Here is a 284,303-nt window from a genome sequence, read left to right on the forward strand (position 1 = left end):
GCTGATGATGTTCGCTTATCTCTAGTTATGGTTAAACCATCCAAGGCAATTGCAATATTGGATATGTCAGTTACTGAAGGGAGGAAACATCAGTTTTGGAGAGATTTTGTTTCAAATAGAGAGAGAATATGATGTTATAGAGACAGCGGACAGACAGATCCTGGTATTTTAAGGTAGGGGTAATGTCAGGAGAAGAGGTGGATAATCGAGTGTCATCAGCATAGAGATGATACTAGAAACTAAATCTGCTGATGGTTTGTCCATTAGGGGCGGTGTACAGATAGGAGAGGAGGGGTGCCTAGGACTGAGCGTTGAGGAACCCCAATAGTAAGGAGAAGATTAGAGAAGTAAGAGCCGGCAAAAGATACAGTGAAGAAGCAATCAGGAGGAGAACCAAGAGGGAACGGTGTCCTTCAGACCGATAGAGCGAAGCATAGTGAGGAATAGCTGGTAATCTACAGTGTTGAGTACTGCAGAGAGATCCAGTGCGGAGTAGTGAGTAGTGACCATTAGATTTAGCTGTTAGTAGATCCAGTAAAGTGTAAAGAACGAAGGGTCAAAAAGAGAGTGATCTGAGACATAGCATATTATAGAGTGGACCAAACATTCCATTAGTTTATAAATGAAGGGGAGATTAAAGACCAGTAAGCTTAACCTCTACTGTGGGTAAAATCCTGGAGGGTATTCTAAGAGATACTATACAGGAGTATCTGGTGGATAACCTCATGACCCAATATCAGCACGGGTTTACTAGGGACCGTTCCTGTCAGACTAATCTGATCAGTTTCTATGAATAGGTAAGTTCCGGACTGGACCAAGGGAACCCAGTGGACGTAGTGTATATGGACTTTTCAAAAGCATTTGATACGGTGCCACACAAAAGGTTGATACATAAAATGAGAACAATGGGGATAGGGGCAAATATGTGTAAGTGGGTTAAGAGCTGGCTCAGAGATAGGAAGCAAAGGGTGGTTATTAATGGAGAACACTCGGACTGGGTCACAGTTAGCAGTGGGGTACCACAGGGGTCAGTATTGGGCCCTTTTCTTTTTAACATATTTATTAATGACCTTGTAGGGGGCATACAGAGTAGAATTTCAATATTTGCAGATGACACTAAACTCTGCAGGGTAATCAATACAGAGGAGGACAATTTTATATTACAGGATGATTTATGTAAACTAGAAGCTTGGGCTGATAAATGGCAAATGAGCTTTAATGGGGATAAATGTAAGGTCATACACTTGGGTAGATGTAATAAGATGTATAACTATGTGCTCAATTCTAAAACTCTGGGCAAAACCGTCAATGAAAAAGACCTGGGTGTATGGGTGGATGACAAACTCATATTCAGTGGCCAGTGTCAGGCAGCTGCTACAAAAGCAAATAAAATAATGGGATGCATTAAAAGAGGCATAGATGCTCATGAGGAGAACATAATTTTAACTCAATACAAGTCACTAGTTCGACCACACTTAGAATACTGTGCACAGTTCTGGTCTCCGGTGTATAAGAAAGACATAGCTGAACTAGAGCGGGTGCAGAGAAGAGCGACCAAGGTTATTAGAGGACTGGGGGGTCTGCAATACCAAGATAGGTTATTACACTTGGGGCTATTTAGTTTGGAAAAACGAAGGCTAAAGGTTGATGTATAATGTATAAATATATGAGGGAACAGAACAGAGACTTTTCTAATGACCTTTTTACTCATAGACCTGAGACAGGGACAAGGGGGCATCCTCTACGTCTGGAGGAAAGAAGGTTTAAGCATAATAACAGACGCGGATTCTTTACTGTAAGAGCAATGAGACTATGGAACTCTCTGCCGTATGATGTTGTAATGAGTGATTAATTGCTAAAATTTAAGAGGGGACTGGATGCCTTTCTTGAAAAGTATAATGTTACAGGGTATATATATTAGATTCCTTGATAGGACATTGATCCAGGGAACTAGTCTAATTGCTGTATGTGGAGTCAGGAAGGAATTTTTTTCTCCAATGTGGAGCTTACTCTGCCACATGGGTTTTTTTTCCCTTCCTTTGGATCAATATGTTAGGTTAGGCTATGGGTTGAACTAGATGGACTTAAAGTCTTCCTTCAACCTTAATAACTATGTTGCTATGAAATGTGTGTCAGGTGCATTTTTCTTCCCATGGGACAGGTAATTGTATTTTGTAAAATAGCTCCATTTTTAGTTTAGAATTTTTTGACTGAGCTATCTATTTGTTTATAGCAGCTGAGTTATTTACAGTATTACTTAAATGCTATTCTTTATATTTACACTAGTTGCTTACATGAATATACTTATGCGTGATCCCATATCTAATCTTTTGCATTGAGTTATTTGTATCACTCTTATATTACTGTTAATAGCTTTATTTATGCCCAGATTTGTTTTCATATACGGTACTTTCTTCTTATCTGTATGATGACTCAGTAACTGAGATATACTTTACTGTATACCTATTACAACTATTTCCTTGCTTTTCATAAATCATCATCTACATTGTATTATATTTAATACCACGGCACAGGGGAATTTCAAGTGAATCAGACATGATTTATTTATGCCGCAGGAAGTGTCTGTACATGATTCAGGCCAACGTTTCGGTCGGAGACCTTTCTCAGGGCCTACAAAATTATATATATTATGGAAATTAGGACATCAAATAATATGTACAGAATAAAAACAATAAGAATGACATGAATAATGTGTTACATAATCAAGTATAAATAAAAATATGCTGCACAGTTGAGAAAACAGGTATAAAATGAGAACCATGAGAAATCACATTCAAAAAAGCAATGAAAAAAACATAAATAACCTAATTACTAGTGATGAGCGAGTATACTCGTTGCTCGGGTTTTCCCGAGCACACTCGGGTGGTCTCAGAGTATTTGTGACTGCTCGGAGATTTACTTTTTGTTGACACAGCTGTATGATTTACAGCTACTAGCCAGCCTGAGTACAAGGGGGTTGCCTGGTTGCTGGGGAATCCCCACATGTAATTAAGCTGTCTAACAGTCGCAAATCATGCAGCTTCGGCAAGGAAAACTAAATCTCCGAGCAGTCACAAATACTCGGAGACCACCCGAGCGTGCTCTGGAAAACCTGAGCAACGAGTATACTCGCTCATCACTACTAATTACCTAATTAATACAAAAAATGCGTCAGAAAATTTGCAACATCAAAAACTCACCAAATACTAACTTAGCCTAATGAGGGCGATGAAGTCACGTTGAACACTATCTGGCCTCTTTTCTGGCTGTGTCCCCTCTTTTCAGGTGTTGATGACAACCTGACTGACCATAGTTTTGCGCATGTCTAAAAAGACAGGACAACACTGGAACAGAGACCGGATGGACTCCACAGTGTCTCCATCTCCCTCATTGCAGTGAGTAGTTATGTCAAGGTTTCTGTCTGAATACCGATTTTGAGGGATTGTAGAAGTGGTAATCAGCATACAGCTAAGGATAAATGTGAACCTATAAACAATAACCTATATGAAAAAAGAAATACCAAAAATAGATATAAAACAAACAATGATTACTATAACCAATATTCAAAGAAAGTATTCAAAGAAAGCAAGTGCAAATGTAATAATTTAGTATTGAATCTAAAGACATGATGACACAACAAATAAGAGATAAAACATGATTACATGAAGAAAATAAAGAAACAAAATATAAAAAAAAACACAGGTGTATGAGGGGGACAGGATGTGTCAAATGAATTGGCAATTCATCATGAGTAGTGACAAACAAAAAACAAAAACAAACCAAAATCAAAAATGTGCTCTAAAACAAGTATCTAATGGGGAAATCCTATACAACCCTAGCTGAGGCACCTGTATCTGCCCCTACCTAGCTGCGGAGGTGGACGCCCTAGGGGGGAACGTTATGGCGCCCCCGCTCCACGATGACTATCCCTATGGGCCCTGATAAGCCCTGCAGCCACTAATGAGAACCTCTACCCAAAAAAAAAACTAGAGGATCCTCTAACGCTATACAGTACTCAACTATGCTAGGGAAGACCTAGATCCCCAGAAGAATAAAGCTATATATGAACACATATGGCGATATATGATATACAGAATATGTGATTATTTCTTCACAGTGGACACTATACTTTCCAAAAGATGTGGCTATCGACCATATACAATTTCTATAGCCGGATAAACTACATTCCTTCAACAGGTAGAGACACCAATCATATGTGTCCCCTACCACAAACCCGGTCTTATTATCAAACTCCTTTAGCATAAATCACTTCATGTGCACAAATATATATGGAAGCCATGAATACTCATCTATTGGTACGGCCACTGTACTCGCCATCTATAATGAACGCCTCAACGCATTTCGCCTGCAAAGGCTCATCAGGAGGCCTGATACATTGATAACTCGTGTCACATAAGATAGTGGATAGCTGAATGCCAAATGCTACATCACTTACTTTTATATCTACCACCGATCAGACTCCGCCTAAGTGCCCCCTCTTCACTTCCTGTGGCGTACCTCAGAGCCTACCGCGCATGTATGCAATGCAGTGCGCAAAGCAGTAACCATATTACAGGCTCCTGCGCACACAGTATCTGATGCACTAGGGGCTACTGCACATGCCCGTAAACGGGCACTCCTTTCACTCTACAGCGCATGCCCAAGATGGAACGCACAGGCTCACCCCTTACTTCCGTCAGTGGTTTACCGGTGACGTAGCCTGCCCGGATCATTTCATTGTGCACGCCCATAACAAGAGGCGCAGCGCTAGAAGCTCCACATCCCTTTGGTGATGCTTGTCCCTAACCACTCCCGACCTTGATAACCTAAGGTAACAGGGAGCTGTCTAATACACAACTATAACGCGCATCTCAGCGGAGGAGACCGCCAACGGTGTCGTATCATCATCAGCTATATTGGCACACTACAGATCTAGGTGCACCCTCAGCTATATAATAAAGTAGTATGCCATATCATACCCCCTATGTATAAAAACCGTGCCCCACGATTACAGAAGCCATGGAAGCCCATTTAGCACCAGCTATAGAAGGGCCATCTCACATATGTACGAAGAATCCAATCACATATCAGACATGTATGTAGACTCAGGGTTATCAGAGGTATCACATACTGTCTAGAATATAATACACGTGAGGGGTGCTGAGGATGCTATTTAAGTACACCCGTAATCTGCCCTACCAGTTGACCAGTTGACCATGTTGTCAAAGGCAAAAGTTGTATATAATACACATTTAGTGGAGGCTAACTTATGCACAAAAAACCATAGTGTATATCTGGCAGGTGTGTAAACATAGGGTTAGCAAAAGCATCATACACTGTCTAAAATATTACCAAATAGGAGAACCATGAGTCGAAAATAGCTAAAAGAATAAAACAGAAGTGTAAAGTTTATTGAAAACACATATTTTCACATACACAATATTGACGTATAAAAGATTGTTAGAAATTTGTGACTGAATCCATAGATACAAATAGTGACCTAAAAACACAGTCCGGGACAGTACCACAAGTAATTGCTAATTAGTAGACATGCAACAAACATGCTGCCAACATATGCACATTAGTATCTACCGGTATCAGGCGACATAACTTAATAGTATAAGCGCATTATCAGTGCTGCTACAATCGCCATGAATCCGTGTGCAAAAAGTGCAATAAAGAGAAGTAAATTACCCATATGAAATGGAGGTCCCGTCTGGATCCTGGTCACGTACCCCAACGCGCGTTTCGTGTTCAATAGTTACTGCTTCCTCAGGGGGCGTGGCTTAATCAAGATCTCAGTCCCGTATAAATAGAGGTAACATCTGATCATGTGACAGGGTGAAAGTAACACGTGCGCATGCGTGAACCGCAAACAGAGCCTCATCTATGCGCTCCAGGTCCCAAAACTGCCCAGCGATCCCGGTCATGTGAGCGAGCCAGCACCACGCCCACAACACATGACACGGGACCGCCGCCACATAAGAAACCAGGGGCGCAGTGAGCTCTGTATGGCGGCCTAAAAAACGCCATTTTGTATATATATATATATATATATATATATATATATATATATAAAGTGACTGAGTGCAATAAAGTGCAAGGGTGTGCGTTAATAAATGTGTATTGGCATTCATATGCTAATCATATAAAGTGGAATAGTGCACATACGTAAGATATAGTATGATGACGTAAGTCCCCAATATCCCACTACTACCACCACACAATGGATCCCAGCTAAACCCACACCCCATAGCTGAGGTCCATCATCAGGTGGAAAGCCGGGCAGGGGAGTTCCATTAAATAAGTGAAAAATGTGAAGGTGCGTTACCTACCATATATGATACTAGTACTAAAACTTATTAAAAGACAAAAATCATGAGCACAAAAATATAAAACATCCCGGCGATACACATTAGAGAACCAACAATAGGGGACACTCAAGGTTTAATAATATTAAGCATTAAGGACATACAGAGTAAATGGCAAAAAAACAGAAAATATACTATTCCAATGTAACAAGTCCTCTATTAGCTACCATTAAAACAGATGTCATAATTGGCCTATATACACCAACTTTGCCACAGATTGTATAGTCCACTTCCAAGTCTCTATGGTCAGGATAATAAACACACTAAAAATAATACAGAACAGAGATACAAAATTAAAAACTGGTAAGATATAACAGAGACAACAGGAAAAAGGATGTATATATATATATATATATATATATATATATACACAGACAATTATAAAAAAGAGGAAAATCCATGCGCTTCATTGAGTCCCATGGGAGTTATTGTGCCCAGTGTGGTTATCCAACCAACGGCACTCTCTCTGTGTCAGGATACGTTTGACACCTCCACCTCTAATACCACACTGGACAAGATCAATTCCACGTACCACAAAGGACTTAGGGTTACAACCATGAAACTGTTTGAAGTGACGTGGTATCATTTTCAATTGTGTCATGTCTGTCTCATTTTTTGCAGCCATTATGTCACTCACATGTTCTCGTGTGCGTGTGCCCAAACGACGAGATGTTAACCCAATATAAATTTTTGGGCAGCTGCATACAGCATAATATACAACCTGGGTGGTATTACAGGTTATATGGTAGATGATGGAAAAAGTTCTTCTACCATCTGCTGAATCAAAAGTAGCAATGCGGCAGACATTTTGACATGAGACACAATCGCCACATGGAAAGCAGCCATGGGGTGGCCCACCAAATCCAAAATTATATTTGCTCACTTTTGGGATGTAGTGACTTGATACCAATAAGTCTTTGAGATTTTTGCTTCGTCTAGCAGTCATTGAGGGGCAGTTAGTGAGACATTTAGAGAGCAACGGGTCACTTTGGAGAATGCTCCAATGTCTTTGGAGACAGCGTGGATTTTCTGAAGACATCAGTCTGCAAATACCGATCACCATCAACCTCAATCTTGATGTCCAGAAAATCCACCTCGGTCTTACTCACTTGGTACGTCAATTTGATGTTATACATATTATCATTCAATAAATGCATAAACTCATGTAAAGCTTCATGAGGTCCTTGCCATATGATGAATAAATCATCAATGTAGTGCAGCCAGCACTGCACATGGTCCGCAGCCCGCAGCCCTTCCCCACCAAAAATCTCCCTCTCCCAATACCCCAGAAAGAGATTGGCGAAAGAGGGCGCACAAGCCGCGCCCATGGCAGTGCCGCGCTGCTGCAAGTAGAAAACATGAGGCTCTGTTTGCGGTTCACGCATGCGCACGTGTTACTTTCACCCTGTCACATGATCAGATGTGACCTCTATTTATACGGGACTGAGATCTTGATTAAGCCACGCCCCCTGAGGAAGCGGTAACTATTGAACGCGAAACGCGCGTTGGGGTACGTGACCAGGATCCAGACGGGACCTCCATTTCATATGGGTAATTTACTTCTCTTTATTGCACTTTTTGCACACGGATTCATGGTGATTGTAGCAGCACTGATAATGCGCTTATACTATTAAGTTATGTCGCCTGATACCGGTAGATACTAATGTGCATATGTTGGCAGCATGTTTGTTGCATGTCTACTAATTAGCAATTACTTGTGGTACTGTCCCGGACTGTGTTTTTAGGTCACTATTTGTATCTATGGATTCAGTCACAAATTTCTAACAATCTTTTATACGTCAATATTGTGTATGTGAAAATATACACTCACCGGCCACTTTATTAGGTACACCATGCTAGTAACGGGTTGGACCCCCTTTTGCCTTCAGAACTGCCTCAATTCTTCGTGGCATAGATTCAACAAGGTGCTGGAAGCATTCCTCAGAGATTTTGGTCCATATTGACATGATGGCATCACACAGTTGCCGCAGATTTGTCGGCTGCACATCCCAAAGATGCTCCATACAAGGCAGGATGGATCCATGCTTTCATGTTGTTTACGCCAAATTCTGACCCTACCATCCGAATGTCGCAGCAGAAATCGAGACTCATCAGACCAAGCAACGTTTTTCCAATCTTCTACTGTCCAATTTCGATGAGCTTGTACAAATTGTAGCCTCAGTTTCCTGTTCTTAGCTGAAAGGAGTGGTACCCGGTGTGGTCTTCTGCTGCTGTAGCCCATCTGCCTCAAAGTTCGACGCACTGTGCGTTCAGAGATGCTCTTAGGCCTACCTTGGTTGTAACGGGTGGCGATTTGAGTCACTGTTGCCTTTCTATCAGCTCGAACCAGTCTGCCCATTCTCCTCTGACCTCTGGCATCAACAAGGCATTTCCGCCCACAGAACTGCCGCTCACTGCATTTTTTTTCTTTTTCGGACCATTCTCTGTAAACCCTAGAGATGGTTGTGTGTGAAAATCCCAGTAGATCAGCAGTTTCTGAAATACTCAGACCAGCCCTTCTGGCACCAACAACCATGCCACGTTCAAAGGCACTCAAATCACCTTTCTTCCCCATACTGATGCTCGGTTTGAACTGCAGGAGATTGTCTTGACCATGTCTACATGCCTAAATGCACTGAGTTGCCGCCATGTGATTGGCTGATTAGAAATTAAGTGTTAACAAGAAGTTGGACAGGTGTACCTAATAAAGTGGCCGGTGAGTGTATGTTTTCAATAAACTTTACACTTCTGTTTTATTCTTTCAGCTATTTTTGACTCATGGTTCTCCTATTTGGTAATATTTTAGACAGTGTATGATGCTTTTGCTAACCCTATGTTTACACACCTGCCAGATATACACTATGGTTTTTTGTGCATAAATTAGCCTCCACTAAATGTGTATTATATACAACTTTTGCCTTTGACAACATGGTCAACTGGTAGGGCAGATTACGGGTGTACTTAAATAGCATCCTCAGCACCCCTCACGTGTATTATATTCTAGACAGTATGTGATACCTCTGATAACCCTGAGTCTACATACATGTCTGATATGTGATTGGATTCTTCGTACATATGTGAGATGGCCCTTCTATAGTTGGTGCTAAATGGGCTTCCATGGCTTCTGTAATCGTGGGGCACGGTTTTTATACATAGGGGGTATGATATGGCATACTACTTTATTATATAGCTGAGGGTGCACCTAGATCTGTAGTGTGCCAATATAGCTGATGATGATACGACACCATTGGCGGTCTCCTCCGCTGAGATGCGCGTTATAGTTGTGTATTAGACAGCTCCCTGTTACCTTAGGTTATCAAGGTCGGGAGTGGTTAGGGACAAGCATCACCAAAGGGAGGTGGAGCTTCTAGCGCTGCGCCTCTTGTTATGGGCGTGCACAATGAAATGATCCGGGCAGGCTACGTCACCGGTAAACCACTGACGGAAGTAAGGGGTGAGCCTGTGCGTTCCATCTTGGGCATGCGCTGTAGAGTGAAAGGAGTGCCCGTTTACGGGCATGTGCAGTAGCCCCTAGTGCATCAGATACTGTGTGCGCAGGAGCCTGTAATATGGTTACTGCTTTGCGCACTGCATTGCATACATGCGCGGTAGGCTCTGAGGTACGCCACAGGAAGTGAAGAGGGGGCACTTAGGCGGAGTCTGATCGGTGGTAGATATAAAAGTAAGTGATGTAGCATTTGGCATTCAGCTATCCACTATCTTATGTGACACGAGTTATCAATGTATCAGGCCTCCTGATGAGCCTTTGCAGGCGAAATGCGTTGAGGCGTTCATTATAGATGGCGAGTACAGTGGCCGTACCAATAGATGAGTATTCATGGCTTCCATATATATTTGTGCACATGAAGTGATTTATGCTAAAGGAGTTTGATAATAAGACCGGGTTTGTGGTAGGGGACACATATGATTGGTGTCTCTACCTGTTGAAGGAATGTAGTTTATCCGGCTATAGAAATTGTATATGGTCGATAGCCACATCTTTTGGAAAGTATAGTGTCCACTGTGAAGAAATAATCACATATTCTGTATATCATATATCGCCATATGTGTTCATATATAGCTTTATTCTTCTGGGGATCTAGGTCTTCCCTAGCATAGTTGAGTACTGTATAGCGTTAGAGGATCCTCTAGTTTTTTTTTGGGTAGAGGTTCTCATTAGTGGCTGCAGGGCTTATCAAGGCCCATAGGGATAGTCATCGTGGAGCGGGGGCGACATAACGTTCCCCCTAGGGCGTCTACCTCCGCAGCTAGGTAGGGGCAGATACAGGTGCCTCAGCTAGGGTTGTATAGGATTTCCCCATTAGATACTTGTTTTAGAGCACATTCCTCATGAGTAGCAAACCATCAGTAACAATAAGCACATTTCCAAGAGATTGCTGTATGATAATGAGTACCAATCAAATGATAAAGCACATAAATTCATAAAACATAAGTATTAATTGTAAAATATTGCCTTATTATTTAGTGTGTAATCCATACATTTATGAATGTAAGGCAAAAAGAGATTAAGGACTCAAATGTGCAGCAGCCAGTAATAATAAAAATCAGTGGGAATAAGTGCATAATAGGGGTATGATTTTACATAAGTAACTTCAAGAAGGTGCATGGTGCAGTAAAGAACATAATGCTGTATATACAGCAAGTCAGGCATAGATGGATATACAATGAAAGAAATGCATGATAACACAATGATACCAACCAAAATGACACTGCCCCCTCACACCACTCCTACACGCGTTTCGCTATGGCTTTGTCCCTGACGAGGATTCTGCAAATGGTATCCGCAATCTATTCCAGCAAAATCTGCATTCCAAACGTCTAGAGAAATTTTGCAACAAATTATGTGGTTCATTTTCTCTTATTGCACCTTGTGAAAATGAAACATTTGAGGCTAAAGCAATATTTTGGTGGACAATAATGTAATCTTTAGTTTTCACAGCCCAATCTTAAAAAAATGTGTGAAGCACCTGAGAGTTCAAAATATTCACCACAGTCATAGATGAATTCCTTGAGTTGTCTAGTTTCCAAAATGGGTTCACTTGTGAGGGATTTTATTTGTTATTCTGTTACATCAGGAACTCCGGAAATACAGTTGTACTTAAAAGTTTACATTCCCAGGCAGAATTTTTGCTTTCTTGGCTTTTTTTCAGAGAATATGAATGATAACCAAAACTTTTTCTCCACTCATGGTTAGTGGTTGGGTGAAGCCATTTGTTGTCAAACTACTGTGTTTTCTCTTTTTAAATCATAATGACAATACAAAACATCCAACTGACCCTGATCAAAAGTTTACATACCCCGGTGATTTTTGCCTGATAATATGTGCAGAAGTTGACACAAATGGGTTTGACTGGCTACTAAAGGTAACATCCTCACATGTGACCTGTTTGTGTCACGATGGGACTGGCGAGTAAACTGGGAACGGGGCACCTTTCCTGGCCCTAACACTAGGGGGCGCCCTAACTTGTCCTGCTCCCTGGGATACCTCAGATGGCGAGGATGCCAGGGCCTCTGCTCTTGCCCTGTCTCCTAGCAGCAGCCCTGCGATAATCCCATTCCCCCAGAGAGAGGAAAGAGAGGCGCTACCGTGTACTGCAGTACATCAACCCAACAAACAGGGGAACCAAGACAAGGGTAAAAGAAAAACTCCACTCACACAAAATATACTCTCACAAATAACAGAGGTATTCACCAGGGTGTGTAGGAAGGGGGAAGAACATAAGGCAGGTAAGGATGAGGAATTTCCAGACGAAAAAAAACAAGCAACAGTCGCACAACAAACTCCTCCAGCTCTCCAAACACTAGCTCCTCACTCTCCAGATCTATGTAGCAAGTGCTAACTCAGACAAGGATCTGCCCAGCAGGCCTAGCTTTTATAGGAGAGAGGAGTGGTTAATTGAGCACAGCTGAATGCAGGGATTTCCACATGGCTGATTAACCCCTGTCCCACTGAAAGTAAACAAATACATTTAATACACCGGAGAAGTGCTTCTCAGTGGCGAAGCAGGAGCCATCAGATGCTGCGGTCTTCTCGCTCTGCTCTGTTGCGATAACCCTGCGACAGTTTGCTTGTAATCAGTGTATGTGCATAAAAGCTAAGTGAGTTTCTGGGATCCAGACAGACTCTTGCATCTTTCATCCAGCCACTGACGTTTCTGGATTGTGAGTCATGGGGATAGCAAAAGAATTGTCAATGGATCTATGGGAAATGGTAGTTGAACTGTATAAAACAGGAAAGGGATACAAAAAGATATCCAAGGAATTGATAATGGCCGTCAACAGCATTCAAACTGTGATTAACAAATGGAAAATCAGGGTCGCTGTAAAAACAAATCCATGGTCAGGTAGGCAAACAAAACTTTTGTCCCCAACTGCCAGGAAAACTGTTCGGGATGCAAACAAAAACTGACAAATAACAACAGCTGAAACACTGGACTCTCTGAAAGGGAACATTGTGGCTGTTTCATGATGCACAATAAGGAGGCACTTGAAGAAAAATGGGCTGCATGGCCGAGTCGCCAGAAGAAAGCCATTACTGTGCAAATGCCACAAAGTATCTCACCTACAATATGCAAAACAGCACAGACACAAGCCTCAAAACTTCTGGAACAAGGTAATTTGTTGTTATGAGACCAAAATTGAAAATTGAACTTTTTGGCCAAAACCATAAACGTTACATTTGGAAAGAGGTCAACAAGGCCTATGATGAAAGGAACACCTTTCCTACTGTAAAGCATGGAGGTGGCTTGCTGATGTTTTGGGGATGTGTGATCTACAAAGGCACAGGAAACTTGGTCAAAGTTGAAGGAAAGATGAATGCAGCACATTATCAGCAAATACTGGAGGCAAATTTGCAATAATCAGCATGGAAGCTGTGTTTGGGACGTTCTTGGATGTTCCAACATGACAATGATCCAAAACACAAGTGTGGCGCCCCAGGGTCCTGGTCATCACAGTAGCATTCCTTTCCTCACAAGGAGAGTGATGTTATGTTTGGAAGCGATGAAGGCTAACTCCTGGCCCAGCAAGCATAAGAGAAAGTAAAGAGTTAAATAACTGTTGCTGAAAGTTTAAAATGACTGTTCAAGTTTGAAAATTCTTTTACCTGACCAAGGTTTTTGCATTGAAAAGTATAACTGATTAAAAGGCATTCGGATCATGGACAGTGAATGGTCCACAAACTTTCCATTGTACATAGTTGGCACCTACAAGGTACACCCTGGTTCTGCCCACTTGCCGGCGTGGGTAGGGCCTTACTTGCTTGTAAATAGTTGGCACCTCCTTAAGGTGCTTTCTACTGGTTTTACATAGAGCTCTTAAAGGAACTGTTCTAATGTTGCCTTAACTGATAATCTGTTTACATTTAGACCTGAAGAAAAACCCGTTTGGCGTGGCAGAAGAACAAGGGTCTGATGATATGCCTTGTAGCCCGCCTAAGGCCTACGTTGGGGGTTAGCAGAAAACGGGTCTCCCCATATTGTGACTGTTGTTTGCAATACAAATGTGATTGATTGAACGATAAAATTGCACCTTTAAATATGCTACTTCAGTGTAAAGAGTTAAATATGTTGCACTTTAGGGTAGCCATAATGTTTAATCTAGTTAGAAGAAGTGAAAGAAAAATGCTGAAAGACTTGAAAAATGTTTGCACGATTAAAGGGAATGTTAACTTGCTGCACTTTGTTGAAGTAATATCTGAAGATAGTCAGAAGTGTACCTTATCTGCCAGATAGTTAATATATTAGTGAGTTAATATAAAGAATAAAAATGAAAACTGAAACTTGAATCCAGATAGTGTTATGTGCAGAAAGTATTGAAGTTGTCTAATGTTGCACTTGTGAATTAAATGGACCTGATGCAGTGTACCCGTAGGGGTAGTCTCCGTTTTGTAGGAAAAGTTCTGCACTTTGAATAAAACAAAGTAATATAATGTTTGTTTTGCACTGTGAAGCCTTCAAATAGTATACCTGTAGCGGGTAATAGCCTTTCATAGTTAGTTAGTTATTATACTGTTCTCTATTGTTAAAAGTAGGTCTACAATGTAAATATGTTCTTGTAACATTCAAACATCCATTCCTCTCTTAAAGGGAAGCTCCAGTTTACATTAACTTGTTTTATATGTTTGCCTGCATTCAAAAATGTGTATGTCTTTTTGCTAATTTGTATTGTTGTTCTTCTTTTCCCAGTCTGGGAGGACTGGATTTAACGGAGGGGGGAGTGTGGCACCCCAGTGTCCTGGCTGTCACAGTAGCATTGCTTTCCTCATGGAGAGAGTGATGTTACGTTTGGAAGCGATGAAGGATAACTCTCATCAGGTAATCACAATGCACACAACATGTTCACACTCCAGGGAGCTTTTGATCCTATTTACTAGGTGACTCCCCTATATACATTGTGGTTTGGAGGGAAACAGAGTTCAGATTGTCAGAGAGACAGGACAGGGCAGACGGACCTAGAGTGTCAGAACGTCTGAAGGGGCCGTGTGGTCTGAAGCAGCACAGCTCCTGGAAAGAGACACACAGACAGCAGAACATCGTTTAGTGAGCGTGCAGGAGAGTGAAGCACAGGAGAGGAAATATCAGGGGAGACCAGCTACGAGCAGGCTGCCTCCCTCTGAGGCGCAGATAACCAGTAGCCGGACCACCGAGGTTGTAAGGACTCTATAACTTACATCAGAAACCGGCAGGACAGCTGAACTGCAAGTTACCTGTCCACCTTAATACCCAGGAGACACAGTGACACCTATAGAGCCCGGGGCATGCTAGAGTCACTGTAAAAAGGCTCAAGTCACCAGTCATATGGGTTATGTACTGTCCTATATGGGGGACAGAGAGAACAACTGTGAGGACCTTATGTGAAGCCATAGGCAGTAAGGGACTACAACACCACCGCACTTGAGGAAGGCTTTTAACTCCCACCTGGTAAAGGGGGACTCTGGATTCGCTTCCAAACCAGCCGGACCCTGCCTGCCCTGTGAGCTGGTACCCAGGACTGTGGCTGCCTGAAGTCTTCAGTAAACCAAGTAAAGAGACTGCAACCCTGTGTCAAGAAAGCAAACATTCTGTTGAGGTAGGTAAACTTTTGAGCACAACTGTATGTGCTTGCTTTTATACACCTGTTTGCAATGGCTATGGCTGGAACTTCTGATCTCAATATTTAGGAAGTACGTTCATACACTTTGCACAATGTAGCACAATTATGTGGTCCCTTATAACTAGTAAATAAATGTCCGAATTCATATATGTTTCATCATTTATCATGCAACCTGTCCATTGATAGGATCTGGGGAGAATTATTAGATACTGTAAAATACTGCAAGGTAAGAGTTCTCAATGGCTAACTGAAGAGATGGTAACAAATTGCAAGGTTTCCAGACTACTCAGGTCTAGTCATGAGCGAATATACTCGTTGCCCAGGGTTTTCCCGAGCATGCTCGGGTGATCTCCGAGTATTTCTGACTGCTCGGAGATTTCGTTTTCATTGCCGCAGCCGCATGATTTAAGGCTGCTAGCCAGCTTGATTACATGTGGGGATTCCCTAGCAACCAAGCAACCCCCACATGTACTCAGCCTGGCTAGCAGTCGTAAATCATGCAGCTGAGTCAACAAAACTAAATCTCCGAGCAGTCACACATACTCGGAGAAAACCCGAGCAACGAGTATATTCGCTCATCAATACTTAGGTCTCTTCATCAAGCATAGAATAACACAAAATCTGATGAGTCAGATATTTATGCACAAGAGGACACAGGAATAATGCAATAGATACGACAAGTGAGGTGAGGCAGATCTATAAATGTGGGACGGGGAGAAAGCAGTTATGGCCGGAAATATTGGAACAGTTTATAGATAAGGATTGTGAAAGTTTTATTGTCCTGTGATTGAGGTCTGGTTGAGCTGTGATGCCTCCAAATGGTCTGATGAGCACATTCCTTAGATGATATAGAAAGACATGAATCCATTCAACACATTCATTCCTTCACTGTTTCAAAGGTTGTAATAAGTTTGTCATTTTTCTGTCTCCCTGAGATCTGGTTACCTTTTAATACCAGTAATATCATGTTCGTTGATGCTGTAATCAGGGATTGATAAGTACAAATGATCCAGCTGTGAACCAGAGGATAATATTTCAGTTTATTTTCGTAAGTTGCCAAAATTAAGACATTTGAGTTTACCTATCCTGGGTCACTGCCTCATTACCACACTGTCGTGAAAGCCGCTGCCTTACAATATCCAAGCACTCCTTCACTACGTAATAATTTTTCTCTGCCCTAAGTTTCTTACACAAGCAGGTTACTGGATGATCTTCTGCATTCACCTATAGTGACAGAACCTCTCCTAGGCCTAGAATAGAGGCATCCGTTTGAACGATAAAGCTTTTCCTGAAGTTATGGCTGATGAGGACAAGCTGTCTGCACAACACCAACTTCATGGACTTCAATGTTTCCTCCGCCTGAGGGTTCCACCAAACCATGACCGATTTCCTTCCCTTTAAGAGATCAATCAAAGACGCCAGTCACCTAGCAAAATTAGGTTAAATTGTCGGTAATACCCAATGACGCCGAGGAACGCTCTTACCTGTTTCAGAGTAAGAGGCCGGTGCCAGTTTTGAATGGCTTCAATTTTGTTTATTTGGGGTTTCATAACCCCAAGGCCAATCACGTACCTCAAGTACCAGGCTTCCTCGAGACCTATTGCACATTTTTGGGGGTTCGCTATCAAGCCCACGGCCCTAAGCGAATCCACTTTTGCTTGCACCTGGGACAAGTGAGTATGCCAGTCGGTACTATAGATGATAATATCATCCAACTACACTGAAGCATATTTATGATGGGGCTCTAAAACTATGTCCACCAGCCTCTGAAACGGGGCCCCATGTTACCCGAAAGGCAAGATGACATAGTCATTGAGACCCTCCGATGTAATGAGGGTGGTCTTTTCTTTCGCCTTCTCTGTCAGAGGCACCTGTTAGTTACCTTTGGTCAGATTGAGCATTGTAAAATACTGGGCCTGCCCCAGTCTCTCAATCAGCTCATCTACCAGAGGCATTGGATAAAGGTCCAATTTTGACCCCTTATTCAATTTATGGAAATCGTTACAAAATCATAACAATTCGTCTGGCTTTGGAATCATCACAATGGGACTAGTCCACCCACTCCTCTTGGACTCCCCAATAACTCATAGCTGGAGCATTTGTTTCTTTTCAGTTGCGATGGCTTGGCTTAAGGCATCTGGTACATGGTTAATTTCCACCCAGTGCCGGTTTTAGACAAAGTGGGGCCCCGGGCAAAAGTTTAAAGTGGGACCCCAAATGCTAACATATTGCACCATCACACAGAAACATTTTGGTTGTATTTACATGTGTTGAGTTCAGGCCGTTAAATGAGTGTGATCGACAATATTGATGTCTTTTGACGCTTATTTCCCGGCCTCTTTACACCGGCTGAGGAAGAATGACGGGCACAGAACGATCGCAGCATATCTACAGTTTTCCCTTGGCAGTATGCTGCTGAGAACAATGATTTTTGTTCCGGCATAAACAATGCACCCATAGTCCTCCATATTGTATAATGCACCACCCCATAGTACTCCATATAGTTCAATGCACACCTCATAGTATAATGCACCCTATAGTCCTTCATATAGTATAATGCATTCCCCATAGTCCTCGATACAGTATAATGCTGGTCCCATATAGTACAACTAGTATAATGACCTCCCCATAGTCCTTGATAGATTATAATGCAGCCCAGATAAAGTATAATGCAGCTCCTATATCGTATATATAGTATAATGCACACCATAGTCCTCAATAGAGAATAATGCAGCTGCTCCACAGAGTATAATGCAGCTGCCCCATAGAGTATAATGCAGCCACCCCTAGAGAATAATGCAGCCCCCTCTCAGAGTATAATGCAACCCCCTCAGTGTATAATGTAACCCCCTCATAGAGTATAATGCAGCACCCCTCATAAAGAATAATGCAGCCCCCATAGAGTAAGATGCATCCCAAGCTCATCATGATTAAGGGTTTGCAGACACCTGAAATGCGTTGATGCGGGTTATGTGAATTTGTGTTGTTGACTGTGTATGTCCTCCGAAATGCTTATGTGAATAATCACAGTTGGTGGAGCTTGAGATCCTTTAATTTTGATGCCTTGACAAGGCACTTCCGTGATCCAAACACCCTCATGATGCAATCATGGTGAGCAGAATTTTATTTTGTCTTTCTTATGTCTCTAATGCAGGCCCCCATAGAGTGTAATACAGCCACCCCATAGAGCATAATGCTGCTCCCATAGAGTATAATGCTTCCCCCTCACAGTACAATTCAGTGTCCCCCAGAGTATAATGCAGTGCCCCTGATAGAGTATAATGCAGCCCTCTCATAGAGTACAATGCAGCGCTCCTCATAGAATATAATGTAGCCCCCTCATAGAGTACAATGCAGTACCCCCTCAAAGAATAATGCAGCCCCCTAGAGTATAATGCAGCCCCCTCATAGAGTGTAATACAGCCCCCTCATAGACTATAATGAAGCCCCCCCTCATAGAGTACAATGCAACCCCCTCGTAGATTATAATGCAGCCCGCTCAGAGTATAATGCAGCCCCCTCATAGAGTATAATACATCCCCCCATAGAGTATAGTGCAGCCACCCCGTGGAGTATAATGCAGTATCCCCATAGAGAATGCAACAACCCCACAGAGTATAATGCAGCCCTCATCTATGATGCAATACAGTTGAATTTGCAATGTGAGTTGCTGAGTGGCACCGGCGCTGGGTCTCCCTGACTCATAAGCCGCATAGAGGCCGCATGGGGTGCCGCTGTTAGTGGCATGCCACTGACTAGGGACCCCTGGGGTAGTAGAGGCCATTGTCATCTGACTGCCCCTAATGCCGGCAGTGTTCACACAATGTCATAGTGGATCACAAATGTACAGCCAGGCAATTCTGAGAATATGTCCATATTCTGCTGTACTAATTTCCGAGCCTACCATCGCTGCTGTTTAGAGAGAGGATCGTTTATCTTTACTTTGTTCCCAGCCTCCTCCTGGGCCAGTGTCAGAGGTTCCTCAGTCAATACGACCGGAGTCGCTTCCGTAACCATGTAACCATCCATTCCCAGTCTTTCCACACCTATTGACATTATATAGTTGCTCAGGTTCCCTCTTCCCAGGCTAGTTCACCCTGTAGCTCATATTACACTTGGCCATGAGCGTACTTTCTACGGTGGGCACCAAAACTAATACCCTATCCCCTTTTTAAAGGACCTGTCTGTGTCCTTTTTTTGTACACAACACATTCACTAGATGTTCCTTTACAATCGGCATCAAAGCCACAATCTGGTTCTACATACTTGGAACGTGCACTATTACTCTTTTATGGGGAGTACACTCCTGTTCCCACGTCTCCTTGGCTATGTCCAGCAGGGCTCTGGGATGTCTACTGTATAATAGTTCGAATGAAGAGAACCCCATTGAGGACTGTGGTACTTCCCAGATGGCAAACATTGAATAGGGCAGTGACATATCCCAATCCTTCCCATCTTTGGAGACCACTTTCTTTAGCATTCAGTAGATTTAAGGGTTTTGTTAAATCTTTCCACTAGACCATCTGCCTGTGGGTGCACAACTGTTTACACAATTACTTTGTAACCTTGGACATAAAAGGAGTCCCCCGATCCATAAGGGTATGATCAGGAATAGCATGATCAGGAATAGCAGCATTTTGAATCCGGAGATCCCATAACCGCCATGACCCATGGGCGAGTATCACTCGGCTCACTGAGTATAGGAGAGCCTCCGCCCAGTGTTGCGCACCTGGCACAGATGTGGTGCACAGTCCATGAGACCGGTTTAGGGGAAACTGATCACCTGCCAACCTCATTATGGGAACCCCCCTCATTATGGGCTCGGTTCTGACTGACCCCAGCAGATGGTCGTGTCCATTTTGCAGGCTCCTGGACTTGAAGGATTTGGAATGATACCCGCAGTGGAGCATAGTCTCTTACCAAGTCCTGGGTGGCCATATAACAAGGCTAACCATCTGACCTTCATTACCTGTGTCCCCTTGTCCCACGCATCACTGTATAGGTACTGTCAGAGTGTGCACCAACCAGTCGACAACTACCCTCTCTACCATCTGGGCTGGGCTCATGGTTGCAGGTTGGTGCCACTTTTTTACCAAATGGAACAGGTAATATGCCTGAAAACTAGCTCGTCGGGCCTTCATAAAGGTCCACTTGAAAACTCTCTGTGCCTGTACATAAGTATTAACCCAAATCCGGGCAAGGATCTCACCTATGAGCTTCCCATAGTCCTGGGCATTTTCCCAGGTGAAGTCAAAATAGGCCTTCTGACTGTCTCCCATCAGGAACAGGGCTGCCACTTCAGCCCACTGGGAGTTAGGCAAACTTTCCCGCTCCGTGGTTCTTTCAAACAATGTGTGGAAGTGGACCACCTGCTGTAGGAGTTCCTCCATTATCCTTCGATTTGCAGCGGGATCAATCCATTGCCATGGGTGACTGTACCACCGTGTAACTCGTCCGTGCGGCAATGGCATTGCTCTCTCTGGCTCTTACCTGTGTTCAGTCTCACACAGACCTGACACACCCAACCATAATCTGAAAGTTTAAATGGGAATTGCAGACATGGGATACTCCCAAAACCAAGAGTGGAGAGAGAAATCCGTCCCACTAACTTCCTACAGATATCTCCAAAAATAAAAGTCCATGTCAGGTTTCCCGAAATCTGAGTTGGTCGAATAGCTTGACCAAGCCCTCACTCTCTTTATCTTTGAATTGTAACCACAGCTGTGGCTGTAATTGCAATGCTCTCCAGTGAGTTCAGTATGCTTCTATGCACATCCTGGGGGACACATAACGACCCTTGCATATGATCCCCTCACACCTCACAATATTTATATATTATATATGATACCTATTTATATAGTGCCATTCATTTCCAATGCATTGTACACACATTATCATCACTGTCCTCATTGGGGCTCATAATCTAATTTCCCTATCACTATGTCTTTGGAGTATGGGAGGAAACCGGAGAACCCAAAGGAAACCCACGCAAACACAGGGAGAGCAGGCAAACTCCTTAGTAGGGCATCCAATTTTATAAAATCTTTACTACAATACACAACAAAATAGTTTCGGGTATTGTGAAATTATCGTAACATTGATAGTGACAACGGGGCCATCTGTGTGGGCAAGAATGAAAAATATAAGGAAATTTGCCTACGGTGATATACTGGTTTCCTCCCCATAAGATGTTAGTGCAGCTGTGTATCTAAGCAATTAATGTGTGGTTAGAAGTAGGAGGTAGCGTATAGTTTCCCTCACGCAGCGCTCTACTTCCTGTACATCATATTCAAGGTATATGTTGAGCGTCCTCTATTATTAGTCTGTCTTCTCTTTATTCTTCCCTCGTGGACCTGACTGAAGAATTACTTAACGGTGGACGCATCTTACTTCTTTCCTTATTTTATCTTATAATTGCTCCTCTGATGTCAGACTCAGCACTAGAGACACAGTTGTAACTATTACTAGAATGTTTTTACTTTTACATACTTTTGTGCTAATTTTTGGCTCAAGTAATTTTTTTTTGCCTTCATTTCACCAAACTCTTTCTCCACTCTTGGACATAAATTCATTTTTCTTGAGCCACAAGGAACTGTAATATCTCAAATGTTCGGCACCTTCTGTCATGGCCTTTATCTTGAAGCTCCTTGGGTATGGAGGGGAAAAGAAACATCTAGTGGAATGTCCATGGCTCCGTCGGGATATTAACCCGGAACAGGACTGGGAAATCCTCACTGAGCTTGGAGATGGGGCGTTCGGAAAAGTCTACAAGGTAAATAGTATTAATGAATATAAGAGCAATACAAGGGTCTCTATGATTGTGTGGCCTGTAGTCCAGGGCTGGTTTTAAAGGGTGGTAGCCAGGACAATTGCCAAAAGATTATATTTTCTAGGGTCCTCCCCAAGGAAAAAAACTCTAAGGAGCAACCTAAGAGTAGAGAATTTCCCTTCCAATGGCAATATTGTGCGGCTCACCTGTGGTAGTATCATTTGGAAATGTTAAGGCTGTGGTATTTTGAAATTAGATGCTATTGTGTGAGCGTGGTTTTCAGATGTATACATTAAGATAGACAGATAGATAGATAGATCATTAAAAGAAGAGCTCTAGTTAAAAAACGTAATCTCAGGCTTTTAGCTTAAAAGATCTTGCAAGACACTTATCAGTTCGCATGTTGTCATGGAGAAAGCACTACCGAAATTTTTTTTGCTATTGTTAGATGTCAAATTATAGCCTCAATTTTCTTCCTTGTATCAATTGCCAAAGCTATATTTAAAGCAGATCTGTCACCAGATCTAACAATACCAACTGCATACATTATTAAATAGATGTTTTAGACCTAATGAGGCTGGTGTACTTGTTTTCAAAATGCAATACCATAATGGCTGTATAATCCATATTGATATTTATATATTCATATTTTTGTTCCATACAACATTTATTTTAATATCATGATTATACAGTCACTCAGATTCCATTTTAAGTATAATACTGTAGATCTGCATATTAATAAATGCAGTTCTTATGTTTTAATCTGTTGACCGATGCCTTTTAAGGCTCATGCACATGACTGTAAAAATGGAACGAGTGCTAATATCCATCTAATTTTACGGATGGCACTCTTTCCCATGTTATTCAATGTGGCCATGCACATGTCCAATTTGCGACAATCAGAACGCACTCGGCCATTCAAATTTATGGGTCCCTGGGGAAAATCGGATCCGCACTCAGTTGACATCCGAATGAGGTCCAATTTTCACAGATTCACTGAGTGGACTAAATGGAGTAACTTTTTTTTTTAACCTCCTCATCCGAGAAAATATTATCGCACTTTGACCTGTGTCTGATTAGAATAGGAGTAGCATAAATGGACTTATTCTCAGAAGAGAGAAAACTGGTCTTGTGACCTTAACCTAAGGATGCATTGATGAAGAAGACATGCTGAAGAACACCTGCACCCATTAAATATCCCAAGATCTCCGAATTGGCGGGCATAAGAATCCGCTTTTTTAAATTAGATCATGGTTTTCCGTGCGAGATCGCCATTCATTTCCACAGGCTGTGGCTTAGAGTGGCATGTAAAAGTTTGGGTACCCCTGGTCAAAATTACTGTTATTATGAACAGTTAAGCAAGTTGAAGATGACATGATCTCTAAAAGGGCTGAAGTATAGATGACACATACAGTATGTTGCCATATTGCCATCTATTCCTAAAAGGTTCCTTAGTCTGTTTCAGTAGGCTCCACAATCATGAGGAAGACTGCTGACTTGACAGATGTCCAGAAGGAAGTTATTGACACACTCCACAAGGAGGGTAAGCCACAAAAGCTCATTGCTAAAGAAGCTGGCTGTTCACAGAGTGCTGTTTCAATAGGTCAACATTTCAGATTTTAAAATAATTTTTTAAGCTGGTGTTAAAAAGTATTCTAATTTACTGAGATAATGAGTTTTGGGTTTTCATTGGCAGTAAGCCATAATCATTAACATAAACAGAAAGAAACACTTGAAATAGATCACTCTGTTTGTAATGACTCTATATAATATGAGTTTCACTTTTTGTATTGAAGAACTGAAATTGTATTGAAGAACAGGCCACTCCAAAGTCTTAATCTGGCTTAAGAAAAACAATTCAGAGGAGGACTTGCTGGTGTGTTTTGGATCATTGTCCTGCTGCATAACCCAAGTGTGCTTCAGAATGAGGTCATGAACAGATGGCCAGACTTTCACCTACAGGTTTTTTTGGTAGCTTTCATGGTTATATTTACCACAACACGTCCTCCAGGTCCTGAAGCAGCAAAACAGCCCTAGACCAACGTACTACCACCACCATATTTTACTGTTAGCATGATGTTCATTTTCTGAAATGTATTACTTCTACGCCAGATGTAATTGAACATACACCTTTGAAAAAGATCAACTTTTGTCTTGTTTGTCCAGAGAGTATTCTCCCAAAAGTCTTTAGGATCATCAAGATATTTTCCTGCAAAACTGAGACAACCTTTTATGTTCTTATTCCTCAGCAGTGGTTTTCATCTTGGAACTCTGTCATGCAGGTCATTTTTGTCCAGGCTCTTTGTTATGGTACAGTCATGAACACTGACCTTAACTGAGGCACGTGAGGCCTGCAGTTCTTAGGATGTTGTTGTGGGGTCTTTTGTGACCTCATGGATGAGTCGTCACTGTGCTCTTTGGGTAATTTTGGTTGGCTAGTCACTCCTGGGAAGGTTTACCACTGTTCCATGATTTGCCATTTGTGAATAATGGCTCTCACAGTGATTTGATGAAGTCCCAAAGCTTGATAAATGGCTTTATAACCTTTTCCAGACTGATAGATCTCAATTACTTTGTTTCTCATTTGTTCCAGAATTTCTTTGGATTGGATCGCAGCATGATGTCTAGCTTTTGAGGATCTTTTGATATACTTCACATTGTCAGACAGGTTCTATTTAAGTGGTTTCTTGATTGAGAACAGGTGTGACTTTAAGCAGGCCTGCATGTGGCTAGGGAATTTGAACTTAGCTTCCTAAAGATGTGATAAACTACAATTAATTTATGTTTTTATGGGGAGGAGGGATACCGTATTTTTCGGACTATAAGACGCACCGTACCATAAGACGCAACCCAAATTTGGGGTGAAAATTGCAGAAAAAAAGATTTTTTATAAGATGGGGGTCCGTCTTAATGTCCGAATTTAAGATCTCTTACCTGAGGGCAGGCAGTGGCAGAGCAGGGTCACAGGAGGCATGGTGGTGACAGAGGTGAGGTGATGCAGAGGTGCGGTGGACGGAACGGCGTGCACCTGAGCAGGGTCCCATCCTGCTTAGGTGGGCGATGCCATGGCCTGGTGTCCATGGGGAGGTTGCTGTGGTGGCGGCAGATGTGCGGTCACTTCCTCAGGTGGCGGCGGCCAGGGTCCCTTCCACATTTGAGGTGACGCCACAGCAGTAGTGAAGGAGAGCAGCAGAGCTGGGTGAGTCACGGCTTTCCTGGTGGCGGTGGGCTTACCGGCATTGTGGCGGCGACAGAGGTGCGGGGATGATGTGGCGTGGTGAGCTGTATGGCGTGAGCAGGGTCCCATCCATATTTGAGGTGAATCCGCGGCCCGGTATTGATGGAGAGCAGCAGAGCTGGGTGAGTTACGGATTTTTCCGGTGGCGGCGGCCATCTTGCTGAGGCCGCGCGTGCGCAGATTTACTACTCTGCGTCCCAGGGCTTCAGGAAAATGGCTGCGGGAGGCCGCGCGTGCGCAGATGGAGATCGCGGTGGCCATTTTCCTGAAGCTGAGATCTCAATCTGCGAACTCGGCTTCAGGAAAATGGCCGCCGCGATCTCCATCTGCGCACGCGCGGCCTCCCGTGGCCATTTTCCTGAAGCCCTGGGACGCAGAGTAGTGAATCTGCGCACACGCGGCCTCAGCAAGATGGCCGCCGCCACCGGAAAATACCGTAACTCACCCAGCTCTGCTGCTCTCCATCAATACCGGGCCGCAGATTCACCTCAAATATGGACGGGACCCTGCTCACGCCATACAGCTCACCGCGCCACATCATCCCCGCACCTCTGTCGCCACCACAATGCCGGTAAGTCTGCGTTCCAACTATAAGACGCACCCCCCATTTTCCTCACAATTTTTTTTGGGGAAAAAGTGTGTCTTATAGTGGGAAAAATACGGTAATCACTTTTTCATACATGGCCATGTAGGTTTGGATTTCTTTTTTCCTTAATACTAAAGACCTTCATTTAAAAACTGCATTTTGTGTTTACTTGTGTTACCTTTGTCTAATATTTAAATATGTTTAGTGATCTGAAACATTTACGTGTGATAAACAAGCAAAAGTAAAAACAACTGTATCTCCTCCTGATATGTCTATTTTAGCAAAGCGTTCCCCAAAAATATCAAATCTTTTATTAAAACTCTCCATTGTGATATCCCTCTGTTATTACTCCTGGAAGTATAGGAATACATTTCAAACAAGGCATTATTATTCTTTATACTGGTCTATGAGCTGCAGTGCTCAAGAACGGCCACTGCACAGTGCGCAGAGATGTGGTGTCCTGGTTCTGCTTTGATGGAACCAGAACTTCGACCCCCACCAATCTTGATGACCTATCCTGTCCATTTCTTAATCACGACATTACTGATTTCCTATGTCAGCTAAAGACCTGCAACCTACTGCTACTGCGACGCAGAGTCGCAAATGTTTCCAAATGTGTTGGATTTTCTGTTGCAAGTTCTTTTGGCCAGATTTTACAGCAACATTTTGATTTTTAAAGCAAAATTGCAGCTCTAAAATAGTCACACAACAGCAAGTTGCACAGATGTTTTGATTACACGACTGACAATTGCTGTCACACCAGCACTACTACACTTGTATTGAAAGTCTTAAGTGGTATCTTTTCTTTATTAAACCTGCATTTTGGAAAACAAACCCTTCTAGTTGGGGTTACACACACAGGTCTCTTGAACAAAGATCGCTATGCGCCACTGCTGTTCCGCAGCATAATACATGTAAATGGGGCAAGAAGCAAGACACAAAAAATCCAGCTGGTTATGGCGTTTTGTGATTTGCTTGTCCTGGTGACTCGCGGGTTGAAATGTGAACTTATTAGGGATGAGCGAACGTGCTCGGTGATATTCGGTTATCATCACTCGAGTATCACAGTGCTTGTAAATCAGCGCGCAATGGGCGGTGCTCAATGTAAATCTCTAATCCTGCATCTTTGACACCTGTTACACAGTCAATAAGCATGCGGGGATTGTCTGTGAGTCACTGTAATGCCGTAGCTATCTTGGTTCTGGCATTGCTGTTATTGGCTGGCCGTCTGACGTCATCAGGGATTAAAAAAGGACAGGCGCCCCCAGCTCAGCACAGTTATATCATAACACAACTCTGTGTCATTTCACATTGTAGGGAAAGAGTGCTGGCCTAGGCAAGTGTGTTTGCACATTATAACGAATCAGAGGCCTGTTCGTGTTGGTACTGGTGCTGAAGCTGAGCCATCATACGAACAGCCCTTCTAAGGGCTAATCGTTTGCAGCACATGTAATCGCTGCAAACAAGTCGCAGGAACAGTCGCAGGAACAGGAAGAGTGACAGAATCCAGTCTGTAGACAGGGATTAGGCATGTGCAGTCTGTTGGCAAATATATAGCTGCAGTTTTTTTTGTGGGGGCTGAAAAAAATGAATATATTTTGACCCATCAAGTATTACATGCTTTGAGGTCCTTTTTTGTGTTATATAACACAACATCATTGAAACATTTTCCTGGACTACATTTTTCAGCCATACACTATTCCGTAGAGTGGAGTAAATATCTATGACCTCTAAAACTGCCAAAAAGCTTTTCAAAATTTTGTAGGACTCCATTTCTCAGACATACAGTGTTACATGTCCAAATATTAGAAAATAGCCAACAGCACAACTGATATAGGGATGCCCGTTCTAGTTCCACTGGACCCAAATGGAAAAGTACATACTGCAGCAAAGTGAAGGACAGCATCCAATCCAGGTGAAGTATAAAAACTCCTTTATTGTGCCAAATGCATTTAAAGGACTTTTTATACTTCACCTGGATTGGACGCTGTCCTTCACTTTGCTGCGATACAGTGTTACATAGTCTGTGAACATTTCTGTGATCTGTCCATGATTGGTGCCATCTGGTAGACACAGAGAATTTCCACTGACTCATGGCGTCAGCCCTCAATCTGTACTCGGTCCTCAGCCGCCACTTTATCTCCTGATGTGTTCAGGAATATTCCCTGTGCTTTTACCAATGCACTTACTGGTATTGTCCACTTAACGACTGACATGTGGACAAGCGCTTGTGGCCAGAGATGCTACATTTCCCTGACGGCACACTGAGTGACCCCACTGTGGAGGCTGTGAAGCTTGGCAAGCTCACACACATACCATGCTTGGCACATGTGCTCAACTTGGTAGTTCAGCGGTTTCTGAAAAGATACCCAGATTTGACAGAGCTTCTGAATACGGAATGCTGCTTCAGCTCCCATTTTGGCAAGTTGGCTACAGCTGCCACCGCTCTGGCAGTGCTGCAGCACACATGCAAGTGCCAGCTCACCGACTGGCGTGCAAAGTCACCACGCACTGAAGCTCCACATTACACATGCTAGCAAAGCTTTGTGAGCAGAATAGGCCAGTGGTTGAGTATTAGTCCATCACACCTGGTCAGCATCCGCACATAACGACTGAAGAGTGGACATGGAGATCTGATATTTTTTGGGGGGGTCTCTAAGTCTTTGAGGGCTCCACAAAGATGGTTTGCAGGGATGATGCCATAGTCAGCTCAACTATCCCGGTTCTGTGCCTACTTAAACAGTCACTGCTCACAATTAAATTAAAAGCTTTGTATGCGGACCTGGTGGGAGTTGGAGGAAGACATCACACAGACAGATTGTAGCCAGCCCAGCCTCATCTCATCTTCTCAGTTTGGATTGGTAAACAATGAGGCGGTGGATGCTGAAAAGGAAGAAGAGGAGGAAATGGAGATGGTGGCTAGCGCAACAGAGGCTAGTAGCTACACAACCTTTGTCCATCTCTCCTATGTGGATGGGCTGAGGAAGAGAATGAGGAGCAAGAGAGCGAGGAGGAGGAGATGGAGAGTCATCATCATGGTGGAGACAGTGAAGTGTTGGCTGTATGGAGCTTGGCACATACAGTGGGGAAAAAAAGTATTTAGTCAGCCACCAATTGTGCAAGTTGTCCCACTTAAAAAGATTAGAGAGGCCTGTAATTGACATCATAGGTAGACCACCACTATGAGAGTCAAAATGAGAAAACAAATCCAGAAAATCACCTTGTCTGATTTGGCAAGATTTGTTTTGCAAATTATGGTGGAAAATTAGTATTTGATCATTAACAAATGTTCATCTCAATATTTTGTTATATATCTTTTGTTGGCAATGAAAAAGGTCAAACGTTTCCTGTAAGTCTTCACAAGGTTGGCACACACTGTTGCTGGTATGTTGGCCCATTCCTCCATGCAGATCTCCTCTACAGCAGTGATGTTTTGGGCCTGTTGCTGGGCAACACGGACTATTGCTCCCTCCAAAGGTTTTCTATTGGGTTGAGGTCTGGAGACTGGCTAGGCCACTCCAGGACCTTCATATGCTTCTTACGAAGCCAATCCTTCGTTGCCCTGGCAGTTTGCTTGGGATCTTTATCATGCTGAATGACCCATCCACATTTCATCTTCAATGCCCATGCTGATGGAAGGAGGTTTGCACTCAAAATCTCACGATACATGGCCCCATTAATTCTTTCATGTACACAAATCAATCGTTCTGTCCCTTTGCAGAGAAACAGCCCCAGAGCATGATGTTGCCACCCCCATGCTTCACAGTAGGTATGGTGTTCTTTGGATGCATCTCAGCATTCTGTCTCCTCCAAATACGACGAGTTTTGTTTCTACTAAACAGTTCTACTTTGGTTTCATCAGACCATATGACATTGTCCCAATACTCTTCTGGATAATCTAAATGATCTTTAGCAAACTTTAGACGGGCCTGGAAATGTACTGGCTTAAACAGGGGGACACATCTGGCACTGCAGGATTTGAGTCCCTGGTGACATAGTGTGTTACTGGTGGTAGCCTTTGTTACGGTGGTCCCAGCTCTATGAGGTCATTCACTAGGTCCCCCCATGTGGTTCTAGGATTTTTGCTCATCATTCTTGTGATCATTTTGACCCCATGGGGTAAGATCTTGCGTGGAACCCCAGATCGAGGGAGATTATCAGTGATCTTGTATGTCTTCCATTTTCTTATTATTGCTCCCACAGTTCATTTAATCACACTAAGCTGCTTGCCTATTGCAGATTCAGTGTTCCCAGCCTGGTGCAGGGCTACAATTTTGTTTCTGGTGTCCTTCGACAGCTCTTTGGTCTTCACCATAGTGGAGTTTGGAGTCTGACTGTTTGAGGTTGTGGACAGGTGTCTTTTATATGGATAACAAGTTCAAACAGGTGCCATTATTGCAGGTAATGAGTGGGGGACAGAGGAATCTCTTAAAGAAGAAGTTACAGGTCTGTGAGAGCCAGAAATCTTGCATGTTTTTAGGTGACCGAATACTTATTTTCTACCACAATTTGCAAAATAAATCTTGTCAAATCAGACAAGGTGATTTTCTGGATTTGTTTTCTCAATTTTGACTCTCATAGTTGTGGTCTACCTATGACGTCAATTACAGGCCTCTCTCAACTTTTTAAGTGGGAGAACTTGCACAATTGGTGGCTGACTAAATACTTTTTTTCCCCACTGTATGGCCAACTGTACATACCGCTGCCTGTCCCGTTATTCGTTATGCGTTACGCTCATCTTGGCCAAAAAATGAGTACTGGCTGTTCACCCAGCTAGACCCACGCTACAAGGAAAACTTTGCATCTTTCTTCCTGAGGTGGAGAGGTTTTCTAAAATGGTGCTATACCAGAAGGCCATTGTGGAAAATATATGTAAAAAATGATATGAATTGTCCTTCTATGCTTTGGAGATGTTGTGCTGCCCTGCCGCTAGCATCTTGTGTAGGTGGGTTTTTAATAATTGACAGGAGCTTCCCCAGGCTCAGTCTCATAAAAATGAACAAAGCCTGGATTAGCCCGCACTTTTCCAAACCACCAGATGACCGCAGCACATAAAGTATTTGGAATATTCAATATTTTAATGAGGTCCGCCAGTTTAAACCATTAAACCCCTGACCCTTCATAACTTCTTTTACTCTAAAGCCTCAATGAACACACCAGGCTTAAATTGGATTAATTGGCCACAGCAGCCTTTTATTAACATTTAATACAAAACAATTTAAACAATATCCTCTCAGAAGGGGTGGTCCTCGAAACCTCAATCTATAAACCACAAATATCCAAATTCCACCTTGGCCCCACCGGGTTAAGTCTCACCCCCAGCCGCTAAGTACCAGCTCGGAGGCAGATAATAACTAACATAGCTAAACCCAAAAAGAACATCAACGAGTCCCTTAATCATTCCTTCCGTGGGATTATTTAAACCCGTCCACTCTAATTCACCCAGGGGGAGTCCAGGACCACTTGAGATCCACCCCCCTCCAATCCATCATTCTCCAATTCTACCAACTTCGAGGACCTCCCCCCATGCCACTAACATAAATGTTTTGACCCCTTAAACATTTATGTCCCCCACACCTTTAAACCACTTTCAATGCCATCTTGTATGGCCAAACACCACAAGTCTGTGCCGACAGCATTCAAAAGAACTCCGTCCGTCCTCCAAATTTTCCCTTATCCTCACTTCAAATACACATGTTACACCACTGCCATACTTTAATTCTCGCTTTATTCACCCCGTCAATAGACCAAGCACCCCCTCCAAACCTTCCTGGGGAATAATATCTGACCAGATTACCAAAACCTTCGGGAACATTGCCCACAGTCTCAACATATCCAACTTGATATTTTTTATTAATTCCTACAAGGCCTCTTGCCTAAATCATTCCCCCCCAAATCTATGACCACGAAATCCGGCGCATGGTCCAAACGAACAAAATGGTGAAACTCGGGTAAAAATTGCTTCCAGACCATTCCCTGTTTACCAATCCAACGCAGCACTGCCGAATCCCATGAGAAACCCAACTGACGTCCATCCAGATTAACCGCTGCCAGCATCGCAGCCCAGAAAATGAACGTGTGTCCCAGTATCTATATGAGCAGCTGAACAAAAGAACAATAACACAACATCAGACAATCACATACATTCTCACTAAGCCAAATCAGGGTGAACATACAACCGAAATCTTGCAGACTCCCAACACCCAATCCTCTTCACCATTCCTTCGCCCAAACCCATACTAGCTGCCTCCGTGGCTGCTACGATCGGAAATGAATGACCACTGTAATCCTTTGCCGAGATGCCCCCCAGCTCCAAACAACACTTAAATATAGCGATGAACTGGAAAGGCGACAAAAAGGAACCGTTGCATGGACTAATAAAGGATTACTCAACACGCCACCCTGCCTCATGAAGCAACTTACACAGACCCTCACAGCCTGCACGGAAGTCTCCACAACTCTGCAGGACACTCCAGGCCCGATGAATCCGCTCGAGGTGCCAGCTCCCAATAGCGATCCCACTGTAAAAGAAAAAGAGCATCAGCAACGGGATTAAACACTACTGACCTCACCTCAGCCACAACCCACAAATTAAACACCAAGCCCAAAAAGGCCAAGTGCTGCAACAACCGCCGAAGTCGCTGATGATAATGAGTTTATCACCGCAAGAACCCCCTCGAGCTCGCAGGGAAAACAAATCTTTTTATTTCTTACGCTTCCACCTCACAACGACAATGTCACAACAATGGGAAATAAATTAGGCATGTTTCCACTACCGGTTGAATCCAGATAAATTTACCGTTGTACTCCTCCAAAGGGTGCCCACACCTTCAAGCCCTCCGTCAATTCCTTCTTCAATCTGATAAAATGTACAGGTGATTTCACCCCCACCGTCACCAAAGATATCCGACAACAAAAAGCTCGACCCATTGGCATTACCCTGCAAGCAAAATTTAGCTTGCCTAACAAAGACTGCAAATCCCACAACATTATTTTCCACGAACCACCCGCTTTCAAGACCTCCACCCGCAAAGCGATCACCTTCTCATCAGGTAATCTACACTCCATTGCCATAGTATCGATCTCAATCCCCAGAAAACTCAATGAAGTCACCGGCCCCACTGTTTTCTCCACTGCCAACAGAACCCCAAATTTCTTTGCCATACGTTTCATCGTATGCAATAACATAGAACAATCAGAAGCCTGAGCTGGACCAATAAACAAAAAATCATTGAGATAATGAATGCACAAATTCAAACCGACTTGTCCTTAACAACCCATTCCAAAAAAGTGCTAAACTTTTCAAAATAAGCACAGGAAAGTGAACAACCCATAGGAAGACAACGATCAACAAAAAATCCTCCGTCCCAAAAACAGCCTAACAAATGCATGCTATCAGGGTGTACCGGTAACAAACGAAATGTCACTTCTATGTCAGTTTTTGCTAACCACGCCCCTTTATCACACAACCGCACCAAATCCATAGCTGCATCAAACAATGTGTACAACACAGAACACAACTGAGGATCGATTCCGTCATTCACTGAATACCCTTTAGGAAAGGATAAGTGATGAATTAACCTGAATTTATTGGGCTCTATCTTTGGAAGCACCCCAAGTAGTGAAACCCTCAAGTTATTGAGGGGAGCCACTGCAAATAGACCCACCATTCTACCCAAAGAAACCTCCTTCTGTAACTTATCAGTAACCGCTTCAGGAAACTGCATCGCCGACTTTAAATGTTTTGTGGATAACCGAACTTCCTGTTCAACAAACGGGATTTTGAAACTGTTCCTAAAATCATCTCTCAACAAAACAGCCACCGCTGCATCGTGGTACCTATTTGGAAATCCCTCCATCATGTCCAGCCGTACCGGCGTCACCCCTTTTATCAATGTTATCGCCCCCCTCCCCTTTGTCTGCCCCCTTTAAAACATTTTCTTGCTCCATGCGTGCCCCCACAGGCTGAACACTCATGCTTAAATTTGCACGACCCCTCATTGAACGAGAAACACAGTCCTCTTGCATTGCCACTAAGTGCCCTGACTGTCCCGAACCCCTGGTGCCCCTTGGAAAAGGCTGACTACTTTTTCCCAACCTAGACTGAACTATAACCCTCATCCACAAAGCTATATCCTTATGGTCCCAGCCAATACTGGGCCGAACCGCTTTCTTCTGATGAAACTGTGCGTCGTATCTCAACCAGCCCTGAATGCCATATACCCAATAAGCATCACCTATAACGTCCATATAACAAAAAAAGCCAGAACAATTAACAGGGGCCTTCTCATCAATCACACTAGCCTACATGGCGAATGCCTGCAACCAATTAGAGATTGTTATAGTAATTAAACGATACGTCCTCTTCTCTTCATCCTCCTTCTTGGAATCCTCTTTCCTCATCCTATCTAAATTAAAACGATCTAACGCCAACAAAGAAAATATTTCAATGTGTACCCGTTTACAGATCTTCTCTCTAAATTCCTGCTTCAGGTGAGCCTCCAATGGTCCCTCAAAAACATACATATACCTCACCCTTCGCTGCATCATCCAAGCGCATTGCGTCATGCTTCTCTTTTCCCCCACTTGCCCCTGGTTGGCCTAAATCCACTGGATCATCTGCTGGTGTAGTAACATTGGATGCCCCGCCACTTCCCCCCGACGATGCTGAAACACCTGCCCCCGCACCAGAATTACCATACCCAAAAAAATTCTCAGTGAACTCCCGACTCTAAAGCAGCGCTAGAATTCCCCAGCCATGCGGCAGACAGTGATACCCCTCCCTGAAGCCCCCCGGACCCCCATAATATAGCTAAATCTCTTAACCCATGCAGAATTAACCCCATAGCCCCGTTAACTCCCCCAGAAAATGCATCCTAACTCCTAAGCTCTGGGGAAGCTAACATCGGGTTATTAGGAAATAAATGGTCATTATCACCTAGCTGCCTGGGCGCTGTGAGCCCAGCAGAGAAGATCCAGAATCCTGTAGTGGTTCTCCTGATCCCATCCTGTGCCAATCTGAAGTAGATTCTGCAGCTCCTGGGTCTCCCTGGCCGCTCCTGCTCCCAGCATCTCCTGCTCTGCTTCAGATGAGAGGGAGGCCGACTCCTTCCCCTGCTGTAGGCCCTGCTGCATCACTGGATTCCTCCCACTTCTCTGATGCAGGGCAGCCGACCTGCATCGCTCACTGGAGGGTCTCCGGAGGGGTTCCTGTTTCGGCGCCCGACCCGGGGGTGATCTACGGACTTAAGCACACCAGAGGCCTAGACCTCCGTGGCCGGCATTCCTCTGATGGAGCCTGGGCATTTCCGGCTACCATCCCCTGCAGCAGGCCGCTCACCGATGCCTGCAGTCATTCAGTGCCTTGGGTGCCTGTCGCGTCCCTCAGCCTCTGCAGCAAGGCCTCCACGTCCATGACTACAGGTACCCTACAGCTTCTTTCTCTATCAAGGGGGTACTTAAAATGGTTGCCCCAGCCAAAATGGCTGACCCTTATATACTGGCCCCTAACCCTATCTCTAACCCCTCCTCCCCCATGACCAAACCCCTTCTTCACCTATAACAATCTATTAACCCCCAATCTACTACCTAGCTATCCAGCTCACTACATTCTCATGCTAACCTGTCATGTCGGCCTCCCTTCAAGGCCAGGGGCCCAGTACGGCCTCTCTAGACCTTATTCATCTGCATTATGCTGGGATGCAACAACAGCAAAGAGCGACTTTTGGCCACATTAAATGTGTCACAGCTAAAATCTTTGTGTAACTCCAGCGTTAGTGAAACTTTAAAGAATGCAGAATGTGAGTTTTAAAAATCTGTAATAAAATCTGATTTTGCTCTGTTCTTCTCATCCACTAAGGCTGGTTTCACACTTGCGTTTTGATCTGCAGCTTTTTTTAAAAAACGCATGTGGTGAAAAAACGCATGAAAACGCATGCAAACGGTGCGTTTTTTAGACGCATGCGTTTTTGCGGCAAAAAAAAAAAGCGGCAAAACGCGGCGTTTTCCCGCATTTACATGCGTTTTTTCCCGCGTTTGCGTTTTTGAAACGCATACTGAGAAGTGTGTGACAGCTGCCAATCATCAAAATCAACTAGAAAACACACTATTAATAGAATTAGCTAGGGTTAGGGTTAGGGTTAGGATCCCTAAGGTTAGGGTTAGGGGTAGCTTTTTATTAGAATGTCCTGGTCACCAGGTCACTGATAAGCCACCCCCCACCATCAAGGTGATAAAGGGATCCAAACCCTAACCCTAACCCTACCCCTAACCCTAACCATAGAGATCCAAACCCTAACCCTACCCCTAACCCTAACCATAGGGATCCAAACCCTAACCCTAAACCTACCCCTAACCCTACCCCTAACCCTAACCATAACCCTAGGGATCCTAACCCTAACCCTAAGGGTTAGAATCCTAACCCTAACGCTAAGGGTTAGGATCCCTAGGGTTAGGGTTAGGATCCCTAGGGTTACTAGGGATCCTAACCTTAGGGTTAGGGTTAGGGTTTGGATCCCTATGGTTAGGGTTAGGGTTTTCTTGTTTTTTTTGTGTTTTCTTGTGTTTTTCTATAAAAACGCATGCGTTTTTAACGCAAACAAACGCATGTGCTTAAAAACGCATGCGTTTACATAGACAGCAATGCATTTTTTTGCCGTGAAAAAATGCATGTGTTTTTTTGCGGCAAAAAAACGCCGCTAGAAATTACTACAGGTTGCATTTCTGCAAATGAACGCACGCGTCAAAAAACGCATGCGTTGCCGAAAACGCGTCAAAACGCATGCGTTTTTAATGTTAAATATAGGGGGAAAAAACGCATGCTTTTTTTTGCGTTTTTTAGCGCTAAAACGCAGCTTACAAAAACGCAAGTGTGAAACCAGCCTAATCTGTTCTATTTGCATTTCTACAATGTCACACTATTGTACTCACATGTTGTTTTTCGGTAATCTCAGGAGACTTGAGTTCCTTTTTTTTGCTATTAGAACTTTGATTAAGAATAAGATCTCTTACACAATGTCCCATCTTCCCCCAGACAAGCAATGAAAGGACTCTCTATTCATAGTTTCATAGCTTTTAAGGTTGAATGTACACGTAAGTCCATCGCGTTCAACCTATAGCTTAACATGTTGACCCATGGGGCAGACACTAATAGTTCCATATTAGGAGAAAAATTCCTTCCCAACTCCACATACGGAAATCAGGCTAGTTCCCTGGATCAACGCCCTCATCACAGAATCTAGTGCCCATAACCTGTAATATTATTTTTTTTTTTTAAGAAATACATCCAGGATTTTAGTAGTTAATTAATCAAAGTCTCACAGTAAAGAATCTGCGTCTGATTAAACCTTTCTCTTAGATGTAGAGGATTCTCCCTTGTCACTTTCAAAGGTCTAGGTGTAAAAAGCTCATTAGAAAGATCTCTGTACTGACCCCTCATATATTTGCACATTGTAATAAAATTGCCCTTAAAAATTCGTCTTTCAAAACTGAATAACATTGGTACTGCAATCCACCCATTCCCTTAATAACCTTGGTTGCTCTTCTCCTCCCGTTTTAGTTTAGCTATGTCCTTCTTATACACTGGAGACCAAAATACGGTAATACACAGTATTTTAAGCGTGACTTGTATAGAGCCCAAACTATGTTCTTGTCATGAGCATCTGTGCCTCCTTTAATGCATACCATTATTTTATTAGGCTTGGCAGCAGCTGCCTGACACTCACATGCCCAAGTCTAGTTCTATGACAGTTTTAACCAGTGTTTTACCTTTAGTACCTAATCATATATTTATTTCCTCTGACCACGTTTATGACCTTACATTAATCTACATTAGACTTTAATTACAAATTCTCAGCCCAAGCCGCCAGATTACATAAATCTCTTTGTAATATTAAATTACCCTCCTCTGTGTTGATTACCTTGCAAAGTATAGTATCATTATTCAGTATTTCTGTCTTGTAGAGCCTAATTTTTATCCGATACTTGATGCACTGGGGAATCTGCTGTTTCTACCATCATAAATTTGGGAAACCATGATGAACTAGCCAAAATACCAGAGAATAGATATTAAACTGATCCAGCAAATGATCAAATTTGGTGAGAAGAATCATAGGGGTGTACAGTGGTCCAAAGCTGGCCATACACATATGGTTGCCCACAGCCAAGTGCTCATTTGGCCATCAGTTATCTCTCCTGACTCCTCCATATACATGAACATTTGGCTCAGCCAATAATTTATACGTTTTCATAGGGGATAGTGGAGAAAGCTGCTGCCAAAGGACTCTGGCAGTGGCTTCTCTCCTGAAGAATAAAAGGGTCAAGTGTTCAAATTCAAACTGTCTGACCCTTAACTCCCCCAACATCATCTGTTGGGGAAGAGATGGAAGGCCCTCATAGACATTAGATGGGAGATCAAAACAGCTGAAATCGATGGGCTCAGCCAACTTTAGTAGAGTCTCAAGGAGTCCTATTAATGCCACTCTAATGTGGACAATAGAAGACCCCTTGTATTACGAATCCTGTCCCTACTGATCAATGCCTGTCCTCTACAAATGTAGCAATAGTCTTGATAAACATAGTGAAAATTCTTAATAAAACTATAAATTAAATTAACACAAATTTTCATATACTCTGAGTAAAAAACACCAAACTCCATAATGTGGAACCTTGAGAAATATTTCTAAAGTTAAAAATCCAAGTGAGGTGGCCAATAGGGTTGAGCGACTTTCATTTTTTAAGATCGAGTCGGGTTTTGTGAAACCCGACTTTGTCCAGAGTCGAGTCGAGTGCAGTCGGCCGATTATCGATAAAAGTCGGGGATCGACCGAAACACGAAACCCAATGCAAGTCAATGAGGAAGCATAGTCGGCAGTGAGTGGAGGCCAGGAAAACACCTACAGTGCCCATTTTAATGCCAAAAACATCCATTCTTGTTTCTGAAGCTTGTCAATCTTAATTAACTTTATAATAATAGTTGGGCATAGGAAATTGGGGGTCATTTGGCAAAAGTTGTGGGGGGTAGGGCTGGTTCAAGCCTTTAGTGGGCCCAGGAAAAGTGGACTACGTCACGGCGGTGGAGCAGGGAGAGGTAAGTATTTCAACGTTGCAAGTGCTGTGATCCTGAGCAAGCAGGGGGGGCCCACTCGTTCGCATTGGCACTGGCACAGGGCCCCTCAAAGTACGGCGGTGTGTTTGCATGGCGGGGGCGCCTCCCACCAGCAGCGACACTTTTGCGTACTCTGAGGGGCCCTGTGCCAGTGACGTCGCCAATGAGTATGCCCCCCCCACCTGATGAAGGAACCTGCACTTTCATCTGCACCTTCCTCTTTGTCCCTGTGTAAGGTGGTATGACATGCGGGAAGGGGAACCTTACTTTCAGCAGGGTCAGATTCTGGCTGTGTAGAGTGCAAGGGGAATGTAGTGGTCTAGGTCAATGTACCAGCAGACTCATCTAGCAGTGGCTGGGCAATGGGCAGGATGAGGAGGAAACAGATATAGGGCCAAAGAATAAAGTAGACTAAATGCAGTTCAAAATTGGTAACAGGACTAAACAGGCGGCATTGCTTTGTTCAGTGGAGTAGCAAACCCAAGAGCAGCAGACACTGTTTTAAGGGCCCAACCACACTAGTAGGCCAAATGCAGTTTAATATCTGATACTATAGGCCGAAAGCCAGAAGGTTGAAGCTCAGCTGTATTCAGTTGAGGGCAACACCAGGGAGGGGCAGACACCGTTAGTAGGCCCTAACCACCAATTTTTAAAAACACAGCACTTAATGAGAGCCAGAAGGTTGAAGCACAGCTGTATTCAGTTGAGGACAAACACCAGGGAGGGGCAGACACCGTCAGTAGGCCCTAACCACCAATTTTTAAAAACACAGCAGCACTTAATGAGAGCCAGAAGGTTGAAGCTCAGCTGTATTCAGTTGAGGACAAACACCAGGCAGGGACAGACACCGTTAGTAGGCCCTAAACACCATTTTTTTATTTAAAAACAGCACTTAATGAGAGCCAGAAGGTAGAAGCTCAGCTGTATTCAGTTGAGGGCAACACCAGGGAGGGGCAGACACCGTTAGTAGGCCGTAACCAAAGTTGAAGGTCAAATGCAGTTTAATATCTGATACTATAGGCCGAAAGCCAGAAGGTAGAAGCTCAGCTGTATTCAGTTGAGGTCAACACCAGGGAGGGGCAGACACCGTTAGTAGGCCCTAACCACCAATTTTTAAAAACACAGCACTTAATGAGAGCCAGAAGGTTGAAGCACAGCTGTATTCAGTTGAGGACAAACACCAGGGAGGGGCAGACACCGTTAGTAGGCCGTAACCAAAGTTGAAGGTCAAATGCAGTTTAATATCTGATACTATAGGCCGAAAGCCAGAAGGTTGAAGCTCAGCTGTATTCAGTTGAGGGCAACACCAGGGAGGGGCAGACACCGTTAGTAGGCTGTAACCAAAGTTGAAGGCCAAATGCAGTTTAATATCTGATACTATAGGCCGAAAGCCAGAAGGTTGAAGCTCAGCTGTATTCAGTTGAGGGCAACACCAGGGAGGGGCAGACACCGTTAGTAGGCCGTAACCAAAGTTGAAGGCCAAATGCAGTTTAATATCTGATACTATAGGCCGAAAGCCAGAAGGTAGAAGCTCAGCTGTATTCAGTTGAGGTCAACACCAGGGAGGGGCAGACACCGTTAGTAGGCCCTAACCACCAATTTTTAAAAACACAGCACTTAATGAGAGCCAGAAGGTTGAAGCTCAGCTGTATTCAGTTGAGGGCAACACCAGGGAGGGGCAGACACCGTTAGTAGGCCGTAACCAAAGTTGAAGGTCAAATGCAGTTTAATATCTGATACTATAGGCCGAAAGCCAGAAGGTTGAAGCTCAGCTGTATTCAGTTGAGGGCAACACCAGGGAGGGGCAGACACCGTTAGTAGGCCGTAACCAAAGTTGAAGGCCAAATGCAGTTTAATATCTGATACTATAGGCCGAAAGCCAGAAGGTTGAAGCTCAGCTGTATTCAGTTGAGGGCAACACCAGGGAGGGGCAGACACCGTTAGTAGGCCGTAACCAAAGTTGAAGGCCAAATGCAGTTTAATATCTGATACTATAGGCCAAAAGCCAGAAGGTAGAAGCTCAGCTGTATTCAGTTGAGGACAAACACCAGGGAGGGGCAGACACCGTTAGTAGGCCCTAACCACCAATTTTTGAAAACACAGCACTTAATGAGAGCCAGAAGGTTGAAGCTCAGCTGTATTCAGTTGAGGACAAACACCAGGCAGGGGCAGACACCGTTAGTAGGCCCTAAACACCATTTTTTATTTAAAAACAGCACTTAATGAGAGCCAGAAGGTAGAAGCTCAGCTGTATTCAGTTGAGGGCAACACCAGGGAGGGGCAGACACCGTTAGTAGGCCGTAACCAAAGTTGAAGGTAAAATGCAGTTTAATATCTGATACTATAGGCAGAAAGCCAGAAGGTAGAAGCTCAGCTGTATTCAGTTGAGGTCAACACCAGGGAGGGGCAGACACCGTTAGTAGGCCCTAAACACCAATTTTTTTTTTTTAAAAAAAAGCTTAATGAGAGCCAGAAGGTAGAAGCTCAGCTTTATTCAGTTGAGGACAACTTGAATTAGGGACTGCAGACAGACTTAGCAGGCTGTCCCCTGTGTGGACCATGCATCCAAGACATTAACCCATTGCGCCATAAAGGACACGTAACCTTCCGTGGCCATGCCTACAGGTCCATGTGTCTGTTGTCAGGTGTACCTTTGGACTCACAGATTGACAGAGTGCATGGACAATGCGGTCTTTTACATGCTGGTGGAGGGGTGGGATGGCTTTTCTCGCAAAAGAATTGTCAACTGGGTAGCTCATAGCGTGGTACAGCGTAGTCCATCATGGCTTTATTAATATTAAATAAAATAAAAAAATAGGCTCTATGCACTGTAAAATAGGTTCCAGGGGTAAACGGGCAGCATTGTTGTGGTCAGTGGAGGAGGATTGCAAGGAGGCACCGCAGACAGGCTTACTAGGCCTAAAATACCTAAAAATAGGCTCAAGGCAGTTTAAAATAGGTTACATGGATACACAGGAAGCTTTGTGGTCAGCGGAGGAGGAGTATTGCAAGTAGGGGCCGCAGACAGGCTATCAAAGGCCTAAAATAACAAACAATAGGCTCATGGCAGTTTTACATCGGTTACATGGATACACAGGCAGGCAGCATTGTGGTCAGTGGAGGAGTAATGCAAGTAGGGGCCGCAGACAGGCTATCAAAGGCCTAAAATAACAAACAATAGGCTCATGGCAGTTTTACATCGGTTACATGGATACACAGGCAGGCAGCATTGTGGTCAGTGGAGGAGTAATGCAAGTAGGGGCCGCAGACAGGCTATCAAAGGCCTAAAATAACAAACAATAGGCTCATGGCAGTTTTACATCGGTTACATGGATACACAGGCAGGCAGCATTGTGGTCAGTGGAGGAGTAATGCAAGTAGGGACCGCAGATAGGCTATCAAAGGCCTAAAATAACAAACAATAGGCTCATGGCAGTTTTACATCGGTTACATGGATACACAGGCAGGCAGGCAGCATTGTGGTCAGTGGAGGAGTAATGCAAGTAGGGGCCACAGACAGGCTATCAAAGGCCTAAAATAACAAACAATAGGCTCATGGCAGTTTTACATCGGTTACATGGATACACAGGCAGGCAGCATTGTGGTCAGTGGAGGAGTAATGCAAGTAGGGGCCGCAGACAGGCTATCAAAGGCCTAAAATAACAAACAATAGGCTCATGGCAGTTTTACATCGGTTACATGGATACACAGGCAGGCAGCATTGTGGTCAGTGGAGGAGTAATGCAAGTAGGGACCGCAGATAGGCTATCAAAGGCCTAAAATAACAAACAATAGGCTCATGGCAGTTTTACATCGGTTACATGGATACACAGGCAGGCAGGCAGCATTGTGGTCAGTGGAGGAGTAATGCAAGTAGGGGCCACAGACAGGCTATCAAAGGCCTAAAATAACAAACAATAGGCTCATGGCAGTTTTACATCGGTTACATGGATACACAGGCAGGCAGCATTGTGGTCAGTGGAGGAGTAATGCAAGTAGGGGCCGCAGACAGGCTATCAAAGGCCTAAAATAACAAACAATAGGCTCATGGCAGTTTTACATCGGTTACATGGATACACAGGCAGGCAGGCAGCATTGTGGTCAGTGGAGGAGTAATGCAAGTAGGGGCCACAGACAGGCTATCAAAGGCCGAAAATAACAAACAATAGGCTCATGGCAGTTTTACATCGGTTACATGGATACACAGGCAGGCAGCATTGTGGTCAGTGGAGGAGTAATGCAAGTAGGGGCCGCAGACAGGCTATCAAAGGCCTAAAATAACAAACAATAGGCTCATGGCAGTTTTACATCGGTTACATGGATACACAGGCAGGCAGGCAGCATTGTGGTCAGTGGAGGAGTAATGCAAGTAGGGGCCGCAGACAGGCTATCAAAGGCCGAAAATAACAAACAATAGGCTCATGCCAGTTTTACATCGGTTACATGGATACACAGGCAGGCAGCATTGTGGTCAGTGGAGGAGTATTGCAAGGAGTGTCTGACCCAGTACTCCCAAAATATAAATAGATGTTAATGTCTCGCAAAACAAACAAAAAAAAATAAAAAGGGTGGCATACTTAGGTACAGGGGTGGGCTCATCTGCTGAGTTTCTGACATAGTAATTTGGCAGTAAATATTTAATGGTGCCAATATAGGACACTGACCCAGACTACTTTAAGTAGCATCATAGATGTCTACAAATTGGTATTGTCAGTGCCAGACATTGAATGATGTCAGCGAATAGACTAAACATTGGTGGAGCTGTGCGAGATAATTTTGCACGTGGTAGAGCACAGTTTGAGCTGGGGGGGGGGGAACTCTCTTGTGGCCGGCGGTACCGCCCCAGGGCCCCTCATGTTACAACGGTGTGTCTGACGTTGGGTGCGCACCACCACCGCCAGAGACACTACATTGTACTATGAGGGACCCAGTGGCAGTGCCGTCGACCAAAAGCGGGCACACCCACCTCTTCAGACAAACAGCACTATAACGGGTGCTTGAGCCAAGTGGCAAGACCACGGCCCCGTGGGGGGAGTTTTCACATTGCGGGAGGTGTAAACCTGTCGTATGCTGGACAAACAGCTGCTGCAAATTAACAGATTGGAACACTCAGTAAGACCAGTCCACAAGCAAGCACTTTTTATAGGAAAGCTAGGTGTCAGCCGGGAAAGGTGGGGCAAAATAATTTGAAATCCAGGAGTAGTTCATTTTAATGAAGGTGAGATCATCCACATTTTGGGTAGCCAGACGAGTCCTTTTTTCGGTTAATATTGAACCAGCAGTACTGAATACTCTTTCTGATAGCACACTAGCTGCTGGGCAAGCAAGCTCCTGCAATGCATATTCTGCCAATTCAGGCCAGGTGTCTAATTTGGATGCCCAGTAATCAAATGGGAATGACGCTTGAGGGAGAACATCGATAAGGGCTGAAAAATAGTTCGTAACCATACTGGACAAATCTTGTCTCCTGTCACTTTGAATAGATGCTGCAGTACCTGTCCTGTCTGCGGTCATTGCGAAATCACTCCACAACCTGGTCAGAAAACCCCTCTGTCCAACGCCACTTCTGATCTGTGCACCTCGAACACCTCTGCCATGTAGCCCCCTGCAGCTTGTGTGAGACTGAGAACCATCACCGGCGCTGTGTGCTGGGAATGCCTGAATCAAACGGTCTACAAGAGTAGCTTGTTTGGTTGCTAATATTTGTTCGAGGTTCTCATGTGGCATAATATTTTGCAATTTGCCTTTATAGCGAGGGTCAAGGATGCAGGCCAACCAGTAATCATCATCGCTCATCATTTTAATAATGCGTGTGTCCCTTTTGAGGATACGTAAGGCATAATCCGCCATGTGGGCCAAAGTTCCAGTTGTCAAATCTGCGGTTGTGCTGGTTGGAGGGGCATTTACAGGCAAATCTACGTCACTTGTCTCCCTTAAAAAAACAGAACCCGGCCTTGCAACGCCACTAATTTCTGTTGGCCCAGGAGAAGCTTCCTCATTCAAAAAGTACTCATCTCCATCATCCTCCTCGTCCTCCTCCACCTCTTCGCCCGCTACCGCGTCCTCAACACGGCCCTGACCAGACAATGGCTGACTGTCATCAAGGCTTTCCTCTTCCTCGGCTGCAGACGCCTGCTCCTTTATGTGCGTCAAACTTTGCATCAGCAGACGCATTAGGGGGATGCTCATGCTTATTATGGCGTTGTCTGCACTAACCAGCCGTGTGCATTCCTCAAAACACTGAAGGACTTGACACAGGTCTTGTAGCTTCGACCACTGCACACCTGACAACTCCATGTCTGCCATCCAACTGCCTGCCCGTGTATGTGTATCCTCCCACAAAAACATAACAGCACGCCTCTGTTCGCACAGTCTCTGAAGCATGTGCAGTGTGGAGTTCCACCTTGTTGCAATGTCGATGATTAGGCGATGCTGGGGAAGGTTCAAAGACCGCTGATAGTTCTGCATACGGCTGGAGTGTACGGGCGAACGGCGGATATGCGAGCAAAGTCTGCGCACTTTGAGGAGCAGGTCGGGTAACCCCGGGTAACTTTTCAGGAAGCACTGCACCACCAGGTTTAAGGTGTGAGCCAGGCAAGGAATGTGTTTCAGTTGGGAAAGGGCTATGGCAGCCATGAAATTCCTTCCGTTATCACTCACAACCTTGCCTGCCTCAAGATGTACAGTGCCCAGCCATGACTGAGTTTCATTCTGCAAGAACTCGGACAGAACTTCCGCGGTGTGTCTGTTGTCGCCCAAACACTTCATTGCCAATACAGCCTGCTGACGCTTGCCACTAGCTGTCCCATAATGGCACACCTGGTGTGCAACAGTGGCAGCTGCGGATGGAGTGGATGTGTGACTGCGGTGGACGAGCTCTCGCTTCTGCATGAGGAGGAGGAAGAGGAGGAGGGGGGGCGAACGCCTACAGCCAACTCTTTCCTTGACCGTGGGCTAGGCAAAACTGTCCCAATATTGCTGTCCCCTGTGGACCCTGCATCCACCACATTCACCCAGTGTGCCGTGATGGACACGTAACGTCCCTGGCCATGCCTACTGGTCCATGCATCTGTTGTCAGGTGCACCTTTGCAGTCACAGACTGCCTGAGTGCATGGACGATGCGGTCTTTAACATGCTGTTGGAGTGCTGGGATGGCTTTTCTAGAAAAGAAGTGCCGACTGGGTAGCTCGTAGCGTGGTACAGCGTAGTCCATCAGCGCTTTGAAAGCTTCGCTTTCAACTAACCGGTAGGGCATCATCTCTAATGAGATTAGTCTAGCAATGTGTGCGTTCAAACCCTGTGTACGCAGATGCGAGGATGAGTACTTCCTTTTCCTAACAAGAGTCTCATGTAGGGTGAGTTGGACTGGAGAGCTGGAGATCGTGGAACTAGCGGTGGTGCCGGTGGACATGGGTGAGTGAGAGAGAGTTGGAGATGGTATTCTTGCCGGTGCCCTACATGCAGTGTTTCCTACTGCAAATCTGGCGATTCCCTGACTTCTTTGGCCTGGCGACGAAAGCTGCACAGATACTGCAGGTGGTGCGGGAAATGGTGGGTTTACAGTGAGCGAAGGGATGTAGCGTTGCTGACTAGCTTCATTGGCCGAGGGTGCTGCAACCTTTAGGAACGTTTGGTAGTTAGTCCAGGCTTGCAAATGCATGGTGGATAAATGTCTATGCATGCAACTTGTATTTAGACTTTTAAGATTCTGACCTCTGCTTAAGGTAGTTGAACATTTTTGACAGATAGTTACATAGTTACATAGTTATTAAGGTTGAAGGAAGACTGTAAGTCCATCTAGTTCAACCCATAGCCTAACCTAACATGCCCTAACATGTTGATCCAGAGGAAGGCAAAAAAAAACCATGTGGCAAAGAGTAAGCTCCACATTGGGGAAAAAAATTCCTTCCCGACTCCACATACGGCAATCAGACTAGTTCCCTGGATCAACGCCTTATCAAGGAATCTAGTGTATATACCCTGTAACATTATACTTTTCCAGAAAGGTATCCAGTCCCCTCTTAAATTTAATTAATGAATCACTCATTACAACATCATACGGCAGAGAGTTCCATAGTCTCACTGCTCTTACAGTAAAGAATCCGCGTCTGTTATTATGCTTAAACCTTCTTTCCTCTAGACGTAGAGGATGCCCCCTTGTCCCTGTCTCAGGTCTATGATTAAAAAGATCATCAGAAAGGTCTTTGTACTGTCCCCTCATGTATTTATACATTAAAATAAGATCACCCCTAAGTCTTCGTTTTTCCAAACTAAATAGCCCCAAGTGTAATAACCTATCTTGGTATTGCAGACCCCCCAGTCCTCTAATAACCTTGGTTGCTCTTCTCTGCACCCGCTCCAGTTCAGTTATGTCTTTCTTATACACCGGAGACCAGAACTGTACACAGTATTCTAAGTGTGGTCGAACTAGTGACTTGTATAGAGGTAAAATTATGTTCTCCTCATGAGCATCTATGCCTCTTTTAATACATCCCATTATTTTATTTGCCTTTGTAGCAGCTGCCTGATACTGGCCACTGAATATGAGTTTGTCATCCACCCATACACCCAGGTCTTTTTCATTGACGGTTTTGCCCAGAGTTTTAGAATTAAGCACATAGTTATACACCTTATTACTTCTACCCAAGTGCATGACCTTACATTTATCCCCATTAAAGCTCATTTGCCATTTATCAGCCCAAGCTTCTAGTTTACATAAATCATCCTGTAATATAAAATTGTCCTCCCCTGTATTGATTACCCTGCAGAGTTTAGTGTCATCTGCAAATATTGAAATTCTACTCTGAATGCCCCCTACAAGGTCATTAATAAATATGTTAAAAAGAAGAGGGCCCAATACTGACCCCTGTGGTACCCCACTGCTAACCGCGACCCAGTCCGAGTGTGCTCCATTAATAACCACCCTTTGTTTCCTATCCCTGAGCCAGCTCTCAACCCACTTACACATATTTTCCCCTATCCCCATTACTCTCATTTTATGTAACAACCTTTTGTGTGGCACCGTATCAAAAGCTTTGGAAAAGTCCATATACACTATGTCCACTGGGTTCCCTTGGTCCAGTCCGGAACTTACCTCTTCATAGAAGCTGATCAAATTAGTCTGACATGAACGGTCCCTAGTAAACCCGTGCTGATACTGGGTCATAAGGTTATTCCTCTTCAGATACTCCAGTATAGTATCCCTTAGAATGCCCTCCAGGATTTTACCCACAGTAGAGGTTAAGCTTACTGGCCTATAATTACCGAGTTCAGTTTTTGCCCCTTTTTTGAATATTGGCACCACATTTGCTATACGCCAGTCCTGTGGTACAGACCCTGTTATTATGGAGTCTTTAAAGATTAAAAATAATGGTCTATCAATGACTGTACTTAATTCCTGCAGTACTCGGGGGTGGATCCCATCCGGGACTTTGCGCTGATCATTTGGATGTTGTTTAAAAAAATGCCAGACTGCACTCTTTCTACTATCGGATACCTTTTCAGGCATTGCAGACTGAGCTTCTTTAACCGGATGGCCACGCTGTCCTCCAACTGGTTTTGGTTTGGCCACGTGTTTTTGGCCAGATACGGGCCCGGCAGATGGAACCTGTTGTGATGTTGATGCCAGCTGCGGCTCCTCCTCCTCCGCTTCTGAACTACTGCCACCTGCACCCTGTTCCCCCAATGGCTGCCAATCGGGGTCAACAACTGGGTCATCTATGACCTCCTCTTCTATGTCGTGTGCAACTTCGTCTGTGTCACCGTGTAAGCCGGTGGTATAGCGTTCGTGACGGGGCACCATAGTCTCCGCTGGGTTTGATTCTGGCTCAGTACACTGCGAGGGCAATGTTCTGGTCTGAGTCAAAGGAACAGCATAGTAATCTGGCTGTGGCTGTGCATCTGTGCACTCCATGTCCGATTCAACTTCTAATGGGCATGGCCTGTTAACTGTTTTACTGTCTAACCCAGGAACGGTATGTGTAAAGAGCTCCATGGAGTAACCTGTTGTTTCGACTGACGCATCCTTCACTGTTGTTCTGGGTGAAGGACACAAGGAAGCGACTTGTTCCTGACCGGGAGCATCCACTGATGATGCACTGCTCTGACATTTTGCACTTTCCGAGGAGGAGGCGAAAGAGCTAGAGGCAGAGTGAGCAATGAAAGCCAATACTTGTTCCTCCTGCTCCGGCTTCAAAAGTGGTTTTCCTACTCCCAGAAAAGAGAGCGTTCGAGGCCTTGTGTAGGCAGACGACGTTTTTGGCTCAACAACTCGAGACTTAGGTGCTGTACTGCTTTTACCACGACCACCTGATGCTCCACCACCACTACCATCATTACCAGCTGACAATGACCGCCCACGGCCACGACCTCTTCCACTAGACTTCCTCATTGTTTGCGAAACGTAACCAAAGTAACGCTATTTGTTACTGTAAAACAACTTATAAGTTGAACTCAAACTTCTGTAGGATTTATATATACCTTTATAGGTGCCTGACACTGAAAGGAAAATCAGGCCCAATGTTACACACTAGGTTTTCTGTGCCCCAATAATTTGAGACAGATGGCACACACAGGAGCAGCACTCAAGCAGACTTGCCAATATTTATCTCCCACTAACTATTTTTTTTTGAAAAGGGAGAATTTACCCAAAAAAACCAAAAAGGCCCAGTATTACACAGTGCTTTTCGGTGGGACACAATGAGAGACAGATGCCACACACAGGACTGGCACGGAGGAAAACTTGCCAATATTTATCTCCCACTAACTATTTTTTTTTTGAAAAGGGAGAATTTACCCCCAAAAAACCAAAAAGGCCCAGTATTACACACTGCTTTTCGGTGGGACACAATGAGAGACAGATGCCACACACAGGACTGGCACGGAGGCAGACTTGCCAATATTTATCTCCCACTAACTATTTTTTTTTTAAAAGGGAGAATTTACCCCAAAAAAACAAAAAGGCCCAGTATTACACAGTGCTTTTCGGTGGGACACAATGAGAGACAGATGCCACACACAGGACTGGCACGGAGGCAAACTTGCCAATATTTATCTCCCACTTTTTTTTTTTTTTTTGAAAAGGGAGAATTTACCCCCCCCAAAAAAAAAGGCCCAGTATTACACAGTGCTTTTCGGTGGCACACAATGAGAGAGAGATGCCACCCACAGCAATGGCACGGAGGCAAACTTGCCAATATTTATCTCCCACTAACTATTTTTTTTAGAAAAGGGAGAATTTACCCCAAAAAACCAAAAAGGCCCAGTATTACACACTGCTTTTCGGTGGCACACAATGAGAGACAGATGCCACACACAGGACTGGCATGGAGGCAAACTTGCCAATATTTATCTCCCACTAATTTTTATTTTTTTTGAAAAGGGAGAATTTAGCCCCCCAAAAAAAATGGCCAAGTATCACACAGTGGTTTTTTCGGTGCCACACAATGAGAGAGAGATGCCACCAACAGCAATGGCACGGAGGCAGACTTGCCAATATTTATCTCCCACTAACTATTTTTTTTTGAAAAGGGAGAATTTACCCAAAAAAAACCAAAAAGGCCCAGTATTACACACTGCTTTTCGGTGGGACACAATGAGAGACAGATGCCACACACAGGACTGGCACGGAGGCAGACTTGCCAATATTTATCTCCCACTAACTATTTTTTTTGAAAAGGGAGAATTTACCCAAAAAAAACAAAAAGGCCCAGTATTACACACTGCTTTTCGGTGGGACACAATGAGAGACAGATGCCACACACAGGACTGGCACGGAGGCAGACTTGCCAATATTTATCTCCCACTAACTATTTTTTTTTTAAAAGGGAGAATTTACCCAAAAAAACAAAAAGGCCCAGTATTACACAGTGCTTTTCGGTGGCACACAATGAGAGACAGATGCCACACACAGGACTGGCACGGAGGCAAACTTGCCAATATTTATCTCCCACTAACTATTTTTTTTTGAAAAGGGAGAATTTACCCAAAAAAAAACAAAAAGGCCCAGTATTACACACTGCTTTTCGGTGGGACACAATGAGAGACAGATGCCACACACAGGACTGGCACGGAGGCAAACTTGCCAATATTTATCTCCCACTAATTTTTATTCTTTTTGAAAAGGGAGAATTTAGCCAAAAAAAAAAAAAATGGCCAAGTATCACACAGTGGTTTTTTCGGTGCCACACAATGAGAGAGAGATGCCACCCACAGCAATGGCACGGAGGCAGACTTGCCAATATTTATCTCCCACTAATTTTTATTTTTTTTGAAAAGGGAGAATTTAGCCAAAAAAAATAATGGCCAAGTATCACACAGTGGTTTTTTCGGTGCCACACAATGAGAGAGAGATGCCACCCACAGCAATGGCACGGAGGCAGACTTGCCAATATTTATCTCCCACTAATTTTTATTTTTTTTGAAAAGGGAGAATTTAGCCAAAAAAAAAAAAATGGCCAAGTATCACACAGTGTTTTTTTCGGTGGCACACAATGAGAGAGAGATGCCACCCACAGCAATGGCACGGAGGCAGACTTGCCAATATTTATCTTCCACTAATTTTTATTTTTTTTGAAAAGGGGGAATTTAGCCAAAAAAAAAAAAATGGCCAAGTATCACACAGTGTTTTTTTCGGTGGCACACAATGAGAGAGAGATGCCACCCACAGCAATGGCACGGAGGCAGACTTGCCAATATTTATCTCCCACTAATTTTTATTTTTTTTGAAAAGGGAGAATTTAGCCAAAAAAAAAAATTGCCAAGTATCACACAGTGGTTTTTTTCGGTGCCACACAATGAGAGAGAGATGCCACCCACAGCAATGGCACGGAGGCAGACTTGCCAATATTTATCTCCCACTAATTTTTATTTTTTTTTAAAAGGGAGAATTTAGCCCCCCCCCAAAAAAAATGGCCAAGTATCACACAGTGGTTTTTTCGGTGCCACACAATGAGAGAGAGATGCCACCCACAGCAATGGCACGGAGGCAGACTTGCCAATATTTATCTCCCACTAATTTTTATTTTTTTTGAAAAGGGAGAATTTAGCCAAAAAAAAAAAAAATGGCCAAGTATCACACAGTGGTTTTTTCGGTGCCACACAATGAGAGAGAGATGCCACCCACAGCAATGGCACGGAGGCAGACTTGCCAATATTTATCTCCCACTAATTTTTATTTTTTTTGAAAAGGGAGAATTTAGCCAAAAAAAAAAATGGCCAAGTATCACACAGTGGTTTTTTCAGTGCCACACAATGAGAGAGAGATGCCACCCACAGCAATGGCACGGAGGCAGACTTGCCAATATTTATCTCCCACTAATTTTTTTTTTTTTTTTGAAAAGGGAGAATTTAGCCAAAAAAAAAAAATTGCCAAGTATCACACAGTGGTTTTCGTTTTCGGTGCCACACAATGAGAGAGAGATGCCACCCACAGGACTGGCACGGAGGCAGACTTGCCAAAATTTATCTCCCTGCAGTTATCTCAGAAAAGTATGGCAGGCAGCTATAAAAAGGACTGCTGCACACAAAAGTGTGGACAAAGACACAAGATAGCTGTGCAGAAAGGAAGGAAATACAGGATTTGTGCTTTGAAAAAAGCAGTTGGTTTGCACAGCGGCGTACACACACAGCAACGCAGCTATCAGGGTCAGGGAGCCTTCTAGGGCAGCCCAATGAGCGACAGCGCTGAGGAAAAAAAAATGTAGCTTCCACTGTCCCTGCAAACAAAATGTGGTGTTGGACAGTGGAAATCGCTACAGCACAAGCGGTTTGTAGCTTTATGTACCCTGCCTATCACTATCCCTGCTTCTGAAGAAGCGGCAGCAACCTCTCCCTACGCTCACATCAGCAGCAGTAAGATGGCGGTCGGCGGGAACGCCCCTTTAAAGCCACTGTGACGCGGCAGAAAGCAAGCCAATCACTGCAATGCCCTTCTCTAAGATTGTGGGGACTGAGATCTATGTCATCACGCTGCCCACACTCTGCCTCCACCTTCATTGGCTGAGAAATGGCGCTTTTAGAGTCATCGAAACGCGACTTTGGCGCGAAAGACGCGTACCGCATGGCCGATGCAACGCTGGGATCGGCTCGGTTTCATGAGACGCCGACTTTGCCAAAAGTCGGCGACTTATGAAAATGAACGATCCGTTTCGCTCAACCCTAGTGGCCAACATGATGCTGAATTAGTCGACCGTCTGCCCAACAGGAGCTATAGTGTTTACTTGCATATCAAGCCAAAAGAACCAGTAATCTATGTAGGAAATCCAAATAATGTAGAAGAGATGGCTGGTACATAGTGCACAGTGACTAAATCTTTGCTCAGTCTGAGTAGATTGTTGAGCATTTCCTTTCAGAACACACTTGTGAGGTAGAAGAAAAACCACAAAGACTTCCGACACAAGATGTAAGGTGAATATGAGTCTGTCCCATTGTGTTGTTTCTTTGCATGGTATTTACAAAAAAGGAGCTAGACATTCCTGTAGATTGTAAGCTCTTGAAGGTAGGATTCCTCTCACCTCTGTAGCAGTTTTTCATTGTTGCTTGTTCATTGTAATCTATATATGTATGTTGAATGTAAACCATTCTCACATGTACAGCACCATGGAATCAATGGTGCAAAAGAAATAATAATAATAATACACTTTGTTCCAATTTATTATGCAAATTGGATTAAAGTATCATAAAGAAACACCTGTGTTAATTAGTTTGCCATGTGAGCCCAATTAAAGGAAAACATCTTAAGAAAGGCGTTCTGTAAGGGGTGTACTGGGGGCTAACTCATGCCCTGCATTCCTTTGCATACTTTTCCTAATAAAGCGGATACATTTTACATGTAAGCGATGTGTTGTGTGATACTGTTTTATTGTGTATTAATATGTTAAACAATGTACTGATGTTCGGGTACGGTGCAAGTCATATATCTTTATAAGACTAGGGTTAGAGATAGGGAGATAAAGGGATAGAGTTAAGGTACCATTACACTAAACGACTTACCAACGATCACGACCAGCGATACGACCTGGCCGTCATCGTTGGTAAGTCGTTGTGTGGTCGCTGGGGAGCTGTCACACAGACAGCTCTCTCCAGCGACCAACGATCAGGGGAACGACTTCGGCATCGTTGAAACTGTCTTCAACGATGCCGAAGTCCCCCTGCAGCACCCGGGTAACCAGGGTAAACATCGGGTTACTAAGTGACGTCACCGCTGTGCTCTGCTTTACGGCCGGCGCTGACACAGTCAACCCTGTGGACGCCGGGGGACGTGACAGACATCAGAATGTGAGTATGTACTGGTTTTTTTTTTAACTTTTACAATGGTAACCAGGGGAAATATCGGGTTACTAAGCGCGGCCCTGCACTTAGTAACCCGATATTTACCCTGGTTACAAGTGAACACATCGCTGGATCGTCATCACACACGCTGATCCAAAGATGACAGCGGGTGATCAGCGACCAAAAACAGGCCCTGATCATTCACATCGACCAACGATCTCCCAGCAGGGGCCGGATCGTTGGTCGCTGTCACACATAACGAGATCGTTAGCGGGATCATTGCTTACGTCACCAAAAGCGTGACGTTGCAACGATATCGTTAACGATATCGTTATGTGCGACTCAGCCTTTAGGTTTAGCATTATTAAGGGGTCAGTTAGGATTTAGAACAGTGTTGGGCACAGTAGAGTAATAGATTGGATCGAGGTAAGATAAGAACTGGTTTCAGCTGGTGTAGTGACAGTTGGAAAACTGGGCTGGCCCTCAGTAGTGACAGTTAGAGTTTTTCCCTGAGGTAGTTAGTTGAAGAGCTGTGACAGAGCAGTCAGGTTGTGAGAGAAACGAGTTCATGAGGAGAAGCTAAAAAGTCCAGGCCTTACGGACGGGAGCAGACACGACGTGGAGAGAATCAGAGCAGCATGAGAGAGTCAGTGGCTAGGCTTAGTGATAAATCTCGGAACATCTAAGCCCTATGGTCTGAAAAGGATTGGCAGTGACATCCTTTAGTTTCACCCACAATGGGGAAAATGGACGGGGAGCATCAGGAAGAAGCTAGTATAGCTACTCGGGAAGTTGCAGTACCGGAGGATACGGTATGGGAACGAGAAATGGCAGGAAGGACCATGGACAATTCAGGGAAATGAATGTCCTTGATGTATGAGGATTGCGGTGCCGTGTCTGTAATTGAACTGAACGAGCTTAGTAAAGTTGTTTAATTAAAAATCAACTTGGACTCGGACAATCATTGTGTGGTGCTGAAGAACTCCAGGATGCTGCAACCTGAGGAGAACAAGTGAGTGACTGGCGATGCATACACATTACTCACATTGGACATGATGTTTATGTAGTGGAGTGCCAGGGTGTGGGAACACAGAAGCCCCTTGGCATGACAACCACCCTGGCCCCCGTTACGAGAACAAATGAGTGACTGGCGATGTTCACGTACAAGTAGTAAGTGCCTGTGAGCAGTTCTGTGTTGGGTGAACTACAGCAGAGGAGACTAAGGCAAAAGGGAGTAGTACAACCTGGAACTGACTGAAGAGACAGAATGGTTTTCTACCTTAAATGGGTCCTTGTGGAGCGCCCCCCACTGCCGCAGGGCCGAGGGGTACCCGGTACCGGGCCTCTCTGTCTCGGTTCTGGGGTTGTCACGGTGGCTAGACCCGGTCCGTGACCCTGCTGAGGGGCGTCCGATGAAAGTTGAGAATGTTAATGTTGTGGTGTGGTGCAGGTAGCGCTGAATAACGAGGACACCAGGTTGCAGTCTCTTTACCTCTTTACTGAAGGCTTCTGGGTCCCCAGTCCGGAATACGGTTAACAGGGCTGTCTGAGACCGGCCGGTCCGATGGCACCTCCAGAGTTCCCTTTGCAGGTGGAAATCTGTGCCTACCTTCTAGCGCTTGTATGTTGTAGTCCTTCCCTGCTGAGCTCATGGGATAGTCCTCACAACTGTTGTGTCTGTTTCTGAAGTTCCCTCACAACTTATTCTGATGTTCTTCTTCGTCCCCCGAGATGATATGGCTAGGACGCACCCATGTGACGGGTAGGCTCGGAGGTCTTCCGGGACCCTAGAGTCGCCCCTCTCCAATTGTTGCCCCCTATGTCTGCTTAGGTGATTTGAGTGAGACAGCCCGCCTATAACTGACTGTCCTGCCGTAGGTTTGAAGTAAGGCCTGGAGCTCAATAGCTCAATACTTCCTCGGCGTTTCCGGCCACCGGCTTTGCGCCTCAGTAGGATGTTGCCTCGCCTTACAGCACGACTCCTACTGGTGTTTCTCCTTGTTGTGTTGATCTCGTTTCTCACTCAGCACAATAAACCTCACTTCTTGTCCTTTCTTGGGGTACCGCCACAATGAAGTGCAGGCGCGGTCCCGTAACGTTCTTTCTGTTCGCTAGGCCTCTGTCAGGATCCCACCCCTGACAGGGACCCCCCTGAATCTTCCCCTGCAACACCCTCTGCCACAGGATGTTGCCTGGTTCCAACCCAGTCAGCTTTCTGTCTAACTTCCTATCTAACCCCCAGTTTTACCAGATCGTGAGGAGTGGCCTAATACATAGCACCCTTAGCTCCCCCTGGAGGCCAGACTGTGAAGTGTATTGGTGTCTGTGATACCTGGTCAGGTGAACTCCTTCAGTGCCATCAGACGTACCATAGCCCCCCTTAGTTGCGGAGCAACAGTACTGCAAAGACCAGGACTCTGGGGCGCTGCACTTGCATAGGACGACGTGTCACGAGAAACTCTGATCTTGCAAAACGTCTAAGGTAACGGACCTAAGCAGGATTGTGATACTTGTGGGTGGTCCCGAGCGGTAGTGGAAGAAACAGGACGCAGAACCACTGAGCAGGTAAAGAGACTTACTGATCAGGACTGTGGCGACATATCAGGCTGTGACAAAGTAGGGTGAACAAGTGCGCTTCACCGGACCTGGAGTAGACTACATTGGAAGGAAACGATGTGTGTGAAAATACTGTTCACTGTGAAGGAAACGTCCATATGACTTTGTACCAGCTCCCCCTTGTACATAACCCTTACCAAGTTAACGTTACGTAAAGATCCTATTTTTGAACAGAAGTCTCCTTTATTGAACTTTAATACCTATGGTCCTGGCCGACCAACACCATCTGCACAGGCAGTCTGGACACATCACCAACACCCAGCCAGGACCCATTCTTTCATGTAGCGCATCAGAGTGTCACAGGAGAAGACCAGTGCCTTGCCCACGGCTACCACCCTGCGCCGGTCTCAGAGGCGTAGATAGGGTTTTGGTTTGGGGGGGCGAAACATCTGAGTGGGCCCCTAACCAGGTAACCTTGATTACAACTGGGTGGCGCCCCCTAATAATGGATGTAGGAGAACCTCAGCAGATGACCGCGCTATTGCTGAAAATAACCTCTATATAAAAAACAACATTGATGTTACTGCCATATGGTCAGTACTACAGAAAATATAAGTGATTTCAGCACAGTTATCGATGGTGACTTACAGAGGACGTTCTTTCTGATGGAATCGTTCACTTGCTAGATCTTTTCCATCTGGCCCAGACCGACACGACAATTCCTCCAGCCATTACTCGGCTGCAGAGATTACAACAAAGACATATTTCAGGTCTAATATTTTCAGCACTGTCCCCAAAGGGAGTATTCCCAACGTGCACAAACGCTTCATTCTGCTGATACCCCAATGCTGAGCCGCTGCTGCCATATGTGTCCCTATTACTGCACTTCCTGTGTGGTTCTCTGAGCCTCTAGCTGGTAAAACAAACCTCTAGAATATAGTAATGCCCTGTGAAAGTGCCCTAAAAAACAATGCCCACATTTTGTCCCCTAGAAAGTAATAATGCCCTCTGTGCCCCTTTGACAGTCACAGTAACCTGAGTTCCTCTATAACAATAAGTGTCCATTTTACATTCAATAATATCTCGAGTCTCCCCCTGTACAGCTCCCCTATACACAGTATGATGCTCTCTTTTACGCAGTATAATGCCCCATCACTGTATATATACTGACCCCTTAGTATACTCCAAACTGTTTGATGGCTCCAACACCATATGGTCCAATCACTGTAATCTCCACATTGTATGATGGTCCTCTAGATAGCCTTCATATAGTATAATGCACCAGATAGTTCTCAATATAGTATAATACACTCTCCATAGGCCTCTTTATAGTATAATGCACTCCCCATAGGCCTCCATATAGTATAATGCACTCCCCATAGGCAGACTCTATATTGTATAATGCACCCCCCATAGGCAGAATCTATAGTATAATTCAGCCCCCCATAGGCAGACTCTATAGTATAATGCACTCCCCATAGGCAGACTCTATATTGTATAATGCACCCCCCATAGGCAGAATCTATAGTATAATTCAGCCCCCAAAGGAAGACTCTATACTATAATGCAGTCCCCCATAGGCAGACTCTACATAATATAATGCACCCCCATAGGCAGACTCTGCATAGTATAACACAGCCCCCCATAGTCAGACTCTATATAGTATAATGCATCCCCATAGGCAGACTCTATAGTATAATGCACTCCCTATAGGCAGACTCTACAGTATAATGCAGCGCCCATTAGGCAGACTCTATAGTATAATGCAGCCCCTCAAAGGCAGGTTCTATATAGTATACTGCAGCCACCCATAGGAAGACTCTATATAGTATTGTAAGGGGACACAAAGACTGGTACACACCCCTACCCCTTTACATATGTCCTGTGTTATGGTTCTCAATGGCAAGAGAACATAGCCCAGCATACATAGGAACTAGCTCTTGGAAGGATGGAAACTTAAACTGACCATGAACTAAACCTGCCGCACAACTAACAGTAGCCGGGTAGCGTAGCCTGCGTTTTATCCCTAGACGCCCAGCGCCGGCCGGAGGACTAACTAATCCTGGCAGAGGAAAATATAGTCCTGGCTCACCTCTAGAGAAATTTTCCCGAAAGGCAGACAGAGGCCCCCACATATATTGGCGGTGATTTAAGATGAAAATGACAAACGTAGTATGAAAATAGGTTTAGCAAAATCGAGGTCCGCTTACTAGATAGCAGGAAGACAGAAAGGGTACTTTCATGGTCAGCTGAAAACCCTATCAATACACCATCCTGAAATTACTTTAAGACTCTAGTATTAACTCATAACATCAGAGTGGCAATTTCAGATCACAAGAGCTTTCCAGACACAGAAACGAAACTGCAGCTGTGAACTGGAACAAAATGCAAAAAACAAACAAGGACAAAAGTCCGACTTAGCTGGAAGTTGTCTGGTAGCAGGAACATGCACAGAAAGGCTTCTGATTACAATGAAGACCGGCATGGAAGTGACAGAGGAGCAAGGTTAAATAGCGACTCCCACATCCTGATGGGAACAGGTGAACAGAGGGGATGATGCACACAAGTTAAATTCCACCAGTGGCCACCGGGGGAGCCCAAAATCCAACTTCACAACAGTACCCCCCCCCTCAAGGAGGGGGCACCGAACCCTCACCAGAACCACCAGGGCGATCAGGATGAGCCCTATGAAAGGCACGGACCAGATCGGAGGCATGAACATCAGAGGCAGTCACCCAAGAATTATCCTCCTGACCGTATCCCTTCCATTTGACCAGATACTGGAGTTTCCGTCTGGAAACACGGGAGTCCAAGATTTTTTCCACAACGTACTCCAACTCGCCCTCAACCAACACCGGAGCAGGAGGCTCAACGGAAGGCACAACCGGTACCTCATACCTGCGCAACAATGACCGATGAAAAACATTATGAATAGAAAAAGATGCAGGGAGGTCCAAACGGAAGGACACAGGGTTAAGAATCTCCAATATCTTGTACGGGCCGATGAACCGAGGCTTAAACTTAGGAGAAGAAACCCTCATAGGGACAAAACGAGAAGACAACCACACCAAGTCCCCGACACAAAGCCGAGGACCAACCCGACGCCGGCGGTTGGCAAAAAGCTGAGTCTTCTCCTGGGACAACTTCAAATTGTCCACCACCTGCCCCCAAATCTGATGCAACCTCTCCACCACAGCATCCACTCCAGGACAATCCGAAGATTCCACCTGACCGGAGGAAAATCGAGGATGAAACCCCGAATTACAGAAAAAAGGAGACACCAAGGTGGCAGAGCTGGCCCGATTATTGAGGGCAAACTCCGCTAAAGGCAAAAAAGCAACCCAATCATCCTGATCTGCAGACACAAAACACCTCAAATATGTCTCCAAAGTCTGATTCGTCCGCTCGGTCTGGCCATTAGTCTGAGGATGGAAAGCAGACGAGAAAGACAAATCTATGCCCATCCTAGCACAGAATGCCCGCCAAAATCTAGACACGAATTGGGTTCCTCTGTCAGAAACGATATTCTCCGGAATACCATGCAAACGAACCACATTTTGAAAAAACAGAGGAACCAACTCGGAAGAAGAAGGCAACTTAGGCAGGGGAACCAAATGGACAATCTTAGAGAAACGGTCACACACCACCCAGATGACAGACATCTTCTGAGAAACAGGAAGATCCGAAATAAAATCCATCGAGATGTGCGTCCAAGGCCTCTTCGGGATAGGCAAGGGCAACAACAATCCACTAGCCCGAGAACAACAAGGCTTGGCCCGAGCACAAACGTCACAAGACTGCACAAAGCCTCGTACATCTCGTGACAGGGAAGGCCACCAGAAGGACCTTGCCACCAAATCCCTGGTACCAAAGATTCTAGGATGACCTGCCAACGCAGAAGAATGAACCTCAGAAATGACTTTACTGGTCCAATCATCAGGAACAAACAGTCTACCAGGTGGGCAACGATCAGGTCTATCCGCCTGAAAATCCTGCAAGGCCCGCCGCAGGTCTGGAGAAACGGCAGACAATATCACTCCATCCTTAAGGATACCTGTAGGTTCAGAATTACCAGGGGAGTCAGGCTCAAAACTCCTAGAAAGGGCATCCGCCTTAACATTCTTAGAACCCGGTAGGTATGACACCACAAAATTAAACCGAGAGAAAAACAACGACCAGCGCGCCTGTCTAGGATTCAGGCGTCTGGCGGACTCAAGATAAATTAAATTTTTGTGGTCGGTCAATACCACCACCTGATGTCTAGCCCCCTCAAGCCAATGACGCCACTCCTCAAAAGCCCACTTCATGGCCAAAAGCTCCCGATTCCCAATATCATAATTCCGCTCGGCGGGCGAAAATTTACGAGAAAAAAAAGCACAAGGTTTCATCACGGAGCAGTCGGAACTTCTTTGCGACAAAACCGCCCCAGCTCCGATTTCAGAAGCGTCGACCTCAACCTGAAAAGGAAGAGCAACATCAGGCTGACGCAACACAGGGGCGGAAGAAAAGCGGCGCTTAAGCTCCCGAAAGGCCTCCACAGCAGCAGGGGACCAATCAGCAACATCAGCACCCTTCTTAGTCAAATCAGTCAATGGTTTAACAACATCAGAAAAACCAGCAATAAATCGACGATAAAAGTTAGCAAAGCCCAAAAATTTCTGAAGACTCTTAAGAGAAGAGGGTTGCGTCCAATCACAAATAGCCCGAACCTTGACAGGATCCATCTCGATGGAAGAGGGGGAAAAAATGTATCCCAAGAAGGAAATCTTTTGAACCCCAAAAACGCACTTAGAACCCTTCACACACAAGGAATTAGACCGCAAAACCTGAAAAACCCTCCTGACCTGCTGGACATGAGAGTCCCAGTCATCCGAAAAAATCAGAATATCATCCAGATACACGATCATAAATTTATCCAAATAATCACGGAAAATGTCATGCATAAAGGACTGAAAGACTGAAGGGGCATTTGAAAGGCCAAAAGGCATCACCAAATACTCAAAGTGGCCCTCGGGCGTATTAAATGCGGTTTTCCACTCATCCCCCTGCTTAATTCGCACCAAATTATACGCCCCACGGAGATCTATCTTAGAGAACCACTTGGCCCCCTTTATGCGAGCAAACAAATCAGTCAGCAGTGGCAACGGATATTGATATTTAACCGTGATTTTATTCAAAAGCCGATAATCAATACACGGCCTCAAAGAGCCATCTTTCTTAGACACAAAGAAAAAACCGGCTCCTAAGGGAGATGACGAAGGACGAATATGTCCCTTTTCCAAGGACTCCTTTATATATTCTCGCATAGCAGCATGTTCAGGCACAGACAGATTAAATAAACGACCCTTAGGGTATTTACTACCCGGAATCAAATCTATGGCACAATCGCACTCCCGGTGCGGAGGTAATGAACCAAGCTTAGGTTCTTCAAAAACGTCACGATAGTCAGACAAGAATTCAGGAATCTCAGAGGGAATAGATGACGAAATGGAAACCAAAGGTACGTCCCCATGCATCCCCTTACATCCCCAGCTTAACACAGACATAGCGTTCCAGTCGAGGACTGGGTTATGAGATTGCAGCCATGGCAATCCAAGCACCAACACATCATGTAGATTATACAGCACAAGAAAGCGAATAATCTCCTGATGATCCGGATTAATTCGCATAGTTACTTGTGTCCAGTATTGTGGTTTATTACTAGCCAATGGGGTGGAGTCAATCCCCTTCAGAGGTATAGGAGTTTCAAGAGGCTCTAAATCATACCCACAGCGTTTGGCAAAGGACCAATCCATAAGACTCAAAGCGGCGCCAGAGTCGACATAGGCATCCGCGGTAATAGATGATAAAGAACAAATCAGGGTCACAGATAGAATAAACTTAGACTGAAAAGTGCCAATTGAAACTGACTTATCAAGCTTCTTAGTACGCTTAGAGCATGCTGATATAACATGAGTTGAATCACCACAATAAAAGCACAACCCATTTTTTCGTCTAAAATTCTGCCGTTCGCTTCTGGACAGAATTCTATCACATTGCATATTCTCTGGCGTCTTCTCAGTAGACACCGCCAAATGGTGCACAGGTTTGCGCTCCCGCAGACGTCTATCGATCTGGATAGCCATTGTCATGGACTCATTCAGACCCGCAGGCACAGGGAACCCCACCATAACATCCTTAACGGCATCAGAGAGACCCTCTCTGAAATTCGCCGCCAGGGCGCACTCATTCCACTGAGTAAGCACAGACCATTTACGGAATTTTTGGCAGTATATTTCAACTTCATCTTGCCCCTGAGATAGGGACATCAAGGCTTTTTCCGCCTGAAGCTCTAAATGAGGTTCCTCATAAAGCAACCCCAAGGCCAGAAAAAACGCATCCACATTGAGCAACGCAGGATCCCCTGGAGCCAATGCAAAAGCCCAATCTTGAGGGTCGCCCCGGAGCAAGGAAATCACAATCCTGACCTGCTGAGCAGGATCTCCAGCAGAGCGAGATTTCAGGGACAAAAACAACTTGCAATTATTTTTGAAATTTTGAAAGCAAGATCTATTCCCCGAGAAAAATTCAGGCAAAGGAATTCTAGGTTCAGATATAGGAACATGAACAACAAAATCTTGTAAATTTTGAACTTTCGTGGTGAGATTATTCAAACCTGCAGCTAAACTCTGAATATCCATTTTAAACAGGTGAACACAGAGCCATTCCAGGATTAGAAGGAGAGAGAGAGAGGAAGGCTGCAATATAGGCAGACTTGCAAGTGATTCAATTGAAAGCACACTCAGAACTGAAGGGAAAAAAAAAAAAAAAAAATTTTTCAGCAGACTTCTTTTTTCTCTCCTTTCTCTGCCAATTAATTTAACCCTTTGTGGGCCGGTCAAACTGTTATGGTTCTCAATGGCAAGAGAACATAGCCCAGCATACATAGGAACTAGCTCTTGGAAGGATGGAAACTTAAACTGACCATGAACTAAACCTGCCGCACAACTAACAGTAGCCGGGTAGCGTAGCCTGCGTTTTATCCCTAGACGCCCAGCGCCGGCCGGAGGACTAACTAATCCTGGCAGAGGAAAATATAGTCCTGGCTCACCTCTAGAGAAATTTCCCCGAAAGGCAGACAGAGGCCCCCACATATATTGGCGGTGATTTAAGATGAAAATGACAAACGTAGTATGAAAATAGGTTTAGCAAAATCGAGGTCCGCTTACTAGATAGCAGGAAGACAGAAAGGGTACTTTCATGGTCAGCTGAAAACCCTATCAATACACCATCCTGAAATTACTTTAAGACTCTAGTATTAACTCATAACATCAGAGTGGCAATTTCAGATCACAAGAGCTTTCCAGACACAGAAACGAAACTGCAGCTGTGAACTGGAACAAAATGCAAAAAACAAACAAGGACAAAAGTCCGACTTAGCTGGAAGTTGTCTGGTAGCAGGAACATGCACAGAAAGGCTTCTGATTACAATGAAGACCGGCATGGAAGTGACAGAGGAGCAAGGTTAAATAGCGACTCCCACATCCTGATGGGAACAGGTGAACAGAGGGGATGATGCACACAAGTTAAATTCCACCAGTGGCCACCGGGGGAGCCCAAAATCCAACTTCACAACAGTCCTGGTTGCTGCACTGTGTAAAGATAATTATAGTGCTTTGGAACAAAGCACTATACTGTTATTCCACCGTGGTAAACTTCTTCTTATTCTTATTATTCAGTCCGCACGTAATGCGGCCCGAACCGCTAAACTCACAGACTCCAGTGAGGTGTCATTTCGAAGCCAGCGTCCCCAAGAGGTGTGCTAAGTATTTTTCGTGCCGATCGGATTTGTAGTTTTTGCGCAATTTGTGTTTGAAAAAAGTCTTTCAATGCGTTTCAATAGAGAAATTTTCCTATACGTTTATAATGGGCTGGTTTCTGAGGCAATTTCTAAAAATAACTGCCACCTGGCCGATTAGCTCATTGATATGCGCAGTCAGACACAGTTACTATGCCAACGCCTATGAAGTCTACATCAGCTCACCAGGTCACAAGTTTTGTCAGATAATATCAGCTCTTAAAGTGACAGTACAGCACAATTCCAAACCACTATCTGTAGTCTTATAATTATTAGACTGTGGCCCGATTCTAACTCATCGGGTATTCTAGAATATGTATGTCCACGTAGTATATTGCACAGCCACACAGTACAAAGCGCAGAGCCACGCAGTACACAGCGCAGAGCCGCGCAGTACACAGCGCAGAGCCGCGCAGTACACAGCGCAGAGCCGCGCAGTATAAAGCGCAGAGCCGCGCAGTACACAGCGCAGAGCCGCGCAGTATAAAGCGCAGAGCCGCGCAGTATAAAGCGCAGAGCCGCGCAGTATAAAGCGCAGAGCCGTGCAGTACACAGCGCAGAGCCGCGCAGTACACAGCGCAGAGCCGCGCAGTACACAGCGCAGAGCCGCGCAGTACACAGCGCAGAGCCGCGCAGTACCCAGCGCAGAGCCATGCAGTACACAGCGCAAAGCCGCGCAGTATAAAGCGCAGAGCCGCGCAGTACACAGCGCAGAGCCGCGCAGTACACAGCGCAGAGCCGCGCAGTACACAGCGCAGAGCCGCGCAGTATAAAGCGGAGAGCCGCGTAGTACACAGTGCAGAGCCGCGCAGTACACAGCACAGAGCCGCGCAGTACACAGCGCAGAGCCACGCAGTACACAGCGCAGAGCCGAGCAGTACACAGCGCAGAGCCGCGCAGTACACAGCGCAGAGCCGCGCAGTACACAGCACAGAGCCGCGTAGTACACAGCGCAGAGCCGAGCAGTACACAGCGCAGAGCCGCGCAGTACACAGCGCAGAGCCGCGCAGTACACAGCACAGAGCCGCGTAGTACACAGCGCAGAGCCGAGCAGTACACAGCGCAGAACCGCGCAGTACACAGCACAGAGCCACGCAGTACACAGCGCAGAGCCGCGCAGTACACAGCGCAGAGCCGCGCAGTATAAAGCGGAGAGCCGCGCAGTACACAGTGCAGAGCCGAGCAGTACACAGCGCAGAGCTGCGCAATACACAGCGCAGAGCCGCGCAGTACACAGCGCAGAGCCGCGCAGTACACAGCGCAGAGCCGCGCAGTACACAGCGCAGAGCCGCGCAGTACACAGCGCAGAGCCGCGCAGTATAAAGCGGAGAGCCACGCAGTACACAGCGCAGAGCCGCGCAGTATAAAGCGGAGAGCCACGCAGTACACAGCGCAGAGCCGCGCAGTACACAGCGCAGAGCCGCGCAGTACACAGCGCAGAGCCGCGCAGTACACAGCGCAGAGCCATGCAGTACACAGCGCAAAGCCGCGCAGTATAAAGCGCAGAGCCGCGCAGTACACAGCGCAGAGCCGCGCAGTACACAGCGCAGAGCCGCGCAGTACACAGCGCAGAGCCGCGCAGTATAAAGCGGAGAGCCGCGTAGTACACAGTGCAGAGCCGCGCAGTACACAGCACAGAGCCGCGCAGTACACAGCGCAGAGCCACGCAGTACACAGCGCAGAGCCGAGCAGTACACAGCGCAGAGCCGCGCAGTACACAGCGCAGAGCCGCGCAGTACACAGCACAGAGCCGCGCAGTATAAAGCGGAGAGCCACGCAGTACACAGCGCAGAGCCGCGCAGTACACAGCGCAGAGCCGCGCAGTACACAGCGCAGAGCCGCGCAGTATAAAGCGGAGAGCCGCGTAGTACACAGTGCAGAGCCGCGCAGTACACAGCACAGAGCCGCGCAGTACACAGCGCAGAGCCACGCAGTACACAGCGCAGAGCCGAGCAGTACACAGCGCAGAGCCGCGCAGTACACAGCGCAGAGCCGCGCAGTACACAGCACAGAGCCGCGTAGTACACAGCGCAGAGCCGAGCAGTACACAGCGCAGAGCCGCGCAGTACACAGCGCAGAGCCGCGCAGTACACAGCACAGAGCCGCGTAGTACACAGCGCAGAGCCGAGCAGTACACAGCGCAGAACCGCGCAGTACACAGCACAGAGCCACGCAGTACACAGCGCAGAGCCGCGCAGTACACAGCGCAGAGCCGCGCAGTATAAAGCGGAGAGCCGCGCAGTACACAGTGCAGAGCCGAGCAGTACACAGCGCAGAGCTGCGCAATACACAGCGCAGAGCCGCGCAGTACACAGCGCAGAGCCGCGCAGTACACAGCGCAGAGCCGCGCAGTACACAGCGCAGAGCCGCGCAGTACACAGCGCAGAGCCGCGCAGTATAAAGCGGAGAGCCACGCAGTACACAGCGCAGAGCCGCGCAGTATAAAGCGGAGAGCCACGCAGTACACAGCGCAGAGCCGCGCAGTACACAGCGCAGAGCCGCGCAGTACACAGCGCAGAGCCGCGCAGTACACAGCGCAGAGCCATGCAGTACACAGCGCAAAGCCGCGCAGTATAAAGCGCAGAGCCGCGCAGTACACAGCGCAGAGCCGCGCAGTACACAGCGCAGAGCCGCGCAGTACACAGCGCAGAGCCGCGCAGTATAAAGCGGAGAGCCGCGTAGTACACAGTGCAGAGCCGCGCAGTACACAGCACAGAGCCGCGCAGTACACAGCGCAGAGCCACGCAGTACACAGCGCAGAGCCGAGCAGTACACAGCGCAGAGCCGCGCAGTACACAGCGCAGAGCCGCGCAGTACACAGCACAGAGCCGCGCAGTATAAAGCGGAGAGCCACGCAGTACACAGCGCAGAGCCGAGCAGTACACAGGGCAGAGCCGCGCAGTACACAGCACAGAGCCGCGCAGTACACAGCGCAGAGCCGCGCAGTACACAGCGGAGAGCCGCGCAGTACACAGCGCAGAGCCGAGCAGTACACAGCGCAGAGCCGCGCAGTACACAGCGCAGAGCCGCGCAGTACACAGCGCAGAGCCGCGCAGTACACAGCGGAGAGCCGCGCAGTACACAGCGCAGAGCCGCGCAGTACAGAGCGCAGAGCCGCGCAGTATAAAGCGCAGAGCCGCGCAGTACACAGCGCAGAGCCGCGCAGTACACAGCGCAGAGCCGCGCAGTACACAGTGCAGAGCCGCGCAGTACACAGCGCAGAGCCGCGCAGTACACAGCGCAGAGCCACCCAGTATACAGCGCAGAGCCGCGCAGTATACAGCGCAGAGCCGCGCAGTACACAGCGTAGAGCCACGCAGTATGCAGCGCAGAGCCGCGCAGTATACAGCGCAGAGCCGCGTAGTATACTGTGCAGAGCCCCGCAGTAAACAGCGCAGAGCCGCGCAGTACACAGCGTAGAGCCACGCAGTATGCAGCGCAGAGCCGCGCAGTATACAGTGCAGAGCCCCGCAGTATACAGCGCAGAGCCGCGCAGTACAAAGCGCAGAGCCGCGCAGTATACAGCGCAGAGCCGCGCAGTATACAGCGCAGAACGCGCAGTACACAGAGCAGAGCCGCGCAGTACACAGCGCAGAGCCGTGCAGTACACAGCGCAGAGCCGCGCAGTACACAGCGCAGAGCCGCGCAGTATAAAGCGGAGAGCCACGCAGTACACAGCGCAGAGCCGAGCAGTACACAGCGCAGAGCCGCGCAGTACACAGCACAGAGCCGCGCAGTACACAGCGCAGAGCCGCGCAGTACACAGCGGAGAGCCGCGCAGTGCACAGCGCAGAGCCGCGTAGTATACAGCGCAGAGCCGCGTAGTATACAGCGCAGAGCCGCGTAGTATACAGCGCAGAGCCACGCAGTATACAGCGCAGAGCCACGCAGTATACAGCACAGAGCCACGTAGTTATACTGCCCAGTCACGTAGTATATTGTCCAGTCACATAGTATACTGCATATCCCTGTTAAAAAAAAAAATGAATTAAAATAAAAAAGTTACATACTCACCTCCTGGAGCGGCCGGTATCTGATGGTTGTTGCACCTCCTAGAGCGGCCGGTACACGATGCTTGTTGCACCTGGAGTGGCCGGTACCCGATGCTTGTTGCGCGCTCCGGTCCCAAGAGTGCATTGCGGTCTCACGAGATGATGACGTAGCGGTGTTGTGAGACAGAAAGACGGAAGTGCCCTTAGACAATTATATAGTAGATTACCCCGCTCACCAAATCGGACCCCGAGGGGCCCGGCTCACCAAATCAGACCCAGAGTGACCCTGCCCCCTAAATCAGTCCCAGAGTGACCCCGCCCACCAAATCGGACCCAGAGTGGCTCCGCCCACCAAATCGGACCCAGAGTGACCCCTTCCACCAAATCAGACCCAGAGTGACCCCTTCCACCAAATCGGACCCAGAGTGACCCCTTCCACCAAATCAGGCCCAGAGTGACCCCGCCCACCAAATCGGACCCAGAGTGACCCCACCCACCAAATCGGACCCTGAGGTGCCCAGCCCACCAAATCAGACCCTGAGGTGCCCAGCCCACCAAATCGGACCGAGTGACCCCACCCACCAAATTGGTCCCTAAGGTGCCCCGCCCGCCAAATCGGACCCAGAGTGGCTCCGCCCACCGAATCGGACCCAGAGTGGCCGCGCCCACAGAATCGGACCAAAAGTGACCCCGCCCACCGAATCGGACCTAGATTTACCCCGCCCACAAAATCAGACCCAGATTGACCCAACCCACCAAATCGGACCGCCTGAGGGGCACCCAAGTGTCAAAGTCTTGCAGGGGCAGCCCGGGCACCATTCCAAAGCACTATCTGTAGTTCCTTCAGGAAATACCCATCTAGTTTCATTTTGCTATTTATATGGTGTCTTATACTGTTATATAAATGTTTAATACTACTAATGTTTTTCCATAATCGTATAGGGATAATGTAGTACCTTAGTTGGGCCACAAGATGGGTACATTATAAATAGTTTATTATAGGAGGAGTTTACTGGGGTGAGGCAGGAAGTTTCTTGGTTACAGAGGGGCTAGGGAGCCCAAACAGCTTGGGTGGGCTTCAGAGCCCAAGCTGCCCAGTAGCTCCGTAACATTATAAGTGAGTAGCCCAGCCATCCAGGGCCCAGGAGGGCCAGAAGTACAGTGTGTGACAGGAGTGTGGAGCAGAAGTGAGTGGAGAGGTCCTATACAGTACGGGGACGCAGGTCGCTCATCATGTGGCAGATCATCGCATGGGCTGATGTCCTCAGATCCGTAGTGAAATAGACGAGGGAACCCAAGCACAGTGAGTCTGGACAGGGAGGACGCTGCATTACCACAAGAGGAGGTACTTCCCAGGCATGTGCTGAGGACTGTAGAAGGAAGTGCAGGGAAACTAGAGAATGACTGTAAGAAACTCTATGCTGATGCTGTATCTGAAAAGGATGTGCTGCGAACCAAGGAAAGTAAAGTTTTATGTTATGAGTTTGAAATGGACTCTGTCTCTTTATATGCAACAATGCCAGCTGCAGAACTTCAGCCAGCCTGATGGGACCCTGATGGTGCAGAAGGTGTGGCACAGAAGGGAATTATATTCATCTGACGGGAGACCAGGGCACGTTAAAGCACATACTCTTAGCCATGACTACGGCCGTGGTGCTACCTCACAGTATAATGCACCTCCCTAAGGCAGACTCTATAGTATAATGCACCCCCATAGGCAGGCTCTATAGTATAAAGCACTCCCCATAGGTACACTCTATAGTACAGGGTGGGTCATTTATACATGGATACACCTAAATAAAATGGGAATGGTTGGTGATATTAACTTCCCGTTTGTGGCACATTAGTTTATGGGGGGAACTTTTCAAGATGGGTGGTGACCATGGCGGCCATTTTGAAGTTGGCCATTTTGGATCCAACTTTATTTTTTCCAATAAGAAGAGGGTCATGTGAAATATCACACTTATTGATAATTTCACAAGAAAAAAATTGGTGTGCTTGGTTTTAATGTAACTTTATTCTTTCATGAGTTATTTACAAGTTTATGACCACTTATAAAATGTGTTCAAAGTGCTACCCATCATGTTGTATTGTCAATGCAACCCTTTTCTCCCACTCTTGACACACTGATAGCAACACCGCAGAAGAAATGTTAGCCCAGGCTTCCAGTATCCGTTGTTTCAGATGCTGGGGTTGTCTGAAGGCAATTGCCTATGCTGTGAAGATACGAGATGTGCAGCATCTGAAACAATGGATACTGGCCTTCGGGGCCCCATAGCGGCTGGGTGGCAGTGCACGGAGATCGATTCTCCCTGCTCTGCCACAGAATGTAACTATCGGTGTGCTGAGCACGCCGAGCAGTTACAGTGGCATAGCTCCAGGTGGGCCCCCTCAGAGCCCCTTCTGCACTTCCGGTAGCTCCCCTACTTGCCATGCTACAGCTGTATAGAGCCATATTACAGCCATCTTCATGAGGTCTAAGATTTACTTTGGTCGACAAAGTAGAAAATAGCTAATTCAGAAAGTGTTATTATACTTACAGTAATGAGGAAGAGGTTGTGGCTGAAATGGGACATCTATGCCTGATAGTTCCAAGGTCACATCATATACATTAATACATTTTATACAAGGGCCATGGGAATTTTTAAGCTACACTTCGGCAGAATGTTGATTTTTCATTGCACAATACTGTGTTTTCAGGCACGTCACAAGGAGAGACAAGAGTGGGCTGCAGTGAAGATTCTTGAAATTTCATGTGAAGAAGCCTTGGAGGATCATGTTTCTGAGATTAATATTTTGGGGCAATGCCAGCATCTCAACATCCTTAGACTACTAGAGGCAATTTTTTGGGATCAGCAACTCTGGGTAAGATCCTGATAAATTCACACCTTTGTTTTTTTCAAATTCATTATTAGGTACAGAACTCACAAAATGTTGGGTAGAAAGGATGCCGTACATATATGACTGGTAACTGTCTCTCTCTTTCTCAGATCGTAGTGGAGTTCTGTGCCGGAGGAGCTCTTGATGGAGTTATGCATGGTCAGTAAAAAGTACCAACCTTATACAGTACATGTGTAGGATGCTAGCAGGTGCGTAGGATGCAGTGACAGACAGGAGGCAGAGCAAGGGTTAAAAGGTTCTTTATATATAAAATTGATGGCATAAGCATGGGGTAACGGTTATGAATTTGCGGATGGGGAAAGACAAATACAGAAGATAATAGCAGGTTGACTTATCAGTCTCTGTGCGGTGGAGGAAGGTCATTGGAAGATCCCTCGGCGGCGCCACAGGCGGCGCAAGATGTCTCCGATCCAGTCCCGCAGATGGGCGATGCACTTTCTCCTTGCGATGACGAATCCTCCGGGTTCTTCGGCACGTGATCTCCGGATCCGTGCACACGGTGGGGTAGAGATAATGGTAAGCGGCGCAGTGGAAGAAGCAAAAAGTTCAGTAGGCAAGGCCGCAGTAGAAGAAAACAGTCCAGCGGACACAGCCACAGGCACGGGCCGGTCCTTAGCGGGCAACGCAAGGATGGGATTAAGCGGTGCCTCCGCCGTGGTGAGCCAAGGTATGAACTCTATCCTGGTTGCTACCTGCTGCGGATGTCTCTCTGGGCTGAGGGTAGTATGTGTCGGCAGTATCGCTAGCCGGGGATATAGGCACAGCTAGCTGGCGTGGGTCCGTCGAGAGGGAGTCAACCGTTTCACCACTCACAAGCTTGTTTCCCTCCAAGTGTCCCGTCTTCCCGCTCAGACTGCTATTTATGTCAGACCCGCCTCCATCAGTCAGATGTCCTGAACTGCTCCAGTCAGAAATCTCTTCTCCCTGAAACAATGACAGCCCCAACAGTTCCATCCCAGACACACAAGAGAGACCGTTAGCTTGGCTCTCCTCCCTACACATGTACTGTATGTCAAAACACACTTGTTACATGGAAGGCTATTGCAAATGTCTGATTTATATATTATCCCCTTCCCTGTGCAGAGCTGGGACACGGCCTAACTGAGGGCCAGATTCAGGTGGTCTGTTACCAAACGCTCCTTGGTCTTCAGCATTTACACTCAAATAAAATCATCCATAGAGACTTGAAGGCTGGGAACATCCTGCTCACACAACACGGAGACATCCGTCTGGGTAAGAGTTGTTCTGTATCTCCCCATAAGGCTCCAAAATAGCTATATTTATGAGGCAATTATTCAATATGTACATAAAAATAGAAATATAATGTATTGCAATAAGGAAAACTAAAAAGTTTACAAGTATATCACCATATTATAGGTTCATGCTGTACAAGTCTGTAACACAGTACCCATGGGGCCATATTCCGACACATGCCTTATTATGGATGTATTCTTCTTCAGAAACTTTTTCTACTGTGGGCACGATGACTCACTGTGAAACCATAGGGTGACACTCAGAATACTTATGTGCCTTTCCTAATAATGCTAGAAGAAAGGAAAAGTGCTCACAGGGTAGCAAGATCTGTACAGGGGATGTATGCCCTCATCAGCACTAAGCGCGCTCACCTTAGAATGTTGTGTACAGGAGAGAACACCTTGTAGGAGTATAGTTCAATCCCAGCCACTGCCGATACCAAGTAGGCAACTGCTGCTTCTATCATAAATGCAGAAAGAAATCCAGGAAAAAGCAGGATTTTAAGGCTACGCTTCTGGTAATAGGTGATCCAGTGATCAGTAATGTAAGAATAAATACTTATTGACTAGGGGGTGGTGCTAATGTGACCGCCCCAGCTGTAAACTACTGGGGAATGAGTGAAAAGCAGAAAGCACAGACTCTGTGACGTCGCCGCTAGTTACTGAGCTTGTGCCCGCAGCGTCTCATTCATTCCCCAGTAGTTTACAGCCGGGGCTGTCGCATTAGCACCACTCCCGATTGTAAACGGTACATTCCCCAGACATGGATTACGGCGTGGGACTGACTGTACACAGGACAGGTATGGGTATATTGTTGGTTTTTTATTTTTACTTTCTTTTACAGGAGATTGAGGGCTTTGCTTGGATTGGCAGACTAATAAAGATGGCAAAACTGTGTTTATTGTTTTATTTCATTAAAAGACTTACACATTTACTGTGTGGTGTTTTTTGAACCCTTTAACAACTATAGGATTAGTAATGGAGAGATGTTTATTGACACCTCTCCATTACTAAGCCAGCTTAATGTCACCTTATAATATGAAGGTGACATTAGACCCTCATTACCCCACTTGCTACCAAAACCGGGCAAGTGGGAAGAACCGGGCAAAGCTCCAGAATTGGCGCATCTAATAGGTGCGCCTTTTCTGGGCAGCTGCGGGCTGCTGTTTTAGGCTGGGGGGCCCATATCCATGGCCCCTTACCGGGCTGAGAAGAGCAGCCCGCACTGTTGTGATCTGGTGACCTAGGAGCCGCATGGACTTTCTCTGGAAAGGTGGAACCTATACTGACCGCAATCCCTAAACTGACACCGCAACTAGAAGTAGCCGTGGGGTGTACCTAACTCTCCCTAGACACCTCGACACAGCCGGAGGACTAAATACCCCTATAGATGGAAATGGGAATTCTATCTTGCCTCATAGCAGTACCCCAAAGGATAGGCAGCCCCCCACAAATATTGACTGTGAGTAAGAGGAAAGACATACACAGGCAGAAGAACAGGATTAGCAAAAGAGGCCACTCTAGCTAAAATAGAAAAGGATAGGACAGAATACTAAGCGGTCAGTATTAAAATCCTAAAAATATCCACAGCAGATAATACAAAACTTCCACCATCTAACTAAAGACAATGGAATGTATATCTGCATCTCCAGAGAATCCAACTAGACTGAAAAAATCCAAACACAGTGAAAGCTGGACTAAGAAAAACAATAAATAGCACTGAATTGTAAAGCACCAGACACTTATCTTTGCTGAATTTTGGCAGCAGGGCAGAAGGAACCAGACAGAGATGCAAAACATCCAAGAACAATGGACAACTGGCAATGACTAATGAATCCTGCAGACCTAAATAGCCCAGTCAGAGCTGCAATCAGCAGAGACACCTGCCCAGGATTGCAACTCAGGGACAGCTGCATTACCACCAACAACCACCGGAGGGAACCCAAGAGCAGAATTCACAACAGTACCCCCCCCCCTTGAGGAGGGGGCACCAAACCCTCACCAGAGCCCCCAGGTCGATCAGGCCGTGACAGATGAAAGGCACGGACCAAATCAGCAGCATGGACATCAGAGGCAAAAACCCAAGAATTATCCTCCTGGCCATAACCCTTCCATTTGACAAGGTACTGAAGCCTTCTCCTCGAAAAGCGAGAATCCAAACTCTTCTCAACCACATACTCCAACTCCTCATCAACCAACACAGGGGCCGGAGGATCAACAGAGGGAACAACGGGCACCACATATTTCCGCAATAAAGATCTATGGAAGACATTATGGATAGCAAACGAGGCCGGAAGGGCCAATCGAAAAGACACCGGATTAATAATCTCAGAAATCCTATAAGGACCAATAAACCGGGGCTTAAACTTAGGGGGAGAAGCCTTCATAGGAACATGACGGGAAGACAACCAGACCAGATCCCCAACCCGAAGCCGGGAACCAACACGCCGACGACGGTTAGCAAAACGTTGAGCGTCCTCCTGAGACAACACCAAATTGTCCACCACATGAGCCCAAATCTGCTGCAACCTATCCACCACAGAATCCACACCGGGACAGTCAGAAGGCTCAACCTGCCCTAAAGAAAAACGAGGATGAAAAACAAAATTACAAAAGAAGGGCGAAACCAAAGTAGCCGAACTAGCCCGATTATTAAGGGCAAACTCGGCCAATGGCAAAAAAGCCACCCAATCATCCTGATCAGCAGACACAAAGCATCTCAAATAAGTTTCCAAAGTCTGATTAGTTCGCTCGGTCTGGCCATTTGTCTGAGGATGGAATGCGGAAGAAAAAGACAAGTCAATGCCCAGCCTAGCACAAAAGGCCCGCCAAAACCTAGAAACAAACTGGGAACCTCTGTCGGACACAATATTCTCCGGAATACCATGCAAACGAACCACATGCTGAAAAAACAACGGAACCAAATCAGAAGAGGAAGGCAAAGGCACCAAATGAACCATCTTAGAGAACCGGTCACAAACAACCCAGATAACCGACATCCTCTGAGAAACTGGAAGATCAGAAATAAAATCCATAGAAATGTGCATCCAGGGCCTCTCAGGGACCGGCAAAGGCAAAAGCAACCCACTAGCACGGGAACAACAAGGCTTGGCCCGTGCACAAGTCCCACAGGACTGCACAAAAGAACGCACATCACGTGACAAGGAAGGCCACCAAAAGGACCTACCAACCAAATCTCTGGTACCAAAAATACCAGGATGGCCAGTCAACACAGAACAATGAACCTCAGAAATCACTCTTCTAGTCCATCTATCAGGAACAAACAATTTCCCCACTGGACAGCGGTCAGGTTTGTCAGCCTGAAATTCCTGAAGAACCCGTCGTAAATCAGGAGAAATGGCAGAAAGGACCACCCCCTCCTTCAGAATACCGACCGGTTCAAGGACCCCAGGAGAATCAGGCAAAAAACTCCTAGAGAGGGCATCAGCCTTGACATTCTTAGAACCCGGAAGATATGAAACCACGAAATCAAAACGGGAAAAAACAAGGACCATCGAGCCTGTCTAGGATTCAGCCGTCTGGCAGACTCGAGGTAAATCAGATTTTTATGATCGGTCAAGACCACAAGACGGTGCTTAGCTCCCTCAAGCCACTGTCGCCACTCCTCAAACACCCACTTCATAGCCAACAACTCCCGATTGCCGACATCATAATTGCGTTCAGCAGGCAAAAATTTACGGGAAAAGAAGGCACACGGTTTCATCAAGGAACCAACAGGATCCCTCTGAGACAAAACGGCCCCTGCCCCAATCTCAGAAGCATCAACCTCAACCTGAAACGGAAGAGAATCATCCGGTTGACACAACACAGGGGCAGAAGTAAATCGGTGTTTAAGCTCCTGAAAGGCAGAGACAGCCGCGGAGGACCAATTCGTCACATCAGCGCCTTTCTTCGTCAAATCGGTCAAGGGTTTAACCACACTGGAGAAGTTAGCAATGAAACGGCGATAAAAATTAGCAAAGCCCAAAAATTTCTGAAGGCTCTTCACGGATGTGGGTTGAATCCAATCATGAATGGCCTGAACCTTAACCGGATCCATCTCCATAGATGAGGGAGAAAAAATGAAGCACAAAAAAGAAACCTTCTGCACTACAAAGAGACACTTAGACCCCTTCACGAACAAAGCATTATCACGAAGGATCTGAAATACCATCCTGACCTGTTCCACATGAGACTCCCAATCATCGGAAAAAATCAAAATGTCATCCAAATATACAATCATGAATTTATCAAGATAAGTCCGAAAGATATCATGCATGAAGGACTGAAAAACAGATGGAGCATTAGAGAGCCCGAATGGCATCACAAGGTATTCAAAATGGCCCTCGGGCGTATTAAACGCAGTTTTCCATTCATCACCCTGTTTAATACGAACAAGATTATATGCCCCCCGAAGGTCAATCTTCGTAAACCAACTAGCCCCCTTAATCCTAGCAAACAAATCGGAAAGCAGAGGTAAAGGGTATTGAAACTTGACCGTGATCTTATTCAAGAGGCGATAATCAATACAGGGTCTCAAGGAGCCATCCTTCTTAGCAAAAAAAATCCCGCTCCCAACGGTGAAGAAGATGGCCGAATATGCCCTTTCTCCAAAGACTCCTTAACATAACTCCGCATGGCGGTGTGTTCAGGCACAGACAGGTTGAAAAGTCGGCCCTTAGGAAACTTACAGCCAGGAATCAAGTCAATAGCACAATCACAGTCCCTATGCGGTGGAAGGGAACTGGACTTGGGCTCATCGAATACATCCTGAAAATCAGACAAAAACTGTGGAATTTCAGAAGAGGAAGAAGAGGAGATTGACATCAAAGGAACATCATTATGAACCCCCTGGCAAGCCCAACTAGTTACAGACATAGACTTCCAATCCAACACGGGATTATGTACCTGCAACCATGGAAAACCCAGCACGATAGCATCATGCAAATTATGCAACACCAGAAAACGACAATCTTCCTGATGGGCTGGCGCCATGCACATGGTCACCTGTGTCCAAAACTGGGGCTTATTTTTAGCCAAAGGTGTAGCATCAATGCCCCTTAAAGGAATAGGGTTCTGCAAGGACTGCAAGGGGAAACCACAATGCCTGACAAACTCAAAGTCCATTAAATTCAAGGCTGCGCCTGAATCCACAAACGCCATGACAGAAAATGATGACAATAAGCAGATCAAGGTCACAGATAACAGAAATTTAGGTTGTACAGTACTGATGGTAAATGACCCAGCGATCCTCTTTGTACGCTTAGGGCAGACTGAAATGACATGAGAAGCATCTCCACAATAAAAACACAACCTATTCTGACGTCTGAATCCTTGTCGTTCCAATTTAGACAGAATCCTATCACACTGCATTGGCTCAGGCATCTACTCTGAGGACAACGCCACAGTGCGCACAGTTCTGCGCTCTCGCAAGCGCCGATCATTCTGAATGGCCAGAGACATAGACTCACTCAGATCGACAGGCGTAGGAAACCCCACCATAACATCTTTAACGGATTCAGAAAGACCCTTTCTGAAAATTGCCGCCAAAGCATCATCATTCCATTTAGTCAGCACAGACCATTTTCTAAATTTCTGACAATACAGTTCTGCCGCTTCTTGACCCTGAGACAAGGCCAACAAGGTCTTCTCAGCTTGATCCACAGAATTTGGTTCATCATATAATAATCCTAAAGCTTGAAAAAAGGCGTCTACATTAAGCAAGGCCGGATTCCCAGATTCCAGGGAAAATGCCCAATCCTGAGGATCGCCACGCAGCAGGGAGATGACAATTTTAACCTGCTGAATGGAATCACCAGAGGATCGAGGTTTCAGAGCAAAAAACAGTTTACAGTTGTTTTTAAAACTCAAAAATTTGGATCTGTCCCCAAAAACAAATCAGGAGTAGGAATCTTAGGCTCTAAAACCGGAGTCTGAACAATATAATCCGAAATACCCTGTACCCTAGCAGCAAGCTGGTCCACACGAGAAGCCAATCCCTGAATATCCATGCTAGCACCCAACTCCTCAGCCACCCAGGGAAAAAGAGGGAGGAACAGGCAAAACAGACTACAGAAAAAAAAATGGCTCAACACCTTTCTTCCCTTCTTCTGAGATGCATTTAACTCTTTGTAGGCCAGTTGTACTGTTGTGATCTGGTGACCTTGGAGCCGCATGGACTTTCTCTGGAAAGGTGGAACCTATACTGACCACAATCCCTAAACTGACACCGCAACTAGAAGCAGCCGTGGGGTGTACCTAACTCTCCCTAGACACCTCGACACAGCCGGAGGACTAAATACCCCTATAGATGGAAATGGGAATTCTATCTTGCCTCAGAGCAGTACCCCAAAGGATAGGCAGCCCCCCACAAATATTGACTGTGAGTAAGAGGAAAGACATACACAGGCAGAAGAACAGAATTAGCAAAAGAGGCCACTCTAGCTAAAATAGAAAAGGATAGGACAGAATACTAAGCGGTCAGTATTAAAATCCTAAAAATATCCACAGCAGATAATACAAAACTTCCACCATCTAACTAAAGACAATGGAATGTATATCTGCATCTCCAGAGAATCCAACTAGACTGAAAAAATCCAAACACAGTCAAAGCTGGACTAAGAAAAACAATAAATAGCACTGAATTGTAAAGCACACCGCATGTGTGCTGCAGAAACAAACCAGACACTTATCTTTGCTGAATTTGGCAGCAGGGCAGAAGGAACCAGACAGAGATGCAAAACCTCCAAGAACAATGGACAACTGGCAATGTCTAATGAATCCTGCAGACCTAAATAGCCCAGTCAGAGCTGCAATCAGCAGAGACACCTGCCCAGGATTGCAACTCAGGGACAGCTGCATTACCACCAACAACCACAGGAGGGAACCCAAGAGCAGAATTCGCAACACCACACCTGTGAGTTTTGCCAGGTTCGTTGAAAAACATAGGGGGACTCCACGGATTTTTGTTTCATTCATCCTCCCCTGTTCACGCTGCTCACCAGCAGAGCAAGGGGGAAGGGATGACAGCCGGCTTCAGCACCACACACAGAGGAACAGCGCTTACTGTAGCACTGCTTTCCTGGTGGCCGTCTGTGCACACGGAGGACAGTGTACACTGTTCTCCGTGTGCACGTGTGTGGAAAGTTTTGCGGCCCGTGTGTCCGGGTAAAAACTGACGTCTGCAAGTTTTGCACACGGACACACGGTCTGTCAGAACATGCTGAAATGTGGGTCTATGTGTGTCATGTGGGTCTATGTGTGTCAGTGTCTCCGGTACATGAGAAAACTGTCACTACACTTACCGGAGACACTGATGTGTGAAAGAGGCCTTAGTAAGTAAAGGAATCTCTAAATTTACAAGAATACTTGTCGCAGAGATTTTCCTATATACTGTATATTTAGTCATTAATTTTCCTTTCAATGTATTATTTGCATTTTTACATTTAAATAGATCTTCATATATTTAATACAAAAAAAACACTCTCATATTTTCCGACTGCATAACAGGTCCAACGTCTTAATCCTCTTACCACACCCCCCAATTCTATATACACTATGTTCCAAATTATTATGCAAATTACATTTTTCTCGGATTTTCCTAAATGGTCGGTGCAAATGACAGTCAGTCTAATAAAAGTCATCACCCGTTAGATTATACATCGAATTTTATTAAAGAAACCTCCCAATGATAATAGTATAATCTCCAAAATGAATAAAAACTCAAAATGCACTGTTCCAACTTATTAGGCACAGTAGTATTTCTAAACATTTGATATGTTTTAAAGAACTGAAAATGCTCATTTGTGGAATTTGCAGCATTAGGAGGTCACATTCACTGAACAAAAAAGCTATTTAACTCCAAAACATCCCAACAAGCCAAGTTACATGTTAACATAGGAACCCTTCTTTGATGTCACCTTCACAATTCTTGCATCCATTGAACTTGTGAGTTTTTGGAGAGTTTCTGCTTGTATTTCTTTGCATGAAGTCAGAATCTCCTCCCAGAGCTGCTGTTTTGGTGTGAACTGCCTCCCACCCTCCTAAATCTTTTGCTTGATGATACTCCAAAGGTTCTCTATGGGGTTGTGGTCAGGGGAAGATGGTGGCCACACCATGAGTTTATCTCCTTTTATGCCCATAGCAGCCAATTACTCAGAGGTATTCATTGTCATGCATGAAGATGATTTTGTTCCTGAAGGCACGTTTCTGCTTTTTAGACCATGGAAGAATGTTGTCAGTCAGAAACTCTATTTACTTTGCTGAGGTCATGTTCACACCTTCAGGAACCTTAAAGGGCCCTACCAGCTGGTTCCCCATGATTCCAGCCCAAAATATGACTCCTCCACCTCCTTGCTGACGTCGCAGCCTTGTTGGGACATGGTGGCCATCCACCAACCATCTACTACTCCATCCATCTGGACCATCCAGGGTTGCTCGACACTCATCAGTAAACAAGACTGTTTGAAAATTAGTCTTCAGGTATGTTTGGGCCCCCACTGCAACAGTTTCTGCATGTGAACACTGTTTAGGAGTGGCCGAATAGTAGGTTTATGCACCACAGCAAGCCTATGAAGGATCCTACACCTTGAGGTTCGAGGGACTCCAGATGTACCAGCAGCTTCAAATAACTGTTTGCTGCTTTGTAATGGTATTTTGGCAGCTGCTCTCTTAATCCAATGAATTTGTCTGGCAGAAAACTTCCTCATTATGCCTTTATTTGCATGAACTCTGTCTGTGCTCTGCTTCAGTCACAAATCTCATCAGAGTATGATGATCACTCTTAAGTTTTCATGAAATATCTATTTTTTTCATACCTTGTCCAAGGCATTGCACTATTTAACGCTTTTCAGCAGCAGAGAGATCCTTTTTATTTCCCATATTGATTGAAACCTGTGACCTGCATAATAATGTGGAACATCATTTTTGAGTAGTTTTCCTTTAATTAGAATCACCTGGAAAACTAATTATCACGTGTTTAAGATTGATTTCAGTGATTCATTGAGCTCTGAGACACAATACCATCCACGAGTTTATTTGAAAAACAAAACAATTAAATCTTTATGACACTTAAATCCAATTTGCATAATAATTTGGAACACAGTGTATATTTACATATCTACATGTTTTATTAATGGGTTTTGTCTAAATTTGTTACTACTAATTTATTTATTAATGAATATGGACCCTCCCAGTGGGGGCATCTTTCAGTTGGAGCCCTTTTTACTTATTTAAATGACTGTTGTAATTCCATATAATGTAGTTTTCCTGATAAATGGGTCAGTCCAAGACAGAAGCACTTCGAATTGTATATGTCAATAAATATTTCTTCTTATCTCAGTGATCACTGGATCATCTATTACCAGCAGTCTGGAACCTAATTTAAATGTTTTATATATTGTATATATCCTTATACGCTATCCTTATACCACTTTTGTAATTTTCTTTATTACAACACCCTACACTTATTTTTACTGTACTTCCTGTGACATTTCGTTTGGGAGGAGTCTCAAACGTGATGTCACAGGAAGTTGGGGCTGCACTCACTTCCCGCAGTGCCCATCGCCCCTCCTAGAACAGAATGTCACAAGGGGCAGCATTGCAGTTACTAACTAGTTTCTTGCATCACTGCCGATGTCCTGGATCCTGGGTGATGGATGCTGTGGGAGATGTAAGTGTACAAAAGCAGAGCTTTTATCTTCTTGTGTACTGACATAAATGTTGAGTATACTTGTATTGAACTTAATGTGTCCTGTCTCTGTCAGCGGATTTTGGTGTCTCAGCGGTGAACAACCAGACCCTACAACGTCGAAGTTCTTTTATCGGAACTCCTTACTGGTAGGAGAATTTTCTTATTTCTTCACATAAAATTCTCAGGATTGAAATTGCATCACCAAGGTGGAAAAGTCATGGACTGATGGAAATCACAGGATCAATAAAAATGTTACTAATATGCAAATGTTGAAAAAAGGGAAACTAAGTTTTCAAAACATGTCAATTTATTCAGTATGGAGTATGAGCGCCAATTGCAGAAATCCCCTCACTTACATTGCGGAAAAAGAGTATTTAGTGAGCCACTAATTGTGCATGTTCTCCCACTTAAAAAGATGAGAGAGGCCTGTAATTTACATAATAGGTAGGCTACAACTATGAGAGTCAAAATGAGAAACAAATCCAGAAAATCACATTGTCTGTTTTTTTATCATTTTATTTGCATTTTATGGTGGAAAATAAGTATTTGGTCATTGACAAAAGTTCATCTCCATATTTAGTTATATATCATTTGTTGGCAATGACAGAGGTCAAACATTTTCTGTAAGTCTTCACAAGGTTGGCACACACTGTTGGTGGTATGTTGGCCCATTCCTCCATGCAAATCTCCTCTAGAGCAGTGATGTTTTGGGCCTGTCGCTGGGCAACACGGACTTTCAACTCCCTCCAAAGGTTTTCTATGGGGTTGAGATCTGGAGAATGGCTAGGCCATTCCAGGACCTCCATGAAGCCACTCCTTCTTTGCCCTGGCAGTGTGCTTGGGATCATTATCATGCTGAAAGACCCATCCACATTTCATCTTCAATGCCCTTGCTGATGGAAAGAGGTTTGCACTCAAAATCTCATGATACATGGCCCCATTCATTCCTTCATGTTCACGGATCAGTCGTCCTTGTCCCTTTGCAGAGAAACAGCCCCAAAGCATGATGTTGCCACTCCCATGCTTCACAGTAGGTATGGTGTTCTTTGGATGCAACTCAGAATTCTGTCTTCTCCAAGCACGACGAGTTTTGTTTCTACGAAACAGTTGTACTTTAGTTTCATCAGACCACATGACATTCTCCCAATACTCTTCTGGATAATCCAAATGCTCTCTAGCAAACTTCAGACGGGCCCGGACATGTACTGGCTTAAGCAGGGGGACACATCCGGCACTGGAACTAACCATTGCATATTAGGAACAAGTCCTTCCATTTTAGAGATGCTGTTACCCAGTCATCTAGTCATCACAAGAGGATGGCTGCAGGACTAGATCCTGATACGTGGTCATTTTCCTACATCCAACACATCCAAAATGACAATTCACTTTCTGCCCAATGTATCCCACCTGTTGACCGATGCCACTGTCACTAGATGATAATTGATATGGATGATTGATGTGATTCAAGTGGATTTTAAAGTTTTCCTTACTTACAACATACTTTTTTTTCTGAATTCTGGTAGGATGGCCCCCGAAGTTGTAATGTGTGAGACTTGCAAAGATGCTCCATATGACTACAAGGCTGACGTCTGGTCTCTTGGCGTTACTCTCATTGAGCTGGCCGAAACTCAGCCTCCAAATCACGAAATGAATCCCACTCGTGTCCTGCTCAAGATCCTCAAGTCTGAGCCACCGAATCTAAAGTATCAGAAGTTGTGGTAAGCACATTTTTTGCAAATCTGTTTAGTATGCAGCTGAATATGAACAACTCTTCATGTTCATTCAAAGAAAATTCCATCAAACTTGGGCAAACAGCTCCTTATATTAATAGTCAATTGATATTGAGTTGTCCTTGTTTTATTCCCTAAATAGGTCTCAAGACTTTAAAGACTTTCTAAATAAGTGTTTACAAAGGAATCCCCAAGAACGATCTTCAATCAGTGAGCTTATTGAGGTTAGTTACAGTAAAGACATTGAAAACGCCTCAAGGGTAGACACAAGACAGCCTAACGTAATAACAAATCATAATGCTTCAGTCTCCTGCTTATCTTTTTTTTATTCAGCACTCCTTTGTGTCCAAGGGTATTGATAATGCTCCATTAAGAGAACTAGTAGCTGAAGTTTTAGCAGAAATTACAGAAGAAGAAGATGGAAGTTTGAAAGATTGTGACTTGGTGGTAAGAAGAAACTTTTGCCCTTTTTTTTATCCTTAAAAAAGTGGAACCATGAGATGCCATATCATATTACGGTATATAACATGCCAAAGCTGTAGCTGCGGAGATTTCTTCATCCGGGGCAAAGCTTTACTCTAGCACCCATCTACATATACACTCACACGCCTACAACTATACTAAATTTTGCTCCATCCCATTAAATGTAACATTAGAAATTAGTATCACTTGAATGCATTTAAACATATTTCTATATGATACACTTATACATACACATTATCTGTCTACCTAAATTACATACAGTACATAGACTTTACATACTCGGACATACACATTACACACATACATACACACACAGGCAGTTATATATACACATAACACAAACATTACACATGCACATTACATGCATAACACACATATTCACACACAAAACACACAAAGATATTTTCACATACATAAACATCACACACATATAGTCAGTTGTACGTAACAAATATAGAACATCTCCTATGGCGCTGACAGTTCCCATCAGAAGACAGGGAGCCCTGGTGAAAAGAGGACATGATGCCTCTATAGACTCTTTCTTCTGCTGTCACTTGCCTTTCGTGATGGGAGTTGCTCCCCGGAACAAGTCACAAAAGCCAATAAGAAGGTCTTGCTTCTGTTACTTAAAGAAAAGACAACCTAGAGAGGGTGGGAATGCAAGATCTACAGACATTCTCATTTGCACCCCCTTAAGTGTCTGAATCTGTAGCTAGGGTGGTGAATTCCACAGCCAATCTATAACCCTGTAGATGCAAATATAACATAGCAACTTTTTCCTACTTAAAATCCAATTTTGTATTCTATATGTTCAACACTCAAAAATGTAATTTTTTTTAATAAAGTTTTTATTTTATTCTTAGAATGATGTTTCACGCAATGTCAAAGGTCAAGAGGAAATACTTAGGGATACTCAGTCACCTAAACAAAACTCTGTCGAAAAAGAAGATGACCTGCATGCTGCCCAGGAAAGAGATTCTACTAAAAATTCAGACCAAAAACCATCAATGAGACTACAAAAAAGAACAAGTTTCTTGAAAGAGATGCGTAGACGTTCTGCTCCTTCACTTTCAAAAGAAGCCAGAGCATCTGTGAAATGGAGGGTTGGCAATGAGCACTTTGAAGCCAAGAATACAGAACGTGTCAAAAAGCCCCACACTCCTCCAATGGACTTTCCTCTTCACATACAAAACTCTGAATTAGGATTATTTCAATGTTCTGGAGTGTCAGGAGAAAAGGAGGTCAGTGATTTACATGATGTGCAAGATATGGATACTGGTTCTGCCATTTTATACCTTGCTAATAAAGAATCTAAAGAGGAAACTAATATAGGTCTTCAACAGACTCCAAAATTAGTCCCAGAAAATCAATGTGAAGTCATTAATCTGATAAATCACTCTCATACCAACTGCAAAGCCTGGGACTTGTTTAGATCTCTAACACCTGCTCCTCAAAGGTGGAGAAGTAATGAAAATCTTAGTTCTTCAACTAGGATATTAACCAAGACATGGTCAGTACCGTGCACTAGTAAGAGAAAATCCACCGTTGCTTGGAGAACATTGAAAGAAAATGTAGCCAATGAGCAAAAACAGACAATAAAAACCATTAAGGAAATGTCACATCTACCTAATAAAGATGAAAAACCACTAGATCCAGATTCTACTGAGGATGAAGATGGTAAGACTGAATATAGAAGTGTTTATCATCACATGAATGATAGACCCCAGGCTTCTTTTAGATGTTCTTGGTATGTACCTCAAATGGAGAAACATATTGGAACACAGAAGCATTCATATTCATTTTCACATGGTAAAAAAGCATCAGTGATATGGGTTGCTAAAAAAGAGCAGGATGTAGCCAAGGATAATGATTTTATAGGACAGAAGAAAACATCTTTAGGAATGATTGTAAGTTCTTCATCTGAGGTCGATGAGAAGAGTAAAGACATAAATGTGGTTGAAAAGGAAAATGTACCAAATTTAAAAGAAATCGGCAATAAGAGCAAAAAAGACCATCACATGTATCCATACAGCAACCACACATCAGAAGTCTGTAAACATGACCATAAGTCTATCTCTCCAGTTATTGGTACCGCAAGTAATAATCGTTCTGCCAGGAGATTATTAAGACGATGGACAATAGCAAGTTCAACACAAGAAATCAACTTGGAATCATCATTCCGTTTACCGGAAACTGAGTTAAAATATGAAGTAAGGGAAAAGAATGAAGATGTAACAGCGCATTTACTCAAAAAAGAAGATAGTGAAAAATCTGATGCCAGTGACAGAAGTATGCCTACAGGTGAGAGTAATCGAGAAAATGATGCTACTCAGGAACTCAGAGTCAAAAAGAGGCTAAACTTTGCTCAATGTTCATGGAGTGTTCATCCTGCTGATGTCAATGGTGAATCCAATATACAGCACGTAAAAACTCAAGACATGATCAACATAGCGGAAGATGTAGCAACAGAGGAGGTAAGAGCCCTGAAGATAAAAAATATATAGAAGCAAAAATCTAGATATTCCTACCATGTACAATTTCAGGATGATGTCATAGCTGCATATACTTGGTAAAGAGGACTTTTCAACTTAACTGAGTATGTCGTTGTAACGGGGTCTACCGAGCTGGGGTACCTTTTTCAGTACCACCCCGTGTTTCAAGAGGTCCACTCTGCTTTGGCTGGAGTCTGAATGAAGGACGCTGGCTGGAATTCCTTAGTTACATGGGGGCATATAAAAGATCACTGCTTCCCCACGTATTTCCAGTCTCACAACACTTTATTCACAGGACACAGAATATATCACACAGATACAGAGGGCAGGCCAATTAAAAAGCGGCAGGCCAGATATACATTACAATAGCCGGAGGGGGCCGGAGCCTGTCGATATTTACTGTGGGAATTACAAAGGTGGGGGAGGCCAGAAGGGAGATATCTTGTCCCCTCTGCCCAGGGGCGCAGCCTGTGGGCTGATACATTAGGGACATGCATCTCAGATGGAACCTAGTATACATACATATAACTGCACAACATATTCTGGGTGCTGAGGGTCCCGTAACACGGCTCCTCTTTTCAGCGACGCGATTGGCATACACAGTCTGATCCTTAACGGATCGGTTTGGGGATGACCGAAGTTTATGGGGTTGGTTCAAGTTCCGTTTGTCGACTTAGTCCATTGGCGTTACCATTTTGTTTGCCGGGTCTGTAGTGGATGGTGAAGTCCAGAGGTTGTAGGGCTAAACTCCACCGCAGTAATCTGGCGTTGTCTCCGGAGACCCGATTAAGCCAGACTAGGGGATTATGGTCCGTTAGGAGGGAAAACTGTCGTCCATACAAATATGGTTGCAACTTTTTGAGTGCCCATACTACCGCCAGGCACTCCTTCTCGATGGCCGCATAGCTTACTTCAAGGGGCAGTAGTTTCCGACTCAGGTAAGCTACCTGGTGTTCTTGGCCGTCCGGCCCGACTTGGCTCAGTACTGCTCCCAATCCAAACATAGAAGCGTCTGTGTGAACAAGCAAACGTTTAGTTGGATCGGGTGCGGCCAATACAGGGGTATTGGTGAGGGTGTCCTTTAGCTGGCGGAAGGCTTCCTCACACTCTGGGGTCCAGGTTACCTGGCGGGGTTGGTTCTTACGGGTCAGATCAGTGAGGGGCTTGGCTACGCTGCTGTAATTGGGAACAAATTTCCTGTAATACCCCGCTGTACCTAGAAACGCCATGACCTGGGTTTTAGTGCGTGGGGTGGGCCATTTGGCTATGGCCTCAATCTTGGCTGGTTCTGGTCGCTGTTTCCCACTTCCCACCCAATGCCCTAAATACTGAACCTCTGCTTTACCCACGTGACACTTGTTTGGGTTCAGGGTGATTCCGGCCTTGTGGATCCTGTCCAATAGTGTCTCTAGGTGATTTAGATGCTCTTCCCATGTAGCGCTGTAGATGGCGATGTCGTCCAGGTAGGCACAGGCATAGTCCTGGAGACCATCCAGAAGCCGGTCAGCCAGCCTCTGGAAGGTCGCCGGGGCAGTCTTCATCCCGAATGGCATAACTCAAAACTGGAATAAGCCGAACGGGGTGACAAATGCCAACTTGGGAATAGCATCAGGACTAAGGGGAATCTGCCAGTAGCCTTTGCATAAATCGATGGTGGTCAAATACTTTGCCCCCGCCAGCCGGCCTAACAACTCATCCACAGGCGGCATGGGATACACATCCGTCACTGTTTTCTCATTGAGCTTACGATAGTCTACACAAAACTTTGTAGTCCCATCCTTCTTGGGCACTAACACTACGGGGGATGCCCAGGGACTATCTGACTCTTCAATGACCCCTAAACGCAACATCTCTTGTATCTCTTGTCGCATCCCTTCTCGTACAGACTCAGGGATGCGGAAGGGGGGTTGTCGCAGGGGGGTCTGATCCTGGGTCTCAACCTTGTGTTGTGCCAGGCTAGTGTACCCTGGTCTCCCCGAAAACATCCTCTGTCGCTGCCTCAACAACTCCTCCGCCTGCTGTCTCTCCCAAGGACCTAGGCCTTCACCCAAGTGTACCTGGTCCCATGTTTTAGACTGAGTCCTTTCCCCTAAGACATCAGGCAAGGGAAGTCCGGCTAAATCCTCTGCTTCAGGTGCACAGATGGCCACTACCTCTTCAGGGCGCTCCCGGTAGGGCTTCAGCATATTCACGGGGAACATGCGGATAACCCTGGAGTCATCACAATCGGCGACATTATAGGTGGTGTCGGCTATTTTCCCCACTACCTGGTAGGGCCCCTGCCATGCAGCTTGGAACTTGTTCTGCCTAGTGGGCTTTAACACCAGGACCTTCTGTCCTATTTCCAAGGTGCGCTCTCTGGCCCTCCGATCGTACCATACGCGCTGGCGCCGCCGGGTCACCTGCATGTTCCCATGTACAGCCTGGGTCAGCTCCTGTAGGCGGTCCCGGAATTCCAGCACATAGGGTACAATAGGTACCCCTTCTATGATGCCCTCCCCTTCCCAGTGTTCTAGCACTAAGTCTAGGGGTCCTCTCACCCGTCTCCCGTATACCAGTTCAAACGGGGCAAACCCCATGGATTCTTGGGGCACCTCCCGATAGGCAAACAGGAGGTGTGGCAAGAATTTCTCCCAGTCCCTGTAGGTCCTGGTAAATGTCCCAATGAGTTGTTTTAACGTCCCGTTAAAGCGTTCACACAACCCATTGGTTTGCGTGTGGTACGGGGCGCTTCTAATGGACTTTACGCCGCACAGCTTCCACAGTTGGTTGGTCACCTCTGCTGTAAACTGGGTACCTTGGTCCAAGATAATCTCCCGGGGAAATCCAACCCGTGAGAAAACCTGGAGCAGGGCAGCCGCCACCGTCTCTGCCAGTATGTTAGGTAACGCAACCGCCTCTGGATACCGTGTGGCATAATCTACCACTGTCAATATATACCTTTTCCCTGACTGACTGGGTTTGGCTAATGGCCCTATCAGATCGACCACTACTCGGCTAAATGGTTCCTCACAATGGGGAGGGGGCGTAATTTGGCTTTGTATCGATCTCTCCTCTTGCCAATGCGCTGGCAACTGTCACAGGTCTGGCAGTACTGACGAACATCATAGGTTACCCCCGGCCAAAAGAAGTTTTGTGTCAGACGATGCCTGGCGCGACTGACACCGAAGTGCCCGGCCAAGGGTATGTCATGAGAGATTCGCAGCAACTCCTGCCTATACTTCTTGGGAACTACCAGCTGTCGTTTTATAGTGGTGCTCGTCCCTGTGTGGTGCTGCTCTGTGATCTGGTAGAGGAGTCCCTGCTTCCATACAAACTGTTCCCCTTCCAGTACCCCCTCCCCTCCTGTGCCTTCCCACGATATCCCTCCAATGAAGGATCTTCAAGTAACTCCCTCTTAAATTCATCTTGGGTGGCCCAAGAAATGTGTCTGGCTATGGGAATACGTGTAGGGCTGGGATATCTTACCTGGGCCTCCTCTGAATGTGATTCCGCCTCCGCAGCTCGATCTTGTCTCCGGGTGGTCACAGGATATGTCTCAGCCAGAGGGGCAACCAAGAAGGCAGACATCATGGGTCCCAAGTCATTTCCCAGCAAGACGTCTGCAGGCAAATCCTCCATCAAGCCGACCTCAACAAGGCCATCCCCGACTCCCCAGTTCAGGTGAATCCTGGCAGTGGGCAGTCGATGTATGGCTCCCCCTGCTACACGGACTGCCACTGTCTGGTCCGTCTTCTCTTGGTCTCGGAGCAGATGAGGCTTCGCAAGGGTCAAAGTTGCCCCGGAATCCCTTAGTCCCTGCATACGTTTACCATTAACCCACACGACCTGTCGATGCTGTTGTTGATTATCTGCCCAGGCTGCCTGCACGGGGTCTACTTCATGCAGCACTTCCTCCATCTCTTCCACCCCTTGGTTAGTCATAGCCCCCAATGCCGGGTCAGCATCGCCTTGGTAGCAGTGTACAGCAGCCCGGCTGAAGGTAGCTGTTCCCGCCTTTGGCCACTGGGTATGTTGAGTCCGGTTGGGACATTGTCTTTGCAGGTGGCCCAGCTGACGGCAGGTGTGGCATCGCGCCCCAGGGGGACTATGGTAGGCCGAGTTTCTAGCTGGTCCCCCTACAATCATCGGTGGTTTGGGGCCCTCCAGGTCCATGGGCGGACCCCTAGTGACCATCTTTGATCCGGACAACTGAGGCCTCCTGGCATCATGATGTTCATCGGCCAGACGAGCGGCTTCCTCCAGAGTTGTTGGCCGCCTGTCGTGAAGCCATTCCTGTGTCTCAGGGTTTAGTCCATTAAAGAATCGTTCTAACAAGAAGAGCTGGAGGACATCCTCCTTAGTGGTTGCTTGGCTCCCTTGTACCCACTGTAGCAGTGACCGCCGTAATCTACAGGCCCATTCAGCGTGGGTATTGGTTACACGTTTTATAAGTCCGCGGAACTTTTGGCGGTATGCCTCTGGTGTCAGCGCATACCGGGCCAAGATCACTTCTTTGATCCGCTCATAGTCCATACAGTCCTCATCAGGTACCGTGCGATAGGCGTCCGCTGCCCGGCCAGTCAGCTTGCTGGCCAGAATCTGAACCCGTTCCTCCGGCTTCACTCGATGAAGGGCACACTGCCGCTCAAAGTCCTGCAGAAAGCCATCAATGTCTTCCTCTGCCTCCCCCAACTGTCAGAAGGCATTATACTGGATCTTTTTGTGGCTTACTGTTGAAGGTACCTGGTCAGAGGCCAGAGCTCCCCCTGCTCGCTGACTCTCCTCTCTCCGCTCTGCCATCTCCATCTTGGCCAGCTCCACTTTGGTCCGCTCTGCCATCTCCATCTTGGCTAGCTCTATCCTGGTCCGCTCGGCCATCTTTTCCTTCAAATCAGTACGCACATCAGCCATCACCTCTCGTATGATCTCTACTGCAGGGTTTGGGCCATACAATGCCAGTCTGTTCTTTACCTCCCTCTGGAATTCAGTCTCCACCACGTTCACATTGGGGGGCGGTGCACTGTCATGTTCCATGATGACTGCTATCAAATCCGCTTTTGTTTTGTTGCTGGCGATTAACCCTCGGGCTTCCACCAGATCTTTTAATGTAGTCCTCTTTAACTTCTGGTAGTTGTTTTCCATTCATTCCTTTCCTCCTGTAGAAGGGGTATCATATCCCGCTGTCTGCCACCAGTGTAACATGGTCTACCGAGCTGGGGTACCTTTTTCAGTACCACACCGTGTTACAAGAGGTCCACTCTGCTTTGGCTGGAGTCTGAATGAAGGACGCTGGCTGGAATTCCTTAGTTACATGGGGGCATATAAAAGATCACTGCTTCCCCACGTATTTCCAGTCTCACAACACTTTATTCACAGGACACAGAATATATCACACAGATACAGAGGGCAGGCCAATTAAAAAGCGGCAGGCCAGACATACATTACAATAGCCGCAGGGATCGGAGCCTGCCAATATTTACTGTGGGAATTACAAAGGTGGGGGAGGTCAGAAGGGGGATATCTTGTCCCCTCTGCTCAGGGGCGCAGCCTGTGGGCTGATACATTAGGGACATGCATCTCAGATGGAACCTATTATACATACATATAACTGCACAACATATTCTGGGTGCTGAGGGGTCCCGTAACACGTAACAGTCGTATTGTGCTTACTTATAGGGACTCTGTCACCTGAATTTGGCGGGCCCTCTGTCCGGTCCGATGGGCGGTGTTTCCTCAGCTTTTATTCACCCCTTCCTTTCCCGCTGGGCACAATATTTCTGGAATTTCTGTTGGTTTCCTCCGTAGTTCACGCGTGCACAAAGCAATCTTGCCTTGCGCACGCGCAGTATGCTTTGCCCAACTGCGGGCAAAGCCGAAAAGCTTTAGTGCGCATGCGCCGGTGCACTATGTCCCGGAAGTATTTTGCTGTGTTCCGGGACACAGTGCGCCGGCGCATGCGCACTAATGTTTTTCGGCTTTGCAGTGGGGCAAAACATACTGCGTGTGCGCACGGCAAGATTGCTTTGCGCTCGCGTGAACTACGGAGGAAACCGACGGAAATTCCAGAAAATTTTGCGCCCAGCGGGAAAGGAAGGGGTGAATAAAAGCTGAGGAAACACCGCCCATCGGACTGGACAGAGGGCCCGCCAAATTCAGGTGACAGAGTCCCTTTTATATAGCACCAAGATATTCCACAGCGCTTTACAGACATTATCATCAATGTCCCCATTGGAGCTCACCATCACAATTCCCTATCAGTATGTCTTTGGAGTGTGAGAGGAAACCGAGAACCTAGAGGAAAGATATGCAAACATAGGGAGAACATACAAACTTCTTGCAGATGTTGTCCTTGGTGGGGTTTGAACCTAGGATCCCAGTACTGCAAAGTATACATCCAGGGGGTTGAAGGGAATATTTGCATCTTCATTCTCTATGCAAACTGACTCTTCAGAGAGAAAGAGGACGTGAACTCTAGTACCACCAACTCTAGCACCACCAATTGGAAGCAGCGATTCGAAAAATCAATATAAACCCTTTAACGAGCCTTGCCATGTTACTTAAAATAAAAGCCAAACCAGAATCTCAATTTGCAGACAAGGTGTTTTTGGATATTGCTCCTCTTCAGTGCAAAGTATGAGATCTGATTTAGCTAAGTGAGAGGCCTAAGGCATTCAAAAGAGACATATCTTTGAAATAGAGGGGATTGGGAAGAGAAGAAATAGAAAAACATACGGAATCAATAAAGCAGTAACACTTAGAGGAATAACTTCGTTTAAATGAAAATGTAGGTTAAATTGAAAACTCCACTCAAAGATCTTCTTTTAGACAACTGAGAATTTTTTTATCTCTTAGGGTCTGTTCACATCATATTTAGCTCTTAGGATGGATGTTTATGCCTGGAGAATCGCGTGATGAATACTTCTTAAGAAGACTCTATATAGGCACCTAGTAGCATACTTTGCGAAAAGGTTTCCAATATAAAAAAGTTTACAACACAAATTTAATGTCTCTCAGTATTCTCTGGGGTCTCTTCAGACCCCAGGGCATAATAAATCTAATCTGTACAAAATTTGAGAAAATCCTCATACTCACCTCACCACTCTCCTCTCCGGCCAATCCACTCCTCACCGTCAGCCATCCAGTTCTCACTGCATCTTCATCTTCGCACTTGCTGAAATCCCCAGGCCTCTCATGTTGATTTCCGGCTTTGAAGAGGCCCAGGAGGATTCTGCGCATGCAAGGTCACAGCACACACCGTGATGTCATGACGCTGTGACCTTTTGTGAGGTTTCTCAGACCCCACCTCCACCCCCAATCTTCATCAAAGCCAGAAGTCTAGGCCCAGAATGAGAGGCCTGAGGATTTCAGTGGGAGCTGAGGCGATCTGAAGATGTGTCGAGGATTGAACGGGTAACGTTGAGGTGAGTAAAGGGATTTAATATTTTTTATTTGATGGTCTTTTCTGGTTCAGAAGCCGCCATCTTGCGTAAGCAAACAAATCTGCATTTTGGAGAACATGGATTTTTGTTAAATTCGAGTAGAATTAAAATCCACTCCAATTTATTCACTCATCTCTACTCTCCAGGTATCTAACTTGTAGGTACCACGGCAATATGGAAGAACAGTGCTGATAATGGGCAGACTTTTGTGCCATTTTGTGGAGAGAGATTTGGGGAGAATATTCTTTTTGAGCATTCTCATCCTCAGGAATATGTGCAAGCTAGAAAATAAAACGTTACATGCTCCAACATTGCCATCTTGTCCAGCACCACCCCAAACTTTGCCACCGCCGGATGCTATGAAATAGTTTTTAGAGTCCCGATTTTTTTTTTAAATTTAAGCATAAATTTTTAGCTAGTTTTTCCAAATTTTCATATATGGGATAATGTTACTCAGTGTAATATCCTTTAAAAGGTACGAGGTGAAGAGTCAGATGAAAATGACATGTCGTCTCTGGACACGCAAAAGACTATTCGGGTCACCAGAAGGTTCATAGTGGATGGAAAGGAGATGAAGGTTTCATCATGTAAACGCAAGGCTCAACCAAACAATAAAGATAACAAAGAACGCACAGTTAGGTAAGAATGGCCTTACAAGTGTGTATGTATGATTTGGGCTACCATAGAGGAATATGCTATGCTTGGTCTTGGGTTACACCATATTGAACCGGTATATCATGTGGTTTTATGCTTTTTTAAGTGCTATTATCCACATTATTATCCTTTAAGTGTTTAACCTTATAGGGCATGTTCACACAGAGGGTTTTTTTTCACATGGATTTCAGCATCTTTTTCGGGCAAAAATTATCATGGAAACTTCAGTCAATTGCCATGTATGTCAATTGAACTGAACAAATCCACATAAAGACCCTCAACATTCCATACTACAAATCCTCACCAGAGATCCAAGAGTCAGACTTGAATTCTGCAGCAGAACCCATTGCAGTACTATTCAGATTTTTTCACATGAAAAATTTGCTATGTGATCCTATAATGTGAGCACAGTACGAAGATATTTTACATGATTAGCTAATAGTCATGTGAGAGCAGGTTTTCAATTTAACTTTAAGCAAAACCAAAATCATTGGCTGCAACTATCAGCTGGCAGCTTTAGCAAGGCTGGTGATCAAGAATAGAGGGGTCTCCATGCCATATTTTTTAATTATTTAAATAAATAATAAAAAAAAAACTACGTGGGGTACTCCCCATTTTTTACAACCAGCCAGTAAAGCAGAAAGCTGGGGGCTGGTATTCTGAGGCTGGTAAGGGGCCATGATACTGGCCTCCCCAGCCTAAAAATAGGTGCCCCAAAAAAGGCACATCTATTGGGTGCACCAATTCTGCGCTTTGCCCAGCTCTTGCCACTTGTTCTGTGGTGGTGTCAAGTGGGGTAATATTTGTGGGCTTGATGTCACCTTTGTATTGTCCAATGTCATCAAGTCCACGGCGTCTATAATCTTATAGTTACATTTTAAATAAACACACAGCAAGAATAAAGTATTTTATTTTAAATAAAAACAAAGCACACTTTTCTTTTTTTATTTGAAAATAACAAACACAGTTATACTCACCTAACGCCCATTCCACTGAAGCTCTCGTCTCCTGTAATAAAACAAAAATAAAAAACAACCATATCCCTCACCTATCCGTTGCTCTGTCCCATGCCGTAATCCATGTCTTACAGATGTCTCTCCACTACTAACCTGTGGGCTTGATGTCACTGGACAATACAAAGGTGACATCGATCCAACAAATATGAACCCCGCTTGCCACTGCCACAGGGCAAGTGGGAAGAGACAGGTAAAGCACCAGAACTGGCGCATCTAACAGATGTAACTTTTCTGGGGAGGCTGCAGGCTGCTATTTTAAGGCTGGGAGGGGGCCAATATCCATTGCCCTTTACCAGCCTGGGAATAACAGACCCCAGCTGTCTGTTTTAGCTTGGCTTGTTGTCAAAAATGTGGGGGACCCCTACACAGTTTTTTTGAATTATTTATTTAAATAATTTAAAAATATGATGTGGGGATTTCTCTATCCTTGATAACGAGCCTTGCTAAAGCTGACAGCTGAGGGTTGCAGCCCACGGCTGACAGTTTTGCCAGCTAATTATGAAAAATACAGGGGATCCCACTTCATTTTTTTATTTATATCGCATGTGGCGGCTGGTGAAAATTCTCATCAGCCGGCACCTAATCTCGCTGTTAACAGTTGACTACAACTCTCACAATTGTTCCCTGCTAGCGCTGGGAGATAGACCTTTTCGGTGATAATTCTAAGCAGAATGTGTGGAGAAAACCAGTCACTGCTCATCACCTGCCCAATACAATTCCAACAGTGAAACACGGTCGTGTCAGCATCATGCTATGGGGGTGTTTTTCAGCTGCAGGGACAGGACAACTGGTTGGCATTGAAGGAAACATGAATGTGGCCAAGTACAGAGCCATCCTGGATGAAAACCTCTTCCAGAGTGCTCTGGACATCAGACTTGGCCGAAGGTTCACCTTCCAACAAGACAATGACCCTAAGCACACAGCTAAAATAACAAAGGAGTGGCTTCAGAACAACTCTGTGACCATTCTTGACTGGCCCAGCCAGAGCCCTGACCTAAACCCAATTGAGCATCCCTGGAGAGACCTGAATATGTCCACCAACGTTCACCATCCAACCTGACAGAACTGGAGAGGATCTGCAAGGAAGAATGGCAGAGGATCCCCAAATCCAGGTGTGAAAAACTTGTTGCATCATTCTCAAGAAGACTCATGGCTGTACTAGCTTAAAAGGGTGCTTCTACTCAACACTGAGCAAAGGGTCTGAATACTTATGACCATGTGATATTTCAGTTTTTCTTTTTTAATAAATATGCAAAAAATACTACATTTCTGCTTTTTTCAGTCAAGATGGGGTGCAGAGTGTACAATAATGAGAAAAAAATGAACTTTTTTTTGAATTTACCAAATGACTGCAATGAAACATAGAGTGAAACATTTAAAGGGGTCTGAATACTTTCCGTACCCACTTTTTTTTTCTATCTATTCTATCCTAACCTGACCCACTGTGATATTACTGTACGTGGCAGATGAATTGCCGGCTTTTGAAATGTGATCGGTGTCGGACAGCACTCGCATGGTCCAAGTGCTGTGTGATTTTTTTTCTCGCACTTCTATTGCGGGATGCAATACGATTTCCGATTACAATCGAAGCATGATGCAATTTTTTTTTCCAGTCTGATCGTGATCCAATCCGAGCTGGAAAAAAAAGCAGATGAACACACTATGATAGAATAATATTGGTCCGAATGCAATCCGATTTTAATCGAATTGCATTCCTCCGATTTCATCTCAAGTGGGAATGAGCCCTAATGCAGCTCCCCCACACACACACAGTATAATGCAGCTCCTCACAGAGACTATAATGCAACCCTCAACCCCACACACACAGTATAATGCAGCCCACACACTCACACACAATAATGCAGCCCCCCACACACAGTATAATGCAGCCCCCAATCCCCCTACACACAGTATGCTTCAGCCCACACACACACTAATGCAACCCCACAGTTACCTCTCCCCATCCGCCCGCTGCTAAGGCATGTGCAGCTTGTCTCATCAGCTCCACTGTTAGCATAGCGTGGCGCGTGATGAAGTGATGTCATCATGCACCCGCTGAGCCAGAAGCAGAGGGGGAGTTATGGGAGAGGGAGAGTCATCTAACATGCTCTCCTCCATAATTGCTTTCAACTGTATCGGTGCCTATGATGCCAATAAGTTGAATGCGCGAAGTAAGGGGGAGGCGGCGCAACACCGGGCCCCTCTTACTAACGGGTCCCATAGCAGCTGCATGATGTGCCGTTATCAGCGCACACCACTGGCTGGGGGCCCCTGGGAGAGCGAGGGCCCTAGGCAGCTGCCTAGTCTGCCTGCCCCTGACGCCGGCTATGACTGTGCCAAGGTGTACCCAATCAGTATGGTCTCTAACTCTAGGATTTCACCTCGCTATGTGCCAGCAGGCCTCAAAATAGGCTATATTACATTGAATAAAAATAAACAACAAAAAGAAACATAAAGGTGTTGCAAACTACTTTTTATAGATGGCCTATCCAGTAACTGCTGCCGGGTACTGCAGATCCATCCCTTACATTACCTGGCAGTGGCCACTATAGTTTTAATTGGGTTAATGTTTTCCGGCCTCATACGAGAACTTTTGGCCAGCGCCGGTAACAGCCGATTAGTAGGGATGCTGGGTGTCGCACCCCCCACTGATCAGATTTTAATGGTCTACATATACACATATTGACCGTAAGGATTATTAAACAATACCCAGTCATGAAGTGTTTTAACATTTAAAATAACCTTTATTCGCATAAAATACAGACATTTAAAATAGTGCCTCAAAACCAGAATCATATTAATACAGGCCAGCAAAGGAAACAGCAGGTGTCAGGGAAAGAAATAATTTCCTTTCCTACTTATGTCAATAGGCACTATGAACATTACTAGACAAGGTGAAAATACGGAGTACTCATTGCCACATTGATCAGAAGGGAAGCATTCAAGCATGATATTTCTCAATCATTATATACTAAGCCAAGTATCGGTCACTGACACTCCATTGCTCAGATAAACCGGGCAATTGCCCACCTTGGGTGATCACATAAGAACATTAGGCGTAATATCACAAATATATATAGGGAGACAGAAAATCACCCCAGCCTCGCCGGCACCTACTGTCCCAGACAATAATCATAGAACTATTGCACTTCCCACCGGCCTCCTAAAATCAGCTCCTAACTTGTAATGCACAGAGCCTACACATGGACATGTAATCTGCTCAATACATATTACCTGAGCAGCTGCCGTTGTCCTGCCTCGTGGCACGCTAGACCTCAATTTCCCCGACGAGCGTTTCGCATCTGCTTCTGTTGTGAATTCTGCTCTTGGGCTCCCTCCGGTGGTTGTAAGTGGTAGCGCTGCTGTCTCTGAATCGCAGCATTTATCAGGTGTGTTCACTTTGTGCAATTTTGACTGGGCTATTTAGTCTTGCTTCACCCTTTAGTCAGTGCCAGTTGTCCATTGTTCCTGGAGGGTTCTCATCTCTGCCTGGCCTCTCCTGCTTGCAGTTCTTTTCAACAAAGATAAGTTCTGGCCTTCATTTTTTGCTGTCCACATGCTGTGGCCTTATTGTTCAGTTCTTTTCCATGTTTTTGTCTTGTCCAGCTTGGTCTGTATAAGGATTTGTTTAGCCAAGCTGGTATCTCTGGAGATGCAGATGTACCCTCCATATCTTTAGTTAGCTGTGGAGTTTTTGTATTTTCTGTGGTGGATATTTTCTAGTGTTTTAATACTGACCGCATAGTACTCTGTCCTATCCTTTCTATTTAGCTAAAAGTGGCCTCCTTTGCTAAATTCTGATTTCAGTCTGTGTATGTTTTTTCCCTCTCCTCTCACAGTCAATATTTGTGGGGGGCTGCCTATCCTTTGGGAATTTTCTCTGAGGCAAGATAGTTTTCCCTTTTCTATCTCTAGGGGTAATTAGTCCTCCGGCTGTGTCGAGATGTCTAGGGAGCGCTAGGTACATTCCACGGCTACTTCTAGTTGAGGTGTTAGGTTCAGGGTCTGCGGTCAGTACAGGTACCACCTTCTCCAGAGTACGTCTCATGCTGCTCCTAGGCCACCAGATCATAACAGTACAACTGGCCAACAATGAGTTAACCGCATCTCAGAAGAAGGGAAGGAAAGTGCTGAGCCATTTTTTTTTCTGTAGTCTGTTGTGTTTTTTTTTTCTCTTCCCTCTTTACCTCTGGGTGGCTCAGGAGTTCGGCGCTGGTATGGATGTTCAGGGATTGGCTTCTCGTGTGGATCAACTTGCTGCTAGAGTACAGGGTATTTCTGATTATATCGTTCAGACTCCAGTTTTAGAGCCTAGAATTCCAACTCCTGATTTGTTTTTGGGGGATAGGTCCAAATTTCTGAGCTTTAAAAATAACTGTAAACTATTTTTTGCTCTGAAACCCCGTTCCTCTGGTGATCCCATCCAGCAGGTTAAAATTATTATATCTCTGCTGCGTGGTGACCCCCAGGATTGGGCATTTGCCCTGGAACCTGGGAATCCGGCGTTGTTTAATGTAGACACCTTTTTTCAGGCGCTTGGGTTATTGTATGACGAACCTAATTCAGTGGATCATGCTGAGAAGACCTTGTTGGCCCTGTCTCAGGGTCAAGAAGCGGCAGAATCATATTGCCAGAAGTTTAGAAAATGGTCTGTACTGACTAAATGGAATGAGGATGCCTTGGCGGCAGTCTTCAGAAAGGGTCTTTCTGAATCCGTTAAAGATGTTATGGTGGGGTTCCCCACGCCTGCTGGTCTGAGTGATTCTATGTCTGTGGCCATTCAGATTGATCGGCGCTTGCGCGAGCGCAGAGTTGTGCACACTATGGCATTGTCTTCCGAGCGGAGTCCTGAGCCTATGCAGTGTGATAGGATTGTGTCTAGAGCTGAACGACAAGGATTCAGACGTCAGAATAGGTTGTGTTTTTACTGCGGCGATTCTGCTCATGTTATTTCTGATTGCCCTAAGCGAACCAAGAGAATCGCTAGTTCTGTTACCATCAGTACTGTACAACCTAAATTTCTGTTATCTGTGACCCTGATCTGCTCATTATCGTCATTTTCTGTCATGGCATTTGTGGATTCAGGCGCCGCTCTAAACTTAATGGACTTAGAATTTGCCAGACGTTGTGGTTTCCCCTTGCAGCCTTTGCAGAGTCCTATTCCTTTGAGGGGCATTGATGCTACACCGTTGGCTAAAAATAAACCTCAGTTTTGGACACAGCTGACCATGTGCATGGCGCCAGCCCATCAGGAAGATTGGCGTTTTCTGGTGTTGCATAATTTGCATGATGCTATTGTGCTGGGTTTCCCATGGTTACAGGTGCATAATCCGGTATTAGATTGGAAATCTATGTCTGTGACTAGTTGGGGTTGTCAGGGGGTTCATGGTGACGTTCCTGTGATGTCAATTGTCTCCTCCCCCTCTTCTGAAATTCCTGAGTTTTTGTCAGATTTCCAGGATGTATTCAATGAGCCCAAGTCCAGTTCCCTTCCACCGCATAGGGACTGTGATTGTGCTATTGACTTGATTCCAGGCTGTAAGTTCCCTAAGGGCCGACTTTTCAACCTGTCTGTGCCAGAACATACCGCCATGCGGAGCTATGTTAAGGAGTCCTTGGAGAAGGGGCATATTCGGCCATCTTCTTCACCATTGGGAGCAGGTTTTTTTTTGTTGCCAAAAAAGATGGCTCCTTGAGACCCTGTATTGATTATCGCCTCTTGAATAAGATCACGGTCAAATTCCAATACCCTTTGCCTTTGCTTTCTGATCTGTTTGCTAGGATTAAGGGGGCTAGTTGGTTTACTAAGATTGACCTTCGAGGGGCATATAATCTTTTTCGTATTAAGCAGGGTGACGAATGGAAAACTGCGTTTAATACGCCCGAAGGCCGTTTTAAATACCTTGTGATGCCATTCGGACTCTCTAATGCTCCATCTGTGTTTCAGTCCTTCATGCATGATATATTTCGGAATTATCTTGATAAATTCATGATTGTATATTTGGATGATATTTTGATTTTTTCAGATGATTGGGAGTCTCATGTGAAACAAGTCAGGATGGTATTTTAGATCCTTCATGATAATGCCTTGTTTGTGAAGGGGTCTAAGTGCCTCATTGGAGTACAGAAGATTTCTTTTTTGGGTTTAATTTTTTCTCCCTCATCTATACAAATGGATCCGGTTAAGGTTCAGGCCATTCATGATTGGATCCAGCCCACATCCGTGAAGAGCCTTCAGAAATTTTTGGGCTTTGCTAATTTTTATCGCCGTTTCATTGCCAACTTCTCCAGTGTGGTTTGTGACCGGTTTTCTAAGATGGTTCATTTGGTACCTTTGCCTAAGTTGCCTTCCTCTTCTGATTTGGTTCCGTTGTTTTTTCAGCATGTGGTTCGTTTGCATGGCATTCCGGAGAACATTGTGTCCGATAGAGGTTCCCAGTTTGTTTCTAGGTTTTGGCGGGCCTTTTGTGCTAGGCTGGGCATTGATTTGTCTTTTTCTTCCGCATTTCATCCTCAGACAAATGGCCAAACCGAGCGAACTAATCAGACTTTGGAAACTTATTTGAGATGCTTTGTGTCTGCTGATCAGGATGATTGGGTGGCTTTCTTGCCATTGGCCGAGTTTGCCCTTAATAATCGGGCTAGTTCTGCTACCTTGGTTTCACCCTTCTTTTGTAACTCTGGTTTTCATCCTCATTTTTCTTCAGGGCAGGTTGAGCCTTCTGATTGTCCTGGGGTGGACTCTGTGGTTGACAGGTTGCAGCAAATTTGGGCTCATGTTGTTGACAATTTGGTGTTGTCTCAGGAGGGGGCTCAGCGTTTTGCTAACCGTCGTCGGTGTGTTGGTTCCCGGCTTCGGGTTGGGGATTTGGTCTGGTTGTCTTCCCGTCATGTCCCTATGAAGGTTTCTTCCCCTAAGTTTAAGCCTCGGTTTATTGGCCCTTATAGGATTTCTGAGATTATCAATCCAGTGTCTTTTCGTTTGGCCCTTCCAGCCTCTTTTTCCATCCATAATGTTTTTCATAGATCTTTGTTGCGGAAATATGTGGTGCCCGTTGCTCCCTCTGTTGATCCTCCTGCCCCGGTGTTGATTGATGGGGAGTTGGAGTATGTGGTTGAGAAGATTTTGGATTCTCGTTTTTCGAGGCGGAGGCTTCAGTATCTTGTCAAATGGAAGGGTTATGGCCAGGAGGATAATTCTTGGGTTGTTGCCTCCGATGTTCATGCTGATGATTTGGTTCATGCCTTTCATTTGGCTCGTCCGGATCGGCCTGGGGGCTCTGGTGAGGGTTCATTTCGCATCTGCTTCTGTTGTGAATTCTGCTCTTGGGCTCCCTCCGGTGGTTGTAAGTGGTAGCGCTGCTGTCTCTGAATCGCAGCATTTATCAGGTGTGTTCACTTTGTGCAATTTTGACTGGGCTATTTAGTCTTGCTTCACCCTTTAGTCAGTGCCAGTTGTCCATTGTTCCTGGAGGATTCTCATCTCTGCCTGGTCTCTCCTGCTTGCAGTTCTTTTCATCAAAGATAAGTTCTGGCCTTCATTTTTTGCTGTCCACATGCTGTGGCCTTATTGTTCAGTTCTTTTCCATGTTTTTGTCTTGTCCAGCTTGGTCTGTGTAAGGATTTGTTTAGCCAAGCTGGTATCTCTGGAGATGCAGATATATCCTCCATATCTTTAGTTAGCTGTGGAGTTTTTGTATTTTCTGTGGTGGATATTTTCTAGTGTTTTAATACTGACCGCATAGTACTCTGTCCTATCCTTTCTATTTAGCTAGAAGTGGCCTCCTTTGCTAAATTCTGATTTCAGTCTGTGTATGTTTTTTCCCTCTCCTCTCACAGTCAATATTTGTGGGGGGCTGCCTATCCTTTGGGAATTTTCTCTGAGGCAAGATAGTTTTCCCTTTTCTATCTCTAGGGGTAATTAGTCCTCCGGCTGTGTTGAGATGTCTAGGGAGCGCTAGGTACATTCCACGGCTACTTCTAGTTGCGGTGTTAGGTTCAGGGTCTGCGGTCAGTACAGGTACCACCTTCTCCAGAGTACGTCTCATGCTGCTCCTAGGCCACCAGATCATAACATGCTTCCTCATGGGGGCGTGTCTAAGGCTGGGCATCGTATAATTCTTAAAGGATAAAGCAACCAATCAGATCCCACACCGGAAGGACTCCACCAATGGGACACACACTCAAAGCACTTGTTGTGATGCACGCGAAATAGGAGTGTCTTTACCCATGAGTAGGCAGGGCACTTTGAACAGCACGATGGGGGTGTGTTTGCCCATGAATCCTATTGGTTGGTGGGAGGGCACTTTCTCAGCGTGACGTATTGGCGGCTGTAGCGTGCTATTATGCACACTGATTAGGAGCACTCAAGCCCTCCATGAGTAGCGCCGCTCTGAATAACATAAAGGTGGTTTCTTTATATGCGTGTTTCTATCGGGTAGTGGTCCAGTGCCCCCTTTGTGCAACGCACTGGTAGATATAGCGATGTGATGTTATGCGCAGAGTAGGAGTGTCTACACCTACCAACAGACGCGGTGTTTGTGAGTGACGCGCAGGGAGTTGTCCAATATACGGTTCCTGATTGGCTGGTGGACAAGCGCTTTGAGTGTGTGTCCCATTGGTGGAGTCCTTCCAGTGCGGGATCTGATTGGTTGCTTTATCCTTTAAGAATGATACGATGCCCGGCCTTAGACACGCCCCCATGAGGAAGCAGATGCGAAACGCGCGTCGTGGAAATTGAGGTCTAGCGTGCCACGAGGCAGGACAACGGCAGCTGCTCAGGTAATATGTATTGAGCAGATTACATGTCCATGTGTAGGCTCTGTGCATTACAAGTTAGGTGCTGATTTTAGGAGGCCGGAAGGAAGTGCAATAGTTCTATGGTTATTGTCTGGGACAGTAGGTGCCGGCGAGGCTGAGGTGATTTTCTTTCTCCCTATATATATTTGTGATATTACGCCTAATGTTCTTATGTGATCACCCAAGGTGGGCAATTGCCCGGTTTATCTGAGCAATGCAGTGTCAGTGACCGATACTTGGCTTACTATATAATGATTGAGAAATATCATGCTTGAATGCTTCCCTTCTGATCAATGTGGCAATGAGTACTCCGTATTTTCACCTTGTCTAGTAATGTTCATAGTGCCTATTGACATAAGTAGGAAAGGAAATTATTTCTTTCCCTGACACCTGCTGTTTCCTTTGCTGGCCTGTATTAATATGATTCTGGTTTTGAGGCACTATTTTAAATGTCTGTATTTTATGTGAATAAAGGTTATTTTAAATGTTAAAACACTTCATGACTGGGTATTGTTTCATAATCCTTACGGTCAATATGTGTATATCTATTTTGGGGTGTTGCCCATCCTGAGTGTAAAGGAAATGGGCTGGTGCTTTGTGCTTATCATTTTAATGGTCTACAGTAGGGATAGGTCATCAATAAAAAATGAGTGACCATCCCCTTTAAAGGATAAGAACCCTTTGTGAGCATTTATTTTTACTTAAATACAGGTTTTCAGGTTAAAAATCCTTTTTTTATATTTGCAATTTGGTTTTAATTAAAAATTTTGCATCATTTTGCTTTTATGATCATTATTATTATTTACAGGTTTTTTGTTGTCCTGCTACTGAGTGAGTTAACTGAGAATCTGTCAGGGAGCTGGATCTGATGTAGCGCTTGCAATTTTTTAAAACTCCTTTCAGATGATTTATGACCACAAAATACAGCTCAACTTTTATATGTGCTGTCTGTGCTCATACAAAACTCCTGGATCCTGTTCAAAAAAGTAGAACAATTAAATAACCCCCTGCTCAATGCAGGATTCACTAAACCAGTAGTATAACTTACACTAAACATCAGAACTGAGGTTTCCCCACTAGAAGCCTTCCCATAACCTAGAGGGGAAAGCTATTGCTTTTTTAGTCTTGGCACAACTAATTTGAATAGATGCCATATAATACCATATTTTTCCTGAAGTAGCCGCTTTAGGTTTTAATTATGGAAAGTACAGTGATCAATGAAGCCTCAGCTGATCTGCATTTAGAAAAGTGGTTTTCACCATCAGAGTCTAAAATTACTTCCTGACCTCATCAGAGATGAAGAATAGACTGGATCAATAATCAAATCAAATGAATTATTTTCTTTTAAAACCTTTATAACTTTGCAAATAATCTTAATTAAAAATCTTTTGTGTCAGCAGCTGCTCTGCAAACCTATGACTGCGTTATTTCAGACTCTTTGTAGCCATGTTTTTTGTCCTATCTGGTCCACCTACATTTCATTCATTTATGGGAACATTAATAGCTGTATATATAGTACTATACTGGTCAAAAGTTTGGACACACCTGTTCACTCAGTGGTTTTCAATGATTTTAACGGAATGTGCACATTGTAGATTTAGACTGAAGGCAGCAAAAAAATGGAAACAAGAGTAAATAAAAAAAGCATATGTGAAACAAACCAGAATATGTGTTAAACCTTAGATTCATCACAGTACCACCTTGTACTCTGATGATAGCTTTATACCCCCTTGGCATTCTTTCAAGCAGCTTCATCAGTTCGTCTCCTGGAATGGTTTCCAATTAATAGGTATACCTTGTCAAGAATACATTTGTGAAATTATCGCACTTTAGTAAGCGCTTGCAACTCTCAGGTGTGTTTTGCAGAGGCAACTCCACAACTGTGTTAAGCCAAAATATGTGAAGAACTAAGTAAAGAGAAATTACAGTCCATCATTACTTTAAGACATGAAGGAAAATTACTAGAACCTTGAAGGTATCCTCAAGTGCAGTCATTGAAACCATCAATCATTATGACGTAATGAGCTATCATAAGAACTGCACCCGTTATCTCAGATGCAGAGTTACCAACCATAGAAAACACAAATTGACAGCATCTCAGATAACGGCCCTCATAAATAGTGCACAAAAATTAAGCAGCAGACACATATCAACCATATTTCCCAACTTTTGAAGAAGGGAAAGAGGAACAAAGGTTGTGGCGCACGCAGCACACCGCAGCAAATTTTAGGACACACATCTGACCACACCCATTTCACAACTAGTCACACCCATATCCACGTCCCAACCACATCCATTTAGCACTGCTGATCACAGTTTCATAAACAATAATTATGAACAAAAAAATATGGCCACACATGATGCTCAATACTGTATAATGGCCACACATGATGCTCCATACTGTATAATGGCCCCGCATGATGCACAATACTGTATAATGGCCACACATGATGCTCAATACTGAATAATGGTCACACATGATGCGCCATACTGTATAATGGCCACACATGATGCTCCATACTGTATAATGGCCACACAGTGCTCCATACTGTATAATGGCCACACATGATGCTCCATACTGTATAATGGTCACACAGTGCTCCATACTGTATAATGGCCACACATGATGCTCCATACTGTATAATGGCCACACAGTGCTCAATACTGTATAATGGCCACACATGATGCTCAATACTGTATAATGGCCACACATGATATTGCGTACAGTATAATGACCAGTTACTCCTACACACGTGGCTGCGCTCCGTACACCTTGCACACAGGGCTCCGCTCTGTACACCTCGTACACACGCGGCTCCGCTCCGTACACCTTGCACACATGGCTCTGCTCCGTACACATTGTACACACACGTCTCCACTCCGTACACCTCATACACACCTGGCTCTGCTCCATACACCTCGTACACACGCGGCTCTGCTCCGTACACCTCATACACATACGGCTCCGCTCCGTGCACCTCGTAAACATGTGGCTCTGCTACATCCACATTGTAAACCCTTCCTGACCCCACACATAAGCTTACCCTTATCCAGCACCATGACAGCACGGCAGAGTCCTGCAATACACGGAGACCCTTGATCATGTGACTCCTGACTCCTCCCCTCCTGTGACCTCATCATAGGTCCTGTGCGCAAAGAGCAGCGGTAGCCATATATGTGGTGTGCAGCTCTCTGTGGGTGGAGGGATGCGGCTCTGCAGTGTGGGACAAGTACGGTCCCGCCCGTGACCGCGGGGCAGACTCTCAAAATCGGGACTGCCCCGCAGAATAAGGGACGGTTGGGAGGTGTGTATCAACTGTCCAGAGGAAACTGCGAGAAGCAGGCCTTTATGGTCAAATTGCTGGAAAGACACCACTACTGAGGTCTACAAACAAGTACATACTTATTTGGGCCAAGCAACACAAGGACTGGGCGTTAGATCAGTGGAAATCTGTACTGTGCTCTGGTGAGACAAAATTCGAGATTTTTCTTACCAGCCACCATGACTTTGTGAGACAGAGAAAAGGTGAGAAGATGGTGTTTACATGTGTTGTGCCCAAAGTGAAGCATGGAGGATGTGATGGTGTGGAGGTGCTTCGCTAGTGACTTTGTTGGTGATTTACTCCAAATTCAAGGCACACTTACCCAGCATTGCCACCAAAACATTCTGGGAACATTATTTGTTTTGCAACAGGACAATGAACTAAAAGACATCTCCAGGCTACGTAAGGGCAATGTGAACATGGCATGGCCTCCACAATCTCCTGACCTCAACCCAATTGATATGGTTGGGAATGAAATGGATGCAGAGTGAAGGCACCACCACGTCTGAGAACTCCTTCAAGACTGTAGAAAAGTCATTCCAGGTGACACCTGATGACGCTGCTTGAGATGAGAGAATGCCAATGGGGTGTAAAGCAGCCATCAGTGTAACCGGGATGCACTTTTAGGAATTTAAGGTTTAACACGTTTCTTAACTCCTTGTTTTCATATCTGTTCCATCATCGCTTAGCTGCCTTCAAGAAAAAGGCAGATTTATGAAAAGTGTGTTTGTTGCCCATAGCAACCAATCACAATGTGTTTTTTATTTTCTACTCGGATTATAAGAAATGAAAGCTGCGCTGTGATTTGGTGCTATGGGCAGATTTTCCTATTCCTTTACGTTCCCCAAATCTTCTCGGCAGACTCCAGCTGTTTCTGCGAAAACCATTTTCCTTTAAAATAAAGACTCTTTCACAACATGACGATTCCGTTTGAGAATGTTACCTATTATTTCCCCTCAGGTTAAGGTCAAGGAGGGAGAGAGGGGTGGGGGTGTCTGTGCTGTATTTAGGGGGGGAGGGTGGTGTTAAAGGGGGCATTTTTTTCATTTCATCTAGTGAATAGGTCATTCACGTGAAGGTCCTCTCTTACACCAAAGCCGAAATCGTCACGACTGACATTTATACTAACGAGCAACGTTTCATAATGATTTTTCTTTTTTTTATGGTGTACCGGACCATAAAATGGCTGACTTCATTGTGTGTAAGCGACAGGTGCTTTTATTTTTTTTAACCTACTGGGCAATTAAAGAGCGTCGTATAAATGAATATTCATGAGAATGCAGTCAATAAATTCTTTAGAAACTAATGACATCACAAATGCTTCCTTTAATGGTGATGTCTCCAAGGGAATTATTAAGCTGCACGGTCGGGAAAACTTGGTTTAGCCCAGAAAATGGCTGCTTCCACCGTGTGTGGGCAAGGGGTACACATTCATCACGATTAGAAGCGTCGACCTGTAGCTCTTTAGGTATGGCACGATTGCGGCTCCTCACATGCTCTGCCCGCCTGTGGCATCTCTCCAGCGCTTGGCGATGGAATCGTAGGCAGGACATAATATATTCCATTTGATGTTTTCTGCAGGCGCCAGGAGCTACAGCAGCTGAGAGTGCTGCAGAAGGAAGAGATGAAAGCCCAGAGCCAGCTGGAGCAGCGGATGCAGAGAGAGAGGGAGATCATGTTCCGACACATTGAACAAGAGATTATAGTAAGTGGGGTCACAAGACAAAGCTGTAGACAATGGGTGGGCTGGGGGACTCGCGAGGTCACAAGCTCAACCCATTGACAGGCATTTTAGAGGAGACTGAGCAGAAACTGCTCCCAGGCATCCCCTCTATGACTTATTGATAACAGGAGGGCTCTAATATGGATGGCAGGGAATGCATCCATGCAACGTTAATGGTTAAGGCTCGTCTTGATTGCTAGGAGGTTCAGGATTGCAGGTTTTCTCCAAGGATCCGACGCTTGTATTCACATAGAGGTTTTGTGCGTTTACAGAGTAAAAAACAGTATTATGAGCGAGAGATCGAGGCCTTGGAGAGACAGATGGAGCAGGGACGAGCACGAAGGGAGCAGGAGCACACCAACCGCCTGCAGCAAGACGCCCTCCGAATCAAGTCTCAGCACCAGAAAGAGAGGAACAAGAAGAAATTGGAGTTCAAGGACAAAAGGCAAGAGGTAACAAAGCTTTATCCACCGTGGTCCTGACCAAAATACATTGCAAGATTACACTCAGAAACTGTGCCAAAAACTGAACAATAAAAGCATGAATACAATATACAGGTGGATCTGGAGCATTAAAGGGAACTGGTCGGCTAAAAAGAAGCAGCATTAAAGGGGTTGTCCAGACTTGTGATTAAAGGCTGCAGTCATATGTGGCTGCAGAATGCCGAATCATAAAAGTGTGTGCGGTGCACACACTGTCACAATTCCGCTTTATTTCCTGTGCTTGCTGGCAAGCATGTGATCACATGTAGGTGATTTAGATAATTGCAGTCACACATCGACTAGACTCATCTGGCTTCTCTCAATTCACTTCTATTGAGAAAAGCCGAGCAAGTCCAGTCGTCATGTGGCTGCAAGTATGCAAATCACCTACGTGTGGTCATGTGACTGCAAACTAATACAGGGAATACAGAGAATCATGACAGTGTGTGCACCACGATTTCCCAGTTTGCAGCCATATAAATTACTGATGACTTTAGTCACAAGGTTGGACAACCCCTTTAACCTGCACCAATAGGGATAATCTGCAGGTAAATACCATTTTAAATATATGTGGCTTTATAATGAAATTGCAGCTACAGGGAGAATATTTCTGCATTTTTCGCTCTCTGAGAATCTGTCAGTTGGATCGACCCTCCTAAGCCGTCTAGATGGTCACGTAGGTCATAGGAACCTGAATAACATGATACCGTGATATCTGTGATCCCATATCTTATTCCAGAGAAATCCACATTTTTCATAATATCTAAATGAGCTGTTAAGATCTATGGGCTGCACATACAGGTGCTTCTCGCAAAATTAGAATATCATCAAAAAGTTAATTTATTTCAGTTCTTCAATACAAAAAGTGGAACTCATATTACATAGTCATTACAATCAGAGTGATCTATTTCAAGTGTTTATTTCTGTTGATGATTATGGCTTACAGCCAATGACAACCTAAAAGTCACTATCCCAGTAAATTAGAATTAACAAAAAAAAAAAAAACACCTGCAAAGGTTTACTAAGCGTTTAAAAAGGTCCCTTAGGGTACGTTCACACAGGACTTTTTTTGCTGCGTATTTGTGCTGCTTTTTTTATGCTAATTTAGGTGCGTATTTGGTGCGTTTTTTGGGTAAGTTCACACAGGACTTTTTTGCTGCGTATTTTTTTGCTGCATTTTTTATGCCAATTTTCAGCTGCTTATAGATGCGTTTTTTGTGCGGTTTTGGTGCGTTTTTTTTTCTATTTGTGCATGATAATAAAGTTGAGTGACCCCAGTGGAGCTTAGCATCACCTTCATCCCAGCGGGGGAACAATTTACGGCGAATTATCGGCCTTTTTTTGACGATCACTGTAGTTTGGGCAAGCTACATCCCAAATTACAGGCATTGCTTCCACCTTGGAAAAATAAATGAAAACGTAATTACCAAATGCAAGATGAAATTAAGCCAACATTCATGACAAGGAAGATACAAACATACACATGCAGAACACATGAACATGTACATAACAGCACATGAGCATCGCAAAGTGTACCATTGCAAACAATCGGATAGATAGATATATCACAAATTAAAAAAAATATTACCTCCATGATTAGTTGGGAAACATTAATGCCCATCCTCCTATACCAAGACATGGCTAACACCTCACTACCAGAAACTCCCTCACAATAGATCACAATCAGGACACCTCACAAAGGCTCTTCACACCTCACAATGGCTCCTCACACCTCACTAACCACACCCCTAAGCTCTTGGCTGTGAGATCACTTCCTGCTGGCCATGATTTTTCTGCACAAAAAACGCAGCAAATAATGCTACATGCGTTTTTGCAGCGTTTTTTCCATCACCCATTCAAGTCAATGGATGAAAAAACGCTGCAAAAACGCAGCAAAAATGCTGAAAGAAGTGACATGCCCTATGTCCAAAAAACGCAGCAAAGCAGAAAATACTGATCAAACAAAAAACCAACGTGTGTGCATGAGATTTCTGAAATCTCATAGGCTTTGCTGGTACTGTAAAAAGCAGTTGAAAATTAGCATAAAAAAACGCAGCAAAAATACGCAGCAAAAAAGTCCTGTGTGAACGTACCCTAAGTCTGTTTCAGTAGGCTCCACAACATTGGGGAAGACTGGTGATTTGACAGTTGTCCAGAAGGTAGTCACTGACACACTCCACAAGGAAAGTACATTTTGCATTTCATTTGGAAATCAAGGTCCCAGAGTCTGGAGGAAGAGTGGAGAGGCCACAATCCAAGCTGCTTGAGGTCTAGTGTGAGGTTTCCACAATCAGTGATGATTTGGGGAGCCATGTCATCTGCTGGTGTAGGTCCACTATGCTTTATCAAGACCAAAGTCAGCGCAGCCGTCTACCAGGAAATTTTAGGGTACTTCATGCTTCCCTCTACCGATAAGATTTTTGGAGATGGAAATTTCATTCTCCAGCAGGACTTGGCACCTCTCCACACTGCCAAAAGTACCAATACCTGGTTGAAAAACAACAGTATCACTGTGCTTGATTGGCCAGCAAACTCGCCTGACCTTAACCCCATAGAGAGTCTATGGGGTATTATCAAGAGGAAGATGAGAGACCCCAGACACAACAATCCAGACGAGCTGAAGGCTGCTATCAAAGCAACCTGGGCTTCCATAGCACCTCAGCAGTGCCACAAGCTGATCGCCTCCATGCCACGCTGTATTGATGCAGTAATTCATACAAAAGGAGCCCCGACCAAGTATTGAGTTCAATTACAGAACATACATTTCAGTAGGCCAACATTTCAGATTTTAAAATCATTTGTCAAGCTGGTGTTATAAAGTATTCTAGTTAATGACTTTTGGGTTTTCATTGGCTGTAAGCCATAATCGTCAACATTGACAGAAATAAACACTTGAAATAGATCACTCTGTTTCTAATGACTCTATAATATATGAGTTTCACTTTTTGTATTGAAGAACTGAAATAAATTAACTTTTTGATGATATTCTAATTTTGTGAGATGCACCTGTAGATCTCCTTGAAAATCTGCCTCTAGAGGTTATTTTATATGAAAGGGGCTGTTACCAGTGTGAGACATGTAGATCAGGAGACCAGACTGTCCGTCATTATGTGTCTCATACAGGCAATGCCACCTTTCCTTTAAAATAATCTCTTGAGGCAAATTCTCAGGGAGATCTATGTCCAGCCCATAGATCTTAACAGATTATTTACATATTAAGAAAAATGCGATTTTTTTCTGGAATGAGACATTGAATTGCAGATATCATGGTATCATTTTAGTCAGCTTCCTATGACCTACATGCCCATATAGAAAGCTTGGAGGGTTGATCCTACTGACAGATTCCCTATAAAATAGTATTCATCTGCAATTTCCCACTAAGGCTGTAGCTATTGTATTTTTAAAAGAAAAAAACCACTTGAACAATAATATAAACAAAACATTGTATTTTTGCTGACACGTTCCATTTAAAACAAAAAATAAGCAGCGATTTTCACAAATGGATTGTGAAAATTGCTGCTTATCTCCTCTTTTACTGCGCCAAGTCCACCTATACAGTATTTTATAAAACTAAATATAATAAAATATACGTATGTAAAACTTAAAATCACGAGTCTGACACCCATCCTCTGTCAAATCATGTCAGTCAACTGTTCTACGAGTATAATAAAAACTGACTGTTGGAAATTGGTGTGGGTGGAGAATATCAACTTCCCAGAAGGCACCATATGGATAGAAGAAGAAAATGTGTCAATGTATTAGAAGCATAAAATATCTGAATATTATTTGACATATTTCAGGCTTTTCCTTTGAGTTCTTACAGGATTTTTTTTAGAAATGGGGTTGCACTATGATCATATATGCCTAAAACTCCTATGAAATTAATATATTCAATATTTTTATTGCTACTGGTAAAAACAGCCGGAGCTGCTGCATAGGCATTGGAGACCATAACACTATTAAAAAGGGAAGCAAGGCTTTCTTGGCTGGAAAAAAAAAATACTGAAAAATTCTGATCCAGAATCTGGAGAGTGCTAAAATGGAACAAGGAGGTGAAAATAAACTTCCCATCACATTAAGGGCCTTCATTGGTGAAGATCCAAGAAAAAAACTCAGCAAGTCCTATACCAATCCGATGTTGAGGGTCTCAGGATTCTCCTGTGGGTGTCAGCAGACAGATGAGGCCCCTATTAGGCAAAGTTGACTTTTTCTACAATGCAACAATTTTTGACTGGGGTTCCTCAGACCAACTAGTGAATTCTGAGAACTCATCTTGCATCTATACAGAACATGTGCACATCGTTGCTATTGCTCTCATAGGTCATATCACCAGATGTATCAAGTAGTATTTGTGAACCAACTCAGAAATAAAAAGCCATGGAAGAGTTGGCTTCAAAGTCACCATGAAATAGGGTTGACCCATTAGTGTCGGATCTTGGGCCTATTGGATGATTCCCTGGCATGAACAAAAAGCTGGACCCATCTGGGAGTCACAGGAAGGGTGAAAAGTAGTGATGAGTGAGTGTACTCGTTGCTCGGGTTTTCCCGAGCATGCTCGAGTGACCTCCGAGTATTTATGACTGCTCGGAGATTTAGTTTTCATCGCAGCAGCTGAATGATTTACAGCTACTAGACAGCTTGATTACATGTGGGGATTCCCTAGCAACCAGGCAACCCCCACATGTACTTAGCCTGGCTAATAGCTGTAAATCATTCAGCTGCCGTGATGAAAACTAAATCTCCGAACACAAACAAATACTCAGAGGTCAACCGAGTGTTCTCGGGAAAACCCGAGCAACGAGTACACTCGCTCATCACTAGTGAAAAGCTTTGGTAGATCTGCTCATGTGGTCGAAACTCCACTCAACCACCAAATAGCTCAAATTAAACCTTCAAAATCATTCATGTATTGGTCGACAGGGTTTTGACCACAGTGGGACTTTATGACTTTACCCTGAATGTTGTGTCCATGTGTGTGTGTGAACTGATGTCGAACGGGTACCTATCTTCTTTGTTTTTACCATCTCTACCCTCTCTTGTCTTACAGACGGGTGGGATTCGGGTCCTGAGATCCCCACCTTTTGCTCAAAAATCCTCTTTGCAGCTATCTGCTCAACAGGCTGAAACACTGAGCTCATGAATGAGTACATGATCTACAGAAACTCTACGAGGCCACATACAGAGTAGGGTATTGTTAGCACCCAGACCACCCCACCAATTTCCATGACAAGTTAATCAGAGTAACAATGATTTTTATAAATACCTTACAAAAAAAGGCACCTTTAATTAAAAGGAATTTGGAAGCCAAAAGAGTCAGAAGCTAAATCTCTATGTTATCCTACCTCATTTTTGGACTCTATGCAAAAAAGCTATATAGTGTAGGGAATTTTGAAGATTATGTTCCCTTGGAAAAGAAAGCAGAATAGCTTCCAGAAGGGAACAGCAGTCTCTCTATGGTATAGGAAAAAGAGAGAGCACGGAAACAATGGCCATAATAGATGCACAATTAGCGGCACTACACTCCGTCTCCCGCCGGTCCCTTCATTCAGAGATACACTGCTCTATTGAAAGGTCTCTCTCGTTACAGGAAAAATTTCTTCTAGAGCAACAACAGGAGCTGAATTTGGCTTTGCAGAAAGTAGTAAATGAACATAAGAAGAAGGTCGTAAGCATAGAACGAGAAAACCTCAGTAAAATCCACAGCCTTAAGAGAGGTAGGTGCCCACCGTGGAAACCGCATGTCTGACATAAGCTTTGGATTTTTACCTGGTGGCTACACATAGGATCAAAGAGGTTGTCGTCCCAACCTAGCAAGTTGTCACCAGGATTGCTGAGTACTTGAGAGGTCACTAATTAGATTAATGTGGGCCGAACCCACCGATAGAGAGATTCAGCCGACAGTCTAATATGTATGGGGCACCCTGACACATTATTGTCAGGGGAAATATCGATTTTGGACTGCCGATCGTATTGCATCCTTGAGATTAGCCACAACCAAACATGTGCGGTGATGGCTCTCTCATAGAAAACACAAGTGCCTAAAATGAATAAGTGGATCCTTTGCGCTGCTGATAAAATCATTGGGTAAGACCCTATTGCGCTTATTTGTTCCCCAGTTTTTGCAACATAGTGAACACAGAAGCACTCAGCCCAACAAGCACTCCTGTGCATGGGAAAGATGGCCGAGATAGCTGCCAGCCAAATAATAGTCTAATGTGCATGGCGGTCCCAACTCCAGCAGTCCCATGGACAAGGAATGGAGAAGTCTATGAAGTGCTCCTTTTATAGGGGGCACTTCAGAACCCCAATTTTGGATTCTGGTGTCCTAGCAGTGATGCCCCCAGTCTTTAACAAGTTATCAACTATCCTGTAGATACAGTAAGTGATAGCTTGCTAAATTAAGAGAATCCCACTTGGTCTCCAACACCAGATCTGGAGTATTGTGTTTTTGGGGTTAGGCTTAGTGCTTATTTAGGTGTCCCCAATGATTATTTTGTGATTTTATGTTCCCCCGCTTTTTCCCCTTTCAACGCTATAAGATGAATGTATCTAACATACGCTCTTTCTACAGCTCGTGAGTCTGTGATTCTCAGGCTAGAAGAGCGCCACCTACAGGAGAAATACCAACTTTTTCGACACCAAGTGATTGAACAATACGCTCTGCAGAAGCATCAGCTGCGCAAAAGGCACGAGAAGGTAACAACGCATTATCGCCCATGGACCCATAGAAATAACGGCTGTTCCTTCATGCTGTCCTGACATCAGGCGTGTATCATTATGTGCTTCTGAAGGACTCCATTATTGGTTACATAATGTTATCATTTACAGTAGGCCATGTTTTCAATCTATTTTTTATTCTTTTACCTAATAAAAGCCTAATTTAGGGGATTTTTTAATATACATTTTCGTGCAAAAATTTTTCACAGTTAATATAGTATATTGCCATGCTACTGTATTCTACCTGTCAGAAAGCACAGTTATATAAGGACCTCAGCTGCCATGTCAGCCAATAGCTTAGGGTGCTGATGGCATCCAAAGGGTTAAACTGCTGGGATCACAGTCGTCTTCGATCTACAAGCAGGTTGGTAGCTGTTATATTCCAAAACCTACAAAAGAACAAAAAGTGCTGCATGATACTTTTTTTTACGTTGGTGGAAAAGGGATTCCAGATAGACCCCATTACAGTCAATGGGTCCTTCTTCAGTTTGCATCTGTTTTGCAACAATTCCATTTTCTACATAAACCCAAAATGTAGGAAGCTCGTTCTTTGCCAACCGACATGACACCCTTCCACAAAATAGTTTGCATTAAATGTCACCCGTATCCTGCTGACAATCCCTAGGCTGCCCATGGAAACTGAAAATGGTTTTCCAGGATTAGAAAAAGCATAAGCGAATGGGGCTCGGCTGCAATACTACTCACAACTCATGGTCAGGGGCGGTGCTGTAGCTAAAAGAAAGTAACCATGCCTTTCTGGACCATCCCTTTAAGTTTCCTAATCTTCTTGGTACTTAATTGATAAGGCTGAATAAAAACAGAACAGGTCCATTAAGTCCAAACCCTAATTCAAAGGTATTGCGACTTGTCAAACCATTCATGCCAGTTTTCTGGCATCAAAGCTTTGATGAATGTGTATCCTAAACCTGTCTGTACACATTAAAGGGGTCGTCTGATATTCTATCTTCACCGCTCCCTTCCTCACATCTTCTGGCTGGCCGGGAGGTGGTGAGCTCCTGATTGATTGACAGATAGCATGGCTGCACCGCTGGCCCAGTCTGCGTATTCCCCCGATCTGCAGGCATAGACAGTTTTACCTCTGCAGTATCGGAGAAGCGCTCTGGCTCCAGCTCCTGTGCCCGTCTGCTGCCTCCTTGGCGAAGGACCTGCCACCTTTGATAGACTATGTAAGAGGCTGAGAAACTTGCCAACAAGCAGTATACTCCAGAATTAAAAATCCCAATATTCTTGAGAACAAAGGTAAATTGAAAAATTGATTATTTTTACAAGCACTTTGTAATTTTACCCCTTAAAGATGAGACAATCCCTTTATTGTCAGCCAGAGCAGATGATTTTGGTCGGCCATCTAATGTGCACGTAGGCCTTCGATTTTCCCTAACATCATTTAACCCTTTAAGGCTAAGTTCACACTGGGCGTTTTTATTTTCTGCAGCAAAACCTGAGTGCTTGGCAGGAAAAAAAAAGCTGAGGCAACATTTTCGTGGCGCTTTTTGTGCGTTTTCTGTCATGCGTTTTTCCATTCAATTAAATGGGTGAAAAATGCTGAAAAAAAAACCACTGAAAGAAGTGACGTGCTCTATGTCCAAAAAATGCAGCAAAGCACAAAATACTGGTCCTAGCCTGTATCTGGTTGTAAAAACTTACTTTGTGTCAGCCGACCTCAATGTGAGTAAGGGCAGGGGCCCGTCTGCGGTCATCTATCCATGGGAAGCCATGTAGATGAAATGACTCGCTCAGAAAAGGGGGTCCACACCCATTTGTACAAAGCAGGCTGTGTGATGTGGATGGCCAGCTTTGTATGTAGGGTGGAGGAGGGTCCCATACAGGGTGCACTGTAATAACTGTATTTACATCCACCACCAGGAAATGGAGCGGCTCAAACACTATCAGGGAATCTTGTTGGAAGAGTTGAAGAATCAGCAGCTGCAAGAGAAAGTGCGGAGTCAAAAGGCCCAGCGCGCGGAAGCTAGGAATCGCCAGGCAATGTTCAAAGAGCGACTGAAAAACCAAGGCCTGAGCGCTTCAGTGCAGAAAGAGCGGAACAAGCAGGTGAATGGCGCTAAATAACTCTTTAGTCAAGTTTTTAAAACTTCTATTGACAATTTTCTTTTGGGTAAAACTTGATCAGCTCCGCGGGGGCCGTCATCCTGCTTACCCAGGTTCTCTTCATTGTATATCCAGAGTGTGAGTAAGCAGGATGACTGCCCCATCTATGCTAGAAGTAGAATCACTGTCACGCTGCTAACTGCGAAATTTACCTGTGCAGATCTGTGGGCAAGAATAATGGGGGCAAAATTAACTACCCCTTGTCCCCATCGCCCAACCCCAGAAATAGGTATAAATATACAAATGGTTGAATAGTATGGTAAAGAAATGAGGATTTGGTGTTACTTTAGAATTTAAAGCCATAACTATTGGGTGAATTTTCAGAAGTCATTGTGTGTTCTGTAGATATATCAGTATTCCATAGCACAATGTCGCCCGCATTTTATCAACGCATTATCCCCTCTGCAGGCGTCATCTGTAACCGAACCAAAACATTTTTCTAGTAGGGATAAAAAAGATAAAACAGCAGACTCGGGTCTCCTACTATACAGTAGTGATGGGGCAGGGGAAGATAATTAATAATGGAGCGATTAGCAGATGGCTCCTTAACTTTTCAGATGAAAAATATTGCTGCTAGGAACAGTTCTCCATAACTGGGATTGCAGGCTGAGATCTTATAGGGGTTAAAATGGAGGATCGGATAACTTTACCGCTAGAGACAAATCCCATAAAGAAGATGGTTGGCGGTCTGGGATTTTTACAGCAATGAAATTCTTCCTTGTTATTTCAATGGAATTTCAGGGTGCGAAGCTTTTAATCTTTAATAAATCCTTCCTCTGAAGATCCATATACAGTCATGGCCATAGGTTTCGAGACTGAAACAAAGTTTGCTTCTTAGTGTTTTTTGATCTTTTCAGTAGATGTTTCTATGGTTACTGGTGTACAATTATCATCATTTCGTAGATTTTAGTAACAAATATATCAAGTTTATGTAAAGACTCAATATTTATAGTGTTGAGCCTTATTTTTCAAGACGTCTGCACTTTGTGCTGGCAGCTGCATATCAGCTTTTGGGCCAAATCCTGACGGGTGACTAGTCTAATCAGTGCTTGGAGTCTATCCTAATTTCTATGTTATCGTTTGTCCCTTCCCTTTTTGAATATTGACCATAGGATCATATTGGAATTGATGATGGGGAGTTTCCTGGCCACGGATCCAAAATGTCAATGTTTTGTTCACAGAGTCTCTTAGTTATCACTTTTGCCCTGTGACGTGGTCTTGATCATGCTGGAAAAAGCATTGTTCATCACCAATTTTTTCCTGGATGGTTGGGAGAAGTTGCTCTTGTAGGATGTCTAGATCCCATTCATTATTCATGGCAGTTTTTAGACAAAATTGTGAGTGAACCCCCTCCGAGTAACCCCACATGAGTGGCCTCAGGATACTTTACTGTTGGCCCACACAAGACTCATGGTAGGGCTCACCTTTTCTTCAACCATTCTTCCAGATGTCCCCAACAGTCTTGAAGGGAGCTTCATCAGAGAAAATAACTGTATTCTGGTTCTCAGTAGTCAAATCCAATCCCCCAGATATTTTCTGATATAGACTCCTTCACAATTCCGTAACCATAGAAACATCTGACTAAAAGATCTAAAAAACACCGAATCAGCAATGTTAGGGAAAACTAAAATTTGTGTCAGACTCAAAACTTACGGCTACGACTGTAGACTCAAAAACATATTGCTATAAAATGTAGGCCTAACATCTGCATTTCAAGCATGTGTTCTATCCATTGCTTGTGGGTAAAACACATGGGATCTAAGGGGTAAGGCTTCTCCTTGTGGAAGATGACATGCCAGTATGAGGAGACAAACCCCATCCATGCTCCACTGGGAAACTGAATATGCAAATTGTCTCTTCAAAAAGGAAGATGACTAGAACTCTAGTGCCACCTATTGGAAGTAGTAATCCTACAGCTCAATATCGACCCTTTTAACCCCTTAACGATCGCCAATACGCATTAAAACAGAGGCCGCTAAGGGTACTTATTCATTCATTGCCGTTTTAAAATGGTGATCAGGAATAAGGCTGTAGTGCCCCCCAGAGTCGGAAAATCTCCGGGGACCCCGGGGAACATGATCAGGGTCAGATTTTCCAGTCCTCGATTACGTGATTGCCATTATTCAGTGAATGACAGCGATCACAAAATAAAAACAAAACTGTGCCCGCTGTTAGGCCGGGGTCACACTACCGTAGAGTACGGACGAGTGCTATGCAAGAAAACATCGCACAGCACTCGGACCAGTGTTAATCTATGGCACAGCTCACATGACCGTATTTTTTATCAGGAATATTCGACGTGCGTGTATAATTGTAGCATGCTGTTATCGTACGCGTATATCGTCCGATGGGTGCGAGAAAAACTCGGACACCACACAAACCATCCGTGTAGCTTGCGACAAATACGCAACCATTTTCCTCATTTCAGCCCATTGAGCAATTAAATTAAATGAGGAAAAGCAGTGAGAAATGTAAAGCCATACGCAGGACATACGGATACATAGGTGCGAGAAAATCACATCATCGCATTGCAAACACATTATACACGGAGAACACTTGTGCGACTCTCGGCAGGGAGAATCCGATCGATTTTCCATATGTTAACCGTGACCCCAGCTTTTTTTTGGAAAAATGAAAAATGGTTTAACCCTTCTAACTTCCTAACAAAAAAAAATTATGTTTCAAAAATTGTGCTGATGTAAAGTAGACATGTGGAAAATGTAATTTATTAACCATTTTGTGTGACATAACGCTGATTTAAGGGCATAAAAAAAAATCAAAGTTTGAAAACTGAATCAGTGGGATCGGTTGAAGCGTTCCAGAGTTATAACCACATAAAGTGACATTGGTCAGAATTGTAAAAATTGGCAGGGTCAGGAAGGTGAAAATTGGCTTGTCATTAAGGGGTTAATGAGCCTTGCAATACGGGTGAAACATAAAAATCAATTTTAATCTATTGACATGTTCACATGTGCCCCCCCCCCTCCTCCGCTCAAACTCACCCATTCCATGTGAATGGATCAATGAAAAAAAACAATGGACGGAATACAGATGCAATCTGTGAGACAGCACAGTACTATCCATTTATGATTGTTTAATGGATAGAAGTTGGGAAATTTTTATTTTTTAAAATGTATAGCTGACAAAAGCTTATGTCCGGAGCCCAAAACTCATTTGTGATCTGTCAATTTGTGGACTTCAATAAAAGGTAATATTAGCTGAATATTGCACTTTATATTTTTCCAGGGCAACGCACCGCCACCTCGCCGATTCCAAATCTTCCCTAGGGCAGCATGTGACAGATTTATGGACAGATTGCATTGCCGTTTGATAAATCAATCATGGTCAAAAATAAACTTCAGCTCTGAAAAGAGTGATAATATTTTGGGAGAAAAAGGGACTCTGTTCAGCCTTAAAGCTGTATTTTTCCATTAGAATTATTTACACTAGAAAACCTGTTTCTGCCCAATAAAGCTAATAACCCAATATAACAAGACAGCATGATTTAATGACAATGCCCCTGTTCCATTAAGCTGTGTTTTCTCAGAACACAGCTAAATAGTATTTGAGCCTGTTGGTAAATCTGAACCCTGAAGTAACCCCTTTATAGGTCAAAAATCTACATATACCGTATATATATTTTTTTTACATATTCATATCTGCCTATCCACTGTGCATACTCTATTTCTTGCATTGCATTTTGCACTACGTTTTTTGAAAAACAAACAAAACAAAAAATAAAAAAGATAAACTTAAAGCAAGAGAATGGTCCTGGAGCTTGCACATGCCACTTCAGAGCTTTATCAAGCATCATAGAATTATCAGTATAAAAAGGACAAATATGAGTCTAGAGCAGTATGTATAAAGCCTGTAATCACACATGTACAGGAAATATACCGTATTTCTTCCACATTTTTTATTATTCTAAACACATCTGCTTTTTTTCAGTTCTTGCAACAAGAAACAATCCGACAAAAAGACGAGTCTCAGAAGTTGCAACAGAAGCAAGAACAAGAGCTGCAGAAGTTCAAGGAGCATCTAGAAGAGACATGCAGAGAGCTGGTGCAGATACAGGTGAAGACACAAGATGGTCACAATCAGACATTGTCGAAAACGTCTGTGTATTTAGAAGATTATACATTTACTAGCTATTGAACCCTTTCTACGCCCGGGTGGCGAGCATTTATATTGGTATATGGTCTCCATCCTGGCATGTGCCGCTTCCATCCGGCGCCCTAATCTTTTGATGTGCTGCTACCATCTTGCGCCTCCTTCCTGTCATGTGCAGCCCCCATCTTGCGACCCCTCCCTGTCATATGCAACCCCATCTTGCGCCCTCATCCTGTTTTGTGCACCTCCATATTGTCATGTGGTGCTCTCATCCTGTGCCCCATCCTGCCATGTGGTGCTCTCATCCTGCGTCCCCATCCTGTCATACTGCAATGTGCTGCTCCCATCCTGCGCCCCCATTCTGTCATGTGCTGCACCCATTCTGCCCCTCCATTCTGTAAACTCTATAGCATAAGGCAGCCCCCATAGGTAGCCCCTGTAGTATAAGGCAGCACCCCATAGGCAGACCCTGTAGTATAATGCAGCACCCCCATAGGCAGACTCTATAGCATACGGCAGCCCCCCATAAACAGACTCTGTAGTATAAGGCAGCACCCCATAGGCAAACTCTGTAGTATAATGCAGCACTCCATAGGCGGACTCAGTAGTATAAGGCAGCACCCCATAGGCAGACCCTGTAGTATAAGGCAGCACCCCACACAGGCAGACTCAGCAGTATAAGGCAGCACCCCCACACAGGCAGACTCAGCAGTATAAGGCAGCACCCCCCCACAGGCAGACTCTGTAGTATAAGGCAGCACCCCCCCACAGGCAGACTCTGTAGTATAAGGCAGCACCCCCCCACAGGCAGACTCTGTAGTATAAGGCAGCACCCCTCAACAGGCAGACCTTGTAGTATAAGGCAGCACCCCCTGACAGGCAGAGACCCTGTAGTATAAGGCAGCACCCCTCGACAGTCAGACCCTGTAGTATAAGGCAGCACCTCCCACAGGCAGACTCTGTAGTATAAGGCAGCACCCCCCCACAGGCAGACTCTGCAGTATAAGACAGCACTCTCACAGGCAGACTCTGTAGTATAAGGCGGCACCCCCCCACAGTCAGACTCTGCAGTATACGGCAGCACCCCCCACAGGCGGACTCTGTAGTATAAGGCAGCACCCCCCACAGGCAGACTCTGCAGTATAAGGCAGCACCCCCCCACAGGCAGACTCTGTAGTATAAGGCACCCCCCACAGGCAGACTCTGCAGTATAAGGCAGCACCCCCCCACAGGCAGACTCTGCAGTATAAGGCAGCACCCCCCACATGCAGACTCTGTAGTATAAGGCAGCACCCCCCCACAGGCAGACCCTGTAGTACTGTATAAGGCAGCACCCCCCTACAGGCAGACCCTGTAGTATAAGGCAGCACCCCCCACAGGCAGACCCTGTAATATAAGGTAGCCCCATAAAGAAAAACAATAAATAAATGCTCTCTTCTTCCTGCACTGCTCCCACTCACCTCCGGACCACGGGTGCTGGGCAGTGACGTCATCGCGCCCCGTCAGTGTCGGTGACATCAGATGTTGACGGGGGATGATGGGAGTAGGAGCATAGCACTCCTTCCCTCATCAATGCGGTCAGCTGCATCGGCTAGATGCCGATACAGCTGACCCTGCGATGACAGGCGGGGGCCCACTGCTGGCACCGGCCTCCCCCCCACCTGCTCAGGGGCCCATAGAGGCCCGTGGCAGAGAAGGGAGATCGATTCTCCCTGCTCTGCCGCAGAATGTGACTGTATCGGCGTGCTGTGCACGCCAATACAGTTACAGTAGCGTAGCTCCGGGTGGGTCCCCACGGTAGCTACGCTACTGCCGGATGCGTCACTCTGTGGGGTCCAGACTGCGCAGGCGCGTTGCGCTCACACAGTCTATAAAGGCTTCAGACAGAGTAACGCTCCTAGCATTATATTATAGATTATATAGGCAGCATCTAGGATTGGTTCAGTGTCCATTTCATTGAACTCCATTCAGTACAGCTGGTTTATTGGGATGTAGAGCTCCTCAGTCTATGCGGCCCTCCGACTCTCATGCCTCTGGACACGCAGCAGATATTTTCTACAGATTTATGTAGTCACAACTAGAGGAGGCTTATTGAAACCCCTTACAGCACATATGTCAAATTATGGCCCACAGGTTGAGCATATTTAGCCCATGACGCCGGGCAGTTCCCCCAGAGTTCATTAGGCCCGTGATAAGAGGGGAGTCTCCCACCAGGAATCGCACTTTCAACTATATCAGCATCCTAGATGCCAATACAGTTAAAAGCAATAACCGTATCACGTGTATCAAGCTCCATCCTCACCCCTTGGCATCACTGCAACAACTGCCTCACCAAATATGTGACTTATTGTTCTCCCTCTCCTGGGATCAGCCCCCCTGGAAGGGCAGACCCTTCACACCCTTCCCCTTATGTAGGACAGAAATGCTAATATAAGCCTTATGTATATTATGTATACATGAGATCCAGCCCACATGTTTTCCTCTGCTTAGTGCCACTAAATGGAAACTGATTCCTGAAGCTGAACACTTTTCAGGTGAAATTAGTGCAATTAAACTGATGAGCAAGTAAATCTCAAATAAACACAACAATAAGATCTACGGATCGGTGGTCCGTGCTGGAAAAAGCCTGTGGCCAGCTCCTCACCTGCATTATTCAAGGTTTTTATCCTTTGTTATTACATATCTAAGTTACGCCATTAGCTGCTTAGTATGTAAAATAGAAGATAGAAGAAGTAATAAACCACTCCTGTCTTCTCCCCAGGGTCCTTGGCTGTATCGGATAGCCATAGACCGGACCTGAAAAATTGCTGGAGCAGCAGCACTGTAAATATACAATAGCCCGGGTTTAAAGAACAGGATGAAGTGCCAAAAATTACATCACTTATTCATTATCATGTTAAAAGGAGGTTTCTGATTGTAATGGCATATATCATTAGACTAGGTAATCAGTATTACATCAGTTGGTGGTCTTGGTCCAGAGTACACCTATTCATCAGCTACTTGAAGGTACTGCAGCGTTTTTTTGTGAGTGGATTACTCCCTTCATTGTATCAAGTACAGCTTTGCACAAGTAAACGAGATGGAGCTGGAATATTAGGCTGCCGTCACACTAGCAGTATTTGGTCAGTATTTTACATCAGTATCTGTAAGCCAAAACCAGGAGTGGGTGATAAATGCAGAAGTGGTGCATATGTTTCTATTATACTTTTCCTCTAATTGTTCCACTCCTGGTTTCGGCTTATAAATACTGATGTAAAATACTGACCAAATACTGCTAGTGTGACGGCAGCCTTAGTCAAAGCTACTACTGGAAATACGGAGCTGTGCTTTAGAAGAGTGTGAACAGGTGCGGAGACGCAGCTTTTGCTTTAGCTTCACAGCCTGTTCAAACAGCAGGGATGTAGAACACGGCCCCCCATGGATCTATAATTGATAATACCTTATTTCTAGAATAGGCTATTTAATAAAAAAAAAAATACTGAAAACTCTTCTAGGTCCTTGTACAAAGCACCAGCCTGAGACTTTATCCAATTTCAGGAGTGATCATATATGTAATTTTCATATATATTTTCAAAAGTAGGTTTGGAAAAATCAACCCAGGTTTGTAATTTTAGCTTAAAACGAAATAGCGTGGAGTAAAACCTGTTCTTATTCATAAATGTGTGTTCATTTCGCAAACAGGAAGAGAAAATGAGAACTTTGCATGATCAGGAATCTAAAAAATTACAACGGTTGGACGCGGAACATAGGATGGAATCTGAACAATGGCAGGAACGTCTGAGACTTAGCAAAGAGGTACAGTACTGCAGAGACATAGATTTTGGTAAACGTATCCAGTATTGTTATGGTTCCTGCTGGTGACATCTTTCTGTGCTCCTTCCAGAACCTGGACACAGAGTTTGCTTCCAGGCAACAGCAGATCACAGGGACCGGAAAGCAGAAGTATAAATGCTCGGACAGGTGCACTTCATGGTTCTCGCCTTCCTGACAGCCAATGAACCAAAACCATGAGACAAACACTCTCCACTCCGGTTTCCTCTTGTAAATGTTTCTGTCGGTGTCAGATATTAAACACTGTTTGGATTTTGGCTGACAAATGTTTTTATTTTCTCTTTTTTTTTTTTTGCTATTGTATTTAGAAGAAAGGATTAAAAAAAAAAAAAAGTAAAAATGTTGCATAAATACATTATTTACAGCTGCGCCTCTGCCCTAAACTGTTCGTATGTAGAGGATGAAACGATCCTACAACATGTTATACTTCACAGATATTCGGGTGATGATTCTATGGAGTCGGTCGGGGTCAATCTCCTTGCATTATTATCACATCAGAAAAATCGGCCACTTCTTGAAGCTTTAAATTCTAAAAAAGGTGAAGAAAACAGAACAATGAGGCTCCTGGATCATTTCCGGAAATCTTTGAGCTGGAACCCATTAACAGACCATCTTAAAAGGGTTTTCCGGGCTCAACAGAAATTTCTGCAATCGATCCACATCAGGGGTGGGCAATTCATTTTCCTAAGGGTCCGTATGAGAAATGGACTCTGGAGGAGAGCTGAATCAACCGGACAAACACAATTCTGATCATTCATTTTAGATTAATTTGTATCGCTTAATATTGAGCAAAATTAAACTTGTTGACCAAGTTGGTACTGCAAATACATGTTATAATGGGACTTATAGGAACAAGTCTTCTTACCTGTAGCAGCTAAACAAAACCATAGAACGCACTGCTTTTTATAAAGATTATATAAAAAGCAGTAAATCATACTGCCCCTGTTATTCAGGCCTTGATCAACTGCACCCCCCATAGTATGATGTCCCCCCACACACAGTATAATAACCCCAAAATAGTTTCCTCAAACTAGTGAGAAAAACAAACAACTGATCTACTTACCTGGCTTTGTTCTGTGCAACGGTGCGTCCTGAGGCTGCACACAGCAGGCGCGATGTACTGATACTGACATCATTGCGCCTGCTGCCCTGAGACTCAGACACACAGGCAGAATGGTGGAAGAGGGAGCAGACAACCCAGTCTTTCACCATTGTATTTACTGGGTTGGAAATAGAGGAAAATCCTGACAGTATGCACATTGCACACTATAATGTTTTGGCACCCTGCAGTCAGTGACAGCAGAACTTTATGTTGAGCTTGGAGAAACTCCTTTAGAAGGGAATTTAATGGTTTACCTGTTTTTAGTTCACAGGCTTGTGCAGTTTTAATTTTAGCTTTGCACACTGACCGTTGCTCCAGTTCTGCCTCGGTCTTTCTTAGTACAGTGGCTTTTGCCATCTACATTGCTGCAGCCAATCACTGAAATGAGCAGGCCTGTTGGTCACATCACCACTGCAGGCTGTCAAGACTAGGGGCAGCAGTGGAAATGCACTGCCGGAGCAGGAGATGGTGAGTAACAGCTAAGGTTATTGTTTGCACCCAGAAGAAGCCTATAGGCATAAAACCGTATACGCGTAAACACCCTTTACCCTACTGAGCCAAAAGCCACGTGATCGGGACACATTTTCACTAGTGATGAGCGAGTATACTCGTTGCTCAGGTGATCTCCGAGTATTTGTTAGTGCTCGTAGATTTAGTTTTTGTTGACGCAGCTGAATGATTTACAGCTATTAGTCAGCCTGAGTACATGTGGGGGTTGCTAGGGAATCCCCACACGTAATCAAGCTGGCTAAGAGCTGTAAATCATTCTGCTGCGGCGGAGAAAACAAAATCTCCGAGCACTAACAAATACTCGGAGATCACCCGAGCATGCTCGGGAAAACCTGAGCAACGAGTATATTCGCTCATCACTAATTTTCACTGGAAGTAGGCAACAATTCCCGTCCAACATCAACAAGCCAAGATCTTGAAATCCGAGTTAACTTTTGAATTAATTTGATTTTCTTAAATTGAAAAATCCCATAAATGATAAACACCGAACTCTTTTTCAGGGATGGAAAACTGGTGTCAAGAGCAATCGTTGGCTACCTGGCTCTTTGGTCAACGCTCACTTCTTTATTGGTAATTAGATTGTGTAGCATTATTATTATTAATAATATTATTAACCTTGTGGTTTTATGTGCTCGCTTGTCTTCTGCCTACTCACCTTTTCATTAGCAAGATGCAAAAGGCAAGCAAAGGCCAAGGGAACAGAGAGGTTCTGCGCCATAGTGGTGGGTAACCTATAGATCACAAGAGAAAAATATTATCGGGGTAACACAAAGGTAGAACTACTTAACGCAATTTGTGTCTTTTTCCTTACCTCTTCTGAAGATCACTTGTGATATTGCTGAAAATCTTCTCATCCTTCACAACTGCGGTCTCTGCTTCATTATTCGATGGAGGCTAAAATTGGAGAAAAATAAACAGTCTACTAAACAATGGTACAAACATTTTAACCCCTTAACTAGCAATTTTTCGTGCTTTTGTTTTTTCCTCCCCTTCTTCCAAGAGAGACAGCTTAATTATTTTGCTGGTCATAAAGCCATATAAGGGTTTGTTTTTTTAAAGACCCCATTCATTTTCACAGTATAGTGTACTGGGAAAACGGGAAAAAAATTCCAAGCGCGGTGAAATTGCCAAAAAAGTGCAATTCCACAATTGTTTTTTTTATCATTTATCATCTTCACTATATGGTAAAAATGAGCTGGCAATATGATTCCCCAGGTCACTATCGACGTATCGAGTACATCGATACCAAATATGTATAGGGTTTTTTTTAAATTTATTTAGGTGATGAAAAAATATTCAGAAATTTGTAAAAAAAAATAAAATTTTGTTTTTGTTTCCATTTTTTAAGACCCATAGCATCTCCATTTTGATAAAATCGGACATATCCGAACGTAGCAATACCAAATGTGTATTTTTTAAAATGGTTTTATTTTAATTCGGGAAAAGGGGGGTGATTTAAACATTTTTTTTTATTTTCATTTTATATTCTTAAAAATGTTTTTTTTTTCTACTGTATTCAACAGATCCCTTAGGAGACTTGAAGCTGCAATCGGCTGATCACCTGGGCTATATGTAGCAAGGCTTCAGCTATGTATAGCAGAAATCACAATCGCCTATGAATGCTGGTTGATAGCCGATAGAAGCTGTTGCGCATGAGCCGCTAGAGCCATTTTGCTAGAGGAAAAAAAATAATTGTCTCCTCCAAGATGGCGCCTGCGCAGTAGTAACTATCGGATCGCCAATAGATGCTACTGCGCAGGTGCATCCGACACCATTTTGAGATAATTTTTTTTTTTCCTGAATAAATTTAGATCACCAAATAATATAATTAAATGCACATTACAGATGCGATCATGCTACAGCGCAGACGCCGCCTGCCGAATGTGACGTGTTTTTTTTTTTTTTTTTTTAAACCCCCCAAAATATTCAGTATGTCAAATATGGGGCAGGTCAGTGAGGGATCAGTGACCAGTCAGAAAACATTAGTATGAATGTCTAATCAGAGCACCACATGAAGCCCCCACAGGCCGCCCTGGAGCACGAGCATATCATTAACTACAAACGGAAAATAATGATTAAACAACAACCACAAGACGGATTTCATCAACCAAGGTGTCATTGTAATCAGTATAACGGCGCCGACCTGACACTGTCTGTAGGTTACTGTGCACAATCCTGCTGACAGGTTCCCTTTAAGGATTCTTCTTTAACATCCCTGCTAGGCCTACTCACCTCATCGTTTTGTGGGTCGCTGGTTAGTAGCCCCCACATACTCGTTTTCAGGTGCTTCATGTCCATCTTTTTTGCGGTTTTTGCATAATTTATTTCTATCCTGTTTACCTGCAAGAAAATGTAGAAAAGGATGACACGCTCATAAAATAGTTTCTGACAACTCTTACTTTCAGCTGTCGAAGTGTGTAACTCACCTTCTGAGGCTCCGCAATAAGGTGGTGTTCACCATCGAGACTTAACCTGTTCTCTACTGTCCTATTGCACACCGTAAAGTCATCACTGGGTCCCATGAATGTCCCGTCGTCATCAAAGTCATCATCGACCTACAGTATAGGGCAGCACAAATGTTACTCTGTGAGGAGGTATATTGACGACTACAATGATTTTACGATGCCGGTAAAGTTTAAAGGAAAGGTGCCGCATTTTATTTTTTGTATTAAAAATAATTGTTTATATAAACAATTATTTTTCATACAAACTTCCTTTTTTTAACTTTAACATTTTTTTTTATTATTAATTTTTTTTAAAGCCACTGGGCGCCGCCATCTTGCTTTGCAGGAGTGTAAGTGAAGCTGCACGTCACTTACACTCTGCATTTACGGCAGCCCAGGGCATAGAGATCTGCGGTCGGGAGCCGACTCTATAGCTTGCATTATAAGCTGCCCCCTGCTGTGTCTGGCCACGCCCCCTGAGCCGTCCTGCACAGCAGAGGCAGGAGATCAGCGCCATCTTCCTGGAGCTCACACTGCAGCTGCAAGCTCCAGCTCCCAGGATAATCGCAGGAGCCCTGCAGCTATAGGAGGAGGAGGAGGAGGAGGAGAAGACCAAGGATGGGAGGGAGAAGAAAGGACTCAGCAGGGAGCCGTAAGTATCAGTGGGGAGGGGGAGAGGGAATCTATTCCTATCCCTTGTGGTGCTGACTCTGAGCAGTGTATCTCCTCCCATGTGTGTTACTGTCTGCTGAGCTGTGTATCTAATCCTCTCCTGTGTGATACTGACTGAGCTGTGTATCTAATCCTCTCCTGTGTGATACTGACTGAGCTGTGTATCTAATCCTCTCCTGTGTGATACTGTCTGAGCTGTGTATCTAATCCTCTCCTGTGTGATACTGTCTGAGCTGTGTATCTAATCCTCTCCTGTGTGATAGTCTGCTGAGCCATGTATCTAATCCTATCCTGTGTGATACTGACTGCTGAGCCATGTATCTAATCCTTTCCTGTGTGATACTGTCTGCTGAGCCATGCATCTAATCCTATCCTGTGTGATACTGTGCTGAGCCTTGTATCTAATCCTACCCTGTGTGATACTGTGCTGAGCCGTGTATCTAATCCTCTACTGTGGGATACTGTGTGCTGAGCCATGTATCTAATCCTATCCTGTATGATACTGTCTGAGCTGTGTATCTAATCCTCTCCTGTGTGATGCCGTCTGCTGAGCCATGTATCTAATCCTATCCTATGTGATACTGTGCTGAGCCTTGTATCTAATCCTATCCTGTATGATACTGTCTGAGCTGTGTATCTAATCCTCTCCTGTGTGATAGTCTGCTGAGCCATGTATCTAATCCTATCCTGTGTGATACTGACTGCTGAGCCATGTATCTAATCCTTTCCTGTGTGATACTGTGCTGAGCTGTGTATCTAATCCTCTCCTGTGTGATACTGTCTGCTGAGCCATGCATCTAATCCTATCCTGTGTGATACTGTGCTGAGCCTTGTATCTAATCCTACCCTGTGTGATACTGTGCTGAGCCGTGTATCTAATCCTCTACTGTGGGATACTGTGTGCTGAGCCATGTATCTAATCCTATCCTGTGTGATACTGACTGAGCTGTGTATCTAATCCTCTCCTGTGTGATGCCGTCTGCTGAGCCATGCATCTAATCCTATCCTATGTGATACTGTACTGAGCCTTGTATCTAATCCTATCCTGTATGATACTGACTGAGCTGTGTATCTAATCCTCTCCTATGCAGTCCTCTCCCCCGTTATGTGTGATCTATATGGCGGCGTTCTGTGAGAAGTATATGGCGGTACTATGTGATGTATATGGTGGTATTATGTGTGATCTATATGGCGGTATTATGTGAGAACACTGGTGGTATTATGTGTGCTCTATATGGCGGTATTATGTGTGATCTATATGGCGGCATTATGTGAGAACACTCTGGCGTCGTTATTTGCGATGGTATTATGTGAGAACTATAGGACAGTATTATGTGTGCTCTATACGGCGGTATTATGAGTGATCTATATGGCGGTATTATGTGAGAACACTATGGAAGTATTATCTGCAGAAAGGGGACCCAATCTAGGGTGGTTCCGGTTGAGCAGCTGCACACGGGTCTGGGGTAATAGAGGGGGCAGCATGACCTCCAGTTAGGTGCCTTCAGGGGAGGGCTGGTGAGGCAGCTGAAGAGAGGGGTCTCATGTTTATCGTTACTATATGGCTACATTTCCTTCCCAGCGTCACCCCGTACTTCGCCTGTCACCCCGGACTGCGCCTGTCGCCTTGCTTTCACACATCGCCAGGACAGGATCTGAGGAGGGGAATGGGGTCTTTGCATGCAGTCTGGATCAGAACAGGCCATCAATCAGCAGAAATGTTTCCTGGATTTCTGAGGAGACGGTCCATCCATGTGTATAAAAGACAGCGCTCTATGTACAATCCCTGGCTGCTCCGCGCACTGAACATGGTGCCCCCCATAGACCAGCACACTGCTCTCCTGAAATACTCTGTGCTGCTGTCACCCTGCTCCCTCCACCATATATCTCCCAGAATCCTTGCTGCCTGCCATCTTCGGTGACTGTCTACTTGTCAGTATAACTTTGCAGTCACCAACAAAATGGCTGCACACTGTGTTCCTGAATCCTCTCATCCCTTAGCAAACACTTAGAAGGGGAGGAGAGGAGACATCACACACGTCAGCAGACTCCGCCCATAATTACTGCAGTGCCGTAATGTGAGCTAGTTGTACACTAGGTTTTTGTCAAATTTCATTAGCTGCTCCCCCTAGTGTTTAAAAGTGGAAATGCCAAACCTTTTCAAATTATTTTTCATATTTTACTAAATAAAAAACAAATGATAATATTTTTTAAGAAAATGTAAACATTAATTCTTTACATTTTTTCAATCGCTGGAAAAAAATTTTTTTTTGATGGCACCTTCCCTTTAAAACTGGTCATCAGATAGTTGGATTCCGAAAATTCTGATTAGCGGAGACACAGCGTTATTTCAATAAGACGATGAGCGCAGCCGGAGGTAAGTGACTAGCGCAAAGAATCAAGTGGATACAGTGGGATCGTAAGTCAGCCCCAACTCACGTCAGCTGGTCCCCTCTAAATTATGGGATAGCCCATAAAAATATATTTATCTCCTTAAATGCTTTTGAATGTCACCATGCGGGCTGCTGAAGGCCCCATCACTTCTATCTTGAATATATGTCTAAGGAATTCAACTCACCCCCCCTTCTATAAGGAATTTTTTTCCTAAAAAAAAAATGCAATAAAAAAACCAATAACAAAATGTTATATATTCCCCAAATTGGTAGCAATTATACAGTTCGCTCAGGGCACCAGAAAATTAACCTTCACACAGCATTAGTGACAAAAAAAAGGAAAAACGCTATAGGTCTTGGAAAATGGTGATTACATTTTTTTTTTCCTTTCTACAAACTTTTACACTTTTTTTCTTTTATAAATTTATCTTTATTAAAATTCAAAAAGGAATACAAATGCAGATTCAACGCACTAATTATGTTGGAAATAACAGATCAAACAAGACCACATAGAAATAAACAGTATCTTCATAACATTTAAAGCAAAATAAAAGTAAAGTAAACGCAATCTACGGCAGAGTCACGGGTTATACATTGGTGCATTGCGTTGTAGAATATTACCTGCATAGTGACTCAAACTTAAACGTTGAGTTATTACATACTTTTGTAAATTAACAAGGAAGGACAAGAAAAAGCAAGAGAGGAAGCTAGAACCATAAACCCAGAGACACACAAAGACAAAGGGGAATGGGAAAGGGAAAAGAGGGTGAGGGGAACAGCAGAGAGGCTCCTAAAGTGTAGCCTTGGTTTTCCCCTAGAAGGGCGATGTAATCAGCAGATAATTTAAACTCCATCCAATACAACCATGTTTTGTAGAATTTGTCATGGGAGTTATTGATCGCAGAGGTGAGCTCCTCCATTTGCATAATCTCATTTATTTTGGAAAACCAGAGCGAGATTGTCAGAGCGGTGTCACTTTTCCATAAAGGTACGCTCTAGCAGACGTAATCAAATGTCTCAGAATTTAGTTTTTATAAGCTTTTAAAGGGATAGCCCTGTGATCGAGAAGGACGAGAACTGGTACAAGGTCTGAAATAAGATCAGTGAATTTACGAATCACTAGTTGTACTTTTCCCCAGAAAAGAGAAAGAAGTTTGCAAGACCAGAATGTATGTCATGGGTCACCCTCTTCTTTTCCGCAACCCCTACACATGCAATTGGCATCTGGAAATATAGTGTAGGTGGGTTTGCATCCGATACCACCAAGAGAGTAGTTTATAGGCAGCCTCCTGAAATCGAGAGCTGATGGATGAGTTGTGTGTCAGAGTAAAGACCCATCTCCACTGGTCCCTCGTCAAGGTGTGACCCAGACTCCTCTCCCATTGGGTCTGAAATCGAGTTTTAGATTGGTCCAGCGGATCAATCAGAAGGGAGTATAAGAATGACAAAGTATGGGCCAGTGTTTGAACATTCCACTTCAAAAATTGTTTTATTGTTGTTTTTTTTTTTTTTTTTACATACTCTAGATGGGAGTGAGTGAGGAATATGAGAAAGTTGGCCAGTTCTACAGGGTCCTAAGGGCGAAGGAGTCAAGAAACCCTGAAGGTGTTCCTTTGAAGGCCATAAGTTTCCCTGTCCAAAATAGCCATTGTTTAACCAGGAGCAAAATAGGTCATCCTCTATTCCCGGGGGAAAAAGTGTTTTACATTAACCAAGATAGTCTACATAGAAGAAGATAGTGGCAGAATTAATGAATGAACAAAGGGATTTTTGCAACATGCAAGAGTGGCCCCAAAGGTGTGAGTTATTAAGCATAGAATTTTTCACCATTTAAAAAAGAAAAAAAAGCCCTCCTCCTCCAAAACCAACTTCTCCACCATTACAGAAGATCGACTCTCCACTCTACTCTCAAGATCGCATCTCATCACCTGTGCACTTGACCCGCCCCCATCCCACTTCATCCCAAACCTCACCACAGTCTTCATCCCAACCATAACCCATCTCTTCAACCTATCACTAACAACTGGTGTTTTCGCCTCAAGCTTTAAACATGCCTCAATCACACCTATCCTCAAAAAGCCCTCTCTTGACCCATCCTCTGTATCTAGCTATCGCCCTATATCACTTCTCCCCTATGCCTCAAAACTACTGGAACAACAAGTCCATCTTGAAACTGTCCTCCCATCTCTCTTCCTGCTCCCCCTTCGACCGCTTATAATCTGGCTTCCGGTCGCACCACTCCACTGAAACTGCCCTAACTAAGGTCACCAATCACCTATTAACCGCCAAGAGCAAGCGACACTACTCTGTCCTCCTCCTCCTGTCCTCTGCCTTTTGACACAGTAGTAGACCATTCCCTATTATTACAGACCCTCTCATCCATTGGCCCTATCCTAGATCTCGTCATACCTAACAGACCGGACATTCAGCGTCTCCCACTCACACACAACCTCCTCACCTCGCCCCCTATCTGTTGGAGTCCCATAAGGTTAAGTCCTAGGGCACCTGCTCTTCTCCATTTGGCCTGGGACAGCTCATAGAATCTCACAGTTTTCAGTATCACCTCTATGCTGATGACACACAGATCTACATCTCTGGACCAGATATCACCTCTCTATTAACCAGAATCCCTCAATGTCTGTCCACTATTTCATCCTTCTTCTCCGCTAGATTTCTAAAACTTAACATGGACAAAACAGAGTTCATCATCTTTCCCCCTTCTCACTCGACCCCCCGACCCAACCATTACAGTAAATGGCTGCCCACTCTCCCCAGTCCCACAAGCTCGCTGTCTTGGGGTAATCCTTGACACTGATCTCTCCTTCAAACTACATTTCCAAACTCTTTCCACTTCCTGCCGACTTCAACTCAAAAATATGTCACGGATCTGTACATTCCTAAACCAAGAATCTGCAAGAACCCTAGTCCATGCCCTCATCATCTCTCTCCTTGACTACTGCAACCTCCTGCTCTGTGGCCTCCCCTCAAACACTCTCGCGCCCCTCCAATCTATTCTAAACTCTGCTGCCCGACTAATCCACCTGCCCCCCCCGCTATTCCCCGGCCTCTCCCCTCTGTCAATCCCTTCACTGGCTCCCCATTGCCCAGAGACTCCAGTACAAAACCCTAACCATGACATACAAAGCTATTCACAACCTGTCTCCTCCATTCTTCTGTGACCTCGTCTCCAGGAACTTTCCTGCACGCAACCTCCGATCCTCACAAGATCTCCTTCTCTACTCCACTCTTATCTCCTCTTCCCACAATCACATACAAGATTTCTCCCGCGTATCACCCCTACTCTGGAACTCTCTACCCCAACACATCAGATTCTCACCTACCATCGAAACCTTCAAAAATAGCCTGAAGACCCACCTCTTCCGACAAGCCTACAACCTGCAGTAACCACCGATCGACCAAACCGCTGCACGACCAGCTCTACCCTCACCTACTGTATCCTCACCCATCCCTTGTAGATTGTGAGCCTTCGCGGGCAGGGTCCTCTCTCTCCTGTACCAGTCGGTGACTTGTATTGATTAAGATTATTGTACTTGTTTTTATTATGTATACCCCTCCTCCCATGTAAAGCGCCATGGAATAAATGGAGCTATAATAATAAATAATAATGTAATATGAATGGCGTCATTTAAAATTACTGCAAAAACAAGCCCTCGGTAGGCTGTGTCTATGGAAGAATAAAAACTTTATGGCTTTTGGTAAAAAGTGAGGGAAAAGCGAAAATTAGCTGCGGAGGGGAAAGGCTAAACAAAAGTGCTTACCTGCATTGCTGGGCAGAAGTTGGTGGTGTCATTGGGATTGTTATAATCATATTCTTTGATACCATCTTCTTGGTCAGAAGTAGGATTCCTGGGCGCCACCTTTTTGATCTGTGGGAAGGGAAGGGGGATATGAGACTTGCGTCCAATGATTCCTAAGTAAAAAAAGGCAGTGAAGCTGAAGCCTTACCCTATCTATAGGTCTGAGGTTCAACTTTGCAATGTTGTCTGGATCGTAGTGGAAGTCAGCTGGCAGGGTGGTGGACTTCTTATTTTGGTTCTCCAGTGTAGACTTTGCCAGCGTCGTAGCTGCCTATATAGGAAATGAAGGCGATTACAAGGGATACCCTCGGCTCTCACTAGCTAGAACATGTGGCTGGAAGGAGGCAAATTTCAAAAAGTGATTTTTCTCTTTCATACTAGTATGTAAAACGGTTGCCCAGAGTGTTATACTAATAATTATCAATATCAGAGTGGTGGGAGTCCAACACTTGGGGAATTCAGAAATTTAGCTCTTCCGTTGTTTTTGCTTTGTCATTAATGTAAGCGATAGGATTGCATGAAACTTTTTGTACATGTTTCTCACATACATATAGAATTAAAAATAAATAAAAACAAAACAAGTGGTGGGGGTCCGACACCTGGCCCCCCACTAATCAAAATGTCACCATCTCCAGCAGTAACCTGTGTATGGAGGTGGCACAGCACAGCTCCATACACTGCCTAGTGGCCGTTCTTTGGTACTGCAGCTCAGCCGCTATTCAGTTCAATACCTGGGGTCCACCACTCCATACCCTGTATACATCCAGTTGGACCCCCACTGATCTGATATCAATGACCCTTCCTTCAGTATCACAGTCTCCTTTAATTTAACCAGGTGATGTCTAGCACTCTATCTCCATGCAGTATAGCAGCACACCTTTGGTTCAAGAGCCTAAATAGTACAGACATCTATTAAAGGGAATCTGTTACCCCATTTGGGGCCTATAAACTGCGGCCACCGCCACTAGGGGCTTATCTTCAGCATTCTGTAATGCAGTGCGCAAGCGCCGGGGAAAAGTCAGAGAGGCCCAGCGCCTGCAGTACTTTGCTCTGACCTCAACAGGGCTCTAATCAGTACGCCTGCGCCGGAGCCGCGACAGAACCAAGGAAGAGGACGTCATCGGACCTGCGACACCCATCGGACCCGAACCGCACAGGACCACTCCTGGTGAGTATAATCTAATTTGTTTTTTCTTATCTTTCAGGTTACATCAGGGGCTTATCTACAGCATTACAGAATGCTGTAGATAAGCCACTAATGGCGGTGGCCGCAGCTTATATGCGAAAAATGAGGTGACAGATTCCCTTTAAATTTTGAGGGCTTGTGTCATCCTAGCTGTGGGTGGCGCTTGCGCAGATTGATCTTGCAGTGGGCTTCTGTAAAATGGTGCCGTATCGACGCATGCGCATATTGATCTTGCGGTGGGCGTCTGTAAAATGGCGATGGTGGTGGCACATGTGCAGGTTGAGATCTTTGCTATTGATTTGCTATATCTTTGGTTGATATTAATCTGCGCATGCACTGGCGTCATTTTCCTGAAGACTGCCAGGAGATAAAAATCTGTACAAACGACACCCACGTCTAGGATGGCACAGGCACAAACTTTAGTCAAGGAAGAGGATAAAGACACCAAGAGGGGCTGTGGCAGAACCAAAGACCCTACTCACAGTTCCAACGCAATGCACGGAGACCAAAACTTCTAATGACGATTTTAAAATATTTAGGCTGCGGATTTCTTCACTGATTTTATGTATTAGGTCAGTATAACTGCGCCATTATGGGAATAGCTATAATAATAATAATCTTTATTTTTATATAGCGCTAACATATTTTGCAGCGCTTTACAGTTTGCACACATTATCATCGCTGTCCCCGATGAATCTAGATTCCCTATCAGTATGTCTTTGGTATGTGGGAGGAAACCGGAGAACCCGGAGGAAACCCACGCAAACACGGGGAGAACATACAAACTCCTTGCAGATGTTGTCCTTGGTGGCATTTGAACCCATGACTCCAGCGCTGCAAGGCTGCAGTGCTAACCACTGAGCCACTGTGCTAACCACTGAGCCACTGTGCTGCCTATGCTTTAGTTTCATATGCATAACCCTGATGACAGGTTCTCTTTAAATATTTAGGGGCCATGAAAAACCTTCCAGGACGGGCATCTCTAGTACGGGATGAACAGAGCGTGGTACCTTCAGTATGTGCTACTGATTTCTGCACTGAAATCTAGACGCATGCTTTATGCTCTGCATTTACATGAGCTGCAGTACAGAACAAGGCGAGGGGCGAATGCATGAAATGTGGAAGAGTCCTCAGATAGGAGTCTATTGTGACGGAGAAAATAAAATTAAATACTCGGTCTCGTTCATATGTTGTTTTTTTTTGGCGTTCCATCATTAGGAAAATATTCCCAGCACAATGTTTGGATGTTGGTAGAAAAAGAATATTAATAATGCATTAAAGAGTCTCACGGGTTATGGAAAGTAAAAATAAAGTCTTGTTAAAAATGTATTAGGACCTGGATATTATATAATCATATTTCCTGCCATACACATTTCACGAAGTATGGAAGTTACGCTTCACTGCTTCAACATCAGATATAAAGCTTTTTTGGGTTCCCCTGTCCCTCTCTCGGGGTTTGGAGGGTTATTTCAAGAATCTACAGCTAGGAATGCCCTACTTATATGCTAGGGGATCGCTTACTGATCACCCGGACCGCCAGCGTTCCCAAGAATGGCTCTGCAGAGCTCCATCACAAATGAAGTAAGTCGAGGTGCACGTGCTTGATCTCTGCTCCATGTATCCTTCATGGGGCTGCCAGAGAAAGCAGAGTACAGTGCACAGCTATTTCCAGCAGTCCCATAGACAATGAATAAAGCAGAGGTTAAAGGTGATGTCCACGCTTGGAGTTTAAGTCTGAAGTCTCTCTATACGACTGTAGACTTGCAAGTATTCACATCGCGCACACAGTGCACTGTCAGGAATCTCTGGTGGCGGGACATTGCTGCTGATTGGCTGCCACAGTCATAATGTCACATGACAGTCGGGAGAGACCTCACTGGACGGAGGGAAGTATCAAGCGTTTTTTCTTTTATGATGAACACCGGAATGATCAAGAAAGGTGTTGATCAATAGGGGCCCCTTTAAGTTTGTCTCTCCTGAATATATCATAATCATTTATTCTTTATTCACTGTGTTCCTATGTGAATGCCCACTATTTGCCCCATCCTGACACCTGAAGAGAAACACACTCTGGTCTTATTTCATGTACAGGTGCATTTTAAGACAAGCTGTCATTTGTTGTGCTGCATCTCTGCGCACTGCCCCAGACCATTGGGTCCTGTGCTAGGTATACCAACCGTCACCCTTGTATATGTATCATACAGATGTTAAAGAGAGAACAGCTGTGGGGTCTTATGTCCCCCTATGAGGCCACGTTCACACCAGCAGTATTTGGTCAGTATTTAACATCACTATTGGAAAGCCAAAACCAGGAGCGGAACAATCAGAGGAAAAGTATAATAGAAACACATGCACCACTTCTGTATTTATCACCCACTCCTGGTTTTAGCTTATAAATACTGAGGGAAAAATACTGACCAAATACTGAACGTGTGAACATGGACTTACCCAAATCACTTGCATTCCTTTGAGAGTGTCAGAAGTAGATTTATCAGACAATTCACAGCTTTAATTGAAGCCTATAGCTTGTGGCAAAATACTTCTTTTCTGATCTCCCTAAAAAGCAACACACCTGACTGTGTCGTATGTAAACTCAGCTGGGGAAAAACGGTGGAGAGAAAACAAAACCAAAACAAGACAAACATTGAACTTACCTTAGTCTTACAAAAATGAACCATAAAATCAATATCCTCCTCAAAGTCGAGCACAAAAAGTTTCTTTGCCTTCTTGACTCTATGATTGTCACCAGCAGACTCAACTAGTAAAAGTAAAATGGAGACAACAGTGACTGATAAAGTTCTTGTTTCTCAGGTTTGTAAGATGCTTAAAAAACAAAAACAACAACAGCAACAAAAAAAAGTGAAATCACTTACTTTTCTGTTTAGGACGAAAACGCCAGTGTTCAGGGCCGGCCCACATGGACATGGTGCGCGGACTGAAGTAGGAATACTCTCCAGGACAAGAGGACAGCTGGAGGCACATGGTGCCTATGTCAACTTCTGCGATCTTGGTGATCTGTGACCTGGAAAAGTAGCAACTATGGTTTATTCCCCAGGAATGCGACTCTTCCAGGTCTGCCAGTTACCTACATACCATCGCTGGAGAGCAGACTACGAACTGTGATACAGAAGGATAATTCCTATCTCCAACTTCTACACTGATTTATGACGATTAGTAAGTTGGACATTGATTTGGTCATGAATCTGCTTAGAAGATGGCTCAGGAAAGGAGAGACGGGTTACAGACCGCGCCATCACAACAAGATCACTGACACATTGTCAGGCCAGTCAAGCACCACTCCAGTAGGTTTTTTAAAAAAAAAATTACCACTGGAGTGGTGTTTCTAATCTAAGATCCCTGCAATTAGTCTCATACTTACCATCCGTCATCTTCACCTTCTATCACCGCCACTCCAATCAGTTTCCAGCAGGTTGTGACGCGCGGATGGCTTCGTGGTTTGCTGGGTGAACCGGAGGTCACAGCTCAATGCAAGTCTATGACATCCTCATTCTGACCTCATAGACTTGCATTGGGAACTTGGGACTATTACTTCTGACTTCCGTTCAGTCATAAGTTGCAGTCATAAGATGGCGCCGCGGGAGAAGAGCTGTGTCGACAAAAGGTGAAGATGCCGATGGGCGAGTATGAGAGCAGGTGCAGGGACCTTAAATCAGAAGCACCAGCGCTAAAAAAACAAACAAAAACCGCTGCAGTGATACACAGAGGCTGCAGAAGCCAAAAAAGCAAAAAGTTTATACATGGCCACTGTCCTTTCAACAAAAGCATGCTCATTAGATTGCCAATCTAGCAAGAACTGTAATATGCTTTCTTTATAACGAAAAAATACATCCGTCAGTAGGTTTATGCTCTTCCATCTGAGACTTTGATTCTAGTGATGTGTCACTTACTGGGCTGCTTGCTGCAGTTTTGATGAAATCCATGCTTTATCTGCTGCAGATCTCTGAGTACTGAGCTCTGTATAACCCCGCCCTCCCCACTGATTGGCAGCTTTCTGTGTTCACTGTGCCAATCAGTGATGTGGGCGGGGTTATACAGAGCTCAGTACTCAGAGATCTGCTAGATCTTCAGCAAACTAAATAGTGATTTTATCAAACCCAAAGCAAGCAGCCCAAAAAGTTCCAACAGTGGAATTAGGGTCTCTATCTCTAGATTATGCAACAGAGGGAGAGTAACAACCTCCTTGCTGCACAGAGCTTGGGATACCACCTAGTAGTGAGCTGCCATACCATAATCTCACCTTGCCCTGCTCTTTTATCAAATCGTATGAGCACTTCCAATACCCCCACCCTCTATGGCTTTTTTTTTTTTCAACGTCTGCAAGCGCACTCTACACTTTTATTCCACATGCTTCCTTGATTTTTATAGCACATTAGCCCTTCTATTCTCCTCTTTCATCCTCCCAAGGTAGGTTCGCAATAGCTAGCTCTGCCCCATGTGTATTGCATTGGCCTCTTTGTTTCCATTAGTACAACAGGAGTTTAAATTGGCAGTGGAGCGTTGTGAAAACTAAGAAAATGGCGCACATGCTGCAGGCAAGATAAGCCAGCACAGTACACGAGCGAGAATTGCTGCCAGTGGCTTTGACAGCAGGGAAAGGCACTAAGTTCATCAAGGAAACTGTCATCCAGATGAATGGCCATTCAAAGTGTGAGCCACTGCCTGTTAGGGTACATAGGAATTCACGTATACGATGAGTATCAGTCTATGTGAGAAGGGAATCATCCGGGTGACCTGTCCTCTTAAAAACATGCCTCATTTTTGCACAATGTCCCTGGAGGGAGCTAATCGGCATTCATGTGTCAGGACAAGAGGAAGAACTGTACCCTTTTCTCTCTGATCTACAAGCTTCACGCTGTTCTGGGAACTGTCCAAGGTCTTCTACTTCATTCCCATCACACATATCCGCATCAAAATCATCCATCTCAGGACCATCGCCCTCCACCTCAGCATTGATGTCAAAAGCATGGTTACTTTCCTTGTACTTGTCGGTTAAACTAGATGCGGCCTGCAAAGTAAAAGGAAACAAGTATGTGACTACAATTATTCTTCATAAGGAGGATGATGAGCAAATAAAAGGTTGTAAGTATCTGAGGCTAGATCTAATAACTAGTATGAATTGAATATTCAAAAACCACATCATTAGTCTAACTCACATAAAGTGTGGTTCCCCCATAATCAAACAAAGAGTGCAAGTGTGGAGTACTCCCAATAGCACAAGAACAAAGAAAGGCGGAGTAGCCATAAACCACAGAGGAGTATAAAAGCAAGCAAAATTTATTTAAACATCATAGAAAAAAAAACCTTGTACATCTATCACAAAAACGTCAGACAGGTAGCAAGGAGGCACAAACCAAAACAACAAGGGAGGAAACCGTAAATATAGACAGGGTAATGAGCACCAAGTGTGGATGAATATCATAAAATATCCAGCGTGGCGAAACGCGCGTCGGGGTTAAGTGGGGCACTCCAATTCACTTTGACATGGGTAAGTGGCTGTCTGCATTTTTTTTGTGACCTATTAGAGATCATTCAGTGATAATTGCGCAGGTATATACAGGATCTAAATAGACACGTGATTTGTCCTTGGCACTTTATGCTCATGCACAAGCACTTTCTTGGCAGCTATCATCCAGGCTTATCTAGATAGTAGATATTTTATGATCATTACCCTGTCTATATTTACGGTTTGCCTCCTTGCTACCTGTCTGACTTTTTGTGATATATGTACATGATTTTTTTATGATGCTGAAATAAAATTTGCTTGCTTTTATCCTCCTATGTGGTTTATAGCTACTCCGTCTTTCTTTGTTCTTTAGATCTAATAACTAGTGTAAACTATATATGGATCATTTGTATCTATAGACACTGCATTACAAGTCCCAGCATGGACTCCACTGCACAAGTATAAGGCGTATGAGTGACATGCACAGGACAGAGGAGCCGAGGGTTAATCGGCCTTAGCTGCTACTTATATTGAGAGGTGTCTGTGGCCTTCTATTGTTATTGCACATAGTAAGAGGCCTGGTGTGCAGAACGTGAGGCAGACCAAAAGTGGAGCAGTCACCAACTAGACCACGGGTGTGCAACATGCCACCTGCAATGGACGTCTCTAAAGCCGCCTGAAAACTAGAGCCTTCATTGATATTGTAAGAAGCAGATCGACTCGGTCAGCAGTGATGTCTCCGCGAGCTTTCTCAGAAGATGGCAGTGTTACATCAAGGGAGGCGAAGCAAGACGGGGAAGATCCAGTCTGACTTTGGGCACTGCTAATAGGGACCAAACACTAAAGCAGCAAACATTGGTAAGAAGACGGGCTGGTCTCCGCAGGAAAGAGACAGGACTGTGTTATACCTCATCTTTCAGGTCACCATCCAGCTGCATCAAGCGTAATTTACAGAGCGATGGGCATAATGGGCGCTTTTCGTCACAAGTAACCAACAGAGCTGCGAGAAGTGGGAAAAAAAAAAAATAAAAAAAAAATGACATTTTACACTTTCTGAGTGGTTTCCAATTAGATCCCAGATCCTTTGCTTCCTCCGGCTGAAGGTCCCATTCCGGATGACTTACATTTCAGCTCGGCGGCGTCCACAGAGTCGGGGGCAGGAATCGTCTCCTCTTCGATAGTGGACAGTGGGATCAGATAATCATCAAAGCGCAGCTCACTACGGTAATCGGAGCAGCGGAGGGTCGTGAGGAATACCCCCACAGTACTGCACTCGTCAAATGAGGTGGCTGCCTTCTGAAAGAGGGGGTCGACCTGCAGGAAAGACAGCATGTTACAAGGGGTTTCCCCCATGTTGCCCACACATACGCCAGTTTTTCCTCTACATTTTCGCTCAATTTGTCTTCATGTTTATCTATAGAAGGTAAAAGCAAAAGAAGCTCATAAGCAAAAGAGCAATAAATTATTTGTAACTGTGCGTGTAAGGCCCAAAATGTTCTTTTAAACCCACATTTTAGGCCTCAGTCAGATTGCCATACTTTCACCAAAAATGCTGTCAATGTCTGCATCAGGCACACACTAACCCAATGATACCGATGAGCCATGCAAAAACACATAGCAGCATGTACTAATCTGGTCTAAGGTTTAATAGCGTCACAATGCTGTACGGCCATCGCACTAAAAGCACGGCAACCAAGAAAAAATTATCTGCGAGCTTCCAACTGTAAATCATTATGCGGTTACAGTCAGCAACAGCATTTCCAGAGGCGGCTGTAAGCACGCCCCAGCACTTTGACTGACGGTTCACTATGCACAGATGTGCTGCAGAGCGAGCTTTCAGTCAAAATGCGAGAGAGTGCTTAGAGCTGCCTCACACGCGGTGTAGTGGGCAGTGACTGAAGCCGTACAGACTGTGCCCCCACGACTATGACTGAAAGCCGGCAGCTCCTGGGAGGAATAAAGTTAATTTTCTCCCAGTTTGCAAGATTTCAGCAGCCATACAGCATTGTAGAGCTAGTAACCCTTTATCTGCAGCTCAATAGAGTTTGGGCACATAATAGGTCCCCTTTATTCTGTCAAGGTGACCATAAACACATACCTGATCCACTCTGTCTGTTGCAGAGCGGGTAATGTTGTTCAGATTCTGCTCAATGGTCTCCACAGAATGTTGCCTTTTTCTCTGCTTCTTGTTTTGAGGTTCTTTGCTGGCATCGCCTATGAGATCGAGCATAAAGGAAAAATAAATAGGAACATGCACAGTCAACGGAATAATCACAGCAGCAGTAGTACTAGTAGCTTACAATGATATGGGGCAAATCTCTTGGTCATAACCCGACAACCTTCTGTATAAAAATCCAAAAGAAGCCCTGCCTGGTGGCCACCATCAATCATGGTCAGCAAATCCATCCATCATTCAGTGGCATCGCCGATATTTGTATTATGATCTTAGTTGTGTGACTGTGTCTTCGGCGGTTTTTGATAAGATTGTTTGAATCTATAATTTATATTTCATAAAGATTACAATTTTAGTAAGGGCTCCTTTTTGATGAGTGAAAAAGGAAACGTCATCAGGTCAGGCCAATGTCATTCCCGAGTCGGAGACAATTAGGAAGTAGTCATTTGTTCTGATCTTCTCTTATCGAAACCTGATAATGTCACACAGATGAGTGTAATTGTGGAAAAAGGAAGAAGTGGAAAATCCACGCCGCTGGTGGATGGTAAAAAATTCAGGTACACACTAATAAGGTGCGGTTTTATATTTCGTCTACATATCTGTTTTTTTTTGTCCTGAAGAAGTATGGTACTTCGAAACGTGTAGACAAAATATCCTAGTGTGTACCTGGATCTATTTCCATCCACCAGCAGAGCGGATTTTTCCACTTTTTTCTTTCCACGCAACTCTACTTGATCCCTGGACCAGCTGAAGGATTGGGATTACATGCCCATTCAAATGTTGTGTGATCACATTATCGGTTTTATCTGTTTTACCCAGATAAGATTATATTAGAGATCATATATTGTGCTTTTCTCTCTTCCTTAGTGAATAGATAAGAGTTCAGTCGTCCTCCCTGGATCCCTGCTACAGATAAAGGGGTTGTACCGACACCTTTCTATGGAAAAGGTGTATCCAATCCGAAGAACAAATCTTTGAAAAGCCCTGTGTGTCTGGAGCGGTGGTCAATCATGCGCTCTACCACCCCATTCATTCATAATGGAAGTGCCGCAGACCAGCGCTCTCATGGAGACAGAATGGCGCAGAGGTGCACATGATCGACCACCGATCTATTCTCACAGGGATCGACCACCGATCTATTCACACAGGGATCACCGTTCATTGGCAGCACTGCCCTTTAATCACTTCCTCTCTTTGTTTCAAAGCCCATGATTTAATTTTCCTGTTGACAAAGACGCAGATGTGATGGCTTATCCCAGAACGAGTTGTAGCAGGACCAAATTTTATAGTTCATGTTTTACCACTTTAAAAATGTTCAATTTGCAAACTTGTAACACAAATCTTTTTTCTTTTTTTTCCAAGTCCCATACTTTTTATTTTTCCCTTGTGAATCAGGACTTGGCACATGAGCCACATCAGAAGGCCACAAGCAGCGCTGCTCTGGAGTTGTCGTGTTGGGCTGCGAGGTGTCGTGCGTATTGGCTCACAGAGAGAAATTCTCCTTGCCGAGATCTGGCTACAAGGGAGTCTTTAGTGCAATGCTCCCCCTATTAAGGGGTTATCTCTACCTTTCGGAAAGAGCTCTTGGCTTCCCGCTTTGCAAAGGGATGGGGGCGGTCCTTAATGGGGTTGTCAAGACTTGTAAATCCTCACAGCGCACACAGTGTGCACTGTCAGGATTCTGCAGTGTCGGGAGCACAAGTTTGCGAATTGCATACTTCCGGCCACATTCTAACTAGACGTGTCCCACCTCGCTCAATGCACTTATACCGAGCGAGGCTGCGCTGGTCTAGTCAACATGTTTCCAGATGTGTGCAAATCACATATTTGCAGTCAAGCAAATCTTGACAGCACGCACTGTGAGGATTCACAACTCTGCAGTCACATAGCGTACACTGCACACATGAACCCCAAACTTGGACATCCCCATTAAGATTAACGGTCCAGATCAGTGACATGGCAGTACCGCTGGTCCAAGCTGTGCGCTCTACCATGCTGCTATAGAAGCTGGAAGAAGTCTACAGGCTGCACGGCTGTTGTGAAAAGTATGGTAGCCTCACGCGTGCTCTCATTTTCATGAGTTGAGACACCAACGGTGGCTTATTCCCACACAAAGTAGATCTTTTGTAGTTTGTTGGACAGATTTCCTGGCCTGTAGAGTGGCTCCAGATAGATCTTTAAATAAAGAGATGAAATCATGAGGGGCCGATGTTTTTTTTTTTAATAGGTTATTTTTTGTTTGAAAGGAGTAGAAGGTGACTAAGGTCTCCTGTAATATCAGGAGAGATGTAATGAGGCTTTATGATGCTATAGGCCATGGCGACTATCTTTTCGTTGGGTATGTTTGAAATTAGTTGAGCTACCATTTTGGTGATATAGCCATCTCATGGAATCAGATGGACTGATTAAGAATGTCTTATTTTCAAATTGTTCCTTCTACAAATGTCTTCAGAACTGGTCATCCGGCCATTAAAAGACGAGACTTCTCTTTGTAAAGAATTGAGTTCACCATCTCCATATGATTTTGTGTTATGTCTTTTAAGATATTCTCTACCTTATTGATTCTTACTTGTTTTTGTAATTCCAGAGGATGTACCTAAACTGTGTGAATCAGGACTATTTTGAAGCGATATCTTGACCTCCATTAATATATCCTCTGATGGATTCGCTTTAATAAGGGTAACTTCGTCAGTTGCGGTCGTAGTTTTGTGAGGAAAATTATCTTCTGGGTTAGTCAAGTACCCGATCTAAATGATTAACTTGAGTTGGGATTGGGGCGACATTAAAGAATAGAAGTAGAGCATTGCTGGTTCTCCTCAAACTCTTCCGTTACAGGTATGTTCTCAATTAAATCATTATTAATGAGCTGAAATGACTAATGACCATTAGACTCGTTATAATTATTTTGTGATTGGATGCCTTTTGAGTTTTCAGAGCTTGCATCTGATGTTTCCAAGGGTTATTCAGATTGAATGGAATCAAAGCTATTGCTTCTATGGTAAGACGATGTAATAGTATAATTTAGGCCCTTGGTTTGTAAGATTGTGGATTCCACATTTTTCTCTTGAAGATTTAAATCCTCTGTGATATTGAACTCTTGAGAACTCATCTCCTGATGGTTATTCTCAGTATCCTGATTAGATTCAGCATGTGACTGACAAGTGGGAGTCAGCCTTTGTCAAGTTCCCTTCATTATCTAAAGAATTGGGAGTTATGATCCTTTGAATCTGATTGCTCCTCATCTGGAAATACTTCAGAGGAAGCATAGATATGCGTTTCTTTATAAGGGATAAAACTCCCTAAATCTCCACTAATTCTCAACTCCTCTATGCCATTGTTCTTATCCCTACAGGGAGTTATTTGGCTGGAGTAGCAAGATTTTATATTGGAATAGTGCTGAGTGCTACGGACAGTTCCTGGACAGTCTCTTGCTGTGAACAGTCACTATTCATGGACTCATGTCTCTGACAGGGAGACAATGCCTGCCTGTAATTTGTCTCCAAATCCTCATCTCCTCCCATATTTGCCACCTCCCCTCTGGGTCGAACTGAAATCTCCTCCCTTAACTAGCTGAAATAATTCCCAATATCTAGGATGGGTCATAACTTCCTATTGGAGGTCCAAACGGGACGACTGACGTCTCAATGGGTTCGTTGGGGCTGGACCAGTATGGAGAGTCCAAACTTGAGTCGGCTAAGTGGCTCTGGAGAGCCAGTCTAGATAGCTCAGTATCTGGAACAGCTAGAGAACGATGAAACCCAGGTGTGTGTGTGCAGAGGGCTCCCAAAATTCTGGTGGTATATTAGACTTAGCCCTGAGATGCACGATACTCTTATAATTCATCTCTGTGTTGCTACCTAACCATCAGTGCCTTCCATTGATAGCTTAAAGCCCTGCACAAAAGGCTGCAGGGGGTCCCAGCTCTGTTCCTCTCGCATTAATTGACACGGGGCCTCTAATTCTCCGGTCATATGGCATGTTCCTGTTCTTTTGGGAATTTGTATACCGTATATACTCGTGTATAAGCAGAGTTTCTCAGCACATTTTTTTTATGCTGAAAACGCCCCCCCTCGACTTATACATGAGTCATTGTCCCAGAAAGACTGTGGGGTAAGGGGAGCAGCGGGTCAGAGGCAGGGGCCAGCGGCTGCAACTAGAGCCTGTGCCCGCTGCTAAAGAGAAATGAATATTCACTGCCAGCGCAGTGAATATTAATTTCTCTTATAGAGCTCACAGTTACAGCCGCCGGCTTCCAGCACACATCCTACTTCCCTTCCCACCCTTGCTGCATCTCGTTCCGGCACCAGCAGCTCTTTCAACCGAGCGATCAAGTGGCCCCGTTCATTAAGTAATGAATGCTTACCTCTCTCCACTCCCGTAGGCCTGAAGTGAATATTCATTACTTTAATGAGCGGGGACACGTGATCGCTTGGCCGGAAGAGCTGCTGGCGCCAGAACGAGATGCAGTGAGGTCACGCAGGAAAGGTAAGCAGGATGTTTTTTTATTATTATTTCATTTATAGGAACCATGCATACAAAGATAGGGATGGGGAGCCATGCATACAAGGATGGGGGATAAGGAGTCATGTACACAAGGACGGGGATAAGAAGCCATGCATACAAAGACAGGGATGGAGAGCCATGCATACAAGGACGAGACGGGGAGCCATGCATACAAGGACGTGGAGCCATGCATACAAGAACAGGGATGGGGAGCCATGCATATGAGGACAGGGATGAGAGGACAATGCATACCTGGCTTATACTCGAGTCAATAAGTTTTCCCAGTTTTCCGTGGCAAAATTAGGTGCCTCAGCTTATACTCGAGTATATACGGTATCTCATGGGAGAGGACCACAGTCCAATGAGCAGAGGGAGAACTCTAAACAATATATTGGGTCTGAATTAATAAATCAAAATGGAGTCTCCCTCATCCGTCACCCTAACTATTTCTAAACTAATTGTCCCCTAACGAACGCCCTACACCTAACTAAAGCTACATTACGACAGATGGATGGAAAGACGGACAAAAAATATAGTTCTTACCGATAACGGTATTTCTCTGAGCCCATGACGGCACCACGGAGAGAGGGGATCCGCCCACCAAGGACAGGAAACCTACGGATAAAAAAGGCGGTACCACCCTCCTGCATCAGTTTGTTTACATAGAGAATGATGGGAGACTACTTAAGGCATTTGTAATTTTCAACTGTTTAGCCTAATAAGATACCGCGTGACTTTAACTAAAAGTAGACTATAAATATACTAAGGCACTCTAAAAATGTGCACACCCATAAGTGAAGGGAGGGAATGTACGGGTGCCGTCATGGGCTCAGAGAAATACCGTTATCGGTAAGAACTATATTTTTCTCTGATCGCCCATGACGGCACCACGGAGAGAATTGCATAGATAGTACATTCAGGGAGGGACCACTGCTTCCAGAACCCTTTTACCGAAGGTAAGATCTGAGGAAGAGATTAGGTCCAATCTATAGTGCCTATAGAATGTAGATGGTGAGGACCAGGTAGCAGCTCTACATATCTGGTCTATAGAAGCGCCGGCCTTCTCCGCCCAGGAAGTCGCCACTGCCCTTGTCGAGTGAGCCTTAACCTCCCCGGGAACGGACATCCCACTTGCCGAGTATGAAAGACTGATGGCGTCCGTGATCCATCTTGCTATGGTGGCCTTAGAAGCTTTTTTCCCCTTCCGGGGACCCTGGAAACACACAAACAGAGAGGAATCCTCCCTACTCTCTCTAGTGGCTTCTAGGTATTGTAAGAGACACCTTCTTACATCCAGAGTATGTAATGTTTGTTCCTCCTTATTTGTAGGGTTGGGACAGAAGGAGGGGAGAGATATCTCTTGAGACCTGTGAAATTTTGAAGCCACTTTCGGGAGATATGCTGGGTCTGTTTTTAAAATGACCCTATCCTCTAATATTTGTGTGTAAGGGGCATTAACCGATAGGGCCTGTAAGTCGCTGACCCTACGTGCAGAAGTGAGGGCGACTAACAGAGCGGTTTTGAGAGACAAGTTTTTTATTGAAGTTTTGTGTAATGGTTCAAATGGTGGACTAGTGAGGGCTTTAAGGACCAAGTTTAAGTCCCATTGTGGAACCACTTTCACTGGCAGAGGCCTCGATCTTCCGGCTGCTCTGATGAATCTAGAGACCCACCTATTTGAAGCTAAGTCAAAATTGAATAATGCACCTAATGCTGCCACGTGAACTTTCAGGGTACTGGTGGCTAACCCCATCTCCAAACCTTTTTGTAGGAACTCTAATATGGAATTGAGGGGAATCTCTTTCCCTATTTTTGCCCCTGAAGAAGATAAAAACTTTTTCCATATTTTGCCGTACTGTCTTGTTGTAACCGGCTTCCTACTTTTTAACAGAGTTGAGATTACGCCTGAAGAGAACCCTCTGTTTTCTAATATCTTCCTCTCAAGAGCCAAGCTGTCAAGTGCAAGTTCTTGACTTGCGGATGACAAACTGGGCCCTGCGACAACAGATTCTGGAGGTCTGGTAATACCCACGGGTCGGATATTGACATTTTCCTCATCCATGAGAACCAAGGCCTCTTCGGCCAGAACGGGGCAATCAGGATGACTAGTGCCCCGTCCTCCCGAATCTTCCTCAGCACTGCTGGAATCAGGATGAGAGGAGGAAAGGCATAGACCAGGTGGTGACCCCAAGAAATCAGGAAAGCGTCCACAGCTACTGGGTTCCCCAAGGGAGATAGGGAGCAGAAGGAGGCTACTTTTTTGTTTAAATGGCTCGCAAAGAGATCTATTTTGGGAACCCCCCATTTTTTTGTGATCTGAGTAAATATCCCTGGGTTTAGTTCCCATTCCCCCTGTTTCAGGCTGGAACGACTTAGAAAGTCTGCCTTGTAATTGTCTACCCCCTTTATGTGTAGGCTTGTCAGGGATAGAAGGCTGTTCTCGGCTATCTGAAGGATTGAGCTGGTCACTTCCATTAGGCTTTTGGAACGGGTACCCCCCTGATGATTTAGGTAGGATACTACTACTTGGTTGTCCGACATCACTCTTACATGGTGAGATTGAAGGACTCCCAGAAATTCCTGAAGGGCAAATTTCACTGCCAGGAGTTCCTTCATATTGGAGGAATTGTTTGCAAGGGACGGAGACCAGATACCCTGGGCTACTAGGTCGCCCAGATGAGCCCCCCACCCTGAGGGGCTTGCGTCTGTAGTTAGGACCTTCGAGATCGGGATTACCCATGGGACTCCCTGGGAAAGATTTTCCTGCAATGTCCACTAAGTCAGGGAGTGATTGGTGCGAGGAGACAATGTTAACCGCCCGTCTAAATGTTCTCCTAGGCGGTTTTGTTCTGACAGTATTTGCCATTGGAGGTCTCTTGAATGTAGTTGGGCCCACTGGACCGCCGGGATGCAAGAGGTCATAAAGCCTAATAGAGACATGCCCTGACGAAGTGTTATGGAGGGAAGAGATTGTACTCTTAGCGCTAAATTTTTTATTTTTTGTATTTTGCTCTCTGGGAGCCGGCATTCCATTTGTTTGGAGTCTAGAGTGAGACCTAGGTACTCCTGAACCTGAGAAGGCACCAGTCTGGATTTTTCTAGGTTTATTAGCCAACCTAGATTTTTTAGAGAATGAATCACTAGGTCTAGTTGGCTCTTGCAATGCTGCGGGGAAGAGCCTATCACCAGGAAGTCGTCCAGATATGGTACGATTAGGGTATTTTCTTCCCTGAGGTGCGCCATTACCTCCGCCACCAACTTTGTGAAAACTCTCGGGGCGATCGCTAAGCCAAATGGTAGGGCTGAGAACTGGAAGTGACTTAGGACTCCCTGGATATGGACTGCCAGTCTGAGGAATCTTTGGTGGTCCTTGTATATTGGGACGTGATAATACGCGTCCTTTAGGTCCAGGACCACCATGAAGCATTGAGGAAATAGCATCTTGATGGATGATTTTACTGTTTCCATCTTGAATGCTTGAACCTCTAGGTAGTTGTTTAGTTTTTTTAAATTGATGATGGTCCTGAAGGAACCATCTGGCTTCTTTCTCAGGAAAAGAGGGGAATAGTAGCCTTGCCCTCTTTCCTGAGGGGGAACTTTCTGGAGTACCCCTTTTTTTACTAACCCGACAACCTCGTTTTCTAGCGTCAACTGCTCTTCTGCCGAGGATCTTGTGGGTGTTATCTTGAACGAGGGACGGGGGTACCTTTTGAATGTTAACCTCAGTCCCGACTCTATGATGTTTAGTATCCATCGACTTGAGGTAATCTTTTCCCAGGCTGGGAGAAAGAGAGATAACCTCCCCCCCACCTGGGGCGAACCTTCATTGTGAAGGCTTTTTGTTGTCATTGAGGTTTTTATTAAAGATAAAGCCCTTGTTTTTGCTCTTTTTATCTTCCCATTTCCCCTGGTTTCTCCCCGTGTTCCTACGGAAAAACCTCTTGTTCCGAAAGGGCTTCCTATAAGAGGGGAGACCCAGAGGGGGGAAGGATTTTTTCTTGTCCCCCGCCTTTTCCAAGATGTCATCTAGGGTGGAACCAAACAAAAATTCTCCTTCACAGGGGATAGTACACAGTTTTGTTTTCGTCTGCAGGTCGCCTGGCCAATTTTTAAGCCAGAGGGCGCGCCTGGCCGCATTAGCAAACCCTGCTGCTCTGGCGGATAGCCTGATAGAGTCGGCCGAGGCATCAGCTAGGAAAGCCGCAGCCCCTCTCATTACGGGTAGTGTGTCCAGTATTGAGTCCCGAGAAGTTTTCCCCTTTAATTGGCCCTCTAGTTGGTTCAGCCAAATCATCAGGGAGCGTGAAGTACATGCTGCCGCTACCGCCGGCTTCAGGCCTCCTCCCGCTGCCTCCCAGGTACCTTTAAGAAAGGCATCTGCCTTTTTGTCCATCGGGTCTTTTAGGACTCCCATGTCCTCGAACGGGAGGGAAAATTTTTTAGAGGCCTTAGCGATCGCTACGTCTAGTTTGGGGGCCTTCTCCCAAAAGGAGCAGGATTCTTCCTCGAAGGGGTATTTTCTTTTAGGTGTTAAAAGAGCCTTTTTCATAGGCTTCTTCCATTCTTTTTTAATTAAGGCTGCTATTGTTTCGTTAAGAGGGAAAGCTCTTCTCTTTTTTTGTTCCAGGCCTCCAAACATTATGTCTTGTACCGTTTTTTTGGGGTGGGAGTCTACCAGACCCATGGTACTTCTCACGGCTTTTATGAGGCCATCCGTATCCTCTAGAGGGAAACAGTTATGTCCCCCTGAGGAAGAAGTAGATGATGAAGATGAGGTGGAGGAGTTAACGGACACCGAACTCTCACTATCACTTCCTGATTCTGAGACGGGAGATGGGGACCTGAGTCTGGCTTTCTTCCTTCTTTTCCCACTTTTTAGTGATCTGAAGGTGTCCTCTACTTGATCTTTAATCAGGCTCTTAAGGTCTGTTGCAAACCCAGGAAGGTTTTCGGATAAGGTTTGCTGAATGCAAGTATTGCATAGTCTCTTATCCCATGTAGGTGGAAGATCCTCTCTACAGATGGCGCAACTTTTGTGCTTAGTTTTACATACGCTTTTCCTCCCCTATAAGAGACAAATAATAATCTTACTGTCTCTGACATTCACGAAGATCCACTTACCACCTCCAGGACCCATAAATACCAGTTGGGGATTGTCTGCCTCTGGCTTCTTCCCCGACGCCGTACTGGACTCCTTACTGTGTAGGGACCTTTGGCGTTCTTTGCTGGTGTCCTGGTGCCCTTTCTGCTGTCGCCTTTTTTGCTGCTGCTGCTGCGGCGATGCTACCGGTGGAGGTGACTCGGGCTGAGGTGATGTCGGGTCGCTCATACTGCTGCTGGTCTGCGGATGCTGAGCTGACGCTGCGGCACTACTGCTCATGAGGCTCTTTTGCTTATTACAGCAGAGCCACTGGGAGGATGTGCATCTCCGTATTTAAATTCTCCCGCCGCTTCACGCAGCCCGCGGGGAGGAGCGCCGAACTCCCAAGCAATTAGCTCGGCGCTCACCGCCGGCGCCTGCGCAGATCGCTCCTCCAAGCAGCGCCCCGTCGGCGCCTGCGCTGACCGTGCTCAGCGCTCGAGCGGCGCTTTCCGGCGCCTGCGCAGATCGCTCTAGTGAGCGGCGCCCCGCCGGCGCCTGCGCAGGCCGTGTTCGCAGTCCGCGTTCTCGCGGGACCAGCCTGGATCCCGGGCATGCCGATTTCCAAGATGGCGCCCAGGAAGCAGTTATGGCGCTGCTGACCGGCGCCCCCGGTCCTATGCAGCCCTTGTAGCGCGTCCTCTGCACGCCCGATGGCGGTGCAGCGTGCAGTCTCATGCTTACTCAGGGAGGGTCGCGCTGCACCTCCCACAACCACAGAGGGACCCCCCTGGATGTTGTTGCTGCTGCATCTTACCTAGGGGAGGTGACCGCGATTCCTTATCACCTCCCCCGCACACCCTGTTGCCCCTGGCTCCCAGCGGTGGCGCTTCGGGTCACCACCCTAGCCGAGGCAGAGGGACCCCAGCTGCCTTGAATCGGACTGGTTGGCCCCGGAATTCCAACGTCGACTGGTAAGTCCGTAGGTCTCCCATCAAGGACAGGAAACCAACTGATGCAGGAGGGTGGTACCGCCTTTTTTATCCGTAGGTTTCCTGTCCTTGGTGGGCGGATCCCCTCTCTCCGTGGTGCCGTCATGGGCGATCAGAGAAAAAAGAAAAAAAGGACATGGAAAAATAATATGCAAAAAAATTACAGGGAGACTGGGGTGCCAATGGGAGTAGGATATGAAGAGGAGTCTTGATTTGACACTTTCTAACAGCAGCACAGCTGATCGCCTACAAGCTGTGCTGCCGTTTCCTTTTTTAGGATACATTGCTGTGATTGGATAGTTACTATCCAATCACAGCGATCAGAGATGCCGTCATTGGTCCCTGTATTTCTTCAGAACCTTGCAAATGACGCGATCGTGAGCGAATGGGGCATCTTGAGGGTCAGCCAGGGGTGATGCTTGGCACCATCCCTGGCTGTTCCAGGACCGTCCCTGGCTGTTAGTGCAGGAGCTCGGCTACTGGCAGCGCCGAGCTCCTGCTCTGATAAGGCAGGAGGTGCTGATATTTATTTATTGAAGCTCCAATATGCTGTTATGCTTCACAGTCCATTGTTTTGTCCATTATCATATATTATTATATACAGTCACGTGTATTTGTGTTTAGATATTGACCGCACAGCGAAGTTTCCATCCACAGACACCCGGACAATGGATCACAGCAAAGAGGTAACAGAAACTACCTATAAACGCTGCTTATTTTCCACTGTCTTGATACGCGTATTATGTACCGTATATACAATTTTTACCCTTCATGTATTTTACTCAGTGGAAATTATTAATCTCCCCTTGAGGTTTATGCTCTATTCATATTTCTTTCAGGCCATTCCATTATCTTCATTTATATTTTGTACGCTTTCTTGCCTAGCTCTTACTTTTCTTCCCCTTATACGCATTATTTTCTACCAGCCCCCGTTTTTCTCCCTCCTCTCTTGTAAATGGACCTGTAAGGCCTGCAATCACACCTTTTACATCTAGGTCACTTACGTATTTTAACCTCACAATATGACTTAGCGGCCTGGTGCCATCCTCCAACACCGGAATCCTGGGCTCCAATCCAACCAGGGCGTTTTATAAAAGTTAATTTGATTTTTTTCCTCTATGATGTTATGACCTCCAACCCAACCAAGCAATTTCCTCTTCCTGTTTTTTCATGTATAGTAATCCTTGTTATTTTTTACTCTAATATGTATTGAGGAAGGATTCAGTGCCAACACGCATAGCTCTAGGATTTTTTTTTTAACTTTTTCCTTTAATACATTCACCTCCATTACTATTATTTCCGATCAGCAACGCTTTGAAAGATTTCCCAATTCTTTCATTTTTATTTTCTTCTTTTTGGCTTATAGTTTCGTTATGGTGGTGTCTGCGACTAGCAATAATAATTATTATTATTATTATTTATTGTTATAGCGCCATTTATTCCATGGCGCTTTACAAGTGAGGAGGGGTATACATAATAAAAACAAGTACAATAATCTTAAACAATACAAGTCATAACTGGTACAGGAGGAGTGAGGACCCTGCCTGCGAGGGCTCACAATCTATAAGGGATGGGTGAGAATACAGTAGGTGAGGATAGAGCTGGTCGTGCAATAAAAGAAGAAAAGGCAGCAGCTGGCGATCAGTGCCTCAACACATGTGAACAGGAGCATGCCTGATACTACAATAAGGTTCACAATAAGCAGGGCAGTCATACATCCCATATTCCTAGACTTCTCTCAGCTTCTTCAAGAAAGACAACCCTCTCTTTAGGAGATTGGCGGCAGCCGCTGACTACGGACATATTAATAAAGAAAAAACCCAACATGTTCCACTTTTGTTATTTCGTGCATGGGTGTTTAAACATGGCATCCATATTGCTGTTCATTATATCAACTGTACACCACCAATGGGTCTGTCCACCTGCTCCCCTGAAGAAGCTCATGAGCTGAAGGCGAAACGCGATGGGACGATGTATTAGCTTTGATGGATACGGGATATTATATCAGATAAGTATTAGTGTTATTCGTCTTTATTTCTTGTACACATCAAATACTGTGCTTAGTTCTACTACTTTGTATGCATCATGCCTTATAGAATATTACTATTGCTTTGGCATGTTTTATCTGATAAGTATTATTCATCTGAACACTACTGTATTGGCATGCTGCATGCTTTAGTTTGTAAGTGCCATATTGATTGACCCTTCGGTATCAGCACTTCTGGCTGTATTTATCATTACCATAATACAGTGTGTCCGTAAAGTCATGGTGCACTTTTATACTTTACATTTTGGTGCCCCTTCTCTGGCCCAATCACATCAGACCTGCTCATCAGGAGAGATAACAAGAACCAATCAAACAACGCAAAATCATATAAGCTGTTGCTGAGCCCCCAGTCAGATAAACCCCTGATAAACTGAACTCTGATTAATACACTACCAGGTCTGTGACTTCATGCAACCACAAGCTTATGCTATCGTTTGGATGTGTGTAGGGCAACAAATGGAGCCCACATAGAACTGCACTGAAAAGGTATAAAACTGGGAGAGTTTGTCTTTTATTTGTAGCAGATTTCACATTTCTATAATTTTTTTGTTGCTTTCCAGTGACTGGTCAAAAGTGCACCATGACTTTACAGACACACTGTAGTTATTTCTTTGTTAATTAGGGTAATCTATATATGTACTAATTGTGTACAACTATTACTTGGGAATGGTTGTCTTTGATTTATTAAATTAATTTAGCATTTAGGGCACAGTCTTCAAGGAGCGGGGGCGCCATTGTCGCAATATTTAGGGTACCAACCTCTGCAGACAGGCGGAAAAGAATCTTAGGTTGCCTGCAGGCCCTCTTCGCAAAATATAAAGAATCCTATTATTTGGTTGGTATCTCTTTTTCTGTGCATTGAGCAGCTTTTACACTTTTTGGCCTTGCTGCCAGGATGACTAGATACATTCTCGAGGTGTGATTCCTTAAAAATTAATGATTAATAAAGAATTGGAATTTTAGCAGGTTTTTTTCTGGCTTGACAAGCCAGGACAAATATGTCCTGCACACAACCCCCCAAAGTGAGAGCGCTTATACACAAGGGAGGGATTTTTCAGATGGTACTATGCTATTAGCACTTTTCTTCCTTACACACATTTCATCCATTTCCATACTGGTACTATGCTCATAACATAGGCAGCTGTGCCTCAGCAGTATAGAAGCGCAGGGAAGATGAAGATGCCCATTTCCAGGATCCGGCCAGCTCCAGAGCACCACAAGTAAGCTCTGAAGCATTATGTCGGCTAGTGGTGTGGACTCCTTACCTCGGTAATCGGCCACTCAGACAGTAGGGTGGTCGGTAACCTAGACAACAAGTTTTAGGCTATGGATGCAATATCCCTCCGTTATTGAGAACTTGGGAGTATTTTTATTAAGTTAATTGCAAAGTTGCTTGCTCTTACATGCACGTTGTAATTGTAACTACATAAGGACCTGAGACAAATCCTTTTAATGGCAAATAGACTTCAAGGCCCTTTGATACGTACACAGTGAGATTTTTGGAGATTTTTTTCTTGAAGTCGATCTTCTCCAAAATCTGACTTAAAAACTCTTCCTAATCATTTCTATGGGTAGATCCACTTTGCTGTTCATATGATATTTAGCCTTTTCTTTCTCAACCTTAAGAAATTGTGAAAAATGCTTGGTGGAAAAAAATAAATAAATAATGCCCTGTCCCTTTTTTAAGTGGATCCAGACGGAAACCACTCCAACAGCTGCCTAGGACACTTTCGGGAAGGTAAGATTTATACAAAAAAAAAAAAAAAAAAAAAAAACCTTCAGGAAAAAGAAAAAATTCCTCCAAAAAAATAATTTCCTGGAGCGATTTTCACTTGAAAAATTCATTTCTGAAGGACTCTAATAAAAAAACATCTACACAGACTTTGGCTGCTATGCCTATGAAACCGAAGAAATAGAGTACATGGGTGAACAATATTTTCTTGTGTAGTAACCATTATTTCTAATAAATGAACAGTCGGCCATGTGCCTAGCTATTTGTACATACCGGTCCCCTGGTTCTCCCCTTCCGCTCGTCCTCCTGATTCTTCGCCCAGTCCACCCAATACTTTGTACACATCCGCGTGCACAGCATCAACTCTCACTGCATAGATTTTGGCGCTTGCATCAAGTGTCCCTGCAGCCACCTGTAACGTAAGATACCAGGTAAAAATGGTTCATTCATTAGGACGCAGTACAGACCTAAGAGAAAGGTTTGTATCCACCTTGAAGTTGGTCAGTTCACTTCCTTTCTCCTTGAGGATGTCTCCCATGTAATCAATCAGGTGCAGCCCAAAGGCGTTCTTCGTGGTTATTCTCTGCAGAAGAAATTAGAAGCAATGTATCAACGTGTAATACAATAGTGGAGCAGAAAATCTATACGCCCAGGTACGTGCTGACTGCAAATGTGATAGGGGAAACCTACGTTCTCCTGAGACAGCTTGATGCAGGTAGAGTAATGGTCCGAGATCTGTGTATTGGACAGTTTGGGCAGGACGAGCGATGACGCTTCAGATCTGTCAAGAAAAAGATTATTCATGGTAATAAACATATCCTATGACTGCAGGGGATAAGCGGCCACAGTAAGAATACACGGCACTGGCCGTCTGCTTAATCCAGCCCGGGCTTCCCAAAACCTGACAGACAATCGTACCAGTTAGAAACCATCATATGCCCGGAAGCCACAGATGAGAGCCGAGCCTTATCCTGGCTGGAAGAATTGATGAGGATTGTACAATACAAACTGCACAAATTATTAAATACATCTTAGACCTGATGAGTCTGATGTAGTTACTTTGAAACGCCATGTTAGAATGATTGCATAATTCTGATATTAAAATCAGCATTTTATGATTTCAGTGAGAGTGAAATAGCTCATGAGTTCACAATTATTCGGTCTTCCCACAGCCAACCTGACAGCTACAGCTGGTACTGAGTAGTGTGAGAGCTCAGCAGGGACGAGGAGGGACACGGAGGAGATCTGAGTTAAACTTTTTTAAAGAGGACATTTTACCAGGTCAAATTTTTAAGCTTTAGCTCTTATTTCATTCCCACTGCTCCCAAGTATGATTTTTTTTTTTTTCAGTCCACCATTTGGTTTCAGAGATATAGGACACTTTTTATTTCATCTTTATGAAAGGGCTCACATGGTAATCTAAAGACATGCGTCTAGAGATTGTCCCCTTGAAAAGGCCTAAAAAGTAGCACCTAAATAAAAAGGCCCATACCTCTAGAACTGTGGCGGATTTATATATTGAAAAAAAATTGGAATATTGAGGGGAGCAGTGGGAATAGAAGAAGAGCAAATACTGGTTTCACGATGTGACAGGCAGGGCTGTAGCGTCGGTAAGCCAAACTTCCGACTCCTCAATTTCCCCTACTCCTGCACTGATCACTACTGAGCATGGACATAAAGTGCAGCACAGATTCATCTCAGCTAAAAGCCCAGATCCTTAGATCAGGAACAGAACAGACATTTATAGGACATTTCAGAACTTTCCCAAAGACTTAAGAAAACATTTACAGCACATCCTGCATTGTTCTACTGTACCCAATGTATTACTTATTTATGGAGTCAGAGTCGGTCCATTTTATACCGACTCCACCAAAATGGACTCCACAACTCTGGTGATAGGTCCACTTAAAGAAGTTGTCCACTACTTGGACAACTTGTCATACCCCTGGCTTGGCACCCATAAAATAATAAAGCTTACACTTCCCTCCCATGCCAGCACCGTTCCTGAGTTGTCGGCACTCCGTCTCCCGGGGATCTCAGGCTGTTGTGACACGTGACGTTGGATCAGCCCTGGTGTCACTGTTCCGGCCTCCTGATGAACTCAGCAGGGAGAGGAAGTCAGATCAGCCATAGCCCTGAATTCCTCGTCATGTTCGATTTGTCCGAAGGTGGTGACAGTGATGTCAGTGCTGATTTGGGGCCAGCATCATAAATGCACACAAGCCCCGGGACAGCGAGTGCCGACATCATGGGAACGGCGCCAGGACGGGAGGCGAGTATAAGCTTTATTATTATTATTATTATTATTGGCATAAAACATTTTGAGCAAGAAGAACCTCTTAACGACTGGGCAATTTTTCATTTTTTGCGCTTTCCTTTCTCCCCTTCCAAGAACCATGACTTTTTATTTTTCCGCTGACATAGCTATATGAAGTCTTGTCTTTCCCGGGACGATTTGGACTTTTGAACAACAAGATCCATTTTACCATGCTAAGTAATGGAAAACAGGAAAAAAATGCAGTGAAATCGCGGGAGAAAAAAAAAAATCAACACACTTCTGACATTGTTTCAGAACAATTACGGTGATACCAAATTTTTTTTATTTCTTTTACGTAAGAAAAAAAAAAAATCTTAAATTGTTTGTCGCATGGTGAGCTGACCTTTTTATTGATTTAACTTTGGGTCAGATGAGACAGTTTGATCACTTTTGCTTATGACTGAAAAAAGCAATTCTGATATCTCGATTTTCTTTCCTGTTTACAGTTTTTAGCGATCGGGTGAACTAATAATACACCGCTCAAAAAAATAAAGGGAACACTTAAACAACAGAATATAACTCCAAGTAAATCAAACTTCTGTGAAATGAAACTGTCCACTTAGGAAGTAACACTGACAATCAATTTCACACGCTATTGTGCAAATGGAATAGACAACAGATTGAAATTATTAGCAATTATCAAGACACCCTCAATAAAGGAGTGGTTCTGCAGGTGGGGACCACAGACCACATCTCAGTACCAATGCTTCCTGGCTGATGTTTTGGTCACTTTTGAATGTTGGTTGTGCTTTCACACTCGTGGTAGCATGAGACGGACTCTACAACCAACACAAGTGGCTCAGGTAGTGCAGCTCATCCAGGATGGCACATCAATGCAAGCTGTGGCAAGAAGGTTTGCTGTGTCTGTCAGTTTAGTGTCCAGAGGTTGGAGGCGCTACCAGGAGACAGGCCAGCACACCAGGAGACAGGCCAGCACACCAGGAGACGTGGAGGGGACCGTAGGAGGGCAACAACCCAGCAGCAGGACGGCTACCTCAGCCTTTGTGCAAGGAGGAACATTGCCAGAGCCCTGTAAAATGACCTCCAGCAGGCCACAAATGTGCATGTGTCTGCACAAACGGTCAGAAACTGACTCCATGAGGATGGTCTGAGTGCCCAACGTCCACAGATTGGGGTTGTGCTCACAGCCCAACACCGTGAGGGATGCTTGGCATTTGCCACAGAACACGAGGATTGGCAAATTCGCCACTGGCGCCCTGTGCTCTTCACAGATGAAAGCAGGTTCACACTGAGCACATGACATACATGAGAGATTCTGGAGATGCCGTGGAGAGCGATCTGCTGCCTGCAACATCCTTCAGCATGACCGGTTTGGCAGTGGGTCAGTAATGGTGTGGGGTGGCATTTCTTTGGAGGGCTGCACAGCCCTCCATGTGCTCACCAGAGGTAGCCTGACTGCCATTAGGTACAGAGATGAGATCCTCAGACCCCTTGTGAGACCATATGCTGGTGCGGTTGGCCCTGGGTTTCTCCTAATGCAGGACAATGCCAGACCTCATGTGGCTGGAGTGTGTCAGCAGTTCCTGCAAGATGAAGGCATTGAAGCTATGGACTAGCCCGCCCGTTCCCCAGACCTGAATCCGATTCACATGGGACATCATGTCTCGCACCATCCACCAACGTCACGTTGCACCACAGACTGTCCAGGAGTTGGCGGATGCTTTAGTCCAGGTCTGGGAGGAGATCCCTCAAGAGACCATCCGCCGCCTCATCAGGAGCATGCCCAGGTGTTGTAGGGAGGTCATACAGGCACATGGAGGCAACACACACTGATGAGCATCATTTCCTTGTCTTGAGGCATTTCCACTGAAGTTGGATCAGCCTGTAACTTCATTTTCCACTTTGATTATCATTCCAACTCCAGACCTCCATGGGGGATATTAGTTGTGATTTACGTTGATCATTTTTAGGTTTTATTGTTCTCAACACATTGCACTATGTAATGAATAAAGATTTACAACTGGAATATTTCATTTAGTGATATCTAGGATGTGGGATTTTAGTGCTCCATTTATTTTTTTGAGCAGTGTATATCTTGATAGATGTAACTTTTAGGGACACTGGAATAAGAAATGTATTTTTTTAATTATTTTTAATGGGGCAAAATGAGGGCGATTCAAATTTTAAAAACGTTTATTTTTACTCTCTACGTTTTTGTGTGTGTGTTTTTACTTTAGTCTCCTTAGGGGTCTTGAACCTGCGATAGTTTGATGGCTTATAACTACAGTCGCTCCTCTGAACCGTTCCGCCCTTTTGTGGGCGCTGTCTTGTGGGCGAGCCACTGTAGCTTCCGGTCCCAGTGATCTCCGGCACAGTGAAGGTGAATTCCCCACAGTGCAGAGGAGCAACGGCAGGCAAAATGAGCAAGATTTCCAGCCGCGCACATGACGTCAAAGAGACATTGAAGAGAAGGGGAAAAGTAATCTTATATAATGAAGTCTTATCTTGCATATTCCCCATAGCGTGGAAGACCGAAGCTATAAAAGATGATTTTTACTGAACAAGGCATCATCAAGGAGGCATACAGGTATGACTAACTTCAGATGTACACAACCTGTATTCCTATATTAATATCTCAAAAAGCTCAAAAGGGTGAGATTCCCTTTAATGTCCCTTTACTAATCAAGAACAATCAAACCGCATTCTTTTAATCGTTTTTATACTCTCTTGTAGTCATTGTATGATTTAACAATAGCTTTTTATAACATCTTTTTTGTAGTTATTATAAAAGGTTTCACTAAAAAAAAAAAAGAAAGATGAAAATGTTTGGTATCTTCATAATCAAACTGACCTGAAGAATAATGATGCAAGGCCATTTTTACTAAACAATGAACTGCAAAAAAAAAAGTTATGGCTCTTGGAAGAAGGAGAGAAAAACTGACTGCAAAAGAAGGGGTTATAAGAAGACAGACAACTGAGAAGACGCACACAGTTAATGCCTAACAGAGTGTCTGCAAGCGAACACAGCAATCTGCTGGTCAAAAGTGTAGAAAGTGAAAGCAGAAAGAATTGCATTAGTAGGAACTCAAGAGTGAAGTGCATTTTCTCTCGGGGAAGAGATTGAAGGAGACACCAGGTCAGGTGATAGCTGTGGCACAGTTAGTAAATATAAAAGGCCCAGGAGGGCAGAGATGGGGAGGAGTTGGCACCATTACGAGAGACGAGGTCCGGGTAGAGGTGTGGAGAGAGAGATGAGATCCGGGTAAAGGCGTGGATAGAGAGACGAGATCCGAGGAAAGGAGCAAAGAGAGAGAGAGAAAAGGAGAGGAGAGAGAGAGACGAGATCCAAGAAAAGGAGCGGAGAGAGACGAGATCCGAGGAAAGGAGCAGAGAGAGATGAGATCAGAGGAAAGGAGAGGAGAGAGATGAGATCCAAGGAAAGGAGCGGAGAGAGACCAAATCCGAGGAAAGGAGCGGAGAGAGATACGAGATCCGGGTAGAGGCGTAGAGAGAGAAAGAGACGAGATCTGGATAGAGGCGGGAGAGAGAGACGAGATCTGAGTAAAGGAGCGGAGAAAGAGAGACAAGATCCTAGGAAAGGAGCGGAGAGAGAGAGACAAGATCCGAGGAAAGGAGCGGAGAGAGAGAGAAACGAGAAAAGGAGCGGAGAGACACGAGATCCAAAGAAAGGAGAGAGAGACGAGATCCGAGGAAAGGAGCGGAGAGACGAGATCTGAGGAAAGGAGCGGAGAGACGAGATCCGAGGAAAGGAGCGAAGAGAGACAAGATCTGAGGAAAGGAACGGAGAGAGAAGAGATCCGAGGAAAGGAGTGGAGAAAGACAAGATCCGAGGAAAGGAGATGAGAGAGACGAGAACAGAGGAATGGAGCGGGGAGAGAGACGAGAACAGAGGAAAGGAGCGAAGAGAGATGAGATCAGAATAAAGGAGCGGAGAGAGAGATCCGACCCGAGTGAAGACCTGACCCGGGAGAGCTGAGTGAACAGAGTTAGAGTCAAGAGAGCTGGCTAGGCCGCAGTGGAGGAACGTTCATGTGAGCCGTCGCTTTCAGTGTAGACGTACAGTACAAAGCAAGAGATCGGGGCCGCGTTTCAGAAAATTAAGGTGGCCAGTGTGATGAGTGAACTGAGTAACTCACCAATCTGGGACTTGCAGCCTAGCAGATAGCATCTCTGACTCTCGTTAGGGCCTGTGTGACATTTTGTGTTGCCTAGAGAGTGACGACGGCAACGCGCCCAGTACTGACAGTGACGCCCTTTAGGTTAGGGTATTAGGACTAAAGGTACCGTCACACTAAGCGACGCTGCAGCGATACAGACAACGATGCCGATCGCTGCAGCGTCGCTGTTTGGTCGCTGGAGAGCTGTCACACAGACCGCTCTCCAGCGACCAACGATGCCGAGGTCCCCGGGTAACCAGGGTAAACATCGGGTTGCTAAGCGCAGGGCCGCGCTTAGTAACCCGATGTTTACCCTGGTTACCAGCGTAAAATGTAAAAAAACAAACACTACATACTCACCTTCACGTCCCCCGGCGTCCGCTTCCTGCACTGACTGAGCGCCGGCCCTAACAGCAGAGCGGTGACGTCACCGCTGTGCTGTACTTTCATTTTGCGGCCGGCGCTCAGTCAGTGCAGGAAGTGGACGGCGAGGGACGTGTGACAGACATCAGAGGGTGAGTATGTACTGTTTGTTTTTTTACATTTTACACTGGTAACCAGGGTAAACATCGGGTTACTAAGCGCGGCCCTGCGCTTAGTAACCCGATATTTACCCTGGTTACCATTGTAAAACATCCCTGGTATCGTTGCTTTTGCTGTCAAACACAACGATACACGGCGATCTGACGACCAAATAAAGTTCTGAACTTTAATCAACGACCAGCGATATCACAGCAGGATCCTGATCGCTGCTGCGTGTCAAACACAACGAGATCGCTATCCAGGACGCTGCAACGTCACGGATCGCTAGCGATATCGTTTAGTGTGAAGGTACCTTAAGACCTCACTGATAAGTTATGCACTGGTAATAATAGAACAATAGTGTGTAAATAGCATGGTGTCACTATCCTGTTCATCTGAATTACTGTATTCTTCTTGTAACATAACTTGTTTCATTTTCGCCATTTGCAATATTTACTAATATTGTGCTAAAGGCGCCCTCTGATCGTGTTCATCGAGTAGTGTTTGTTAAAGGGAACCTGTCACCTGAATTTGGCGGGACAGGTTTGCGGTCATATGGGCGGGGTTTTCGGGTGTTTGATTCACCCTTTCCTTACCCGCTGGCTGCATGCTGGCCGCAATATTGGATTGAAGTTCATGCTGTGTCCTCCGTAGTACACGCCTGCGCAAGGCAATGCAGTCTGCACACATGCACTGGCAACCAGTCAACTTAATTGCCGCTGCCAGTGATTGACAGTAGCACTTAATAGTTAAACAGTGATCGGAGCTAGATCCATGTGGTCCTGTTACAGCACAGCTTCCCTCTGCCTAGTGTGGTGCGGGTTCAGCTCCTGAGCCTTCTCTATACACATCCTGATGTACAATTAAGTCAGGGTGCACAAAGGAGTTATCCCAGTGACGCTCTATGATGTATACGTCTGTCATGATCACTGGTAAATGAATGCTCCATGATGGGTAGATAAGTCATGCGCGTACACATATTCATAGAAATACATGTAGCCGCACGCTCCAGTCCCGAGTATTAATGCGTGAGTTTCTCGCATCACACTCGCAAGTGTGACCCTGGCCTAAGTCTAACTGATGACCACAGCCAGGCTCCTACAGAAAGGGTAACCACTCTGATTCCCGCTGTCAGCCAATCAGCCCCCAGTGAGGACAGAGGTTATAATGTCAGTAAAGAGCTGTGGAAATGAATATCGCTATATAGGAGAGTAAATTTAATTCTTTAAACAGGAGAACCGGAGAGGGGAATATTTCGCATTGTACGATTTATTCAAAATTATTTCATACTGAAAAATTAATAAGAAAATATTGTTTAAGAAATTACATTGCAGTAGATTAGAGAAGCTTATTGAAACATTTATTTCATGGTTATTACGTCTATTCTCCCACAACAAACAACGGTACAAAACATTACTGCAGTTTCTGAGATTTTGGCAGAAGCATCGTTAGGATGAATTGTCTGCAGTTCAAAAACTGAATTAATGCAATAAAACATCTACTACATTAATGGTAGTGCTATATTTACAAACAAGATTCATTAAAAAATCGCGGAAAAAACATGTATCAGTCTGCAACACTCTTATGCTGATAAAGTAAAACTATGGCCCTGACAGCGGAGCACATGTTACGGTGCTTTCACATTGCCTTTAGGGACACGTTGGTTCGTCCCGTTGGGGCACATGTCCGAACACACAGCAAAATGGGATCTGGAAGCAAGTGCCGACGAGGCCATAGACTGCAGTGGTGCCGGCAGAGCGAACCTGCGTTCTGTTGTGCATCATTTTCGGGAGTGTACGCCTACAGGAGAGGGACAATCAGACGAAGTAGACTGCACCCGAGAGTCCGCCTCCTGTGGGTATACACTCCTGAAAATGATGCATGTCAGAGTGCACGATCCCTTATCCCTGAACATCACAGTGCTTTGTGAGGACTCTATGATTAGAGCAGAGCGCAGTGTGACAAGCACGGACAGTGGGGCGCTGTGCAAAGAACATTTTATTGGCATAGGTTTTACCATGTCCCCAGCAGCAGCGCATCCTGTTTTCACTTCCTTCAGGCATGCGTGGTGCAATGGGATGGTGGTACGCTTCCATTGAAAATTAGTTGTAACAAAATCTAAGGTTTTTGAGATTGATAGATACGATGTAAAACAAGTAAACACCTACATAATTACACGTTCTATTGTTTTACAAACATTGATACTTGCCCGTAGGCAAACATTACAGCTGCCAGCACTCACCTTTGAGAGGGAGAGATAACGGATGTAGGGGAATCCGTATTACTGAGCTGGAGGTCGATCACCCTGGACCTCCGTCTCTGTCGTCTTTCCAATTCATCATCATTACTGGTAAAGTTCTGTAACGTGGGTGTCCCTGCGGCACTGACGGGCTGAGATCTGGTGGCTGGAGACAGATATATGCCACTTGGAGACAATGGCTTGTGGCGCTCCCCTGATTGAGGAGTTGATGTGTTCATGGTGCCTGAAGAAAAAAAATAAAATTGATTAACATTAGAATTTCTAGTAGATGAAAATGTATTTGTTGGATTTACTACCCTATATGCATGTCTGCAATCAAGGTCACTGAATGAATAGGGTTATTGAGAGAGTCCCCTGTTCTAGCAAATAATGAACTTTAGGCAAATTTACACAAGACGACCGCGCTCCCAATGAGCAGAGAACAATCGGTAATACATTGTTTCTCATTTGTTCCAGAATTTCTTTGGATCGCGGCATGATGTCTTGCCGTTAAGGATCTTTTGGTCTACTTCACTTTGTCAGGCAGGTCCTATTTAAGTGATTTCTTGATTGAGAACAGGTGTGGCAGTAATAAGGTCTGGGTGTGGGCAAGGAAGGGGGACAATCTCTTTTTCACACAGGACCCTGTAGGTTTGGATTTCTTTTTCCCTTAATAATATAGATCTTCATTTATAAACTGCATTTTGTGTTTCCTTGTATTATCTTTGTCCAATATTTACATTTGTTTGGTGATCTGAAACATTTATGTGTGACAAACATGCCAAAAGAATAGAAAATCAGGAAGGGGCAAACATTTTCACACAACTGTGTATCGATCTGTGCACATATCATTGTTCTGTGCAGCACAGTTACTGTTGACACAGGGCAATGTTCTGGTGAGAATGGTGATTTTTAGGCAAAGATTACGCCTTGCTGCCTGCCTGAAACTGGCGTACATAGCTGAAAATGATGTCCGACAGTACACTGTGACTCCACCTGCATCATTATAGTCAATGGCTACAACAGAGCACCCCGAAACCACCTGCATCATTATAGTAGATGGCTGCAACAGAGCACACCGACTACAATATAGTCAATGGCCCTGACAGAGCCCACGGACTTTGCCTGCATCATTATAGTAAATGGCCGGGCAGAGCCCACGGACTTGGCCTGCATCATTATAGTAAATGGCCGGGCAGAGCCCACGGACTTGGCCTGCATCATTATAGTCAATAGACCAGTAAGGCTATGTGCACATGTATCTTTGAGGTCTGCGGATTTTGCTGCAGCGGATTTGCGAAATCCGCAGGTAAAAGGCACTGCGTTTTACCTGCGGATTTAATGCGGATTCCACCTACGGTTTTACACCTGCGGATTCCTATTAAGGAGCAGGTGTAAACCGCTGCGGAATCCGCACAAAGAATTGACATGCTGCAGAATGTAAACTGCTGCATTTAATGCTACGTTCACATTTGCGTTGTTGGGCGCAGCGTCGGCGACGCAACCAACAACGCATGTACACAACGCAGCATTTTGCGACGCATGCGTTGTCATAAGATAGTAAAGATCAGGAGTTTCGGCGCAGGGAAAACGCTACAAGTAGCGTCCTCTGCACCCTGTCTTGTGCGTCAATATGACGCATGCGTCGTAAAACGCATTACAACGCATACCGGTGCATGTCCATGCGCCCCCCATGTTAAAGATAGGGGCGCATGATGCATGCGTCGGTATCCGTCGACGACGCTGCGCCCAACAACGCAAATGTGAACGTAGCCTAAGCGCGTTTTTTCCGCAGCATGGGCACAGCGGTTTCTGTTTTCCATAGGTTTACATGGTACTGTAAACTCATGGAAAACTGCTGGGGACCCGCAGCAAAATCCGCAACCTGTGCGCATAGCCTAATAGAACACTGACTCTGCCTGCATCGTTATAGTCAATGGCCCCGAAGGAGCACACTGATTCAGCATGCATTATAGTCAATGGCCTATCATAGCACACTGACTCCTCCTGCATCATTATACCCAATGGCCCCGTTGGCACACACCTGCATCCCGCTTTGTGGGGCTTCAGACGCAAGCCCTGACAAAGCCACTAAACATAACAGAAAACGCTATGGGAACATTAGCCTAAAGGTACCGTTACACTAAACGACTTACCAACGATGACGACCAGCGATACGACCTGGCCGTGATCGTTAGTAAGTCGTTGTGTGGTCGCTGGGGAGCTGTCACACAGACAGCTCTCTCCAGCGACCAACGATCAGGGGAACGACTTCGGCATCGTTGAAACTGTCTTCAACGATGCCGAAGTCCCCCTGCAGCACCCGGGTAACCAGGGTAAACATTGGGTTTCTAAGTGCAGGGCCGCGCTTAGTAACCCGATATTTACCCTGGTTACCATTGTAAAAGTTAAAAATAATAATAAAAAAAACCACTACATACTCACATTCCGATGTCTGTCACGTCCCCCGCCGTCAGCTTCCCGCACTGACTGTGTCAGCGCCGGCCGTAAAGCAGAGCACAGCGGTGACGTCACCGCTGTGCTCTTCTTTACGGCCGGCACTGACAGTCAGTGCGGGAAGCTGACGGCGGGGGACATGACAGACATCAGAATGTGAGTATGTAGTGTTTTTTTTTTTTTAACTTTTACAATGGTAACCAGGGTAAATATTGGGTTACTAAGCGCGACCCTGCGCTTAGTAACCCGATATTTACCCTGGTTACAAGTGAACACATCGCTGGATCGGCGTCACACGCGCCGATCCAGCGATGACAGCGGGTGATCAGCGACCAAAAAAAGGTCCTGATCATTCCCTACGACCAACGATCTCCCAGCAGTGGCCTGATCGTTGGTCGCTGTCACACATAACGAGATCGTTAGCGGGATCGTTGCTACGTCACAAAAAAGCGTGACGTTGCAACGATATCGTTAACGAAATCGTTATGTGTGAAGGTACCTTAATTGTATGGCCAGCCACACACCAGTGATCCATTCCCTGTTGTCTTGACTGACAGATATTGGTACTGTACTCTGGTTTGGTCCCATGGTGTGACATGAGTGGGAGCAGCCTGTGAAAATGGAATTCGGCAGAGCTGATCTGGGTCCGAGCTCACCCAGATAATCGCGTCCCGTGATCGTATGGATGCCCCACTTATGATGAGAAAAAAATGCATAATAGGGTGTGTGCATACACACACATACACACACACACACACACACACACACCAGGAGCAGCAGCCGAGACTCAGCGCTGCACACGGGGAGAGCAAGTAAAGCAGTTTGCTTTTTTATGAAGATTATAGAAAAAACTCTTCTAAATGGGGACAACCCCTTACGAATCCCCATGTTTCCTCCCAGTATAATAATAACACCTATACTCACCTCCCGGGACTTGTGTGACATTATGTCAGGTGATCCCTATGGCCAATCAGCACTGGCTTCAGTGTCCCCTCCTTCGGGCAAAACAAGACATCCGGAGGAAATGAGAGCAGCCACAGTTAACACTTCCTCTAGATATCAATTACATCTGTAGGAGAGGAGACTGAAGCCACCGCTGATTCACTGCAGAGATCACATGACAATGTTGCACGAGCCCCGAGGACAGCCAATGCAGGCACTGCTGGAACGGTGCTGGCCCCAGAGGCGAGCATAAGGGCTCGCTCCCATCAGTGAATAACTCGGACAAGCGCTATCTGATGTTTTATCGGACCAATGTTATACTATGGGGCAGTGCTGATTCATCATGAGAAAAAAATTGCAGTATGCTGCGAGAGGCTCCGCAAAGTGGATCACGCTTATCCATTCAAGTCTATGGGTGCGGGCAAAACATTAGACCGCACATCACTGACAGAGAAGATGGAGACATTAAGTTCTCCGTACCAGTGTGCGAGAGCATCAGATCACAACAAGAGGACACTGAGCTCAAATCCTGATCAGTGTCATTAGCAAAATCCATCCGATTCTCTCGCATGACACAATTATCGCGCCCGTCACCCCGGCCAAGGTGTCATGGTCTTACATATATAATAATAAATTCTAGGGGAAAACAGATTCAGAAGGGATCGTCTGAGTAGTGGATGACCCCTTAATGACCGGCTATTTATTTTTGTTTCTACCTCACAACATTTCAGCATTCATAATGTTGCATATAGGCCACTCAGGATATGGGGGTGATACAAAGGAAACATGAGTTCTTTTTGGAATCCTGGGGAAATCTTACTCAGGACGGCCATTAATTATAATTCTTCCCAGTAGAGAGGAGGGAATGGTTTACAGGCACACAGCTAGGACACGGTTCTGAGCTGAAGTTGATCACAGGGGTTTTATTCAAGCTTCTTTCCATCCGACAGAATCACTTCTCTTCATGCAATGCTTCATCAACGTATATGACAGTCTCTTTACAGATAATTGCTCTTCACACAGTGTCTTAACCTAAGGCCTTTTTCACACGTCCTGATATTTCCGGTACCGGAGATATCCGTGTCTGTGTATAAAGTGTGTAATATGTGTAGCAACCGCGTGCCGCATCAGTACCACACGGACTGTCAGCAGGGAAGAAGCTTTACAGTTAGCGCTATTCCCCGGCGGCGGGTGCTGAAGATGCTCTCATCATTCCCCCCAGCACTGCCGGCGATCACCACAAGAAGAGAATGATGAGAGTTATATTAAAGTCTGACTGATAACAGCAGGTGGGGGCTTTTGGGACTATTACTCCCACCAACCTACACCTGCTGCTAATAACAGTGACAGCAGGAGCGGATGATAGGGGTATTCCTCAGCCGCCGCCTGCGATATAACGAAATAAATGAATGAAAAAACCCGGCGTGGGTTCCCCCCTATTTTCTATAACCATGAAAGGTAAAACAGCTGGGGGGCTGCAACCCTCAGCTGTCAGCTTCTGTAAGGTTGGTTAGCAAGAATAGAGGGGTCCCCATGTTGTTTTTTTTTTAACTATTTAAATAAATAATTTAAAAAAACGGCGTGGGGTCCCCCCCGTTTTTGACATCCAGCCTTGCTAAAGCTCACAGCTGGGGACTGGTATTCTTAGGCTGGTAAGGAGCCATGGATATAGGCCCCCCCAGCCTAAAAATAAGAGCCCGCAGCTGCCCAGAAAAGGCACATCTATTAGATGTGCCAATTCTGCGCTTTGCCCAGCTCTTCCCATCATTCTCCTCTGCTTGCGCCGATCGCCCAGGGGAGAATGATGACAGCCATCTTTAGCACCTGCCGCCGGGGAACAGCGCTTACTGTAGCGCTTCTTCCCCGATGCCGATGTGTGTCACACGGATGACATCAATGTGTGTTCTCCATCTGCAGGCCGTTTTGCGGCCCGTGCTGAAGGTCAAAAAATGGACATGTCCGTGGAAACGCACTTATGTGAATGAAGACTTGGCACACACCAAAGAGGTTGCAATGAAATTTTTTTTTTTAATGTAGTACAGTACATACCTTCCTCAATGTACCAAAAGCACGTACTACAGGAATTATGGGGATCCCCCATAACAGATAAATACGGTAGTCTGGTAACTATAGGTGTCCTAGCTCAGAATATTACCAGGTATATGAGGCAGATGATCCAGTTCTAGTACGGTGCTTAGAATAACAGACACGGTGTCCACCACTTGTCATACCGTGGAAACACACTGACATGTGCACAGAGCCATTCACTTGAAAGTGTCTACGTATGTCAGTGTGAAAACTGTCACCACACGTACCGGAGACACGGATGTGTGAAAGAGGCCTAAGCAGAACTGTACCTTGCTCATGCAGTGAGGTGGGGGATGAGTCTGGTGCTGTAGCTCTCTCACTTCTATCTTGAGGTAATAAAGATGCTCCTGGCTGTCCTGACTGCTTCTTTGATTACAGCAATCCCTTCTGTGGAAGAACTGGTCTATACAGCTTGTCTGATTTGTCTGTCGGGAGACTAACACCCCTTCCTCTTGGATGTCCAGGACACAATAATCACTTTCCCAGTATCCCCTGGGGCTGAGCTAACCACTCCCTGTCTGCTATAACCCCTATTGTTGCTGGATGGTTCTAAGTCAGCAGCTCCTATCGGTCACAATAACTTTTTTTTTCCCCTTTTATTGACAGCGGAGGCAGGGGCTCAGGTTTGTGACATGGTTTTTCCCCATCCCGAGATCTTGCACACGTGCCGCTCTGTGGGTCAAAGACTCCGGCCATAAGAAGAGCTACACAGGAGTGAGATTCCTAGGCCTTTATTCCGACTTCTACAGCATGTGATGAAGATGACAAGGTCCCTTTAATTGGAGGAGGGGGGGCGGTCTACACACAGGACTTGTCGGCACTCCTGCTGCTATGATGTTCCTCTTACTACTCCTCAAAATGTATGAATTAATTATTATCATCCCCTCCCTCTGTGTGAGAGGTGCATCTCTAGGAAGGCAGCTGATTGGCCAGACATAAACCCACCCAGTTGTCACATTATTCATCCATTTCAAGTGGGAGTAACAGAGGATCAGCACAATACAGGGATATAAGTAGGGGGACACTGCACGAAGGGCGACATTACTACCACAGACCTGTGGGGGGACCACTCCTGTGTGTGGGGGTCTCTATAGGGGCGGGGCCACCACCTCCACAGCAATGGCTGACATGGGAGTACCCCCCTTTAGGGCATAAACACCAGACACACAGCCCAGGAATATGCCCACAGCAACCGAAGCCATCCCTGCAGGTGCCCTCCTGACATCACTGGGGTCAGCAGTAATGTTCTGCACCACACACGAGCGGCTGCCGTACACAGGAGGCTCTGACAGGCCTAGAAAAGCCTCCGTGTGGGACCACTGCCCCCAGCAACCCCGGCGGAATATCACATATGTGAGAACACCTCATACCTCCGCACTTCCCGGCTTCCGTCCTGCTGCGCTTTCAAAATTTCCGCGCCTTCCTCCAGCGTGATGACGTCACGGGTAACGGCTCGGGGCGGCCCAATGCGTGCCAACATCGGTGGGAGGGGCACGCAGGCAAAGGATTGGAACGTGTGGGCGGGGATTGGATCCTTTGACGCCATCTTTCTTTTGGGCAACTGCCCATTTCCCGGTTCTCGTTCTTCCCATGGATTCGGCAGTGTCTGTGACATGCGCACTCGTCTGTTTCACATTCTCACGGCTCAAGCTCCTGTTTCTGAATAGGATTGATATTTGATACATTGATTTGTAGTGTTAGCTACTGATGTTATGTGGCTGTTCACACCTCGTCGGGCTCTGCGTTCCCGGCAGGTCGCCACTGTCCTATAATGACCGCCACCTCAGGACGCGTGCGTATACCGCCGTTGCCGGGTCTACTGTTGGTGACTGCAGATTTGTTATTTTGTAAACTATGACTCTGAATATCTTGTTCATTCATCCTGTAGTGTATTAAAGTTTTTTTAAAATTGTATAGGAAGTGCTAATAAAGTTTATTAAAAAAAAAAAACAGCGGTCTGTGTTACAGCGCGACCCGGAAGCGGAAGTTGTGGGGCGGAAGTGTCGTCTGCAGCGCGTTGTTTGCCCCGTGTGTGAAGTGCAGACCGGGCCGGCAGCGTCGCCATGGCGGATGTAACAGCCCGCAGCCTCCAGTACGAGTATAAGGCGGTGAGTGTACCGGGGACACCGGCCGAGAGTCCGAGCTATCCACCGCCGGCCACACACCAACGTCACTGGCTGAGCTGGGACTTGTAGTCCTTAGGAACCCTCCCCCTGACTTCCCCTAATGCTTGTAATGCTGTTCCTGGGCCGCACTGTCGCAGCGTGTGGCGGGAGCGCGGCCTGACGTGCCATGTACATGCTGCAGAGCAGTGTGGGCCGGATCTAATGAGGCCTCAGTTTTGTGTTGATCTCTTGCAGACAGTGTTGTTCCATGTTCTGTAGGAAACAAGCCTATTTCTTATAGAACAGCATTCTTACTGAATTTATTGTGACTCTTTCACCAGGTTTTTTTCACCAAATCTGAGTGTGATAATGTAGGGGCAGAGATCCTGATTCCAGCGATGTGTCACTTACTGGACTGCTTGCTGTAGTTTTGATATCATTTTCATCCACAGGAGATTATCACTAGAGGACTAGTAAACCTGCAGAGATGTAGTCCTTCATAAATAGAGATAAGCAGACTAGCTTATTAGCAAATAGCTATATCTTGCCGAATAAGCCCTGACCCGATCAAATTCGCTCATCTCTATATATAATCGCCAGTTGGGACTTCCGGCCGCTGTCCCCCGAATTCCATAAGGCACCGCGGCCAGTGTCACAAGGGACACACACGTCTCCGCTATTCCCACGCAGGCGCAGTAACAGCCACAACTGTGCTCTACCTGTGCATGCACGGTAACCAGGCGTTTGTTACTGCGCCTGCGTGGGGAATAGCGGTGACGTCTGTTTTATTTGTGCAGCCGCAGTAACAGCCTTACGGTCACGGCCTGCTCAAGTGACAGATACACATCACCGCTATTCCCAGTAACAACGATTTTTGATTACCTCACGCAACACAAACTTCTCCACAGTCCCATACTGTGTATGAATTTTGTACAAGGAAAAAACAGTGCACAAGGGGTGAAAGAGGTCAAATGACACAACACATACAGTACAGAAATGCGGAGGGATGATATAGAACAGATATGTTGGAAAGCACAAACGGTGTGAGACATGTCCGCTGCTCCTGTCAGCACCACTAAGCATACACAGATGTTAGTATCACCGCACTCCCGATGCGATGGCATCCGGCCTATTTCTAGTCTCTATTCATAATCGTGAGCTGTGCAACCCCGCCCCCACCTCTGATAGGCAGCTTTCTGCCTATGGCTTACCAGGGAAGCTCCACACAGGAATAGATTATAAAATGCCTTTATTAAATATTGATGGCAAAGTAAAAACAGCAAATATCTGTGCGCATAGCAGGACTAGGAAACAACACATATAATTGTTTTGCAGCTTAGGTAATACTGGCCGATCCAGTTTATATATGGACAAATCCCTCTAGAGTGAAAAAGTGAAAAATAATGTGCAATAATTTAACACAAAAAGGAGAAAAATAGAATTATCAAAAAAGTGCAATGTGCAAACCAGCAATTCACATCCAAAACTGGTGTAAATATATAGCAGTATAATCGAATAATTCATAGGAACAATATATCAAATCCAGATATAATATATTATTCAAAGTGCAAAGCAGCAATTCACAGATTTTTCACTTTTTCACTCTAGAGGGATTTATCCATATATAAATCGGCCAGTATTATGTAAGCTGTGAAACAATTATATGTGTTGTTTCCTAGTCCTGCTATGCGCACAGATATTTGCTGTTTTTACTTTGCCATCAATATTTAATAAAGGCATTTTATAATCTATTTCTGTGTGGTGCTTCCCTGGTAATCCATAGATTGGTTGTTTGAGCTGTTTCTCCTGGTTTTGTGGTTTCCACTTCTCTCACAGAGCATCGGATTATTGAATCTGCACTTATTACACATATTTTATATTGTTTTTTTTATATGTTGATTGGAGCAATTTTCGGTGCGTCTGTGGCTTTAACGTAGCTTTCTGCCTATGCACAGTCTACACAGCTGCCAATCAGTGGTCTGGATGGGGTTATACCGAGGTCAGCATTGAGAGAACTGATACATCTGCGCAGATAAAAGTATATTTACAGGGGCTGTCCACGACTGAGACAAACCCTTCTTAATCTAAGATACAACCACCTATACTCACCTCCTGTGCCGGTGCTCACATTCCTGGGGCTTATGTGCCCAATCAGTGCTTGTGTCATGATCCCTGCCTTCGGAGGTACTGAGCATCAACTGGAAGTCAGGGCTTCAGCTGCTCTCTGACTTCCTCTTGATGTTCAATACGTCTGAAGGTGGGAACAGTGAGCCCCAGGGACGCGAGTGGCGACACCGCTGTAACTACTCCAACATGGGAGGTGAGTATAGGTGGCTTTTTTTTTTATCAGCGCCAAACATCATGATTGAGGATGGGTTGTTTTTCTAGTGACAGCCCCTTTTAATCAGCATTGCAGCAATCGGGGTCTAGAATCAGGGTTTCTGCCTTTACATTATGTTGCTCTTGTTTGGGGAAGCAAAAAGCTGCTGACAGATTCCATTTAAAAGTAAAATTACTAAACGCAATTGCGATCCATAAATATTAAGCAAAGATAAAAGAAAGTCATACAGTCACAATGGTGATACAAACATCGCTAAATATATCTAGACAGTCTGAACGTAAACTAGACAGTCTTTAAGGGGATTGTCCAGTCTGTGATGGCAAGCTGCCGAATCGTGACAGTGTGCGATGCTCCCACTGCCACGATGCCTCAGCAATTGGGCAGTCATATGGTGACATGTAAGACATTTGCACTCTTGCAATATTCGTAAGCCTCTTTATTCCAAGAGGGACTCCTTGGGTGAGACGTGCGCCTCATGTATGGGTAAAGTTGACCCTGTTTTTCTGTGAGGTGCTGTGTACCATTGTTGAATTAACATTTGCACACTTGCAGTCACGTGCCGACTAGTCGCTCCTCCACTGTAACTTTGTAAAACAGAGGAGAGTTCAGTCGTCACAGGAACACAGCTACGCAAATGGTGCGCACGGTGTCATGTCACTTCCCACCTGCACATGGAATACTGGGATTCGTGCACTGTCACAATTCGATAGTGTGTAGTTACTGCTGACTCTACTTCTTAGACTGGACAAATACTTTAAAGAGGGTTTTACCAAAATCATAAGTTATCCCCTATCCATCTACACTATAGCGTACAATATGCTGAATGCTGGGGTTTCAACTACTGGGACCTCCGGCAAGCCAAAGAAGGCTCTGAATACTGCCATCTTGAATGAAGCAGAGGTGCGCATGCTTGACATCGGCTCTATTCAATGTCAGTGGGGCTGACAGATGTAATGGAGATCTCTAATAGGATTTTTCCTTCTGTCCCATTGGCAAAGAATGGAAGGAGCTGAGCTTGTCCAAATCCACTCCCTCCTTGGGATCGCTGAGTGTCCCAGCAGTCCGACCGCCAGCAATAATTATATTGTTCCCTATCCAATCTATAATCTGTACAATTCAATTGGAAAACAAACTGAAATCTTTTTGAGCGAATTGGCTGCAGCGGTCAGGTGACTAGAAGAGCGGCTCATCTTCTGTAATGTCACGCTTTTCTCGTCACCTGACTGCTGCACCAGATTCCCAGCGGCAGCAGTGCTGTCCCTTCCAAGTTGAGCACTCATCGCTTCCACAGCTGGCGCGGAGTTTGGCATCAGCTGGGGCGCTGGAAGGTGATTATCCTACCATTTTTTAACTTTTTCATTTATTGTAAGTGCATCTCTGCCTTTAAAAAAAAAAAAAAGTGTTTTCTATACCAGACAGCCTCGGTAAGAATCTCATACACACTGCAGAAAATATTTGCTAACTAAGTTGATTCCGCGTGTCAATTTAGGCTGTGAATGTTACTGTACACTTCATGCTTTGCACCATTTTTATGCTGATACTTTATGGTCTACAAAGTGCGTTCATCAGGGTCCTGGTAATTACCGTAATGCAATAATGTAAGTTACATTCATGATAGATGTAAACTCCCAGGGGTCCAGGTATTGTATCTGGCATATATGGGTAGAGTCTGCCTTTTATTGGTGTTTCTGATCAAGCAGCTTTCTCTTTCCTAGAACTCTAACCTCGTACTTCAAGCAGATCGTTCCTTGATCGATAGAACCCGCCGAGATGAGCCCACCGGAGAAGTGCTGTCCCTGGTGGGAAAACTGGAAGGGACCCGCATGGGAGACAAGGCCCAAAAAACCAAACCGCAAATGCAGGAGGAGAGAAGAGCTAAGTGGGTGCTGCCACCGAGGACTATTCATTGTTGTCATTTCTTACCTTCACTGAGATTCGTATTCTACTCCAAACACATAGTCTAAGGAAAACCATTATAGTCATCCTGGTACATGGCGTAGTCATAGCTGCTCATCGCCTGCTTCTTGCCGATGATTCGCTTCGGACTCTTCCTGTTTTCATGTCCTCAGCTACAGCAACCTACTCTTCAGTATTCACAAATGCATACTGTGTTTGTATTATAAGAATTGTAACTAATTGTATCTTATAGGAGGAGAAAGAGAGATGAAGACAGACATGACATAAACAAGATGAAAGGTTTCACCCTCCTATCAGAAGGAATTGATGAAATGGTGGGGATTATCTATAAACCCAAAACCAAAGAAACTCGTGAGACCTATGAAGTCCTGCTCAGCTTCATACAGGCGGCACTAGGAGACCAGGTACACGTCTGTTGTAATGCTTTTGTCTACCCTTAGGTTCACATTGTTCCATTTGCTTGCTCTTTTTATATATTAAAGGGACTGTCGGCACAGAATGACTGTTCACACTCAGTACAGGTGCTCAGTGCATCACGGCGGGGCCAATTGTTTATATACACCTTCCCAACTGCTTGTTTATGATCTAACGTCGCTCTTCTCTGGCTCCATTAAGCCAGATATGTCAATTCAAGAATGGGGGCAGGGGTGTTTATAAATGATTAATATCATCATGAAGCAACAAGCAGCGCGATTTAGTTTGAACAGTCATTCTGTGTGGACAGAGTCCCTTTTGAGCTAATAACTGCAATTGGAAGTTGTTTTTAAGACACCAAAGTAGAAGATTGGTCTCCTAATGTAGATATGTGTTCTGCTCTCTTATGTCAGCCAAGAGACATCCTTTGTGGTGCAGCTGATGAGGTGCTAGCCGTGCTGAAAAATGACAAGCTGCGAGACAAGGAAAGAAGAAGGGAAATAGAGCAACTCCTGGGCCAGACAGATGACACGCGCTACCATGTGCTGGTAAACTTGGGCAAGAAGATAACGGACTATGGGGGTGACAAGGAGATTCAAAATATGGGTGAGCATACTAATAATTAGATTTCAAGTTTAATTGACTTGAGAAGAAAAAAATAAATAAACGCGCGTGTGTGTGACAGTGTTTCATTTCTTACAAAGCAAGGATTAGGACACAGAGCTGCCTGCAATTCATGGCAAAATCACACCATAGCTAATCCCTCAGGTCACTTCTGTTGACGTTTCTAAATTTTCTATACTGTCACCCACCCTATTATTTGAGTCTGTCAGCTCAAAATGGCTGTTCAAACCAAGCACTGGCACCGGAGGTATCCTTGGCGCAGCCAAACAGTTCAGTGCACCTTCCCACCTTTTTGTTCTCCATCTATTTCCGCCGATATACAGTAGATGGAAAACAAGTGGTGGGAAGGTACGGCCTGCTGATAAAGGGGGGGGGGGTATTGTGGTACTCAACAAGACTGCCTATGAGGAAGAATCTATTCGACTCCTGACTGATGCAACCACTTATAAGAGACTTATTAGTGACCCTACTGAACGTTTTGTCAAGAATCTTAGTGTTCTTGCAACACGGGGTAAAACTCTAGGTATTTTGAACAAAAAAGAATTTTATTTTATTCTGAATAAAAATCCTAGTATTGTAGTATTCTACTACCTCCCTAAAGTGCACAAGGATTTAATGCACCCGCCAGGTAGACCTATTATTTCAGGCGTTAACTGTCTAACATCAAACCTGTCACGCTACATTGATATACATCTTCAGAAGTGCATGTCTATTGTCCCGGCCTATCTTAAAGACACTAGCCATGTGCTACAATTACTCGAGGGCATACGCTGGGAGAGTGGTTTTATTCTTGGGACACTTGACATTAAATCACTCTATACAGTGATAAATCACTCTAAAGGTTGTGAAGCGGCGGAATATTATTTGGACAAGTTGAATATTTACAAGGATACGCAGATTAAATTTATTATTAAGAGTATTCTATTTATCTTGGAACATAACTATTTCGTTTATGATGGCCATTTCTGCCTTCAAACATGGGGAACGGCCATGGGTACCCGCTTCGCCCCCAGTTATGCGAACCTTTATGTAGCGAGATGGGAGGAGCTACATATAAAACTTACTAATAGCCCCAATATTGGGCTGGTCATGTGGAAACGGTTTATAGACGATGTTTTGTTTATTTGGAATGGCCCCCAACATGATTTGGATGTATTTGTTGCCAGCCTCAATCACAATGACTTTGGGTTGGAATTTACAGCAACTATTAGTAAAACTACAGTCAATTTCCTAGTCCTGAATATTTTTATTGAAGGGGATCAGGTATTAACTAAATGCCATCGTAAGGCGGTGGATTCTAATGGTTTTATAGATATAAGTAGCTGCCACCTTCCCGTCTGGTTGACTAATATTCCTAAAAGTCAATTTACACGATTAAGACGGAATTGCACCAAAATTCAGGACTATGAAGTCGAGGCTGAGTACCTGACGGGAAAATTCCTGGAAAAAGGTTACCCCATAGACCACATTACGACGGCCAATAAGGAGGTATATGATACATCAAGAGACACCCTTATACACAAAACCACCAGAAATACACCCATTGGTGAAGATATTATAGACCAAATTCATCGTCTACCCATTATTACGCAGTATCATCATGGGCATAGACGTTTTAAAAAAATTACACGCAAACATTGGGCAACCCTCCAATTAGATAAGGTGATAGGTGGCCTATTACCCCAAAACCCAAGGTTTATTTTTAGGAAATCGCAATCAATTGGGAACATTATAGCTCCAACAACCAGACAGGGTCCTATTAAGAAAACACCCCTAATAAATCCGGGTTTTACACCTTGTGGCACCTGCTCTTGTTGTGTGCGTACCAATTTTAAGAAGAGCAAACTACTAAAAAATTTTAACTCAGACGGCTCTCGGGAATTTTTAATTAAAGACAGCATATCTTGCTGGTCTATGGGGGTTATTTATTTAATTAAATGTCCATGTGATAAAATCTACGTAGGCCGGACTAAACGCAGACTTATGGACCGGCTTAAGGAACATTTTAAGAATATAGAGAAAGGCTTTGTAGGCCACCCTCTGTCAAGACATTTTAATGAGCACCATGGGAGGTCAAGTAGAGGATTAAGTTTTTGTGGTATTCAGAGGGTACAAGGAATTGGAGGGGAGGCGATTATATTAAGTTAATGTCACGCACTGAATCCAAGTGGATTTTTATGTTAGACAGTTTAGCCCCTAAAGGTTTGAACTGTGAAATTGAGCTATACGCTTTTAGCTAAATCTTCGTTTACAGCGTGTTTTTAGCCCCTTCTTTTGTTAGGTGTCTCTTCGTCCCCCTCCTGCCCTTCTCCTCTTCTCTCTCTCTTCCCTCCCCTCCCTCCCCCCTTTTTATTGGGTCCATTTGCTGTATATGGATCTTTTTTTATATACTTTTATATATATATATTTATATGTATCTCTATATATTTTATATTTTCCCAAAACTTGTAGTGATACAGCTGATTATTTATTATATACTATTATATTTCACATTTTACATTATTTAATGTTTTATCCTCCTGTTATGTAGGGTGTTTTTTGCCCGTGTTTTTATTGGTTTATATTGCTTTTTATGCGTGTTATGTGTGTCTATAGACAATTATATAAAGGTTATTTGTTTTATATATATATTTAATAGGGGTCACTTTAGCCAGGATAAATCCTGTTTTTATTTTGCACATCGCATATCTAAGTTCTTAATTATTACCCCCTTTTCACTTAGCTAGTGGCCCATTAGTGCTGCTTTGTTCCAAATGCCGGCACTTCGTGTGAGTATATGGGGCTTTATAAGGAGTAAGATACCGCCAGCACCTCTAGCCCTGACGAAGAAGGTCCGGAGACCTTCGAAACGCGTAGGCAATTGTGGTCCTGTGCGGCATCCGTCCTTTGCTTTTTGTTTTGGTGACGTCACCCAAACCACGCCCCCTCCTTTCACCGCTCTGTGCAGCGGCTTTTTTCCGGCCCACGTGTGCCGGTCAGCGGCGCTCTTGTCGTGCGCGGCGGGCATACACTCACCAGGGAGGACGCTCCCCATACCACCAGGTGTTTGTACCGCCCCACGCTGCCACTTTAGACATTGTATTACTATCTATTTGGGCCGCTGGTGATTCTGTTCCTATACCCATCTGGACGGCGACAGCCTTCACTGGGAACACGCTAGCACCTTCACAAGCAGTTTTATTATCATTCAGTAAGTGTGCTTTTTTTTATTTTTACTCGCCACGCACTTTTATGTGAAATCTCGGCTATAATCGGCACCTGCTCTGTTCGTTCTTTCATTGGTTACTGGTTGCCTATGTTGCCTATATTGTTTATACTCATATTGTGGTGTACGTCTTGTCTAGTTAGACGTTCACTTTTTATATCTGTGTACTACTCGATCTAGTTAGCGCGGTGTCCTTATTTATTATTCTCAAGTGGTGGGAAGGTGCCCTGAACTGCCAGGCGACACCATGGTGCACTGAAAATTTGTGCTTGGTTTGAGCAGTTGTTCTGCTCTGACAGACTCCCTGTAACTATATACATTAACTTTTTTTTTTTCCTCCTTCCATTTTCAGATGATAATATAGATGAGACCTATGGGGTCAATGTGCAGTTTGAATCTGATGAAGAGGTAAGTGACCTGTGCAGTATATAGATGAGACTTCTGTATAGTCTATTGGCCTGTGTTAACCCCTTAACGACCGCCGATACGCCTTTTAACGGCGGCCGCTAAGGGTACTTAAACCACAGCGCCGTTAATTAACGGCGCTGTGGAAAAAGTGAATAGCGCCCCCCAGAGTCAGATTTTCTCTGGGGTCTCGGTTGCCGAGGGTAGCCGAGACCCCAGAGAACATGATTCGGGGGGTTTTTACCGACCCCCGAGTTGCGATCGCCGGTAATTAACCGTTTACCGGCGGTCGCAACAAAAAAAAAAAAAAAAAAAAACGCGATTTGCCGTTTAATTTCTCTGTCCTCCGATGTGATCGCACATCGGAGGACAGAGAAATGTGGTCCCCGATGGCCCCCAATAGCCCCCCGATACTTACCTACCTCCCCCGGTGCTCCTCGTGGCTCCCGATGGGCGCCGCCATCTTTTTTCCGGGAAAAAATGGCGGGCGCACGCGCAGTGCGCCCGGCACCCGGAAGATCTTTGGGGTCTCGGCTGCCGGGGGTAGCCGAGACCCCAAAGAACATGATCGGGGTCGGTTTGCACCGACCCCTGTTTTGCGATCGCCGGTAATTAACAGTTTACCGGCGACCGCAAAAAAAAAAAAAAAAAAGCGATCGATCTGTAATTCTCTGTCCTCTGATGTGATCGCACATCAGAGGACAGAGAAATAGGGGGATTCGGGGACCCTAACATACTCACCCGGTGTCCCTGGGTCCTCTTCTGTCTTCTCCTGCCAGCCTGCTTTTTCATCATGGCGGGCGCATGCGCAGTGCGCCCGCCATCTGCTGCCATCTGCCGGCCGGCAGGAGAAGACAAGTTGGGGCTAAAATTTGTTAGAGTTAGGGTTAGAGTTAGGGTTAGAGTTAGGGTTAGAGTTAGGGTTAGAGTTAGGGTTAGAGTTAGGGTTAGAGTTAGGGTTAGAGTTAGGGTTAGAGTTAGGGTTAGTGTTAGGGTTAGAGTTAGGGTTAGAGTTAGGGTTAGAGTTAGGGTTAGAGTTAGGGTTAGAGTTAGGGTTAGAGTTAGGGTTAGAGTTAGGGTTAGAGTTAGGGTTAGAGTTAGGGTTAGAGTTAGGGTTAGAGTTAGGGTTAGAGTTAGGGTTAGAGTTAGGGTTAGAGTTAGGGTTAGAGTTAGGGTTAGAGTTAGGGTTAGAGTTAGGGTTAGAGTTAGGGTTAGAGTTAGGGTTAGAGTTAGGGTTAGAGTTAGGGTTAGAGTTAGGGTTAGAGTTAGGGTTAGAGTTAGGGTTAGAGTTAGGGTTAGAGTTAGGGTTAGAGTTAGGGTTAGAGTTAGGGTTAGAGTTAGGGTTAGAGTTAGGGTTAGAGTTAGGGTTAGAGTTAGGGTTAGAGTTAGGGTTAGGGCTAGGGTTAGGGCTAGGGTTAGGGTTAGTGTTGTGAATTTGCTTTTTGGCTCCCTCTAGTGGTTACTAGTGTTTTGACTCTGGGTATGTCAGTCATCCCTTGTATGCTCACCTGGGCCGTTAGTTCAGGGGTGTTGCTATATAAGCTCCCTGGACCTTCAGTTCAATGCCTGGCAACGTTGTAATCAGAGCTAATCTGTTGTGCTCTTGTCTACTGATCCTGGTTCCTGCTAGATTAAGCTAAGTCTGCTTTCTTGCTTTTTGCTATTGTTTTTGTTTGCATTTTTGTCCAGCTTGTACATAATCTGTATCCTATCCTTGCTGGAAGCTCTAGGGAGGCTGGAGTTCTCCCCCCGGGCCGTTAGACGGTTCGGGGGTTCTTGTATTTCCAGTGTGGAATTTTGATAGGGTTTTCGTTGACCATATAAGTTATCTTACTACATTCTGCTATTAGTAAGTGGGCCTCTCTTTGCTAAACCTAGTTCATCTCTGTGTTTGTCATTTCCTCTTACCTCACCGTTATTATTTGTGGGGGGCTTGTATCCAACTTTTGGGGTCTATTATCTGGAGGCAAGAGAGGTCTTTGTTTTCCTCTTCTAGGGGTAGTTAGTCCTCCGGCTGGCGCGAGACATCTAGCGACCAACGTAGGCATGTTCCCCGGCTACTTTTAGTGTTGGCGTTAGGAGTAGATATATGGTCAACCCAGTTACCACTGCCCTATGAGCTGGATTTTTGTACTTCGCAGACTTACTTGTTCCTCTGAGACCCTCGCCATTGGGGTCATAACAGTTTGCCAGGCCAGTATTAAATGTTAAATGCATTGCAGAAGCGGGATTATAAGAAAGAAAATTCTGAGTTTTTTTTTTCTTTTTCTCATTTTTTTTTTTCTTTTCCCCTTTACCTCTGAGTGGCTTGTGTTTGCTGCAGACATGAATGTCCAGACCTTGATTACAGGTGTGGACCAGCTTACTGCTCGTGTGCAGGGCATACAAGATTATGTTATCAGAAATACTATGTCGGAACCTAAGATACCGATTCCTGAACTGTTTTCCGGAGACCGATTTAAATTTAGAAATTTCAGGAATAATTGTAAATTGTTTTTGTCCCTGAGACCCTGTTCATCTGGAGACTCCGCTCAGCAAGTGAAAATTGTTATTTCTTTTTTACGGGGCGACCCTCAGGATTGGGCCTTCTCGCTGGCGCCAGGAGATCCGGCATTGGCTGATATTGATGCGTTTTTTCTGGCGCTCGGTTTGCTTTATGAGGAACCCAATCTTGAGATTCAGGCAGAAAAAGCCTTGCTGGCTATGTCTCAGGGCCAAGACGAGATTGAAGTGTATTGCCAAAAATTTCGGAAATGGTCCGTGCTGACCCAGTGGAACGAGTGTGCATTGGCTGCAAATTTCAGAAATGGCCTTTCTGAAGCCATTAAGAATGTGATGGTGGGTTTTCCCATTCCCTCAGGTCTGAATGATTCCATGGCCCTGGCAATTCAAATCGACCGGCGGTTGCGGGAGCGCAAAACCGCAAATTCCCTCATGGTGTTGTCTGAACAGACACCTGATTTAATGCAATGTGATAGAATCCTGACTAGAAATGAGCGGAAAATTCATAGACGCCAGAATGGCTTGTGTTACTACTGTGGTGATTCTACACATGTTATCTCAGCATGCTCTAAACGTCTTACTAAGGTTGTTAGTCCGGTCGCCATTGGTAATTTGCAACCTAAATTTATTCTATCTGTAACTTTGATTTGCTCACTGTCATCGTATCCTGTCATGGCGTTTGTAGACTCAGGTGCTGCCCTGAGTCTGATGGATCAGTCATTTGCCAAGCGCTGCGGTTTTGTTCTGGAGCCATTAGAAAATCCTATCCCTCTTAGGGGTATTGATGCTACGCCTTTGGCAAAAAATAAACCGCAGTTTTGGACACAGGTTACCATGTGCATGACTCCCGAACATCGGGAGGTGATACGTTTTCTTGTTCTGCATAAGATGCATGATTTGGTTGTTTTGGGTTTGCCATGGTTACAGACCCATAATCCAGTCTTGGACTGGAAGGCTATGTCGGTGTCAAGTTGGGGCTGCCATGGAATTCATGGAGATTCCCTGCCCTTGTCTATTGCTTCTTCTACGCCTTCGGAAGTTCCGGCGTATTTGTCTGATTATCAGGATGTCTTCAGCGAGTCTAAGTCCAGTGCACTGCCTCCTCATAGGGAATATGACTGTGCAATAGATTTGATTCCTGGCAGTAAGTTTCCTAAGGGGAGACTGTTTAATTTGTCGGTACCTGAACATACCGCGATGCGTTCATATATCAAGGAGTCTCTGGAGAAGGGGCATATCCGTCCTTCTTCTTCCCCTCTTGGTGCGGGATTCTTTTTTGAGGCCAAAAAGGACGGATCTTTGAGGCCTTGTATTGACTATCGGCTTTTAAACAAGATCACTGTCAAATTTCAGTATCCTTTGCCGCTGTTGTCAGACTTGTTTGCCCGGATTAAAGGTGCCAAGTGGTTCACCAAGATAGACCTTCGTGGTGCGTACAACCTTGTGCGCATTAAGCAAGGCGATGAATGGAAAACCGCATTCAATACGCCCGAAGGTCATTTTGAGTACTTGGTGATGCCATTCGGTCTCTCTAATGCACCTTCAGTTTTTCAGTCCTTCATGCATGACATTTTCCGGAAGTATCTGGATAAATTTTTGATTGTTTATCTGGATGATATTCTGGTTTTTTCTGATGATTGGGACTCGCATGTGGAGCAGGTCAGGATGGTTTTTAAGATTTTGCGTGAAAATTCTTTGTTTGTTAAAGGCTCAAAGTGTCTCTTTGGTGCACAGAGGGTTCCCTTTTTGGGGTTCATTTTTTCCCCTTCTGCTGTGGAGATGGACCCAGTCAAGGTCCGAGCTATTCATGATTGGACTCAACCCTCGTCAGTTAAGAGTCTTCAGAAGTTCTTGGGTTTTGCTAACTTCTACCGTTGCTTTATCGCAAATTTTTCTAGCGTTGTTAAACCATTGACGGATATGACCAAGAAAGGCTCTGATGTAGCTAACTGGGCTCCTGCTGCCGTGGAGGCTTTCCAGGAGTTGAAACGCCGGTTTACTTCGGCGCCTGTTTTGTGCCAACCTGACACCTCACTTCCCTTTCAGGTGGAGGTGGATGCTTCGGAGATTGGGGCAGGGGCCGTTTTGTCGCAGAGAGGCCCTGGTTGCTCTACTATGAGACCTTGTGCCTTTTTCTCTAGGAAGTTTTCGCCGGCAGAGCGAAATTATGATGTGGGCAATCGGGAGTTGTTGGCCATGAGGTGGGCATTTGAGGAGTGGCGTCATTGGCTCGAGGGTGCTAAGCATCGTGTGGTGGTCTTGACTGATCACAAAAATCTGATGTATCTCGAGTCTGCTAAACGCCTGAATCCTAGACAGGCCCGCTGGTCATTGTTTTTCTCCCGTTTTGACTTTGTGGTCTCGTATTTACCAGGTTCTAAGAATGTGAAGGCCGATGCTCTGTCTAGGAGCTTTGTGCCTGATGCTCCTGGAGTCGCTGAACCTGTGGGTATTCTTAAAGGGAACCTGTCACCTGAATTTGGCGGGACCAGTTTTGGGTCATATGGGCGGGGTTTTCGGGTGTTTGATTCACCATTTTCTTACCCGCTGGCTGCATGCTGGCTGCAATATTGGATTGAAGTTCATTCTCTGTCCTCCGGAGTACACGCCTGCGAAAGGCAATATTGCCTTGCGCAGGTGTGTACTCCAGAGGACAGAGCATGAACTTCAATCCAATATTGCAGCCAGCATGCAGCCAGCAGGTAAGGAAAGGGTGAATCAAACACCCGAAAACCCCGCCCATATGACCCAAAACTGGTCCCGCCAAATTCAGGTGACAGGTTCCCTTTAAGGAAGGAGTTATCTTGTCAGCCATTTCTCCTGATCTGCGGCGTGTGTTGCAGAGATTTCAGGCTGGTAGGCCTGACTCTTGTCCATCTGACAGATTGTTTGTGCCTGCTAAATGGACCAGCAGAGTCATTTCCGAGGTTCATTCCTCAGTGTTGGCAGGGCACCCAGGAATATTTGGCACCAGAGATCTGGTGGCCAGGTCCTTTTGGTGGCCTTCCTTGTCAAGGGATGTGCGGTCATTTGTGCAGTCCTGTGGAACTTGTGCTCGAGCTAAGCCTTGCTGTTCTCGTGCCAGCGGGTTGCTCTTGCCCTTGCCTGTCCCGAAGAGACCTTGGACACACATCTCTATGGATTTCATTTCTGATCTTCCGGTGTCTCAGGGCATGTCTGTCATCTGGGTGATATGTGATCGTTTCTCCAAGATGGTCCATTTGGTTCCTTTACCTAAGCTGCCCTCCTCTTCTGATCTGGTTCCTGTGTTCTTCCAGAACGTGGTTCGTTTGCACGGCATTCCTGAAAATATTGTGTCGGACAGAGGATCCCAGTTTGTTTCCAGGTTCTGGCGATCCTTTTGTGGTAGGATGGGCATTGATTTGTCGTTTTCGTCCGCTTTTCATCCCCAGACTAACAGACAAACGGAGCGAACTAATCAGACTTTGGAGGCTTATTTGAGGTGTTTTGTCTCTTCTGATCAGGATGATTGGGTGACCTTCTTGCCGTTGGCTGAATTTGCCCTTAATAATCGGGCTAGTTCCGCCACCTTGGTTTCGCCATTTTTCTGCAACTCTGGTTTCCATCCTCGTTTTTCCTCGGGACATGTGGAGCCTTCTGACTGTCCTGGGGTGGATTCTGTGGTGGATAGGTTGCAGCGGATCTGGAGTCAGGTGGTGGACAACTTGAAGTTGTCACAGGAGAAGGCTCAGCGTTTTGCCAACCGCCGCCGCGGTGTGGGTCCCCGACTTCGCGTTGGGGATTTGGTATGGCTGTCTTCTCGATTTGTTCCTATGAAGGTCTCCTCTCCCAAATTTAAGCCTCGCTTCATTGGTCCTTACAGGATTTTGGAAATCCTTAATCCTGTATCCTTTCGCCTGGATCTTCCGGTGTCGTTTGCCATTCACAACGTGTTTCATAGGTCCTTGTTGCGGCGGCACGTTGTGCCTGTGGTCCCTTCTGCGGAGCCTCCTGCTCCGGTGCTGGTTGAGGGCGAGTTGGAGTACGTGGTGGAGAAGATCTTGGATTCTCGTCTCTCCAGGCGGAGGCTTCAGTGCCTGGTCAAGTGGAAGGGCTATGGTCAGGAGGATAATTCCTGGGTGGTCGCCTCTGATGTGCATGCGGCCGATTTGGTTCGTGCCTTTCACGCCGCTCATCCTGATCGCCCTGGTGGTCTTGGTGAGGGTTCGGTGACCCCTCACTAAGGGGGGGGGTACTGTTGTGAATTTGCTTTTTGGCTCCCTCTAGTGGTTACTAGTGTTTTGACTCTGGGTATGTCAGTCATCCCTTGTATGCTCACCTGGGCCGTTAGTTCAGGGGTGTTGCTATATAAGCTCCCTGGACCTTCAGTTCAATGCCTGGCAACGTTGTAATCAGAGCTCATCTGTTGTGCTCTTGTCTACTGATCCTGGTTCCTGCTAGATTAAGCTAAGTCTGCTTTCTTGCTTTTTGCTATTTGTTTTTGTTTGCATTTTTGTCCAGCTTGTACATAATCTGTATCCTAACCTTGCTGGATGCTCTAGGGAGGCTGGAGTTCTCCCCCCGGGCCGTTAGACGGTTCGGGGGTTCTTGTATTTCCAGTGTGGAATTTTGATAGGGTTTTCGTTGACCATATAAGTTATCTTACTACATTCTGCTATTAGTAAGCGGGCCTCTCTTTGCTAAACCTAGTTCATCTCTGTGTTTGTCATTTCCTCTTACCTCACCGTTATTATTTGTGGGGGGCTTGTATCCAACTTTTGGGGTCTATTATCTGGAGGCAAGAGAGGTCTTTGTTTTCCTCTTCTAGGGGTAGTTAGTCCTCCGGCTGGCGCGAGACATCTAGCGACCAACGTAGGCATGTTCCCCGGCTACTTTTAGTGTTGGCGTTAGGAGTAGATATATGGTCAACCCAGTTACCACTGCCCTATGAGCTGAATTTTTGTACTTCGCAGACTTACTTGTTCCTCTGAGACCCTCGCCATTGGGGTCATAACAGGTTAGGCTACTTTCACACTAGCGTTTTTTGGCTTCCGTCGCAATGCGTCGTTGGAGAAAAAACGCATCCTGCAAAAGTGCTTGCAGGATGCGTTTTTTCTCCATTGGCTTGCATTAGCGACGGATTGCCACATGTCGCATCCGTCGTGCGACGGATGCGTCGTGCTTTGGCGGACCGTCGGCACAAAAAAAGCTACATGTAACTTTTTTGTGCGACGTGTCCGCCATTTCCGACCGCGCATGCGTGGCCGGAACTCCGCCCCCGCCTCCCCGCATCTCACAATGGGGCAGCGGATGCGTTGAAAAAACAGCATCCGCTGCACCCGTTGTGCGGCGCTTACAACGCTAGCGTCGGTACGTCGGTCCGACACACTGCGATGGGCCGAGTACGACGCTAGTGTGAAAGTAGCCTTAGGCTTCTTTCACACTTGCATCGGTACGGGGCGGTCGCAATGCGTCGGCCCGACGTACCGACGCACGTTGTGAAAATTGTGCACAACGTGGGCAGCTGATGCAGTTTTTCAACGCATCCGCTGCCCAGTCTATGTCCTGGGGAGGAGGGGGCAGAGTTACGGCCACGCATGCGCGGAAATGGCGGACGCGACGTACAAAAAAAAGGTTACATTGAACTTTTTTTGTGACGACGGGGGCTAAAGTTATGGTTAGGGTTGGGGCTAAAGTTAGGGTTAGGGTTGGGGCTAAAGTTAGGGTTAGAGTTGGGATTAGGGTTAGGGTTTGGATTAGGGTTGGGATTAGTGTTACGTTTGGGATTAGGGTTAGGGTTGGGATTAGGGTTAGGGGTGTGTTGAATTTAGGGTTTTGATTAGGGTTATGGTTAGGGTTGAGATTAGGGCTGTTTTGGGGTTAGGGTTGTGATTATCGTTAGGGTTGTGATTAGGATTATGGATCGGGTTGAGATTAGGGTTATGGATCGGGTTGAGATTAGGGTTAAGGGTGTGTTGGAGTTAGGGTTGGAGTTATAATTTGGGGGTTTCCACTGTTTAGGTACATCAGGGGGTCTCCAAACACGACAGCCAATTTTGCGCTAAAAAAGTCAAATGGTGCTCCCTTCCTTCTGAGCTCTGCCGTGCGCCCAAACAGTGGTTTACCCCCACATATGGGGCATCAGCGTACTCGGGATAAATTGGACAACAACTTTTGTGGTCCAATTTCTCCTGTTACCCTTGTGAAAATAAAAACTTGGGGGCTAAAAATCTTTTTTGTGGGAAAAAAAAATATTTTTTTATTTTCGCTACTCTGCATTATAAACTTCTGTGAAGCACTTGAGCATTCAAAGTTCTCACCACATATCTAGATAAGTTCCTTAGGGGGTCTAGTTTCCAAAATTTGGTCACTTTTGGGGGGTTTCTACTGTTTAGGTACATCAGGGGCTCTGCAAACACAACATAACACCCACAGACAATTCTATCAAAGTCTTAATTCCAAAATGGCGCTCCTTCTCTTCCGAGCTCTGCCGTGTGCCAAAACAGTGGTTTACCCCCACATATGGGGTACCAGCATACTCAGGACAAATTGGACAACAACTTTTGCGGTCCAATTTCTCTTGTTACCCTTGTGAAAATAAAAATTTGTGGGAAAAAAAAATATTTTTTATTTTCACTACTCTGCATTATAAACTTCTGTGAAGCACTTGGGCATTCAAAGTTCTCACCACATATCTAGATAAGTTCCTTGGGGGGTCTATTTTCCAAAATGGGGTCACTTGTTGGGGGTTTCTACTGTTTAGGTACATTAAGGGTCTGCAAACGCAACATAACGCCCGCAGACAATTCTATCAAAGTCTGCATTCCAAAATGGCGCTCCTTCCCTTCCGAGCTCTGCCGTGCGCCCAAACAGTGGTTTACCCCCACATATGGGGTGTCGGCGTACTCAAGACAAATTGTACAACAACTTCTGGGGTCCATTTTCTCCTGTTACCCTTGGTAAAATAAAAATTTGGAGGCAAAAAGATCATTTTTGTAGAAAAAATGCGATTTTTTTATTTTCACGGCTCTACGTTATAAACTTCTGTGAAGCACCTGGGGGTTTAAAGTGCTCACCACACATCTAGATAAGTTCCTTAAGGGGTCTAGTTTCCAAAATGGTGTCATTTGTGGGGGGTCTCCACTGTTTAGGCACACCAGCGGCTCTCCAAACGTGACATGGCGTCCGATCTCAATTCCAGCCAATTCTACATTGAAAAAGTAAAACGACACTCCTTCTCTTCCAAGCTCTGCGGTGTGCCCAAACAGTGGTTTAACCCCACATATGGGGTATCGACATACTCAGGAGAAATTGCACAACAACTTTTGTGGTCTAATTTTTCCTGTTACCCTTGTGAAAATAAAAATTTGGGGGCAAAAAGATCATTTTTGTGAAAACAAATGCGATTTTTTATTTTCACGGCTCTACGTTATAAACTTCTGTGAAGCACTTGGGGGTTCAAAGTGCTCACCACACATCTAGATAAGTTCCTTAAGGGGTCTAGTTTCCAAAATGGTGTCACTTGTGGGGGGTTTCCACTGTTTAGGCACATTAGGGGCTCTCCAAACGCGACATGGCGTCCGATCTTAATTCCAGCCAATTCTGCATTGAAACAGTCAAACGGTGCTCCTTCACTTCCAAGCTCTGCGGTGCGCCCAAACAGTGGTTTACCTCCACATATGGGGTATCGGCGTACTCAGGAAAAATTGCACAACAAAATTTGTGGTTAAATTTCTGTTTTTACACTTGTGAAAATTAAAAAAAATGGTTCTGAAGTAAAATGTTTGCAAAAAAAAGTTAAATGTTCATTTTTTTCTTCCACATTGTTTCAGTTCCTGTGAAGTACGTAAAGGGTTAATAAACTTCTTGAATGTGGTTTTGAGCAGCTTGAGGGTTCAGTTTTTAGAATGGTGTCACACTTGGTTATTTTCTATCATATAGACCCCTCAAAATGACTTCAAAGGTGATGTGGTCCCTATAAAAAACATGGTGTTGTAAAAATGAGAAATTGCTGGTCAACTTTTAACCCTTATAACTCCCAAACAAAAAAAAAAATTGTTTCCAAAATTGTGCTGATGTAAAGTAGACATGTGGGAAATGTTATTTATGAACTATTTTTTGTGACATATCTCTGATTTAAGGGCATAAAAATACAAAGTTTGAAAATTGCAAAATTTTAAAAATTTTTGCCATATTTCCATTTTTTTCATAAATAATCGCAATTAATATCGAAGGAATGTTACCACTAACTTGAAGTACAATATGTCACGAAAAAACAATCTCAGAATCAGCGGGATCCGATAAAGCGTTCCAGAGTTATAACCTCTTAAAGTGACACTGGTCAGAATTGTAAAAATTGGCTCGGTCATTAAGTACCAAATTGGCTCTGTCACTAAGGGGTTAAATATATGTGTAAATGTTTCCTGTCCCATAGGTGGGGGATGAAGATGTGTATGGTGAGGTGAGAGATGAAGCCTCTGATGATGATATGGATGGAGATGAAGCTGTTGTGCGAGGGACGCTATCTGCAAATGTAAGAAGCCGTGGAATATTTCTCATTATAGCGGTTTTATATTTTGTATGTACCTATCTTACCTGCACACTACAACTCATTTCATACAAAGCCATTGGCTGTGGGAGTCTCGTGTATAATGGCTCAAATGTTACCCTGGGATAGTATACGTCTCCAGGCAGATGGTCCTCTGCTTAGTCTTGATCTGAAGGCCAGTGCGCTGTTATTGACACCATTTCTTCCTTTCTTCACTCAGCTTGTAACATCTGGAGAGCTCATGAGTTCTAAAAAGAAGGATCTTCATCCTCGAGATATCGATGCCTTCTGGTTGCAGAGGCAGCTGAGCAGATTTTATGATGATGCCATCGTATCCCAAAAGAAAGCAGATGAGGTTCTGGAAATCTTAAAAGTATGTATCCATACTTCAGTTGAATTTGTATACACATTTCCAAAAAATGTATTTCCTAAATGTCTGGCATTGTAAAGGGGTTGTCCACTACTAAGACAACCCCTTTTCATTCCCCATGTATGGTCCTGTTAAAATAAAAACACTTATACTCATTTCCTGTGCCAGCGCCATTCCAGTGGTGTCGGTACTTGCATTCACGGGACTCACATGAGGTTGTCATGTCTCATGAGCTATGCACTCCATCAGCGTCGGCTTCACTGTCCCCATCTTCGGACATATTGGACATCAGTAGGGCTGAAGCTGCTCTCACTTCCTCTTGATGTTCAATACATCTGAAGGCTGGGACAGTGAAGCCAGCGGTGATGGGACGCAGGGCTTACGTGACATAACAACCTCACGTGAGACCCAGAAACGCCAGTGCCGACACTGCTGGGATATTTCCGACACCATAGGTGAGTATAAATGTTTTTATTTTAATGGGCTAAACATGGGTAATTAGAAAAGGTTGTCCTAGTAGTGAACAACCCTTTTAAAGGGGTTGTCAACTATCTTGACAACCCCCTTCTTAAATGCTTGAGTTCCCTGAGTCAAATACTAAAGCTTATACCCATCTCCCACAATGTCTGCTCCCGGTCTCCCAGCACTGGTGTGAAGTTATGCCAATCAGCGGGTGCTGACCGACTGCCGCCTTGACCATTTAGTCAGAGGGGATGTCCCTTCTGATAGAAAATCAATGAGTAATTGGTGTCAACAGTCACATGACAGAAGTGTTGCGTAACCCACCTAGAAGAGCAGCGCAGACGCCACTGAAAGGGCTGGAGGAGAGTATCCATTGCTTACATTTCTAAAGTGGCCCTAAACTGATTAAGCAGGGGTTGTTAGCTGATAATTATCCATTGATAAAAATATTGCGAAATGTGTTAATGCGGTGACTTTTCATTATATGGTGGCTATTTATTAGTGTTGATCGAACGTGCTCGAGTGCTAACCGAGTGTCTTGGCATGCTCGGTTAATATGTTCAAGTCCCTGCGGCTGCATGTCTTCACAGCTGTTTGAGAGCCACAAAACATGTTTTTAGGCAATCCCTGTATGTGTTGCGACTGTCGAACAGCCGTGAGATGTAGCCGGGGGAACCCAACGTATTTTTCGAGCACACTGAAGACACTTATCATCTGAGCATGCTCGGATAACACCTTATCTGAGCACGTTCGCTCATCACTACGATATATCACACAATGGCAACCACTTTAACTTGTTTGACCCAGGGTATTATTTTATGTAACCCTAAGGACTGCAGTCATTTTGACAGTTGTTTTTTTTTTTTTTAAATATTCATATTCCCCCCCCCCCCCCCCCCCCCCGTTGTATTTAGACTGCAGGAGATGATCGAGAATGTGAAAATCAGCTGGTCCTGCTTCTCGGATTCAACACTTTCGATTTCATTAAGATTCTGAGACAGCATCGTATGATGAGTGAGTGCTCCCTTCCCCGTGGATTAGGATGTTTTATATCCACTAATTGCTTCATATCTCTCTATGTCAATATTGAGCTTCTTACAATTTTCAGTTAACCTAATAATCATTGGGATCGTTTTTCTTTTTTTTTTTTTTTTTTTTTTCCCCCCAGTTCTGTATTGTACTCTGTTGGCCAGTGCTCAGAGTGAAGCAGAAAAAGAGAGAATTATGAATAAAATGGAGTCCGACTCTGAATTATCCAAGTATTTGTACCAGCTACAGGAAACCGAAAAGGAGGATTTGATTCGGGTGAGTGGTAATGACTAGAGATGGGTGGACCCCTGGATGTTTGGGTTTGGCCGAACAGTTAAAAAAAAAAAATAAGAGTTCAGGTAACAGAACCTATTCACTTGAGTGGGGGCCCGAACATCTAGTGTTTGCCACTCTGTCATGTGCTTCACAGCGCTACACACACTGCCTCTGATCGGTGGTCAAAAGACAGCTTAGCCTGCAGCTGCGGTCGGAGGTTAAAAATTTACCTCCGGTCTCTGGCATCCACTGATGGGACTACTACTCCCATCAGCCTATGCCTGCTGCTAATAACGAGCGAGAGCAGGTGTGGCTGGTGGGAGTATGGTTTTCCTCATCATACTCTATTTGCCGCTCATTGCCTTGGAGACCAACCACCACTGCTAAGGCAGCAGAACATAAGCAGTGCTTACAAGCTCTTTCCTGTTGAGCTTGTCAGCATTGTTTATTGTTTTGATGCTGGTCAGGAGTGCTGGAGCGCGTAGATGCCTCCTAATGCTGCCCAATTTCATCACAGTGCTTACATGCTAGACAGCGACGGAGGGCGGTCTCCTAGGCAATGAGCTGTAAACAATAGAAGTGTTCATATCTCAACAAAGGCTGCAAATTTTAATTGAAAGATAATATGCCCTATAGAATAGTGTACGGATCTGATCTGTTTGACGATCGGTACGTACTACAGCTTACCTCTTAATCTATATGGAGGGGGTGGTCTGCCCTTTGGCAAGATTATTGCGGATAGGGGTGATATTTAACTTATAACTCCATTAGTGAAAGACCGAAAGGTAAAGAATCGCACTTTAGGTCCTTTGGAGGACACACGTTGTTTGTCACATGAGAGGCACATGCAGAACATCTATTTTAGGGATAACTTGTAGTGGTTAAGGTCCTGGTAAACTGCACCTCAGCTTCTTCTAGTCGAGGTGGCTGCCATGATGTGTAAATCCTCTGCCACTGCTGCCACTTTGGGTTTTCTTGAAGATTTTGTTTCCAGCTACTGATTCTATGCTTACTTTGCCAATAGGAGGAGCGCACACGTAGGGAGAGGGTACGGCAGTCCCGCGTGGACACAGACTTGGAGAGCATGGATATGGAGCAAGGGGAGGTAAGTTCATGGCTTTGATGGTAAATTGAAGCACGATTACGTTTTCCTTTGCAGTGTAATCTAAACTCTGCGCCTTCTTCTCCCACAGTCCTTCACTCCACGTCAGGTCTTGGACCTTGAGGACTTGGTGTTTGCTCAAGGTAGTCACTTCATGGCCAACAAGCGTTGCCAGCTTCCCGATGGCTCTTTCAGGCGTCAAAGAAAAGGATATGAGGAAGTTCATGTACCTGCTCTGAAACCAAAACCATTTGCAGCAGATGAAGTAAGTGAAGGGTGAATGGAAATGGTAATATCTGTTTGAATGAAAATAAAATAAATGTAAATTGTGTTTTGTTTTTTTCCTAGCAACTTTTGCCTGTTGAGAAACTTCCAAAATATGCCCAGGCTGGGTTTGATGGGTTTAAAACGTTAAATAGGATACAGAGCAAACTTTTCAAAGCTGCATTGGAAACTGATGAGAATCTACTTCTCTGCGCCCCCACAGTGAGTATTTTATGTAGTGCATGCTGGGGATAGTAGTACTCTGTATTAATGGATAGTCCGTGACTCTGCTTCATTTGTGTCCACTAGGGTGCTGGTAAAACAAACGTAGCTCTCATGTGCATGCTGAGGGAGATTGGAAAGCACATCAACGTAGATGGCACCATCAATGTCGACAACTTCAAAATTATTTACATCGCTCCCATGCGATCTTTGGTACAAGAAATGGTGGGCAATTTCAGTAAGGTAAGAATACATCTATATAATTTGGACTCCTAGTTTGAACCCCCTTTGTGGATTGCATCATGGGTTTGGATTTGTGTTCCTCACACCTATTCTTGCCCGTCCAGAGATTATCTACATATGGGATCACTGTGGCCGAGTTGACAGGTGATCATCAACTGTGTAAAGAGGAGATCAATGCTACCCAGATTATCGTCTGCACGCCGGAGAAGTGGGATATCATCACTCGTAAAGGAGGCGAGAGAACCTACACTCAGCTGGTCCGTTTGATCATCCTGGTCAGTTCCTCTGCACTTGGAATCTCACTAATCTTTGTATTGATCTCAGCAGATTGTCTCCTAACATTGCTCTTGTTTTTCAGGATGAAGTCCACCTCCTCCATGATGACCGAGGCCCTGTGTTAGAATCTTTAGTTGCCCGAGCAATCCGGAACATAGAGATGACGCAAGAAGATGTTCGTTTGGTGGGCCTTAGTGCCACCCTGCCCAACTATGAAGATGTCGCTACTTTCCTTCGCGTCGATCCCGCTAAAGGACTCTTCTATTTTGACAACAGGTACTTTTCGTCCTGCTTGTAAAGTAATTCGAGACCCCGATATTCTAACATTGACATTTTTTACATCCTTTAAATTGAGTTGCCCTGGTTCATAATCCTTTCTTTTTTTTTTAAATAGTTTTCGTCCTGTACCTCTGGAGCAAACGTATGTTGGGATCACGGAAAAGAAGGCTATTAAACGTTTCCAGATCATGAATGAGATTGTTTATGAGAAGATTATGGAGCATGCTGGGAAAAACCAGGTGTGTATGCTAACTAGGGGTATGTTCACACTTAGCATTTTTGCAGCATTTGATTTTTTTTTTCAGCAGTACAAACTAGTGTTGTCAGCAAAAATGCTGTGTAAAATATGTGTTTGTGCTACATTTTTTTTGTGCGTTACCTGTTTATTTGTTTTGGGGTTTTTTACTATTTATTTGAATGGGTGAAAAATACTGCAAAAAACTCTGAAAGAATTGACATCCTGCAGATGAAAAAAACATTCAGCAGCTCAAAAAATGCAAGGGAAAAAGCGAGAGATTTTTGGATTCTCATTCACATTGCTGGTACAGTAAAACATAGCATTTTTACTGGAGAAAAAATAACGCTGCAAAAATGCCACTTGTGAGCTTACCTTTACACCGGTATCGCACAATGATGTATCGTGGTCCAAGTGGAGCCAGCGATGATCGGACCATCAGTGTCTTTGACCAAAATTCAACAGCCTTCCAGGCATATGAGTGTTCATTTCAGGTTAGGAGACCCACACTCAGTATGTACATGACGGTCCACACTCTGGCCATGATACGTGGATGTGTGAACCCCACCTAAAGCAGTGTGACTTGTCAATCATTCCCAGTTGTATAGTGTTACCTTTTCCCATTCCCAGGTACTGGTTTTTGTCCATTCACGAAAAGAAACTGGTAAAACCTCCCGTGCCATCAGAGATATGTGCCTGGAGAAGGATACATTAGGTCTGTTCCTCCGTGAGGGATCTGCATCAACTGAGGTTCTGCGTACAGAGGCTGAGCAATGCAAGGCAAGCTACCTGTCCTTTCTTGTACCTCCATTTTCTGCATGCTAATCTTTATTATTAACAGCATTTTGTGATTTCTGCAGAATTTGGAGTTAAAGGATCTCCTGCCATATGGATTTGCTATCCATCATGCGGGTATGAGTCGTGTGGACAGGACTCTAGTGGAAGATCTATTTGCTGATAAGCACATTCAGGTTAGCATGCTTCTAATCGCATGATAAAACGTCCCTACATGTGCTGAAAAATGATGGACACAACTTGCTTTTCTCCCTCGCCTCATTGGGGGACACAGACCGTAGGTGTATGCTGCTGCCACTAGGAGGCTGACACTTATTTACTCACTATGCTCCGCTCCATCGGCATCAAGGACACCGTTCTCTCCTGGTTCTCCTCCTATCTCTCTGACCGATCCTTCACTGTATGTTTTGCTGGTTCCTCCTCCTCTCCCCTTCCCCTTACTGTTGGGGTTCCTCAAGGATCAGTCCTAGGCCCCCTCCTCTTCTCTTTGTATACTGCCCCTATTGGACAAACAATCAGTAGATTTGGTTTCCAGTACCATCTCTATGCTGACGACACGCAATTATACACCTCTTCTCCTGCTTTCACTCCGACCTTCGTAGAAAACACCAGTGATTGTCTTACCGCTGTTTCTAACATCATGTCCTCCCTCTATCTGAAACTGAACCTGTCAAAAACTGAACTCCTCGTGTTCTCTCCCTCTACTAACCTACCTTTGCCTGACATTGCCATCTCCGTGTGCGGTTCCACCATTACTCCCAAGCAACATGCCCGCTGCCTTGGGGTCATCCTTGACTCCAAGCTTTCATTCACCCCCCACATCCGATCACTGGCTCGCTTTTCTTATCTGCATCTCAAAAATATTTCTAGAATTCGCCCTTTTCTTACTTTCGACTCTGCAAAAACTCTTACTGTCTCACTTATTCATTCTCGTCTGGACTATTGTAACTCTCTACTAATCGGCCTCCCTCTTACCAAACTCTCCCCGCTCCAATCTGTCCTGAATGCTGCTGCCAGGATCATATTCCTCACCAACCGTTACACCGATGCCTCTACCTTGTGCCAGTCATTACACTGGCTACCCATCCACTGCAGAATCCAGTACAAAACTACTACCCTCATCCACAAAGCACTCCATGGCTCAGCACCACCCTACATCTCCTCTCTGGTCTCAGTCTACCACCCTACCCGTGCCCTCCGCTCAGCTAATGACCTCAGGTTCGCATCCTCAATAATCAGAACCTCCCATTCCCGTCTCCAAGACTTTACACGTGCCGCGCCGATTCTTTGGAATGCACTACCTAGGTTAATACGATTAATCCCCAATCCCCACAGTTTTAAGCGTGCCCTTAAAATGCATTTGTTCAGACTGGCCTACCGCCTCAACGCATTAACCTAACTATCCCTGTGTGGCCTAATAAAAAAAAACAAAAAAAACCATAATCCGGTTCCTCGCATCATGTTCTCATACACTTTATGCAGTTAATAGCCTCTGTGTCTGTACTGCTACATACTTAGGCTGTTAACTGGTTCATGCAGCTTTACATGAACACCCGAGCCTTACACTATGGCTGGTCCAAATAACTAAAGCAATTGTTACCATCCACCTCTCGTGTCTCCCCTTTTCCTCATAGTTTGTAAGCTTGCGAGCAGGGCCCTCATTCCTCCTGGTATCTATTTTGAACTGTGATTTCTGTTTTGCTGTAATGTCTATTGTCTGTACAAGTCCCCTCTAGAAGTTGTAAAGCGCTGCGGAATATGTTGGCGCTATATAAATATAAAAATTATTATTATTATTATTACTTATGTGTTTTGTGTATAAAAAAGACTTTCCTTGCCCCAGTGTCGCCATCTCTGCATCTGTCACTTCTTCTCCACTCTTTCTGTCGTTGACGTTCTTACAGGGGCTGGCCGACTCATTTTAAGTTAAGCCAGCCCCCGCCTCCATCATAGCTTATACAGAAATGGAAAGTATCTATCTATCTTTTTATCTACTAGCTGTTTCCAGCCAGCTAACGCTCGGCACGCTCATTGCTATCTAATTAATGCTGCTGGTGATTAAACTATAGTAAATAATGACAACATTCAATAGCGCTTCCGCAGGTGGTAAATTAACTTAAAATGAAGTTAATAACAATAGTGTGGCGATGTGTGGGGGGCGGGATTATGTGTGGGTGTGGGGGGCGGGATTATGTGTGGGTGTGGGGGGCGGGATTGTGTGGGGGTGGGGGGGCGGGATTATGTGTGGGGGTGGGGGGGCGGGATTGTGTGGGGTGGGGGGGCGGGAATGTGTGGTTGGGGGGGCGGGAATGTGTGGTTGGGGGGGCGGGAATATGTGTGGTAATGTGGGGGAATTGTGTGGTAATGTGGGGGGATTGTGTGGTAATGTGGGGGGATTGTGTGGTAATGGGGTGGGGGGGCAGGATTATGTGTGGTGATGTGGTGGGGGGCGGGATTATGTGTGGTGATGTGGTGGGGGAGCGGGATTATGTGTGGTGATGTGGTGGGGGAGCGGGATTATGTGTGGTGATGTGGTGGGGGAGCGGGATTATGTGTGGTGATGGGGTGGGGGAGCGGGATTATGTGTGGTGATGGGGTGGGGGAGCGGGATTATGTGTGGTGATGGGGTGGGGGAGCGGGATTATGTGGTGGGGGAGCGGGATTGTGTGGTGGTGGGGGAGCGGGATTGTGTGGTGATGGGGTGGGGGGGCGGGATTGTGTGGGGTGGTGGGGGGCGGGATTGTATGTGGTGATGGGGTGGGGGCGGAGCTACTGTGCAGGGGGCGGGATTAGCGAGTAATCACGATGCCTCATATATGTATATCTCTCTGACGGCAGTTCTCCCTCAGGTACAACTCCGACAAAAAGTGGTAAGGAAGCTCCTTTCTGCATGGAGAGTGGGCTGCACTGGTGTAGCTTTCATAATTAAAGTACATTACTAAGTTTTATTACTTGTTAAATCTGAGCATATATATATTTTTTTTTAATTCCGCTTAATCTGCAGCCTAAATTTAGTCTGCCATAAAATGCTTTCTAGTGATATATGATGGTGAAATTCACTGATATATGGTTGGTTGTAGGTCCTAGTCTCCACAGCCACGCTGGCCTGGGGTGTGAATCTTCCAGCTCATACAGTTATCATCAAAGGGACTCAGGTTTACAGCCCTGAAAAAGGCAGATGGACTGAGCTGGGAGCCCTGGATATCTTGCAAGTCAGTATTAATGCTTGATGACTAGTGATGAGCGAACGTGCTTGGATACATGCAATCCCTGCATGTACTGCGGCTATCGAATAGGCGCGAGACATGCAGCCTCGGGTACTCGGACATATTATTCGAACACGCCAAAGTCACTTGGTTAGCGCCCGAGCATGCTCTGATAGCACCTTATCTCAGCACCTTCGCTCATCACTGTTGATGACTATTTGCTTTAATGTCTCGTACAATAACAGAATGTGTTTGTCCTGAATCTGACCAGTAAAAAAAATAAAATACTTTTTTTTTCATTAGATGCTGGGTAGAGCCGGGCGTCCTCAGTATGACACAAAAGGTGAAGGTATCCTCATTACCTCACACGGGGAACTGCAGTATTATCTGTCCCTCCTCAATCAGCAGCTGCCCATTGAGAGTCAGATGGTGGCCAAGCTCCCAGACATGCTAAACGCAGAGGTGGTCCTTGGAAATGTACAAAATGCTAAGGTACTTGTTTATTATTGTAAAATCCCGTCTCTTCGTAGTGTAGAGGCTGTCGAGTGGAGCTGGTTAGGTTTATCTGTTCTTGAGTTATGAGACTATTCCATCGTCTGCTTCCAGAACCGTAGCTAAACACTCCTCATTGTTTTTAGGATGCTGTGAACTGGCTGGGATACACCTACCTGTATATTCGGATGCTTCGCTCACCCAATCTTTATGGAATCTCACACGATGATGTGAAATCTGATCCATTACTCGAGCAAAGGCGTCTAGACTTGATCCACACAGCAGCTCTTATGTTGGACAAGAACAATTTGGCCAAGTATGACAAGAAGACTGGTAATTTCCAGGTAAAATACGCAGGACTGAGTTTATGCTGGCAGAATGAGTAGACTAAATGATCCTTTTATCCTATTATTGACCTATTTTTTTATATAATTAAGGTCACTGAATTGGGTCGTATCGCAAGCCACTACTACATCACTAACGATTCGGTACAGACTTACAACCAGCTCCTGAAGCCGACCCTCAGTGAGATTGAGCTGTTCCGTGTCTTCTCCTTGTCCTCAGAGTTCAAAAACATCACCGTCAGAGAGGTGCGTATATGCTTAATCCAGTAGCCAATGTCCATAAGGTTGGATGGTTTTAATCCTTGTGCAGAGAAACATCATTTTTTCACGCAGATTACCGTATTTCGCGGACTATAAGACGCACTGGACCATAAGGCGCACCCCAAATTTGGGGTGAAAATTGCAGAAAAAAAGATTTTTTTATAAGATGGGGGTCCGTCTTATTGTCCGAATTTACAGTATCTTACCTGAAGGCTGGCGGTGGCAGAGCAGGGTCACAGGAGGCATGGTGTCGGCAGAGGTGGGGTGATGCGGTACGGCGTGCACCTGAGCAGGGTCCCTTCCTGCTTAGGTGGGCGACGCCACGGCCTGGTGTCCATGGGAGGGTTGCAGCACTGGTTACCGGCAGAGGTGCTGGGATGAGGAGGTGCTGGGATGAGGAGGTGCTGGGATGAGGAGGTGCTGGGATGAGGAGGTGCTGGGATGAGGAGGCGCAGGGATGAGGAGGCGCAGGGATGAGGAGGCGCAGGGATGAGGAGGCGCAGGGATGAGGAGGCGCAGGGATGAGGAGGCGCAGGGACAGGTATGGTGTGAGAGGGTCCCTTTCCCCGGTGAGGTGATGCAGCAGCCCGGTAAGGAGCAGAGCCGGGTGAATGCTGTTGTTATCGGTGGTGGCGGCCATCTTCCGGGGCCGCGCGAGCGCAGATGAAGAGCTCTGCTTCCCGGGGCTTCAGGAAAATGGCCGCGGGAGGCCGCGCGTGCGCAGATGGAGATCGCGCGGCCATTTTCCTGAAGCTAAGAACTTCAGAAAAATGGCCGCCGCGATCCCCATCTGCGCACGCGCGGCATCCCGCGGCCATTTTCCTGAAGCCCCGGGAAGCAGAGCGCTTCATCTGCGCACGCGCGGCCCCCGGAAGATGGCCGCCACCACCGATAACAACAGCATTCACCCGGCTCTGCTCCTTACCGGGCTGCTGCATCACCTCACCGGGGAAAGGGACCCCGCTCACTGCGCCTCCTCATCTCCGCACGTCTGCCGCCGCACCTCTGCCACCGCACCTCTGCCGCCACAGGTAAGCCTGCATTTCGACTATTAGACGCACCCCCCATTTTCCCCCCTTTTTTGGGGGGGAAAAAGTGCGTCTTGTAGTCCGAAAAATACGGTAGGTTTTTATGCACTTTTTTATATTTTGATTTTGTCTTTCAGGAAGAGAAACTGGAATTACAAAAGCTTCTGGAACGAGTTCCAATACCTGTGAAAGAAAGTATAGAGGAGCCAAGTGCAAAAGTGAGACTTGTACCATCATTTTGCTTCTGATGTGATCCCAGCGCTTTGCCCTCAAATGTCAGTAACTAATGGTTGGTTGCTCTTCTTTCCTAGATCAATGTCTTGCTCCAAGCCTACATCTCACAGCTGAAGCTAGAAGGGTTTGCTCTAATGGCAGACATGGTGTACGTCACACAGGTATGATGCTGCATCATCATTACTTAATGTTTAACATATTCTTTTTTAGAAGCCAGAAAATACAAGACCTAACAATTAAAGTGAACTGGCAGGTCTGCCATGCCCACCAATTCAGTTAAGTGCTTTAAAATGAAGATTTTGGGTGCTTAGCATAAAACGAGTTTCTCAGAACCATCATTGGGGGACACAGGAACCCATTGGTGTGTGCTGCTAACACTGTGCAAAAAAAGTTATCTCCTCCCCACCAACTGGTAACAAGCTAATTAGTTAGTGAAAAAGCAGTAGGAGAAGCTACAGGTATACAACCATCATAACATAACCATAACCAACAATAAACAAGGGTTGGTACTGTGTCCCCCTAATGAAGGCTCCAAGAAAGGGATTTTATGGTAGGTACCCAAAATCTTCATTTCTCTATGGCTTCATTGGTGGACATAGGAAATCATGGGTCATTCGAAAGCAGTCCCAAGGCTGGATAAGAGTAGTACCCTCAAATCAAAGCTCGGGCAACTGCTGCTTGCAGGACCTTTCTACAAAACCTTGTATAACCTGGCAAAGGAATGCATGGAAGACCATATAGCAGCCTTGCAAATCTGTGAGGCTGACTCCTAGGGGAGGATGGTCAAGTAGGCCCCCAGTGCGCATGTGGAGTGCACTATGACCCTAAGTCGATGTGTTCTGTCCCTTAGTAGTCTTCCAGAATGGCAGAACGAACCCAGCAGGCAATGGTAGACTTGGAAGCAGCCAAGCCTTTGAGGGGAATTATGAGCAGTGAGTCCACACGTCTTGATGGGTGCTTTCTTGGTAAGATAGAGACGGAGGGCTCTTACCAGGTCCAGTTTGTTTAGAGACCGCTCTCGAGAATGAGAAGGGGACTGAGAAAGGGATGGAAGAACAATCTGCTCATTGAGGTGAAATACAGAAACCATCTCAAGGAGAAAGGATCATATCGAACGTAGCACTACCTTGACCTGGTGGAAGACTAGATAAGAGGAACGACAAGAGAGCTTCGAGTTCTGATAGAAGTGATGGCGACCAGAAAGGCTCTGGACCATGTCTCTTATATTAGAGGCCTGGTCAGAATCCAGGTCTGAGTCATCCTCTGACAGTACATCCGCAACCATCTCGCATGACTCGGGAGGAGGACTGGGAGGAAGCTGTTCGCTGGGAGAGACCAGGGGGAAAGTGGGAGCAGGAGGAAGACCTAGAATGACGCTCCTGTTTAGATCGCTTATGGCCCATAGAGCCGATGAGTTCTGCGATCCGCTAGTAACAGCGGAGGTAGGAAGGGGCAGTCTGTCAAGAACAGACACCAGGGTCTGCAACACCTTGGTGAGGTCTGTCACAAATTATGACAGACAGGTAGCCCACACTGGGATAGGGGCACCACTCTCTCCTGGGGCATTTGCGGACTCCTGGGTAGCCGGTGCGAGGGCTGCTGCAGTCCTGGCAGAGGGGAGATGACTGACCTGAAGGGAGTTTTCATTTACATGAAGAGCAGACAAAGTGCCTGACTAGCAGAGGAAGAAGCAAGACGGCGCAAGCGCTCTCCTTTAGGATTAGGCATGATAAGAATCAGACCCACTAACTAATGCCAGAAGGTTAGGGGGCAGAAAGATATGAGCTGAAGAGTGTCAGTCTGCAGAGCACAGCTACTCACAGGAAGATGCAGGTCCTGTCTGGCTCCAGGACAATTGCAGGAGTAAATGCAGAACTTCCTGCAGAGAGATGCCACCTTCCGGGTTCTGATGCCGGCAAATGGTGACCACAGGGAGGAAGAGGAGGGCCCGCAGAGTGAAAAGTGCGCAGAGTTTCCGCGACACTGGAGGAAAGGGGGGCTTGTGCAGAAAGAACTTGCACGATGAGGCTGGGAAAGGGGGCAGAGCTAACCACTGGAGCTCCGAGGACAAAAACCTGCCCAATGAAGCTGGGAACGGGCAGAGCTAGCCGCCGAGGTTAGGCCACGCTGAAGCTGGGCCTAAATTGGAAAACAATAACTGATGAAACCGGGGAGGACGGCATGGGGGCCCCAAAGGTAATGGTACTGTAACCCTGCGCCCCCGGTCCCTGCTGTGCTGCTCGTTCCCTGTGCCTGCCCACATAGGAAACTTTTTTTTTTTTATAAACTGAATTGTGAAGGGGGGGGGGGGGGGGGTTTGAATGGCAAGTCAAGGAAAACAGAGCATCTAGACAGCCGGGACCTGGACAAAACAATGTGGTAAAGCAGCTGTTTTTCTCCTCATTTTGCGTGTAAAGCTGGCATCAGGGGAGAAAATGGTGATGAGGAGGATTTGGTGTTAGAAAAGGTGCGGTGAGTTACTGCGCTTCTGGGGAGCAAGGCACGTTGTGGTTGGATGAGGATGGTAGGGAAAGAGGAGAATCTTTGCGCCAGGAAAGCCTGCGCGATGGAGAGAAAGTGAGGTGCGGGGCCGAACAAAGCTGGGGCCTAGAGTAAGGAGAGAGGCCGGCTGAGGGGAGAAGAGCGGCACAGAGGTCAAAAGACGGCGCCAGAAGGAAGGGCCTTACTTGCTGTCTGCACAGGGGGGAAGAGACCTGTGGGAGAAAATTACCTCTCCATCCCTGAAGCTGATTCCTCAGATGCCCTGTCATGGAAGGACCAAAACTGATGTCCAAACATCTGTATCTGGACATCCTGACGCCGTCAGGCTCTGGAAGGTGAGGGCAGGTGTAGGGGGCCAGGACTGTCCTTCAGATCACCTTAACCCATCTCGTGTGTTAGGGTCCTGCCGGATAGACTGACAAGGATACGGGGTGTCAGACCATGCTGTACTCTCTACATGGGATAACAGAATGACTATTTCCCTCCAAGAGGTTACTGAAGAAAAGACCTTCTGGAAAAGATAAATTATTAGTGGAAAAACGCCGAAAATCGAGGTAGATATGGATCTACTGAAAGAATCATGTCCGCCTCTCACTGACACTAAGCTAAACTGATTAGCCCCTTGCCTATTGGTGGGTATATACTGCTGCTGTTATAAATGCTTTTCTTTATCGCTTCATTGGGGACGCTGGAAAACCATGGGTGTATGCTGCTGTCACTAGGCGTCTGACACTCAGAAAGGAAAATGGCTCCTCAGCAGTATACACTCACCGATAAAGCATTTATGTATCTGAATTATGTTATACAGGGCTGGATAGGGAGGGAGTTTAATCACACATGGCTGAATGCTGCTGGATTGGAGGGCATGGGGGACCTGACAGGTTCCTTTTAAACTACAGAGCTAATGAGATGCACTACTTAATCATGTACTTCTCCTCCATCTTGATGTTTTTTCTTCTATTCTAGTCCGCCGGACGTCTCATGCGAGCAATATTTGAAATCGTTTTGAATCGAGGATGGGCACAACTCACTGACAAAACTCTGAATCTCTGCAAAATGATAGATAAAAGGATGTAAGTGACCCCCGGTATGTTAAATAGCTAGTTTCTAACCGCACACTTACAGCACTGAACTTGCCTCTATTTTCAGGTGGCAGTCCATGTGTCCCCTTCGTCAGTTCAGGAAGCTCCCAGAGGAAGTGGTGAAGAAAATTGAAAAGAAAAACTTCCCCTTTGAACGTCTGTATGACTTAAATCATAATGAGATAGGTGAGGAAATATTTTATTTACAAGTCTCGACTGAGCAATCAATTTCCAGAATTCATCCGACATGGATTCCACTGCCAGAACTTGCCAAGAGGGGCAGATTTTAGTAGGAAAACATTCAGGTGGCCAATATGTCATGTAGTTTTACATGGCACCCATTTAGATGAAAAGGTGACGATGTATGTAATGCAGGGCTTCCACCCCTCTCCTACCTAACGACATGAGTATTGTGCTTCTTTCCACCCCTCCACCATTGGCCGCAGCATTGTTTCCCACACCACCCCTCCACACACAGCAGCATTCTTTCCAAGACCACCATTAAAGGGAATCTGTCAACATGTTTTTGCTATGTAATCTGAAGACAGCATGAGGTAGGGGTTAAAACACAGATTTCAGCCTCCTATTCAAGTTCCGTGGTTTTGTTTTCTTGCAATGATTGTTTTGCCACCAGAAGCTTATCATTTCTGGACAGGCAGCTTTTTCATGCTAGTCTGACTCTGCCCCTTCTGTGATAGGCACCTCACTGTCTACAGACATTGTGTATACAGAGCCTGGTGTGGGCGGGTTTAGCTTCCTCAGCTCTGCTGTATTGCTAAATCTAAAAACTCAGCATCACAAAAACCAGTAAACTAAGTGATCGTTGGATTCAGCTTCTCTTAGCCTGACATAGGCAATCAGATAGGGTAGCAAAAACCTGCTGACAGATTCCCTTTAAAAAACATTTGTCTTAAAAAATTATTTTAATGTGACCATTCTTTAACTCTTTTTCATTTGCTACTTCAAATCATTTTAGGCGAGTTGATCCGTATGCCCAAAATGGGGAAAACCATTCATAAATATGTGCACTTATTCCCAAAGCTGGACCTGTCCGTGCACCTACAGCCAATAACTCGGTCCACATTAAAAGTGGAGCTCACCATTACTCCCGACTTCCAGTGGGATGAGAAGGTGCGTCTTCTAGGTCTAATTATTGGCATTCTCAAGTGTCTAGCTGCTGCTTATATAATCTGCAGAACCAGATGTGCATGCAACAAAGAATGACTAGAATCTGCAGCAGAAAGCGGGAATGTGTCCATCTTGATTTCTATCTATCCATGTTGGATCTGTATTTTAAGTTTTTATATTCTATTGTTGACAGGTCCATGGTTCTTCTGAAGCTTTTTGGATTTTAGTAGAAGATGTGGACAGTGAAGTGATTTTGCATCATGAATATTTCCTCCTCAAAGCCAAATACGCCCAGGACGAACATCTTGTCACTTTCTTTGTTCCAGTTTTTGAGCCTTTGCCTCCACAGTACTTTATCAGGGTTGAGTCCGACCGTTGGCTTTGTAAGTAACTTGCTCACATTTTATTTGCTTGCATACAGAATGTATTTAAGGATCTGCACATTATTTTGCAAAAGGCTGTGATTATTTGAACTTTGATTTGGTCATAAATTGTCTTAGATTGTTCTGGAGAGCAGATAGATGACCCTGCACAAGTTTTGTTTCACGGATTTTACTGTGAACATCATTCTCCTGCTGGGTGTTTTCTATAATTCATAGAAGCTGCAAGAGGCAAACAAAGTAATTTGTTTTATGAAATTTTACACAGTCATAAAATCACGCATTTAAGAAAAAATTACCTCCAACTGTCCATGACCTTGAAAAGAAATTAAAAACCCTCACCTAATTCATGGTGCTTAAACCGCTGGCAGCCAGGTATATTTTTCTCTGAAACCCTTCAGCCGGGGACCATAACCAGAGAATAGACTAATCCGGCATCCCCCCCTAGCCGGATCCTCCCTCTGCCACTGCTGGTGATTGACAGGTGTCTCCCATAGTAGGAGAGCTGTGAATCACTCGGAGTAGCGCTGAGGAAAGCCATGCAGTGGTGGTTCCCATCTAGTCGCCCTCTCTGCTTAGTTGCCCTCTCTGCCCATAACTTTTAAAGTATATTTTCTCTGAAACCCTGGAGTGTTTCAAAGGAAATTATACTTTGCTTCAATTGTGGATCCAGACTCTGATTCATGCTGGCCTGCAGTTTGGGCAGCGTACATCAGGTGACCGGTCCTCTTTAGATAGTATATTAGGTGCTTGTGTTATGCTACTTAGCTTAACCTCTTCTAGACCACCCAACAACGTAAGTAGAGCATTCCCAAAATCACACTGTTGTCATATACACATATATTTGTGCCAATAAAACATTATTTTGCACATATTATTCACCCACTTCAAGGAAGGATATTATTTAGCCTTCAGGTAACATTGGAATGTCCTGTAGTCCGGGGCATGGGTCGATCCTGCAAAGGCGGCCGAGCTGCACAACTCTGTCAAGGAATAGTCTCCGTGTAGTGCTCATCCATCCTCAGCTTACTTCTTGCCAACATAGTTGTTTTCTAGAATAGAGCTGCTAATGTGAGGGATGATGTCACGGAAAGGGCGGGGCCTTCCTAATTTACTATTATTATGTTTTATTTATATAGCACTATCATATTTCGCAGCTCTTTACAAACATTATCAGCACTGTCCCCATTGGGGCCCACAATCTAAATTTTCTATCAGTATGTCTTTGGAGTGTTGGAGGAAACAAGAGTACCCGGAGGAAACCCACACAAACATGGGGAAACTATATTAACTTTTTGCAGATGTTGTCCTTGGTGCAATTTGAACACCGTTCCCTAGCACTGCAAAGCAACAGTGCTAACCATGGAGCCATCATGCTGCCCACACATTACAGTGCTAAGCTTATGTCAGGAAGCAGCATGTGCTGGTAACAAAGAGGAGCAATGCACTGTAGTATACAGCTGTATACAGGGGACAGATGTACTGCAGACTTAGCTATGTATAGATGGGACAAAAAGGCGATATATACTTCAGGATGGCCTGTATGTAGAAGGGACAGAAAGTAGAGATATTCTACTGGCTGGGCTGTATCCTGGGGACAGATAGAGAGACTGCAGGTTGGGGCTCTGTATATAAAGGCTGAAAGGAGAAATATACTTCAGTATGGGGCTCTGTGTACAGGAGCTGAGATTAGTAGAGCTGTGTTTTGTTATCTGTTGCTGAGAGTTCAGTGATGTGAAGCTGCAATTGTCGGTCTATTGATGCATATGACAGAGAATTATCTTCTGTTATATGTATTAACAGAACCTCATTTGCAGTTCTTAAAACTCATCTGTAGTGGCAGGCAACAAACACCGTTCTGCACTGCCATTGTGGAGGAGTGCAGGAGAGTTGAGCTCTGCTAGAACCAGCTGTTGTAAAATGTATACTCAGCTATACTGATGTAGATGGTAGAAGGTAACATTCATAGGGCTGAGTATGCACAGAAGCATAAGGTGACACTTAGATTAGCTGGATGATAACTCAGAGAAGTGGGGCTAGTCAGTAGAGAGGGGGTGGGGGTCTGCACTGTGTATACGCCTTGATATTGGAGCACAGAATTAACAGTCATGGAATAATGGAAATACAGGATGGTTAGATGTGTTAATAATATGCAAATGATGAAGAAATGGAAAGTAAATGTTCAAAACTCCTCAATTTATTCAGTATGAGCACCACTTGAAGAAATTCCTGCATTTACACATCTTGGCTGCTTTCGATGTTATTAATGGTTGTCTCAGGAAGGTTCTGCTGCACTTAATGCACTTGAGCAAATCCTCAAGATCCGCTACTGGCAGCTTCCTTTGCAATTGCCAACCACTGACACACTAGATACGCCTGATGGGAGATAAGTCTGGAGACGCCGCAGGTCACGGTAGCATGTTTAGGCTACCTAGGCTGCTCACAGTAGTGCGACCCATGTATTTTTGAGCTGAAAAACTGTTTCACTGTCACTTTGGAGAAATGGCCGTACCATTGGCTTTACTACCAAATCATTGTAACTCCAAGCTCTTGGTGTACAGAGGGAAAATGGCCCAATCTTCAACTGCTTAATTAATATCAATAAATTATTTTTTCTGTTTGCAGCCTGTGAAACACAACTTCCGGTCTCTTTCCGTCACCTGATACTGCCTGAGAAATACCCACCACCCACGGAACTGCTGGATCTGCAGCCACTGCCCGTTTCTGCCTTGAGAAATAGCGCCTTTGAGAGCCTTTACCAAGACAAGTTTCCTTTCTTTAACCCTATTCAGACCCAGGGTGAGTTTCTACCTGTCAGTCTAGTGTACATATGAATGAGCTTGTAATTTGTGATCAGTGTGTCAAGAAGCTCAGTAGTATTCTTCCTGCACACTAAAAAAAAAAAAATAAATGTGTATATATATATATACTCTCTACCAGTGGCGTATCCAGGGGGGGCAGCCGGGACATGTGCCCCGGGCGCAGCCCACAGGGGGGCGCCAGCAGGGCCGCCAGCAGGGCCGCCTGAATCCTGATGATGCGGCATTGCGGCGGTCACGGTGTCCAAGCTGAGGCTCCTAGTCGGTGCTCAGCGGCATTCTGGCGCCGCCCACAGTGACAGACAGACTCAGTCTGACATAATCCCGACCCCAGGTTTGACTTGGCCCCGCCCGCCGCTTGCCTTGTTGTGAGACAGACAGATGAGGAGTCCGGGTCCCTTCCCTTCTGCACCTGCGCCCTGCCGCTGCCCACTGAGAGGCGCTGACCGCCGCTGGCATTTCCGCATCAGGGAAGCACCAGCAGCGGGTGACGTCACTCACTGAGCGAGCGTGTGACAGGCTGCTGCAGCTGCGCTGCTTCGTTCGACTTCGTTGCGCCGCAGCGCCGGTGTTCTGTGCGGCCGGCGGGTGTTCGGGGTGTTGTACTCGGACGGTGACGTCGGGTGGTGGTAAGTGCTCCAGACGGTGACCGCGGCCGCGGGGACCCCGGTAATGGAGCTGAAGTCACTCTGAAGAGTGAAGACGACCAAATCTTCATTCTTCAGAATCATTCATCATGAAATGAGCCTGCCTGCCTGGCTGGCGCCTGCATGCATAGAGGGGGATGGAGCAGCGACCAGCCCAGCGGGGCAACGCAAAAATGGATATGTGTCACCACTTGACTTGTGAGTGAGTCTGAGGACTCAGGACTGTGAAGCAAAGCCTTAGCCAGGGCCCCAGGGGGCAGCAGGAAGCCCTGGATGAAAGACTGAACATATCATGATATGGGGTGGATGCGGATGGGGGCAGCAGCACAAATCAGGACATTATGGGGGGCACAATTTAATTATCAGGACAGTATGGGGGCACAAGTGACAAATCAGGACAGTATGGGGGCAGGGCACAAATGAGATCTGGACATTATGGGGGCACAAATCTGGACATTATGGTGGCACAAATGAGATCTAGACATTATGGGGGCACAAATGAAATCTGGACGGTATGGGGGCACAAATCTGGATGATTAAGTTAAATAAAGTATTGTGGCAAAGACAGGGATGCACCTTGGCGTGTTTATACAGTTTCAATAGAGTTAAGGTTCAAATATGGGGGGCGCGCCAAACTGACCCTTTGCCCCGGGTGCAGGACAGGCTAGATACGCCTCTGCTCTCTACTGATGCATATGTACTTATAAGAATAATAAGGTTTGGCATATTTAGCTCTCCTGCCTGCTTGTTCTGAGGACATTAGTTTTTCTATTAATGATGTATGTAAAATATTTTAAATGTCTCCATTTCTGACTGGGGCATTTAATTGTTTTATTAAATTCATGTTTATTGTAAATATTTTATCATACTTATTAGTTATAATTTCAGAATATTGGAAATTTTCACCACCCCGGCCTGAGGTTGCGATATTTTAATGGTGGAGGTGAATTGTTCCTCTGATTGAAATGAGTAGACGCTTATTTTACATGTCTTCCCTCCCTACTCTTTCTTAGTATTCAACACTGTGTATAACAGCGATGACAACGTTTTTGTGGGAGCACCAACAGGCAGTGGGAAAACTATCTGTGCAGAATTTGCCATTCTCCGCATGCTGCTGCAGCACGCTGAGGGTCGCTGTGTGTACATCACTCCAATGGAGGCTCTGGCTGAGCAGGTAACCTCTCATTTCATTGAATATTCTTCATCTGCTATCCCGCGTGTCTGCCTTGTGAAGGCTGCATGTTACACATGAACATTTGAAATCTAACAGGGAGGGTTCACTTACAGGTGTTGTCTTGGATTTTAATATTGATAGCCTATTCTTAGGATAGGTCATCAATGTCTAATCGGTGGGGATTTGATGCACGGCACCTTCGTACATCTGCGGAGGTGTGGTACCCCCACCGATCAGACATTGATGACCGTTCCTAAGGATATGCCATCAATGTTAGTCCTGAACAACACTTTTTAGGTGCTCAATATGCAACCCAAAATCCACCAAAGCTTAGGTATGGACCTTGTAGAACTTGGCGAACGTGTGAATGGAAGACCAGGTCATCTCTTTGCAAAGATATAGGGCAGATGGCCAATGGCCCAGGAGGCACACACCATTCGGCTTTACTGAGCCTTAATCCCAGGGGTAGGCGCACTGTTCTTAATCTGGTATGTTTCCAAGATTGCCACCCAAAAAGGAGAGTCAGAGAGACTTGAGTGGTTCAAAGGGGTAACTCCTGAGAGCCTTCCAATCAGGCTGAGGGCCCAGGGATCTACTGGCGGTCGCTAGGGAGGAGCTGCATAAGACACTCCCTGGAGAAAGGTTCTGAGCTGAGAACGCAAAGCTACCGTAAATACTCGAGTATAAGCCGAGATTTTCAGCCCATTTTTTTTGGGCTGAAAGTCCCCCTCTCGGCTTATACTCGAGTCATACCCGGGGGTCGGCAGGGGAGGGGGGGCGGGGGCTATCTAATTATACTCACCTACTGCTGGCGCGGTCCCTGCGCGTCCCTGCTTCTTCCAGCGCTGCATATTCTTCCTGTACTGAGCGGTCACATGGTCCCGCTCATTACAGCAATCAATATGCGGCTCCACCTCCCATAGAGGTGGAGCCGCATATTCATTTTGGTAATGAGCGGTAACTGTGACCGCTCAATACAGAAAGAAGATGCAGCGCTGGAAGAAGCAGGGACTGCACAGCGCCAGCAGTAGGTGAGTATACAGCGCTGCGCGATATTTACCGCTCCTCGTTCCGGGGCGGCTCCGTCATCAGCGTCCTCTGGCTGTGACGCTCAGGTCAGAGGGCGCGGTGACGTAGTCAGTGCGCGCCTTCTGCTGAACGTCAGTGCTGAAGACGGAGCCGCACGAGGAGCAGGTAAATATTGAAAGTGCCGGGGGTCCTGAGCGAAGAGAGGTGAGTATGTGATATTTTTTTTTCTCGCAGCGAAAGCATATGGGGCAGTGACTGTACGGATCATCTGTATGGGGCCATGACGATTGTGCAGCACTATAAGGGGCAGTGTCTGTACGGAGCATCTTATGGGGCCATAACGTTTGTGCAGCACTATAAGGGGCAGTGACTGTACGGAGCATCTTATTGGGCCATAACGCTTGTGCAGCACTATAAGGGGCAGTGACTGTACAGAGCATCTGTATGGGGCCATAACGATTGTGCAGCACTATAAGGGGCAGTGTCTGTACGGAGCATCTTATGGGGCCATAACGCTTGTGCAGCACTATATAGGGCAAATATCTCTATGGAGCATCTTATGGGGCCCTTATTACCCTTTATGCAGGATTATATGGGGCATATTTTAATATGGAGCATCTAATGGGGCCCATCAAACTTTATGGAGCATTATATGGGGCTCCTGATTCAATACGGATTCAAAAACACTTAACCTACTGATGTCTCAATTAATTTTACTTTTATTGGTATCTATTTTTACTTTTGACATTTACCGGTAGCTGTTGCATTTTCCACCCTAGGCTTATACTCGAGTCATTAAGTTTTCCCAGTTTTTTGTGGCAAAATTAGGGGGGTCGGCTTATACTCGGGTCGGCTTATACTCGAGTATATACGGTAAATTATTTTGGAAAATAATAGATAACACTGACATTTGTCCCTTTAGCCAGCTGAGATCTAGGCATGCACCGAGTCCTGCTTGAAGGCCAGAATAGAAGAAATAGAGAAAACCATAAGCGCAGTATGATTAGTCTCATACCAATGGAAGAAAGCTTTCCAAGTCCGATAGTAGACTCAAGATGATGCTGACTTCCGAGTCCGGATCATCGTCTGAATCACTCGCTCTGAGAATCTGGACACTCTTAAAACCGCGGTATTAACAGTCATGCTGTCCAATCGAGCGACCAAGATTTCCAGTGGAAGATGGGACCCTGAGAAAGCAGATCTGGTCTGTCCGGGAGCCTCAAAGGGGCATCTACAAGCAAATTGACCGCTCCATACCAGGCCCTCCTGAACCAATCCAGTGCGATTAGGATCATGGCACCCTTTCCGCCTTGATCTTCTTCAACAGCCTGGATAGCAGGGGAAGAGAAAGAAACGGATAAGGAAATGCAAACTGTGACCAGGGTATCGCCAGAGTGTTGATGCCCACCGTGAGAGGATGGCAGGACCTGTAGACTAACTGCAGACCTTTTCTGTTCATTCTGGAGGCGATGAGATCCAGATTTCCCCACCATAGACAAATCTGATGGAAGATGTCTTTTTTTTTTAAATCATGTATTTTTTATTAAAGCATATGACACGCCATTAACACAGTCCGATACAATTTCCAGACAAATACCGTACATTAGATACATGACCTGATAATATATCTAAATTTTACTAAACAACACCCTTACCACCTAACCAACCCCCCTCTCCCTCCCCCCAATCTCTTGCCCATTATTGATGGAAGATGTCTTGATGTAGAGACCATTCTCCCGCCGAGAGATCCTTGCAACTGAAAAATTTGCAGCCCAATTTTCTACGCTGGGAATGTGCACTGCCGAAATTACTAGAAACTTGTTCTCTGCACAGAGAATGATCTTGAAAACTTCAGTCATGGCCAGAGGACTCAATAGTTTCACCCTGTTGGTTGACATATGCCTTATCCGTGGCGTTGTCTGTCTGAACTCAAACTGGTAGGCCCCTGAGAAGATCCTGCCAGTAGAGGAGGGACCGAAGAATGGCTCTGATCTCGAGAATGTTAATGTTGGTAATGAGGTCTCTTCCAGCAACCAACGGCTCTGGACTGTGAGGTTGCGGAAGACTGTTCCCCAGCCGAGGAAACTGGTATCTGCTGCAACTACTTGCCAGTAGATAGAGTGGAAGGAATGACCCTGGCGGATGAGGGGGAGAGGACAGCCACCAGTTAAGGGACGATCTGATTCAAGGCTAGATCCGGCCTGGACAATCCAGGGAGAGAAGGGACATGTTCCATTGGGGCTGGATGGTATGATGAAGTGGCCTGGTGCGAAACTGAACAAAGTGTATCGCCTCCCCAGATGCCACCATCCTGCCCAGAACTGCCATGGCTGAGCAAAGGGATGGAGACAGAGGGGCCTGCAGAGAGCGAACCCCTTATTGAACGGCCACTCTATTTTTTTATTTTTTTTTATGGGGGGGTACCAACGTCTGAAGGGTGTTAAAAAGCATGCCCAGGAAAATCCGACGCTGGGCCGGAACTAGACAACATGTTGATACTCAGAATGTCCCAGGTGTGGTGAGGAAGGCGCTGATCTGCTACATATGATGTGGTCGTGTGCTCGCCTTCAACCCTTTAGGGTGAAGGTGCTTAACTTGATCCAGGAGGTGACAGGAGTAGTTGTGGTGCGTAACCCGCTGACTTGCCTTTTGGGCTGTATGGATGATATTGCTACGGATGAATGTGGAAGGCTGACTATCGCAAGATTGTTGTATGCTGTGAGAAAGCTGGTTGGATGAAAAACCACCAGGGAACAAGGAATTTATCAACAAGATACATTTTATTGTCCTTATGGAAAGAAATATATACAGTAAGAGAGGTCAGAATACAAAATTTGAAAATGTGTGGGATGGATGGATTACCCAGGTGTGGCGTCTGCTGAGTTACTGCAAAGTAGAATGGGTGTTGTGTAGTTGATTCTGGGGGGACTCCTACATGTACAGGCGTGTTTTTGTAAAGCTTGTTATCTTTTCTCGAGAGGTGATGCTGTCAGATGGTTGTATTGGATAATGGGCAAGAGATTGGGGGAAGGGAGAGGGGGGTTGGTTAGGTGGTAAGGGTGTTTAGTAAAATGAAAATATATTATCAGGTCATGTATCTAATGTACGGTATTTGTCTGGAAATTGTATCGGACTGTGTTAATGGCGTGTCATATGCTTTAATAAAAAATACATGATTTAAAAAAAAAAAAAAAAAAAAGACAACATGTTGATAATCCAACCGAGCCAAGACGGGGTGTTGGGAGTGATGGACAGACTTTCCTGGGCTAAGGGAAGGATGGAGCCTTTACGAGGTTATCATCCAGGTAAGGTATGACCACTAGACCTTTTGGTCCGCAAGATGGCCATCGCCGCTGCCATTATCTTTGTAGATACCCTGGGAGTGTTTGCCAGACTGAAAGGCAGAGCGATGAATTGAAAGTAGTACTGCGAAACATAGGAATCTCTGGTTGACCCGGAAGAATCGGGACATGGAGATGGGCGTCTTTTGATATCCACAGAACACAGGAGCTCCTGTAATTTCATAGAAGCTATTACTGAACAAAGGGATTCATTCCGTCCTGAAATGGCGTAGACATATCCTCTTGTTCAGTAACTTGAGATCCAGGATGGCTTGCACCGACCCGGCCTTCTTTGGAACTGCAAAGCGGTTTAAATAGAAACCTGTAAAATGTTCCTGAGGAATGACAGGAATGATGACGCCTGGTTGGAGGAGAGAGGCAATGGCTGGGAAACAAACCCTGGAACCAAAGAGGGGTTGTCTCCTGACAGTACCACCTCTCTTACTCAGGCGTCCTTGACAGAGGTGAGCCAAGCAACCTTTAAGAACAAGATGTAAACCTCCACCTTGTGAAACTCCCTGGGCTGCAGGTAAGAGTCATGTGGAGGAGAATGTGCTCCTGGAAGATCTGCCTTGCACATTCTGGAGACGTTAGGAAGGTATCTGTTTGAAGGATAGCCTCCTGGCAGTAATAATCTTCCACAGACGATAAGCGCCGAAAAGGACGAAAGGGCTGAAATTTTCATTTAAGTGGAGGGTGCCGAGGTTTGGCCTGAGAACTTTTCCCTCCGTTAGTCTCCATTATGATTTGGTCCAGCTTGGTTCCAAGCAGGTGTGATCCCTGGAAGGACAGATTGGTCAGAGACTTTAATGAAGACAAGTCTATTGGGATAAGGGGGGCACCCTCTGCGGAAGCGTTCGAGGACTCCTGGGTAGCCAAAACTGAGGGATTACTGTAATCCTGACAGAGGTAAGCAGACTCGCCTGAAGGGACTCTGCACTTACCAGAGGAGCAAGCAAAGTGCTTGACAAGAGTAGTAGAGGCCACACTCTGCCTTAGATTTAGACACAATTCCAATTGACTAATTCCAGAGGTTGGGGTAAAGAACAGAAGTTTTTGCTGAAGAGTCAGCAGAGCAGCACTTACAGGAGAGGTGAGTTCCTGCAATCTGATCCCAGGAGAGCGCGGTGATGAAGCTCAGGAGGGCTGTCTGGAGAGGCTCCTGTGATACCGGTGCATAGATGCTGGAAAATGGCGGCCGCAGAGAGGAAGAAGTGGGCCTTAGGTGAGAAAAGGGCGTGTAGTCCTCGTGCCACTGGAAAAAAAATAAAGGGGGCGTGTCTGCACTGGGCGCGAGAAAAGTCCACGAGATAAAGGAGGGAGGGGCGTGACCAAGTGCCGCAGCCGCACAGAAGCCGGGGCCTAAACAGACTTAAGCCTCACGGGATTGCGAGACGTCAGTACTTCCTAACGCCATTTGGCTCTGGTAGGTGAGTGGGCAGTAGTAGGGGTCCAGGACCATTCTTGGGAACACCTGAACACATCTTGTGTGTAAGGGGCTAGGGTCCTGTCGGATAGACAGATGAGGATACGGGGTGTTAGTCCACGCTGTACTCTGTCTCTATGTGGGATAACAGGGTGACTTCACAATGTTTCCCTCCAAAGGTAGAAGAGAGGAACCTTCTGAAAAAGAAAAGGGAAATCATTACTGAAAAATAGCGAAAACAGAGGCAGATGGGGATCTAGTGAAAGACCTGTGCCCACCTCCTACTGACACGAAGCTAAACTGGTTGGTTCTCTGCCAGTCAGTGGATATACAGGTCCTTCTCAAAAAATTAGCATATAGTGTTAAATTTCATTATTTACCATAATGTAATGATTACAATTAAACTTTCATATATTATAGATTCATTATCCACCAACTGAAATTTGTCAGGTCTTTTCTTGTTTTAATACTGATGATTTTGGCCTACAACTCCTGATAACCCAAAAAACCTGTCTCAATAAATTAGCATATCAAGAAAAGGTTCTCTAAACGACCTATTACCCTAATCTTCTGAATCAACTAATTAACTCTAAACACATGCAAAAGATACCTGAGGCTTTTAAAAACTCCCTGCCTGGTTCATTACTCAAAACCCCCATCATGGGTAAGACTAGCGACCTGACAGATGTCAAGAAGGCCATCATTGACACCCTCAAGCAAGAGGGTAAGACCCAGAAAGAAATTTCTCAACAAATAGGCTGTTCCCAGAGTGCTGTATCAAGGCACCTCAATGGTAAGTCTGTTGGAAGGAAACAATGTGGCAGAAAACGCTGTACAACGAGAAGAGGTGACCGGACCCTGAGGAAGATTGTGGAAAAGGACCGATTCCAGACCTTGGGGAACCTGAGGAAGCAGTGGACTGAGTCCACTGTGTGCAGGAAATGGGCTACAGGTGCCGCATTCCCCAGGTAAAGCCACTTTTGAACCATAAACAGCGGCAGAAGCGCCTGACCTGGGCTACAGAGAAGCAGCACTGGACTGTTGCTAAGTGGTCCCAAGTACTTTTTTCTGATGAAAGCAAATTTTGCATGTCATTCGGAAATCAAGGTGCCAGAGTCTGGAGGAAGACTGGGGAGAAGGAAATGCCAAAATGCCTGAAGTCCAGTGTCAAGTACCCACAGTCAGTGATGGTGTGGGGTGCCATGTCAGCTGCTGGTGTTGGTCCACTGTGTTTCATCAAGGGCAGGGTCAATGCAGCTAGCTATCAGGAGATTTTGGAGCACTTCATGCTTCCATCGGCTGAAATGCTTTATGGAGATGAAGATTTCATTTTTCAGCACGACCTGGCACCTGCTCACAGTGCCAAAACCACTGGTAAATGGTTTACTGACCATGGTATTACTGTGCTCAATTGGCCTGCCAACTCTCCTGACCTGAACCCCATAGAGAATCTGTGGGATATTGTGAAGAGAAAGTTGAGAGACGCAAGACCCAACACTCTGGATGAGCTTAAGGCCGCTATTGAAGCATCCTGGGCCTCCATAACATCTCAGCAGTGTCACAGGCTGATTGCCTCCATGCCACGCCGCATTGAAGCAGTCATTTCTGCCAAAGGATTCCCGACCAAGTATTGAGTGCATAACTGAACATTATTATTTGATGGTTTTTTTGTTTGTTATTAAACACTTTTATTTGATTGGACGGGTGAAATATGCTAATTTATTGAGACAGGTTTTTTGGGTTATCAGGAGTTGTAGGCCAAAATCATCAGTATTAAAACAATAAAAGACCTGACAAATTTCAGTTGGTGGATAATGAATCTATAATATATGAAAGTTTAATTGTAATCATTACATTATGGTAAATAATGAAATTTAACACTATATGCTAATTTTTTGAGAAGGACCTGTATAGTGCTGGGAGGGAGCCTTTTCTTGTGTGTGTGCCTAGTGTCAGCCTCCTAGTGGCAGCAGCAATACACCCATGGTTTCCTGTGTCTCCCAATGAAGCGATAGGTTTTTTTTTGTTGTTGTTGCAAACTTCGATTTTTTTTTATTATTATTTTTTTTTTTATTATTATTTTTTAACCACTAAAATAAACCTGGACATATTGGGTATTGCTGTAATCTTACTTATGAGCAAAATAATATCATGAGGTCACCATAAAAACAATTCCCAAAAAACAATGTCAGAATTATGTGTTTTCACAATTTGTACTCACTCCCCCCCCCCCCCCCCCCCCTTTCTAGTACATTATGTGGTAGAATGAATGGTGTCATTCAAAAGTTCAACTTGTCCCACAAAAAACAGAGTCATCATATGTCTATGTGGACAGAAAAATAAGAGTTATGGCTCTGGGAAGCTGGGGAGGAAAAAGCAAATCCGCAAGAACATAAATTGGGCCATCATCAAAAGGGGGATTAAAAGGGTTTTCGGAAAAGTCCTGTCCCCAGGTGCAGTTTGTTGTCTAAAAACACACAGAACTTATGTCTTCCTCCCCCGGTCCAGCATTGAGTCTCCGCCGCTGCCTCCTGTGTCTTTTCTTGGCGGCTGCGCTCTTATGACAGCACTGCAGCCATTCCGTGAGATAATAACAGACGGCGGTGGAGACACTGGACCCAGGGAGGGTGAATAAAGCGAGTTTGATTTAATAGAACAGATTGCCCCTGGGAACAGAACTTTTCTGTAAACCCTTTAACCCGTTGTTGTACCTTTTTATAGGGTGATTTATCTCCTTTAAAGGTTATTTCTGATTCCTGGGGGACAAACCTCTGGGGCCACGAGCAGTCCTGAGAACAAATGGATCACAGTGATGTTTAATGGTTGTGTCCCCCATAATGGGGGGCAGAAATGCCAGCTGCTGTCGGGTGGCGGCAGTAAGCCCTCTCCTGTCAGTGTCCCTGGGGGTCTGTTCACACTGGCCTGCCATTTAGGACTTCTGTATAAATACTATTTGGAGGTCTACAAACACTTAATATCTCCCGATTCCCCTGTATTCCTGCTCTGCAGCATTGATAAGTTTGATCATGTTCTGACTTTTGTTTTTGTTTTTTTCCACTTTTAGTAATTGCCTGCACGTTCTTTCAGAAACTTTTCAGTCTTCCCACTTCCCCGGGTGTTTGCCTCCCCCTGATGAGGCTTCCATTTCCCTTTTAATTCTCTCTTCCCTATTTGCTATTATCTGACGTTCCTAAGAAAACTGAAAACTTTGTTTCTTTCAGTAATTAGACTTTTTGTATGTGTTTGGTTCTCGGGTGATATCTGCACACATTTAATGCCCTTCCGCCCACACTCGCTCTCAGAAGGCTGCATTATCCCATTACATCTCTTTTGTGCATTCATTAGCTGTAGCTGTCAGCGGTTGGATATGATTCAGTTATGGAAATCTATGCTAATAACCCATCTCTTCACTTCCACGAATGCTTTCAGCTCCTGCATATGTCTGTGTATTTTAGACTGCTGAATATGTACACAGTCCGCCTCTGTACTGCGATGAGGCGTAGGACATAGGCCTGGGTCATCATCTGGGTCAGCCTAAAACTTTGGCCGTCCTTTCTAATTCCACATGCCAACTTATCAATAAAGCTTTAAAGGAGACCTGTCCCCAGTTTTTTCATGTCTAAACGAAGACTATCCCCTTAATCAGCACCTGTGCTGCATTCATTAAAGGGGTATATAGCCCCCTGACTCCCCTTGTATACCCTCCAATAACCGGTGTCCTTTGTGCGGCGTCTGTCCCTTTTCCTGGCTACTGATCGCTGTCCTACTGCTCTGATTGACGTGGATGATGCCTCCTGTGTCATCCACGTAACCTGGCGAAATCTTGCGCCTGCGCAGAGACAATGCCGGCTAACGCCTACGCTCTTTGCTCTGCCCTACTGCGAGCAGAGCCTAAAAAGTGGGCATGCCTAAAACATAAGTGTGCACATGTATTAGGCTCTTCTCGCAGTAGGGCAGAGTGACGTACGCAGGCGCCACCCGGCAGTGTGGATGACGCAGGAGGAGTCATCCACGTCAATCAGAGCAGGACGGCGGTCATCGGCAGCCAGGAGAAGGAATAGACACTGTAGCAAGGACACCTACCAGACCGGACTGTCAGGATTTACATAGAACACAGGAGGGTTTCAAAAGGATTTTGGGGTGTACAGGGGGGATATATACCCCATTATGGAATGCAGCACAGGCGCTGAATTAAGCTGACAGTTTTAGTTGACGTGTGAAAGAACTGGTGACAGATTCCTTATAACGGAGTGCTGTGGTTTTTTGCCCTGTTGGTGAATTTGGTGACCTCTGTTAGGACATAACACATTTTGGGTATGTCTTGAATCACATTTTTGAGATTTTATTTAATTTTATCCTGGGAACCTGATGGAAAGCTTTTTGGGATGGGGACGGGGCAGATCAGGAAACACACCCCTATATATAACAAGGGAATATGGAAAGGGGATGACAAGGTGAGATTGCTCATTTATAAGGTTATTCCTATATCTGCAAGTCAGAGATGGGTATACCTGGCACTTTCGCCTGTCCCCAGATCAGGGGTTCCCAATCCTGCTGGTGAAGTAGACGCTTCACCCATGCATCCAGGCAGAGAATCGGTTAACTTGATGCATGTGTAAACTTTCACCATCCACATGGCTGTTTCCGTCTCCCCCATAGCAATGAATGGGGAGGATGAAGCACATGTGCAGCCAGCTCTCCATACATTCTCCACCTGTATATACCGTAGCTTCATTCTGGAGGTAGATGATTGTCTCAGAAGTGGGACCTGCATCTACCAGACATTTATGGGATATCATTTGAATATGCCATAAAAATCTAAGTAGAGGAAATTTCAATGAAATACGACAAACGACCGTATACTCAATTCCAGGCATTTTATGCATGCAATATTGCTCTTCTAGCTCCCCTTATGAAATATTTTCCTATATGGAGACTATGCATGCAGCTTTATGACCTGTTTTCATCTGCTGATTTTCGGCGTAGGTGTTCATGGATTGGTTTGAGAAGTTCCAAGACAGATTATATAAGAAGGTCGTCTTACTGACTGGTGAGACCAGCACCGATCTGAAGTTACTTGGGAAAGGAAACATTATCATCAGCACTCCAGAGAAGTGGGACATCTTATCTAGACGTTGGAAGCAGCGGAAAAATGTGCAAAACGTCAGTCTCTTCGTGGTAGACGAGACTCATCTGATCGGTGGATCCAACGGGGTGAGATGATCTTTGTTAATCTGATGATTCTCATTCCACTGTACCCTTTCCAATGCCAAGATGACATTTCTATCAATCAGTGTAACTTTGATCATATAGGAAGCTTGCATTTTGGCTTTAATTGGTGAATGTAAGACTTTGCCTCTTTCTTGCTCACAGCCTGTGTTAGAGGTGATCTGCTCCCGTATGCGCTACATCTCCTCCCAGATCGAGCGGCCGATCCGCATAGTGGCACTCAGCTCCTCTCTATCCAATGCCAAGGACGTGGCACACTGGCTCGGCTGCAGCACTACATCCACTTTTAATTTCCATCCTAACGTGCGGCCGGTACCCCTGGAGCTTCACATACAGGTAAGATTTGTGTATGTAGAATTGCCAATATTTGTTTCCATTCCTGGGAATATTTCAGGTGTCCGTCATTAGAAAAGGGACACCAGGGGTATGTGCACAAGATGTCTTTACCGGCAGATTCTGCTGTGGACAAAGCCTGAACAACCTATGAGAAAGCACTCAAAACAATGAGTAAAGGATTTCTGTGTAAAAAAAAAAAAATGACTTGCTCTGCATATGTTCAGGCTGTGGAACGTCTTTTAAAGGGAACTTGTCACCGGAAAAAATGCGAATAACCTGCAGATATGGGGTTAATCTGTAAGTTAATAGCACTATTATGGTGCACGGTGCCTGCACGTAGCCGTATGCTGCGGGGAGAAATGGTCTTTATCTCCCCCCCCCCCCCCCCCCCTGCAGCATTCCGGTTTCAGCCACGGGGTCGGCGCTGGTTCAGTCACTGCTCTGGGAATACAGATCTCCAAACATAGAAAAAACAATCCCAACAATTGAAGTTGTTTGTTGCTGGTCAGATGTTGGTGCTGGTCAGAGTATAATATAACAGTGGTAACCGCTTGCCAGATGTATTACATGGAGATGTGCAAAATCTATGGCCTCCTCATTGTAGAGTGAACTGTTAGTAATGGATGTCTGCGCTATTACCATATGAGATGAGCTCAAAAATCAAAATTTTACAGGACATACTGGTATATAACAATAAGCTGAATCAGAATGTGTATTCCTTTTTTTATTTTTTTACTTTTAATGCATCTGTCCACTAATGACCCCACATCTACCTCCTAGGGTTTTAACATCAGTCACACACAAACCAGACTCCTGTCCATGGCAAAGCCAGTGTACCACGCCATCGTGAAGCACTCTCCTAAAAAGCCCATTATTGTCTTTGTGCCATCTCGGAAGCAGACGCGACTCACGGCCATTGACATACTTACCACGTGTGCCTCTGATGTCCAGCGGCAAAGGTAGGGTTAACACAAGCAGTCTTTGCTGAGAAACCACTGCCTATACCATACACATCACTGATGGGGGCTCTTGTGTTTTTTTTTTAAGGTTCCTTCACTGCACAGAGAAGGATCTGGCCCCCTACCTGGAGAAACTGGGTGACAGCACGCTGAAGGAGACCTTGCTGAACGGTGTGGGGTACCTGCACGAGGGGCTGTCCTCTTTAGAGAGGCGCATTGTAGAACAACTCTTTAATTCCGGTAATCTATCCTGTAATCTGCGTTTTCTCTTCGCAATCAGTATTTTCCTAATAATCCTTTTTTCTTTTCTTTCTTTTGTCATTGCACTTTTTTTTTCTTCCCTTTGTGTAGAAGCAAATAAAGGTTAATCATGGTATAAGTTTTACAGCTTTCTAACATACCTTTGGTATTTTGATTCCTCCACATCTTCAATATCTCTGCTTGCTGTCATTTAACAGGAACCTTCATAGTTAACTTTCAGTGGATAATAATATGAAGGTTCCTGTTAAATGACAGCAAGCAGAGATATTGAAGATGTGGAGGAATCAGTACTATAAAAGCATTAAGTAATAGCTTTTATTTTGCAGAATCTGCAATATCTCCAAGGAGGTTGTTTCAATTTATTTCATAGATAAAACTGCAAATTGCTGGTAAAAAAACAAGCACCTTCCCATTTTCAGTTATTAAAAATACTCTTCTTTTTCAAGAATGGAGGGATTTTTTAATTCTATTTACTAGACCGCCAGGAGATCAACCTGTGCATGCACCGCCTCCAGCAACACTTTACTATAGGCCGCTGAGAGATCAATGTGCCGACACGGCGCTATTTTACTGAAGCCCGCATCGGCGTGAAATTTATAACCGTAATAAGCTACTGACACCAGAGGCAGCAGACGGGGCCCGGGCAGAGCCGAAGAACCTACCCACAGGCCCACCCCGATGCACAAGCAGCTTATTGCACGCAAACTTTCAAAGGATAAAGAACAACCAGGCTGCCGATTTTTATGGTGAAGGTACCTCGTTAACCAGTAGGACAGCTACTTCATGTCCTTTAGTTTAACATGCCTGATCCTGATGACAGGTTCCTTTTAACATACTCTTGCCGGACTGCTGTATCTGGCCATTTTCAGTGCCCCCCTGCTTTCCTCTGATATTGCCTGATACAGCATAGTAGAGTGCACAGCTTGGATCAGCAGCGCAGCCATGCTACTGGTGTGACCTGTCAATCATCGGCTTTCCCTGACGAGCACGAATCCTGGAGGCCTGGAAGCCATGTGCTCCTGAAGATTAAACGTGAGACTGCCCCTTTAAGAACAATCTAGTAATGTTGTAGCTTTCACCTCCTTATTTCTTTCTTCCTGTACCTATGTGCAGTTGGTGTTTTCTGCATCTCTTCGATAACAATCCTTCTTGTCTACACCAGGGGCGGTGCAGGTGATCGTATCTTCTCGCAGCCTTTGCTGGGGTCTGAACATTTCTGCTCACCTGGTTATCATCATGGACACCCAATATTACAATGGAAAGATTCATGCGTACGTATGACTCGTTGTGTAAATGTGATGATGATGTCTTTCATTATCTTTTGCCTTCTAATATAATATTTTTTATTATCAGATACGTGGATTATCCTATTTACGATGTTCTACAAATGGTGGGATACGCGAACCGGCCTTTACAAGATGATGAAGGACGATGCGTCATTATGTGTCAAGGATCAAAGAAGGTGAGAAGCTACTTGTTTGACTGTCGCGTACTTTTTATTTACTGAAAAAAGGTAATTACTCTGTCGCCTCATTGGGGGACACAGGACCATGGGTGTTATGCTGCTGTCCACTAGGAGGCGACACTATGCATAATCTGAAAAAGATTAACTGTGGCTCCTCCTGTGCAGTATACACCCCTGGACGGCATCAGCCTTCTCCAGTTTTTGCTTAGTGTCGCAAAGGAGGCACACCTAAAGATTTTTACTCCGTTTTTACTCCGTTTCCCATTTTCCGATGGGATTACAGATGAAGAAAAGAGGGTCTCCTGTGAGACTCCCGGCATGGCTCCTTCCTCGGCCCCCTATTATGGGGTGCCCAGTTGAAGTTGAGATGGCTATTCCCCATGCTGCTCCTTCCCCAACCTCTCGGGTGTTGGTTCGAAGTCGAGACCCCCCTCCTTCCCCAATTCCTTTTGGTTTCTGGGTTGAGGTCGAGGCGAGGATAAAGGCCCCTGAAGGTGTGACAAAAGCACCCTCCCTATCCCCCTCTGGGGGTATTAGGTTGAGACACCTCAGGTAGGGCCTGTACAGGCAGCATCCTACAGCTCCCAGCAATGGACCAGCATACTGCGCCTGCATCCAGGGACCCCAGCCCAGCTGCGGGCTCCTGTTGGGGCCGGGGGGAGTGCAGGCAGGCATGGCACATACAGACACAGGGCTCCCTGCGTCCCTGTCTCTGCGGCAGCACCAGCTCTATACTGCCTCAGGGGGACCCCAGCCGGGCTCCCCCTTCCGCTTATAGCCCCACCGCCATCCTGCCTTCAAATCCGGAGGGGTCCGGTTCAGATCCGACCCCCTCCCGGACTTTCGCACCGGCCTGTAGCCCTTCTGGGCCTCAGGCATCTCATTTAGGCCCCGGCTTCGGCCTAGCTGAAGCAGCAGCCTCCTCTCCGGCCCGCCCCCCGGATGACAAATATGACACTCTACAGTGTCATACAAGGGGCAGATCGAGACAGAAAGGGCGGGTTTTTTATAGCCTTGCCGCCTTTTTCCAGCTCTCCGCCCCCTTCTCCTCCTCTCTCCTCTGTCTCTGCAGCCACTTTCGGCTGCAGATTAACCCTGCATCTCCCGGTCTGCAGGACCAGGACTAGGCAGCCAGTCTCCGGGGGGCACAGGACTGTGGATTTTCGGCGCTGGACCTAGGGGTACACTGGTGGGGTAAGATCACAGCTGGGTTATCTTTACTCAGCTGTGAATCCATATTACCTATAAGGCTCCCCTGTAGGTTCTCTACCCCTGTAAGGTCCATCTGCTGGCAGCACTTCTGCACTCTGTGCACTATGCCGGGCTCAAGGTCTAAGAGAACCAGGCAGAACTGCTATTATGCATTCTGCACAGCCTGCGGGACCGCTCTCCCCAGTAGCAGCACGTACCCGCATTGTCAGAACTGTATACAAACTACTGTGTCACACAAGAAGCCCCTGCCAATGCCTCGGTGTCTAATGCCACACCGGAATGGGCTACTCACATGCCCCGGCTATGAACGTTACCCAGCAAAGGGAGAGCTTGACTCAGGAACAAGATGCCCCTGGCACATCCACGTCTAGGTCACGACGCAAGCGGATCCATACATCAAGTCCATCTGCGTCATCCCATAGCACACGGTCATCCCCCTCTAGGGAGAGACACCGTTGCTCCAGGTCATCTAGACCGTCCCATTCCAGGGACAGACAATGCAGATCTCCGCAATCCCCAACCAGAGAAGGTCTCCTCCCCAGCTCACCTAGCAGGGGACGCCTCAGTGATACACAGGATTCGGAAGTCATCTGCGTCTCTGACTCAGACAGAGAAACGGAGGGGTCCCTGATCCCAATCCCTCCTAGCAATACAGCGCTGAGGACATAATATCGTCCATCCATCGGGTGCTGGTCATTTCTGATCCGCCATCAGAGGCCCCGGAACATCAGACTTCCTTTGAAGGACCTCTGAAGCCGCCTAAGGTTTTCTCTAACCACCAGAGTTTAAGGCGATCCTTAAAAAACAGCTCTCACAGCCTGAGAAAAAATTCGCTAATCGCAAATATCTGGAGGTGAGGTGCCCCTTCCCACAGAAGGACACCAAGGAATGGACAGATCCACCTGAAGTGGATCCCCCAGTCTCTAGGCTGGCAGCACAGACCCTCCTTACACCGCCAGATAGCTCAACCCTCAGGGACGCAGCAGACTGGCAGGTAGAACGCATGGCTCGTTCAATTTTCAAGGCAGCAAGGGCATCCATGGCTCCTGCGTTCGCTTCAGCTTGGGCTGCCAAGGCCATCCTGGCCTGGGCAAAGAATCTACAAGCCTTCCAAGCATCCGCTCCTCAACTGTCGGACCAAGCGGTTCAATTGCAGTTGTAGCAGATTACATGCTCCATGCAGCTCTGGTTTCAGCAAGGGGAGTCGCGGGGATAGCATCAAACCCCATCAGGCGTATCCTCTGGCTGCGGGAATGGAAAGCGGACGCAGCCTCAAAGAAGTCCCTCACGCACCTCCCCTACCTCAGTGGGAGACTTTTCGGTGAACAGTTGGATACTATGATATCCAACGCCACAGGGGGTAAGAGTACTTCTCTTCCCCAACTGAAACCTAAACGCACTTACCAGAAGCGTAACCAAACTCGATTCCGATCCTTTCGGAATTCCTCCGGCTGGTCCGTCTCACGTCCAGTACAAAATCGTAACCGTTCCCCACGCAGGGACAACTCACGATCGACGCAAAGGTCGGACAAGACCTGGCAGTCAAAAGCAGGCCAGTCTAAGCCCAGAGGAGGAAAATCTCAGACTTTCTCTTCCTCATGACTCACGGACTCCGGAAGACACCACACCGGTAGGCGGCCGACTTTTGCTCTTTCATCAAGTATGGCTGCCTATTACAGAAGACAGGTGGGTCATGGAACTAGTGTCTTCCGGATACAAAATAGACTTCACCTCCAACCCACCGGACAGGTTCTTCCTCTCTGTCCCCCCAAAACCGCCAGCCAAGGCTCGAGCCTACCACCAAGCGGTCTCCTCGCTTTATTAATCAGGAGTCATAGTACCGGTACCCACGACCGACCGCTTCCGAGGGTTCTACTCCAATCTGTTCGTAGTTCCCAAGAAAGGAGGCAGCGTACGGCCCATACTAGACCTAAAACAGCTCAACAAATATGTACGGGTCCGTCACTTCCGCATGGAGTCCCTTCGGTCCATCACTGCGTCCATGGAGAAGGGAGAATATCTCGCCTCCATAGACATACAAGACGCATACCTGCATATACCCATTGCACCTGCCCATCAGAGGTTTCTCAGGTTCGCAATAGGCCAGGACCACTACCAATTCGTGGCTCTCCCCTTTGGACTCGCCACGGCTCCCAGAGTGTCACCAAGGTCATGGCAACAACCATGGACGTCCTGCATTCCAGAGGCATAGTAGTCGTTCCATACCTGGACGATCTACTCATCAAGGCTCCCACCTTCAAGGTTTGCGAGCTCAGCGTCTCAATCACAACCGATACTCTCAGTCGTATGGGCTGGTTAATCAACCTACAAAGTCATCACCAACTCCGAGTCAGTCCCTGACCTTCCTGGGAATGTTATTCAACACTTCCAGGGGTCTAGTGCTCCTTCCCAAGGACAAGGCACTGGCCCTCCGACTAGCAGATGAAGAAAAGAGGGTCTCTTGTGAGACTCCCGGCATGGCTCCTTCCTCGGCCCCCTATTATGGGGTGCCCAGTTGAAGTTGAGATGGCTATTCCCCATGCTGCTCCTTCCCCAGTCCCTCGGGTGCTGGTTCGAAGTCGAGACTCCCTTCCCCAATTCCTTTTGGTTTCTGGGTTGAGGTCGAGGCGAGGATAAAGGCCCCTGAAGGTGACAATAGCACCTTCCCTTTCCCTCTCTGGGGGTATAGGTTGAGACACCTCAGGTAGGGCCTGTACAGGCAGCATCCTACACCTCCAAGCAATAGGCCAGCACACTGCGCCTGCATCCAGGGACCCCGGCTCAGCTGTGGGCTCCTGTTGGGCAAGTGGTCCTCAGCGGAAGCGTCCATGCCCATCAACATCCTGAAAATTCGTGCCATCCTTCTGGCATTGAGGGCTTTCCATCACTTACTGGCAGCCTCTTACATCAGGATACAGTCGGACAATACCACGACTGTGGCATATGTGACTCATCAAGGGGGGACCCGCAGTACCCAAGCGACGCGGGAAGTGTCATATGTCCTCCGCTGGGCGGAGGACACAGGGTCGGTCCTTCGGCGGTCCACGTTCGGGTGTGGACAACTGGGAAGCAGACTTCCTCAGCCGACAAGGAATAGACTCGGGAGAGTGGTCTCTCCATCCCGAAATTTTTCATCAGATCTGTCTCCGCTGGGGGACCCCGGATGTGGACCTAATGGCATCCCATTTCAATGCCAAGGTCTCCAACTTCATTGCCTGAACTCACGATCCGCGGTCGCTCGGAGCAGTCGCTCTGGTTCAGGACTGGACTCAGTTCCAGCTTCTGTATATTTTTTCCACCTCTCCCCCTGATATCCAGAGGGTGAGGAAGATCAAACAAGAGGGAGTTTCAACTATCCTCATTGCACCGGACTGGCCCAGACGCACATGGTACGCCGACATCGTACAACTCACAGCAGACGCCCCCTGGCGTCTCCCCGACCGCCACGATCTTCTATCACAAGAGCCGTTCTACCACCAGAACTCAAGGGCTCTCAACTTGATGGCGTGGCCCTTGAGACCTGGGTTCTAACCCAGGCAGGGTTCTCGACAGAGGTCGTTGCAACCATGATCAGAGCACGGAAATCAGCCTCTGCCAAGATGTATTACCGTACCTGGAAAGTTTTCTTTACCTGGTGCGAATCTCGTGGCTAGGTTCCACTCCCTTATTCCCTACCCAAAGCTCTTGGTTTTCTCCAAGCGGGTCTGGAAGCCAGTCTGTCATTGGGCTCGCCTAAAGCCAGGTGTCAGCCCTCAGTGCTTTTTCCAAAAGCGCATTGCTACCAAGCCGCAAGTAAGGCCTTTTCCTTCAGGGGGTTCCCCGATTGGTTCCCCCCTACAGACGACCACTAGAAACGTGGGACCTCATCCTGGTCCTGACAGCATTGCAGGAACCACCCTTCGAACCCCTTAAGGAGGTCCCGCTCCGCCTTCTTTCCCAGAAGGTGTTTTTTTTCCTGGTGGCACTCACCTCGCTACGCAAGGTGTCTGAACCGACAGCACTCTCATGCATACGGCCTTTCCTGGCTTGTCACCAGGCCAAGGTAGTTCTTCGTACGGTCCCATCCTTCCTTCCGAAGGTTGTGTCAGACTTCCACCTCCATGAGGAAATTTCACTACCATCCCTTTGTCCGGTTCCGGTTCATAGAGTGGAGAAGGCTCTGCATACGCTTGACCTTGTCAGGCCTTTGCGTATATACGTGTCTAGGACTGCGTCCTTCCGGAGGTCTGATTCTCCTTTCCTCCTTCTGGAAGGCGGCCACAAGGGTAGGCCAGCTTCCAAAAGCTACTCTTGCCAGGTGGATCAAATCCACCATACAAGAGGCGTACCGCCTTAAGAATCCTCCTCTTCCAGCCGGTATTACGGCACACTCTACACGGGCGGTAGAGGCCTCCTGGGCCATTCGGCACCAGGCTTCGGCACAACAAGTGTGTAAGGCGGCCACTTGGACCAGCTTACACACATTTACTAAACACTACAGGGTTCATACCCAGTCCTCAGCGAGCCTGGGTAGATGTGTCCTGCAGGCGGCGGTGCCCTAAGTGTACGGGCCTGTCTGCACAATATTCGTCCATTGCTTCCCACCCAGGGACTGCTTTAGGACGTCCCATGGTCCTGTGTCCCCCAATGAGGCGACAGAGTAAAGGAGATTTTTGTGTACTCACCGTAAAATCTCTTTCTCTTAGCCTCTAATTGGGGGACACAGCTCCCACCCTGTTGCCCTTTCCGGGCTGTTGTAACTGTTGAGTTCTCATATTGTTTCTTGAGCTCGTACATAGTTGCCTTCTTACAGGCATAATTATGTTATTCATGTTACGTTCCTCCTACTGCTTTGGCACAAAACTGGAGAAGGCTGATGCCGTCCAGGGGTGTATACTGCACAGGAGGAGCCACAGTTAATCTTTTTCAGATTATGCATAGTGTCGCCTCCTAGTGGACAGCAGCATAACACCCATGGTCCTGTGTCCCCCAATTAGAGGCTAAGAGAAAGAGATTTTACGGTGAGTACACAAAAATCTCCTTTTTTGCTTCTTTCTATAACATACTTTGCACCTACCTGCTGTCAGTGAATGTGAGTGTAGGCTGAGGCTGGAAGCCTTAGAGAACGGATCATCCATGTTAAACAAAAGGTATGGTCATAATGGCGCAGTCATACCGATTTAATAGTTACATTGAGTGTAGAAACCTGCAGCCTGGTTTTTCTTAAAATCATCATTCGAAGTTTGGAATTCCTAAACTCTTTGTTCGTCATTGAGCAGAGATGTAAGTCTACGCGTGCGCCACCACCCACTGGTGCCATTTTCCTGAAGGCCGCACCCAAAGCATCTAAGACTGCACCATCGCGAAATGTAAATGAAGAGGGAGATTCAAACACTAGAGGCGGTGGAGGGGCCGTGGCCGAGCTGTAGACCGTACCCACAGTCCCACCCGGATGCACAAATAGTGCAGGGATCCAAAATGTCTAATGATTTTCTAATAATCAGGCAGCAGGTTTCTACACTGAATGTATATATTAGATCGGTATAACAGCGCCATTATGCCCATACCTTTAGTTTAACATGGATGGACAATCCTGATGAGAGGTTCTCTTTAACTTGCTGTGTCCGTCTGATGAGTGATGAGCTCTCATACATTGAAACAAGCCTAAAAACTGTGTGTGCAGGACTATGGGTGTAAACTAAAGGTTTATATTCACTGATAGAGGACATCTTCCCCCTGGTGAAGAACTGAAAAGTCACAGAACTTTAATTTCCACATTTCTTAGCAAACCGAACGCGCAAGATAATATTAATCAGTCCGCGTACTGTAGTTGTCACCTCTTTTTGCTTTTTAACAACTTGTAGGACTTTTTCAAGAAATTCCTCTACGAGCCTCTGCCAGTTGAATCTCACCTGGATCACTGCCTACATGACCATTTCAATGCCGAAATTGTCACCAAGACCGTAGAAAACAAACAAGACGCGGTGGACTACCTGACCTGGACCTTCCTGTACCGGCGAATGACGCAGAATCCAAATTACTACAACTTACAGGGTTAGGATGGGCGATGTGTCATTGATTTGTTTGGCTCTGTCCTCTTGTGAGCTTCCATGTAGAAGTAACTTCATTCACTTGTTGACTGATTTCAGGTGTGTCTCACAGACATCTGTCGGACCATCTGTCCGAACTGGTTGAACAGACGCTCAGCGACCTGGAGCAGTCCAAGTGTATCAGCATTGAAGATGAAATGGATGTTGCTCCTCTTAATCTGGGCATGATCGCTGCCTATTACTACATCAACTACACCACCATAGGTGAAAATAACCTCCTCACTACTTCTGTATCTCCATGAATCCTTTATCACTACATACCCATCTTATTCTTTTTCTGATTTTCGGTCTTAGAACTCTTTAGCATGTCCTTGAATGCCAAGACTAAGGTGAGGGGATTAATTGAAATCATCTCCAATGCAGCCGAGTACGAGAGCATACCTATCCGCCATCGTGAAGATAACTTGCTGCGCCAGGTGAGGGTTGGGCAGGGTAAATGGCATATGCAAGTAATAAAAAATGACACTGAATTGGTTATTACAATACTTTTCTCTTCCCTTCGCTTTCTTTAGCTGGCACAGAAAGTTCCTCACAAGCTGACAACTCCCAGGTTCAATGACCCACATGTGAAGACCAACCTGCTCCTTCAGGCTCACCTCTCCCGAATGCAGCTAAGCGCAGAACTGCAGTCAGACACTGAGGAAATCCTTAGTAAGGTGAGAAATGACGCACAATTAATGCCTGTTAAGTCATCGCAGAATTACACCATTTAATGTTGTAACCTGTCTCTTCCCCAGGCGATCCGGCTCATCCAGGCATGTGTAGATGTGCTCTCCAGTAACGGTTGGCTTAGCCCAGCTCTCGCTGCTATGGAACTGGCACAAATGGTCACCCAGGCCATGTGGTCGAAGGACAGCTATCTGAAACAGCTGCCGCACTTCACATCTGAGCATATCAAGAGATGTACCGATAAGGTAAAGTGTTCGAGTACAGCGGTCTGTCTTACCCCAGTGTGTGGCATTCTGGGCATGCCGCTCACCACCTGTTTCTCTTCCCATTCAGGGAGTGGAGAGTGTCTTTGATATCATGGAGATGGAGGACGAGGATCGTACAGAGCTGCTGCAACTCTCTGATGGCCAGATGGCCGATGTAGCCAGGTTCTGTAACCGCTATCCCAATATTGAACTCTCTTATGAGGTGGCAGAGAAGGAATCTATTAGGAGGTGAGGACGGGTAATGCAACTATATGTTGGGGCACCATGAAGGACTAACCTGAATTGCGTAGTGTTGCAGGTCACATGGAGTGGATATCGGTTTGTTTTAATTGCATAAAATTGTTTTCTGATTGGATATATGTTGGTAATGATCCAATTCTATGACGCTATTGTCCTTGATTGTACAGTATAATATTGGCTTTTCTATACTGCTGCCCATAGTCATGAGGTTCCCGATCACAGGAAACAGGGATCAAACAGATTGAATGTCACCGCATTTCTGATCTCCGATCATCCTTCCCCGATTAAATAGACAGTTTTCCTTGTGTCCTAAGGTTTTAGTTGACTTTATTAAATCTCTACACTTCTGGTGTCATGAAGATGTGATTTTGTTTCAGTGGCGGAGCTGTCGTGGTTCTTGTGCAGCTGGAACGAGAGGAGGAAGTTACAGGACCGGTCATTGCTCCACTCTTCCCTCAGGTATGTCCTCCTGGCAGAAAGTATCCTGAACATATCAAGAGCCTTTTGCAAAATCCAATCTGAGTGTACTACATGAATTAAATTCTTTATTCCTTCTTCATTTTGCTTCATTTAGTTTATAATCTAGTTTGTGTTTATTTTGATGTATATTTTAACAGAAACGTGAGGAGGGCTGGTGGGTCGTGATTGGAGATGCCAAATCAAACAGCCTGATATCCATCAAGAGACTGACACTTCAGCAGAAGGCCAAGGTAAGTCCTGAATACAGAGTACCCATCCTTTAGAAAAGGAAACTGAATATCTACCCCTAACCTATTACTATCACAGCATATCGCTTGTGAGTTTGCACCACATGAGTTGTAATTTATTGCGTGCAACACATATCCTTGGAGCTGCAGCCTAAGAGCGTAGTCAGACTGCCATATAAATCGGACTGAGATCAGAACGCAATGCTCAGACTGGCCGGCGAGTCTCCCCACCCAAGCGTGAAAGCTGCATAAAGATATATGAAGCTTTTAGTCACGGGTCGGGAGAGCCGCCGGCCAGTCCAAGCACTGTGTTCAGATTTCGGTTTGACTGTACCCCAAGCCTTGGAAATATGAGGCAGATGTCGGTCTATTGTAAGGATTTATACTTTTTTGAGACTACCGTAATTCTCAAGTTAATTGATATTGAAAGGAAAGCTTGAAGCACTTATTTCACTGCTTTTTTTTAATTTTAAATAGGTGAAGTTGGATTTTGTGGCCCCAGCCACAGGAACACACAATTACACTCTTTACTTCATGAGCGACGCTTACATGGGCTGTGATCAGGAATACAAGTTCAGCGTAGACGTTAAAGAGGCCGAAAGTGACAGCGACTCCGATTAAGACATTTCAAAGGGAGTTATGTTAGTCTGTGTCTTATCTTTACCATCTCCGCAATTGAGCTGTAGCAACTGTTCACAATTTGTTATAGACAATGTTATTGTAAATAAAAGCTTTTAAATGTGATTCTCCGGAGCAGCATGACAAGTGAATATGTAACGACAGAAGAATCTATACAAGTCATGTTCTTGTTCTGTTTATTTACTAGTTTAACAAATAAATGTTCGTTTTGTAAGTTGTTCTGTGAAGTGTTTTTCTGTAGTGTAATTGTCAGTTCAGGAGAACTTGCAGCACAATGTCTGTCTGCCTCCAGCTCTTTACACATCCAGAGAATCTTAAGAACAACAACTGCCATCTCTTATCCGGGGCTGTGGAGTCTGTATAAATTGGACCGACTCCGAAAATATATAATAAATTGGGTACAGTAGTACAATGTAGGATGTGTTGTAAATGTTCTTAATAATTTGGGCAACTTATGAAATGTCCTATAAATGTCTGTCCTGATCTACGGACCTAGACTTTTAGCGGAGATGAATCTGTGCTGAACTTTGTGTACATGCTCAGTAGGAGGCAGTGCTGGAGTCGGGGAAATTGAGGAGTTTAGAGTCGGAGATTTGGCTTACCGACTCCACAGCCCTGCCTATCTCCGTAATGTGAAAATCTGTGTTCATTGAAGAGAGATTTTACCAGGGAGTTGAGCATGAATGATCAGTCCAGTAAGAGAAAATAATTTAAATGATAGGACTAGAATTAGGGACAGTAAATAGTATCGGCATCTTTACAGTTATTGCCTGGGTTCATGTCGGTTGCGGTTGCTCAATAATTTTTTTCCCTTCACCCATGACAGCACACCTGAGATAATATAATAATAATATTATAATTTTTATTTATATAGCGCCAACATATTCCGCAGCACTTTACAAGTAAGCGGGGACATGTACAGACAATAAATTCAGTACAAGTTAAGACAATTTAAACAGTGACATTAGGAGTGAGGTCCCTGCTCGCAAGCTTACAATCTACAAGGAAATGGGGGGACACAATAGGTGAAAAGTGCTTGTTATTTCAGGTCTGGCAATTATAATAAATAGGGATTCTCATATAAAGCTGCATGATCCGGTCATCAGCCTGTGTGTTTAAGTGCAATAGTCAAGTATCAAGTGCAGTTATCATGTGCGTGGAGGGTGTGGAGACAGATGAATAGTAGGGTGCAGATTCACATGCAGATAATATTTGGAAGGAGGGAACAGGACAAAGTTAGTTTACTGAGTAGTTGATGTGGTAGGCTTGTTTGAAGAGATGGGTTTTTAGAGCACGCTTGAACAGGTCGGGACTAGGTATCAGTCTGATCGTCTGGGGAAGTGCATTCCAGAGAGCTGGCGCAGCACGAGAGAAGTCTTGGAGACGGAGGTGCGAGGTTCGGATTACGGGGGATGTTAGTCTTACGTCATTTGTAGAACGAAGGGCACGTGTAGGGCGATAGATGAAGATGAGAGAGGAGATATAAGGAGGTGCAGAACTGTGGAGAGCTTTGTGGGTGAGAGAGATGAGTTTATACTGGACCCTGTAGCGAATGGGTAACCAGTGTAATGACTGGCACAAGATGGAAGCATCGGTGAAGCGGCTGGACAGAAATATGACCCTGGCTGCCGCATTCAAGATGGATTGGAGAGGAGAAAGTTTGGAAAGAGGGAGACCGATCAGAAGAGAGTTGCAGTAGTCCAGACGAGAATGAATAAGAGCGACAGTAAGAGTCTTAGGCTAGGTTCACATTGCGTTAGGACAATCCGTTAAGCGCATAGCGCTAGCGGATTGCGCTAACGCAATGTATCTATAGGGATCGCGTTTGCCGATCCTGCTAGCGCAGATCGGACGCTGCAAGCAGCGTCCGAGGTCCGTTAGAAAATAACGGCACATCGCTAGCGCGTGCCGAAAATGGCATGCGCTAGCGATGCGCTAGAGATCAGAATCACATTGCCGTCAATGGGTGCGCTAACGGACCCGTTGCATGGCATTAATTGCAACAATTTCGCCATGCAACGCAGTCCGTTAGCATTAGCCCATTAACGCAATGTGAACCTAGCCTTAGCAGTTTCAAAGGTGAGAAAAGGTCGGATTCTGGAGATGGGTCCATCCAGCCAGGACTGGAAACCTATTGAAATAAAAGGGAGGTACCTCTTCCCCGCTTCAGTTGGGTTTCCTGTCCTGACAGGTACCCTTGTGCTGAGACCCGGGCGGGTTGAAAACTTTTATTTTTATTTCTACTTACCCACTCCTGTACCGTTACGAGAAGAACATGCACAAGCCTGTATGCTGGCCTTCAGGTGCTGGAGGCATTGTCCGCGGGTCCAGGGGGCCATAGCATACTTGCGGGCGGTAAAGATGCGGGCTGGGTCGGCTCTTCTGGTTCCGGGGGCACGCTCCGCTGACGTCATGGGCAAGGCACGCTGGAAATGGGAATGCCTGAGTGACATCGGAGGGGGAGGCAAAATGGCGGCACCCTAGGTTAAAAAGCCGTCTGGGACGCGTGGAGACTTGTTGCGTCCTGGAGGGGGTAGCGGCATCGTCTTGGACTCTGCAGGAGGTGTTTCTGAGGAGAAGCGCAGTAGATCCCTTATAAAATGAGGGATGACCACAGAAGAGGCACTTATATCCAAAGCTCCCCATCATGGAGCATCTGAGAGGACAACAGCAGCAGCCTTTGCACAAGTCACCACTATCAGTGCCTTGTCACCAACTCGGACGCACTAAGAGGAGCAGCCGCTCAAGTGGCAGGAGTGGCAGCTGTCCCAGCCAGAGGTCGCAGGACTCCTTGGTATCCAGGAGTGACGTCGTATGAACCCCTGATCAGCTGAATCCGGTACCCTTGATAAGACAGCGGGTGGTGAGTGATCTATGAGAATGTCACTTTTTTTATTAATAAGGGCCATTTCTTGCTTAAATCACTAGGGGTTTCGGAAGGCAAAAAGAAAAAAGAATGTGCCCTTTGTAGGACCCTACTGGCAGTTCATTGGCAGAAAAGTCTCTGCTCTGACTGCATCCAAAAAACTATACAGGATGAGACCCCTGACTTTGCCACGAGCCTTCGGTCCATGATCAGGGCTGAGGTGCAAGGTTCCCAAAAAACCCTGTTAAAAAAGGTGAACAAAATAGCTCAGGAGATAATTACGGAATCGGAGGCCTCTCCACAGTCTGTTGGAGAATACTATAATGAATCCACGACCTCCACCTCGGACAGTGATATAGGTGGCCTACCTGGCTGAGGATATGGATAGGTTGGTTAGGGAAGTCAAGTCAACAATGGGCCTGAAGGAGGAGAAAGCACCTAAATCCCTAGAGGATATAATGTCTAGAGGAAAGGAAGAAGCCCACCTTTCCAGTTAATTCCAGGATATAAGCGCTCATAGATAAAGGGAAGCCGGAAGATCTGATGCCCTGCCGTCATCTTCGAAGAGGAGATACCCCTTTGAGGAGAAAGACTTGGAGAGTTGGGATAAATTCGACAGGGCAGTGGTGAAATCCTCTAAGAGGTCGGCCCTGCCCTTTGAGGGTTCCTAAGGCACAACTGGGAGGCAGCCGCAGGGGGTCTGATGCCGGCAATAGGTGGGACTTGTACTGCCCACTCCCTTAAGATCTGGCTGCAACAAATGGATGAGCAGCTTAAGAGCAAGGTCCCGAGAGATGAGATCTTGGCCAATATGCCTCTGTTGCAAGGAGCAGCAGCCTTTCTAGCAGACACCTCAGTAGACTGAGGTTTTCGGCTAAGTTAGTGAGCCTATCCAATGCAGCCAGACGGGCCTTATAGCTGAAGGGGGTGTCTGAGAGACCTGCCTTAAAAAAATAAACTCTCTTACATCCCATGTGATGGCCAGTTTTTCTTTGGGCAGAAACTAGAAGACATCACGGTGGCTCAGTGGTTAGCACTGCAGCCTTGCAGCGCTGGAATCCTGGGTTCAAATCCCATCAAGGACAACATCTGAAAGGAGTTTGTATGTTCTCCGTGTTTGCGTGGGTTTTCTCCGGGGACTCCAGTTTCCTCCCACATTCCAAAGACTGGAATGGTGCTCACAATCTAAATTTCCTATCGGGAACAGTGATGATAATGTGTGCAAACTGTAAAGCGCTGCAGAATATGTTAGCGCGATATAAAAATAGTTTTATTATTACATTTTGGATAAGGCAGGTGACAAAAAGAAGGGATTCCCTCGTTTCCCTGCTGAAGCTAGGAAGCCTTCCTTTCTGAGGAAGAATTTTAATAGGGGACGTCCTCCAGGAGAAAGGAAGAGGTGGGAGTTGAATGATAGAAAGGAGTCTGGATATATGTTCAGGGGACCCTCTATATCTTCCAAGAAGCCCTCCCAATGATGTCAGGTCAGCAGTAGGTGGAAGGTTCTCCCTCTTTCTCCCTGCCTGGGTGAACATCTCCCCCAGTCGTTGGATCTTGGGTATAATCAAGGACGGTCTGAAGATAGACTTTTTCTATCCACCTCGCCAGACCTTTGTATTAACACCCCTCAGGAAATCAGGAGAACAGCTGGCCCTGGAGGCAGAAATCATGGGACTCTTACAAAAGCGTGTCCTGTGCGAAGTCCCGGTGGAAGAGATAAGAAGAGGATCTTATCCCCCCCCTTTTTGATAAAGAAGCCGATGGGACTCTATGAACTATTATTAACCTGAGTAAGCTAAACCGATGGATTGTGAATTATTCCTTCAAGATGGAATCAGTGAAAACAGCTATAAATGTTATTCCAGAATTGTTTTATGGTGGTCTTCGATTTGAAGGATGTCTATTGTCACATCCCAATCCAATGGGACCATCAAAAATTCCTGAGGGTGGCTCTGTATGTCCAGGGACTGGTCAGGCATTACCAGTATTACAGCCCTTCCATTCGGACTGTCAATAGCTAAAAAAGTACACTGCTCAAAAAATAAAGGGAACAGTTAAACAGAATATAACTCTGAAGTAAATCAAACTTCTGTGAAATCAAACTGTCCACTTAGGAAGCAACACTGATTGACAATCAATTTCACATGCTGTTGTGCAAATGGAATAGACAACAGATGGAAATGATTGGCAATTATCAAGACATCCTCAATAAAGGAGTGGTTCTGTAGGTGGGGACCACAGACCACATCTCAGTACCAATGCTTTCTGGCTGATGTTTTGGTCACTTTTGAATGGTTGTGCTTTCACACTCGTAGCATGAGATGGACTCTACAACCCACACAAGTGGCTCAGGTAGTGCAGCTCATCCAGGATGGCACATCAATGCGAGCTGTGGCAAGAAGGTTTGCTGTGTCCGTCAGCGTAGTGTCCAGAGGCTGGAGGCACTACCAGGAGACAGGCCAGTCGCCAGATGTGGAGGGGGCCGTAGGAGGGCAACAACCCAGCAGCAGGACCGCTACCTCCGCCTTTGCAAGGTTGAACAGGAGGAGCACTGCCAGAGCCCTCTAGCAGGCCACAAATGTGCATGTGTCTGCACAAACGGCTAGAAACCAACTTCAAGAGGATGGTCTGAGTGCCCGACGTCCACAGATGGGGGTTGTGCTCACAGCCCAACACCGTGCAGGATGCTTGGCATTTGCCACAGAACACCAGGATTGGCAAATCCGCTACTGACGCCCTGTGCTCTTCACAGATGAAAGCATGTTCACACTGAGCACATGACAGAGTCTGGAGATGCCGTGGAGAGCGATCTGCTGCCTGCAACATCCTTCAGCATGACCGGTTTGGCAGTGGGTCAGTAATGGTGTGGAGTGTCATTTCTTTGGAGGGCCGCACAGCCCTCCATGTGCTTGCCAGATTTAGCCTGACTGCCATTACGTACCGAGATGAGATCCTCAGACCCCTTGTGAGACCTTATGCTGGTGCAGTTGGCCCTGGGTGCCTCCTAGTGCAGGACAATGCCAGACCTCATGTGGCTGGAGTGTGTCAGTAGTTCCTGCAAGATAAAGGCACTGAAGCTATGGACTGGCCCTCCAGTTCCCCAGATCTGAATCCGATTGAGAACATCTGGGACATCATGTCGCGCTCCATCCACCAAAGTCACGTTGCACCACAGACTGTCCAGGTCTGGGAGGAGATGCCTCAGGAGACCATCCGTCGCCTCATCAGGAGAATGCCGAGGCATTGTAAAGTAGGGAGGTCATGCAGGCACGTGGAGGCCACACACAATACTGAGCATTTTTTCCTTGTCATGAGGCGTTTCCACTGAAGTTGGATCAGCCTGTAATTTGATTTTCCACGTTGATTTTGAGTATCATTCCAAATCCAGACCTCAATGGGATATTCATTTTGATTTACATTGATAATTATGTTTTATTGTTCTGAACACATTCCACTATGCAATGATTAAGAATTTGCAACTGGAATATTTCAGAGATATCTAGGATGTGGTATTTTAGTGTTCCCTTTATTTTTTTAAGCAGTGTATTTACCAAGGTAATATTAGAGGTGATGGCCTACCTTTGTTCTCAAAACAACATTATCATCCTTTACCTGGACGACTTTCTTATTGGAAGTTCAAAAGATCACTGGGCAGAACCGATAAGGGAGGTAACGATGGTCCTAGAAGAGCTGGACTGATGGTAAATACCCTATAACCACAAAGGATACAGTCCTTCCTGGGGTTGGTTTTGGACTCCGAGCACGAGATCTGCCTCCTACCGGACGACAAAATGGCCAAGATAATGGCGCTGTCAGCGATAGATCAGCCAAGAATGACACTAAGAAAAGCAATGTCCTTGTTAGGATCCCTAACATCTTGTATCCCAGCAACAAGATGGGTCCAATTTCACCTAAGGCAACTACAGTGGGAGGTCCTGTCTGCACAGAGGTCGTTAAAAGGGCATTTAGAGGGAAAGTTACAGTTTTCTTCTGCAATAAGGGATTCCGTGTCCTGGTGGACAATAAGAAAACATTTGTCGTCAGGAGTCCAATGGATAAGACCAGTGGAGGATGTTATCATGACAGATCTGAACAGTACTGGATGAGGGGCACATCTAAGGTCTCACTCAGTTCAGGGAATCTGGTCTCTAGAGAGGAGCCAGGGTTCGAACTTGAAAGGGCTGTGGAAAGATAAATATCCGATCACTGGTCAACACAAAAAAATCAGCAAAGTTAATATGTCTGTTTTATGGAGTTTGATGTGCTGATTCCAAAAATATGGTTAGTTTTGCTCTATCACATAGTTTCTGAGATAGAAGTATTTTTGTTATTACGTTATTTCTGCATTTTCAATGTATGTGGTTTTTTCTATGTTCCCATTTCTTTGCTTGTGTTAATTGTGAATTTTCTTACAAGGACAACATCGGTAAAGGTTTTAGAGAGTTTTATGGGAAGTAGTATTGACAGTGCAGTCACCCAATGACTGCTTCTTGGAAAGTCACATGTTATGGGGAGGAGCTAACTATTATGAGGCGGTAAGATTTGAGTCAGTCAGAAAAGGATGGTGATTGCAGTAAGGACTGGTATGTGAGACTGACAGGTGACAGGCATCTACAGGGATCTGAGCCCTGCCACAGGGAGATAGAAGGGAAGGCAGCAGACAGCTGCCATTGTGAGAGGATTTTCACTGCATTTCTAGGAGGGCAAGTCGCCTCAGAGGGAAGAAAACAGCTCAGCCACTGAGGTGTAACTGAGTGAGGGTCTCCACAGAGAGAACCTGAAAGCAGCCAATGTCACACTGAGAAACTGCCTATCTGTAAGGAATAGGCTGACCCGTTTACCTCACAACTGTATATAGTTGTCTACCAGATTACCTCCAGTAAAATCAGTTCAAAATACAAGCTGCCTCTGTCATCTCTGGGGAAATATCTACAGTGCCTTGCCAAAGTATTCGGCTCCCTGGAACTTTTCAACCTTTACCCACATATCATGCTTCAAACATAAAGATACCAAATGTAAATTTTTGGTGAAGAATCAACAAGTGAAACGCAAGTGTGAATTTAATAGAAATTTATTGGTTATTTAAAATTTTTGTGGAAATTCAAAAAGTGAAAAGTGGGGCGTGCAATATTATTAGGCCCTTTTAACTTAATACTTTAAGCTGCGATTACGGCTGCAAGTCGCTTGGGGTATGTCTCTATCAGTTTTGTACATCGAGAGACTGAAATTCTTGCCCATTCTTCCTTGGCAAACAGCTCGAGCTCAGTGAGGTTTGATGGAGATCGTTTGTGAACAGCAGTTTTCAGCTCTTTCCACAGATTCTCGATTGGATTGAGGTCTGGACTTTGACTTGGCCATTCTAACACCTGGATAAGTTTATTTGTGAACCATTCCATTGTAGATTTTGCTTTATGTTTGGGATCATTGTCTTGTTGGGAAGAGAATGATCCTCTATAAGGCTCCATCCATCTTCCCATCAATTTTAACTATCTTCCCTATCCCTGCTGAAGAAAAGCAGGCCCAAACCATGATGCTGCCACCACGTTTGACAGTGGGGATGGTGTTTTCAGGGTGATGAGCGGTGTTGCCTTTATGCCAAACATATCATTTGGCATTGTTGCCAAAATGTTCGATTTTGGTTTCATCTGACCAGAGCATTTTCTTCCATATGTTTGGTGTGTCTCCCAGGTGGCTTGTTGCAAACTTTAAACAACACTTTTCATGGGTATCTTTGAGAAATGGCTTTCTTCTTGCCACTCTTCCATAAAGGCCAGATTTGTGCAGTGTACGACTGATTGTTGTCCTATGGACAGACTGTCCCACCTCAGCTGTAGATCTCTGCAGTTCATCCAGAGTGATCATGGGCCTCTTGGTTGCATCTCTGATCAGTCTTCTCGTTTGAGATGAAAGTTTAGAGGGACGGCCAGGTCTTGGTAGATTTGCAGTGGTATGATACTCCTTCCATTTCAATATGATCGCTTGCACAGTGCTCCTTGGGATGTTTAAAGTTTTGAAAATAATTTTGTATCCAAATCCGGCTTTAAACTTCTCCACAACAGTATCACGGACCTGCCTGTTGTGTTCCTTGGTCTTCATGATGCTCTCTGTGCTTCAAACAGAACCCTGAGGGGGGCGTGGCTATGTAGCGCAAGAGAGAGGACGCACATTGAGAGAGCTCCTGAATCCTTCTATCATCCTGCACACAAGCCCCCACATAAAGCGACATATCTGCCACCGCTGGACTCCCCGGCTTACCGGCGGCTCTTCTGTGCACTGCGGGGGAGCTTCTGTGACCGGGAGGCTCCGGGAACGGAGTGCTTCGGAGCGGGCCCATAGTGAGGAGGCGGCCATTTTCAGTGGATTGCGCTTTGCTGGGGAGCGCGGCGCGGCTCACCGCTGGAGACCGGACCTTGTTCTGACTCCCAGGAGGTTGCCGGTGCCTGCGGCAGGTACCGTGAGTCTGTGGTGCGACGTGAGCAGGGGAAACCTGTGAGGAGGCGGTGCCTGTGTGAGGTGGCTGGGATCTTCTGAGCGCGCGCTCCAGCAGGAGGAGACGCGGCGCCATCTTCTTTATCTCTGCTGCACTGTGTGGGCGAGTGAGTGATATCCTGGACATACTGAGGGGACGCGTGGCGTGTGCTCTGAAAAATTGAGCCCAGCGCGCCCCTCATAATTCAATAAGACACCCTGCCTACTGGTGCCATTACTTTAGAGGGTTTCTGAATCCCCTCTCCTGGCTGCTGTCATTGCGGGCACGGTGGATCCCCCCTGGTGCATAGCACCTTAATGAAACCCTGAGACTGCCATATATATAACCTCTCAGCTCACTGCAGACACCACTCTGCTACAGCCTTGCTGTGTGTATACAATCTGCAACTCTGACCTCGTTCATCATGCAACGTTCCAAGGGCTCGGGAGCAGCTGATAAGTTAAAAGAATTTGCCAGAGTTGACCCCTCTGATAATACACGAACCCTTAGAAATAACCCCTCCCAGGTGCAACGTAAAAATCGTCCCTCTGATGGCGCCGAGGGAGGCGAACAGGAGGAATTAACGCTTAAACAAGCGTCTGACCAACTAATGCAAGCTATTTCCCTAACCAGAACGTCCCTCACCGAAAAAATCGAAGATGTACATATTGAGGTGGGACGCCTCCGCCAAGATATGCAAACTATGAAGGGACGTATTACGGAAGTGGAGACGAGGGTATCCCATGTAGAAGATACCATTACACCCATGGAAGCCAAGCTGACAAAAGTAGCCGGCTCTGTAAATGCCTGGAAACAAAAGGCAGATGATCTAGAAAATAGACTGCGTCGGAATAATATTCGTATTATTGGTCTGCCAGAACGTACAGAGGGTCAACAGCCTGAGGTATTTCTGGAAGGATGGCTCAAATCTTCTCTGGGTGATGAATTTTATTCAACGTTTGCTGTGGAAAGAGCCCATCGAGTGCCCACAAAACCTCTCCCACCCGGGGCCCCACCTAGACCTTTTCTGGCACGGATCCTTAATTGCAAGGACAGAGATACGATTTTGCGGTTGGCGCGGCAAAAAAGCCCCATCAAATTTAACAATGCTGTGATCTCAATTTTTCCGGATTTTTCCATGGAACTTCAGAAGCAAAGGGCCAGATTTATGGAGATCAAGAAACATCTCAGAGACAGAAACTGTCAAGGTGAAAATATACATTTTTATACTCTTTTTGTACTGTTATATTCTTATACTGTGAAACAATAAGTTTTCCCTTTTTGCCAGCTAATGCTAATGAAACTGTATTTAAAATGGCTGCCAGTATTCACCTTTGCCCTACTTTTCGTCTCTGAGGAAAGAAGTATCATTTCTTCTGAAATCGAAACTTGAGGAATGTGAAGAAAGGAGGATTCACTAGGAGGCGTCGGGACAAATCAGAAAGACTGAATACTAGACATATACTGCGTAAACCCCGCCCATTGCATTCCTTCTTGTAATACACAATATAGTACTGTGTATCCGGAAATAAAGTTAGTTGCTGTGATCGTTGCCGATACTTGTAGATGCACGAGCATGCACTAAGATTGAACCAGCCCTTTGTCTGACTCATTCTTACCCGGTACCAAATGCTCTGCTTATACTTTAATTTGGGATGACTGGTGAATGAGGGTTATTGTCGTGGCGACCCCGACAATTTGGCGCGACCAACGTGGGGCGTGGCCAGCGATCCGAGACCCCCTGGACCAGGGGCGGACACAGACGATTTGGGGCCCCTGTGCAAGAAATGTGTTTGGGCCCCCCTCCTTTTATGGCTACCAATGTACAGATATATACATACTATATTTTTCGGATTATAGGACGCTCCGGATTATAAGACACACACCAAATTTTAAGGAGAAAAACAGGAAAAAAAAATTTTCTTAAGAAAATGGTGGTGCTTCTTAGGGTATGTGTCCACGTTCAGGATTGCATCAGGATTTGGTCAGGATTTTATGCCAGTAAAATCCAGATCAAATCTGCACCTGAGGTCACTGGCAGGTCACCTGCGCTGTCCTTGCGTTCTTTCTGCACTGTAAGGGTATGTGCACACGTTAAGGATTTCTTGCAGAAATTTCCTGAAGAAAACCGGAAATTTTCTGCAAGAAATCCGCATTTTTTTTTTTGCGGTTTTTTTCGCGTTTTTTTAGCATTCTGCAAGCGTAATTAGCTTGCAGAATGCTAAAGTTTTCCAAGCGATCTGTAGCATCGCTTGGAAAACTGACTGACAGGTTGGTCACACTTGTCAAACATAGCGTTTGACAAGTGTGACCAACTTTTTACTATAGATGCAGCTTATGCAGCATCTATAGTAAAAGATAGAATGTTTAAAAATAATAAAAAAAATAAAAAAAATGCTTATACTCACCCAGACATCTCCTCACCGGCGTCCGTTCCTCTTCCTATAGCTGGTCTGTGCGCACAGGACCTTCCGTGACATCACGGTCACGTGAGCGGTCACATGACCGCTCACGACCAATCACAGGACAGTGACGTCATCGGCAAGGTCCTTCACCGCACATCAGCTACAGGAACCGAAGCGACAGCGTGCAGTGGAGGCGGGAAGACATCGAGGGTGAGTATAGGACTATTTTTTATTTTAATTCTTATTTTTTGACCACTTATATGGTGCCCAGTGCGTGGAGGAGAGTCTCCTCTCCTCCACCCTGGGTACCAACCGCACATAATCTGCTTACTTCCCGCATCGTGGGCACAGCCCCGTGCGGGAAGTAAGCAGATCAATGGACCCCTAGGTGTGCGGAATCCCCTGCAATTCCGCATTTTAATGAACATGTTGCTTTTTTTTCCGCGATGCGATTTTTTCGCGGAAAAAAAGGCTACATTTGCACAAAAAATGCGGAATACACTTAAAATAATGGGAGGCATATGTAAGCGTTTTTTTCGCGTTTTTATCACGTTTTTATAGCGAAAAAACGCGAAAAATACTTAACGTGTGCACATGGCCTAAGGGTATGTGTCCACGTTCAGGATTGCATCAGGATTTGGTCAAGTATTTTCCATCAGTATTTGTAAGCCAAAACCAGGAGTGGGTGATAAATGCAGAAGTGGAGCATATGTTTCTATTATACTTTCCCTCTAATTATTCCACTCCTGGTTTTGGCTACAAATACTGATGAAAAATCCTGACCAAATCCTGATGCAATCCTGAACGTGGACACATACCCTAAGGACATTCTGCGTTTTGAAAAAACGCGCTGCATGTCCGTTTCCGCGGGTGTGCCGCATGCGTTTTTTTCTGCATAGTGGAGACGGGATTTCATTAAATGACCTCCACTATGCTGTAACATCTGGACGCTGCGTTTTTGACGCTGCGGCAAAAACGCAGCGTTTCCTGAACGTGGAAACATACCCTTATAATCCATGCGTCTTATTGCTTACTGGGGGTAGTAGCTGTGGTGAAACGGGGTCTCGGGGTCGCTGCTGGAGGAGGCAGGAGTGGGGTGACGCTGCAGGCCGCGATGAGGGGGTGTTCCTATGTGGTTGCGCCACAGCAGGTGTCCAGTGCTGCTGCAGGTGTCCGGTGGTGCTGCTGCGGGTGTCTCCGGTGCTGCAGGTGTCTGGCGCTGAGGGGGTGTCCGGTGGTGCTGCTGCGGGTGATCTCCATCTGTGCATGCGCCGCCCCCAGCGCCATTTTCCTGGAGTCCACCGCACAGGAAACCATGGAACTGCGGGGGGCTCTGGCCTTTCACAAAATGTCGGCAGAGCCCCCTGCAGCACCGGAGACACCCGCCGCAGCAACGGGCAGCATCGCCAGACACCCTCGCAGCACCGGACACCCCTGTAGCACCGCCGGACACCCCCTCATCCCAGCCAGCGGCAAAGGTACCGGTAAGGTATATACACATTATAAGACGTACACCCATTTTCCCCCCCAAATTTGAGGGAAAAAAGTGCGTCTTATAATCCGAAAAATACGGCATATTGCATAGTCTCCTCTCATTATGTATATTGCCACCCATTATTACACAGTCCCCTCTCTTGTTATGTGTAACGCCGTCACTTATTACACAGTGCCCTCTCGTTCTGTACAGCATTGTTATTTATAGTGCCCTGGTCTTTATTTCATACTGCCCTGTTTTGTTAGTTATACACTGAAATGATAACTGATGGAGCATGATAAGGGTAAGTGCACACGTTGCGGATTCTGCTGCGGATTTTTCCGCAGTGGATTTGGAAAATCCGCAGTGCAAAACCACTGCGGTTTTCACTGTGGATTTTATCGCGGTTTCTTCTGCGGATTCCTTTGCGGGTTTTCAACTGCACTTTCCTATTGGTGCAGGTTGAAAACCGCTGCGGAATCCGCAGAAAGAAGTGACATGCTGCGGAAAATAATCCGCTGCATTTCTGCGCGGAATTTTCCGCAGCATGTGCACAGCGGTTTTTTTTTCCCCATAGGTTTACATGGTACTGTAAACTTTGGGAAAACTGCTGCGGATCCGCAGCGTCAAATCCGCTGTGGATCCGCAGCAAAATCCGCAGCGTGTGCACGTAGCCTCAAGCTTTTTTTCTGTTGGAGGAGGCTAAAGGTATGTGCAGATACAGTAGAATTCTATATACGGTATATATTATGTGAAGCAATACAAATGCTGCATCGGAGGAAGGATGAGGACAGGAGCCACTCTGAGCCTGGAGTTATTGCTGCAGTGATGGCAGGAGGTGTCTGGGGTCAGTGATTACAAGCAGTGAATTAGTGCCTGTGAGGCAGCTCCCTGCTATCTGATCGGTGCAGGATCAGGTTTCTCAGCCACTCACTGCACCGACCAGAAAGCACAGAGCACACAGTCTCCTGACACTGCTGCTCGGGGGATACTAACCAGCAGCAGTGAGAACTCCCGGCCATACCTCACCTTGTGCTCTGGAAGAAGAGGCCCTGAGATCTGGAACACAGAGGCTGCAGGAGACCTGTGGCAAGCAGAGGACCCAGAGGAGGAGCAGGGTCAGGTGCAGACCAGGGCAGCGGGGGTGCACTCAGCCACTCACTGAGAGGCTGAAGTTTGCAATCGAAACAAACTTTATTTAAAATGTATATGCTGCCTAGCCACGCCCCTGCATGTGGAACTGGGAAGCGATGCTGTGATCCTCCTGCCTCGTAGAGCCAGCAGCAGCATCAAGAGGAGAGGAAGGGGGCCCCGTACAGTGTCTCCTGCAGCGTGCAGGGCCCTCTCTGACAGCAAATTACTCCGGTACCGGCCACCTTCCTCTCCACTTAGTGGAGATGCTGCCGCGGGCTCTATGACAGAACAAAACACTTCAACAGCTGATTGGACCCCCTCTCCTTCGGGGCCCCTGTGCAGCCGCACCGGCTGAAACGGCGGTATGTCCGCCCATGCCCTGGACCCATTCCTGGATATCCGTGGACGACACCCGTAGTGGCTGACCTCGAGGACTGATCACCCTCCAAACACGGTAAGTGGAGATCATATACGCTGTATGTGTCACACTTGCTAGTGTCTCAGCTGTTATTGGTTTGTCTGTGGTCTCCTTGGGTCCGAGAGGTGACCGGTCGAGTGGTGAGACCGAGCGCGATCCCGTGCCACGCTCTGATCCAGCAACTGAGAGACGTCGCATCCTGCGCGTCCTCATGTACACCACACCTCCTCCACCGGTCATTGTACTCCATTCAACCACCCTACCCGTGACTATTGTCTAGTAGTGAAGTGGAGTGAAAGATTGAGCAAGTTGTAGATTGCGGGGCGGCTTAGAGAAAGGATTAGGAGACGCAGCTTCTGTGATATTGTACCAACTAGGTAATTTAAGACGTCCCAAGAGGGGGACCACCTGTATTTCTGTGGAGGGCTCTCACTAGGAGACCGCCTCCCGACGGTTTGGAATATCGTGACAGGATAGTCTGTTAATCACTGTTGTTCAGGTTAGGGACAGGAAATATTGAGCGCGAGGCTCTTTTCCTAGTACGTTAAACGTGAAGTTCCGTGGTATAGGACACAGTGTTGATATCGCTGTCAGTGGTCTGCTGCAGCAGGACATAGTATTCTGTGAAGTAGCTGTGTCTCTTAAAGCAGAAGAAGTCTGTGCCCCACAAGTTAAGTGAGGATGCTGTGGAAGTCAAGACAATAGTAGAGTCACGGGAGGGCAAGAAGGCAGTCAAGAATGTTGAGAGGTTGTACGAGTATGTAGGACTGCCCTCGTCAGGGAGATTGCAGCCGTCTACATGGCACAATCTCATAGAGAACAAAGGGGCATGTTGAAGGATAAAGGATTGTGAGAACAAGCGCAAGCTCATTTACGAGTTGCGCGAGGCTTAAAGAACGAAGGATGGAAAGAGGTTGATGGAGAGGGAGGATCAGAGGAATGTTTTGTAGAAATTAAGTCTGAGAACTGCTGTATTCCGTTCCTGTGTGAAAGTTTTCTAAAATACCCGATGGGAGGGGTCACACAGCTGCGCTATTGTTTTCTTCTTTCTCTGTGTAGAGGAATGCTGTGATTTTTCTTATCTCTGTGTCCTTGGAATGGACTGGGCACATACTGTAGCTGCGTTCTCTCTGTATTTTCTTGGTGTAGTATGCGCTGGTAGATCTGTGTTTTGTTTAAAGCGACAATATTGTTTTGAAGTATAAAGAAATATTGTAAATTGAAAGTGAAATCTAGTGCCTAGTTTTAGAAGGAAATTTGTAAGTGATTGTTTGGTTATCAGTGTAATTGAAAGATTGGTAAAAGATTTACCTGCTTCAAGTTGAGTGGTTGATATATAGTAAATTGAAGATCAACAGAGGATGTGAATTTTGATTGTTTTTGGGACGTTGAAAAAAGGAAAGTTGTCTATTACTATAAAAAAAAAAAAAACTGGATGTTTTGTGCAAGAAGGAACTGAGAAAGTGACTGAGATTAATGTGTTAGAAAGATAAATAATTAAAAATAAAAATTTGGGACAGAGGGGGATTTCCCTGCTAGATAATATGGTCCCTCCCCAGGAAATTAAGCCTCTACTCCCGACTGTAAGCCCTATGCCCCTTAAAGCCAAGGCACCAATATATCCTGGACTGCCGAGAAGTTCTATGGGCGTCTTATGGTAGTATTTAGATATCTGAGATTCTCATTGTAACAAAAAGCCCATTCTGTATCAGCAGGGAAATTAAAGGTTAAATCTGTAGCCGCAGCGATGTCTGTTCCAACACAGCACCCTCCCACACACACACACACAGCTGCAAGGACACAGCTCCGTTCTTTATCAGTGGCCCATGTAACAGATTCCAGTTTCTGCCCTCCTCCCACCGTACACAAATTCAGTTCTCCATTATTCTTTTTTTTAACCCTATGTATGGGAATCTCACTCCCTCCCAAGCCCTGTCATGTCAATTCTCAGACCAAGAGCTTGTTTTAATCGGTGTAGATGGCAGACCCCCCAGCTCGGAAAGGCCCCTAGACCTCCTCTTCCCGTGAAACCTTCACACCTACAAGGCCAGACTCTCCAAGAACCTGAAGTTTGGTTCCCCTGTCATTCACGCTACTACATCACACCTCAGGGTTCCCAGGTTCTTTTCTCAGCGGGGTATGGGGATATAATTACCCACCAGGTAGGAGCCATAGTGAACCCAGCCAACCCTACCCTGTCACATAGAGGTGGGTTAGCCCAACAGATAGCTAAAAAGGGAGGCCCAGTCATAGCCCAAGAGTGTCAGGCCTACCTTGCCGCTTATGGCCCCTTGCAACCAGGAGACGCTATGTCCACCCAAGGAGGGGAATTTACCCTGTGATATAGTGTTATACGCCGCAGGCCCCGTATATGATTACAAGACACCCGAGCACTGCCGTACAGTATTGCAGACTGCCTTGCAGACAGTGCTCATCTATGCAGGACATGCTACAGGTGTGCTGACTCAGCTTCATGGAGACAAACAGAGACCTGTTGTTTATTACAGCGGCCACTTGGATACAGTGGCAAGAGAAAGCCCCTCCTGTGTTCGGGCTGTGTTGTCTGTCCAGCTGTTGCTACACAAGTCTTCAGAGATTGTTTTGGATCACCCACTGACGGTCCATACCCCATATGATGTACATAGTATCCTTAACCAAGTACAACCTAGCCACATGTCCGTGGCTGGACAGCTGCGTCTTCAGTGTGCTATTCTCATGCCTACTAATGTGCCTTTGAAAAGGTGCACTGTCCTAAACCCCGCTTCTTTTCTCCTAGTTCCTATGGATCCAAAGGGGGGAGGAGTAGGTGACATGAAAAAGGACACTCTTTTTCTTTCTAGAATGGATCCAGAGGAACAAGATCAGGTTTCCAAACCACATGATTGTCTAGAATTGATGTCTCAGGAAACGGCTGGTCTCCCTATTGTCTCTAGTGTGCCCATTCTAATGCTGATTTTGAGCTTTTTGTAGATGGATCCCGTCACCAAGATGACCAAGGACGCTTCTGTACCGGATATGCTGTGGTCTCAGAACATGAGGTAATCAAGGCAGAGTCAATGCCAGCTCATATGTCTGCACAAGAAGCAGAGCTCAAGGCGCTCATAGAAGCGTGCAAACTAACAGAAGGTAAGACTGTAAATATCTACACTGATTCCAGGTATGCTTTTGGCATTGCACACGATTATGGGCCTATCTGGAGAGCCAGGGCTTTCCTGACAGCAAATGGCCACCCCATTAAACATGCTGAGGCAGTCCAGCAATTTATGAATGCACTACAGCTTTCCACCCAAGCAGGCATCATAAAGGTAAAGGCACATACCAAAGGCACTGATGGACAGGCAAAGGGTAACGTACTGGCAGACCAGGCTGCCAAGAAAGCAGCAAGCACTCCTGTAGCCTCTAAAGTACATCACCTAGACACCCCACCATCTCCACTTGTGTTGAAAGACATCTTAGCCCGGTTACAAGAACAGGCAAGTAAGGAGGAGAAAAAATAGGTGGCAAGAGATAGGGGCTTGCTCTGATACCGTCACTGGGTTATGGGGGAGGGGTGAAAAGGTCTGCCTACCACAGGTACTGTACCCAATGATGGCACAGGTTCTGCACGAGAATGTGCACGACTCGAAGACGGCCATGTGTGACACCCTACAGAAACAATGGATTGCCCCCGGGGTTTTCCACCTGCGCAGAAAGGCAGGTACAGAGCTGCATGATATGTGTCACACATAATCAGGGTAGGACAGTGAAAACTCCATCCAAACACACTCCCCGGCCCCTTTACCCATTCCAGAGACTGCAGATTGATTATATTCAGTTACCCAGGGTAGGGATGTATGAGTATGTGTTGGTCTGCATTGATTTATTTTCAGGTTGGCCAGAAGCCTACCCAGCTGCCAAAGCTACGGCTAAGACAACAGCGAAGAAACTGATGGCTGAGATCATATGCAGGTATGGAATTCCTGAAGTCATTGAAAGCGATCGGGGTTCCCATTTTACTGGAGAGATCATGTCAGAGATAATGGCAGCACTGGGGGGTAAGTCAAGCATTGCATACTCTATCCACAGAGCAGTGGACGAGTGGAGAGACTAAATGGAACTCTTAAGCTTAAAATCCAGAAGGCAATGGCAGAGACTGGTAAACCATGGACAGAATGCCTTCCTCTAGCTTTGTTTTCAGTAAGATATACCCCAAACAGGAAGACAGGACTGTTACCGTATGAGATTCTGTTTGGCAGGAGCCCCAATCTTGAATGTTTCTTTCCACAACAGTTGCAGCTCAAGTACCAGGACTTGACTAGCCATGTGCAGGCCTTACATGGACACCTTGCCAAAGTGCATTTAACTGTTTTCAGTTCTCTTCCAGACCCAGACAAGGTTCCTGGACACCATCCCTTGGAGCCAGGAGACTGGGTAGTGATAAAGCGGCACGTCCAGAAGAGCCTGGAACCAAGATTTGACGGACCATACTAAGTGCTCCTGACCACAGCCACAGCTGTCAAGCTCGAAGGAAAACCTAGTTGGATCCACGCCTCATATTGTAAAAGAGACCGAACCAGTGTTTAGTCACAGTAGTGACTGAAGGGAAATGTCGCTGTTGTTTTTGGTCCTGGGGCTGGGAGCCATCCTTGCCCCTGCCTCTTCGGCCCCTATTGTAAATAAGAATCCTGGTCCCACTATTCTTTGGGTAAACCTAACGGCCCCGGTAAATATCTGGCGATTTGATTTCTGCGATGTAGTCAAGTGCCCCGAGACTCAACGGGTGGTAGAGGGAATCATCCAGTTTTATATGTGTGTTACCAGAAATGACAACAATAATTGTTATTATTGGTCAGATGCTGCCTGGAATACGGGGATATATTGGGGATATAAACCTAGTGAAGCCATGTTCCCTAAGGATGGGACAGGTAGGAGTCTTCGTGAGAGAATGCATCTAACAGCCCTTCTGCAACCACTTAGGGGCTGTAAATGGGGTAGAAACTGTCACCCCCGTCCTCCTAAATCTTGAAAACCCCCAATCTGCTGACCTGCAGACGTTTGTACTGGGAAGACATTTCCATGATGTATTTAATGGTGGATACTATGGGAATTTAGGCCACATACAGCTCCGGGATATTAGCTTCAGACCAACCAAGGCCCCTGTTACCAGTACAGCTAAAACAGGCCCAGGTGAGCGTTTGCAAAATGTAGTTAATGAAGTAATCCCCATTCCAGGTCTCAGTTGGCAAGAGGTTTTCTCCATAGAAACACAAACAGCCCCAAGGAAAAACCTATGGTTAGAATGGGTGAGATACAATGTAAGAATCCAGAATATCTCTGTAGGATGTATTGCTTGTGCTGCTGCGAATACGCATCTGTACACACATGCATTGCTTTTTCCTGATGACAACACCACTGCCTGTGTCATGAATCTGTTGAAAGGTCTGAAGTCCACTGATTGCCCAGATTACGTCCCACTAATTCATGAGAAACCCAAACTAAAGGTCCCAGGAGAAGTAACCGTATTAACTGACAATTACACCTGCTATAATTCCCACGACACCACAGGTACACCAGTAGGGATCTTCGAGACAGGTTTCTGCAAAGAGAACAGTTCTCTAGATACTGACTTGCTAATTAAACATACACAATATATGTACGACATTTATTGGTTATGTGGAGATGGTAAGCTCCGTCCTAGGTTGCCTAATGCCTGGACAGGTCAATGCACCCTTGTTAAACTAGCTATGCAGTTCAAGATTTTACCTTGGGATCCAGAGATACCTGATGAACCTACCAGAAAGAGGAGAAGCCTTGATCAGCTCCATATGAGTTATGAAGAAGATCCACTAGTATATATTGATGCCCTTGGAGTGCCAAGGGGGGTGCCTGACCAGTTTAAAGCCCAGAATCAGATTTATGCCGGCTTTGCTTCTATAATCCCACAGGTGCAGATTAATAAAAATGTTGATTGGATCAATTACATATATTACAGTGAACAAAGGTTTGTCAATTTTAGCCAAGATGCCTTTCAGGGTATAGTTGAAGAATTGGGCCCTAACACTAGAATGACTCTCCAAAACCGACTAGCCCTTGATATGATCTTAGCTGAGAAAGGAGGAGTTTGTGGGATGGTAGGAGAAGAATGTTGTACCTATATCCCTCAGAACTCTGGAGTAAATGGAAAAACCATGATAGCCCTTAAAAAGATAACTGGGTTAGCAACAGAATTGAAAACTAATGCTGGAGTAGACACATCTTTCTTTTCCGGCTGGTTGGGTGGGCTCAAGGGATTCCTTCAACAGGCCTGTCTGGTACTGATTGCCCTCCTTATAATTGGATCGATAATTCTCTGTTGTGTTATTCCCTTGTGTATAAAGGTTATTGCCAAAGCAATTCCGACTGGCACCTTCCTCAATCAAGAAGTAGACCCACCAGAGTATGACGGTACTGATCCAGGGGAGATCCCTAAGTATGTCCCCCTCAAGAAATTAGACAAAACCCCCTATTCTCAGATGATACTAAGAGACCTAGTTTAGGGACAGCGGGAGAACTCCATGTGAGGTTAGTGAAGGGTTCAGCTGCCTGGAGGCCTCTCGCTAGGGGAGAGCTTCTGAGGTGTCTGAATGAAGAAATCCACTTCCCCTTTCCCCATCACATGGACAGTCTCGAAGGATCTTTCTTTAAGGGAAAAACTTAGTGTTTAGGGGGGATTGTCAAGGTGAAAATATACATTTTTATACTCTTTTTGTACTGTTATATTCTTATGCTGTGAAACAATAAGTTTTCCCTTTTTGCCAGCTAATGCTAATGAAACTGTATTTAAAATGGCTGCCAGTATTCACCTTTGCCCTACTTTTCGTCTCTGAGGAAAGAAGTATCATTTCTTCTGAAATCGAAACTTGAGGAATGTGAAGAAAGGAGGATTCACTAGGAGGCGTCGGGACAAATCAGAAACACTGAATACTAGACATATACTGCTTAAACCCCGCCCATTGCATTCCTTCTTGTAATACACAATATAGTACTGTGTATCCGGAAATAAAGTTAGTTGCTGTGATCGTTGCCGATACTTGTAGACGCACGAGCATGCACTAAGATTGAACCAGCCCTTTGTCTGACTCATTCTTACCCGGTACCAAATGCTCTGCTTATACTTTAATTTGGGATGACTGGTGAATGAGGGTTATTGTCGTGACGACCCCGACAAAACATCATCTACTCTATGATCTACCCGGCCCGACTACGAGTTGTTTATAAAGGTTCTTCTGTGTTCTTCACAGATCCAGCGGAGGCAGCTGAATGGCTACGATCCCATGGGGCGTCTTGTGCAAAGGAATCCTAAATGCATTTAGTCAAGTAAAATTCTTCTGATTACTAAATGTAAAGCTCTCTCAGGAAATGTCCAGATTACCAACAATACCGGACGCTGAATCCAGCAAGGGTATCCCCTTACTTTTTTGATAACAGGAGCACAGGACGTTGCTCCTACACTGTTTGGTTCTTGTTTAACTTTTCCTTTTCTATTGGTTATCTTTGTTATTTAAGTAGAAACTGCCGTGGACGATGCTCTTTTTATCTGTGTGCTACCTTTGACCTCTGCCTGAGTAACAATGCATATCATGTTTGGATAAGTAAACATGGGATCTGAAATAGTATGTATGACATGGAATGTACGTGGTATTAAGTCCCCCCGAAAGAAAATCAAGGTCTTTTCACAGATCAGACGCCACCACCCACATATAATAGCCTTGGTAGAGACACACCTGACCAGAGATACAGCCCGATGTGTGCAGAAACCATGGGTACAATGGTATATACACGCTTTCCACACTAGCTACTCGAGAGGAGTATCATTACTAATACATAGAGATGTTAGATGGGAGGCTAGAGAGGCCCGAAGGGATTCTGAAGGCCGGTTTGTCTTTGTGCATGCGCTAATTAATTCTAACGAATATGTAATTTTATGTGTCTACAACCCTCCCCCGGCTAATATGACCATCCTCCAGATGGCGATGAGCTTTGCTTTAAACTATCCAGACGCACAAGTCATTTGTATGGGAGACTTTAATTTAGTTATGGATAATAGCCTTGATAGATTACGATTAGATGATGGGGGATCTGGGGAACCCCCCCTGTGGTCCCGACTCAGCTGGCGTCATTTATGGAGGGCAGTGAGTGGTTGGACCTATGGCGCATGCGTCACCCTGGAGTGAAAGGGTATACCTGCCACTCATCCACTAAACGGTCTCTGTCTCGCATAGACTACATATTTAGTTCCAGTGGGTTGGCGGCGTGGGTGGATAGTGTGGAGCATGGTAATAGGGGGATATCAGACCATAGCCCGATCATACTTAAACTCAAATTTGGGCAATCAAGGAGTGGTGTGGTCTGGAAGCTGAACCCCTTTTGGTTGAAACTAATAGATCATAATTACAGAACTGTGGATCAGTTGAAATGTTTCATCTCGTCCCACCCAGAACCCCAGAATGTCAATTTACTCTGGGATACTCTCAAGGCATACTTGAGAGGATGTTTGTCTTCCACAATTTCATATATAAAGAGAGTGACATCAAGAGAGGATGATGAGGTGGAACAGAGACTGAAAGATGCAGAGGCCGCATATATATCTAGCCAAGCTAGTGGTAATAGAATCGAGTGGTTGACCTCACAGAGATTATATACTCAACATACGGACACCAAATCTAAGCGTAAGTTATTCTTCGCACGTCAGTCATATTTCGAGTTGGGAAATCAAACTGGTAAATTTCTAGCCTATCTGGTGCGTCAACATAATACGTCCAATACAATACTACAGATTCATGCGCCAGACGGTATATTGATGTCCACAACAGAAAGAATACTTCACTGTTTTTATAATTACTATGAGTCATTGTATAACTCTAAAAGTGGCCTCGGTGTTTCACAATGTTTAGATTATCTATCAGATGTAACATTTCCCACATTGAATCCCACTCAGCGAGATTTTATGGATGCTAAATTCACATTGGAGGAGATAGAATTTGCAATAATGGATATGTCCTCGGGGAAAGCTCCCGGACCGGATGGGTTTCCCGTTGAGTTATACAAAAGATATCGGGATATACTGGCACCACTCCTATTGAAAGTATTCCAGGGTATATGGGAGGGAGGATGTATGCCTGAGTCTTTCTATGAAGCGCATATCGTCATACTTAAAAAGGAGGGGAAAGATCCTCTAGAATGTGGCTCCTATCGTCCCATATCATTAGTTAATGTGGACTATAAAATCTTCACTAAAATCCTGGCCATTAGACTAAACTCCATTATTCTAGATCTTATTCATCCAGATCAGACTGGCTTGATGCCGGGGAAAAACACCTCTATTAACATCTGGCGAGTTCAGTCAATAATTCAATATAGCTCCTTGATGTCCGATAATAATTGGGCATTAGCATCCCTGGATGCGGCTAAGGCCTTTGATTCTCTTGAATGGCCCTTTTTGTCAGCATGTTTACAGAAGTATGGCTTTGGAGATAAGTTTCTAAAATGGATCAATATATTATATATGAAACCTAAGGCGCGCTTAATCATAAATGGTTCCATCTCTGGGTCCCTCTCACTATCTAGAGGAACTCACCAGGGGTCCCCCCTCTCGCCGGCTCTTTTTGCTCTTGCAATAGAGGCACTGGCAATACGTATGAGATGCTCCCCTGATATTAAGGGCATAGATAAAGCGGGTCGGGTGGACACTATCGGTCTATATGCTGATGATATGATAATATTTATGGATAGGGCTGAGGAAACACTACCTAAAGTGATTGCTACCATAGATGTTTTTAGTAAATACTCCGGCTTATACATATGCAGCGCCCCAGAGTCCTGGTCGTTGCAGTACTATGGCTCCGCCACTAAGGGGAGCTATGGTGCGTCTGATGGCACTGAAGGAGTTCATCTGATCAGGTATCACAGACACCAATACATTTCACAGTCGGGCCTCCGGGGGGAGCTAAGGGTTCTATTCGTTAGGCCACTCCCCACCATAGTGGGTAAACTGGGGGTCAGGCAGGAAGTTAGAGCAGAAAGCTGACTGGGTTGGAACCAGACAACACCTTGTGGCAGAGGGTGTTGTGGGGAAGATACAGTAGGGTCTCTGTCAGGGGTGGGATCCTGACAGAGGCTTGGCAACTTGAACGAACGTAACGGGACCGTGCCTGCTCCGGGTAGCGGCGGTGCCCAAGGAAGGACTAGAAGAGAGATAGATTGTGCTGAGTGAGAAACGAGATCACGCAAAAGGAGAAATACCAGTAGGGGTCGTGCTGTAAGACCGAGGCAACATCCTGCTGAGGCGCACTACCGGTGGCCGGAACGCCGAGGGAGTATAATAACATTCAGCTTCAAGCAATACTCCAAACAGCGGCAGGACAGTCAGTCTAAGGCGGGCTGTCTAACTTAAATCACCTATGCAGTCTTGGGGGGCAACTTGTGGAGAGGGGTGACTCTAGGGTCCCGGAAGAGCTCCGAGCCTACCCGTCAAACGGGTGCCGTCCCAACCAGAACACCAGAGAGGGACGAAGGATTAGCAGAACATCATCTAATTGAGTTGTGAGGGAACTTAAGAAACAGACAACAGTTGTGGGGACTTTCCGTAAGCACAGCAGGGAAGGACCACAACACATAGCGCTAGAAGGAAGGCACCGATTTCCACCTGTGAAGAGAACTCTGGAGGTGCCATTGGACCGGCCGGTCTTGCGCAGCCTGGTGAACCGTATTCCGGACTGAGGACCCAGAGATCTTCAGTAAAGAGGTAAAGAGACTGCAACTTGGTGTCCTCGTTATTTACTGCACTGCACTACCACAGCCTCATCACCATCATCCGTTATATCTATTACACTGTGCGCCCCTCGGCAGGGTCACGGACCGGGCCTAGCCACCGTGACAACCCTGGAGCAGAGACTCAGAGGCCCGGCACCGGGTACCCCTCGGCCCTGCGGCAGTGGGGGCGCTACAACTTGGCGTCACGAACAGGATCTACTTAAGCTTGAGGAATCAGGTCATGTGTGCCTTGGAACTGTGATTTGTTGTGCTTGGATTGTACTTTATTGCAAAGACTGTGCTGTGTCGTTTACCGCCAAAAGTTCCCACCAAAAACCGCCGCCATTGCTACACCAAAGACGAAGGGGGGCGTGCCATGGGAGGGGACTACCAAAGTGGCGCCAGAAGTGGCGACCGCCCCCTGCACCTCTTGCTGCAAAGCGAAGACCTGCCCCAAAGCAGAGGGCGACCCCTTGGTTTGCAACGGCGGGAAGCGGGTGATGGAGAAGCTCGACCTCGGAGAAATGGCGGAGTCAGGTGCATGCACTGCCGCCGACTATCAGGCAGCGATGACGAACAGCAAGTGCCTGAACGAGGAAGGAGCGATCTCGGCTTGTCCCCTTCCACCAGAGGCGGACCTACGTCCACTGCGGCGGAAGGATCTGAATTCCTTGGAACCGGCCACGGAGCTGAATCTACCCATCCCGTCCTCGGAGCTAGTGGAGGAGGAACCATGGTGGGCGGAGCCACACCCGGGGACCGCAGTGGAGGAGCCGCGGTCCGGACTGCAGCCGACTCCAGCGTCCTCGTTGGGGGACCGGGTCGACATCGGTGGAATCAAAACAGGCGCAGGTATGGAAGACGCCCCTGCTCCCTTGCTCGATCCCGCTCCCGCGACCGGCCCTCACCCCAGTAAAAGCCGTCTCCGCTCGGCAGAGTTAACGGTGTTACCTCCTGATGCAATGGGGAAGCTGGTACCGCCGCTGCCGACTAGAATGGGAGAACCCATAGACGTGGGGCCAGATGGGGTGATCCTCCAGTGGGACACCCCCCGGGTTGGGCCAGATGGAGTTCGGGAAGAAGGATTCACCCTTGCTGTACTTACCTGGGAACAATACAAACAATGCTTGATCTTACATTGGAAACGGCAAAAAGAGGCAGAACCGACTGACCCACCGAGGGCGCAACCATCGCCTCTTGTATGTGATGACAGGGACATGGTAAAGCGGGGCACGGTATTGACCTTCCACCCGAGGAGGGGATGGGGTTCCATACAGGAACCGGGGTTACCAACTGACGTCTTTGTTGCCAGTTGCAACGTGAAGACTCCCTGCTGCGGCCGAAGTGGTGACCCATTGAAAAAGGGGGATCAGGTGACTTACACTCGTCATCGGAATGCATGCGGATGGTATGCCCGGAATGTGCGCCGCTGTGGGCCTGGGAGAGTGCCATCTGTTACTCCAACCATGATGGAACCAGACGTGACGGATCTTACCAATATTGCCGCCGTACGTCTCATTGCAGCGACTGAGCTGGCAGCTAGAGTCCGCCTTCAGGTTCAGACCTCAGGAGGTCTGACTGTCCCGGGGAAATCCGCCAGTGACACTGGTGCGGCATCAGCTGCTGGCCAAGGATCGAAGCTTGCACAGTCGGAGGGTGTCCACTTTCGGCTGATGTCTTGTGATTTGCTATAAGGATAAACCTCGATACCACGAGCATGTAAATAGTTAACTGTTTCTCTGCTGTTTTGCTGCTAAAACCCGTCCAAGGTTAACTCTTAAAGGGATCCCTTTGTTGACCCGGGATCCCTATTGTTTTGTTTTTTGTTTGTTTTTCCAAGTTTTTACACAAAGTTTCCAGAACTGCTGAAATCATGAACAGTGCATGATCCGAACTTCTTGTACATAGTTTGCACCTTATTAAAGGTGCTCCCTACTGGTTTTACTTAAAGAAGGACTCTTTGTGAAGATACCACACTGGAACCTTTGTTGAGTATGGACTGGTAGCTTGAGAAGGCGTGCTACCTCATAGAGACTTGGTCCCCTCTTAAAGGGGATGTTCATTTGTCGCACTTAAACGATGATATTGCTTCAAGATAGGTAGCAATAATGTTTGACGAAAGAAAATGATGATAATGTTTATATGAGTAAGTTATATGTGTTCAACTAGTTAATTGTGAAGAAATGCTGATGATGTTCTCTAAAAAGGAAAAGTGAAAGATAGTAGAAGGATGCAGTGGGCCCGTAGGGGTAGACGTGGTGTCCAGCATGCATGGTAGTGAGAGAAATAATGAGAAGGTTTGATGTGTAAAGAAAATGGTTGATAACGTTGGTAGATAATTAGGATAGAAGGTAAACCCTGAGTCCTCATAGGAGTCATGTAGAGATGGCTCAGTGCTCTTAAACTGAAAGTATGTTATGTTCTATACTGTGTATAGTAGTTGAAAAGACAGAAGGCTCGGGCTGAAAGGAGCGGTCCTGTAAGAAAGGAGAGGCAGTAGGTCTGGCGCCGTTAGGACAGGCGGTCCTGCAGATTTAAAGAAGGAGAATGAAAAAGTTAAATTGCCTTATAATGTGATTATAAGAAGGTCTTTAGTGGATACAGAGTGTATGTCCTTAAAAGCAATGTTAAATTATTGTTCAGCAATTTTGCACTTAGTAGAATACCCGGTTGGGTAAAAGGAAAGTTAATTATAGCATGTTGCTATGATATCTAACCATGTTTGTAACGTTCAAGTGTCCTCACCTCCCATAAAGGGAAGCTCTGTTTAAGTATACTTAATGTTCTTGCACTCAACAAAACTGTATGTCTTTTTGCTAACTTGTATTGTTGTTTTCTTCCCAGTCCCGGAGTACTGTGTTTAACCGGGGGGGAGTGCAGCGCCCCAGAGTCCTGGTCGTTGCAGTACTATGGCTCCGCCACTAAGGGGAGCTATGGTGCGTCTGATGGCACTGAAGGAGTTCATCTGATCAGGTATCACAAACACCAATACATTTCACAGTCGGGCCTCCGGGGGGAGCTAAGGGTTCTATTCATTAGGCCACTCCCCACCATAGTGGGTAAACTGGGGGTCAGGCAGGAAGTTAGAGCAGAAAGCTGACTGGGTTGGAACCAGACAACACCTTGTGGCAGAGGGTGTTGTGGGGAAGATACAGTAGGGTCTCTGTCAGGGGTGGGATCCTGACAGAGGCTTGGCAACTTGAACGAACGTAACGGGACCGTGCCTGCTCCGGGTAGCGGCGGTGCCCAAGGAAGGACTAGAAGAGAGATAGATTGTGCTGAGTGAGAAACGAGATCACGCAAAAGGAGAAATACCAGTAGGGGTCGTGCTGTAAGACCGAGGCAACATCCTGCTGAGGCGCACTACCGGTGGCCGGAATGCCGAGGGAGTATAATAACATTCAGCTTCAAGCAATACTCCAAACAGCGGCAGGACAGTCAGTCTAAGGCGGGCTGTCTAACTTAAATCACCTATGCAGTCTTGGGGGGCAACTTGTGGAGAGGGGCGACTCTAGGGTCCCTGAAGAGCTCCGAGCCTACCCGTCAAACGGGTGCCGTCCCAACCAGAACACCAGGGAGGGACGGAGGATTAGCAGAACATCATCTAATTGAGTTGTGAGGGAACTTAAGAAACAGACACAACAGTTGTGGGGACTTTCCGTAAGCACAGCAGGGAAGGACCACAACACATAGCGCTAGAAGGAAGGCACCGATTTCCACCTGTGAAGAGAACTCTGGAGGTGCCATTGGACCGGCCGGTCTTGCGCAGCCTGGTGAACCGTATTCCGGACTGAGGACCCAGAGATCTTCAGTAAAGAGGTAAAGAGACTGCAACTTGGTGTCCTCGTTATTTACTGCACTGCACTACCACAGCCTCATCACCATCATCCGTTATATCTATTACACTGTGCGCCCCTCGGCAGGGTCACGGACCGGGCCTAGCCACCGTGACAACCCCGGAGCAGAGACTCAGAGGCCCGGCACCGGGTACCCCTCGGCCCTGCGGCAGTGGGGGCGCTACACATAAACTGGGACAAATCTGCTCTACTGCCTCTATCCTGTGCCCCAATGCCAAATCTTGAAATTCTATCCTTATTACCCGTCGTATCCAGTTTCAAATATTTGGGTATTTATATGTCTCAAAATAGTAACTCTGATCTGCATCTCAATGTCTACCCATTATTAGACTTGGTTAAATCCAAATTTGAATCTTGGAGCAAACTCCCTCTATCTGTTGCAGGCCGTATTAACTTAATAAAAATGATTTTACTCCCTAAACTTAGCTATTGCCTTCAGCATAGGGCAGTGCCAGTACCTAAGTCCTTCTTTACAAATTTAAATTCCCAAACCACTTCTTTTATATGGGGGAAATCTAGACCCAAACGTAGACTGTCTGTTTTGCAGAGGCCTAAACGGGAGGGTGGAGCGGCGTTACCGGATTTTTTTCTATATTATCTGGCTGGGCAGGCTAGGGCATTGGACACGTGGATGCCTGGTGGCTGTCTTCCTAACTCTGAACATCATCTGCTTCATTCTGCTCAGGTGGAATGTCCATTGGGTTTTTTAGAATCAGAGAAAATGAATGCTTCTCACCCACTGCCCATGCTCCGATCAGCACGATTAGTATGGAGACAAATTAAGAAGGTTGTGGGATTTATAGATATTATTGCTGAAATGCCTTGTGGAAGAATAACTGTTTTCCAACGCTGCTAAACCACCCGTCCACTGATTTTTGGGTGATGTATGGTGTTACCTCGGTGGGGGATCTGTATGACCACGGAACGTTTGTGTCCTTTGACCAATTGCAGTCTAAGCATGATATTCCAAGATCCCAATTTTTTCGTTACTTACAATTAAGATCTGCTTTTCAGTCATATATGAGAGGGGTGAACATGGGCCGCACAATCTCGTCTTTACCTCTGATAGGAATCCTCAAATCCCAGGGACCCCAGGGCCTTATTTCTTCTTTATATACCTACATGTTGTCGGCGGGGACGGGATCAATTATGGGACTTATCAGGGGGAGGTGGGAGAGACTCATCCCTGATACACAAAACGAAGAGTGGGAGGAAATTTTAGAGTCTCCACTTACGGTATCCCGTCGGTCAATAATAGAATGACACAATTATACATAATATATCAATCGTATTTAACTCCCATGCGGCTTTTTAAGATGGGTCGACTTCAATCTTCGGAATGCATGCGTTGTCATTCACCAGACGCAGACTTTACCCACATGATGTGGAGCTGTCCTATTAACCTTCAATATTGGAGGGAGGTGGTATCACTACTTTCCTCCGTAGTCCTATCTCCTATTCCTCTTGAACCGTTAGTTTGTCTATGTGGGGTATGGGACGAGGAGACCTGGGATCATCATGTTGGGATTCTTTTGCGGGAGACACTCTTTTTGGCAAGGAAGATGGTGACAATGCGATGGATGGGGGGTTCATGCCCCTCCCTCAGAGCCTGGGTTGAACTGGTAAATTCGGTCATTCCATATGAACGCACGCTATACCAGAACAGAGGATGTCCAAATAAATTTGAGAAAATTTGGAGCGGGTGGAACTCCTCTCACCTCACCTTGTAGACTTATGGTTAACCGCGTTAATGCAAAGTATCAAATTTCTCAAAATGTCAGGCAGGTGAAGATATGAACTCATTGTTAAACGGCAAGAAAGTAGTTAGTAGGATTCAGTTGTAGTTTGATTCAATGACTGTTAATCTTCTGTGACTCCATATTAGGATTATATGGTTTAAATGGAGTAAAAGTTATGTTGAGTACAAATTGAGATCTTTAATCATATATACAATGTACACGTTTTTTTTTATTGATTGTAATGCTAATGAACACAAGTATGTATGTTGTGTATTTTCACTTTCTGGTTAATAAACGGATTTAAAAAAAAAAAACAGAACCCTGAGGCTGTGTGCACACGTTGCAGATTTGTTTTTTCGCTATAAAAACGCAAAAAAGCATACATTATGCATCTCATCATTTAGAATGCATTCCGCAATTTTTGTGCACACGATGCGTTTTTTTCCATGAAAAAAAACCGCATCGCGGTAAAAAACGCAGCATGTTCATCAATTTTGCAGATTTCCCGCTATATTATTGCATTGGGAACCTCCAGAAAAATCTGCAAAAAAAAGCGCAAAAAAACGCATGCGGATTTCTTGCAGAAAATGTCATGTTTTGTTCAGGAAATTTCTGCTAGAAATCCTGAACATGTGCACATAGCCTAAGACTATCACAGAGCAGGTGCATTTATACGGAGACTTGATTACACACAGGTGGATTATATTTATCATCATTAGGCATTTAGGACAACATTGGATCATTCAGAGATCCACAATGAACTTCTGGAATGAGTTTGCTGCACTGAAAGTAAAGGGGCCGAATAATATTGCACGCCCCACTTTTCAGTTTTTGAATTTCCACAAAAATTTAAAATAACCAATAAATTTCATTCATCTTCACAATTGTGTTCTACTTGTTGTTGATTCTTCACCAAAAATGTACATTTGGTATCTTTGTTTGAAGCATGATATGCGGGAAAAGGCTGAAAAGTTCCAGGGAGCCGAATACTTTCGCAAGGCTCTGCACATATAGTCGGTCGGCCCATTGCATTTTTTTTTTTAGTTTGTCACCACCATTAAACTGAACTGCTGCACAAAGGTTAATAATGGCCCCATAAGATGCTCCATAGACCCATTTGCCCCATACAGTACTGCATAACGGTTAATAAGGGCCCCATAAGATGCTCCATAGAGACATTTGCCCCATATAATGCTGCACAAATGTTGATTATGGCCCCCATAAGATGCTCCATGGACACATTTGCCCCGTATAATGCTCCACAAATGCTGATTATGGCCCCATAAGATGCTCCATAGAGATATTTGCCCCGTATAATGCTGCACAAATGTTGATTATGGACCCATAAGATGCTCCATAGAGATATTTGCCCCGTATAATACTGCACAAACGTTAATTATGGCCCCATAAGATGCTCCATAGAGATATTTGCCCCATACAATACTGCACAAATGTTGATTATGGCCCCATAAGATGCTCCATAGAGATATTTGCCCCATATAGTGCTGCACAAATGTTGAATATGGCCCCATAAGATGCTCCATAAAGATATTTGCCCCATATAGTGCTGCACAAACGTTGAATATGGCCCCATAAGATGCTCCATAGAGATATTTGCCCCATATGCTGTTGCTGCGATAAAAAAAAAACAAACAAAAAAAAACATACTCAACTCTCGTCGCTCAGGCCCCCGGCACTTGCTATAATCACCTCTCCTCGTTCCGGTGTCGCTGTCTTCCGTGTCTTCTGCACTAACGTTCAGGCAGAGGGCGCGGACTAACCACGTCATCGTGCCCTCTGACCTGAGCGTCACTGCAGAGGACGCGGAAGACGGAGTGGTGCCAGAACCAGGAGAGGTGAATGCTCCCCCTCCCCATTATACTCACCTGCTCCTGGCGCGGTCTCTGCATCTCCGGTCTCTGACAGCTTCCAGCGTTGAGCGGTCACCGTTACTGCTCATTACAGTAATGAATATGCGGCTCCACCCCTATGGGAGTGGAGTCGGGTCCATATTCATTACTGTAATGAGCAGTACCATGCGACCGCTCAATGCTGGAAGAAGCTGTCAGCGACCGGCGATGCAGGGACCTCGCCAGGAGCAGGTATGTCACAGCCGCCACTCCCCCAGGGACAATGACTCGAGTATAAGCTGAGAGGGGCACTTTCAGCCTAAAAAAATGGGCTGAAAATCTCGGCTTATACTCGAGTATATATGGTATTTATTGTCTATGTAAAATAATAAAGAATTTATGGCGTAATGAATTGGAACCACTTTCTCATTAGAGTGTACCATGTGTTGTCTCATCATGGGCTCTAGAAAGAGCCTTGAGACCCTTTCTCCGGGGTCGTCATGTCAGATGGTCTAGCAGTCGTGACTTATATTAAAAACCAGGGGGGAAACAAGGTCCCATACCCTAATGATGGCAGCAGACATCCTACTCCAGCTAGCGGAGCAACACCTACTGTCCCTTACTGCACTTCACAAAAGGTGAATAGACAACACAGAGGCAGACTTCCTGAGTTGGAAGAAATTGAGACAGGTAGAATAATCTCTAAATTCCCAGATTTTCCAGCAGATAGTGCAGGTATGGGGGCAGCCGGAGATAGATCTGTTTGCCAGCTTACACAACAGAGAAGTGAAGAACTTCTGTTTGTTAAAACCATTCACAATGGAAGCTCTTCAGATTCCCTGGAGGTTCAGGATGGCCTATGCATTTCCTCCAATAGAGATGATTCCAACATTCGTGAGGAAGATGAGTGAGGATCAGGCGAGGGTGATTCTCGTTGCTCCATTCTGGCTAAAGAGCCGTTTTATTTCAGGAGGTTTAACATCCAGGCTTGGCAGATACCTCTCTCAGGTGTACTGTCATGTGTTCCAGAAAAATACAGCTACAAGTGAGTAATCTTGTTTTTTTGTTTTGTGTTTTTTTACTAAACATCTGTTTAGTAAGTTTTTTTATTTTACAAAATTTATATTTTTTTATTTTATCTTTTCCTGTTTAGATTATTTTTTCCCCTCTAATAAACAAAAAGATAGTGAGGGAGAGGATTCCACCTTCCTTTATTTTTCATCCTCCTTCTCTTTAGTGATACTGAACCACCACGCAGACACCGCAAGACAGAAAATGAACCAGTGCCTACCGTTAGTGATGCCCTAAGGACCTCACCCCTGAAGATTATGAACTACAGATTCCTAATTTTGAATCGCAATCAGGAATCCGATTTTACACCACCGGCCTCACAGAAATACTTTTCTAAAGACTTTTTCTCTGAAACTTTTGTAAACCTCATGGTGGCCCAAACAAATTTGTATGTCCAGCAATTTTTGGCACAAAACCACCTTCATCATTTTCTAACTGGATCCCTGAAGATGCAGAAGAAATTGACATTTTGGGACCTGGTTCTGCACATGGGATAGTGAAGAAGCCAGAGCTACCGCAATATTGGAGTGTTGATGTTTTAACACTCCAGTGTTCTGCATGACCCGTAAACAATTTGATGCAATCCTCAAATTTGTGCATTATCACTGTAATACACAATGTCCTCCCCGAGATGACTCCCAACTTTGACCGAGTTTTCAGAGTTCGGCCTGTCATTGATCACTTCAACAAGTTTGCTGATTGTATGTTCCCCAAAGGGAAATCTGCATGGATGAGTCCCTAATATATTTCAAGGGGAGTGTCAAATTCCAACAGTACCTGCCCAGTAAAAGAGCCAGGTATGGAATTAAGCTGTACAAACTGTGTTAGAGTACCTCAGGGTACACCCACAGGTTTAGCGGTTATGAAGGGAAGGACACCCTGAATTGCCCCCTGTCCTAGGAGTGAGAAAATGGTGTGGAATTTGGTGCACCTACTGCTGAATCAAGGTTATCATCTTTAAGTAGATTACTTTTATACTAGCATCCCACTCTTCAAGTCTCTCTATTTCTGGCATAGAGGGATTTTTTGGTACTTACCATAAAATCTCTTTCTTGGAGCCTTCATTGGGGGACACAGACAACCATGGGTGTATGCTGCTGCTGCTGCTAGGCGGCTGACACTATGCAAAAAAGAAAAAGGATAGCTCCTCCCCACCAGTATACACCCACCGACAGGCACCAAGTACCTCAGTTGGTGAAAAAAAAGCAGTAGGAAAAGCAACCAGAACTCAGAACATATAAGTACCAACTCAACTAAGGCACTTCGACCCAAACACGGTACCAGAGAACAAGCAGGGAGGGTGCTGTGTCCCCCAATGAAGGCTCCAAGAAAGATTTTACGGTAAGTACCAAAAAATCCCTCTTTCTTTATCGCTTCATTGGGGGACACAGACAACCATGGGACGTCCAAAAGCAGTCCCAAAAGAAGGGTGGGGATAAAACTAAGAGAAAGGACTCAGGTTGGCTGGTGTGCAACTGCCGCCTGCAGTACCTTCCTACCAAAACCTGCATCCGACGAGGCCTGGGTATGAACCCTACAGAACCTCGTAAAAGTGTGCAAGGACGACCAGGTTGCGACCTTGCAGACCTGCAAGGCAAAAGCTTGGTGGCGAACAGCCCAAGAAGCTCCGACAGCCCTGGTGGAGTGGGCCCGCACCCCCGGAGGGGGCCGTTTCTCATGAACGCGATAGGCTTCCAGTATCGCCAAACGAACGTAACGAGAGATCGTGGACTTGGACGCCTGAAGACCTTTCCGGCGAACTTCAGAGATGACAGTCGGAATCAGACTGGCGAAAGGGGGCAGTTCTAGAAAGATAGATCTGAATGGCTCTGACCACGTCCAGTTTGTGAAGAGACTTCTCCAGAGGATGAACTGGGGAAGGGCAAAATGAGGGAATAATGATGTCCTCATTGATGTGGAAAGCGGAAACCACCTTGGGAAGGAAATAAGGGACAGGTCTGAGAACTACCTTGTCCTGATGAAGAATCAGGAACGGAGAACGGCAGGATAAAGCTGCCAACTCGGAGACCCTCCTAATTGATGTGATAGCAATTAGAGAGGCCACTTTCCAAGCAAGAAGGGAAAAAGAAATGTCCTGAAGGGGTTCGAAGGGCGCAGCCTGTAGAACACCCAGAACCAGGTTGAGATCCCAAGGTTCCAACGGCGAATGGAATGGAGGAGTAAGATGCGCAACTCCTTGGAGAAAAGTCTTCACCTGAGGGATGGAAGACAGATTCTTCTGAAAAAGAATGGACAAAACGGAGACCTGACCCTTTAGGGTACTGACGGAGAGTCCCGAGTCAAGACCTGCCTGGAGGAAACCAAGAAAGTCCGGAAGGGAAAAAGACATCGGAAAAACATGGTGTGTCTCGCACCATCTGAAGAAAGCCTTCAAGTACCTGTGGTAAATGCGGGAAGAAGCTGGTTTCCTAGCTCTGATCATGGTCTGAATGACCTGGTGAGAAAACCCAGACTCCCTCCCTTAGGACCGAGGCCTCAACGGCCATGCCGTTAAACTCAGAGACTGAGAACTCTAGTGGAAGAGCGGACCTGGTTAGAGAAGGTCTGGGTGGTCTGGGAGCCACCAAGGAGTATCCGAGAGCATGTTCACGAGTTCCACATACCAAGGGCGCCTTGGCCAGTCTGGCGCTATGAGGATAACGGGAATCCCCTTTGACTTTATCTTCTTTACGACCCTTGGGATCAAGGGAAGGGGAGGGAACAGGTAAGTCTAAGTTCACATTTGCGGTCTGCGCCGCAGCGTCGGGCGCCGCAGCGTCGCCGCATGCGTCCCTATATTTAACATGGGGGCGCATGGACATGCGTCGCACTTGCGTTTTGCGCCGCATGCGTCCCTGCGGCGCCCGCGTCTGGGCGCAGAGGACGCAGCAAGTTGCATTTTTGCTGCGTCCAAAATCAATGAAAAAAAGGACGCATGCGGCGCAAAACGCAGCGTTGTGCATGCGTTTTTGTTTGCGTTGTGCGTTGCGGCGCCGACGCTGCGGCGCACAACGCAAATGTGAACGTAGCCAAAGGAAGCTGAAACTGGGACCAATGAATTACTAGGGCGTCATGGCCGATGGCCAGAGGATCCCGGGACCTGGCTACGAATTGAGGTACCTTGTAGTTCATCCGAGACGCCATAAGGTCTACGTCCGGAGTGCCCCAACGTTGACATATCTGATTTAAGACCGAGGGATAGAGAGAGCACTCGCCCGCTGCCAGGCCTTGGTGGCTCAAGAAATCGGCTGCCCAATTTTCGACCCCCGGAATATGAACGGCTGAAATGGCCGGAACGTTACGTTTCGCTCAGCGTAGAATCTTTGCAGTTTCCGCCATCACCTGATTGCTGCGAGTCCCGCCCTGGTGGTTTAAGTATGCCACGGCCGTGGCGTTGTCCGACTGAATGCGGACGGGCCTGCCTGTCAGGAGAGACTGCCAGTGCAGTAAGGCAAGAAAGATTGCCCTGATCTCCAGGAGGTTGATGGGAACAAGAGCCTCCTGGGCGTTCCAGCGACCTTGCGCTGTGTGATGTCGGAAGACTGCTACCCATCCGAGACTGGCGTCGGTGGTGATGACCTGCCACCAAAGGGGGAGGAAGGACCTCCCTTTGAGGACAGAGTCCACCAGGTTAGGGACTGACGTACTTGGAGAGGCAGACGAACGGGACGGTCCAGGGAAGTCGTGGACTTGTTCCAGGTGGACAGAAGAAACAGCTGGAGGGGGCGAGTGTGGAACTGGGCAAAAGGCAAGGCTTCCATGGAGGCAACCATCTTTCCCAGGACTCCCATACAGAATTGTAGGGGACGGGGGGTTGGGCGTTTTAGGGATCGGACTGCCTTGCAGAGAACGGAAAACTTGTCTTTCGGGAGAAAGACCCAAGCCAAGTTCGTGTCAAATTCCATACCCAGGAATGTCAGACGCTGGGAAGGAATCAGAGAGGACTTGTCTCGGTTGATAATCCAGAGATGGGTAAGGGTGTCCAGAGAGATTTGAAGACTCCGAAAACAGTCTCAATGGGATGAGCCCTTGATCAGCAGATCGTCCAGGTAAGGGATAATGAGAATCCCCCTGGAACGAAGAATGGCCATGACAGCCGCCATGACCTTGGTGAAAACCCTGGGGGCAGATGCCAGGCCGAAGGGAAGGGCCGTGAATTGGTAGTGATTGTCCTGGATTGCAAACCGAAGGAATCTCTGGTGCCGCACACAAACAGGAACGTGAAGGTACGCATCCTGGATGTCTACCGAGCAGACAAATTCCCCCTGCTCCATAGCGGCGATCACCGACTGAAGGGATTCCATCCTGAAGTGGCGGAGTCGAACGTGACGATTCAGCTTTTTTAGGTCCAGAATTGGATGGAGAGAACCGTCTTTTTTCGGGACTACGAAGAGATTCGAGTAGAACCCCGAAAACTGTTCGTTTGATGGAACGGGAACGACTACACCAGCGGTGACCAGGGAAGATACTGCCTAGAGAAAACCGGGTAACTGGGACGGCTGCTTTGGAGGACGAGAAAGAAAGAAGTGACTTTCTGGGAGGGAAGAAAATTCGATCTTGTAACCGGAGGTAACGATCTCCCTGACCCAGGCGTCGCTGACCGACAACCAGGCGTCCTTGAAGGAAGAAGCCTGCCTCCCACCCTGGAAAGACTTCCAGGTGGAGGCGACCCGTCACTTAGAATGGAACCTGTTGGAACGGGACCCAAAGGATCTTGAGGCTTGGCCCTTAGGCCTCCAGCTGGGAGCTGGTTTGTAAAAGGGTTTCCTTCATTCACCTGAGGCAGAGGGATGCTCCTGCTGTGAGGATTCTGATGCTGGAAATGGACGAAAGGGCCTAAAAGGCCGAGGGCCCTTTTTGTTGAAAAGACGCTTTGGTCTAGACTGAGGGAGAGAGGTGCTTTTGCCCCCGGTAGCGTCCGAATTTATCTGGTCTAGCCAAGCCCCAAAGAGCCTGGAGCCTTGGAAGGCTAAGTTGGTGAGGGACCTCTTGGAAGTAGTATCTGCACTCCATGCCTTCAACCAAAGGATGCGGCGTATAGCCATGATGTTGCTACTTGCTCTGGCCGAACAGGCTGCCGCATCCAAGGAGGCAGCCAAAACATATTTGCCAGCGTGGCCAATCTGGTCTGCCAGTTCGGCAAGCTCATCTGGAGAAGCCGAAGCTAAGATGTCCCGGCGAAGGATCTTGGCCCAGGTGGAGATGGCCTTTGTCACCCAGATGGAGGCGAATTAGGGCAGAGGGATGCTCCAGATACCTCAAAAGCAGATTTGGCTAGTGCTTCTATCGGTCTGTCACGTCTTTAAGAGACGCTCCATCAGGTAAGGACAGAACCGTCTTAGAGGAAAGATGAGAAACTGGTGGGTCCACCTTGAGGGACTCTGCCCACCTGCCAAGAAGATCGGCACTGAAGGGGTATAGGACATCTAAGTGCTTTCTTCCGGGAAAGCGCTTTTCAGGATGCTCCCAGTGCTTTGACAGGGTAAACTCAAACTCCTCATGGTTGGGAAAGGAGCGAGAGGGACGTTTTACCCACTCGAAAGAGAAGGAAGGATCCTGGGGAGGAACCTCGTCCTGTTTAAGTTTGAGGGTCAGAGAGATAGCCGAGATAAGACTATCAACCATTGTCTGCATACTGGAAATCTCGTTTGAGTCAGAGTCAGACCAAGACTGTGAATCTATATCCGACCGAAGGTCCTCCTCCGAAGAGGGGAATTGGTAAGAGAGCAGCTTGGGTGCTGCGGAGGGACCCGGAGAGCTGGATGAGGAGCCAGACAGAGTCCTCTTTCTAGAACGGCTAGCTGGTCTGTCTCTTTGAAGGTCGATATAAGGTGCGTGCGAATCGCCATGAGAGACGTTCGGAGCACTGGTGGCTGCAGACAGTTGTGGAATTCGTTCAAGCGCCTGGACCAGAGACTGGGATACCTTAGTCAGGTCAGAGACCGACTGGGACATGGCAACGGCCCACTCTGGGGGAGGGGGAGTGCACCCATTCCGGGAGTCGGAGGGTTCCTGAGGGGCAGACATGGTAGGAGGACTTCAGGACTGGCAGAAAGGAGACAACTGGCCTGCTGACCACTTTTTCTTGCAGCGTGCGCAAGCGTAATGAGTTATAGTGGGCTTAGAAAGAGAGGCCCCTATAGAGTTGGACATATGTAGGGCCTGGTGCGCTATAATAATATCCTTGAGGGATCCTGCCGGAGTATAAGTGAGATACTGCAGGGTGGTGCTGTATAAGATAAGGGCAAAGGCCTACCGGTACAGCAAACTGCAGCTAGGAGTTATCCGTGTCCCCCGAGCCGAGATTCCATCCAGAGAGGAAGCGATCCAGGTGCTGTGCAGCTACCAAGATGGAGGATAGGCCGGAGACCTCGTGATGAAGAGCGGGGCGTGCCTAAATGAATAGCCAATGATGGCGAAGACAAAGCGTCCCTGGATAGGGCCGTCGGCAGAAGGGGCGTGCACCATGAGAGTGCGAGCTGTGATTGGCGGAGATAGGGTGCCGAGACAACGCGGGTCAAAAGGGGCGTGGCCAGCTGGGCCGAAGCGAAAGTGAAAGTAAAGGCTCCAGAGGAGTGTAAGTGAATGCGCCTTGAGAAAGAGAAGAGGCACGGTGATACCCGGTAAGAGACTGCGCTAAGAGGTCAATGTAATGGTCAAAGGTCCGCGGAAAGCTGGGACTGAGGGGCGGAGCCGCGTGTAAAAGCGCGCAATTCAACCCCCACCCCCCTGGTGGCTTGCGGCGATCTGCATCCTTTACCTTGCTTGATTCCGGCTCCACGTAAGTCATGAGGATTGTCCAGGGGCCCATGGATGGAGAGGGTCGCTGGACACGAAGATCCTTCATCCAGAAGATGGCATCAACCCCCTTAACGAAGGGGGGGGGAGGTCACCACTGGTGACCACTGTCTTCCTCTCAGCCCCCTCCGAGGAGAGGTGTGAGGGGGACATTTGGCAAGGACCAGCTACCAATTAGACCCTGGAGCACCCGTGAAGGTGACAGGGGATATTGTCCTGCCAGTGGCCTGAGAGTTGCGATGTGGGTGACAACACACTGCTTGCTCAGCCGCCCATCATGGGAAGGCAGAGTGCCAAAAA

The 284,303-nt window shown here is 45.7% G+C and overlaps 3 protein-coding genes across 4 annotated transcripts; 2 read left to right on the plus strand and 1 right to left on the minus strand.

Annotated features, from left to right (window-relative positions):
- The first annotated feature begins 21,810 nt into the window (after positions 1-21,810).
- LOC143775078 (uncharacterized) lies at positions 21,811-127,849 on the plus strand. Its single transcript, XM_077262912.1, has 18 exons — positions 21,811-22,257; positions 71,540-71,704; positions 71,830-71,878; positions 72,824-72,973; positions 82,758-82,830; positions 84,208-84,402; positions 84,557-84,638; positions 84,748-84,861; positions 85,761-87,371; positions 95,286-95,449; positions 110,184-110,307; positions 110,598-110,777; positions 116,395-116,521; positions 117,379-117,503; positions 119,409-119,594; positions 123,600-123,725; positions 127,443-127,556; positions 127,645-127,849. The coding sequence occupies exons 1-18, from the start codon at positions 22,111-22,113 to the stop codon at positions 127,747-127,749; spliced, it is 3,837 nt and encodes a 1,278-aa protein (XP_077119027.1). The 5' UTR covers positions 21,811-22,110; the 3' UTR covers positions 127,750-127,849.
- Positions 127,849-177,975, minus strand: NCAPH (non-SMC condensin I complex subunit H). Of its 2 annotated transcripts, none has more exons than XM_077262913.1 (18): positions 177,783-177,975; positions 170,929-171,169; positions 162,399-162,489; positions 162,199-162,291; positions 161,982-162,120; positions 147,280-147,395; positions 146,306-146,495; positions 146,090-146,181; positions 144,562-144,743; positions 142,591-142,739; positions 142,372-142,475; positions 138,680-138,802; positions 138,493-138,600; positions 131,631-131,759; positions 131,437-131,544; positions 130,016-130,098; positions 129,860-129,935; positions 127,849-128,121 (listed from the first exon to the last, which is right to left on the minus strand). In XM_077262913.1, the coding sequence occupies exons 2-18, from the start codon at positions 171,162-171,164 to the stop codon at positions 128,062-128,064; spliced, it is 2,079 nt and encodes a 692-aa protein (XP_077119028.1). In that variant the 5' UTR covers positions 171,165-171,169; positions 177,783-177,975; the 3' UTR covers positions 127,849-128,061. The 2 variants fall into 2 exon arrangements, with proteins under 2 accessions (XP_077119028.1, XP_077119029.1); XM_077262914.1 differs by having other exon boundaries at positions 176,682-177,792.
- A 389-nt stretch (positions 177,976-178,364) lies between these two features.
- SNRNP200 (small nuclear ribonucleoprotein U5 subunit 200) lies at positions 178,365-243,366 on the plus strand. Its single transcript, XM_077262911.1, has 45 exons — positions 178,365-178,520; positions 182,574-182,737; positions 183,008-183,179; positions 183,603-183,795; positions 187,371-187,426; positions 198,321-198,419; positions 198,655-198,807; positions 200,181-200,280; positions 200,435-200,571; positions 201,596-201,676; positions 201,765-201,938; positions 202,022-202,159; positions 202,247-202,402; positions 202,507-202,677; positions 202,761-202,954; positions 203,073-203,196; positions 203,823-203,972; positions 204,053-204,163; positions 207,068-207,199; positions 207,497-207,685; positions 207,832-208,029; positions 208,123-208,275; positions 209,456-209,536; positions 209,630-209,713; positions 213,021-213,127; positions 213,204-213,322; positions 214,113-214,267; positions 214,458-214,647; positions 217,270-217,443; positions 219,124-219,284; positions 230,067-230,294; positions 230,454-230,645; positions 231,426-231,604; positions 231,693-231,844; positions 233,028-233,136; positions 233,219-233,327; positions 240,386-240,575; positions 240,671-240,835; positions 240,926-241,047; positions 241,144-241,287; positions 241,369-241,545; positions 241,634-241,794; positions 242,184-242,265; positions 242,424-242,516; positions 242,991-243,366. Exons 1-45 carry the CDS (start codon positions 178,476-178,478, stop codon positions 243,132-243,134), a joined length of 6,408 nt encoding a protein of 2,135 aa, XP_077119026.1. The 5' UTR covers positions 178,365-178,475; the 3' UTR covers positions 243,135-243,366.
- Positions 243,367-284,303: the final 40,937 nt, after the last annotated feature.

This window comes from Ranitomeya variabilis, chromosome 5, assembly GCF_051348905.1.
Source record: "Ranitomeya variabilis isolate aRanVar5 chromosome 5, aRanVar5.hap1, whole genome shotgun sequence".
NCBI lineage: Eukaryota > Metazoa > Chordata > Amphibia > Anura > Dendrobatidae > Ranitomeya > Ranitomeya variabilis.

Bases quoted from the DNA above. Each gene is read 5' to 3' on its own strand.
- LOC143775078 (XM_077262912.1), top strand. From the start codon at position 22,111: ATGGCCTTTATCTTGAAGCTCCTTGGGTATGGAGGGGAAAAGAAACAT. The intron at 95,450-110,183 runs GTAAGAATGGCC...TGTTTTCTGCAG, and splicing joins AACAAAGAACGCACAGTTAG to GCGCCAGGAGCTACAGCAGC. The intron at 119,595-123,599 runs GTGAATGGCGCT...GCTTTTTTTCAG, and splicing joins AGAAAGAGCGGAACAAGCAG to TTCTTGCAACAAGAAACAAT.
- NCAPH (XM_077262913.1), bottom strand. From the start codon at position 171,164: ATGAACACATCAACTCCTCAATCAGGGGAGCGCCACAAGCCATTGTCT. The intron at 146,496-147,279 runs GTATGTGTTTAT...TCTTTCCTGCAG, and splicing joins CAACAGACAGAGTGGATCAG to GTCGACCCCCTCTTTCAGAA. The intron at 131,760-138,492 runs GTAAGCACTTTT...CCTATACTGTAG, and splicing joins ACTTCTGCCCAGCAATGCAG to GTCGATGATGACTTTGATGA.
- SNRNP200 (XM_077262911.1), top strand. From the start codon at position 178,476: ATGGCGGATGTAACAGCCCGCAGCCTCCAGTACGAGTATAAGGCG. The intron at 198,420-198,654 runs GTAAGAAGCCGT...TTCTTCACTCAG, and splicing joins GAGGGACGCTATCTGCAAAT to CTTGTAACATCTGGAGAGCT. The intron at 230,295-230,453 runs GTGAGATGATCT...TCTTGCTCACAG, and splicing joins TGATCGGTGGATCCAACGGG to CCTGTGTTAGAGGTGATCTG.